The sequence below is a fragment of the Anthonomus grandis genome, chromosome 5, assembly GCF_022605725.1.
Source record: "Anthonomus grandis grandis chromosome 5, icAntGran1.3, whole genome shotgun sequence".
NCBI classification, from domain to species: domain Eukaryota; kingdom Metazoa; phylum Arthropoda; class Insecta; order Coleoptera; family Curculionidae; genus Anthonomus; species Anthonomus grandis.
The window spans coordinates 25,529,247-25,745,024 of NC_065550.1; the positions used below are offsets into that span (position 1 = coordinate 25,529,247).

Below are 215,778 nucleotides of genomic sequence, written 5' to 3' on the forward strand. Positions count from 1 at the left end.
GTTGATGATTTTCGCGATGTGTTTTTAACTGGGCTATTGTTACATTCATCTTGCATTTGATCACACTGTTTCAAATCTACAATTTCCACTTTTTCTTTACACCCAATATCAAGGTTCTCTTCTATTCTGGTGAAACTTATATCCGAGAACATTGAGCAGCTTGAATTATTAGATAAATTAAAATCATATGATCTCTCACTTGCAACTGATTTGGGCGATTTAGGACTTTTAGGCTTTTCAGTGTCTACAAGCTTCTTATTAATAACAGTCTCAAAAGTGTCTGTTTGGTAATCACTGCTATATTCAGGACTTTGATAAGTTTTTTGCTCCAATTGTGTATCAGCATGCATAACTTCATCTGCTAAACTAAGATCTTCATTTTTATCTAGAGTGGATGCTTTATTAGGACTTAGAAAACTTTGGCTCTCTTCTTCATCTCCAAAACTAGACAAATTGCTTTTAATACTTGAATTCCCACTAGAGTTCTCTAGTAAATCAGGTGTTTCTTCTTGTTCTTTAAATTCATCTATTACTTCTTTATCTTTTTCATTATGATTTTCTTCTTCGACCTCTACAACCGATTCCCTTTTCGTAATATCATCACTTTTATCGCCCTGCGAACAAGCAGATGACTCCCACTTTGCCTCCTGCAGTCCCATTTCAGTTTTTAAATAGTTCCTGGCATCTTGCACCAACAATTCCGCCGCCTGCCTTTCTGTCAGTCCATCTTTGCCAGTGATCCACACAGTTCTTAGTTTATTTCTTTGTTTATAATCAAATTCTGATTCGCCTTCTCTCTCCTTACTTCTCTCAAAAGGTCCTGCCCTACAAAGAACGGTCTCGACGGTAGCTACATCATGATTGGCTAACTGAACTACAGTTTCTATCCCAGCGTTATATAATGTTCTAGCAAGTTTGCCGTTTAGCGATGGTAGTCGCATCAAATCTAGTAAGTCACGGCTAACGCCAAACTGCATTCTATCCTGAAACTGAGCCAACAGGATTTCCACACTTGCCCAACCTAACTGGCGACTAAAGGACGTTACCATTCCAGCAAATGTTGAGGCGGATTGTTGTAAAGATTGGAGCATGCCCCGGTTACAGTTAAATTTTGCACACACATCTCCAAGTGGTATTTCATTTACTAAGTCTTGCAAAGCCAAAGCGACAAAAAATCTCTTATGCACCATGAGTTTCTTATAGCCAGAACTACTGTTTGTATCTATTTTTCTTCTACTGGCATTAACAATGTATGCCTCTCTAACGCCTACTAGTTCACCAACTCTTTTCATGGCAGTTGGTAGTTTTTCCCATAGATTCAAATAGAACATCCAATCAATATTACCCCAAGAATGGCAAGCAGAATATGGAGTAACAAGATAAATTAAATGAAGTTCTGATTCCAGAACAAAACATTGCCTCGCTTTTTCCAATTCTGCAAAGAGAGCTAGTCCTTCATCAGGTGCTATGGAAGAAGATAAACAAGCCTTTCCCAATGAAGTTGCAACATACTGAGAAACCTGGTTTTCCAAAGACTGAAGTCTGATAAATTCATTCTTTTTGAGATATTCAATGGCTTCTCCTATAGGATCTTCCAAGCCCCCATTGCCTTCATTAATAACAGACAATAGGGTGCAATTGGTAAACAAAGTGACATCTTCTGGCTTTGAAGCTACTCCACTAGCAATAACTTCCAAAATGGCCCTCTCAAGTTTGTCACCTGTTTCAAGACAGCTTTGTACAGCTGGCAATTGTCCACTCAAAAGTAATTTGGCAATTTTTTGTTCACTTTGCTGGCATATTAAAATACTTTCCCCCATGGTGTCTTTGCCCATCCTACCGGCCCTGCCAGCCATTTGTTTATATGTTAAAAGATCAATAGGTTTTCCACAGAACACTGGACTTCTGATAATCACTCTTCTGGCAGGTAGATTAACACCAGAGGAAAGAGTTGAGGTGGCAACTATGATTTTAATGGCCCCATTTCTAAATCCAGCTTCAATAATGTCTCTTTCATCAACTGTTAGACCTGCATGATGAAAGGCAATGCCAAGGGAAGCAGTTCTTTTTAAAATTGAGTCTAAGCCTACAGGGCAAAATTTGAGTTGCTCCAAAACTTCCACAACTAAATCACTTTTTATTTGAGTACGTAAAAGTTCTCCCAATGGAGTATCTGAATTGCCTATTTTATAAAATGCCACTGCAAGTTGCTGGGCTAGGTTTTCACACCAGTTTTTTGATGGGCAGAAAATTAACACTGAACATGAATCTTTAATTGTATCTAAACATAATTGAAGAACATTATCGGTGTCTACACAAATATCTGGCAAGGGATCAAGTTTTTTTACTAATTGCATGTTTCTATCATAAATGTTGCCACCTATTATAACTTGTTCATATAGAGGTATTGGACGGAAAGTGGTAGAAAATAGTTCTGCACCAAGCCATTTTGCAAGCTGATCGAGGTTTGGAAGTGTGGCTGACATACCTACTATTTGAAGTTTTACATTTTCGTCCTTTAATGAAATATATCTGAGTTTGGTTAATAGAAGTTCAAGAATATAACCCCTATTTGAATCACCTAATAAATGCATTTCATCCACCAAAATACAACCTATATCAGACAACTTATTTTCTTCCATTAGTTTATTTATGAGACCATTAGCCTTCTCAATAGTACAAATCGCAAAATGTATAGACTTAAAACCACCGGGTGGATTATAAGATCCCATAATTGCCTCCACTCTTATACCACTGGTACCCAAAATATCTTGAAAGTAGTACATTTTCTCCCTTACAATTGACACAAATGGCAATATTAAAATCACCTTCTTTTTCCTCTCAAATATTGTTTTGATTGCAAGTATTTCAGCGACCAAAGTCTTCCCTGCGGAAGTAGGTGCTGAATAAATTAAATTAGATAATTCATGAAGAACTTTAGGATTGCTAAGGCATTCATACTGCCAGGGAAACATATTTTTAATTTTCCTTGATGAGTATTTTTTAAAGACTAGTTCTGGTAGACCCCAAGCTGAAAGTTCATAGGTATTACTAGGTGGCATACTAAGAATTTCATGGGATAAAGTGTGTGGTTGGGAGTTGCTGTTACTGGAGACATTACAGCTTATCTGGTTTAAAGATAATTGGGATACAGTACTTGTGTTAGAGTCTTGTGATTGGGATGTCACCTGTTTGCTATTTTTAAATGATTTATTATCAATGGCATTGATTTGAGTTGATGGTCCAGGTGGTGTTGCTTTTGGAGATTCATTTTTGTCACTAACATGGACATTTAGTTTGGTATCTGAATGTTCGGTTGTAGGAGAGGGTTTTTGAGTAACACATTGCTTTATATTATCTTTCTTACTGTTATTTACTGCCTGACTGTTGTTCCCTGTAATAACTTTTCCAGCTAATTCAAAATCAAATGTTAGATTGTCTAGGAAGGCTGAATCATCAAAGGATAGTTCCTGACTATCTAGGCTTTCTTTTTTCTTATAGAAAAGTTTTTTTTGAGTATTAAAAGTGAATTCATTCAAGGTATCACTCATAAAACAGTCATCTTCGTTCATTCTTTGACACTAGAAAGTAAATAATTAACGATTTAAATATACAGTTTATAGGAACTGAAAATTAACCTACCTTAATTTAAAATAAACGTAATTTTAACCAAAAATTTAATAATTTTTGGTTTCGTTTCCTTTTAAATTTGCCAAATATTCAAAATAAAAGAATGACAGATGTAGATAAATAGAAGTGAAGTTAGTGATTTTCACATTTTAAGTGGGCATTGCTACTAGTTGCTATAAGTATATACTGTCAGGTTGCTAAAGAAAAATCGTACTTAGTGCTGGGTATGACGTAAGAAGGCAGATAAATTATATTTGAGGCGTGCGGTTTCAAAAGTCTCCTAGATCCAAGATAAGCAGTTTTACAGAAAATGTAAAAAACCTGTAGTATCAAAACTATTTAAAATACATTTATAAAATTTATTATATGTAAAAATTGGACCCTTCTAATGAGGTTTTTTGACAAAAAACATATTTTTAGGTGTAACTAGAGAAACAATTTGATAAAAAAGTTTGGATGTAACGAGTTTTGTTAACAAACAGTGGATTTAAAGAGTTATGAAAACCCGAAAGTGATAAACGATTCATATAGTTTATGAAATAATGCAAAATATTTTGAAAGTGTAACCTACAAAGTTATATTTTCATTAATGTACAAAATAAAATTAAATTCTAAGCCCATCGTCTTCTTCAATATTATAGATGACATCTTCAGTATTCGCATTGTCTTCCTGTTCTATCGCACTATTATTGTCAATAATATTCTTGTAGAAAGTCAAATCTTCGTTTGGTGTATATCTCCAGTCCAATCCAAAATGTTTTTTCAAAAGAGCATCAACATCTTTAATTTTAGCTTCTTTAATAGAATGAACTTTTGGCAACGGCTCAGGCTTTATTAAAGTAAGGCTTTTCCCTTTTTTTAACACTGATTTATAGGTACCAAGATCCGATCTAAAGTTTACTTCTCCTTTAATAACAATACTTTATACACCACAATACTACCTGTTTGTTGGTTTTGTTTCTTTATAGATATTCTCTTTGCAGTTGAAAATTGGAAATTGTTATTATTGATTAGGTGGCTTAATACAGACCTCAATTGCTCTTTTCCAGTCAAATATATCAGAATCTTTTTCAAGATCAAGTACGGTCGCACCATCAGATAATATTTCTCGATATTCTCGTGGATTAAGGATAACTTTTTAACTTTTTTTTCAGCTCTTCCAAAGACTCTATTAGGTGGCAAAAACGAATGTCCTACATTGGGAAATATTACGTGAATCTCTTGAACTGAAGTTTCTGTAAAGTAAAGCCAATGCATAAGCATGCCAATCATGATGGAGTTTTTATCTTGCCCAGGACAACCATAGCAAAATAGCTTAATCCACTTAGTTTCTGCCAGATTAAGTGTGGACAATTTGTGATTAACCATTGAAACTATTTCATTAGATCCTTTTCCTCCTATGTTCTCGGTCCAAGTGTAAGAAGTTACAGTATCTTTTGTTTGTGTTGCCTTAGAATAACCTTCACATATGGTAAAGTTATACGAATAAAATTGTCTTGAATAATAGGCTGACTGGTCTGGAACGCGCGGCAGCACCAAGAGTTTTGAAATAGTATCTACGAAGGAGTGAGAGAGTTCTGTTACCGTGGCCGGAATATTACATATAATTTTTATTGGATTGAAGAAGTTTTAGTGCAGATATTATTTAGAGAAAGATAAAAAAGCAATTATAGATGGCAGCAGGGCCCTTACCTCATTTTTTATATAAAATGGATTTTGAGAGTTTAGAAACCGGACGCCTCATTTATTATTATATATAATTTTTTTTTTGTAATCATTGATTTGAAATTTCGCACTAGCTGATTATGTATTTTTACTATCTGTACATGTTTAGGTATACTGCTTTGTGTAGCTATTTCAGCATTTTTTTTTAAATTTTTTACTTTTTTAAAAAATTTTTACATTTGGGTGGCATTTGGGACACATATGATAACTCCAAAATTAATGTTGCTCAGTACAGACATTTTAAGTTGTGGGCTGGTTTTTTAAATCGCATATAATAAATAAATTAAACTAGCAATTATCATTGAATACTTTAATATATCAAGATTTAGATATAGTAAGCAAAATATGTGTACATAATTCTGTTTTTAATAAAATGGCACATATCATATTTGTATCAAACATATAAAATTAAAAATAATTCTATGGAAAAAACTTATCAACTAAAATCTTAACACTCTAATACACTGTTGGCTAAAACCTCAATTTTTGAAACCTTAATGTCAAATTTTAGAAATTGAAATTTATTAATTAAGAAAAACAGTTATTCATCAAAATTTTCATCACTGTCGCTCACATATTGTGGTGTTTTGGTTGGAGTGTGCTTTAATGTTTTGTAAAATCCATGATAGATTGGGTCAATAAATGGCAGAAGGTCAAGAATATGTTGATATTTTAATATGTCTATATTTAAAGGCTCGTTATATGCTGGAGGTATTTCTATATTAGACATTGAACAAGATTTGCCTCTTCTTAGCATGGTAAAAAATCGAAAATGTTCATCGGAATTTAATGTATATTTGAAGCCGATGTCATTATCCTTTTTGTAGTATAACCAGAATATGCTGTTTTACGCAAAGCATGATTTATCCTTGTCAATATTTCTTTTTATGAAATGTGTGGTTAAAAGTTTGGAAAATCCAAAAAAATCTGTCTGTCTCATAAATTTTACACAAAAATGAGGGCTAGACATTTTTATTATAGACCCAGTCTTGTGGAACTGAGATTATGGGATTGCATTTTTTCATAAACCGTTCTATAGTGGCATGATCGGTATCACACTCTAAATGAGTATGCCCTGGAACTAGGAATTTGTGATGAATTTCTTTCAACGTATTCTTGTCATCAAGTGCTTTTAAAAACATCATCGGTAATATGCTATTCCGATTTTGACCAGGGCACGTATCAGAATAGAGGATTAGAGTTTCCACATGGTCTGGTAAGTCCTTAATAAAATGAAACAAGCAAGACGCGATCTCATCGGCTCCTCGTTGTGCTACACCTTCGTGCCATATGTAACACGAAGTTTTTTTTGTAGTAATATTGCGGATCGTCAGATTAAATGTCCATAACTTTCTTTTGTAGAAAGACACACTAGCAGTCAAGTTGGGTGTAGCCAAACAGTTTTGTAAGTCAAATGCCGCTACTACAATCCTGCCTAAACTTTGCTTACTTTTTGCTTTATCACCTGTTTTTCTTGCATAGTGAAAGGAAGCCTTGTCCTGATGTCGTTCACTCTCCGTTTTTAATTGGGTTTATTCCGCCTCGTCGACAGAACATTTTAATTTTAGAGAAAATGCGTCACACGTTTTGCACGTATCATTACTTGGTTTCTTAAATTTTAAGTTTAAGGTTATGAAAACATTGCGAAAAACAGTTAGACCCAAAGGCTTTGTAGTTGGATCAGATCTTGTACTCTCGAATTTTTCTATATAAAGCGTATACAATATCTGGAAGTTTAAGTGTTGTGCTAAATATCATTTTGTAGTATGATTTCTTGAGTAATGGCTCTCATAAGCCGGAAAAGTATTAATAAAATCTCTAGCAAATGAGATGTCCGCTTCTGATCGTTTATTTCCTGAAGGTAGCGTGCCTCTTAAATCGGACTTCAGGATGATAGAGGTAGGGGATATTTTCTTTTTTTTAATAGCATCATCTAAGAAACCTCTGGTTTCACCAAAAACGTTCAAAAAGCAAGTTTTGCAGATGTGAGCATTAATGCCGTCTAACTTATTAAGTACTGTGATTTGTCTATCTTTTGCTGATTTATTACACCTTGTTCGTTCTTTCGGTTTTATTGTAATTAAACTACCTAAATACCTTTTCTGTATATCTCTACTTGGTAGGTTTCTGTAGTCAGTAAAGATTTGCTTCATGTCAATATGGGCAGTTTTTAAATGGCCTTTTGCTCGGCAGCCTTCAGAAACTGGTCTTGACGTTTTTGCTAGAATACTCTTACCTTTGGCAGTAACATATGCCTCGCCTTGTTTTCTACTTTCAGAACGACTTTGTCGCAATTTTCTTTGCATTGAACCCTGCCCTTTTTTTCTCTTTCTAGTTGAATTTGTAATTAGCGATAAAGGGATGTCATCGTCTGACTCATTTTGGGTTTCTTCAGAAACATCAGCTTCATTGTCAGTCATCTGCTCTTTATTTGATGGTTCCCATAATACACTAGATCCAGAACTGAAATCAGTTGGTTATGATGGAAGATGTGGGTTATTTTCAAGGCTTAGGTAAGTATCAGTCTGTTCCGGCTCTATAAAAGTGATCACTTGTTCAAAAACCGGTAGCCTTGACCAATCAGGGGAACAATAATACGCTATCGTCTTGGCGACGACGAACGAGTATAAACGAGTCATTATGATAAGTACAAATACACTGGAAAAAAAATTTGGTACATTTATGTTATATCCCACTTACATAGAAGAATTCACAAAACAACTAATTAAAAAGGATTTTTTTTTGGTAGAAATATGGTAAGTGGGACATAACACAAAATGATCTAAATATTTTTTACGATATTTGGTTTAAACATGAAAACTACCACTTATTACAATTGTATCAAATTGTTTTACCTTAGTTTTTTTGTTAAACACATGATATGATATTTTAAAATTATTATACCAAACAAATATTAAGCAAATAGGATTTATCGATATTTTACCAAAGTATAACCGACTTACTATTAATGCTGTACTTATCATGGTTGGATCAAATAAAAATTTATAAAAAATTATTTATATTAGTGAAGTTAACAAAAAAAAAACATTTTTTGGAGTTAACATAAATCTCCCAAATGTCACATATTTTTTTTTTATCATAAAGATATTTTTTAATGATTTTTTTTTGACATGGTATACATTAAATTGTATATTTTATAATAATATTTTTGGCTACTTACAATTTTTAAATTGTATTAATCTGTATATATTGTAGATATTCTATTCTATTTTTTTTTTTAATTTTGTTTTGTTTTTCTTTTTTTTAATTGTGTTTTGTTTGTATTTTTGTGTCTTTTTTATTTTATAGCTTTGTCTACAAAATGTAACAATTTCTTGACAATAAAGCATTGATTGATAATAAATACCGCCTCAGATAATATTTGTCTCGACATCTCCTTGAAAAGTTTGACTAACTCAGGTTTGTACGTTGTTTTTAATTTTAGGCATGATACCAAGTTCTCATCAATAAGGACTTCTCAGTTTATTTTTGATAATGTTCATCAAAAAAATTGTTCGCATATATATATAGAATCGAAAAAAGAAAGAACAGCAAACGCGAGTTTTTCAGCTGATCGTAAGAAGCGTTAAAAATGATCATGTCTTCCCTGTCCACGTCATTCAAGTCACAATTGTGTTGTGACCTATCACATTTCTTCTTCTTCAATATTTCCAATTCAACAGAAAGATGTTCGAATTTAGATCGCCTTATCTCCTTGTTTTTTAAATTCACCAATTGTATTTCAAAGCTACCAATGTAAATATTAAAAGGAGAAAAGTTCAACTCGGTTATCATTGCATTAAGAGCATTTTTGACAATTGCTAAAGTTGCTCTGCTTTTTTTAAATTCCTGAAACATATTTAAAATTACTATTTTAAAATTTTGTTTTTTATTAGAGGAATTATTTTCTTGGCGATGCTTCAGCAGGTTCTAGAAGTGAAACAATGTTTCGCTTTCAAAATCCTGAGCAAAAATTGATAATTTGTTTTCGAATATTATGACTTCTTCTCCTTTCCTTTATAGTTTACGATTAAGCTGATTTAGATGAGACGTAACGGCTACCATGAAATAAAAGTTTTGCATCCACGGATCATCTGTTAGTTCTAGAGAGTAAGCACCCTTCTCAAGGAAAAATGCTTTCATTTCTCTTGATAACCAACGCACCTTGTTGTGAAACAGAAGATCAGCGTATACTCACTTTCCATTTTAAATAAAAATTCTTTGACTTGGCGATGATTAAGTGCTTTTGCTAAAATGGTGTTGACACTGGTAATCACTGATTCCATAACTTTACAAATTCCATCCGGAAATATTTGCGCACAAAGCGCTTCTTGGTGAAAGATACAATAGTAAAACAGTATCCCGTGATAAATTTTTTATTTGAGTGACAATATTTCATTGAGTTGTTAGGTCTGAACAAATGTTGTGTACCCTTTATTTTATTTGAACTAAGTTATCCTTTACTTTATCTTCACAATCGAATAAGTCGTTTTTCTATATTAGATAAGCTAATGGTGATGCAGTTGATCAAGATTTCCATAATGCGCCGGAATGACAATTCAATTGTAACGATCGAACGAATATAGAACCTCAAAGCAAAATAAAACGATGCAATAGAAAAGAAGAAGAAAGTACATTCGCTCAATAGCCTTATGCAATATCTCAATATTACTAATTTATGGGTGGGGTAGATTTACACGACAATGGCATTGCAAACTGGTGGAAAATTTTGGGAAAGAAATTTTGGTGGCCGATATTCTCTAATGCATTGGTTAGTTTGGTGGTAAATACGTGGAAAATTTATAATTTAGTAAATGAAGATGAAATGACTCAAGTAGATGTCAAATCATAAGCTCTACGTCTTCTATAAGCTGATATTTGTAGATCTGTAAGAAATGTTGGTACTTATGGGTGAATTTAGATTTGATAACCAGCAAGGCTAAATTTTTAAGGAATGGTTCCTCATACTCAAAATTGTCGGCTCATTAAAAATAATAAAACAAATTATAATACTATAGTCGTTCGCTTACGGAACCAGCAATAAAAATTGTATTTTTTTTTGAAAATAGAACATTACATTTTCAAATTTATAAATATTTTGAGTTTTTATGCCAGCACATCTAGTAAACATCAGTAGCTTTAGACTAGACCAAAACAAAGAGTTATTTAAAAAAAAACTTCTATGATTTGTATTCAGTGGTTGGTTCATGCACCAGTTTTTTTTTTCCTAAAATAAGAAAAAAATACTTTTTTTTTTATAAACATGTTTTTATGTAGCAGTTAATAAATATTAACAACAACAGATAGTATTTTATTTCTGATTTATTTCCTTAATATTAAATGGGTTATTTGCGAATAATTTAAAATCCAAAATATTTCGACTTTGTATTGTTGTTTTTTTGTAAATGGGAACCAACAGTGCTAATGCCAAAAGAAATTTTAGTCGTTGAACACAAATAAAATCATACGATGCCAACAATTCTTGAAGGGTGATTAAATGATTTATCTGTCTTAAATATTAAAGCAGACAAAGATTTTTAAAGTAATATTGGATAAAATTAGAAAAATTAAAACAAAACGTATGCTATGATACTTATATAATATAATATATTCTTTAGGTAGCTATTCGCTAACAAAACTAGGCATAAAAAAATCTACTTAAATCTGTTTATTTGTAATTTATATGTATCTACAATTTGAGTAATGAATACATAAACGTTAGTAATTATTATTATTATTTTGCTTTGCAAAAATTCTGCTCCCTCCGTCTTCAGAAGCTGGGTACGCCACTGCTCATTTGAACATAACAGGAAACGCATTTTACCTTATAAAACATGTTTATTAAAAATACACCTAAATTACAATAAATTCTACTTATTTCCATATCATAACTGCCGCATTAAATTAATGTTAAATTATAGATAGTTTTAATTGATCAAGAAATATTCCGTAATGAAATCTCAAATAAAAGTGCTGAAATAATACAATAAAATCTTAACAATAAGTCTTTGCAATATAGAGAAACATGTTTTTGACAAATCTTGAAAACTATACTTGTAACACTCACTAAACACAATCACTTTAAGATGTTCTATGAATATTTTTTAATATTCTTGATTGTAATTATTAGAAGACGTTTCAGAAATATTCTCTAAAAAATATGCGAATAATTATTTAAGAATATTACAGGATTCTTCTAAGGAATTTGGGCGTGACGTAACAACAGCAGTTTCAAAGTGGCAAACGGGGAAAAGAAATTCAATTATTAAAACTAACACTTCAATCAAGTCAAAGTCACGTGACGTAATTTTTTTTCTGTAATTTATAACTTTTAATTCCTAATATTTTCCTTAATTTGGGCGTGGCTTTTTTTGAACACTATTAAGTCACAGTGACGTGACGGAAAAATATTAATATATCCATTAACAAAAAAAATTATAGAAGGAAAATAGCTAACTACAATAGCTATTTATGTATCAAGGGCATTGTAAGGACGATAATGCCCGGAAGGTGGAAATAGTAACCCAAGGGCCTTTGGCGGACTTTGGCTCGAGAGCTAGGCTTCCGCCTGATGGGTATTAAAGTCTAACAATGCCCGTGGTGCATACAATGCTTTATGTTTTACCTAAAAATTGATTTTTATGAACAAAAATAATTTTAATATTAATTAAAAAATAGGGTCTACCTGTACAGGTAGGTATACGTACATACCTACCTACAGAAATTTATCAAGTGACTTGCAGTGATTATTTAAGTTTGACTTTGATGTTTCTGTCAGTTAGTCAGTTGGCATTTTTTGTTTAAATATTTGCTTAAAATGGAAGAAATTCCACAAAATATAAGAGAAAAGGCCATAAAAGAGACCGAAAATCTTTTGCCAGTTAAATCAAGGCAACAGTATGATCGGGAGTATGGCATATTTGGTATTTGGAAAGATGCCAACGCAATTGTTCAAATAACCGAAACCGTTCTTATGGCATATTTTCAGAAACTGGTAAGTTATTGATTTTATTTTAATAGGTACATATGTTTAACAAATTTTAATATTTTTAGTCGGAAAAATACAGTCCGAACTCTCTCTGGACCAAGTATTCTACCCTAAGGTCTACGTTAATGGTCTATAAAAATATAGACATCTCGCAACACCATCGTCTCATATCTTTTTTAAAAGTTAAGTCGAAAGGATATGTCCCGAAGAAGTCTAAAGTTTTGGAAGGAGAACAAATAATAAAATTTATTAAGAAGGCTCTAGATGATATCTACTTGGTACACAAAGTCATATTGGTAATAGGTGTTTTTGGAGGTTTAAGACGAGATGAGTTGGTCAAAATGACCATTGATGATATTGAAGATAGAGGAACGGTCTTGGTTATAAAGGTACCAGAAACTAAAACTTCCAACTTCAAAAAGTTTGACTATCATTGAAGAAGATTTAGGCGCTTTAAATTTAATAAAAAAGTACGCAGCATTAAGACCAGCTGGAATAAAGGAGCAAAGATTCTTTCTTACCTATAGAAAGAGTCGCTGTCCAGTACAACCTGTTGGAAAAAATACCATAGGAAGCATCCCAACATTGATAGCAATATTTTTAAAACTGGATAATGCAGAAGCTTATACCGGTCACTGTTTGCGTCGCACATCGTCAACTTTACTTGTTGAGGCAGGTGCTTCGTTTGAAATGCTAAAACAACATGGGAAATGGAAAAGCTCTTCAGTAGCTGAAGGATATATAGAAGAAAGTATTTCATCCAAAAATAAAGTAGCCAAAATGATTGCCAATTCAGTTAATTCCGAGGTTAGTTCCGTATCGACTATTGTAAATTCTTTAATGGACAATTTACAAACTATACAAAATAGCGTTAGTGCTGCCACCTCTACCATCACAAAAAACACCGACCATTCTATAGTGGGATCAGCTACATTTTCCGAGACATTTCAAAATTGTAATTTTTATTTTGGAAATAAAGTTTAATTTTTAGTATTTAAAGAAACATAATTTTTTGTATAAAATGAATGTTTATTCTTTATTATGAAAGAAATAAAATTGGATAAGCAATAAAATTTCCGGGCATTATCATAATGCCCGCTTATAATGCCCTAGGTGTGATAGCAGGTATTATTGCTACCATAACATATTCCGTTTCTAAGGTATTATAAATCAATAATAGATAGGTAAAACATAAACAAGTTTTTCTAGCAAGTATATTTTCTAATCTATTGTTCAACCGAAAAATAACAGTTTCAAAATGGCGAATGAGCACCATCTCATATTTTTAACCCATAATTGTCACCTAAAAAAAATGCGCCCCTGACTTTAAGATTCGAAGAACCTCCTAAACATTTCAGGTATATTCTATAATAATTATCTCAAATTATTAAACTTTTAGAATATTACTGGAATATAACTCAAGGGTCACTGAGAAACATTCTTCAACCAATAATTTTGTGTTTAGTGGGCGCACTCGTTCCCTAAAACCAAAATACCCTTCCAAAAAAACTCCCCTTAAGGTCAATTTAAAGAAATCCAAGTCTGGTACATCTTCCTCTACAACTTACTTGAATTCCCCAAATTAATTTCTCATAACATACAATAAGGTCTAGACTCAGTCTTAGGTAAACATCTGGCTCTAGCTTAAACATCTACTGTCGTAGCAGGTGATTTTCTCCTGACGTATTTGTTAAAGTAATCGGGTCTCCAGCATTTACATGAGCCAGGGATCAAGAACCAATCGTAATAAAGTCTGACTTGGAAACAACCGAGAGCATCGATCCCATCGCAATGCATCGGACGAGTTGTAGAAGTCGGTTCTGATGCGCCTGGCTGTAATCCAGCACGTTTCTGAAGATACTGCTGATAGTTCTGGAAATCTTGAACAGATGGTGGTTGTGATCCAGCTACTGGGCTTCTTTGCGGGTTGGTTTGGTCAGCGTTACTTAAGATGGTGTCCGGATAGTAGATTTCTGCTACCAAAAGACTTGACCACCTTGGCGATGAAAGACACCCGCCATCCAAGTAGTGACATCTGGACTGCAAACACCTATTAACGTTTATTTATGAACGACTATAAAAAATCTAAGAGTGGGAGATGTTACCTAGTAACTTCAACAGTTTGAGTGAAGTATCCTTCATAAGGAATCTGCACCACGTATCTCCAAGTGCCTTGGTAGTTCTTAGCAAATACTGGGGTGGCATATTCTACTTTGGCAGGACAAGGAGTCGGTGGTCCTTCGTACCTTGTGGGGACAACATCGTCCCTTCGTTCTAATGGTAGATGCTGGACCGGGGTGGGTTGATTGCTGGACTCTCCATTAATTACGTTGTATAATGTGCAAAAAATCCCGCCTTGGTCGCAGAATTTACGACCTTGTCTATCAACCGCTTTGGTTGCGTTTTGTAGAGTAGCGGTTTGGTTGATGGTAGAGTCTTTTTTTGTTGAGCGTCTCACTCTGTCACTTCTATCATTGTTACTTGTTTCATACGGATTTAATCTGGAGAAAACAGAAATAATGAGGCATGGATTAGGTTAAGTAATAAAAATTATTGCAACTTACGAGTTCTGTGAAATATAATCTTCTTGTACTTGAGCCACTTTGGGTAAAGTTTCATCAGCTTTCAAGATGGGTAAGGTTCTGCTTAGGTATTTTAATGTCATATTTCTAATAAGCTCACTGAAAAAAGTTTCATTAATTAATGGTACAAAACAACCAAAAAATGGCTTACAAAGGATAAGCTGACCCCAACACATTTTGTCCCATAGGGTTTTTAGGGATCGTACCCTTATTCAAGTCTCCGCATAAATTAAACAGCGCAGAATGGGGCGATCTGTTTAAGTCTTCTTTGCAGTCTGCAAGGGTGTAACTATAGGGTGGAGGTCTGACACGTGGGGGTTCAGCATTTGGAGATTCCACGAAAGCATAATAGCCCTCTGGAGGTTCCTCTTGTGATTCGTCCGCTTTGGTTGGGGTCATGGTGTGTAGACAAATCTGAAAAAAATTCAAAAAAGTAGTCAATTTTTCTCAAAGAGACCTCTTAATAATAAAAATTCAGAGATTGGAGGGACACAAAGTCAATGGTCTCAAATTATGTTTATTTTTTAAAAACGATTACACGTGTTTCGCCCTAAGGCATCGTCAGATCGGTAATGCTATTGGATTAATACAAACATTTAAGTTAAAACAAAAATAAATACATACAAAATAAAAAATAATGCTGACGTTCACATTAAATCTGGTGTCAAAGCTAAATAAAATAAAAATATTAAGTATTTGTTTTTGTTTTAACTTAAATGTTTGTGGTGTTAATCCAATAGTTTTACCGATCTGACGATGCCTTAGGGCGAAACACGTGTAATCGTTTTTTAAAAAATAAACATAATTTGAGACCATTGACTTTATGTCCCTCCAATCTCTGAAAAATTATTTTTGTTATAACCCAATAACTTGGCCTAAAAATCGATTTTTTTGTTTAACAGACTGTAAAAAATAGCGTTTTAGCAAGAATGACAAAGAAATGCATATTTTATTATAATATTGTTATGGCTATTATATTTATGTAAAATAGTTTACGCTCTAATTGTATTTTAAATAATAGGTAAATGTGGTTGACACGGTTTATAAAAACACAGAAAAATATTCTTGCCAATCAAACTGCTATACGAAACCGCGGTAAAAATTATTTCCGTGACAAGAAATATTTCGATAGCTTAATAAATTTTGGTTACTTTAATTGTTTTTCTTTTTATTGTTGCCAATTTGGTTATGTAATTTCTATGGTTCGTTACGTGGCTTCTATGTGCAGGTAGCCTTCACAATCCAGTGACCTTAAATAAAACGGTCCCTAGCTGACAGGTGACAGCCGGAAAGCGTGTAGACAGCATACTGCGGCCTCACTGAATAGCGAATAAATTCCGATGTTGCCATAAAGATAAAATTTAAGGAACTAAAACTTTAGGAAATTAAAAAAAGTATTTTTTTGTTGGTGTCTTCCGTATTTGCCTCTTAAAACTATGTTTTGGGTATTAATGTAAATTTTTTTATTCATAAGGGATTTTAATTTACCTTTTTATCGTAATAGAGGCTATGCAAAATGCGATTTTTTAAACAATTTTAAATTCACAACCTTAGTCAACACCACTCAGTGCATAATCGCTTGGAAAGAAGGTTGAATTTAATATTCTCAAACATGATTGTCAACAATTTAACTAAATGCGGTGTACTACTTGTGCCTTGATTTCATTGTCACATTTAGTGTTTTACATTCGATCAAGACTTATTAAAAACTCATTTTTAGCCTATGCAAACGGCGATTTTCTTTTTTTATATGACCTTATACATGGTATGGACTAAGCAGATCTAGAGGGGTGCTTAGATGTGGATATATACGAAAGCTGTATGCATACATTGATCAGTCCAATACCCAAAATATAGTCAAGGAATGCTTTGCGAACAAATAGGTATCCTAAGGGTTTCTTTACTTCTGAGTTTATATTTAAGATAAAATGTAAGAAGTGTCTTCATAGGCAGGTCAATAAATCTGCAAATGCTTTGGTTTAAGCTTTACAAATAATTAAGATGAGAGGTAAAACAGCTAAGTAGGGAGGAAATAAACTGACTACGTTTGGGTATCTTATGAAGGTGTAGACATAGTGGCTGTCACGATATTGCAGATGTTTTTGCAGAATACTTTGACTCTGTTTTTGACACTGAATCAACGGAATTTTTATTATTCAAAAATGACAATTGAGATTATTCTTCAAAGCATTTAAAAACTAAAACCAAAACAAGCCACAGGTAAGGACAATATACCAGCATATATCATATATTGTTAAAGGACCTGCAGAGAATTTTTTTGTGCCTTTCATACTAATTTTCTAAAGTATTTGAACACATGCTTTACAATAATTTTTTAAATTACTTAAGAGATAGGTTCCATTCAGAAAAATATGGGTTTTCACCAGTACAAGTTCAATGTGTCAAATTTGTGTTCTTTTACAAGTATTGCAGCAAAGGTCATAAATCGTAAAACTCAACTGGATGTCATTTTTGTCGATTGCGTCAAAGCTTTTGATCAATTTGATCACTATACAGGGTGTTTCAAAACTATGGGATCAAACTTCTGGGGGTTGTTCATGTTCAGTGCAACAGAAGAATCCATTTAAGTATAGGAACCCATGTCCGGAAATGCGTCACTACGCCACTATGGCCCTAAGATGCGTTTAAATTTATAAAAAACATTAATTACCTAAATAGGATCTGCTGCATTTATTTTTACCTTTTGTACATGATAGATACCATAACAACAATTGTTTAAAATCAACGCTTATCAATGTCAATTCTCAATGTCATGTTTAAACATTTTATAGCTTACAATTTTTAAACATTTATTGCTAATGGAAGACTTTACCAATCAAGAATTGGCGGATATACATTTGGAATACGGAGCAACAAACTGCAATGCACGAGCAGCATCGCGGTTGTATCATTAACGTTATCCCGAACGACAGCATCCTGGATACAAAAAGTTTATTGCGGTTCATCGGCGGCTCGCTGAGACAGGCATGTTTAAGACCAAGATACATGATATTGGTGTTGCTCGAACCGTAAGAACGGTGAAATTTGAAGAAGAGGTGCTTCAGCGAGTTGCCGATAAACAATCAAATAGCACACGTGACGTCGCTAAGAATATGAATACGAGTAACGCTTCTGTCTGGCGGGTACTACACCAGCAACAACTTCATCCTTACCACTTCCAGAAAGTTTAGGTATGACTGCACCCGATTATCATCCTAGAGTTCAATTTTGTCGATGGCTTCTGGATCACATCATTGCACAACCAAATTTTTTACGATATGTTTTGTGGACCGATGAAGCCTCTTTCACCACAGACGGTATTTTTAATAGTAGGAATAGCCATGTTTGGGACGAAAAAAATCCTTATGCAGTTTTTCCAAGAAAACATCAGAATCGTTGGTCTGTCAACGTATGGGCAGGCATTGTTGATGATTATTTAATCGGGCCATACCTTCTACCGGAACGGCTAACAAGACCTATTTATCTGCGTTTCTTGGAGGAAGTTCTCCCAGAACTCGTTGAAAATGTTCCACTAAACGTTAGACAGCAAATGTGGTTTCAGCATAATGGAGCGCCGGCTCACTTTGCTGTACAAGTACGCGAGTATTTGGCTCAGCGGTTTGGGCACCGTTGGATTGCCAGAGGTGGAGCAGTTTCTTGGCCCCTAGGTCACGCGATTTAACGTCGCTCGATTTTTTCTTGTGGGGACATGTAAAGTCTTTAGTCTACGAAACTCCAGTAGAATCAGAGCTAGACTTAATTGGACGAATAACAGCAGCATTTGAAATCATTCAAAACGAGGATCAAATTTTTAGTGTAGTCCGTCGAAATCATGTGCAGCGTTTAAATCGGTATATTGAGGTTGGAGGAAGACATTTTGAACAATTGTTGTGATGGTATCATGTACAAAAGGTAAAAATAAATGCATAAGATCCTATTTAGGTAATTAATATTTTTTCTAAGTTTAAACGCATCTTAGGGCCGTAGTGGCGTAGTGACAGATTTCCGTACATGGGTTCCTGTAGACCCCTAGAAGTTTGATCCCATAGTTCTGAAACACCCTGTATATTTATTGAAAAAGTAAGCAAATTTGGTTTTGCTTCAGGAGCATATATGTTCCTGAGGTCATACCTTTCCGATAGGTTAAATCTGAAAATCAATCTAAATGAAAACCTTATTATCTAGATAAGATATTAGCCTTTCAATTTAGATTTATTGATACTAGACCTCACTTGAATTAGGCCTCTATTATATGGGCACCACAAGTCGAACTCAATGTTAATCTGATTGCGAAAAGGTTCAAAAACGATTCTTAAGGTTTTTTTTATGTCAGAAAGTTTGGTACATACCCATACATGATTTTCCATAATGATATGTTAATTTGTTTTAAAATTCAGCGATTCGATAATAAGAGAAATTTGCATTCAGCACTTTTTATCTATTATGTTGTTAATCACATTAAATATAAAGACTGCTTTCTTATAAATAAAATAATAATAGACTGTTCTCTACTAATAACACTGATTATTCACCTATAAATAAGTGTGATATAGAAAGAATTAAGCGTGGTATAGACTTTTGAAACTCTTCTGTAAAACAAATAAAGGGTGCTTTTAAACTAAATGCGTAGTTTGGAAAAGCTGTTAATTTCGAAAATTTTACTTAGTTTATGTATTGTGTTTTTGTTTACTTGTTTTATTTTGTCTAGGTTTAGTTTTAAATGTATGTAGTATCATTCTTTTCATGCAATAATTCTTAAATGTGTATAAAAAGTGTTCCTTTAAAACCCAATATTATTTTGCATTTTAAAGGGAGATAAATAAATAAATATTTTTTTAATTAAAGGAAAACCAAAAAGAAATAAGAACTAAGGTCTTTTGAAATTTTTTACAATATTTGAATTTTAATATATTTTATTTTTAATTATGATTTTTTTCTCAAAAAAAACAAGTGTTATAAAAATTAATTAAATATAAAGAAGGTTCAGAAAAAAACATAAAAGTTTCAATTGAAATTATTATTTTGTTGTATTTATAATTTTTTAGGCAAAAATACGTACGGTATAAAAAATATTGTTAATATAGGTATAATCCGAGAATATGCACTTTGCACGTATAACATTCCAGTCACGTCTTTTCTTATAACATACTTTTTTCCTTTTATATCCCAGATTGTCTTAGAACATTGTATTGTAGGTATAGGTGTATATATACTTTAAAGGCGAGGTGGTACGTATAACCCAAAATTGTATATCCAATAAAAACCAGTTGTGTAGAAAAAAAAAATAAAACTTAGACAAAGAAAATTAGCATTTTTATTTACAAACCCACCTAATACAAATTACGAAATATTCTTATTAACAACTCTTTGTCTAATATTAAGTATTTAAAATCAAAAGTGTTAGTAGGCGGGTACCAACTGCACATATTGACCTACGCCGCATTAATACTTACTACACGTCTTTGAAAGTGTGACTTGGACGAAGATTTAAATCCGGCTTCAAATTAGCATCGAGCCCATAAAAGAGGAAGGCCAGTGCTAAATTTTACACAAATAACCAACGGGCAACGGTAAATGTGGAATTTGGCTTCATTATACAAATACGTAGGCATCGACACAAGTAATATTTATTAAATTTTCTTGTAACAGTTCTTTTTCGATGTCATCATCCTCTCATGGAACTTGTTAGTTTATTAATGGCATTGGGTCATATGTTTACTTATCAATTCAAATTCGGAAATCGAGAGAGGGAAAAATGGCAAAGAGTTACGACTTTATTAGGGATGGACGGGTCTCCTTAGATGATATCAAGCAAAAAAGTCCTTATGAACCTATGTCCTAAGAAAACTTTTTTTTGATGAATTTGACACCCTTATAGATATTTTTCTGAAAATGTATTTCTTTCTTGCAGTCTTCATTGACTGCATCATATGACCTAAATATGGATGAACTGATCACCTATAAGAGCGCAGGAAAGTATAATAAACATTGAAGATCATAAACACGCTCGTTAACCGTCAACCCACAAACAAATCGCGCGTGGCATCGATGACCCACATGCAAGAGACCTTGGAAGAGATCAACATTTTTTGGAGGTCAATGGCAGGATTTTATACATAAGTAAATTTTAATATGATAATTTCTTATGTAAATTGTTTTGTATATGAGTTTTTTTTTATAATTTTGCGACAAAATTCCTGATTTTTTTTCAGAAAATATGGTGTCTACCCAGCACGTGAATATGATCAGAACTACTTAGTTTAGTGTTTTTAAAATACTTGCGAAGACCAGGAAAACTCCTTCGCACTATGTTAAAATTGCTCAAGAGGGATATTGACTGAGCTGGTATTCTTTACTATGTTCAACATCGATTTATTTTTAAATTCTCTTATTTCATCTCGAGGTACATAGGTACATATACTGTAGGAAACCATAACAAATACAAACAATTTAAAATGATAAAAATAATTAGAGTTTTGATGTGGTCTTGAGGAAATTTATTTAAAGTGGGTTTGAATGTCAATTTTTATACATTTTATCATTTTAATCCTAATTTAATTATTTTTTTTAGTATTATGTTATTTTATAAAAATTTTTTCAGTTTCAGTATGTGTAAATGTCTATTTAATTTTTTATTTCTACATTTAATAATTTTAGTTAAAGGTTATAATAATTCTTATTTTATATGTATTGTTGCTTTGTGTTATGTTGCTGTATCTATTGTGTATATCACTTACTTTAGGATATACCTAGTAAATTTGTCTTTGAATTTGCACAATTTTTAATTTTATTTTTATATAATATATTAATTTTATATTTCTTATTTTAAAATTATTTTTCTGTAGTGTCGTTGTAGAATAAGTTGCTTGAATATTAAAATTAAAAAGGAACAGTATTATTATTATTATTATTGACAATTCGTATTTTATTCGTATGTATTAATGACAATGGTTTCTATTAAATAAAAATTATGATGAAACCTTTAAAATAAAATAGAGTATAAGGTAAAATAAAAAATTTTGATTAAAATTAAAATATGGCAAAAAATAAAAATTAATTACATGTTGAATAAAGGTTAGGAAAATAATTTAAAAAATGTGCATTTTTGAAAATATAAACCTTTAAATTTAGAAAAAAATGGAAATTGCATTTGAAAATTTGAATTTTTCTTAAATGTATTTCTTATTATAATATTTGAAAATCAGTAGTTTTAAAAATTAAAGGGGACAATAGATTTTTTGAATAAAGAAAATGTATTTTACAATTTAAAAAATATATATTTTTTTTAAATTATTTGTTGGGATTATGAGTATATGAGTCAAATTTTATATTCGAAAAATCTAATTTTCTAAAAAAGCTATAATTTCAAGTAACAAAATAAAAACAGAATTGGTTTAATGATTAGTTGCTCATAATTCGGGATCATTTGTGTTCTCTTTCGGATATTGCGAAGAGAAATCCGACACTTGTTAATGTTAATTTTAATAAAGGATACAGAAAAAAATACAACAAAGTGTAGAATGGCCTTTTATTCGGTTAAATAAATACACAAATTACAACTCATAACTTATAAATCCCTAATTTGAAATACATAAATTAATACTTTTCAATTTCGTGTTTGTGACCCAATATCTTCAATATTGTGGAGGGTTGTTGGGTGAGGGCAGAAATAAAACAGAAACCTGTTTATCTAAATGTCGACGTTTCGACTTATATTAAGTCATCCTCAGGACACTAAGTCTAGGTTTCTTAAGTTATAATTAAAACACATTTATAATAGGAGCGTAGAATTATTTTTAACATGGGTTAAATTGTAGGTGTTATTGTGGGCAAACTAGAATCAACAATGATTTTATGACATTTAGGTAAACAGGTTTCTGTTTTATTTCTGACCCCACCCAACAACCCTCCACAATTTAAATTAATACGTCTCGCCATAATCGAGTCACGTCATAATCTCTACTTGTCAATCACTTATGCCAACCTAACAGTTTCGGCCTAACCTGACTAAAGATCGACCCGATCTTATCAATTAAAAATAGAAATTACACAAAAATTAAACCTTATTGTGTTATGTAATTCTCAGAATCGTCTTCATTCTGGGAATTATTGTCTCTTACGCTGCCTTTATCCATGATACCGTCCTCGCTTGACCATTAGATTTTGTCTTACCCTTTTTATTTACTAAAACTATAGCACTGCAATAGGGCGAATCACTCTCTCTAGTTATATTTTGTTTTAATAGGTCATCAATAATATGCTGTAACTCTAATTTCTCAGTATATGACAACTTTCTGGGCCTAAAACTTATTGGCTCTTTACTATTTACAATTAAATTTATTTCAAAATTGGTTTGGGACTCTAAAAGTTTAGTGGCATTAAAATATTCTTTATTGAACATTTCTTCAACTTCATAAAAAATTTTTGGGTCTAACTTGCGGTTAATATTCAATGGGGTTGTCTGAGGATCATACTCAATTAAAAGGAGTTCTTATGGAAAAGGATCAGCATAAGGGCGCTCTATAATTTGTACATCACTATCTAAAGTGATCTTTAGACTTTGCAATGAGGCAAAATCTCTTCCAACAATACCTGGGAAACACATTGTTTCATTCGAGACAACTTAAAATGAATCGTGAATTTCGAAAAGGGCTTATCTCGCAAAAACGTAATTTTCCAGGAAAAGCTAAAAACTGAATTGCTTCTGACAGATTTGAACTACGAGAATATAAATTTTCCTAATATTCACAACCTTTGTTTGACATCTTAACCTTGCCAATTTTTTTTCTTTTCAAATAGGTATACATGGAGAAAATGGACTTTAGAATTTTCCGAGATGAGCCGTTTTCGAAATTTAAACACCACTTGAGAGGTTATATAATCACAAGAACATTAATAAAGAAACTTCAACTTTATTTTTTAAAGAAAGATACAAAAAACTAAAAAAATCCTTAAAGATCAACATTTTTGTTGTTAATTTATTTGGAAAATAATAACAAATAAAAAGTAACTCTGCTAAAAGTCTTGTTCGATGTCAGCTCCTGCTTCTCTGTCAGTAGTCGGCCAGCTCAAAATGCTATCGTAAAAGTTATTTATTGGCAGTTTTAAGGAGTAGCATGGAAAGTCTTCAACAGTAGGAAGATTAGCACAAATACCTTTAGTTTTTGAAAGGCTAAAAGTTTCAGTATTAATTTCGCTGTCAATGAAGGGGCGGCATAAAACTTCTCCAGGCTTTTCTGGATTAAAGTCAAATTCATAAAAAGTTGAAACTTGAAAAGATACTTTGTTTTCTTTAGCAACTTTTTTTCCATGGCATCTTTCTGATAACGGTTTTGCTTTAAAGTGTACTTTGCACCATGCCTTGACATCAATGATATCGGTATAAGTTATCGTTTTTACACAAAATTTGTCTGTTTTAGTGCTACTGAGTATTAAATTCGTATACTGCTTGTGAGTAAATAAACGATCTTCTCTTCTAATCTTAGGCTTTATGGTTGCAAAATCTCTATCACAGTCATTAAAGGAATGACCTCTTTGGGGAAAATAAAGAAAAACTTTTAAATTTCGAGTAAGTGACAAAGCGATAAGATATTTTATTATGGTATTATTTTTATTTTGCCCAGGAACATTCTTACATATAAAGTCATTTAAAAACGAAGCTACTTCGTTTGGTCCCTTCAACGCTTGGCCCTCGTGATAGGAATACAAAGATGCCTTCCCCGTTTTCAAATTATGTACACAGAATTCGTATACCCAAAGTTGGCGGTAATAGAACACTTCTTGGACTGGAAGTACTGGCAGTGGTAGATTCTGCATATAATCGAAAGACAATCCGAAAATGGTACTGCTGTTCTCGTTACATTTTTCTGTAATAGCTTTGGCTTTATTAAAAAACTTCGATGCCCGACGCTTATGTATGATTAGCTCCGCACTGGCGACCCTCTTGGCATTATCGTTTAAATGGGGATTCTTCAGCTTAACGCTAATTTCATCACATTTTGAGCACACATCAATTTGTGGCCTACCAAATGCCAAGTCAAAATTTACATTGAAATAATTTCTAAAAAACTGATAATTTACTTTGCTTTCTGGATATTTTGCCGAAAATCTCTCATGCAATATTGTCACATTCAAAACAGATGATAAGTATTTTTTTACAATGTTATTTGAATAGTGAATTTCTTTAACAGGAATTGACTCGATAAAGTTATGAATTAAAGCACATGTTTCTGCGGGCATTACATTGCTTCTAGACCCGGCAGGTTTTCCTCGCATATCGTGGGGGCTTTTATTTGCAATTTTTAGTAGTCGAATTCTCTTTATTCTCTTGTCGGTAACACCATGCAAGTTTAGAAAGGCTACTTTACATACTTCTTTTCTATTTCCATCTGCTTCGATAAAATACTTATAAGAGGAACTCTTTGGCTTACTAATTTTATCTTCTTGACGTTTAGAAGTATCCACAGGGAACGCCTCCATCAATCCTTGAATATATGTCCTGTTCATCTTTGGTATTAAAACCATTTATGCGATTCAATATTGCTTTTTTGGCATCATCGGAAAGATCGAAACATTTTCGAATGCACCTACAAAGATAAAACTATTTTTTCACAAAATCATTTTTGTATATATTATATATTGAATATAATATCTACCTACTAAATAAATCATCCAGAAGGACTCATCTCATCAGCGAGATGAGTCCTTTTCGAAATTCACGATTCAAATGTAATGGGTGCACATAAATTATTAAATATGACCTTACCATTAAAAGTACCTATAATATCTAAACTTGACCCATTTATGCCATAATATTGATTTTTGTAGCAACCACTCTTAGTTATACATGCACTAGGTAAAAATTGTTGCTTTACGAGACTTATAGGACTACTAGTATCTAACATTGCTTCAATATTAATGTTAGTTAACAAAGAATTTAGTTCATACATAAAAGGCAAATTAACTCTATAGTAATTATGTTTCGAAGGTACCTCAAACTCTGTTGGTTGAAGTCTTAGCTTTTCGGTAGGGGCTTGGACAAGAGTCTAAAGCTAACAACTACAAAAGCACATATCAATGCAAAGATAAATTACAATGACAACTTGATTCACAATGTATAGAATAAATCTAAATGCACATGCGATATGATAAATTGTCACACAAATTCTCTGAAAAAATAATAACAAGTCTGAGTTCTGTCAACGAATTTAATGAGTTTTTTGTTATTATTATTTATTATCAACAAATCATGCTAGTATCTCTTTAGCATTTATTCTTAGGCAATACTCTAGCAATACTTTTTAAAATAAAAAAAAATCTCCTTTATTGAAATGCGACATTTTTCAAAATATATAAAGAATAACAATAGCAAAGATTATTTTGGTTTTTGTGTAAGACTTTAGAAATGGTTGAAGAATTGTTATTATTCTCCATTACAAAATTAATAAACCGATGCATTAAAGAATCTGTATTTTCCAATGTCTGGGAGAGTGCTTTGGTGATTCCAATTTTCAAGAAAGGTGATGAAAATGATATTAGGTTTAGATCATGATACTTGACTGACGATTTGTTTATATGATTTATTAAAATAGACAAGAGTTATGTCATCTGCATATAGCTTAATACATCATGTCAAATAAAAAGGTTGTTTGTGGAATTTATATATAATAAAAAAGAACATTACTCGTATCACTGTCCGCATTGTTAATGCTTAAAAAGTGTTGCCTTTCTTTTAAATAATTCTTGAACCAATCCAAATATGAGTTTCGTATACCCAAAAACACTAGTTTCTTTAAAAGCATTTTATTATTCAGTGTCAAACGCCTTACACAAGTCAAGTGACACCAATGCACAGTTTTGCTTTCCATCTACCTCCGTTTGTATTTCTGACACAAAATCTACACCTGCTGAACTAGTGTCATTAGACCTGCGGAAGCTATTCACCCGATGACAAAATATTGTTTTCATATAATAAACCATCAGTTCATCATGAATGAATCTTTCTAGAACCTTTGACATTATAGGCAAGAGTGACATCGATCACACGTCAATTATTGCGGTCCTCGCTAACTTTCAGACCTTAAGGGACTATGCCACCTTCTATTGATTAATTTATCAACTTGCAAAACACATCTTTTCTTTATGTATGCATGGTTTTACTGTTTAGGACCACCGTTATTAAACCCAGAAGCTTTAGACTTTGGCTGTGTCAAGGGCAGAAATAATGCGTTTAATCAACTTAGGAGTGGCTGGTTTCAATCTAAACACCTTATTGCACAATAACTCATTTGATCGACTAATATTATACTTTGGTAGCTTAGGAGCTAGTTTTCTACTCATTTTACGAAAAATTTGTTTATGTAATTGCATAATTGAATCGGTGAGTGGAAGAAGGGTCCAAGTGACCAAGTTGACATTTCAAAGTGAGACAGCCATCTTTATTAAACGACCTCCTTCCATCGAATGAGCTCAAAAACGGTCCAAAATTCAATACCGTTACCCACAATCAGCCCCCTGTCGAAACAGACTGAGCGGAAGAACGGTCCATGTGGAGCACTCAATGGCACAATGAACCGTTGCGACTCAGTGGGCAATATGTGTGCGACTGCGTCAGCTGTTTGTTGTTGTCGTTTTTAGAGATTATTATTCATTTGTTATCGAACTATTACCGGGTTGAAAAACGAAGAAAATAATATTTAACTTTTGGAAATCAAAATGGAAAGCGGTGATAGTGAAAATGTAAGTGATAGAGGCAACGAGAGTAATCAACCGCAAGGCAGGAAAATGAAGAAATGAAGAAGGTGAATCTTACATCAGTAGTACATCGGGTAGCATTAAAGTGGCTAAGAAACCTGGCCCCCCTTGTATGTAAGTACCATTTTTTTTTCTTTATTTCATAAAATACTTACTCGCTATAGAACTCTATTTAGATGTCTCTCTCTAGACTTACCTAACTGTACTTAACATGTATACGTTTCTTTTCAGATGTAAGCTGAAGGGCACGGAGAAGTTTTCCGAAGAATTTAAAAACCATATTATTGCAAAGTTATATGCTGGTCAACCTAAGAATGAGCAGGATACATTCCTAATAGGTCTTATAGAAGTAAAACCTTGCAAAAAACATAAACCCACCGAAGGTAATGTTTTTAAAAAAGTAGTACATTCTCCTTTTTCGCATTGAATAGTGAGAATGAAAGGGTCGTTATTTGTAAAAAAGCATTTATTAGTCTTTATGCGCTATCTCATCACCAAGTTCAACGATTAAGCCAATTACTCGCAATGGGAAAAGCTCCTTGTGACATGAGAGGAAAACATAATACAAGACGTCATATATTACCTCTAAATATACTTATCAAGATTAAAGAACACAGAATCATTTTTCAAAAAACAAGCACATTATAGTTCAAAAACTATTTTTTACTTAGATGAAACAGTCACAGTAAGGGTAATGCATTCCCTATTTCTTAAAAAGTATCCAGAATTAGGAAATAAGGTAAAATATGAATATTACTTAAAATATTTTAAAGAAAACTTTCAACTTCGCTTCGGACGACCCCAAGTTGATGTCTGTTCTATTTGTGAAGAACTAGACACTAAACTCAGAAATCCCAATCTAAATGATAATGCTAAACGAGTGGCAGCCGCTGAGTTAATGGTTCACAAAAGGCGTGCAAAAAATTTTTGTAATAAGTTGCAAGACGTTCAAAAATTATGTCAAGATAACCCACAAGTGACACTCTTTCCTTCCTTGTGACCGCCATTTTAGTACATTAAAGGGGTTAGTCAAAAAGCACGGCAGGGTTTATCTTCCAGAAGAATATGAAAGCATGATTTTAAGAAGTAGAATCACCAAGCCATTTGAGTTTAAAAGGATCTCGTACCACGATATTATTGACTACAAAAACTGGTGGCCACAGTATTATAAAAAAAGCTGTAAGCCTATCGAAAAGAGAAATAACAATGTATTCGGTGTTTCAAAATATTGTGAATTTACGTTTGATGCTATAACTCCAGGTCATGTAACAGTTTCTGACTTCATTGGCGGTGCATTTTCCTCCAGTTTTAAACTGGTTAAACCGAACGTAAGGCCAGAGCTTCCAAATGACAAAGCCTATTCCGAAACAGTACCTATTAATGACAAAAAAATCCAGGACCTAAAGAAAGTTCTACAATACGTTAGTGGTGAAGATTTAGCATTCTATTACCATATTATTTCATGGAATGTTACTACTTCTGAAACTATTGAATAAAATTTATTGAGTTCACCTTTATTATACTAACTCTTATCTTATATTTCTTAGAATGCAAAAAAACAAAATAAAATAATAAATAAAAAATAAAAAGTTTCAAAAACATCTATTCAGTGGAAAAAGGGTCCAAAATCATTAAATATTTTTGCCAAAAAGACCAGTTTTCAATGTCGTTGTAAATGTTATTTTTCTATAAAACAACTTCGGGTTAATTAATAAACAAGTTACCTGTAAACACTATCACGAAATTCTTCTTCCTAATTGAAATAATTAATTTTTTTTATTTCCTGGAAAATGTGTATTTTCGCACTTAGACCCTTCTTCCACTCACCGATTCAATTCTCTTTTATACTTTAATTTGAACATATAGTTTCATACGTCTGATGCATTTTTTATTTTCATGTTTTATTATTTTTTGTAAATATTTGTGAGACATTTTTAAGTATGCGTTTTTTGCCTACTTCTGTAGTCTTTGGTAATAATAATCCTGCAGCTTTATGGCATTTAATACAGAGTTTCTAGATTCAATATAGATTTGACGACAGTTAACTAATTTGTAGCCACTTTTAGGTAGTAAAACTTATAGTTTTATGTAATGTAATTACAAAAAGTGCCTGTTACAAAATCAAATTTTTAGTACCTTATTCTAGTAGATAAGTACTTTTTTATGTAACATCATATTAAATAATAAAAAAAATCTGTCAGCGCTCATTATACTTTATGTAACTAATTATCGTCTTTCTTTGCCAATTCTCACACACACATCTTTTTAGTCGCTAATTTACTAATGGTCTTCACAATTTACCTGAATAATGATATTTTACCGTTCTTTTACGGTACCGTCTGTACTCTATTGCGCAGCTTTCATACCCACTTATCGTGATAATTTTCTCTGTCATTTTACTTGATGAGATATAAAGTTTTAATTTGGATAATTTTATGTTATTACTCTTCTATGAAAAGAGAAAGTACATAAGTTACAGGTTTTTAAATTTTGCTAGAAATACAAGATGTTCTTATAAAAACTTTTTTAATGCGAATTACAACGGTCATTTTTGAAAAAAGTAATTTTTATCTTATTGGAACTAATACCTAAATAGCCTCAATTTTTTTGCTTTTTGATGAGCAATCGTTTTTAGTAAATAATCCGATATTTCGATATAATGGGCAAAAACATATTTAATATCTGCTACATAATATTTTATATTTTTTTGGATTTCAGTTCATAATTTTGACTTGATTTTGTTACAATATTTTCTTTTTTAATAATAGTTAAATCTAATAATTACAAATAATATAGTACGTGACTGTTTTTGTTTAATTTAATAAATTGTATGTTTTTCCTATCATTCGCTGAATTGACATTGACCATCATCATTTGTAGCTCTCACTTCTTGGTGGGTCTTGACTGACTGCACGATCATTCTTCATCCTTCTCTATCTTGTATCAATTTAGGAACGTATCCTATTCCCATCGCTGTCAGATCTGCAGCGATGATGTCTCTCCATCCCATACACTCCCCATAGATCTCCGCTTTTCTGGTTGTCAGTGTACTAAGAGTCGCACAACTCAAGTCTATGAGATCACATAAGAAACGTAGAAGCACGGCAAAGCACAAAAGTTACAACACATGACATACTTATCAATGAGCAGAATATGTGATAAGAATAACAAACTGATGGGTAATCAGATTAATAAACTGGACACCTCATTCAGATATTTATTTTTCCAACAACAAATATCTCGAAGAATCTTGAATTTTTTTAAATTCTATCTATTTCTAATTCTAAGTATTTGCAGAATTTTAATTCTTCCAGATAGATGAGTTTTTATATAGGCTTAAGATACTGGTTAATAATTTTAATTTCTGATTATATTATCCTGAAGATAATAAATAAATGACTCAAAACGTCGACAAAAATAAGGAGCCTTATAATAAACTTATTTTAGTAGGTATAATTTTCACATTTGTATTCATTATTCTCCCCAATGGAAAGACCTTTAATTGTTATTGGTTATTTATTATTAAAGCGATCTTGAACAATTAAAACGATTTATGTATTCCTATTGTATTTTTAAAGAGATATGAAAGTCATGAGTATTTTTCAGGAAACCAAAAGACCTTCTTGTGTTCAAAATCAATGTCATTAGGTACAATTCATTAACTATGTGTCTCGAAAAAAGTGTAAAAAAAAAAGAATAATAGGGAAATTTATTAATTTAACTTATTATAAGATTCTATAGTCTTTAGGAATCGAAATTGTTTTATTAGAAATGACCTTTTTTCTTACATCCTTGATGAGATATGAAAAAGATGAAGATAATAATGTCAAAGCTAACCATTCCTGATATCAACTATTATTCTAGTCACTCAGCACTCGATCTCTATCATCATTACCCAGTTGATGTTATTAGAAAATTTTAGGAAATTTACAAACGTAACATAAAGTTTTTTAGCATCATTTTATTTTCTTCAAAATTTTCACCACACATTTTTTACTTTAAATATAGAATTTTTTACTATCCATTTTTATTTAGGTCTTCTTTCTTTAAAATAACTGTTATATCACCATCTTTAAGTTATTTCTTCACGTTCTTTACTTATTTTTGTATAATTTTATTTCTTTTAAATATTTATTACTCATAAAATAGACCTTATCAATTTTTTATTCCATGCATTTCAATACCTCTCTTCTTCTTCTTATAATTCTGATGTTGGGTAAAGTCCAGTTCAGAGATCTATTAGAATCTTTGATGTGTCGCAGATGCCGCACTAAATAGTTCGTGTGTCTATGTCGTATTTATTTATACATGTTTAAATGGCAACATTTTATATAATTTATCTATGAAATCAATATACGTAAACTCCCATGTTTTACACTATTTTTTATTTTTCTTTTGAAAATGTCCATTTTTAAAAAGAAAATAATATCAAAAAATTGACCGCGGACTAAAATCCAAGCATTTTACAAATCATTTTAAACACTCGCAGCACTCCCAGACTTGTCGCCTCTTTTTAGCTAGTCTATTAAACAAAGATAAAACACCTGCGATCTGGCGATTCCTACTTTAGGCTGTGCAAGTGATTGTGTATCTCTTTCTATCCCACTGATTTTGAGGATTACGGGGCCGTACCCAGATAAATTTTTGAGCTGTTTTTGTATTACTTTCGTCGTGTTTTTAAAGAGATCTTTAAGGATGAGTCTATCGCCTTTAATAGTTGGGAGGGGGTCATGCGAGGTTATTATTTGATGTGTTTTACCGGTTTTGCTTTTAACACGTATATGAAAGTAAAGAATTTAGAATTTGGCCTGTATTCGTCTACATTTTTTGCAGTTTTTACTGTGAGAAAGTGTGTTTTTTTATTTGTATCTGTGGATTTGTTTTCATATTATACTTAAAAACCTTAAAATGTTTCGATTCTGGAAAAATAGGGCAAATGAAGAGGACAGTGTTTGTGCCGGCTTATGGAGACCGTGGGTGCACAAGAAAGACAATAATATTTATGGTGAAAACAATAAGAGTGATCTGGACAGGGGTTTAGACTCAGATAGTTCTGATGGTTGATTTTCTAGTGTTGAGGAAGAGGCCAGGGAAGTAAAAGCTACAGGGGAAAATCAAGGGGTTTTAAAACGTAATTGTTTAGTACAGACGCCAAACAAATGTGTTTAAATGTCTATAACAATATAAGGAATGATCCTCAGATCACAAATGATTATAGTGCTTTGCAAAAAACAGCGTTTTTAACAGGGGTTCCATACAGTACAATATGCTATTTTGTAAAAAAGGGATTAAAGACAGAAAAAAGAAAGATGCAGAACAATCAAAGGGACTTGACATGGATATTGCCAAATTGCTAAGGGAAGTTATATAATAATACACTTATATATATATATATATATAAGTGTATTCTAAATACAAAAACAATGAGGTTCCAACTATAGAGATGGTTAAGGACACCTTATCAGCAAGGGACAAACATTTCTTAGTCTCAACCTTGCCGAGATACCTGATAAAACCTGGATTTAAGTTTAAAATGGTTAACAAAAGGGCTGCTGTAATGGAAAGTACTAGAATTGTTAGGTGGCGTATAGAATATTTCGAGAATATTAAAAAAATTCGGGAGGAAGAAAAATCATACACAGAAAGATACACATGACACGGCAAAAAAGAGTTGGACTGATAGTTCTAACAAATGTGTCCTAAAAGATGTTCCACCAAACAGGGCATCTCGGATGATCATTATTCATTTTGGTTCAAAAGAAGGTTGGGTGAAAGATGGGCTGAAATTGTGTAGCAAAAAAATAGAAGAGTGCAATGTGGACTATCATAGAAACATCCAAGCAGATATATTTGAAACCTGGTTTGAGAAAACGTTAATTCCAAATTTAAAAGAAAACAGTGTGATTGTTATGGATAATGCATCATACCATTTAAGGCTTTCTGAAAAAATCCCAAACACATCTTTACATAAATTGGAAATTGAGACATTTTTATTAAAACATGATCTCTATATTCATGAATCTTATACAAAGAAATAATTATTGGAAGTTGTAAATACCAAATCAGGGGAAAAGCAATATGTAGTAGATAATATAGCTAAAAAGTATGGTCATACTATCCTCAGACTACCTCCATATTATTGTGTATTTAATCCTATCGAGTTGATTTGGGGACAACTAAAAAGGAAGGAAAAATAAGTATCCAAAATTTGATAAAAAAGTTATAAACTTGATTTTTTTTTACAGCTTACTGCCTCTATTTGTCCCTCAGCGATACAATACAAACTGTTTCTTTCTGCATTCTCTGGGAAAAAGTCCCTTTTTCACCATAGTAAGACAACCCTATGATTATTAATTAAATAAGTTTAAATTTTTTTACAGTATTTTGTTCATGATTCGTCTTACAGAGACACTATAAAACCAATTTAACTATTTTTTTTTACAGTTACTGCCACACTTGTTCTGTTCCAGAGAGGCAGGAAACAAAAAGGCTATTTTACATCTGAGTAGTAATTAGCGGCAACAAAGAAACTGGTTCTTTCCATACTGGAAGAAACTGCTAAAGAAAAAAAGCAAAAACACAGAGTTTAGAAAATTGTATTAACCTATAGGACTAGATTCAAATGAGTACTTACATTTATAAAAGTATTTAGTATTCTCACTGTAATTTTAAGATTGTGTATAAGATTTTTACTTTTTAGTATAAGCATTTATTTTTGTTAATTTTCATTTAATCTCTTCTATTATGCACAATAACTAAATACGAGGCAAACAAATTAATAAATATTACATTCAGGAAATATGTAAAATTTTGCCTTAAAAGACAAACCAAAACATTTTACCCTTTTGTGTCAAGGAGTAAATCTTTAATGCCCACAGAATAAATAGGCCTAAGTAATTCTTACCACCTATTCTCTCATCACTTATTATAAACACCCCACTGATGGCGCTAAAAACTAAACTTACTAAATTAAAATTTTTGGTTAAACTAATTTTACGTACTTAAATCTTATAGTTAAGTTAAAGATTATCTTGCTATCAACTATCTTGAATTTCTAACTTAATAAAACTAAACCCAAAAATCCCGAATAAAGTTTCAAATACAAATAAACTTTAAGGCCGGACCTGTGCAACTTTTCACGCTTGAGTGGCTGTGAATGAGGTCAGACGTCTAACAAAATAGTACGTGGGCGCATGTAGTCAAATTTTACGAATCAAATGTATAAATTCTTTTAAAAATGCTTAAAACATTTATTTATTAAATGGAATGATTAAAGATCGCTTAGAATATTACTTTATGACTCTTTTTACATTCAATTTTGCGATTTAAGCATGCATGTCATGTGACAATACAAGCAACACCGGCACACGGACTATTCGCGGCACATCAAAGATTCTAATAGATCTCCGAACTGAACTATATCATATACACCTTTACTTTTTTCATTGCACCCCGAAACAACTCAGTTGTATCTATACCAAACCAGATTTTAAGGTTTTTTAACCATGAGATTCGTGTGGGTAGAAACAATTGTTTTCCTAATAACTTTTATTACATTGGAACATGCGTTCCTCATATATCATAATATCCTCTCTCATAAGATCCTTTCCCATTTTGCCGGGAACCTCGATATTTATTTTGAGGTCTGTCCATGGTATTTTCAATATTCTATTATATAATCATAATTCAAATGATTCCAATATTCTTTAATCCGTAATCTTAAATTCTTTCTTTAACCCGTAAAGCAGGACAGAGAACACGTAAACGAGCAGGAGTCTTATCTTGGTGTGGAATATTAAGTGATGGATTGTAAATAAATGAATAGTCCTGACTTTTTCAATTATACTTCGTATTTACTGCGAATGATCCCATTGCTCGTTCACCAGAGTTCCGAGGTAACAATACTGCTCAATCGTTCTGTTTTTGATTAATTAAAAGCTGACAATCATTAGCTTTGTCTTTTTAATATTAATTTTAATCACTGTACTCTGCATAACGAAAATCGTTCGCTGTTTCTCCATACAAGGATATTCCTGAATCTGTGTGTTCTAATTCTTCTCTAATATGAATTCTGAACCACAACGGGGAGATAATGCAGCCTTGCCTTATACCTTAGTTACTTCATTTCCTTCATTGTTCTATTTCCAATTCTGAAAAAAGCTGACTGATACAGTACAGATTGACTATTATGTTGATGCCCCTTTCATTCAGGCCTACATTTTTCAGAATTTCAACCATTTTCAATATTTTAGTCTATCAAAAGTTTTCTAGTAGTCTAAAGGACATGCAAACACACTACACTTTACATGCCTCTAAATCGCTTAAATAAAACTTGGATGCTTCATATATCTCGTGTTCCTATTACTTCTCTGAAACCAATCTGTATAGGTGTAATTTCATCTTCACAGATCCTGTAGCTTCTTCTGTGTAAGATTGTTAGAAATAGTTTCAGTAGCTGGCTCATGAGACTTATCGTTCAAAAGTCGTTACACATTTTTAGCTTCTGACTTTTTAGGTAAGGTGATTAGCTCCGATGTGAGTTATTCGTGGGGAATCTAACTAGAACTGTATATCTCATTAACCACATTTTTAACTTAACTTAGTTTGAGAGGTTCGGGTCTTGTGTTGTTGTTCTACGTATGTTTTTCATGCGTCTTTCAAGTCAGCAACATTAGTCATAGGGTTTCTCTCGTTGTTAGTTAGGACGATGACATGTTTAAGTACTCGTCCCAGTTAACTCTTTAATCTTTCGGTGTACGTTGAAAGTAACAATGCCTATATTAACAGCAATTTTAGAATGTCTTTGAAATTTTTTATAATTTGATCAGTTTTGTTTCCCGTTTGATTCTTTCTAGCACTTAAAATGATCAAAGACTAAATATTCCATTTTCTCCTGTAATTGCCTTTTATCAACAAATTTCTTCTTTTTCTCTCTTAATTTCTAAGTTGTCAATCTTGCAATTACTCCTAATGGTCCTACATTTCCAATTCCAGTTTCTTTTTCTAAATTTCTACTCATCCAGTTTCCAGGTCCGAATTTAATATTGCTATTTTAAACTGTCTTCGGGAAATGCTATTGAAACCTCATTTTCTAGATGTTGTCGTCAAGAACCAGATTAACAATTTTAGAGTAGCTCCTGATGATCTTCCATTCCAGATCTTAATTTAAACATTTGGTGTTATAAGTATTTGGGAACTGTTGCCAGAAACTTCTTTTAAGCCTTTTTCTAGAAATGCCATTGAGTTTTACTTTCTATATCCAGTTTTCAAAAAGAAGGTTGCCACTTTGAAACATCTGATAGTATTACATTTCCCATTTCAATTCTAAGAAAGTTCGGTTTTTTGCATTATCGCCAAAAATGTTTCTATGCATTTTCCTGAAGATATTTTTCTTGACCCAAAAATAGTCCTTTGCCGCCTTCGAGATTCTAAAAATGTTTAACATTACGTGATTGAATAATCCCGATCTCTAATATAAAAACACCCAAAAAAGTATAATTATTTTATTTATACCCTGATTACCGTTCAAACTTACACAACAATTATCCATCTACCGTGTAATTACATCAATCTTCGATTAAGGCCTACGCTATACTTTTCCGTATATAACAAACAAGTGACGTAATTGACGTATATCGTACTTTGTCGGTATTTGAAAAGTACCAAGTGAAAGAGGAAGAAGGAAATGCTGCTCGTAATAGTGTCAGCTCGTTGTGGTGACCCACATTGGTTAAAAGAAAATATTCGAAACAATTTGTTTGGTTTTGATTGATTTAAGTAAGTTATGCAAAAAACTATATTAAAGAAATATTTTAAAACTCATAAAATAGAACTAGTTTGTAAATAAACCTGTTATAATTAAAATTGTTGGGGTCTTCTTTAATCTTGATCCTTTTGAACCAGACTGTCTGAGATAGTTGAGAGTCAAGTCTTGTTTTAGGCAGTTTGTTGTGAAGATTTCACATTATATATTTAAAAAAATTGTAATCAGGTATGTATTTAAAAGAATATCCCCGTGAGTTACTATTATTCAAAATTATATTAAATCTTATTAACTTTACGTTAATAATTTCACTCATATTAATTTATTCAAAGTGTGTTAGAGAAAGTTGGAAATATGTCTATAAAAATGTACAGGATGAGGAAAGGCATATCCTAAAATGTTAATTTTTTTTTTACTACTAGTAACTGTGATAGTATATAAAAGAGTTTAGGTGTGAGGATTTTTTTCAATTGAATTTTTTTTAACTTTATCTCAGCAACCGTAAATAAATGTTATAAATCTTAAAAAATATAAAGCATTTAAGAATGTGATGAATATGAGTATGTAACCAAAATGTGTATTCTTGGGACATTGACTACTACTATAAAAAGCACTTTTACATTTTTTTACTAGAAGATAAAATATTTAGAGAGAACTAGTATATATAATGCTGATTTAAACAAATTAATTCATTAATTGACTATAAACTATTGAATAAATTTGACCTTTTTTACAATACCATTATAGCCACAAATGTCTTTGTAAAAACATAAATTGGTTCTCATGAGGTAATAATTTTGTACTTGCCACTGTCTGTCTTAAGTTTGTTTCGAACGTTTTCTTTATTTTTAAATTTCCGTATTATAGCTATAGTTAGCAACGAATATTGAAGTTTTTCTTATTACCACATATAAAAAATTTAGGAAGGCGTCTTAATTTTTTTAAAGTAAACGGACCTTTTTATTTTGTCTTTCTCTGTTTTCTATTTCTACTTATTAATCAGTCTTTTTCGACTCTTGCCAGATGGACTTGGCTCAATAGTAATGTCACTATCCATGTCCTTAGGCACCACAAAACTTTATTTCATTTAAAATCTTAAAAACAATTTTTTTCAGCTAAAATATTTTAAATAATAATAATAACTATTATCCCACGTTTTAATTCAAACTATTTAGTTTATAAAATAGTATCGTATCTTGATTGGCTAAAAGGTAAATGTCTGCTTTTGCATCTGAAGCTAGATTCAAATTCCAAATAAAGGCTTTAAAATATCTTTTTACTTATGCACATGAGGCTAAAAAGATCATATTAACAGCAACTTTTGTTTATGTAATCTATCTTTAACTAATTTTTTTTTAAATGTCAAATGTCTGGTTTTGTATTTATATTTCAATATAATTCCTTTAAATTTCAAAAATTTTATCTACCTTAAGTTAATAGTTGGTAGACATATCATCAAAACATATTATGTATATGTTTATTATTAGCGTACAATTATTTTGGTTAAATAAACAATACTTAGATAAATATATTTTTTATTAGAATAGTGTTGATGCTTTAGTAGTATTGAAATTTTAATGGTAGTAGATTAGTTAGATTAGATCTATTATTTAGGGCTTATGAAAATTTTCATTTAAAATATTTACATACATAGCTCCTGTTTAATCTAGATATAGCCTTTCTGGAATTGCTGATACATACTTGCGAATTAAGCAAACGAATTTAAATAACATGAATAAAGAAGAGAAAGTTAAAATTTTATATTTTTTAACGATTTTATGACACGGATTCCTATTAATTAGTCATTAAATAACGAACAGCTCTCTTTTGTAATGAGACTCGCAAATTAAGTCGCACAACATGTGCCGGAGAATTAAAGGGTATATCGGAGATGCGACTCAAAAAAGGCGCAATAGACTGATTTAGACGTTAACTACCAAAGTTCCAGTGTATTTTTATGCAGTGCGGCTCTTAGTTGTCATCCTCCTCCTTTTTATCTTTTGAATGCGTTTATATACAAATTTGAAATTTGGCACACACCATTAGCAACCTAAATACTACTTTTTGGTCATTAGGTCATTTTGCAAAACTATAAAATGGCGGCGGGACGCCATTTTAAAAAACAAAATTAAATAGAAAGAGGGTGATGCGATACATTGTTAAAAGCTCCCACTCAATCCTTTATGGTCCTAGAATATTAAGTCATTACTTCTACCCATAGCAAAATAGCAGCCTTTTAGAATCTTATTTTTCACTTTTTTATTTATGTGATGAGATCCTGAAAGGAAATCTGGGAAACTCAAGGTTTCCTCTCGAAAAACGATTGACTAAAGAGTGAATTTTATCGATTGGAACTACTGACAGGTTCGCTTAAGAATCTTGATAAATTTCTGGATCCTCACCAAGAATAATGAGAAGCAAAAGAACTTGAGAAATGTCAACGAATCATCTTGCTTCTACGTCTATAGACTAGGTGTAAAGGTGTTAGCTTATCTCATCTTTCACTTAATGAAATAAAATTTTTTTTGCAGAACATTCAAACTTCTCGAAGGAAATTTTAATTAGAGTTGATGTTCGTGGTCCTGAGAGAATTTAGGAAACTCAAAATTTACTTTCAAAAAGCGATTAATTACTGAATGAATTAGATGTATTTGAGGTTCTGATAGGAATAAGAAGTTGAGATATAGATCTTGATGGATTTCTAGATTCTCACCCAAAATTCAGAGGCCAAATAACTTGGAAAAGCTAATGAGTCATCTTGGTTTCTTGATTTGACCGAACGCTAACAGACGAAATGTTTTTTCATCAATTTAAAATCAACATAATGTAGAGTAAATATAATGCCATTTACAACACTTTTAAAAATATTTTCTTTTCTTTTTCGTTTTCCTCGAGAAACCTTTAGAATATTCTGAATCTATAAATGGCATTTTTATACGCTTCAATCTACGTAACTTTACCATAACTTAACCGGCTGTGTATCTTTTACAGTTTTCGATTTTCGAGTGCAATGTGGGACACTGTATATAGGGTAATTTCACTCCGGTATTAATGGAAATTCCGGTAAAAGCGACTTTTCTGAGAACTAATTTTTCTTTCTTAAGTATAAAAGTTTCCTACAGTGATGGACCAATCTGTATAAACTAATAAATCATTTATAATATACGGGGTGTCCGGAAATTACGCGTAAGGATTTCGGTGGGCGATTCTACATGAAAAATTAATGCAACAAACTTCTATACAATTTTTTTAAAAACTCATACAAGGTGTTAAAAAATTTTTTTTCTAATTTTTCTAATAACTTTTTTTCCAGTGTACTGATTTTTGCCAAATTTTGCATGCATGTTACTAGTGTTTCTTTGTATTCACCCTATTATTTTAACGTTAGTCGTCAATGACCAAAGGCTTAAGCTGTCCTTCACCTTAGAAAAATGACTTTTTAGCACTATCCATCAAAGACTAGAATTTGGAGCATTTAAAATTAGTCGACATAATGTGGGGCGTCCACGAAGAACTCGAACTCAAAGAATGCAACTCCGTGTTTTGAATGAGATTGAGGATAACCCTACTCTTAGCGTAAGATCAATTGCAACTCAGGAAAATATTCCGGAAAGTGCAGTTCATGAAATTTTACAAGAGCAACTCCTACATCCCTTTCATTATCAAAAGGTTCAAGCTTTAAACCCTGAAGATTCAGTGGCTCGACTTAATTTTTGTAGGACCATTAGAAACCTTCATAATCGTAATAAAAATTTCACACGTTTCATTCTCGTTACCGATGAAGCTGGCTTTGGACATGATGGTTTAATAAACCTTCATCATGAACATCATTGGTGCGACAAAAACCCTCCAAACAACGTTTTCAGAATAAATTTTCCATCAATGTGTGGGCCGGTATTGTTAACGATCATTTAATAGGGCCACATTTTTTCCCGCGAAGACCTAGAGGTGAGGTCTACTAAAACTTTTTAAGAAATAAGTTGCCCAATCTATTAGATGATGTTCCTCTTCAAATAAGTCATAAAAATAAGGCAGCTACAAGGCGGCGCTCCACTTCATTTCAATGGAGCAGTGAGAGAACATTTATATTAAAATTTCCCTGAAAGATGGATTGGACGCGGTGGGTTTGTGCAATGGCCTCCCAGATCGCCAGATCTAAACGCTATGGATTTTTTTTTGGGGGTTACCTAAGATCTCTCGTTTACAAGGTTCCTGAACCCGTGAAGAGCTGAAACAACGGATTATTGACAATTTTGAAATAATTAAACAGAAGGAAGGTATATATTTATCTAGGATTCGTTGGAACTTCCATAGAAGAATTGAATTAATTTATGTATTGAAATGAAAGGACAACATTTCGAAAAATTTTTATGAAAGTATTACTTTAAAATTAAATAAGTTGTGTTATCGTAAATAGTTATTTTATTTAACAAATTACCCTTTAACAATGTACATATTGTGTTGTTTTCAAGACTTGCTGTGTTAATTTTGAAAATACGAATTTTTAATTACTAAAGGTACAGTTAATGTTTAAAGTCGTTTATCTCAGACACTGTTAATTCTATGATGATGCAACAAGAGCACCTACCTTTTTAAAACATATTTTGATGCTCTTTACTAATTTGACATCCAAATTTATAAAAAGGTTAAAGCAATAAAGTTCTAATTCATTTTTCTAAGGTGAAGGACAGCTTAAGCCTTTTGTCATTGACGACTAGCGTCAAATTAATAGAATGAATACAAAGAAACACTATTAATATGCATGCAAAATTTGGCAGAAATCAGTACACTAGCAAAAAAATTATTATTAAAAAAAATAAGAAAAAAATATTTTTTTAACACCATGTATCTTCCTTAATTTCGAGTTTTCGAAAAAAATGTATAGAAATTAATTGCATTAATTTTTCATGTGAAATCGCTCACCGAAATCCTGATGCGTAATTTCCGGACACCTTGTATAATTTAATATATAGACAGTCAAGCAAAAAATCAGGATAGTAATAGAGAATTGTCACCAGACTGTCTTAAGAGGTGCACCATATTTATAAGGAACCAAAATCACATTTAAAAAAATATTTTCAAAGGAGTCAAATATATCGATTTCGGAATTCAAAGTGAAAACGCTCATTAGGACCAAGATTTGTCAAAATTCACCTTAAATATATTTTTTTTTAATCAAAAATCAAACTCCATCCTTACTCACCACCAAAACCGCAAACCATTTCACAACCATCATAGTCCAAACTAATCAACAAAAAAAAAATTAAAATCTTCGAAGATAGTCCACTTTAGCACCAAGAAAAATCAGATCACCAGAGCACAATAAAACGTTGAAACTACTACAAACGACAAATAAAAATGTTGTAGCCGCGCTCAAATCACTTGATACGACTTGATTCACCTGAATTTCACCTGACACGAAGAACTAAACCGCGGTGTCTGCGGGCTCTATGAAGAACTGTTGCCTGATTATCGCAGGTACTGCTGTATACATTCTAGGGTAACGGTATCTGCATTGCTTGGCCTGGTCGCATCATCATCATACATGACTTCATTTGACTTTGGATCAACCAAAATGGAAGCAGCAGGGGCATGGTCGCTTACGTTTGGTCCATTTATTTACTGCTTATTTGGGACACGAGAAATATTCATTTCTTTTATTTTGGTGCCATACTGTGAATCAACTGCTATATAACGGACCTTATGATTTATTAATATACGGAGTGGCTTTGGTATATTTAACAACAGTTTCTATACTTCAAGCTTATTTATTGCTTTCTGGTTGATTTTCTCGATGTTAGATATTCAACTCCATCTACATTCTACAGTATCAGTTTTATCATTATGGTGTAAAATGTACTGTTGGTTTGGATGCAAATTTCCTTTATTCAGATTTTTGTGTTCCAAATCTAAAAGAATACTTGATATGTTAAAGGTATTAAATACGATCACTTGATTGATTTGTTCAAGTTCACACGATAAATCCAGTAATTTGTCAAACCTTCAAAGTTTTAATGATTTTTTGAAAAATTGTTGCATAATGCTTTAGCTACAGTAAGATCTTTTCTTGGATTATATTGTATGATATAATCATCCTTCTTCTAAGTTTTTTTATGAATCTCTGAGATCAATACAACCATAAATTTGATGTGCAAAATCTTAAGAATTTCTGATCTCTTTTAAGTGTGATAGAAATAGCTCAGGTTATTACTTAAATTATTATGATGAGAAATATCGTTTCTTATATTACTGAGTTTAGGATACGCCCTAATACTGAAAATATAATATGAAGTCTGTTTTGCTAGATCAAATATGCTCAACATGGACCCTAATATTGAAAAATATTAGTAGTTTCACATTCTTTTGCTAAAAAGTTATCGAATATAAAAAGAGAGTTGCTCAGCGTTGAAACAACTACTGAGTTTTATTGGTTATACCAGAAATAATATTTATCGATTCTCTTCTTACAGGACATTTCAGAACATGCAAAAATACGTAAATGAGACATAAAACCATCAAGATGTCTTAAAGAGATTTTCATCATCTTATAGGTTAACAATATTACTTGCTTGTCAAGACTCGCTTTCTGCAATTGTTTCGGTTTTTCAAAATTAGTTTCCATCTTGGTCGGAAGGATTGGCCTCAGGCTTTTTTTTTAATGAAACTTCCATTGCGGTCTTCAGTTGATCTTGGATCAGCCAAAAATGTAAAAAGCAGAAGCACGGTTGCTTACGTTTGCTTCATTTTTTTATCTAGCCCTTTTTTGTTGGTTTTCTTAAGTCGGTTTCCAACTTCATCTACACTTATTCTATTGTAATCATTTTTTATCTGTTTTATCATTACTACACCTGTCTAGTCTAAAATGTCTAATGGTTTGGATGAAAATCCTTTGCTGATTCATCAGATTTTTCCAAATTCTTCTATATTAAAAATCTTAATATTTTCTTAAGCAAAACAAAAATAATTAGTGGTTTGTAAAAATTTTCTTTACTGCTTCATCAAAAGCTCCATCTTCTTTTATTTTTCTGCTGACATACGACATCCACTTCCTTCAACTCTCCTATAAGATCACTTTCTGCGTTTATTGCTTGACAAACCTTCTGAGTTTTTCTAGCTTTGAAAATTTCCACCGGATTTAGGGATTGTTTCAGATAAAACCTTTTTTGTGGTTTTATCAAGTTTCATAGATGTCTATATCTATTTATCTAAGAACGCATTTCTACTTCATTTATTTCTAGTTCGTGACTCGCCAGGGTAAAGGATGTTTTATTGTTGAGGTCCCAATTGCCGTAAGTGCTGCTATATTCTCAATAGTAAATTTGAACCTAAGAGTGATAATATGACTTTGGGAGAACTATAGTCTCGACAATTTTAGTTTCAACCTGTGAGAAACAGAAACAGATTTTAACATTATAAAAAGGCTTTGGACGATATAATGTGAGGACTCTTTTGCTGCACCAAATATCATAAACACTCCTTCTTCTCTTTTTTTGACTTTGATTCTTTTTAGTATTTTTCCAAAATAATTAATGGAGTTAAAGCCAATGGTTGAACTCAGTTAATTAAACCATTTTTACTGGTTGAACCGGCAATAGAATCCGTTCTAGTAGGAGATCAAGAAATGCCAGTTTCAAACATATAATCATAAAAGAACGCATCCTTTTTATAAACAAATTCATCTCATTCAGTAGTTTAACCTTGACATCTCTTTTTTTCACACTAATTTACCTTCATTCTCAATTTGTTGCTTTCTTTATTAAAGCTTAAACTCAAGCACTTCAGATCTTGTTTTTTACTTCCATGCTTATTGAATTAAAGATTTTTGTATTTCATTTTCATCTGTATTATCTCCATGTTATACAAAAATAACTGCTCTGATGCAACTTTCCCTTAAGTTTTATATTCCTCTGTATTTGAGAACAAATACAACTTCTATTTTTGCTGACTCAATTAATAGATCCAGAGGCTCGTAAACATTTGGCATAATAGAAGTTTTATTACTGAGGTCTCAACTGCCTTATGTAAATTTTGACTAAGAAACACACTCTCTTTATAACAACAACAATAAAGATGAGACTTTGAGAAACCATTAAGACCATAACCCTCTCAAGATCTCTGGAAATATCTTTATAAGACCTCAAATTTTTAATATTACTTCTTGCCCATATTGATTAATCATATTCATTTAAAATTTTATCTAAAATCACTAATCAGCACACATATCTGAAAATTCACAGGCGCGATATGGCAACACCCCTCTGCGTATAAGTATATTTTGAAGCTCATCGGCCATACTGTAAGATGCACAGGTTAATAATCGGAGGAATTCGTCATAGCTCGTTTTTGATTAGACTGGCGTTATTGCCATATGTTGCAAGAAGTAGTGATGCTCTAAAAAAGTCAGACAATAACTTTTTATTTATTTACTCAAACGAGCTTAAATAGCTTATTAATTCGTATATTTTACCCAGCGTTTTGAATGTGAATGTTCTCAGGACGTTCTTGGATGTTCGAATGAACCCTCCCAAAAATACTTTCATGAATGAATAATACATTTTCTGTGTGTGAGTATGGTTACGGAAATGCCTGAGGAGAAACATGTTAAATAATGGCAAACAATTGCAAAAAAAATAGATAAACTAATAAAACAATTAAAGAATAACGGATTAAGTGAGAAAGTTTAAAATTTATTTTTAGGGAAATAAAATTAATCATAAAAATTAATAGAAAAAAAACCAAACAACATTTTAGATTTTTATTTGTTTACTTTTTTTTAAATTTAATTAGAAAACTAGATCAAATAATAAAACTAAAAAAATATTATAATGCCAATTCAGCAATCTTGAGTTTATATGCACTAAGCAATTTACTATGATTTTATACATCCTCTATAGATAAGGAAGTGCATTTAAAAAACCGTTTTATCATCTTTTGCTATAATAATAATAATATTTTCGTAAAATAATAAATCACTCGCCTTCAATGGCGAATACGAGCGTTACAGCTGTATTATTTAATTAATTATTTCCTTATTTACGAAGGCAATCTAAAACAGTTTTATCAGTTTAAATTGCGACTCTTTACAAAACACTACACCTTTTGCGAATAATAGTTTTTATTTATTTGGAAATTTATAGTTACAAGTGATTGTAAGGTAAGCATGAATTACTGAAAAAAAAGTGCCATCAAAAAACAGGAAAAAGGAGTCATTAATTCTTTTTTTTTATAAATTTTTGTTTAACTGCATTATTTGTGCATAGTTTGATAGGAAAATTAAACCTGACAGATGAATTTTCTAAAGTAAATCAATCAATTCCTTAGCTAAAAAAAGATTATTTTGTGCGTGAGTTTCAACAAAAAAACATGAAGGAGAAATCGATATTATAAAAAAAACTGATGCTTTTAAAATTTCACTTGGAATTTATCATTTTCTTTTCACTGCATATATTTTAAGATCATTGTCCTCAGGTAATGATGCAGCAAAAAGAGAAATGATTGAACGAAAAGATACTGATGATGATAAGGATGTTAGTAAATTTTCTGTAATTAGTGCTATAAAGAAAATGCAAATAACAAATTTTGAAGGATCATTGCTTACAATGGGGTTTTCTTAAAATAAAGAAGGAGAAAGAAGGGAATAATTATAAGAATTCTATGTAAGATATGATGATGATAATTGTTACCAATTCTACATTGCAAACCAGTTAGTTACCAAGTCCAGGAGTGAGTATCACACGAAGTATCAGTATATCAGGGCATACACGAATGTAATAAATTAAGGTCTCAATAAAAACTATTGATATTAATAGATAGATTAAAGATAATCAGATAAAAGAAGAAAAAAAATAATTTTAATAAAAAAAACAAGGAAATCTTAACTGTAGTCTCAATAAATTTGTTTTTTAACTAAACATCATAGACTTAGGCCAGAAATGCAAGTCCAAGCTGGTTATTTGGAAAAAAATGCTCTTATGTTCGTGGTGGTACTTTTGCTGTTACAGATCTACGAGAGGTAATAATGTCATAACGAAACTGATAATAAAGGAAAAATTAAATGGAAAGACTGCAGAAATATCAGATTTATCTCCATTGTGTTCATGTTCCATTTCATAAAGAAATGTTCAATAAAATCAAGAAAAAATCGGTTTCATAGAGAACCACCAACTGAAAAGGTCAAAAAGGAAAAGAAAAAGCAGATTTTGTTTTTTTCTTGAAAAACGATCCTTCATTGAGATACAGTGAAGGTATGAATCATCAACTACCTTGTGATAAAGTTAGAAGTTTGCTAGTTACATTTTTTGTTTTCTTTGTAATTCATTCACTTTACCCAGTTCTTTTCATTTGTGCACTGAGTTGTCCTTTTAGATAATGGAAAATTCTTAAAGATTTTCATGTTATTAAAAATTAAAAATTTTTTCTTGAAATTAAAATTTACTTTGAGGGTAGTTCCAGGTCATCCTATTCAATGTTGTTCAATTTCTTATAGGTGGCTTAAACCAAAATATTCAGTGAGGTTGTATGATGTCCTCCTCGACTGATCGATCTAAACCCTGATCACATAGTATGACGTTGCAGATGCTTTAATTCCATATTGCCGAGAATTTTTAAGTTTTTCTGTTTGCAACTTATGATATTGATACAACGTTTAATTCATATTTGGCTGGCTAGATGCGAAATATTGAGAGATAAATGGTTTGACGAGGTTAGAAAAAATTAGATCTGGAAATTAGAGGAATGAATATTAAATAAGTGAAATTGTGGATAAAGATTTGTGTTGTTGTTATTTTATGCATATGTTATTCGTTCTGATATTAAAATTTACCCCATACTACCCTTGTTTATATAAACATTTAATACCCAATTTTTATAACTTAGATTACCGTAGTATAAAACTTATAATTTTTCTTGAAATTTAAATTTCTTTCATGATTAGTTCCAGGTCGCCTTATTCAACATTGTTTTATTCATTTCGTTCACAAAATATTCAGAGAATATGTTGTTATTTCAGAGATGTTCTGGACTACCCAAACTAATTCCTGATAACATACTATGACGCTGTAGAAACTTTAATGTCATAAAGCCGAGAATTTTTACACTTTCCTGGTTGCAACTTACAACATTGGTACAACGTTTAATTCTTATTTGGTTAGCTTAACATAACTTATCTAGAGAAATTAATAGTTTGACGAGGTTCAGGTTGCATTGCCATCTTAATTGCCGCATTACGTGATCTAGGTACTGAAGCTTCCTAGTCTTGATCTTCTTTATGATCTCCATATCTTCATTTATTTTCTTGAGCACTCTGAGGTAAGTAAGATAATATGAGTACTCTAGAAAGGCTGCTGGAGATTTTTCAATTCGGCATTTGGACAAAATTGTCCCAATTTTCGTTTATTGTTATGCCTAGTACATATATATAAAGCAACTCTTTCGATTTGCTGGCTTTTAATAGTAAGTTGGCATACTACATTGACTTTTTTCCGGATTATCACGAATTTGGTCTTATCTATGTTCAGCGTTAGATCGTATTTCTTACAGGTTAACTCCTGTCATGAGTTCTTGTAGGCTTTTACTATGGTTAATAAATACTGCGTAACTTATATTGTTCAATCGTTGGCCGTTTACAGATATTTCCAGTTCTATCTCATCTAGGGCTTCGTTAAAAGTCTCTTAGAGTATAGGTTAAAAGTATAGGAAGAGAATACACCCTTGTCATGTCATCTTCAGTTTTTATTCGTATATTTGCTGTTTGACCTCAATAAAAGTTTACAATAATTTATAAGTCCCGGTTATCTAATCCGACTTTTCTACTAGTTTTATACATGTTGGACTTGTTCAAACTTTTTGATACCACTTGTACACAGAAAAGTTCTAAGATGTTTGTTACTGATGTTATGATCTTATTGTAGCCCGCTTATCTGTTGATCGACGTTCATCTCGTCTTGTTTTCATTTTCGTAATTTGTCACTAATATGTAATCTACTTGGTTTGTCCATTTTTAAGTCTTTCAGTTTCCGCAGGTCCCATCGTTCCTGTTCCCTTCTTATTTTGATCTTCTTTAATCTGATTTTGAATTTGCGACTTATGGTTAAATTGTATATCTGCATTTGGGTATGTTTTGACGGATGTACGGCTATTCCGAAATCTTTTGTGTTAATCAATTTGAATCCTTATATTGTTACCCGTTTCTTCTCTGGGTAAACGCCATGTATAAACTCCGTGAGCTGGTAATTTGAAAAATGTGTTGGTGACTACTAGTTGTTGTTTCCAAATGGGCCGACCAAGTCACCACGTCGATTTTGTCCTATCTTAGCACTCCAATCACCCATTATTTGTTATTTTCTTTAAAATAGTTGAGAGTAATTGATAGAATCCTTTAACCTCTTTCTCGCTTCTATCAGTTGTACAGTGTGTAAATTTGTATAACATTGGTGCTTACAAATGTGGCTGCTAGTTGACTTATAGCTATTCTTCCAGTAATTCTCAAGAAGTTTGTAACGTATTTGGAGAGGTTTTTGTTGGTAATGAAACGCATATTGATACATCATGATCATCTATTCAGTTCTTCACACATCCAGGCCATCTCATTTCACTAACTCCTATGATATCTATTTTTAACCGGTTCATTTCTTGTATAGCATTGTGTATAAGGGTTCAAATGATGTAAATAAAGAATTATATAAGCTCAAAGGTATTTTTCTTTATAATAAGGGATAGGGTTAATGCTAAATTAGGGGCGTTATACCATTTAAAACTAGAGATGAAGGGCTCCATTTTTGCCAGTTTTCATGACTAACAATGAACCAGGAAGAATGTTACAAGGATTTGAAAGTTAGCACCGAAGAATTATCTAACCTCTAAGGTATTTTTGTTTATAATAAGGGCTAGGGTTAATGTTAAATTAAGGGCTTTATACTGTTTAAAACTAGAAATAAAGAGCTCCATTTCTGCCAATTTTGATGACTTGCAATTAACCAGGAAGAATCTTTTCCTTCTTTGATACATTGTGTTCACGTTTCATCTGCATCTTAATATCAGATTTATGAACATTAATTAATTTATGTTCGGCTTTGTTCGTAATTCCGTTCACAGGAGTCTTATTAAACAATGACCTAAAAGGTTGTATGGTCTACCTTCTGCCTTTTTTTTCCCTTTTGCTTTCTGCATCCTCATACCGTGGACTTTTATAGTTCATCATTGTTCAGCCTTTAGGGATAATTGCTTGACCCCAGGACAAAAGGGTTCCCTTACACTTATCGGCTCTTCTTAAGATCAGGGTAAATAAGTGGTGTGTCATTTTTTTGCTATTTTATTTAGAACTAAACAGTACAGGCTCAATATCAGAAATGCTAATCCAAGCTGAATTAATGATCTAGATCAAGAAGGATTTCATAAGAAAGTTGGAAAAAGGCATAAAAATGATTCGTCGAAAAAAAAATCGTCAGATTTCTTTTAAACTTACCGACTGGAATTTTGCAACTTTTTCTACAATGTTCATTATCTATTTGGGTGACTTAATGTTGAATGAAAGATAAATAAATCGTCGAGGAACAGTTATTAATAAAAATGTGTTGTGGTATGTTGTCGTTTGTCCAAAGCTGCAAGAAACGTTAATATAATTACATTTTATGCCAAAGATAACGCTGACGCAGTATTATACAACATTCTTCAGTCGGATCGACATATGACTTGAATGCCAGGTCGTTACATACAATGTTGGTATCCAGAGACACTAACCTTCCAGAATACAAATATATGGATCGAGGGTCATACAGTCTGATTCAGAAGTATGAAGAGATAATTTTTTTGATTACAGCATCAATTGAAGAACATTCCTGAAAAAATACCCCAAAGAAAATGTTGCTCTGAAATTTATTATTTATTATCCTTGCCATTAAGGAAAAACTAGTCTATTTTAATTTAACGGACCTTGTAAGTTGTTATTACTCTAATATTGATAACATAATGAAAAAAACATTTCGCAATATTCACTATGTGTTTAAGTTCCCATGCACTTAATAAATCGCGTCTAGTAATTAAAGAACGTAATAAAATAAAATTTTATCATTTGATTAATTAAATTTAATAGTATGTAATTTCGAACTTGCCCATAAAAATGCAAATTTTTTCAACAAAATATAATTACCTTATAATAATAATATATAATTACATATTTTTGTGTAAATTTTTAAATTGAAACTGGGCAGTCTCTTAGGTGCTGCTTACAAACAGTAACAGGGTTAAAAATTATATTTTTCTAGCAAATATTGTTAAAACATGCCTCAAATCAAACCGCAAACCCTAAAGACCTTTATGAGACTTGTATCAACGAATAACCCCAAACAAGCCACTGCTCAAGCTGTTTCACTTGATGGTAGGGACAGTTACTACCAGAAAATCGGCAATAAAGCTTTGGATAGCAAAGAAGATATTAAACCAGAGGGATGGTATGATGCCATACCTTTCAAACGTATTCCTGGTCCTAAACCCTTGCCTATTATTGGAAATGTTTGGAGGTTCTTTCCTGGTGGAGAGTATTATAATGTTCAATTGATTGATTTACATAAAAAGTATGGTTAATAAATATAATATTAAGGATTTTGTTTACTGAAGTTGGTTTTTAGGTTGCAGCAGCAATATGGTAAGCTGGCTTATTTAAGTGGTATACCGGGTAAACGCCCTATATTGTTTGCCTATGATCCTGAAGATATTGAACAGGTGAGATTCAGACACTACAATATTTTCTACTACTCTTATGATTTTCTTTTCATTAATTTCAGACTTTAAGGAATGAGGGGCCATGGCCTATAAGGTTTGGTTTGCCTTCTTTTGCATATTATAGAAAATATGTACGTGATGATGTTTTCCAGGGGGTAGGAGGAGTTCTGACTGTGTAAGTATCTTTTTTATTTATTTGAAAATTAGGATCCAGAAAAAAATAGTGAATTTTCTTAAGATCAAGATCTGGATCAATGTGTGATGAGACCTACAAAGTAAGGCCATTAATATATAAGGTTTTTATAGATCATTATCAATGCACATATTTTTACAGTCTCCACATGTTCTTCGTATGCTCGACTGACTAATTTTAATAAAATTTCCAAAAGGTCGTAGCATTTATACGTCCGAAGATTGTTTATTATAGATCCTAAATTGCATCAAGAAACCTCTAATTGCAGTTCCTAAATATTTCAATTCATATATCCCATTTTGAAGACTTATTCTAAGTGACTTCTTGGGACTAAATAGGTTCCCTTAGATGAAATCAATAAGTTGCATCAGTAAAAGTTTATATTTGGCTAAAGTAGGTTCTTGCTCTTCTTAAGAGCTTCTTGTCTTCCCGACTTAAGTGCTGTCTCATACTGGTTATTCATTGGATCTGATCAGAATTATAAAAAGGTTTGATTAATAATGGATTATTAAGTGAAGAATTATCTGCAATTTTCTCATTCTAGATATTGATAGAATTGTGATTTGCCCTTGTAGAGTTCAAATGGCTAGTGTCACAGTCTTGACACCTATTATTGTCAATCAAGACAAGTTGTACTAGTAAATAGTTTTAATGCCTCTGAAGAATTTAATTTTGAAGGTCGATATCTCGGCTTCTATGGCAGCTATCGGGAAAATTCCAACGGTTTTGTCTTAGTTTCGTCATTCTGAATCCAACGAAACCATCAGCAAGATTGTAGCTTTTACGATAGCGGAGATATGGCATTTTTGATGCCCATTTTTGGCCTCAAAAACGGACGTCGAAAACGACTTTTTCACGATTTTCAAAGTGCTCTCATTCCCTTAGTTCTGCTCGGATCCTGGTATAACCCGGTGTTTTCGTAATCTAGGTGACCCAAATAAGACGCTGGTATACTGAGTTTTCGAAAAAAATCAATTTTTGGTGAAAAAATTCGATACGGGGGGGTATACCCGAAAAATGAAAAATTCCAAACTTTGAAGGTCGATATATCGGCTTCTATGGGAGATATCGGGAAAATTCCAACGGTTTTGTCTTAGTTTCGTCATTCTGAATCCAACGAGACCATCCGCAAGATCATAGCTTTTACGATAGCCGAGATATGGCATTTTTGATGCCCATTTTTGGCCTCAAAAACGGACGTCGAAAACGGCTTTTTCAGGATTTTCAAAGTGCTCTCATTCCCTTAGTTCTGCTCATATCCTGTTATAACGACTTTTTCAGGATTTTCAAAGTGCTCTCATTCCCTTAGTTCTGCTCGGATCCTGTTATAACCCGGTGTATTCTTAATCTAGATGATTAGAATAAGACGCTGGTATACTTAGTTTGATTTCGAAAAAAAATCAATTTTTGGTGAAAAAATTCGATACGAGGGGGTATACCCGAAAAATGAAAAAACCCACATTTTGAAGGTCGATATCTCGGCTTCTATGAGAGCTATCGGGAAAATTCCAACGGTTTTGTCTTAGTTTCATCATTCTGAATCCAACGAGACCAACCGCAAGATCGTAGTTTTTATGATAGCCGAGATATGGCATTTTTGATGCCCATTTTTGTCCTCAAAAACGGACGTCGAAAACGGCTTTTTCAGGATTTTCAAAGTGCTCTCATTCCCTTAGTTCTGCTCGGATCCTGTTATAACGACTTTTTCAGGATTTTCAAAGTGCTCTCATTCCCTTAGTTCTGCTCGGATCCTGTTATAACCCGGTGTTTTCGTAATCTAGATGATTAGAATAAGACGCTGGTATACTTAGTTTGATTTCGAAAAAAATCAATTTTTGGTGGAAAAATTCGATACGGGGGGGTATACCCGAAAAATGAAAAAACCCAAATTTTGAATTTCGATATCTCGGCTTCTATGGGAGCTATCGGGAAAATTCTAACTAACGGGTTTGTCTTAGTTTCGTCATTCTGAATCCAACGAAACCATCCGCAAGATCATAGCTTTTACAATAGCCGAGATATAGCATTTTTGATGCCCATTTTTGGCCTCAAAAACGGACGTCGAAAACGACTTTTTCAGGATTTTCAAAGTGCTCTCATTCCCTTAGTTCTGCTCGGATCCTGTTATAACCTGGTGTTTTCGTAACCTAGATGATAAGAATAAGACGCTGCTATACTTAGTTTGATTTCGAAAAAAATCAATTTTTGGTGGAAAAATTCGATACGGGGGGGTATACCCGAAAAATGAAAAAACCCAAATTTTGAAGGTCGATATCTCGGCTTCTATGGGAGCTATCGGGAAAACTTCAACGGTTTTGTCTTAGTTTCGTCATTTTGAATCTAGCAAGACTATCCGCAAGGTCGTAGCTTTTACGATAGCCGAGATATGGCATTTTTGATGCCCATTTTTGTCCTGAAAAACGGACGTCGAAAACGGCTTTTTCAGGATTTTCAAAGTGCTGTCATTCCCTTAGTTCTGCTCGGATCCTGTTATAACCCGGTGTTTTCGTAATCTAGATGATTAGAATAAGACGCTGGTATACTTAGTTTGATTTCGAAAAAAATCAATTTTTGGTGGAAAAATTCGATACGGGGGGGGTATACTCGAAAAATGAAAAAACCCAAATTTTGAAGGTTGATATCTCGGCTTCTATGGGAGCTATCGGGAAAATTCCAACGGTTTTGTCTTAGTTTCGTCATTCTGAATCTAACAAGACTATCCGCAAGGTCGTAGCTTTTACGATAGTCGAGATATGGCATTTTTGATGCCCATTTTTGTCCTTAAAAACGGACGTCGAAAAGGACGTAGAATTTTTGGTGAAAAAATTCGATACGGGGGCGTATACCCGAAAAAGCCGTAAGAAAAAATAGAATTGAGATTGTCCAGAAAATATGTATATATTTCTCTATTAACAATGAGATTTAACAAATTATAATCTATTAACAAGACTTTACAATTATTAAATATCCACTTAAGATCTGAAATATTCCACTTAAGTATCTGGAAATGTATAATTATAGTTTGGTATTTTTAATTTATTTGTTAATTACTGTCTGGAAATTCGCCGTTACTATCTGGAAAGTTACTCTTTGCGTCTGAAACTTTCAACTTACCATCTAAAAATTTATTACCACTTATTTAATTATAGCGAAATTTTTTGAAAGAATAATCTGAATTTCAGGTTGGGTCTACGTGAAAGTATGGATATCCTTGTGTTGATAGTCTCCATTCATTATCTTTACAGTAATCTTGTACCATTTTACGTTTCTTCTTCAAATGAACCGATAACTTTGATATTTACTTCCCTTTCGGCACTAGCATTTAGGTCACCTAGTAGCAATACTTCCTTCCTAATTCCAATACTCTCTAATAAGTTTCTCATTGTCGTAAAATGTATCCTTTACCATCTTCAGAAGGTGTACCAATGCGCCTACTACTACTAATTCATGTTCTAGCGTTTTCTTTATCAGTGTACTTACGCCTGCTTCTGCCTTTTCTCATCTAGTTTAGTTTAAATGCCTTGCACATTTTACGTTCTAAAAGTCATTAACCTTATCCGTAAACTGAATGGTTTTCCATTAAATATGATGTTTTCTTTCTCGGATTTTTTGCAATATAATTTTTTTCCATGTGATATGAAGCAGACCACATCCTGCAATCCTGGTGAACCAGAAAGATTTTCAAACGGATCTTTTACCCTTAGCTGAGTGGCTCCACCTTTTGGGCACTGCAGACTCGCCCTCACCCTTCTCATTCTAAGATAGGATTTGCTGACTATGTATTAGGTGTTTTATACTTCGAGGCGTTTCTTGGTATTAAAACTTTTCTTCATAAGACTCAAAAAAGATGGAAATCGTTTATAATGAAAATATCATTAAACACATGTAAGAAAGAAGGATTTTTTGTTAAAAATATGAGAGTATTCTACAAATAACCTTCTTTAAATACGAATAGCCCAATACTGAAAGTACTACCTGAGCTTCTCTTATAGCACGAGTTTAGAATTTTGTTATTTACTGAAAATTGGTAACTATTACTACTATCAATTACTTAAAGCTTTGACTTATAATTTTAAGTAATAAGACCATACCACAGATTTACAGAATATGATTAGGTATTCTGTAAATCTGTGACCATACATACCGATTTCTTTGGCGCCTATAAATATATTTTCTTATCAAAACAACAATTTCATAAAATAAAAATGCAATTTTCCATTATTTTACTGCTTTTTTAGTCAAGGCGAAGAATGGTTCCAATTTAGATCAATCGTAAATAAAATTCTGATGCAACCAAGAACTGCTGAGCTCTACGTATACAGTATGGATGACGTAGCAAATGGACTTATTAGTAACATACGAAGATTTTCCAAAAATAATCCTCGAAGTGAAATGCCCGACGATTTTCAGAACGAACTTTACAAGTGGGCGCTTGAATCAATGGGGGTAATTGCTTATAATACTAGAATCGGTAAGTGATACATAAAAATGTTAATAAATTTATTTATTTTGTAAAATTCTCCAGTCTATTTTTTTAAATATTAATTATATTTAATTGCATTTATCGGTATCATAATTTTGTTTTTCCAACTTTAATTAAGTGTGTTTTTATGTTGTCTTTCGCGTAATTATTTCCTATAATATATGTGCTATTTATTATTGTAAACATCAGTGAAATTAGGTAAAAAATTCGTTAAAATAAATTACACTTTAATAAAATACTCTCGGTAATAGTCCAGGTTTAATTAATTTTTTTTATTATCTTTTATCAAATTATAGATTCTTTTACTCTAAAAATAAATTATTAAGAAAAAACATTAAAAGGCAAATCTGAAAATAAAATACAATACATACTTTTTACACATTTTAATTAGTTTCTAGTCCTAATTTTTCTTCATACCATTCTTTTTTTGTCTTCTTAATATTTTTTGCCGTTATTTTTTATGCAAATATAATTTATTAATTTTATTTTAATTTTTTATCATTTCTTGCTAAAAAGAGTAAAAAGCACACATACATTTTTAAATAACAATGATATTAATGTAATCTACGGAAAAGTACCGGGCCCAAAATGAGACCACATGGTGCTAAAAGCAACCCTAGGTTGGGACGTGATAAGAATACTAATGAGCCTTCGAACTATGGTGGGAATCTACTCACATCTGTTATCCAACTGTTTGGACAAACTTTAGATCTGCTAGAATGTATTTTAAAAAGTAGAAGCCCGGTAGTCTGGAATATATATTTGTCGTGAGCAGTCGTGTCTTATTTATAAAATTTTGACAAAAAAAAATTTGAACAAAAAAAAAATTGTTTATTTATGTACTGTGAAGTGTGTGGATGGCTTCCAAAGGCCTGATGATGCTCTGCCTAGAGCGAAACACGTGTAGCCCGTTAAATTACATGTTGTGAGACCGTGACTTTGTGTTTTTATTTGTTTTCGTCAATTTTGTATGTTGGTCTCTTAGAGAAGGATGAGATTTTTGGATTTATAAAATTTTGGTCGTTTACAGTTCAGGTGTGGGATAATAATTCGCGTGCTTTTCGGTCGCGCCACATTTTTTTTTTTAACTAATTGATCGTGCATTGGACATTTTTGTATATACGTTTATTAGTTATTAGTTTGTTCGTTGCTTTGTAATTTAGTGAGTTCCTTAAGTTGTAGTGTATATATAAAAACAGGCTCAACAGTGGGAAAGAGATCCCACAGTATCTCTGATTCTACTAGCTCATCAGATAGTGAGTATGAGAGTTACCTATATCGAGGTTCAAGAAAACGTTCAGTGGAATCACGAAAACGCGATGATTCAAGGAGACGTCCAGAATCACGTGTCGTAGAAACTCCTGAGCCGGAAACAACGTTTCAAACGTTTGGAAAAAAGATTGAAAATTTGGCTCAACGAAAGGACGAAAATAGCAAGGTCAGTACAATTTGACCTAATGTGAAGGCGGATTGTATTCCAGAGTTTTCTCCGAAAAGACAAATCTGACTACCCAACAGTGGTTAAATAAGATCGACCAATTAAAAGATGTCAACCAGTGGGACAAGATTAATAATATCTATCATATACAGTCAAGGCTTATAGAAAAAAAATATAACCACACGTGGGAAGAGTGGAAAGCATTAATAAAGGAAAGCTTTCCAGATCATACTGACTATGCCGTGAGTCTTCAAACGATGCTAAATAGAAAGAAAGATTCAAATGAAAGCATGACATCATATTATTTTCAAAAAAATGGAACCGCTAAGAACATGCGACGTTTATGGAAAAAGAGCTGTTTAATACATGGACTTTGTGATACTAACGTACAAAATGGAGCCAGAGCGGGCCGCTACCAAACGCCGGAAGATCTATACGAAGAATATTTGTCAGTTCTTCATGAACAGCCGACAGCAAAACACTCAGTAAGAAATTATGTAAGCAAACCTGCACATCATCAAAATGCTTCCGACCTTCGAGCAATCACAAAAGATAAACGATCAGTTCATAACACTAACTTCTGTTTGATGTTTTAACTGCGGTCAACGTGGCCATTTAGAAGCAAAGTGCATGAAGCCTTTTTTGGAATGCAAATTTTGTAGAATGCTTGGGCATATAGAGCAGAACTGTCCTAAAAATAGACCAGAAACATCCACTGGTAAGTTTAAACAATTATTATCTTTAAACGTAAAAAATAATTGTTTGGGTAGTACCTGCTATTTTATCGATTGTCGCATAAATAATTCTATTTTTCGTGGCTATGTCGACACAGGTAGTAATGCGGTCACTTTACGAAAATCTGACGTTGCCTATTTAAGATTAAAACTTTACCCGGTACAGGTAAAACTAAGTGGTTATGCCGGTGGCTCAGTAATTAGCCATCATAAAACGTTAATTAATTTAGAAGTAGATTTGGGAAAGGCCTTTGTCGAAGCACTTATTGTACCTGACACGGCCCAACAAGGGTCAGTTATTGTGGGACAGCCTAGATCACCCAGATATTACAATGATAGTACGAGGAGGGCAAGTACGTTTATTTAATGTAGATAAGGAACCCCTTAAAGAAATTAATGGGTGTGACTTGTTCAGCAGACCCGACGACAGATAAAGAAAATCAAATCGAGTGTCACTATTGGTCCAAAATCTTTAATTAGTTTTACGATAAATGATATAAAAAAATGTACTTATAATAAAATCGAACTAAAAGATCAAATGAAACTTTTAGAATTATTTAATAAACATTAAGGCTGTTTTGCTACAAATTTAACTGAAGTAGGGGAAGCAAATATCATAAAAATGTCTATTAATTTAACTGATGACATTTATTCACCTCTAAACCATATCGTTTACCATTTTGCGAAAGGGATACAGTTAGGGAAATAGTAAATGGCTTATTAGAGAATAAAATAATACGTGAATCTTCTTCTCCCTATGTCGCATGTGTGTGTATTACAGGGCCTTGAATAGAAAAACAGTCAAAGACAAATATCCGTTACCACGAATCGATGATTTATTGGACAATTTAAAAGGATCTTAGTTGAGATCAACGGATCTCCATAGATCAAAGGATCTATGCGTATGAGTTATGATTAACGATTCTCAAGTAGAGATCAACGGATTTATATTTACGAATTAAGGTCAAAGGATCTTAATTAAGATCAAAGGATCTCCATAGATCAACGGATCTATGTACACAAATTAAGGTCAAAGGATCTTAGTTGAGATCAACGGATCTCCATAGATCAACGGATCTATGTGTGCAAGTTGTAAATATTGTGTCTTAATTGAAGTCAACGGATTTCCATAGATCAAAGGATCTATGTCTATACGAACTAAGATCAACAGATTTTAGTTGAGATCAACGGATCTCCATAGATCAAAGGATCTATGCGTAGTGAGTTAAGATCACAAATTTATATCTGAGATCGACAGATCTATTTGTATTTGATCGACGGATCAAAGAAATAATACTTGAGGTCAAAGGACCTCGGCAATTACTTATAACGCTCTGGCGGTTGTTTGCTCATTAAAAAAGTTCAGAGTTTACCTTGTTGGTACCTATTACCTTTAAAGTTGTCACTGATTGCAATGCGCTAAGAACAACGTTAGTGAAGCGAGACCTTATTCCTCGTATAGGTAGGTGGTGGCTGAGTACGCAGGCATTTGATTTTACCATTGAGTATAGACCTGGGACAAAAATGAATCATGTAGATGCTCTTAGCCGCAACCCTATTTTAGAAAACGATACCATTGCTGCACAATTACAGGACAAACACTGTACAAATATACATGAAATATTATCAAGGCCACCTATCCGCAGGGCATCGCTGGGTGATACCAAAATCGACACGAAGACGAATATTATCATCGTCATCTATTATCATGATGACGCAGATCATTTTGCCGTTGATAAAACTTTAAATATCTTGTCAAAACGTTATTGGTTTCCATCCATGAGAAATTACGTAAAGAATTATATAAGGTCATGTTTGGGTTGCATGTATAATAAAAAGCCTTCAGGTAAAACGCCAGGTAGTTTACAATTTATAGAAAAGAAACCAATACCAATGGATACCCTTCATCTTGACCACTTGGGTCCATTTGTAAAAAGTAAAAAAGGAAACAGTTATTTTATTGTAGGTGTAGACGCGTTTACAAAAATTGTTTTTTTTTAAATGCGGTGCCTAACACGAAAACGGGATCAGTTACAAAATGGTTAAGGGAGATTATCGAAACGTTCGGTGTACCCCGAAGAATCATTTGTGACAGAGGAACTGCTTTTACCAGTCGAGAATTTTCAGATTTTTGCTCTGGAATGCAGCTACCCCTCAAGCCAACGGGCAAGTTGAAAGGTATAACAGGACAATACTTTCATCGTTAAGGGCTAGCATATAATATGAACAAAATTGGGAAAAGTCCCTAGTTACTGTCAGATGGGGCATCAATACAGCGGTAAGCTCGGTCACCAGGAAATCGCCTTATGAGCTATTTCTTGGTTATCAGCCACGTGGTATCGATGACGCTTATCTTACAGCTGAGGTTTGTGACGAAGAACCCGTTGACCTGCCGACTGTGAGAGCGGAAGCGTCAACAAAGATTGCTGAAAGTCAGCAAAACAAAAGGAGTTGTACAACCAAAGACATGCCGGCATAAAAACGTTTACTGTAGGACAACAAGTCCTTGTCCAAAGAACAAAGTGTTCAAATGATGGACAGAGCAAGAAACTCGAACCACGTTATCAAGATAACGTGGTTATAACCACGATTACTTATTATTAGTGGTTATAACCACGTTTACACCACGTTATAACGTGGTGTATATCCACGATAACGATCGATACGTGGTTGAGGACCTAGCGGGTGCAGAACGCTGTAAAACCGCATACAAAGAGATATGTCCCTCTGATAAATTAAAATTGTTTTCTACAGTTGTTAGTTCTAATGAGTCCGATAGTGACTGCGAGAATTAACAACTGTAGTGAGAAATAGTTTACTAATTGTTGTTTTTATTTTTTTGTTATAGGTAACGCCTACATAAGAAAAGGGAGCCTTCACGAGGGCGCGAAGATAGTCAGGAATGGCCGACTGTAATCTACGGAAAAGTACCGGGCCCAAAATGAGACCACATGGTGCTAAAAGCAACCCTAGGCTGGGACCTGATAAGAATACTAATGAGCCTTCGAACTATGGTGGGAATCTACCCACATCTGTTATCCAACTGTTTGGACAAACTTTAGATCTGCTATAATGTATTTTAAAAAGGAGAAGCCCGGTAGTCTGGAATATACTCGTATATTTGTCGTGAGCACTCGTATCTTATTTATAAAATTTTGGTCGTTTACATTAATTTAGCAATAAAAATATTTTTATGTAGATTGAAGGAATTTAATCTAAATACATTTATTTTTTTCTTAAAAAATGTATTCTTTTTTCTTTTTTTGATTATTTTTTTATTTTTTTTAAGAAATTTTTTGCTCAGAGTTTTCCGATATATTTCTTTCCTTTATCAATATTCTAGTTCTCAAATTGAAAAATATTAAAAGGAACTAATTCCAAATACTTAAAAAATAAAAAAGAACTTAAAATAAAAATTGACAATTTTTAGAGAATGAAATAAAATAAGTGGCAAAAAAATAATAAAGAGAAAAAAATGTAAAAAGAGACAGAATAAATAGACAAAGAAAAATAATCTGCTAAGAAAAAAAAGGAATACTTAATAAGTAAAAAGGAATACTTAATAATATTATAGTTAAATATTAATTATTAAAACTTCAAAATTGATTAGAGTAAACAGTGAAGGAAAACAGTTTGTAAAAAATATATAAGAAAAGTAATAAAATTTATAAGTTTAAAAATATGTTTTCTAAAAAAAATTAAAAAGAATAAGAAATCAAGACTATATACATATATGTTCAATGAAATACAGATCAAGTGAAAACAAATATTAAAAAGTAAAAGAAAAAAATAAACAAATGAATCGGGAGGGATTTTTACGTTCCAAAACAATTCACGAACGAAGAATACATTAACATAAGGGAAGAATATTAAGAAAAATAAAAATTGCAAAAAAGCATAGTAAAAACGTTAAACATCAAACAGGGGGAAAAATATGCTAAGAAGGAAAAATGTGAAGAAAGAAAAATAAGAATGACGTATGAAACAGAGAAATGCACAATATTTTTTTAAACACAACAATTAATGAGAAAAACAGATAAAAGTGAAAACGTAGTAGTAAAGTCAAACGAAAATTAAATAGAGATAATTTTTAAGAAGTGAAGTGGTTACATGAGAAACAAGTTTTAACTGCCTGGAAGAAAAATAACATTTCTTCCAGGTAGTTGAGTTAATTTCAATTTTCCATAAAATTACTTCAACTGTTTGGAGAAAGATGGAAATAACTATATATACAACCTTGTTTTTTTTTTAGGTTGTCTGGAACCAAACTTAGATAAAAACTCTGTTGGACAACGCATGATCGATTCATCAGTAGAACTCTTTGAACTGATGTACCAGTTGGACGTTTTACCATCACTTTGGCCAGTCTACAGTACCAAAGAGTGGAAAAGATATGTTCAAATTTTAGACTATATGACTGAGTAAGTTGAATAATTTTTCTCATAAAATACGAATATCTTGGTACGTTTTAGGGTTAATCAAAAATATATAGAAGAATGCTTACAAAACACTAATCCGGATCCTAATATACCCGATCATGAACGAAGCGTTCTAGAAAGATTAGCAAAGACAAATAAGAAAGTAGCTATTGCTATGGCCACTGATATGGTGATAGCCGGAATTGATACGGTAACAGAATTTTTAAATTAATTTTAATCGAAAACTTTTTTAAGTAAAACTTTATTTTAGACTGGTAGAACCATGGCAAGCGCTCTGTACTTTTTAGCCAGGAACCCTGATAAACAAGAACTACTGCGAGAAGAACTGAGAAAATATTTACCAAACAAAGATTCTCCAGTAACCAAAGATATTCTACGAGGATCACCATATTTAAAGGCCGTTATAAAAGAAACTACCAGACTTTCTCCAGTTTCTATTGGTACCCTCAGGACCACCGTTAAAGATATGGTGCTCTCTGGGTATCAAATACCAAAAGGGGTAATAAATGCCATTTTACCAATAGTCTTTTTTTGTTCCAACTTTGGGTTTTCAGACCGATATATTAGCAACAAACATAATTCCATCAATGGAAGAAAAGCACTTTAAAATGGCAAACCAGTTCATACCAGAACGTTGGTTGAGGACAACCGAGGGCGAATTATCTCATAAAAATGTCCATCAATTTGTTCATTTACCTTTTGGATTTGGACCGAGGTCTTGTATTGGAAAACGGTTGGCGAATTTGGAGTTGGAAGTTGGACTTTCTAAAGTGAGTGTTTCTTTAGCTTCTGTATTGATATTTTATCATATTTTTTCGGCTTTAGATTGTTAGAAACTTTAATCTGTCATGGCATCACCCTGATCCTAAATTCGGTACGAAATTGCTATATGGAATCATGGATCCTTTAAGAGTTAAGATGGAAGAAATAGAAAATTAGTTAAATTATAAATTAGACGTAGTTAGAAATATTGTGTGTTTATTTTAAAATTATATAGGTTATTTGATGTTGTATATTTTGTAATGTTTCTTATTGAGTAATAAAGTATTTTGTTATATTTTTTTATTGTTTATATTTAAATACAATGGTTAAGTAGAGTAGCTATGTAAAGCTAAACTTCGCCTTTTTTGTGCAACATATATGTTTACAAGAATGAAGACATTAATTATTATTATTATTATTATTATTATTATTATTATTATTATTATTATTATTATTATTATTATTATTATTATTATTTAAAGAGAAAATTTGGAAAATGATTGAGAAACTATTAAAGAAATTGATTATATACGGTCATTGTCGAAATAATACGATTCAATTGCTATTGTCGATGGAGCTGATTTAAATTTTAATTTCTATTTTTCTGTTACTTAAGTAAAGCTAAAATCCACCAAGGCTTTCTTAAGATGTTCTGAGCTTCAAACTTATCAGTATTACAGTCACTTTTCGCTGTCATGCTTAAATTTTCATCTGCTCAAGGATCAGCAACTTATACCAGTAAGAAATACAATTTATGTTTTAATTGATAAATGTTGCCTACTGGAGTATTATTACATCTTACATTTACACTGTTTTAAATTTACATCTTCTGCTTTTTCTTCACTTCCAATGTCAAGGTTCTCTTTTAGTCAAATTTAATATATCAGAGAACATTGAACAACAATTATCAAATAATTTGAAATCATAAGATCTTTTACTAGGACTGATTCGGTAGCTGATAATTAATAGGTTTTTAGTGCCTAAAAGATGGATTATTAATAAAATATGTTCTTTGTCCCAATTGGAGATCGGAATGCATAACGTCATTAGCCAAACTAAGATCTTACGTTCTCTTGACAAATTCTCCTCTTCACCTTTTAATAGTTTAAAATTCCCAGTAGAGTTGTCTAGTAAATAAGGTGCTCTTTCTTCTTTTTCTTTAATTTCTACTCTTGCATCGTCATTTTATTCTTAGCTTCTACTTTTCTTCAACATCCTCACTTTTATCGTCCTGCAAACTATTTCAGTCTTCAATTAATTCCCAGCGTCTTGTACCAACAAATCCGCTGCCACTTCTACTTCGACCCTTGTCAAACCTAATTGGCGACTGAAGGACGTTACTGGAGGTTTGTCTTTACTATCGTAATGGTTGAATTTTATATTCCAAAACTCTTAAGAACTTCGATTCTTAGGGCCATAGCGTTCGGCACTTTTACAGCATTTCCAGTAAATTATTTAGTATAAACATCATTCTATAAATATTCATTTAGAAAAGCTGTTGGTACATCAGGCTAGTATAGCCTTCAATCTGTTTCGTTGATTTTACAAATCTTTTTTGATGTTCAAGTCTGTGAATCTTTAAGAGATTGGATTTTCTTCTGAATAGCCTCTTTTGCAGTTGAAATTAAGCACTGTACAGCTCATAATCATCTAGAGTCTTAATCTACTGACAGTCCTACCTTTCTTGTTAAAGGCTCATTATTCCAGGTTAAATATTCTTCAAACTAATCATTATTACTACCAGCAACTAAGTATACTATCTACTAGCAGGTAACTATACTAGTTTTCTTATTTTGTTACATTAATTTTCGGGTTTAGCCTCTGTACTCATAGATTTCATAATTATCTGCCCTTATGGTAATAATAATTAATAACCATTCCTTTCCTATCTTTTGCTTCTAGATTATTACCTTTGGGTAGTATTACAAACAAGGGCGTCGCCAGAGAGAGGCAGGGGGGGCAGCTGTCCCCCCCCTAGAGAGAACAGAAGAGGCCTAGAGGTTAACGCTAAGCCAGTCATCCGGCTAATTGAAACTTTACTTTTGAAAACGTATATTTCGTAACTTATCACTTATTAATTTCTAATTTCACTTAATAATTAGGCTATTAGGTAACTTCAATCTAAGATAAGGCTTTACTGTACCTATACATATTTACATTTCGGGGGCTCCAAGCGCTCGCAAGTGAAAAGCGAATTGAAACGATTACGCTCACTTTGAGCCAAGAACCTACGGATACTACGGAAAAGGTACGACTTTGCCAAAGACGCTCAGTATCTGAAAAGAAAATTCAATCATTCCTGGTCGGAAATGTACTCACCATGGTTAGCATACTCCCGCCAACAAAAAGGAGCCTTCTGTAAATTCTGTACACTATTTCCACCCAATCTGAGCTCCGTTAGAGGTGTTTTAGGTTCGTTCATTATAAGGCCGTTTTGTAAGTTCAAAGATGTTCATGAATACTGCAGAAAACACGCAGATACTCACTTTCATAAGACGGCATTGGAAGCAGCTAAATCTTTTCTTGATAATGTGCCAGTAGATGTGCAAATTAACAAATACTCTCAGGAAAGTCTTGAAAAAAACAGGAAAAATATAAGATCGATTATTTCCTGCATTGCGTTTTGCGGATCCCACGACCTAGCATTAAGGGGGGCAAGCTATGGTGATGGAATTCTGGAAGGGCTGTATAAGATGCGAATTGACGCAAGAGACACTATTTTAAAAAACCATCTTGAGCATGGAAAGAAAAATGCAAGTTATCGATCGGTTGACATCCAGAATGAGATTATCAGTATTTGTGGAGATGTTATTAAGGCCGATTGCATCAAAAATGTGAAGATATTGCAAGCATATAGCATTTCAGCAGACGAAACAGCGGATATCTCTGGAAAGGAACAGCTCTCAGCTGGCATAAGATATTTTGATGAGGAAACCAGTAACATTGAAAAAGTATTCCTCGGATTTGCTGAGCTTAGAGCCTTGGACGCTAAATCGATTGCCACGGCAATAAACGAATTCCTGACGAAAGAGGATCTCGATCCAGATAAATGCGTTGGTTTGGGATTCGATGGTTGTTCCACGATGTCTGGAAAAGAAGGTGGCGTTCAGGCTATTTTGCGTAAAAAATACAAGAGAGCACTATTTTTTCATTGCTCGTCACATAAACTCAACCTGGTAATCAATGATCTGAATGCTCTGCCGGAGATCCGAAATACAGTTGGGGCCAGCAAAGATATAATTACATTTATTCGTGAATCGGTTCTAAGAATAAAATTAATACCCAATATTCCCAAGCTGTGCAAAACAAGGTGGAGCGAGAAATATAAGAGCATCAGAGTTTTTAAAGAGAACTTTTGTGACATAATGGAGGCACTAGAAACCCTGTCTCGAGATGGCAATATTGCGACAAGGAAACATGCATATCAGCTCCATCATGCTGCAGCTTCCAAAGCTTCGTTTATTTTTAGCCTTGGATTGATAGCCAAATATTCCGCTCTTTTAGAACCAACCGTAAACGTGCTCCAATCAGTCTCCTTGGATGCAGTTCAGGCATCACAGCATATTGGTCGTATTTTAAAACTGATCAAGAATCCCGAAAAAATAACAAAAGATATTTTCAAAGATGCTTCTGTTATTGCGGAAAAAATTGGATTGGATATGAAATCAATACCGCGTACTGCTGAAAGACAACAACACCGTAGCAACCACCCATCAAAAAGCCCCTCAGAATTTTGGCGCAGGTCCATAACAATTTCTTATTTGGACTCAATTATAAATTCCCTAGAAATAAGGTTTTCTGAAGAAAATAGACCATCATTTACTTTGTCAAAACTACATCCTGCGCAAATAAAAAACATTTCTTTGGAAGAACTTGAAGAGGCTTGCGAGGAATTTCAAAAATTTTACGGTGTTACAAATATCCAAAATGAGATAGAGCTTTGGAAAAAAATATGGGAGGAAAAACCAGAATCGGTTAAAATGAGTGTTGTGGACATCCTCAAGGAAACTGATGATTTCTTTCCTGAAATTAAGAAGGCTTTACAGATCCTTGTTGCATTGCACCTTGTACGACTTGTACAGTTGAAAGGTCATTTAGGAGCCTTAGGAGAATCAAAACCTGGTTGAGGAGCACCATGTCTGAAACTCGACTCAAGGGCCTCGCTATGATGAGTGTACACAGGCAACACATTTTTAAAAACTTGGACGATTTTGTTAACAAAGTGACTAACGAATTCGCAAAGAACCCTAGAAGATTATGTTTCAATTGATTTTCATGTAAATAATTTGTTCGGTTTTTATTTTTTTATAATTAAAATTTTTGTTTTTTGTCTTTAGTTCTTTCATGCTGCCCCTCCCTAGCTTACCGGCTGGCGATGCCCTTGATTACAAACCAATTTCACTATACCAAATTGTCAAGGGTGTTGAGCGAGCTCTTCTTGAGATAAGGTTTAACTCATATACTGAGCTCATACACTCAAACATTCCAGCAAATGTTGAAGTGGATTATTGTTAAGGTTACATGAAGCATAATTACATCGCTTATAGTTGAAATTTTTACACTTAAAATGAAATGGACAAATGTGATACGCAAAAAAGAAGAAAATGGAATTAAGCGATAACTAAAAAATTGAAAAATCCGGAAACTAATTGAAACAAATGGAAAAAAATAAATGTACAGAGAATAAAGGGCAATGATTATACTTTATATATTTTTTTATTGAATGAATAAATGATGATAAAGCATTGGAATGAAATTTATAGAAAAAATAATATTATTATGAAAATGTAAATACGTCAATTATTCTCCTAGTTTTTGTAGTATTTTATTAGTATTCTGTAGTTAAAGTTGATTCGTAGGTGTTATTTAGGGTTCTACTTACGTTTGGTTTAATATTTTTATCTACAGGGTCTAGTTTTTAAGTAGTTCATTTTGTTTGAGGGCCCTATTTTCGCTATAGGGCCTCTTTCGGCAAAAACAATGAAGAGAATTCTAAATATTTCGAAACTGTTCGATCGGGCTCTAAAAAGGACGCGCTTCATAACATTTCATTCAGTTTTTAATTATTTAGTCAGTTTTTACCTTGGAAACAATTTAACGACAGTCAAGGCGAGTTAGGTTAGTGTTTTTGACGTTGACAATAAAAGTGTGTTCCCGAATTTCGTTACAATATTATTAAAGGAAATATGAATAAAAGAAATAAGAAACAGAAGTAAAATAATTAAATAGAAACTAAAAAACAAAATTAGTAAGAAAGGTGTGCAATCTTTAAGTATGAAAGTTCAAAAAGAAATGCGAAGAAAAAGAAACTAGCACCGTGACTTAAGAGAAGTGTGGTGGAGATAAAACTAAATTTTACAATTCACTAAATTAAAAAATATAAATGTGAAAAATAATATTAACAAAAATTGTTAAAAATTTATGTAAAAATATTGTATTTTTAGGCCTAAACATAGAAAAAAAAATATGTTCCTAACAGAATAATGGGTCATTGAGGGGAACAGGTGGGAGAAATAGAATATTAGCTAATAAGCATTTATTTTTTTATTTATATTTATGTATTTCTTTCATTGAATAATGAAATACAATTTTGTTTGTCAATTTAACTCTCGCATCAATTCTTATTATGATTTATAGCTCTTAGCCCTCGCATTGTTGCCATATAATACCAAAACTATAAAAATTAATGACTTTTTTAATTTTTTTAAATTTATAATATTGGTAAAAATAAATATAATTAACCTGTATTAAATTATTTAAACATGTACCGTAAAGTAGGGCTACTTTGTGACACTACAGCCTACTTTGTGACATTGCCACTTTTAATTAAAATTATTTTTTTTATTAGGTCGCTAAAAACGATAGAACGATTTAAAATTTCATATAACAATAATGTACCGGGTGCGCCATCTAGGTCAATATGACAAAAGCCGGTAGCAAAACATCGCTCCTCATACCAGAGCAGAGTTAGGCAAACAAGTGTTTTTCGATTTGTGTGTAAACTTTCTATTGAGCGCAAAAAACCGTGAAAGATTTTTTAACTAAGGTAAGTTTATATTAAAGTATAATATGTTTGCTTGCTTTACTGTAAAAATTGTATACTTTCGAGTTTTTTTTTAATTGGTTTTTTCTATTTTTACGAAAAAAGTACGAAACGAGGAGCGACTTTGTGACAAAAAAAATGTCACAAAGGGGGCTACTTACCTGTTAAACAAAGACCAAAAAAATTGTTTTCTTTTAGATACAATGCCAAGCGCGTACAGAAAAAAAAATGGCTGTCGCAGCTACAAAAACTATACAGGAGAAACGTTAGCTGAAGCTCTTAATGATATAAAAAATAAACGAATATCATTACGCGGTGCTGCGGAAAAATATGGTATACATCGAAATACTTTATGGCTGAAAATTAAAGAACGGCACAAAAACAGGCCTGGACAACAAAAAGTATTTACCGACCAAGAAGAAGACGCCTTTGCCGCCCATATTATCACTGTGTAAACTTTTGGTTTTCCCGTAAGCACATTTTGATCTAAGATGTATAGTTAAATCGTATATAGAACGTCAAGGCAAAAAAGTTAAGCCTTTTAAAAACAATATGCCAGGACCTGATTGGGTCAAGTCCTTTTTGAAGCGACAACCGCAGCTTTCACAGAGAATCGCGCAGGATATTACACATGCTAGGGCTGCCACTGATGAAGAAACTGTAGAAAATTTTTTTGATAATTTAGGCTGAGAAGGAATTCCTGCAGAAAATATATGGAATTATGACGAAACAAACCCTGTTGACGACCCAGGCCAGACAAAAATAATAACCAAAAGGGGAACAAAGTACCCTTAGCAAATCAGAAACTCTTCCAAAGCCTGTACTTCTCTAATGGTATGCGGAACTGCCGAGGGTCAATTAGCTCCACTTTATATTAATTAAAAATCTCAAAAATTATGGAATACGTGGATTGAAAATTGCAAACGCGCGATATAATAGAACGGCTTCGGGATGGTTTGACTACCAAGTTTTTAAAGATTGGTTTTTAAATCTTATGCTGCCAATATTAAAACGGCAAGAAGGGCGAAAGGAGTTAGTTATAGGAAATAGTCTTAACTCGCATTTAAATCAGCAGGTCATTCAAGCATGTGAAGCTAATAATATTCGCTTTATACCTTTACCTCCTAATACAACGCATCTACTCCAACCACTTGACGTGACCTTTTTCCGCCCAATGTAGGAAAAATGGCGCAAAATTTTAAACGAGTGGAAGGCAAGCAACTACGGCAGCAGAGTCTCTTCCATACCAAAGGATGAATTTCTAAGCCTTTTAAAAAAGCTGATGAGTCAGTTAGAAGAAAGAGGACCTGACAGCCTAATATCTGGTTTTAGGAAGCCAGGCATTTATCCTTTAGATCGAAACGAGGTCATGAACGTTTATGCACTCGTATTGTAACAGCTGATACCGAAATAGCTGAGGTTATGGGTAATAGTTTTATTTAACACCTTACCAATGTAAGGACTGACGCAACCAAAGGAAAGCAGATCAAAAGAAGAAAGCGCCTTAACGTTCCACCAGGTAAAAGCATAAGTAGTAGTGATTTTAACATCCCATCTGCTCCCATTTCTGCTGAGAATACGCAAAACAACGATGACATTCAACCTGGACCCTCCGGCATCCAACAAAAGAAACGCCTAAAAAGCGGTCGAGATAATGGATCAACATCAGATAGTTCCAGTGAAAATCAGGACCAAATTAAATACATGGAAAGTGATGACAGTCCATGGGATGAATATTTTTACAGTGATGAAGATGAACGGGTAGGTACTTGAAGAAAGAACTGTAGCCCAAAAAGCAGAAAAGTCAGAGGGAAAGTACGTCATTGTTAAATTTGAAGGAAAGTATTTTACCGTATAGAGCATACGAGCGACAGTAAATGTGATGGAACGTGTTGGAAAGCAATGGAAGTGGCCTCAAAAGAAAGACGACATATTTTATAGAAATGAGGAGATTATTATGAGCATAAATGCCCCAATTCAACGTGGAAGAAGAGCGTTATTTGACATTCCAGAGTTAAGTGATTTTGTTGTGTAATCACAGGTGTATCATATATTATTTACCACCAGTTTTATTACTTAGTTTTCTTTTGCTTAAAGTTACCTACACATTAATAAACATTTTGTTAATATTTTGCATAAGAGCATTTAGATGTGTAAAATAAAAGTTAATTTGTAATTATTTATGTGTTTTTATCTATCAAATATCCTTATTTAAAATTTTAATATTATATATTTTTCGTATATAAATAGAGCATGGGTGTTACTTTGTGCCAAAATTGTATTTCACGTTAAATATCAAACAAAATGATCCCTGTCGCAAAGTAACCCCGACCCATGGGGTGACTTTGTGACATTTTATTTTGTTTTTTTCTCAAATTCTACTTCACATGTCGAGTTATCGATTTGAATCAAGAAAGAAATGTAATGAAACGATACAAATATGAAACGATAAGTTGGTATATCTAAAATAATATTATTTGCAAGTTTACATGATTTATTATCAAAAAACCTAAAAAATTGTCACAAAGTAGCCCCACTTTACGGTATACAATTACTTTTATTTCAATCTCTTAAAAAGGGGTAATATTTTGTTTTATGGAAAGGTAAGGATAAGCTTTCAAATACTTTAATTTTAATTAATATGCTCAATGAATAAAAAAAATAATTGAATTAAATGGGTTTTGAAATCCCTGAGAGAGCAACTATCTTATTTGAGACTAAGATAGTTGTGAAAATTCATAAAATATTAACAGCATTTAACTTCCTGAGCAAACCATAAAAATTATGAATCAACTGCTCTAAATAACAACTAAATATTTGAAGAAATATTTAATGGCCTATTATCCTGATTATATGAATTCTTATGCTGAAGCCAGGTTTTTCGATAATTCAGGCAGTTAGACATTAATATAATACATTTTATTACTTTATTTATTTCTGCACTTTTGAGTCAATTAAGACACTTTTTTCCATATTGTACAATTAAGTACATATACATTTATTATTCTCCTATTACAGGAAATTGAGCTACTTCTTTAAAAATTTAAGTTAGCTGATTTGTTTTATTACTTTATGAATCTAAGGCAGTTCTCTCCATATTTTATATATTATCAAGTAATTAAGTACAGGTTCAGAACCAAAAAATTACTTCTTAAAAAATCTGATTTTAGCCAATGTATTTACCTATAGCATCTACTGATAGATGGTGTCCGTTGAGAAAATACATTAAAATTTTTTTAACTTATTGGTAGAGAGTTTAAGAAAACACACTAAGTACATATTGTTTTCCAATATATGGTAGGTTCAAATTTTTCAAAATTTTCTTACACTCGTCTGAAATTCGGTACTTTCTGCACTCGACATGTAAAAAACTCTTATTTAATTAAAATTTTTATTATTCGTTACAAGTTTTGTTAAAAAATAGCTAAATTAAATCCTTTCTGTCATATTATGTTCGAGGATTTACAAGAATTTCTATACAATAATGGTAACATACAAATCATTCTTAACTAACAATACTATTTACAAATTTTACGTTTATTCGTTGCTTATTTGATTATTATTGATAAAAAAATTATAATCATTCATTCAAATAAACTTTCTAGTATCCAGCAATACCAAAGACTAGAAGAAACTAAGAAACATTCACATTTTTGGTATATTAACGTCTCTAAGAAACAGAAGACCTTTGAATATTCGCCTAAATCTCCATATGCTTCACAACGCCACATCCCTATACTTGGTGATCTCATCCGCTGAAGCGTTACTCAACGAATTCCTACTATTCAACCTCTCAAGCTGCTTCTTATAAATTAAAAAATCCGGACCATCCAGCGGTCCATAATAAATTGGCACTCCGTAATTCTCCATAGGTTGTGCATAAAATCCCGACCTATTTTTAATAATATGACTACTCTTCGAGGTATCACTTAAAGTGTCCATGGACTTATATCTGGATAGTTTAGAAGGTGCGCTGGAGTAATTGATCTCCGACATGGCCCTCGGGGGCGGCCGTTTTTCTGGATAATTTGAGGGCGGCATGATGACACTACTTGTGTCGCTGATTCCATGTGGATTTCCATGGTTTAGCCACTGTTGGGCGTATGCCATACTGGGATAGTCGATATACCGTAGATCCACGAGTGATTTGGCTTTCTTATCTAAAACAAAATATGTTAAAAATACAAATGTTTTGGGAAATATACTTATTTTACCTGATGTCAAGTCTCCATTTCCCATTCTAGGCAAGTATACACTAGCATTAAATTCGCTGGTAGTAGTACTAAAATGGTAACCTCCGTAAGGTATTGAGGTTGGCATCATATGCATATTGTTCCAGAGATGTGGCATAGATCCATACCTAATGTAAATTAATTAGTAATAGCATATTGATTGAATATATATATATATATATTGATGAAGCAAATAAACTAAATATTACCTAACCTAATCAGAAGCATTAAATAGAGTAAAAGACGAAATTAAATACTGATGAGTAGAAGAAAAACACGGATAAGATAAAGAAGAAAAGATGGAGTAGAAGAAGAATACGAAGAAAGGGAAATAGAAGCAAAGCATTAACATTCTTTATTACTGATGAAGTAATGCTAGGATAATCTTGTATTCCAGGACAAAAATGGTAAATTTCTCTTACTCATTTTAGTCACTTTTTTTCTATTCCAGATTTTAACTCTTTGATAAAATTGTAACAGGAGGACAGTATTTAAATTAATCTGTATCTATTGGTCATGTTAAATAAAGTAGAATTAATCAATGTAAAGGAAAGCTTCCTATAAGACTGAGCTTCTCGTCATATTTCCTTTCATCAGCTTCTGGACTCCATCGCTTAAAGGATTTTAAGAATATGACTCTCATTATTAAGAATTAAAGATCACACCTTGATTTATAATGATGAATACAAACATATAAAAATTACATGGAAAATAGTCCATATAGGAAGAGATGATTGAGTTGATTGAATACCCACAAATCGGTCAAGTTGTTAAGACTAATTTAACAAAGACTAGTATTATTTAATCACTAATTTAGCAAACAAAGACTAATTAAAATACAACAAAGATGACACCAATTATGAATATTCTTCTGATATTACGACAGTTTCCTTTTAATAGTGATGCCATTAAACAAGTTTTTAATTTCTTCAATCCATCTCCGAGGGATCGGTGGTAGCCAAAAGACACTACCTCCATATATTGATCAGAATGTCATAGTCTTGGTGTATATGAATAGAAAGGCCAGAGTAAGGTGACTAATGATAAATTGAACTTGAAAACTCCCAAGGATGATCAAAGAGCCAAGACTAATAATCTTTTTACCACAGTTTGATGAAGAAATAAAGAATTGAAAAGGCTTGTGGTGATGTTAAATCTTTAAATTGGATTGTTTGGAAACGTCAAAAAAAGAATTACTTTTGTTTGTTTACAACTCCTTCTGGTTTTTACCTCAATAAGAATCATAAGACTCAATCAGCAAATGGTTAAGTTTGGATAAAAATTAATTTTCGAACCAAGTATACAGAAAGGGAAAGTCGATGAAACCGATACAGGAGGACAATATTAAACCTTATTTGTGTCACTTGATCAGGTTGGTACAGATAAAAACAACCAATTTAAGAGAAAACTGCCCATAAGACTAAGGTTTTTGCCTTCTGGAGTCCAGTGCTTACAGGATTTTGAGAATATAACTCTGGTTATTGAAGATTCTGGATCAGAAATTGGTTTCCAATGATGGATGCAAATATATAAAAACTACATGTACAAAAGTAACATGAAAGAACAAAGATGGAGATGAATGAACACTCACAAATTGATCAGATTGCAAAGACTGATTTGACTGGTGAATACGACAAGGATAACACTAGGTATGAACAATCTTCTAGTACTATTACAGTTTATTCTGATACTGATGTCATTGAACCAGTTTTTAATCTCTTGGTATTCTTTGGTCTTGGTATATATGAATAGGAACATCAGAGTGAGGTGACCGATGATAAACTGGAGTTGCAAATACCCAAAGAAGATCAACGAGCCAAGATTAAAATACTACAGTTTAATGAAAGAACAAAGAATTGAAAAGGCTTGTGGTGATATAAAATCCTTAACTTGGAATGTTTGGAAAAGTCAAGAAAAAGAATCACTTTTGTTGGCTTACTGCTCCTTCTGGTTTCTACCTCAATAGGAATCAGCAAGGGTTTAGTTTAGTTAAAGTTTTTTTACTTAGTTTCTGGAATCTATTGCTCAAAGGATTTTGAAAATATGGCTCTGATAACTAAGATGTCTTGATCACAGGTTGGTTTCTAATGATTAACGCAAACATACACAGACTACATATAAAACAATCCATGTAGGAAGAGAGATAATTAAAATGAATTAACACCCACCAATCAATCGGTCACAAGACAAGAGCAAAGACTAATTTGACTGGTGAAGAGAATAAGAAGAACACCAGCTATGAACAGTTTTCTAGTATTTCGACAGTTTCTCCTAATACTGACATCATTAGACCGGTTTTTTATTATTTAAATTTATCTGTGACCAATCGCTGGTACAGTGACCAGTGGTAGCAAATAACACTATCTCCATATATTAATTTAACTGTCATAATCTTGGTGTATATGAATAGGAACATCATAATAAGGTGACCGGATAAACTGGGGGTGAAAAAAAAAATTGCGGGTGGAAATTCTGATGGATGATCAAAGAGCCAAGACTAATACACTAACCACTGTTTAATGAGGGAATAAATTGAAACTGCTTGTGGCGATATAAAACCTTTAACTTGGAATATTTTAAAACATCAAGAAAAAAACTTCTGATTTCTACCTAAAAAAGAATCATCAGGCTTAATAAACAGATGGTAAAATTTGGTGAAAATCCTGGCCAGGAAGAAGTGGTCGATGAGTGAAATCTGGAGATATATCTCCTAATAATCAGATATATCGCAGACAGTACAGATGAAATCAGAATTTCCAGAGTACAATAAAAATCTACAAATCTACGGAAAGGAAAAGTTGATAACAAAGACAGGATTAAAGATAACTTGTATCACTTGGTCATGGTGGTAAAAACAGAATCAACCGATGTAGGAGAAAGCTGCTTATAAGACTGAGCTTCTTATCATAATTCGCTTCCTCAGTTTCTGCGGTCTTGTGCTTAAAAGATTTTGAGAATATGACTCTGATTATTGAGGTTTCTAGATTACAAGTTTCTTTCTAATGATAGCTGCGAACATATACAGACTACATGTAAAATAGTCCATGTAAAAAAAGAGATAATTGAGATGAATAAACAAATCGGGCAGATTGTAAAGACTAATTTGGCTAGTGAACACAACAGGGATAACATTAATTATGAATATTCTTCTAGTACTACGACATACTGATGCCATTGAACCAGTTTTTTATTTCTTCAATTCATCTCTGAGGGATCGATGGTGTGGTCACTAGTGGTAGCAGAAAACTCTACCTCCATATATTGATCAGACTGTCAAACTCTTGTTGTATACATCAGAGTAATGTGGCCGATGGCAAATATCCAAAGTAGTTCCAAATACCCAATGATGATCAAAGAACCAAGACTAAAAAACTTACTACAGTTTAATGAAGTAATAAACAATTGAAAATGCTTGCAATGATGTGAAATCTTTTAACTTGGAATATTTGGAAACGTCAAGGAAAGGAATCACTTTTGTTTGCTTGCTGCTCTTTCTTGTTTCTACCTCATTAGGAATCATCAGGCTATTGATAGGGCTCAATCTAGAGGTGAACTAACAAATAGTAAAGTCTGGTTATAAATAAATTTTCAGGTGAAAATCCTGACAAGAAAGGAGTGGTCGATGAGCCAAGTTAAGGCATTAAGTAACTTCAATGAATCCTGATGTAATAATAATTGAATAAAGGTTGATGGATGAATCTGGACTGGAGAAACTTATCACAATTAAGTAAAAAATTAACTATTAAACACCATTTTATTTTCTTTTTGAATAAGCCTTTTAGCTACCGGTTTCTGATCCGTTACACGTCATCGGGCTGACGATAGGCATTTGCTTTGCAAGGTGGAATGAAAACCATTCCAATAAAGAAACAAAAAAATAAATAAAATATTTGGTAAAAGAAAGTTGATATTTTAAATAGTTGTAGATGTACAAGTTGTTCCAAACTCCAAAGTAAATAGCAAAGTTGCAAACTTTGACTCTTTTTTATTTCATAAAATAACATTTTTGAAGTGGTGAAGAAACTTATCAGCTTTTATACAATAAAATCGTTACATTATATTTCAAAATACTTAGATTTTTGTAAAGCCTTCGACAGTATCAAGACTTTTACAATAAAAATTATTAAAAGACTAATCAATGAGTCCAAAACGTCTATATTTTAAGAAAAACTTGAACTGACCTTTTCGGTAAAGAAAGTTATCGATTTCATATAAAACTAAAATAAATAAAAATTTTAAAGGAGTCTAACTAAAAATATTAAGATTTTTAGAAAACCTTTAATAGTGTCAAGTTTTTTCAATCCATCGAAAAACTACTCAATAATTGCAAAATGTATTCACAAAAAAAAATTAAATGACATTAAAAAATTATCAGCTTTCATAAAAAACTAAAAATGGCTGACTTTTTAAAAATACTTATATTTTTATAAAGCCTTTAACCGTATCACCAGTTTTTTAATTCTTTGCAAAATTTTCCCTCCATATCAAACTTCAAGTCATTCAAGTGAAGAGGAAAAAAGAGTTAGCAGATAATGATTACATAGTCGACTACTTAAAATTAAACGGACAATTACAATTTAAGAAATCGTAATTTCTCTTTTTATTGCAGCCATCGGAGTATAATTGTATGTGACAGTAAACCGATCGACCTTAATAAGTACATTCTTATCTCTGGCGCATTATAAAACGACAAAAAAAAAACAGAAATCCAGTCTACTTAACGCCAAAAACCAGGGGCAACACGTGAATTTTAATTAACTTTAATTGACTTTTGTACTTTAATTGAATTACAAATCATACGCCCGAGTGGCGACAGTGAGCTCGCTTTAAGAACAGTTACTTTGTATTAAAATTTCATAAGCGTATTTTTAAGTTATTGTGTCAAGTCGACCGATACTGTGGTATAAAAAATATTTTTTTAATAACACCAACCTCTTAAGGTTTCCATCGATTTGATCCATGGAATCGTCATACCCGTTATTTTGGTAATACTGACTGTTCAAGGGTGAACCGTTTTCACCTATGGCAACTTCGGTTAATTCTTGGATCCGTTTCTCCATTAACTCTTCGTCTTTCCATATCGAGTAGAGAGACTGGATAAGAATCAGTTGGACAACGTTGACTAGGATTCTAAATAACCAACAGGAGAGCTCTGTCTTACCGTATATGTGAGCTGTACCCTATGAAAAAAACTGGTTTAAAATAATGAATATAAAAGAAAATCTTTCAGACATACGGTTGACTGTTAAAGAATAGAAATTACAATTTTTCTCGGAAGTGGATACATTACATTTTATGTGTAATTGTCGGTTCGCAAGTGAAAACTGTTTCAAGTCGTTTATATGGTAAGATTTTTTAGAAAATTTATGTTGTATCGGTTCTGATTATGTAAAACCTGTTGTGCTTATAGTTGGTACCGCTTTGTAATATATTAACATGTTGTCTGGCAGAAAATAATGAGATTTCTAAAATATTGTTTGCAATGTCTTACCCAGTAGTTAACGCTCATATAAATAACGAGTCCTGCCTCTGGAAACATGAGAATTGTTACTGCAAACATCCATGTTACCAAGCAGAGTATGTTTTTCTAAAAAGAAAAATAGATTAGGGATTATTAAAAGGAGAAAACTCATATATAGTCATATATTATTCCCACTAAAGTATTTATGTAACTATACCAGAAAAATAATAATTTAATATAGAAATATGAGTCATATCTAATTTAGTTATGCCTTATTCCATTGTTGAAAAAATACTATAAATAGAATAATTTATCGCTGGGAACTTTCTGAACATTTGTCTTTCTAATAAATTTTTTGTTGGTTTGAATAACATGGTGGTGCCGTTTAGAATTTTTAATTTTTTAATAACTTTTCTCTCTTTTTGTATGACAATGATGAGATAATAAGCTTTTCTCATCCGTGTGAATTTTCATCAATTACCAGAAGAAATGTAATAACGCACGGAAAAACCAAGCATACAAATGTAGAATATCTAAAGCATTTCTGCTATATTATAGTTTCCAATTAATAAAGCCTTTTTATAGCCATCTTGTTTGATATAAAGTTAATCTACTGTTATTTATTTTTTGTAAAATTTCAGATTTCCGTTAATAAATAAATAAAACATTTCTAAAATATTCCATAAAAAAGCAATTTCAATAAAAATTCAATAATTTAAACAAAAAAATAACAGCGATTGAATTTATGTTATTCCCGTTTTTTCTTTAAATTAAAAAATATTAAAAAAATAGTTAAGGACTTAAAAGTAGATCTCTCCAAACTTAATTAAAGAAAAAATTAGGTGTTCATGTAACTATATTAACAAAAAATAAGTATTTAATTATAAAAAAGCGAGTTATATCAGGTTCAGTTATACCTAATTTCATTGTCAGAAAAATATTACGTCATACATTGTAATATGTAAACGGGGACTTTCTGACCATTTGTCTTTTTAATGCATTTTTGTTTTTTGAATATTATGCCATATGAAAATTTTACTCTCTTTATCTCATATTTTTGTGATCATTTCATGGTTTTTTTATTATTCAATTTTTATAAATTACTAGATTGCTTTTTACATAAAGCACACATAGATACCGGAAATATTAAAGAACTTTACACGTAGGATATCTAGAGCATTTCTAATAGATTATAGTATTTATCAACTGAAATAATTAAAATACCCGAAAAATAGGTCAGGGCTTATTGAAAGTAGATCATTTAAAATGCAAACGATACAATAAATAGTAATATGTACTTATTGAGTGTAAAAAACTATACGATTTAGTACAAAAATTAAAACAATTGATAATGGCAAAGCCAAAGTTTGCAAAAATTCGAAAAGTCCAGCAACGTTTTAAGATGGTTGAAAATTATTAACTAAAATGTTTTCAAACATACACTTAAAGAACCTTTTATTCTTTTCTGGATCACATTACAAGTGTTCTGAATGGTCATCATTATCATATTACGACGTTAGATAAGTTTAAAGTAATTAATTTAAAAAATGGTTTCGAGTCATTCTTCGGTTTTTCTCCTTGTCAAAAGTGGTTTTCGGATTAAACCTTTCTTTGTGAACATTCTATTAATTACAGAAATGAATATTTGTTTAAAAGGTATATATCGCTCCTTACTTTCATCCACCATATTAAAAAAAATGTTAAAATAATTAAAAATCAATTTGATATAAAAATTAAAACCGTATCCAGTTAAGTTATGCCTAATGATATTGTAAAAGAAACTTCTTCATACAATTATATATATCAACGAGGACTTACGGAACGTTGGTCTTTCTATTTAAATTTTTTTCTTGTTTTTTTTTCTTGATTGAAGGTTATGAAGTTTAGAAATTTTAGTAATTTTTATCTGACATTTTTATGATAATAACAAAAGTTTTTCTGATCATAGGAGGAGATGCTACATTTTGGCTCAAGGGTGAGAAAGAAATTATAGAGAAAAGAATCATACTTCAGACAGTTATGTCACTGAATCGGGTTTAATTTACTGATTTCCAAGGATATGAGAAATATTACAGGAATATACACTTAAGATCAAGAATATTCTGTAGGTTGCTAAAATATTCTTGAGGTGTTCAATAAAAAGTGATTTTAATGAAAATGAGTGCAAAATTTGACAAAGGACAGCTGTCACAAGTAATGCTGAACATTTTAGAAACCTCTTAATAGTAGTTCAGTCATCAACAGAAAGCTGTCTTATTCAATCTCAGAGCATCATTGAAAAGGACAGCATCAGATGCTCCTTTATGGATTCCAATTTAATGCACCATTAGAGAATTTTTAATGTTTCAGTCATAACATAGGAGAGATTACTCAGCTATTTTTCAATCTCGAGATCTACATTCTGGGTGACTTCAATCTTCCTAAAGGGACATGTACCGTTGCTGATCTTTGCCTTACTACTTATCCAAAAAATTAACAACTATATCCCACCAACTGAAATTAATAAGATTATATGCACATGTCTAAAAGTTGTTCGTTGTACAATGTATTTCAGCTTAATAAAATTTCAAATTCATACAATGTTATTCTTGACCTTGTCCTGCATTATTCGAGATTATTTGTCTTCAAAGCAGATATTGGTCAGTACTTGGTTCCCATGGATAATAACCATGCTCCACTGCAGTTTGAAATATCATTGCGCAACTCTAACAATAATAATCTACAAGAAACTGGCTACTATTATGATTTCGAAGCAGCAGACTTCACCATTTACAAGACTTGACTTCTGCAAGGCATTTGACTGAGTGAATGAATAAAATGACATGAAATCTTACTCAATAAACTTCTTGGTATGGTATATAGGGTTCTAATTTGGACTGGTTGAGGAGCTATCCTCAGGAGTAACATAGAGGTCTCACCTGAGTCTTCTGCTGTTCAACTTTTTCATCAATGATATATAATTTTGCTTTGACTATAGCCATTTTCTCCTCTTTGCTGAAAACCTTAAGTTATTTACGGGAGCTTTTAGAAAATCCAGTGGACAGTAAATCCATTGAACGTCCACACAGTTGCAAAACAGGTCAATTACACGGTACTACGTTGCTTATCATTTTAAACACATCCATAGGAATTGTTCAATGTCCAATGGCTTTTTATTAGTGTTTAACCAGTGATCTCTTATTTTGTTGAAGCTATAATATTAGGTAAGTATAATAATAGTAAATCCATAAGATATCCAGTGAATTGGAAGATACGATAAGATTGAATGCAGATACAGTTTTCGACGAGAGATGGACCCCTAATGAATCTAGAAAATAGGAGTCCAGTAGCTTTTAATTTTTGTTCATTCAATAGTTTTTCCCTATTTTTCTCTCGGTTCTAGCATGCATAGACGCCACTAAGAGTAAAAATAAAAAATTTAAGGTAAGAGAAAAAATTTAATTATTATGTATTAGAAAATAGTACTAGATGCATAGAAACTACCTACTAATTTTCAAAAAAATGTGTACAGGGATGTCCAGTTTATTGTGGAAAATAAAGTTTTTCACTATTTCTCAATCCTTGGGCTTGAAATTTACCTAAAGCGATAGTATGTCCTATACATTTTTTAAGAAGTGATGAACCTTTAATGGATGATGGTTTCCTTGCACTTATGGATGACCTCAAGAATCTGGCACTCGAAATGCAAAGTCATCGAATTTTCAAAGGCAAAACAATCATGTAACTTTATTTATTAAATAATCATTCTATTTTACAGCGTGTGCAACGGATAGAGATTTCACTAAATCGCTAAAGTTGCTATTTTAATCACAGTACCTCCATTAAAATACTATACTTTGCCTTTGTCAGAACCCACTTGGAGTATGTCTTCTCTGTCTGGAGCCTAAACTATACATTTTATATCAACAGACTGGAAAGAGTTTATCGTCAATTTTGCAGGTACGTTCATTACAGGTTTTACAATGATCAAAAATGTTATTATAAGACTCTCTGCCTAATACTTGATCTTGAAACCTTATGAGCCACCTTATCCCATCAACTACATATTGTTCTTATTTCACTTTTTGTCTACCTTCTTACAGGACAAATTATGCTAAAAAATCATTTATTCCTCGAACATTAAAACCAAGCAATGAGCTACATAGCCTTGATTTCCTTTAACCTTTAAATCCTTTTCTGGCTTTCATTTATATACTAAAGGCGATTTCTGCTAAGAACAAGTATGTTGAAATAAGTTGAAGTAACATGAAACTCTTTTTTTGGGAACATTTCTGAGGACGTCACATCATACTTTAATAAGGTGTGGTAACAAGAGGGAAGTAATTGAAATATTTTTATGAGTTAAAATCCTGGTTGTTGTTAATTTAAATTTTTTTTGTTTATTTAATTATTGTTTTTTTTTATTTAATTTTTTAGTAACCTCGCTAGAAATCGCCTCAAGCTGATTGTGAATTAATGTTTGTATCCGTTTCTTTTTTGTTGTTTAATTTTGATTTTTGTTACCTGAGCTTGTATTTGGTAACTTGCATAATGTTGTATCGGCCTTGACTCGTTAATAAAGAAGCAAATAGATATTTAATTTTTAAAATTATTTTCTTATAAGGGAGGCTTAAAATGTCTGGAATAATTAAAATTATTTTTTTCACTATTTACAGGCAATAGAATACCTAATGAAATTGAAAGAAGCCAATTTGCAGGTAGTAGAACTAAATTGCTTTATTACAATTAAACCTAATTTGCTTTATTTATTTGCAATTATTGAAATAATTGATTTTAAAGATTTGAATAATCAAGTAATGTATTAATATTGAATTCTTTTAAAATCTTGAAAGTTTAAGTTATTTAAGTTTAATTTTTCACAATCAGCATTAATCGCCTTATACATATAACTTCACTAAACTGTTTTGGTCAGAAGTGATTTTAAAATCAATACTCTCATTTCCAAAATTTGAAGCAAAAATTTTAACAAGCGGTAAAAACCCTTTTCAGATTTAAAATTTTTTTTCACCATTAGCGTCAATCAGCATAGTGAAAATTGCTTACAGAAATAATTGTTTTAAAAGACTTCAACAGTCAAGTACTGCAGTAGCTCCGAACAGCAGATATTTATAAATTTTACTCTAAATACCTACATATTTAATTTCCTGTCTATAGAACTAATATTTCCTATTTCGCAAGATCATTGATATCTATATGCAATTAACTTGACAGCATATTATATGCTATATTACATACATACCTTACAGATATCTCAATAATGTGTACCAAATCCGTTCTTTTACTTGAAACGTATAATTTCAATGGCAACTAAACACTTACGCTTATTGGAAACAGTATATTTAAAACTGTTATCGTAACTTGTGAAATTGTTGTTTTTTTAAATAAAATAAATGGTTACAACCACGTGCAGTTGGCGGTTGACCGCGGGTGTTATGCGTGGTTAACCCGAGTTAAAATACCTTATTAGTGGTATAACTAATACAAGCAACCTCCAATAATCATGAAACTCTTATGCATTTTCCCTGTGTTAGTGAAAAAAACATTGGACACGAAGGAACAATCTCATTAACTGATTTCTACAATTTAACGTAACAACGTTTATTACGCAATATGTTAAACAGAGTCAAATATTTCATTGTGTTTGCACAACCATTAAACAAGAACAACATCCGTTGAAATATTTTTAAACAATTTTGTAATAACATTAAGCAGATTAATATTGTTTTAATGCGTCAATTATGAACTTTCATTGTTTATTCTGTGTGACTCTTAGTGGCACCATCTTAGGACGTTTAATAAATTCCATTCTTCGATTGCACCTAAAGAAGAAAAAACAATAAAGTCGACCATAGTAACAATGGATACTGAAAAAGAGGTATAAGAACACCAAATTTGTATGCAAGCTTCCATTGTTTTCAATAATGCTTTGTTGATAAGGTTCACACGTCCGACATATCGAGGAAATCTGACGGCAGTATCTTAGTGAATCATAATTAGTAGAGAATGGATGAGTGGTAGGTAATTTATGACGTGTTAGAAGGAAAGTCATTTATTTTATTGCAAATATACATTAATTTTAGTTTTTTGTTCTACTGCGAGTTTTTTCTTTCAGAAGAAAATACTAACTTTTTGCCTTTTCTGTATGGTTTTTTTCGTTAAAAAATTATGTTCTTAGATTAGATAGTATTTAGGGTAAAAAAAATTAAATTTGATATTGTTCATTTGATTTTGTAGAAAACTCATTATTGCTATGACAGGCAAATTTGTAAAGAGGTAAATTAAATGAACGTCGTTCAGTCTCAAGTTGGGCTCTTGCCCCAGAAGAAAGTCTATTTTATACATAAGTGTGTCATTTTCAATCCGTTTATGAGCGGCCTTGCATCTGTTTAGACTTAATTGATAGAACCTGGACTTTAGAACTTGAGTATGAGCCATCTAAGCAGCGTTTAACTTTGGACCGGTATGAAATTCTTGGTCAATATCAAAAAATCTATTTATGCTAGCTGTATTATCGAGTTAATTTTTCTCGGGCAGGCTCTCTGAAACATCCAGATACGTGGTATTGTTGTATTGTCTACGGGCTTTACTTAAAGCTTTGCGAAACTCCGTGCACCCCCGCATAATATGCAAGACGCTTTATTTATACAGTCTTTTGCCATATAACCCTGCTCACCTAATTTAAACATTGCCCTTTTCTATCCGGACCTTGGCAAGCTTCTGCCTGATGTAAAGAGCTCCAACATTTCTTATACCTGCGTATAACTTATCTTTCTACGGCCTTACATGCGGTCATTCCAATTCTTATTTTTGGGATCGATGTTATTCTTTGGCAGAAATCTTTTGTCAGATATATTGTAGCATTTAATAGGTCTCCGTTGGCATTTGGACGAATATTTCTAACTTTTAGCTCCTCGTCTTTTATGTTATCTCTGAGGTGTATTTTTAATGACTCCTTTATGTGTGTAGGTTTTTCCATATTCCCAATGCCCGTACTTCGGTGTTTGTATCCTGCAGATTGCTTTGTATCATTTGCTGAATTTGGAGAGCAACTTCTTTATTTTTTGTCCATAAAGACCATTCTATCCAACGTATAATCTGAGGGTCTTCTTCTGCTTCTTTTATGTAAGCGCGATCTCCACTCAAGCATCCTCTCTTGCGCTATGTTACCATAAGTTTCTTGGCACTTGCTGAGATTCGTGTTAAGATTTCAGCTCTATAGGTCATGACTGGTAACACGGATTGATCAAACACCTTTTTCTTTCTACATTGTCGCTTTTAAAGACCTTCACAGATTTTCATAGACTGCCCTAAATAGTTTAATTCTTCTTGTCATTTTGCACGTTTGGTTGTCTCTTGAAATTTGCATTTTATGACTAAGATAATACTGGTTTACGAGAGCTATTTCCCCATCACTAATAAAAATTTGCTCACTGAAAACTTGACACATATTTTGTTTTTAAGATATTTCTTTTTAGACCTACGTCAGAATATGTCTTTTTTAGTTCTTGTAGCATATTTTTAATCTTATCGGATAGCAAAACTCATCCGGAAAACGTAGATTTTTTTAGGTTTCGACCATTCACCTTTAGACCCTTGTTTTCTCAATTGGGATTTCTAAAAGTATACTCCAGGACTGTTCTTAAGAGTTTGGGCGACATTATGTCTCCCTGTATCTGATACACCTATGTCGATTTAAATATATTTAGTATTCTTATGAAGTTTTACTATTATTGTAATATTTTTGTAGATATTGCAAATGAGCTTTGAGTTTGTAATCAACTCGACATTCCTGTAATGCACTGAAGACCACATTCAGCCCTACCATATTAAAGGCCTTTTAAAAGTCTACAAAAGCAAGGATCTATTGTATTCGATGCTTTTTTTAATCACCCTTTTTATACTTTGCAGATGGTTATGTATTCCAAATTTAGGAAGGAAGCTCACCTGCTCTGGAGGTTAATAGAAATCCAGTTTTTTCTTAAATATCCCCCAGGCAACCACAGAATGACGTGTGGCATTAAGAAAGACGTCAAAATATTTAATGACGTAGTCAGCAAAATGCCCTTTTTGTGACGATAAACTAGCGTCATTTGAATGACAGTAATTTGAGTGACAATAGATTAGTGGTATCAAATGAGTTTTATTATGAAATGAGTGCATCATTTGATAATAAACCTTATGGATCAAAGGCGTAAGGGTGAAAATAAATGCGAGTAGGAATACAAGAGGATATATTGTGAAATAAGAGGCAAAGTAGGTCGACTAAAAGCAGAGTGGTATACTAAGGTAAGGTAAAGGGTTTGAAAACAGACAGAATACGACTTGTTAATTTACATAAAAACTAAAAGTAAAGTTGGCGGCAATAATCAACTGGCTTCAACTCACTATCTAGAAGACAACCTAGTGGTGAAAACAAAATAAGAGAGAATAAGGTGAAAAACTTTATAGATGCAAAGAATATATTAAGGACCAATTACTAGAGAAGATGTAGAACGAGCGATACTATTAAGCGGTGAAAGAATGACAGCCCTTATAAAACTTTTTAACTCCATTTACTGGAGATTGGAATAATATCGATGGATTGGCTTAAATCATCATTTGTTATGATCCCGAAGAAGAATATAGCAACCAAATGTAACAGTTAGTCTAATGAGTCACGTCTTAAAGATATTTTTGAGAGTGATATATGATGGCAGAGTATATAATAAGGGAGCAAGGCCGGAAAATTAGAGAGGCATTCTTTGCTGTTCATGTGCTGATCCAAAGCTGTCGTGATGTTAATCATAGTGTGTTCCTGCTACAAATTCTAAAAACCATAGGGATAGATGGCAAAGATATTTGTATAATTATCAATTTGTACTGGCACCAAATAGATGAATTCTGTTACCCTTGATTTTCAACCTCTATTTAGAGCAAATATTCAACAATGCCCATGATACAGTTATTTTCACTAATAAGGAAAAAAATACCAGCAAAACAAAATAAATGATTATTAGAAAAGAAGCTGATGTTGGGGGTGATTGTGTCACGGTCACTCCGGAAAGAGCTCATAGGTTAGTGTATCTAGGCAGCAACAACAATGATCAGTCGTATTCAATCATGAAGATCAAAACGAAAATAGAAAAAGCTCGAGCCACCTTTGTGAAAATGAAAAGAGTTTAAACAAGTAACGACTTAACGCTGAAGTTGCAAATGAAGATAGTACGCATGGACACTCACCGAGATAATGCTCAAAGATTTACAATCATTCGAGATGTAGGTGTACTGGCGATTACTTAAAATCAGTTGGGTAGGCAGAATGAGTAACAACATAACTCTCAATCGCATGGCCAAAGATTTAGACGTAGTTAAAAATATAAAACGATACAAATTAAAATATTTCGGTCATATCATAAGACACTCATACTAAAGTTGGAGGTTCGTTCAATAAACTTTTATCCAAGGCATTTGATCGAGTGAACCATTAAATCTTGCTCAATAAACTTAGGAATATCGGGTTTACTGTTTAAAAGTGAATACTGATAAAATCCAAATATAAAACTATTAGGTTTTCCAGAACAAGACTCAACTGATTATATTTATTATGTCTACGGTAATCTGCTTGGGTGTTGGGTACAGTTCAACGTAAATTTTTCAGGTTCATCCACTATAGATTTTTTTAATGATTAACAATTTTATTATAAAAACTCTAAATCATTTATATTACTTATTATAGGTAAGTTATATTTATAATTGTTTATTAGGCTTGACTTGTTAATAATAAATATTTTCCATAAAATTATTCTTTGTCTAAAATAATATTAAAAATTACCACGTTATTTTTACAAGAACAAAATACAATTTCTTTTCTTTGCTCTTAGCAGTGAATTATTAACAAATATTCAACTGGCTTTTAATTAATAATTAGTTATTCTGCAAACGGTAAGGCAAGCCAGTTTACACTTAATTTAATTGATTAGATATAAATAAATACCGAGAAAAATTATAAGACTCGATTTCAAGAACAAGTACTCAATTAACAGAATCAGTAAATCGTTATTTTTTAAGGACGGAGATTTATAATTATAATTAATTCTAAGATTACTATATTAAGGTCATCCTTACTGTTTATTTTTAGTGTCCTGAAGATGATTTTATAAACGTCGAAACGTTGTCACATGAATAAAGAGACTCCAATCCAACTTAATTATTATATTAAATCATTTATTGATATAATATTTCTCTATTACATATTATTTATTAATCAGAATCGGAAATTATGTATATTAAGGAAATGAAAAGCATTCTTGTCATAAAATTTGAAACTGTAAAACAAGTGTTATTTTTATTGCCAATTAATGGAGTAATAAAAGTGAAAGGTTTATGGAAATAACTCGGTTTACTTGTTATATGCTCGAGTTAACCAGGTAATTAAGTATATTTTAAAATGGTCCAGAAGGACAAAAGTTTTACGGCTACTGGTCTAAAAGTTCCCAATGGTTTCAGTAAGACTTTCAAATAAGACCATAAAACCATCCCTGTGTCTTAAGGTCTTTTAGGGCATGAATTATATAAAACCCACCCTGTACCTACCATAGCATTTAAAAATATTAAGTAAAAATAAATAAGTAAAGTCTCTATTTTAGAGGCGAAATTTCTAAATTAAATCCTCTATAAAATTTAAATAACTAAGGCATTGATAGGATATCGAAAATCCTTCTAATTTTTTCATCGTTTGTAAAAGTGTGTTTCTGGTCCCTGTGTGTATTTTTTCAGATTTATAATATTTTCTTACCGTTGCTAATCCATGTAGTAATAGGGCGGTAAATAAGCTCATGATAAAATAACCTGCTGAGAGAAGCACCGCAGCTGCAGGAAGTACATTTGAGGACTCCAATATGATCCATATTAGCTCAAATGCGAAGGCGATTAGATAAGCTATCTGAAAAAGAATAATACAATAAGACTTTTAAATATGACAATTTAATGAAAATAGTGGATTTACCTATATATAAGATGTTAGCAAAAAGCCATTCAGTCATACATTTATTTTTTTTATTCACATTAGACATTACTAAATCCAATTAATAAAGGTCGGATATCATATCAGTTTGCCCCTCAACACTTATAGAACTAAAAAATAAATCCAGATCCATACTATCTACAAAGTGTTCCGTTGATCATGTTACAAACTTCTAGGGCAGATAGAAAACGTCAAAAGAAAAACAAAAGTTCATATAAACATGGGTCCGGAAAAGCTTCCTCATGGAGCTAAAGCTCTTTGAAAATAACCTTTAAAAACTAGTTTTTTTTAATAGCTCCGGAACTACTTTAGCTACCTCAACCAATTTTGGGAGGTAAATTATTGTTAGTACGTTTATTCTTTTGAACCTACTAAATAAAAAAAATATTTACCAGAGGCTTCAGAATCAGGGGGGTATTTCGTAAATTCAGGCCCATTTCTTTAAGACTTTAATTTCTGCCCGTTTGGGCATTAGATTATGATGTTCCTATGCTTTTTACATAAAAAAGATGCTCTTAGTAAAAGTCGGTAAATATCACCGTTTTTGTGGAAATTGACTAAAGCCAAACTAAGATACAGCACCTGAATTAATTATTTTAATAATAATAATAATGCTAATTCATTGCCACTGTCATTATTTTTAAAATTTGTCACTGTCAGTATTTTTTACATGATATTATTCCCTTTTTGTTACGGTTAAGTAATGGAAGATTACACTTTTGCTGAATTCGCCGATATCCTTTTAATTTATGGGGAAGTTCGATGTAATGGTAGAGCTGCTTCTCGACTATATGAAGAGCGGTTTCCCGAAAGGCGAATCCCAGCTCATACACTTTTTGAAAGGGTCAATCAACGGTTCAGGGAAACTGGCTCCGTTAAAATAAAACGCCAAGATAACGGCGCGCAAAGGAACATCCGAATCCCGGATTTCGAGGAAGAAGTGCTTCAGCGATTTGAAGATAACCCATCAGTAAGTACTCGAGCAGTAGCTGATGCGATGCATGTAAATCATGTTAGGGTATGGAACGTTGTTAATGAACAGCTTCTTCGGCCCTACCACCTGCAAAAGGTGCAATCATTAGGACCCAATGATTTTATGCCCCGCGTGAATTTTTGCCAGTGGTTTCTTGACCGGTGTACAGAAGAACCTCAATTTTTACTGACGAGGCTTTATTTACAAAAGAAGGCATTTTTAATTCTAAGAATAATCATGTGTGGAGTGAGGAAAACCCTTATGGTGTTCATTTTAGGAGCTATCAACATAAGTTTTCGGTCAATATGTGGGCCGGCATTGTTAGAGAACGCTTAATTGGTCCAATTATGTTGCCTCCTCGTTTAACGGCAAATATTTATTTAATTTTTTTAAGAAATGTACTGCCAGAACTATTAGATGATCTGCCCCTAAATATATGACAGAACTTATGGCTACAACACGATGGAGCGCCAGCTCATTTTTCACTTATTGGCCGCGAGTTTATAAATGAAAATTTTGGAAGGCGCTAGATTGGCCGCGGAGGCCCTGTCACCTGGCCAGCGCGCTCACCAGATTTAACACCCTTAGATTTTTTTCTTTGGGGGGCATATGAAAAGTCTCGTATATGAAACTCGGGTCGAGTCAGAAGAAGACCTGGTGGCCAGAATTTCCGCAGCTGCTGAAGTAATCCAAACCACGCCTGATATTTTTAACCACTTCAACCTTTAATATGGTGCGTAGATACAATAAATGTATCGATCGTGGCGGCCGGCATTTTGAGCAATTAATATTTTAACTTTATTTTTGCAATACCAATCTTTAATAAAATTTGTTTACGTTTCTAAAATTGTTAATTTGTTGGTTTTTTATTACACTTAAAATCATTTAAACATTTTATGCCTCAAGGTAATTAAAGTGACAGTTTATTAATTTGAGAACCTATTTAATAAAGTGGCTACCTTAACTTTTTTTAAACATTTATTTTTTATTTACGCCAGATTTTTTTTTTAATTGTTTATTAATAATAATAATAGGTAATTCATTTTTCTATCTCATAACTTGCTTTTCGTCAATTTTTACAAAAACGGTGATATTTACCATTTACCGACTTTTACTAAGAGCACCTTTTTTATGTAAAAAGCATAGGAACATCATAATCTAATGCCCAAACGGACAGAAATTAAGTCGAAAATTAAGTAAAAAAGAAGTCTTAAAGAAATGGGCCTAAATTTACCAAATACCCCCCTGATTCTGAAGCCCCTGGTAAATATGTTTTTTTAGTAGGTTCAAAAGAATAAACGTACTAACAATAATTTACCTAAAATTGGTTGCGGTAGCTAAAGTAGTTCCGGAGCTATTAAAAAAAAACTAGTTTTTAAAGGTTATTTTCAAAAAGCTCTAGCTCCCTGAGGAAGCTTTTCCGGACCCATATTTATATGAACTTTTGTTTTTCTTTTGACGTTTTGTATCTGCCCTAGAAGTTTGTAACATGATCAACGGAACACCCTGTATAGAATATCCTATTACAATGTGCACAACTAGACTTAGGTAAAGTAAGTCTGACATATAGTTTTGGAATATGAAACAAGATCAGATCGATAAAGTTCCAGTTATGATATTTGGTTTTAGACACACACTCTGAATATTAAGTATAACTAATATGCTATCAGGACAACAGTATTGGAGATATATGTAATTTTGTTTAAAATAAAAAAAGCTTAACGTTCTGTCTATGGGGACCATATAATAGCACCATATTCTCAATGTGGTCTCACAAAAGTATTAAAGAGTCTTATTAGAATGAGAATTTGCCTAAGATTTTCGGTATACCGGATAATAAAACAAACATTAATATTACACATCGAACCTTAGATTAACTTGCAGTGTGACTCCAAGATCCAAACAGTTATCCCTAATTGCAAGGTGATTATTTTCATGCTGTGATCTTCACAGGCGATCAGCCTCAAAATCTTGAAGTTATTAGAAAATAAGAGATCATTTGAGTTTTAAATAAAGATAGACAGTAAAAAAGGTGCTATATTGTACTACTCTGATGAAAAATGTAAAAATCCGATGCAAAAATAAGATGCGCCTACTCTCACATAGCATTGCCTGTTAGAAAGGTATGAGTGAATGAAATTAGAAGCTGAAGACACTGAATTTCTACAGAAGCAGCTTATGACTAACTTTGTCAATAGCCTTAGCAGCATAGTTTGCAGATAATCATGGACTAAAGTTTGTCTTCCATAAAGTTATGTTGATGATCTGGATTAAATTATTATAAGTGGTTTTGATCATTTCATAAATGAGAGATTAAGCGGTCAAATTAGTGTATAATTCTTTACTAAATTATTGTTGCCTTTTTTATGTATTGGCACCATGATAGAATCCTTTAATTTGCCAGGAAATTTGCCTTAATTTAGTCAAAGAATAAAAAGAACTTTAAGTATATAGATAATAAATGGACGTTGTTTTCCAGAAAATAAAAAGCGTTTATTTTCACAAATAATAAACCAACGATTTTTGACAAATATTTTAAATATATACAGGGACGCTTAAAGAGATAAAGTGAATATAAATTTTATTTTTCTTTTAAATAATACGAAAAGCGTGTTTTTTCAGATGGCCTCTGTATATATTCAAAAGTATTGTCAAAAAGCGTAAAGAAATTATTTTCCCAAAAGTAAACAACGATTACAAAATCGATGATTTTTGACAATAATAACAAGATTTTTATAAATATCGTAATCTAAAAAAAAATCTAGTGCTTAAATCTTTCTTGACAACTCTAAATATATACTGGTTGTTACCTGGTTACCCAATAACTGAGACAGACAGTATTATTTTTTGTTTTTAATGACAATAAAAACTGGGGATATCTCAGAGAGGACGTACAGACATAAATTATTTAATTATTTTAAGTCAAATTTATTCCTGTTTTTTGTCCAAAGAACCAACACAAAGAACATATATAAACAACAAATTTAGTTTTATAACTCACATTTAAATAATGGTAGATAAAAGATCCCATAGGTCAGGTTTGTCTGTATAATTTAATTAATGATCCTCATTTAAAAATGAGAAAACTCGTTTTGCATGCAAGGTTTTATTCAAAAATAACAAAGGTCTTGATTTTATAATAAATTTATTATGCATTATGTTCAAATCATTTTAATAATTGTGTGATAAATTTTAAAAAAATAACAATAATTTAAAAATAAAACATTTTTTTAACCTCTACAATGGGAAAAGCGTGTAAAATTAATTGTTAAAGCTCATCACAAAAACAACTAAAAAGTAAACAAGGTTTTTCAATTAATGCAAAGTCCAATCTTACGGTAAAAATATCTCTTATAAAGAAATTGGTTCAGTAATATTGGGTCAATCGGACGTAATTTGATGGGTATATAACGATTTGCACTACGTGCGTACATAAGTTTGCAGTTATGTATGACTTAGAACGTATTTCTGTACTGTTAGTTTTTATGCAAAATGGACAGGAAGGAAGTACTCCTGATGTACAATGTAAAGAAATTTATTATAATTAGTTATATAGAATTAGAAGCGAATATAGTTCGTTAAATGTGATTAAAGATTTTTTACTTTGACCTTAACAGTTTTCGCAATTGTCAGTTTCACGATAAAAGAATAGTCTGACACTTTGACGTGAGAGTAGTTTTTTTTAATCGTTTTGAGAAGAAAATTGTTATTTTTCCTATAAAAATGTCGACATATAAACTTCTATTCCATTTTTTTCCAAAATGCCGCTAATCGGCATATTTAAACTTGAAACTGTTAGTTTAAAGTAACGGTTTTTAAAATACCGCCATTTTGTTTTGGTATTCAATACTTCCGCTTTTTATTTCAAGATGGCGGTCATCGTTATATTTAAATTGTCAAATGCCAGTTTGACGTCAAAAGAATAATCAAAAATGAACTCAGATGGTTTGCGTCTTATCTCTTTAACGAATCCATATTTGTTGCCCTACTAGGCATTTGTTCTGAAACATTCTCATCAACTTATTGAATCTTGTTCCTTCCTTTATTATGCTGATGAAAAATATTTCTCCGAAATTGTGAGCTATATTTAAAATCGATATTTAACCATGATAACTCTTTTATTATTAATATTTGCTTATAGTAGACTCTAGTTTAAGTCATCTGAAATTCTAGATACAGGAGTAATATTGACAGACTTAAAAAGATAGTCGGTTTTTGAGATTTATTTCTTACAGGACTCACTCTTTTATTGAGAATCCAAATTACTCTGATGCTCGTTCATATTTTCAAAAATTTTAGAATTGGAAAAGAAATGTACAATTTCGGATATTGTGACTTTGTACAAGATTATAAATAATCTCTATAGCTCTCTAATTCTACTAAGTAACGTTTCTTTTAGTGTAACTGTTCGCCAACTTAGAAACTCTGAGTTGTTCTATATTCCTTATTATTACAGATCTAATTATTATCAGTATGCTTCCTTAGTAAGGATGATTAAAGGTGGTAACTTGAATTGTACTCATCATTATTTAGACTTTTTTGCAAAGCGTTCGTAGTTATTAAAAAATTATCTTAAATGTAAGTTGCGGGAATTGGTTTGCGTTGTATATTGTTTTGGAAGATTTAATATTTTGTTAAGTTAGTGTATATAAAATATATATTAGGATAATTAAATTAGAATATATATTAGGTAAATTTGTAATATCAGGATCCTATTTTTCGATTTTCTCAATATGTTTGTATCCTAAAAACTGAAATAAATAAGCTCCTGTTAAAGAAAAGTTATCTTCCCTATGTGTTGTTTATCTTTTTATCCAACCAACTATAGGTTTTTTCTCCACTGACTAGGAATTTGAATTTCTTTAAATAAAAATAGCTTGGATCGATTTTCCAGGGGTTTATGGTCATTCAGATCAAAAATGGTCAATCTTAGGCTTTAACCTACATTCCTTGTATAGGGTTTATTTATTTTGTGTAAGTGTTTACCTTTATTAATGATTATTTGTTCTGATTTTAGGTTCTGAGCTTTTATCTTTATATATATTTTTTTGTAATTCTAGTATTATTTTTCTATATTATATTATTTAGTATTTTGTATTAGCTAATATTATTTTGGAAATGGGCTCTGCTGTGTATCGAAATAAATAAATAAATATCCTTGAAATGGTGAACAGGTTATATGTTTTATTCCTTTACTAGGGTAGTTATATGACTCATTTAATACTATTTGCTTGTTATTATAAACCATAGGTACCTTCGTAGGTACTCAGAAATATTACTGTAAAAGATGTCTCAGAAACATCAAGAAACAGAAAGGAACATAACGTGTTCATAATGCTAGAAACATCTTTGAGACACTTATGGCAAACTGGGGCCTGAAGTTTAATAAATTACTGAAGTTCAATAAATTTTTGATCTTTAAAGACCTTAAAAAAATATTATTTTTTAACGCACTTATATAAATAAAAATGAGTGCACAACGCGTTGCATGTGTGTCATAACAATTATAAAAATAACATCATAACTTGCGCATCTTCTCTCGTCATGATAATTATAATAATAATTACACAACTGTAGGTATTGACTTATTCATTAGCGAATTAAATGAAACAAATAAAAAATTATGCGGTAACACTTACCAGCAGATATGCGGCAAAAAATCCACACGCGATGGGCAAACTACAGCAAAAACATTTTTCAATAAAAGCCATATTACTCAAAAGAAAAACTTATTTAAATTTACAGTTCCGCCAAAGGTTTAAAAACATTTTCACGTTCTTCACACACTTTTTGAATGAGATACACGGACGCAACTACACATAATAGTGGTTCTCCTTCAAATTATAACGCGTCGGTGGTAGGTATTTCTTCAAACAATACCGAAGAAGACTGACTGATGCTATTGCAAAATTTTTTTACTCAGATTATTAACTGATTGTTTTAAAACGAAAAAAGGTGGGCGAGGCAAAATACTGAGTATGAGTAATACCCGCGCTGAAGTTGTTTGCGACTATTTGAATATTTTATTCACGTGTGTATTATTTTACTTTCTCTTTACATCGACTTCCCACCAAGACTTTTAAACGATAGGCGCTTAAAAAAGCGCGCCACTTTTGAATATGTAGGCAACCCAAACAACATCAACCATTTGGCCAAAGTTACAACGTTTTTTCTTGGTGTTATGTTATATTGATCAATCCAACCTTATATAATATTTATTGGAAAATATTTTTAAAATTTTTCTTATATAAATTCCTCTGGTGTAGGGGCTTTTTATAACCCTCCCGTTTCACTAGATGGTCTATTTACTCAAAAAGATGATATGGCAACAGCGCGTTGTATCTCCTACTGTCAATGTCACATGGGTGGCAGCTGTCACTGTCACTGATAGGTTGGGTTAGGTGTTGTGTAACATTCATCGGCAAATTTTTGTGATTTTTCTCCTATAAATTCCCAGTACAGTTAAAAAAACGTAAGTGAATCAATATTTCATTATTGGGCCCTTGCATCCCTTCATATATTTAAACCTTACGTACTTTAGTTATTGACTTATTAACATCGTTTCTTTCCCGATCCATTTTATCATGTGGTTACATAAACCTGAACGTAGGAATCTTTTTTATTTATTCAATACATTTACGCTGTAACCATTTATTTGATGATTAATTTTGTTTATTTATTTATTGTAGCTATTAGACACCATGGCTGATGCACCAGAAGTCCCCAGAAGACCCATGAAATACCCTTATACCTTGGGAGCTAAAATTGCTCAATTCCCATTTAAATTTTACATTAATAACAACTGGGTTGCCAGATACTATATTCTTGGATTTATTTGCTCCATTCCTGTTTTCAGAGCGATCAGCAATGCAGGTAAATAGAACAAATAATACTAGAAAGGGAAAGTTTTATAGATTTAAGATAAATAGGAGGTGATATTATAGTATATAGGTTAGTATCAGATATTAATACATTTTCTACTCTTTTTCAGTAAACTCTCCTGGAAATGTAGCATTATGGGCTGAAAAAAGACGTCTAGAAGCCGAAGCAGCACATCACTAGGTTGCATGTAGGTGCTGTAGAGTCATACCTGTAAAAGAATTTTTGAATTTACTTTGTAACTATTAAACTTTTTATGTTAAAATACACATTTTAGGGAACATCAATAGTTTTTTTTGTACTACGTCTAATTATTCTTTTTTTTTTGTGTTTTATCCATAATTTGGAGTATGGGAATAGCAAAAAGATGCACTCTAGTCAATAGTCTGAAGAATGGACAGTGTTGCCATCTACCAAGAATAAGTGAAAATTTCTAAAAGTTAAGGTTATGTTTCGATTTGTTTGGTTAATGTACATGTCAATTGTCAGAGAAAATTAAAGAGGTTATTTGGGCTTTCCATTTCAAAAATATTATTTCCTCAAATAGTTTTGAGGAAAATAAGAGGTGATTAACGTCCTTGAAGTCCTCTGTCTTTGTTCAGGTTAGTATAGCATCTATTATTTTATTCTAAAAATCTTCACAATCAAACCTCCCTTACATAACACAAACCCTTGGAAAAAGTTAAAATACCAAAGTACCTAGTTCAACATCAACCAAATGCACAAATAGGTAAATTCTAGTGATGCTCTGAGCATAAAGATTTTCTCTCTATACAAGCTCTATCTATACAATTTCACAGTATGTGAAGGAAATTCCAATGACAAACAGACTAAGGAAAGTATCACTCTTGGACCGAGAATGTATGCGCTAAGGGCTCAAATGAAATATCTTCACTAGTTAATCATAAACTTTCTGATGTTACCTCAATCAAACTTTTTTGCGATGGGTGTCCTGGCCAGAACAAGAACGTAACAATGATGGGTATGCTGATGTATTGGCTGTATCACTCTAACTCTACAGTAAATGAAATTATTGTGACATTTCCTGTGGTTGGTCACTCTTTTTTACCGGCGGATCGTGTTTTCGGACGAATTGATGAATCTGATGAATATAGGAAATTTTTTTTTCCGAGTTTTCAACTGTGCTTGATATCAAAAAAGATTGTCAAATTTTTAACTGGAAAAAAGCTATAGAATCGGTTATAAAGCCACCTGGGCAGTGGCATTTTAAGTTTGCTCCGTGTAAAAGAATTTCAATTTTAAAGAAATGGAACTCAAAAGGAACTCAAGCAGTGTTCGTAAAGGGGAAAGTAAATTACAAAAGCGATTTCGGGATATACAAGTCCGTTTTGGAAAAAGGAAAAACCTTAAATTTGGAGCCTCTTCCTAAGGAATGTGCAGTAAAACCAGCCAAGCTTAAGAATGTGGATGCTTTATTAAAAAAACATTTTGGTTTAGAGTGGAGAAGCATTGAAGAAGTCGATTTAACATTTTATAAAAAAGTAATTGACAACGCCATTGAATCACTTCATGATACAGAAGTTGAAGAAGAAGAAGGAATGGAACCCATGGAAGAAGACGATGGACTAAGAATTTAATTTTTAAATTTCATTAAAAAAAAAATATTTGTTTTTAAATTATAAACTTTTATTTATTTAATACTCCCTAAATCCTACAGATAATGAAACAAAACTTTTTAGTTCCATGGTGCGGTAGCAAAACTTGTTATATCCCTATTATTTTTGTCCATAACTACTTCTTTTAAACAAAAATTTACTACTTAGTAACAAATATTTAAATAAACAGTTGTCATAAATGTGTATTTTCATTTTAAACCACAAAAATTTGTTCTTACAAGAAATCCGAAGTTTTTCTCTTCTCCTGTAAAATTGGTTAACACGGATGTAAAGAGTTTTGGAATTGGGTGCCTCATTTGTTTGCTTTATAATTCAATACTAAAAAACATTAAAGCATATTTTGATTTGATTGAACCTTATCACTCTTTCTCCAAATTAATGTATAATAAAATGCAAAATTATTGATTTACAGCATGGCCAATGGTACCATATTCAACCCCTTCCTGAAATCCCCGCTGACCGATATGTCTGGTGCTTTAGTTTGTAGCCAGTGGGGTGGCAAATGTGCAGATATCGAGATGAGAGCCCTGGAATGCCTTGAGGCGTATGGTGTTGACAGGGGACTGAAGAAATGTGACACACTTATTAAAGATTTTGATGAATGTGTCTACAAAAGGAAGCAAATACAGAGAGTTAATGCCATGAGATTTGAACGTCATCGTCAACACTTTGCCGGAGAGAGAACCAAAGAAGATAAATATTCAAAGAATCCACCAAAACCAGATACTTATTGATTTGGTATTTATGTGTATTGAGTAGAATCATTGTTAATATATGAAAATTTAGTTAAAGAAGATTTTTTAATTATAGTTACAAGGATACTTGTTCCATAAATGGGAATGTCCAAGAAAACACTATAATAGTTGACAATAAGTAATTTATTTTTGTACAAAAGTATGTTGACAATCAGTATAGACATTAAAAAAATTACAATAACAGTGCATATAAGTGTGACATATAGCCGTGCAAGGTATTCTTTTATCATGCAGTTAATACTGATTCACTTGATAAAAAATGGACAAAGTACAAAATCGTCGTTACAATAATAAATACTATATACGCTTATAAAATAGAAAGGCATCATTAAATATATAATATGCTTTGTAGGGTGTGGGTCAAAAAGTTTTTTTTGCTTATACATATAAGACATTTAGAAATGAGAAAATTTAATTTGCTTAGACGATAGTCACACTAATACTTATATTCATGGTCCACACAATACATATTGTTTTAGATATTCTTATATTACATCTACACTCATACTAAAACGTAATGAGTCTGATAATGTTTCAATTATAAACTAATAAATATTTTATTTGAAAACTTAATATAAGTGTATTTCTGATATAAAACTACCATCAACAATAGAGAAAATACTATACCAAACATATTTAAAAGATATAAAAAAAAAAACAAATAACACTTATCTAAAAATCCTTGTATAGCATAGGAATAAATATTTTCTTTTTTTCAAAAAATCTATAACATCTCAATCACCCAGTATCCTTGAAAAGTTGTCCCACAAAAGTACCAAGACCCCAAAAAATTCTTAAAAATATGTCTTGGTATGTTCAACTTTTTAAGAATCACCATATAATATTATATAGGAGGAAAATATTTACTTTAACAAGATTTCAAATATATTTTTATATAATAAAGTTAGCACCCAACCCTACTGGCCAATATAAAACACTTTTATAGCCTAATATAATAATATTAAGAACATTGTGCAGATTATCTAATCTTTAATATGCACATGTAATGCGAGTAAGAAGTAGCAAATATGTGAAATATCGGTGTATAAAGGTCTACGTTAACACCTAGAACATCATTTTCTTTATTTTGACACTCAAAGTATGATATGAACTATGGTATACCAAACCCAAATATTCATTAACTTTTTTTTTTTTGTCAAATACAATTCACTTTTTTGTCTGATAAATAACACGTTTCTTAAACTAGGTATATCAATATGTGATGATATCAAGTTTAAAGCTTTCCTTACAAAAGTCAGTTCACAGAACCATATTTCAAAAAATGAGTTGCTTAAGCAGAAGATTTTTAAAATTTTCTCTATCACCCTGTATACCTAATAAAATTACCATAAGTCAACTTAATTTAAAAAAGAATATAATTAAAATTTGTGCAAATAAGTTTCTGTATCATATAACTGCCTTAACATTGAAAGGTGGTCGTGACTTCAGTTGGACAGGAAGGTGTGGAAAAATTGAATTTTGGCAAACTAGTTAATTAATTAAGGTTTTTTAGAGAGTTTAAGAATTAATATGTGATATTCCCAATATTTTATAAAAGATGAATCAGAAGGTGGGAGCTGTAGATAGATGGGACTATTTATTGGCCTGCAAGATCCCCTGAACTAAATCTAAAGATCATTAAAAACTATATACTTAGCATATTAGTGAAAACTGAACGATTGCTTTAAAGATGATAGTATAAGCAAGATAGGGATTTTTTGCCTTGTTAAAATTAACTAGTCATTATTATTAATTCATAGAATATTTCATAAACAAGGCTTAATCATGAAAAAAACTGTATATTTAATGTCTTTTATTTGTATCAAAAGTTCCACCCGAATCCACCAATCAAGGCAATTAATCAAGTGATGCCACAAACACACTTCACTGTTAAGACCTTATAAAGTATTTATTTGTGGGGACAATATGTATGAATTTAAAAGTGGTTGAATTAATTAAGACTATTAGTTAACTTCTAATTTATGAAAGAGTTATCTAAACTATAAGCACATATAAAAATTACATTTAACTTTCGAAGTCCATATTACCCTCTCAACTTCAAAAATGTGATTTTAAATAAATTAAACAAAAGATTTTCCATATTCTCACATTATTCTTTAGACTACTCCCAATAAAAAAATATCGAAAAAACTAGAGTAATCGATGGTAAAACTTGCCCATGGCATCCATATATAAGTACAGATTATCACATATAAGACATAAATAGAATTTAGATAATTTTTTAAGCAATTCGCCTAGCCTATAACTAAAAGGAATTAAAAGCCATTCCCTGTTCCTTATATCTTAACCATAAAAAATTCAAATACAAAAACCAACCTTTGCATCACCATCTTTTAAAAATACTTGTAGTGATGACTTACCTTATAAACCCTATATATCGTTTTTAAAACTACAGGGACAAATACAAAAATTGTGCGATTATTTTCTTAGAAATATTTAGTTCACAGTAACACAGAATATAATATATTTAGGGGGGTTACATAAGATTAGTTTATAGTTCACCATTATAGTATATCAGGTTAGATTGTTAGTATATTGTAATAAGTTCTAATAAACTAATACATTGAGCACGTAAAAATTACCTAAAAGCCAAACTAGAACTTTTTTACTTTTTTGAATAATTGTAATTTTTTTGTGAATTTACTTATACAAATTTGGGGCTCATTATATAAGGTGTGAAACTTTGAGTACTATATGAGGACATTACTGCGCTCATACCAAAAAATAAGAAAACTGTAAGGAGGAAACTTTTTACGCACTCATTGTATTAATGAGTCCACCAATTAATCTGATATAAGAAATTTAAGGACCTATTTTGAGTATTTAAAAAATGTCATCAATATGTTGTATGTGACATTAATAATAACGGATGTTCAAAAGTTCAAAAAGCTTGAATACGAGTATATAATAGTAAAACCAATTCCGTTCCTCATAAATTCGATTCCAAAAACCCCATCTTAAAAGAATACATGGAAAAAGTTTGAAAAAGGACAGTCCTCTATCCATAAATTTACGTATACACAAAACTTAGGTACCCGTTTACATCCGCAGTAGCATTACGCCGCTCTTCAAATCCATCATTCCAATACGAGCATGAGATTTTCGTGTCGCTATGACTGTACCAGAATGTGCCAGCGACAGATTTGCTCCTGTTGGAACTCTTTCATGTCCATCCAGTGGGCGAGTTCTTCTGCACCGCTCGAGTTCAGACCCAAACTGAACCAGCCGACCATTTCCTTCTTCTTTGAGATGCCTTTACGGTTGTAGACTGAGACCATCAAAGTTACGTCTGCCAATTGAAACAACGCCACCTAAAATGTATAGATGAAAAATGTATAGAAATTATTACTTTCTGCCACTAAAGTACGGCATTTAAGCGATGCTGTTATTATATGATCACTTGTTGGAAAAAAGACTAATAAGACTACTAAGTTCACATATTACTATTATCCTCTAAGTAAACCAATTATATATGTCTCAGGATAGTAGCAAATAGAGTAAAACCTCAAAGGCTGTTTGCCGTAACATTCTGATGACCTGCATTTCAGCCCTGTTTTGTCATACAAGTATCTAAGAATCAGACTTTTTTTCAATTGCAGGCTTCTTGTGAAGCTAAACATCAGGTAATAAAATCAATTCGATTATCATTTCGCGGATAACCTTGACTGCACTTATGTAGGTTATCCAGAGAGTTCAAAACGCAAGGAAAGTGTGAATTATTGGTTGAAAAATGGACCCAAGAGGCAGTTCCTGACATTACGACCTGCATTTGAGCACTCCTTCCAGAAGTCTTTGAAGTCAAGAGCCTGCGTATCCTAACGTTGCGCATAAGATCCGTAGTTCAGTACCATCTTTTTTTCAATTGTGAAGTTCCTGTGATAGCTAAACAGGTAAAAGGAACTTAATTATTATATAGAAGATAATCTTGACTGCACTTATGTAGGTTATCCATAAAGTTCAAAACGCAAGGAAAGTGAATTATTTATTGAAAAATTGACCCAAGAGGCTGCATTTTGTAACCTGCCTTACCAGAAATCTTTGAAGAATCTGCGCGTAGTAACGTTCCGCATGTGACAGGAGCCTTAAAAGACAGTTTTTCTTATTTAGGACTTTTGTAGTCAGCTGGGAAATTGTAAATTATTTCCTAGTAGGTTGCATGTCGTAATCTCCATTTGAATACCATAGGCATCTTATGAGCTAGGATTTTTCCCTAGCCTTGTTGAAGCTAACCAACAAGAAAAATTACTTCCTGAACGTTCAGAATTCAAGGAAATTTATAATTGTTGGTTGAATTAACCCAATAGACTGTATCTCATAACATTCGCATGTGCATTTAAGCACCATGTGGAGGTACACATACCAGTCAGAATATTTTGGGAGAACTAAAAAATGGATGGAAAACTCCTTGTAGTGTTAACCAGGTAGACACCACTGCCAGGACAGTTTTGACTGCATTTATGTAGATAATCCTGAACTCTCAAAATTCGAGAAAAGTGTAATTTATTTGCTAACATTTTAACAAGAGACTCGCATTCTGACATGCATTTGATCACCACTTTCCACAAGACAAGAACTATCGGGGTCTTCAAAGTCAGAGTCGTAAATATTGGCTTCAGTTGAAAAAAATCACTTCAATTCGCCTAAACTTTTAAATATCAGGAAAAATTTGAATTATTGAATAAATTAATCGAAAAAGAAGTAGTTCCTAAGACCAGTAGAGTATAATTGAACTATAGCACGTATTGCAACAATTCAGGGCATTTAAGCAACGCTGCTATTATATGATCACATTCGACACTCTGTTGCCAAAAAGCCTAAAGAAGTTCACTTCTTACAACCTTCTAACTAAACCAAGTATGCCTCAGGATAGTAATAAATGACATAAAGCCCGAGAGGCTATATGTTGTAATATTCTGATCGGCATTCCAGCACCGTTTGCCATGCAAGTGTCTAAGGGGCTTTTGTTTCAATTGTTGACTTCTTGTGAAGCTAAACAGGTAAAAGGATCAATTTGATTATCGAGGACAATCTTGACTGCACTTATATAGGTTATCCACAAAGTTTAAAATGCAAGGCAAATGTGAACTATTGATTGAAAAATTTACCCACAAGGCAGGACTTTATGACCTGCATTTGAGCACTGTTTATCAGAAATCTTTGAAGTCAAGAGGCTGCGTATCTCAACGTTTCGCATGTCACAGGAGTCTCCATAGACAGTTTTTTATTTAAGACTTTTGGCAAAGTTAACCAGCTGAGAAATTGTAAATTATTTGCCAATAAGTTGCGTGACGTAACATTCTAATTTACATTTGAGTACCATAGACATCTTAACAGATAGGATTGTTTTAAATTTAGGAATTTGAGTATTGTGAACATTCAAAATTCAAGCAAATTTCTTATTGTTAGTTAAATTAACCTAATAGACTATATCTCGTAATATTTTCATGTACATTTGACCATTATATGTATATACAGGGTGTCCCAAATTCGAGGATGACCATTGGAATCTCGGAAACCGTAAGAGTTACAGGGTCGGTTAAATGGAGGTAAAGTTGCGCAATTTGGAGCTTAATAAAATGACGTTTAAAAAATTGTAAAAAACCGGATACTTTCGGAGATATTCAAAAAAAACCGAAATTGGTCAAAATCGTTTTTACCTTCTACCCACTTTATTTAAAGAGATATCGGAAAATTAAAAACAGTTTTTCATTGCCACTTTTCTCTTGGACTCATGGAGTTCCTATGGGAAGTACTAGAAAGAGTAATCGGACATGCAAGTGCGATACCTCATAAAAAATACTTTTTAAAAATGAGAAAATCCAACATAGTGTCCATAAGAAAAAATATAGTTGATGATGATCGGAAAAAATAAAGTTGATGATGATCGAAAAAAAACGAAACGTCGGATTAATTTTTTTTTGCGTCATGTTGTAATACATAAAAAGTGGCAATAAAAAACTGTTTTTAGTTTTCCGATATCTCTTTAAACAAAGTCGATAGAAGGTAAACACGATTTTGACAAATTTCGGTTTTTTTCCGATGACTCCGGAAGTATCCGGAATTTTAAAATTTTTTAAACGTCATGTTATTAAGCTCCAAATTGCGCAACTTTGCCTCCATTTAACCGACCCTGTAACTCTTACGGTTTCCGAGATTCCAATGGTCACCCTCGAATTTGGGACACCCTGTACACATACGAGTCGGAATTATGTTACATTTTGGTAAAACTGAATAATAGAAGCAAGACTTCTTGTAGTATTAATCAGAACCCTCAAAATCCAGGAAAAATTTAATTTATTTTCAAAATTCTCCCAATGTATCTCGTAGCATTTTAACATACAGAGCACAATTTACCACAAGAGACGAACTAGGAATCAGAATTGTAAATCTTAGACTTGGAAACCAGGTAGATTATGTAGATTAATCTGAAACCTCAAAATTTAAGGCATGTGTAACTTATTTGCTAAATTTTCCCAATAGTTTTGTAGCATTCTGACATGCATTTCAGCACCACTTTCCGCAAGAGAAGAACTAGGAGTCTTAAGAGTCAGGATTGTAACTCTTGGACTTTAGTTGAAAAGATCATTTGAACTTTGAAACATTAACAAAACTGTGAACTTTTGGATAAATTACACGAAAAAGATTTATATACTTACTTGAAAAACGAACGTTTCCTTAAACAACGGATTAGGTTGTCCTCTCCTGATGGTGGTTTTACTATGAGCTATCTCCTGTCCAGTACTACTTACTAGATTTAATTTCACGTACGTGTCAGGAGCTCTATTTAATGCTAAATTCCTATAAACCATCGGACAGGTATGATTGGAAATGTTTCACTCAAATAGGTAGTACTTACCGAAAGTGTGATCCTTTAACAACTTCCACATTCAACCTTCCGGTAATGGAGTTATAGCACAACCCTAAAAGAAGCTCCGGTACTCCACCGTGCTGCATTGAGTGTGTGGATCCGGTACTGTCAGATCTGCTCAACAGCTCTCCAGTACAGCCACTCAACTAAAATAGATGTCCACTTAAACGAATTATAAAATTATTTGTTCACATGTAAAGACTAAATTCTTTTCTATAAGAAAAGTTTTATGGAAGATACAAATAACGTGTATATACTGGTGCCAACAGAGACAGTTTACAAATGAGATTATTACATACAGAGAAAAGGAAGAAAGAAATCGGTACCTCTTTAAAAAGATTGTCACATACCGTTGTATTGGACCGGGATTCCATGGACAGCCAAAAGTTATTTTCGAGTTCCAAGTTGATATTAGCGAAACTGATTACTGCCTCGCCGATAAGTCTTTCGCGTCTCATTCGTTCACAGCCATATAATCGCAGTCTGATGCCCATCGAATTTACATCTTCTATAATTATAATTAAACATTTTAATAAAGGCATAAAAGAATCTTAAACATTCTTACCTGGGTTAACTCTATGTAAAAGGAAGCTTTCCATAAATTGTGGATTATCACCTGAGCGTATTTTAGTCTTATGCTTCTGTTTCTTGCTCGGTAGCAGAATCAGCCTGACCTAAACCATTAAACATGACGAATCTAGACTATAAACCACTGTTAGACTTACCTGAGTATTTGTTGGCTGTCCTCTATCTCTATTAGGGATATCCCTCGCTTGTAATACATGAACTGTCATTTTCCTCATGGGAGCATCATAAGCAAGGGCCACCTCAAGATGTCCACACCGATTAATGAGTCTGGCATTATCAGGTTCTCCGTCTCGCTCAACCACATGCCTATTGGCATCTTCTGTATCGCACGAGATGGTGATAGTTTCGTCCACTTGATGGGTGAGATCTACCGAGCGATCTTCTTCTGGATTCATCACCACGATACACTAAACCATTCACGTATATTGAATAAAAATAAACAAAAAGAGAATGAAATTAACGAGAAATAAATTGAAAATGGGAAAAAAATATTGATGAGTTTTTAGAAGAAATCAAGTTTTATTTTAAGGATTAATTATAAATTTAATTGAAAACTATATTCAAAATGAATTTGAAACGTAAAATTTTCCATTCTCGGCGGGTCTCGTAATTCGACTCTGCGATAAATTATGAAACTCTCTCGAAATATTTCAATTTCCAAACTCGATGTAATTATCGAAAGCAACAACTGATTTGATTGCTTTTTAATATGTAATTTTCGTCAAGAAAATTGAAATTTTGATTAAAATGTGATTTTTGAACGTAAAGCAACAGATGCCGCACGGTGAAATAGGTAAATATAAATATTGTACTTACGTCTCTATTTTTGTTAATATCTTGAGAATCAATGAGTCCAGTGTTTTCCAGTTTGGGATAGATCTGATTGTCGATTTTTGTCTCTCTTAAATCAGGCGTCCTTAAACAGACACAAATAATTAAATAAATATCAGCTTTCAATTCTTATCTAAGATTCCACACCAATGGATAACTAATGATATTTTTCTTGGAACATGATATAGCAAGCGATAAATGACCGAATAATTCTCCCTTATATATGAGAAATGACAAGAAAAGAGAAAATTGATACTTTGGACGTCTGGATATGGGCTAAGAACTTTATAAATTGCCTTAGAGTATGGATTAAAGAACAAAGAGGCAAGGTCTCTGAGAAAATGCCCGCATAGGTTTTCCATTGTTACATTATTTTCGATGAAAGCACATAAAAGGAAAATACTTATGTGGTGCCACTTTCATAAGACACAGTGATATTTTAGCAGATGTTACCAAAAAATATTTTAAAAGTTTAAAAATAATTGAGAATATTTTCTTTCTTCAAACAGTTTTATGACTGCCTGAAAAAAATCTACGAAGTTAGTCTTGAATACCCCTTATATGAAACAAACCTAAACCACGCCCTTTGTTGATTCGACAGAAATCACATGATCGATTTAATATTAATAAGAAAGCAGTCACGTGATGCTTGTGTCACCTATTAGTCCCGTCCACAATTTGACGTGGCAATTCAAAATGGCCGCCAAAAGTGACATACCCTAAAAAATACAAAGAGTTGTCAATTTTGGTTTACAGGCAGTTATAAGGACCTTCAGCCAGCTATTAATATTTTAACATTAATTTGAAGGATTCGGTTTATCGTATATTTTAAGGAAAATTTAATATTTATTTATTCAAAGAGTTTAAAAAGAAATTTAAAAAATCCTCAACTGTCCGGAATAATTTCAAAAATATCATTGCTTGAAACAAAAGTAGACTAGCGTAACTTCTAAATTCTTTTTAGCAGTTAAAAGTAAATGAAAAAATTCCCTCAAGTACTAAAAATTGGGTTAAACTTTTTAATTTCTTCCAGGCAATTCAAAAAGAAATTAAAAAAATCCTTAACTGCCTGGAATAAATTCAAAAATGCCACTGCTTGAAACAAAAATAGTGAACTAGGGTTTTGTAGCTTCTAGATTTTTTCTGGCTGTTAAAATCAAATTAAAAAATGTCCTGAAATACCTGGAAATTGGGTTAAATTTTTAATTTCTTCCAGACAGTTGAAAAAGAAATTTAAAAAGTCCTTAACTGCCTGGAATATGTTCAAAAGTATCATTGCTTAAAGCAAAAATAAGGAACAAGTTTTGGCATGTTTGGCATCCCACCTAAGCTGATCAGAGTAACCAGAGCTTGTGTGGAAGGATCTAAATGCGAAGATTGGTGATGACCTCTCAGATGTATTTTACATGAGCACAGATCTAAAATAGGAAAAGTATTACCCACGCTTTTTAATATAGCATTAGAGAAAGTAGTAAGAGGAGCAAAAATTTAATATCAGCTATTCGGGGCCAGTGGATTCGAATTCAATCTGCTGCTAGCATATGCGGTGAGCAAAAACGTCATAAAAGTAAAAGAATATTCTCATTTGACCGACGTCACATGGTCTGTTTTGGTATATCTGTCATGGTCACATTTTTGTATTATTGAACAATCAAGTAATACTTTCACCACCAGCTTCTCCCGCAAAATAGCATACCAAGGAAATACAGTAATTTTTAATTTTTCTTCTCCAAATTTTTCTTCCGGCAAACCGATAGACTCAGCCCAAAGGCATATAGACCCATAGCACTGCTATCCGTGAGCTACAAACTGCTCAAACGCCTTGTATATAGTCGAATAAACCAATAAATCTTCGATGAAATCTCAATAGAATAGCCTCGTCTAAGACCGAAACAAGTTCATTCGCCAACGCATATATCAAAGGAGGAGGTTTCCAAAGAAAACAAAAAGCTGCAGCCGCCTTCATCGACCTGTTGGCAGCTTACGACACGGTGTGGCGAAAGGGCATGATGTTTCTGTGAGTGATTTCGTGCAAAGTAACTGTCCGATTGCTTGACAACATTTTGAACGACAGAATCTTCCAAGTCGTAATAGGATCTGACACAAGCTCTGCAAGAAACTGAAGACTGGTCTACCTTAAGAAGCGGTGCTCGCGCTACTCTTGTTCAACTTATACATCTCAGACATGCCCAAAACAAGGTCAAAAAAACATGGATACGCCGCTAATTGGAGACTTACTATAAGATGCGGCTCATTAGAGGAAGCTGAGGAAATATTTCCGGAAATGGAGACGCTAACCAAACACTAGCAAAACAGAAGTAGCCTGCTTTCACCTGAATAACAAACTCGCAAATAGGGAACTCACTATCCAGTTTAAAAATCCAACTCTAAAATATAACAAAAACATCTTGGGGTGTTTCCGCTTCTACTCTACGTTCATCTGCCTTGGGCCTCGTCTACTCAGCTGTAGAATACTATGCTCCGGCATGGCTCAACGTCCACAAAACAGATGTACAGCTCAACAATACAATGAGAATGGTTGCTGGCGTTATTAAATCGACTCCTACAGAATGGCTTCCAGTACGAAGTCATATCTCGAATATATCAAATAGAGACTCATATATCGAATAGAGACCATCATCGACTCTTGGCATTAGGGATAGACGTCAAAACAAAACAGTCATATGCCATGTAGCAACTCGATTACCAAAAAAAACCTAGTGCACGCTAAATAGAATTAAAATGCAGCATTGCAGATGCGCCTATACTCGTACTTTACACAAATAGGGCAATAGTCTAAGCCGCTCCTGCGAGTGCGACGAAAACCAAGAAGTATTAATCTATGGTGAAAACCAAACCGTCAAACACATTATGAAGGAATGCCCTGAAACGGCTTATAACGGCAGACTAGAAGATTTTCTATCAGCAACATCAGAATCAATAGAGTATATAAATTTATTGAATATTCCTGTGTATTGATTTTGCTGTCAAAATTGTTAAGAAGAAAATCACGGCTCGAGCAGTATTAGAGGCAAAGATCAGGATACATTTATTCCAGATAAGTATCGCCATTGAAAACGCAGTCACTCAAACGGTAGATCTGATTTAATGTCTAACATTTGTCGTCGCTTAATGCCTGTAGTTTTATTTTGGAATCAGTGCGACTTTTGAAATCCAATTCATGCCTAAACTTAAAACCCACGTATTTATAGGCTCCATCCTAATACTATGCCTTAAAAAGTACATCGCCTAAGATAGCGTTTACATTTAAAGAACTCAATAAAATTGAAAGGAGAATATCATTTAGTGCTTCATTTTCCTTTACAACACGTTAATTAAGTTTTAATTTGCAATTACCAAGGCCAAATTGACGTTGACCCAACCCAACTCAACCTACCATCAATTTGATCAGCTTGTGTTTGTATTAATAGATACATTTTTTCCAAAAATTGGGAAGAGTGCTTCTTGATGTTAGAATTAAGATCAGGATATACAGGTTGGCGAACAGAAGACTACACATACACAGCCTCTCGCTTACATTTTGGTTGATAAGCGGCGCGGCTGATTCCGCTGATTTTTGTTTATAAACATCATACAACGCTTTAACTTTTAATATGCAATGCGCAGTATAAAAAAAATTTAATTACGAATCTATTCGGGCTTTACAGATGTAATTCCTGCATTAGAAAAATATCATACAAATGCCGTGTTATATTTTTTTAAATTTTACCGCAAGAGATAAAAGGTGAGCTAAGGTGGCTAAAACATTCTTCCATCTTCGTCTAAATGAACGCAAAAATACGGGATAGCTTGTGTCCAATTCTCTAGTATTTCCAAAATTATAATTAAGTACGGCAACAGTGCAATTCTTCCTCAACATGAACACGTGAATTTCAATATGGCTGAATAGTTGGTGTTGCTGATTAAATTTGGTTTGTTTTACATCATTAGTTGAGATTTTGGATGAGTGCTTAAATTTTACGTATTTCATTACCTACCGGACTTAGGTGAATTTGGTTACAGTAGTTCTGTTTTATTCTTTTAATAATTTTTTATTGATTAAAAAATGCTGTATGATAAATAATGAAACATATGTATATGTATTTCATACTCATACAAATTTAATAGTTTATTCATTATTATAGAATAGAACAGACTTATTTATTCTTTACAAATTAGTAGAAAAACAGTTTTACCACTTTACCAAATCAATTTCATTTATTCTGGATACCTGTTCCGCTAATGATATTAGCATCTTCAACAAGCAAAACATTAAAAATTTTTTAATTTAAAGTATTACACCAAAGGATATATTTTTTGGAATATTATTATAGTACCATGGTAATTAAAATCTCCCTGAATTTTAATTGCATTTGTGTATATGCATGTTACTGTTACCGTCTTAAATTATAAATTATGAAAATAATTAATAAAATGCATGTCCATATTATAGTTATACCATATACTGAAAATACAATACAAAACGTTTCAGAATGATATTTAGTTAATTTAGTTCTCGAATTTAAATGTTATTAAATTGCATTGTTTTAATTAAAGTCTGCCATCGTTCTGAGCAATTAAAAATATATCAATAACTTTTTATTTGTTTTAATTAAAATCAGCCGTTCTGTCTCAGAACATAATTATGATGTTCTGACTTCTGAGACATAACGGCTGATTTTAATTAAAAGAAATCATTAAATGCTTAATAGCCGAGGTTTGAATTATGGCGGAAACGCTATCTGCGCCATCTACGTTCACCTTTCACGAAGAGAGACAAAGATGGAAAATAATCGGATATTTTATAAGCGCATTGTTCACGTCTCGTTGGTCTCTGCGCTTACTAAAATAAAATTTAAAATAATCGAGCTCGAACCTCGAACACCAGCGTACTGACACGGCTTCGACGTTGCAACATCTCGCCTGTTAGGAACTTCAGATGTATAGTGATGCATTCGACAATCTGTATAGCTAATCTAAATAGCTTGTCGTGCTACGATTCAAACTTGCCATAATATACGTCGTAGTATTTTTAACGTAGCTTACCTTCTCAACGCATCGTTTACTTCGGCAGTAACCTTGGTAGAAGGCATCAAACCATGCTTCTCCCCGACCGAACTAGTGGTGGAACTGCAACAAGAACTGTTGCTACTCATGCCAACTTTCCCTTTCTCCACTAGGGAGATAAGGTCGTGGCGGGGTGGGAAGAAATGACTGGTCGACGCCAATGGTACGTCCGAGTTTTGACGGCTTCGCGAACACCCCATTTCGGACTCGGAACTTGACTCACCGCCATCAAATGAAAACGTTTTTACTGAAATAAATGTGTATTTTAATGTTACCTTAACGGTTTTTGTATTAGTACAAATAATAAACAGTTAGGTGATGACTATTCCTTAATCAGTGATTCCCGCATGTGATTCAAAATAAGTATCTATGGCGCCACCTAAGGGTCATGCTTTAAAACATGAATTGAGGTCACCGGATCTCTAAAGGACCTCTAACGATTGAAACAAATTTCACTTTTATACCGCGGCGCCATCTGAGAGTATGAAGCCAACAAGGTGAAACAAATCTGGATTGAAGCAAAACGTAATTAATAGTGGAAAAAACCAACTGGTATTAAAAATTCTACATGTTTTAAATAACGTTTTAAATATTGCTTTCTATAGAATTGATTTTACGATACTAACCTCATTCTATATTTCTTTCTGCAGAGCAAAAAAAATGCAATAAGGGTGATGAATTGACAACTAATTTACATTTTCTAAGCTTATCGCTGCGAGAAAATCATATAAAATACGACTTTAATCTACTTTTCACAATTTGACTACGTCACGGACGGAGTTCGGCTTGATTATTAGATCGAACAGCGGAGTATCCGAGAGAACTTCTATTGGGCATGAAATCGTATCGATTCGAAATAGAGTTACCGTACGAAGTTAATTTTTTTTCTTATTCGCTGAATAATTTACACCAAGGTCGGAAAGTAAATTTAGATACGCGGTTATCGACATGAAAGATATATAAAACTGTAATATAACTTGGAAGTTCTGGCACTACTTATTCGTTTGGAAAAACTAATGCTAGTTTATGATGTCTGCCATATTTGAAAAGAAAAAGAACCGACGAGAGTTTTATTGTCAGATCTATTGTATGGTTCTTGCATGATAATTTATTATCTAGATAAACACCCAGAAATTTGATCGCGTCTATTCTCTGATGTCTTTCCCTTAAAGAGAAATTAACCACCTCTGTTTTATTTAGATTCAAGCATAGATTATTGTCAGCAAACCATACTTTTAACTTGTGAAGAGTTGCACTAGTTCCATTCTGTAGGGAAATCAGATCTGAATGCTGACTGAGAAGAGTTGTGTCATCCGCATATTGTACAGATATCACCTCTGAGAAGTGGGCGGATAATTCATTTACATAAAGTTAAAACAGAAGAGGACCCAAGATTGATCCTTGAGGCACCCCTGTTGTTATTCGAAGTATGGAGGATGTTCTTCCTCCACAAGTCACCATCTGCTGACGCTCACAAAGGTAGGACTGGATAAGTTCCAGGCAAATACCCCGGATACCATAAAAAAACAAACTTGCTCAACAAAATACTATGCGAGACACAGTCGAACGCTTTTGAGAGGTCGCAGAAAATTGCACTCACTGTCTTGCCCCCCTCAAATGCATCAACTAGGTAGTCTACCATTACCCTGAGTGCATCAGCAGTGGATCTTCCTTTTCGAAAGCCAAACTGCGCTGGTGAAAGTAAATTATGTTTATCAAGAAAAGATATGAGACGTTGGTTTAGACAGAGCTCAATGGGCTTGGATAATATCGGTATTATTGATATTGGTCGATGATTTCCTGGATCATCCATATTACCCTTTTTAAATATAGGAACAACTTTACTTATTTTAAGCTTTTGTGGAAATGTACCAGATGAAAAACATTTGTTTATTATTAGAGATAGTGGTAGGGCCAAACCATTTGCAAGTTGTTTCAATATTTTATTGCTCAAACCAAAGATGTCTTGAGCAGAACTATCACTTAAACTTTTTAATAGATCAATGACTTCTATTTCGGTAACAGGTGAAAGAAATACTGTTGAATTATTATGTAAATATTTTGCTGTAAATTGTACGGGATCATTAGATTTTTGGAGTGTATTTGTAATTGAGTCAGCTATATTCACAAAGAATTTGTTAAACTCATCGGGAGTTACATTACATTTCGAATTACTAGGATCATTATTTTTTGTTTCTTTAATGATGTTCCAGATGGTTTTGGATTTGTTATGACTATTTCCTATTTTGTTTGTATAATACGAGTGTCTCGCTTGTTTTATTTTAGTTTTATATTCCTTGATACGAATTTTTAGCCATTCTGAGAGATCTAGAGTACTGTTATGTTTATTTAAGGTAGAAAAGAAGTTTAAGTTATCTCTCAATCTTTTCACTTCATTATTAAACTATTTTTTTTCTTTATTTGTGGTGAGAATTGTTTTAGTTTTTTTGGGAATATAAAAGTCTATAATAGACATTAGAACATTGAGAAATATTTCAAAAGAATTGTCAACGTTACAATTATCAAGTACCAACAACCAGTCAACGTTTAGTAATGAAGTAACACAGCGGGAAAATCTCTCTCCACAATACGGTCTGAACTCTAAGACCGTTGTGTGGGTGTTTTCAGTAGTTTCATTTATTGATTCATATGTATTAATAATAGCCATATGATCTGACATATAAGTGTCCCATAGAGTACATTTACAATTAATTGCACAATTTGTTATGCAGTTATCAAGGCAACTGCTTTTTGTGGTTTTTGAGATTCTAGTTGCGCTATTTATCAGGAATTTAAAGTCATATGTGCTGACAAGTTGGGTGAACAAGTGAGGTTATCCTCTAGAAGATCTATATTAAAATCACCATAAATAAAGGTACATTTGCGTCTATGGAATAAGAAATTTAGAAATGTATCAAGACTCTGAAAGAACACGTCTAATTTACCTGATGGAGATCTGTAGACACTCAAAACTACAACCTGCAAGGCTTCAATCTCAGTCGCAACGATTTGAAAGTGTGTCTCTATTGACATGTTGTCTATAGTTGGGATCTTCTTTACAAGAAACGATTCTCTGGTGTAGATAAGGACTCCACCTCCTCCTGCTTCAGTACGGCTGAAACTGTTGGATAGATGGTATCCAGGCAGAGAGTAACTTTCTACTGCTTGTTGAGGAAGCCAATGTTCTGATAGACATATTATATCAAAATTCTTGTTTTCAATCTGGATTTCCAACTCATCCAATTTTTTTGTCAAACTTCGGATGTTAAGATGTAGATGGTATCCTTTAGTTCTGGAGTCACTCCTACCATAAACTTTTTTTTGTCTGATTGGTTTTGTTTTGGGATACACTGTTTAACGTAGACATCAGTGCAGTTGCTATGCTTAGTAACATAATTTTTTATATCCTTTTCGGTGATAGTTTCATTAATTTTTGATAAGAAGACCCACACCCTTCTGTTTTGTTGGGCAGACGTGGAACCTAATTGTGTTTCATGATCTTCTCGACTTCCAATTTGAAGGTTTTTTTTCCTAAAGGATCGACGTTCTTGTCTTCCTTGATGTTGTTCGAAGCTTCGCCTCTTTGATAGGGATTCTGTTTCAGAGTTTTGAATGTGTTGTTTAAGTAAATGAGTGATCTTGAATCGTCGGAAGAATCTGATCAGAATTTTGTTGATTCCGAGTTATGTTGATTCCGACACAAACTTTTAAAGAAGATTTACTTAAAGAACGGATAAGCCGATAAGGCCCAAAAATCAACACTATTTTGATGAAACTCTCTCCCAATTTAATAGAATAGATTTTCTCGACCATTTTAGAAGTAAACCCTGAAGTAGCAAATAATTACACAATTTTAAACTCTATTAGGGAAAGGTGTTCTAAAATGACATAGCGGTATTTATTCTCCAACTGCTGGCGCTATTTAGACAATAGTTTGCTTGCATGTCACAAACCAAGACCAGATATCATGTGGGCACTCTATTTGTTTTACGTTTATGATATGTAGAAGATAACCTCAAAAAATTATTTTTAGCGGTGTAGAAATTTTGCATGTGCTGTTTTTATTACGAAATTGTGCTGATTTTAAAGTAAAACCAGGGTAAGTATTTAAATGTAAGTGTATACTTCAGATTCACGTGCGCGGAAATGTCGTTTAATATGAAATAAGATTATTCTGCATTAACAAAGGACTATCTGTTACTGCGGGTAAAACGACACAGATAGGCATGAAGGTAGTTAGATGAGCATATACTATTACTTGAGTCTAGATTGTTCGGGATAACAACAACAGATATAAAGAAACTTGCGTATGAGTTTGCCACTAAAAATGGCATTCCAAATAGATTTAAAGATCGTAGCGCTGGACGAGAGTGGCTGAGAGGATTTCGTATACGACATCTTGAAATATCTCTAAGGCAGCCTGAAGCTGTGTCTGCGGCTAGAGCCATGGCATTTAATAGACCACAAGTGCAAAATTTTTTTAATACGTTATAAATTTCCTAAAAAAAGAAAAAATTGATGTGCATCGGATTTACAATATGGACGAAAGAGGCTTGTCCACAGTGCAAAGGCCTTCAAATTTTTTTGCCAAAACTGGAAGAAAACAAGTAGGATCATTAACCAGTGCTGAAAGAGGTCAGCATGTAACATGTGTTTGCTGCATGAATAGTGTAGGTAATTTTGTGCCACCTGCTTTGATTTTCCCTAGGAAAAATAGAAAGGAGGAACTTTTAGATGCTTCACCTCCAGGTTCTTTGGGATTATGTAACGAGACTGGATGGATGACATCTGATTCCTTTGCTTTGTGGTTAAAGCATTTTCAGACTTTTGTTAAAGCTTCTCCCGACTCAAAAGTTTTATTACTTCTGGATGGGCACACTAGTCACAAATCAATAAATGCCTTGACGTTTGCCAGAAGAAATGGAATAATCCCTTTATGCTTTCCTGCCCACTGTACCCATCGTATGCAGCCCCTGGATGTCAGCTTCTGTGGTCCACTAAAGACATTTTATAACCAGGAATGTGCACTTTGGTTGAAAAACTATCCAGGGAGAGTACTAACACTACATCAAATTGGTGAACTGTTTACGTCCGCTTACGGGAAAGCAGCTACAATTAAAAATGCCACAAGCGCATTATTAAATACGGGAATTTATCCATTTAATCCACATATTTTCCCAGACGAGTTTTTTGAGCAGGCTGAGACAACAAATAGATTATTAGAACCGACCATAGAAGAGGGAGCATCCCATCGCCCAGAACAACCATCAACAAGTAATCAAATAACAGTAATTGGTATTACAGAAGAAGCAATGCGACAAAAACAAGGCAAAAGTGTCGATAAAGAAAATGAACCGAGAGGTGATCAGACAGAAAGCAATATCAAACAAAATCAACCATTAAGGAAAAGGTTTTCTCTACAGGAAATTTTGCCAGTGCCTGTAGCAAGAGGAACCAAAAAAAGGAAGACCAGACACACTATAACCGGAGTCTTAACAACTACTCTCAATTTAGAAGAGTTAAAGCTAAAGGAAGAAAAGAAATTGCGAAAAAATTTGCGTCAATTTAAAAAGAACGTTTCAGGTGAGACAAGTTTTGTTGCACGAAGCGAAAGTGAAGAAGATCCTTTTGCAGCCGAGCATTATGAGGATGAAGTGGCAAGCCTGTATTGCAACCATCTATTTAAAAATTCTCGATCCAGGGAGTCTTGGATTAATTGTATGAAGTGACACAATTGGGCACATTGCGAATGTGCTGGAGTTTCTCCAAAAGTCAAAAAGTTTATTTGCGAGATTTGCCAAGACTAATTCCTTATTAGCTTACTTTCTTTAACTATATTTTATAAGTTCTATTTGTGTTATCACTTGTTTTAAGTATATGTCATTTTATACCCCACGACTGAGTCATTTTACAATATACATGTTTGTAAAATGACATAGTGTAACGTTTTTTAAAATGCATTTTCTTACTTTCTTTACTTAAGTTTTAAATAGAGTTGAAATATTTTTGTTTATGTTTGTCAATAAAGTTTATTTAAAGCAAGGTGGTGTATTATTTTGAGTTAATTATCTTAAATGGTTTTTGCATAAACAAGATTTTAATAAAAAGTATGTCATTTTATGACACCTTCCCCTAATAATATACAGCTATTTTAAGGTTGTAGTGTAATTTTTTGTTTGTTTATGTTTTATTTATTTTCGCATTTCCCACTTACATAAAAACGTGATTATTTTTCTTGCTCTCCTTTTTGTAATATAGACTCCACTCAACCCGTATTTGATGTTCGCACAGACGGTTTCAAATCGATCAGAAGTTGTAATATTTTATGCATGCACATCAAGAATGATTTGGAAACAATTTCAAACTTGTCAGAAATTTGCAGTGAGAACAAACCTATTGTATAATATATTAACTCTTACCGAGTTTGTGATTCCTCAAGACATTTTCATGATTAGTCATATTAGTAACTGGTGGAATTAGAGTATTCGGAGCCGTCTTAGTAGCAGGTACTGGAGGACATGCTTCATCACAACACGTTAGGGTAACTGCCCTTACCGGACCCCACCACCATCCCTTATTTTTGATATAGAGCAAAACGACTAGAAGTACGGCGCCTAGCCCGGCAATAGCTGCCAAAAGAGTTCCATCTTTCCCTGAAAAAAAATTACTAATGTTAATAATTCATGGAATAATTTAAAAGTCAAGTTATTCCATGGAAAGAGATAAAATGATAAGTATCCCCTTTATTCGGGCAACCTGATGCATCATTTACTGAAAACTATGACACGAGGCAACTCGGGGAACGCGTTTAGACTAAAAAAGCCGCTTGACTTCTTTTCCCATGGACGATCGATTAAAATGGCTCTCCACGTGGAGAGCCAGTGAGTGATTTACTCCCAGGGAGAAAATATTTGGAGACTGGATTAAAAAGGCTCGGAAGTTTACCGATTAGTTGTTAAGTACACCGTAATTTGCACTCTATTTTTATATTAAAAAATTGTTGTTTTTAAGTAAATCGAATATTTATTTTTCAGCTTTTTAGCTTGCATAAAATGACTTTTAATTAACTGAAAATTACTGTTTTTTAATAAACTTCTGGTTCATCATTCAATGCTTAATATTTTCCCACCCGTCTCCCAAAACATAAATGAAAATTCATTTTATTTTATCTCAGATCAGCCACGGAACAAGAAATTCAAAAAAATATTAAGCAGCTCAAGTCCAAGAAATCTCTTGGTGCACTCGAAACAAGATCTGAAATACTGAAAGAAGTTACTGACGAGATACAGTAGGTATTGTGCGATCTTGTAAATTGTTGTTTTAGTATTGGTGTAACTAAGCAATTATAGACCGATAACCCTTGTATCGATATTTTCAAAGTTTTTGAAAAGTAAACAGGAGATGCAATAATTGCGTTAACAAACGAAATCTCTAAAGCATTGGATAGAAAAAAATCTCTATACGTGTTTATAGACTTCGATACAGTGTGTCATAAAATTTTAATTAAGAAGTTAAATAAAATTGGTATTAGAGATAGTATGCTCGATATTTTTTTAAGATTACGTAAAGAACAAGTCTCAATCCGTAGAATTAAACGAAATAAAAAGTGAAACCAGGATTGTGAAACGCGAAGTACCACATGGAACAGTTCTGAGACCATTGCTGTTTACAATATATGTCAATAGTTTTCTAAAGAGTGAATGGATCAGTAATATCAAGTATTTTTTATTCAGATGTCTCGTGGTCTCAGGTTAAAAATAAGGCTGAAATAGCTCTAAAAGGCATACTTCATCGGCTTTCAAAAAAATAAAGTCACATTTAATCAATCTAAAATAAAATTTTTGCTATTAGCATCATACTCCACTGCTAAGATAAATATTGCATTATGTTCAATTTAATAAAGAAAAAAACGATTTATTTTTTATATTCAAACTTGTTCGTCGTCTAAATTACCAAAAAGGGAATACTTTATTATTTCTATGCCGAAAATATATAAAATTATATTTTTTGTATACTAGTGAGCCTGTGAATATGTTAGTTAAATACAGGTAAATATTGTAGCGTTTCTACTATACAGTTTGAGTTAAAATACTCGATGCACAAAAAAGTCAACTGATGTATTGCACACTAAACACAATGACTTAAGTTTACTAGAAGCACTTATTTACACTGTATTTATTTCCTATTATTTATTTCAACTTAAAAATCGCGCCAATATTCAGACCTAATTTGGCCCTCTAGCGGCGAGGGCTCCTTATAAATTCGACATATCATTGTTCCGGAAGATTCGCTAACTTTCGCGAGGTGTACTCGCCGCTCGCTCCATCGGAAAACAGGCAAATAACACAATGGACATTCGACACACTCCCGAAGCTTCCCCCGAAGCGACTCCGCGAGCGCCCGAACAGGATGACCTCGACACATAACACACCGCTCGGAAATACTCGATTATGTTGAGACGAGAGAGACAACAAATCGGAAATCACTTACCAGAATACGTACCGAAAAAACCTTTCGCGACACTGAATTATCAGGGTTGGGTTGGGTTGGTTGGGGCTGAGCTGGGTTGGTAGTGATTTTTTTTTATATAAAAAGGCGCTGGGTGCAAAATGGACCTGTTGGGTGAATAATCATTTTTCATAAGAAAAACTGATCAAAATCAAATGATTGAGTCTCCTGACGATAATAATAAATACGATATACATTAACTTTTGTAACTGTTTAATTTTTTTTAATTCGTACAAAAAAACGGCGTTCGATAGGATAGTAAACTGTTACGCCAGGGGTAATTATTTAATATAGTCACTTTTTTTTTAAACGATTTAAAAAACAAATAAAATTGACATTTTTGGTCTCCGACAATGAAATTATGATGAATACGACATTCACTATCCTATGTTTCAGTCTTTTTTTTTAATCTTGAAAATGGGTAGTCGATAAGATAGTAAACTGTTACCATAATTTGTATACATTCCAGCCCTGACAAAACTCAACAATATGAAATGAAATGAAATGAATGAAATGAAATGAAATGAAAACTTGGCTCAATCTAAGAACCTGTTTCTTTTCCTACTTATAAATATTATTAACTAATAACTCATTGCACTTTTTTACAACACCAATTCAGAAATAATGTTAGTCACAAATTACTTGATAGTAATAAGTGTGTGTATAGGTAAATTAAAAACTGTATAGTCTATTACAGTCCTTTTGGTTATTCAGTATGTTATATTTAAGCTGACACACTATAGTTTATAATCCAAATATCCTCGGAGGCATATGACTTCATCAAAATCATCCAGTTTCTCCAGCATATTATCCTAAATTGCACTTTTTCAAGTTTATTAGTCAAAAATAGTAAATATAAACACTATCACCACACCTATGCAAGTCAAATGGAACTTTGTTTGCCACAATTTTTAATGAAAAACATGCTTCCACAAGATCAAAAACTTGCACTTTCCCAAGTGATGGTACGTTTTTTTGGAGTCAAATTCCTCTTCACTTCGCAATAAGTATAATGCAGGTATTTAATGTTCTAAGAAGAAGAATCACAGGATAGGAGGCCAAGTAGTAAATTACACAAAGTTAGTTATAGTGTTTCTTAATCAGTATCAGGAAGTATCATCCCAGGTCCTTTGTAATTATATCTTAAAGCTTCAAATATACTGAAGAACTCACAACTCACAAATTAATAACTTTTGGCAAACTATCGATAAATATAAACTAATTATTGTAAGCACGACTCGAATGTAAACAAAATAATATACCTATACCTAACCCTATTTTGTGTTAGATGACAACACTACAGCTATTTCGAGTAAAAATTGGCTGACGTGTAAAAGACCCAACCGATCATACTCGAACGTTTAAAATATTTCGCGGGTATTGTGTCGAATGTCCATTATGTCGAATGACGATTGTGTCGAATGCACCCGTCTCGCTCCATCGTTATCGCACTTTCAGTTATAGGCTGCAGACGAGATGACTCCCAAAAGTCGGAGAACAGCTGTTATATTCGCGACTGTTGAGATCGTTATTACAATATTTTACAATTTTCAATATTTTCTTTCTAATTTTCTAAGTGCATAGGAGTAATAAAAACACGTACGTAGCAAATAAAATATTATTTCTAAGCGTTCCCGCCCGTTTTCCCAAACGCCAATTACCAAATTCTCATTTTCTTGAATGCTATTGTCTCGCAGTAATTTTCCCAAGCAATCGTCCGATTGAACTACTTATTTACCGAACAATCAATTTCTCGAAGGATCAATTACCTCAATACTTTTTTCTCGAAGCCAGTTTACATAACTGTTTTTTTGGAGTAACAACATTTTATTCAGTACCAAAATTCACGGTCGGGTTGAGTTGGGTTGTTCTTCGACACGACATGTGGATTCCAGAAGTCATTTTAGCACCAAGTTTATGGAAAATGGAACATGGGATCTTCCTGGGATAGGATCTTCCTGCATTGTAATGGCTAAAACCAAGTCAAAACTGGAAGGTTAGGAACAACATGTCTTACAAAAAATATTTGAGGCTATGGCAAAATGAATTTAAAGGTCTCTGCGAAAAAAAAAGAAAATGTTAGTACTGAGCGGTAGGCGTAGGAGCTGCGCAGAAATCCACCTGAGAAACGTAACGATTAAAAGCCAAAAAGGAGTTAAATACTTCGAAGTTCATTTAGATAAAGATCTGAGAGTTATGACAATCATCCTGCTGAAACTTATGCCTAACGTGGGAGCCCAAACTCCAACAAAAGGAAACTTCTTAGTAACGATGCCATATCCGCAATTTTATATGCCTCGCCACTATGGAGCAAAGCTTTCAAGTATGAAAAGTATCAGAAAATGCTAGAAGACGTGAATAGAAGACTCGCTATAGGTGTCACGTCTGCATACAGGATCGTACGGTCTGTCTGGAATGACGTCAATTGACCTACTAGTACAAGAAAGGACAGAATTACATGAAAATGGCTCAGAATTCAAAACGGAAGCAAGAGGCAAACTTATGAGCATTTGGCAATCCAGATGGTCTTCTTATGAAGGATGGGCGAAAAATGTTGTCAAGGATATTGATAAATGGTGCTCAAGGATATGGGGCAGTGTAGCTTACCACCTTATGCAGGCAAGAACAGGAACCATACCGTCAGGATCTATTTGAAGAATATTCGCAAGCAAGAATCTGACAGCTGAAGGTATTGTGTGGAGCAGGACATGGCGGAGCACACGCTTTTCTAGTGAGAAACTTCGAACCTCAAAAAGAAACTGTCAATCAAACCTGTAATGTTACAGTATCAAAACTAAATCTAGCGCAATTGCTGCTTCGCTGCGAGAAAAAATTCGACAGCATTAGCGTAATGTGTAGGAACATAATAAATATTAATATAGAAGAATTGCGAAGAGAGATAAGATAGAAGAAGCACAATTGATGACGTTAAAATAAAAAAAAACTGAAGTAATGCTCACGAACGGTTCCAGGGTAACAGAGGAAAGGGTTTTAATGGGTCAAGGTTCGCTCCATTTCCACACTAACAAAAAAGGGTTAAGTTGGATTGGATTGGATGTCCTAAGTTGTTAATCATTTAAGATACCCAAAAGGAAATACTTTATTATTTCTAGGCCATATATTTATTACACACGTACACACTATATACAATGATTTAAGGCTACTTATGAAACACCTGTTTACACTGTATTTATTTCTTACTATTTATTGGGATGTAAAAATCGCGCCAGTATTTAAACTTGAACAGGCCCCTAGTGGCGAGGTTCCTTATATATTAGGCAGATCATTGTTCCGGAAAATTCGCCAACCTTCTTAGTGTCTCCAGAGATGTTGCGAGATGTGCCCGCCGCTTGTTCCATCCTTGTTGCACTTTCGGTTCTAGGCAGCAGACGAGATGATTCTTGAATGACGGAGTATATTCGCGACTGTTCAGATGTGTGCATAAGAGTGATGAAAATATGATATTAACTGTATAAATAAAATTGGGGAGAAAAAAACGTTTTCGAAGAAAAAAGTCTATTTCGCCTTTTCTAATATTTTCATAATTCACCCATTTTTTATCCTAGTAATAAAAGTTATTTTCTATTTTTATGATCTTTTCCAGAAACTTGAAGAAAACTTCCACGTCTTAATATTAATTATTCTCTTCTCTATTCAAGCTTTTTTCAGTTGGTATTGTTATTTTCAATTTCTTCTTAATTGTTAGGTCTTCGGGCTTTAAAAGTTATATGGTCCATTTAATATTCAATTTCCAGTAAATTAGTATCCAGCGTCTCCCCTGCTGCCTATACTTTCTCACTCTTTAAGCCCCTTGTTCAACACCTGTAATTTCATACCCTTCAACCCCTCTTTTATGAAAAAATTGCGATTTCGCACAGGCAAGAAAACCATTTATAAAAAGGAATAAATAATAGTGAACATGACGAGACGAATGTCGTCCTTCAGGTCACAGGTTGCCACGAACCGTATCGATTTTCTCTTATACAGTGCAATCCGCGATTCAGGCTCATTCATACAAAAACTAATTTCGACGTTCACTCAGGAGAACCGGAAAACTCTTGCTGGATATTTTACCTGAAGTGATATTACAGACCGGAATGAAGTTGTGAGGCAAGTTTTAATTGAAGCGTCTATACCGTCGGCGTCGGTTGTTATTAGCGAGTCATGTACCGGAAATATTAAGGTACGTTTTATGTCCTTAGACTTTTAAAATAATTTCTTGTATATTCCAGATAATTGGAGAAATTTTCAATTTTTTCCTGGTACTTAGAGTCTTTCGAGGTAGTAAAAATCATGGTTTACGTATTCCAGGTATTGAAAGGTACTCAGGATACTAATGCAGAAAAGAAGGGATATGAGAGAAAAACACATAACAGAGCTAAGACGTTTGAACAAAGATATCTTAAAGGCCATTACGAGAGATATTCGGAACGCTAACACTAAAAAAATAAACAATACCATAGAACAAAACAAAAGCCGAAAAGGACAACCACTTACGAATGACGAGAGATCCTGAAAATCATCGAAGAATACTACAAAACACCACATAGTCAAGATGGTTCAATTCAAGAGGTACAAATCCCAGTAATATAGAATCAAGGATCTGAGGAACTTCCAGATATAACTGAAAAGCAAATTGAGTAGGCCATAAAAGGCCATAGAAGGACAACAAAGCACCTAGAAAAGATGCATAAAAAGGCAGACGTAACAGAAATTGGAAACTACCGACATATCAGCTTGCTATCTTACTTATATAAGCTCTTCAGGAGAATAATGACTAATAGACTGGAACCTAAGCTACATTTTCACCAAACACTGGAGCAAGCCGAATTTAGAAATGGCTTTGGAACGAACCACCACTTACAAGTAATAAAGTCTGATATTTGTTGAGAAAGGAGTTTCAGAAAGCATACCTCCATGTTGTGTGCGCTTACAGAGTGCAGTATCGATCATAGATACACGACCCTTTTTCAGAATAAGTATAATAAAGCAACCACAGCAGTTCGAACGTATTATAGCGACACAAGAAAATTCACTCTGGAAAAAGGTGTCAGACAAGGAGACACTATTATCCAAAACTATTGTTGACTACTACCACAAAACAGTGGGGAAAATATTGAAGTCAACACGAATGGGTAATATCTGAACATCTTGGCATTTGCAGGTGACATAGTTCCTATTGCAGCCCGGGTAGATCATGAACTTGGCACTTGGCATTTGGCCAAAAAACTAACTACTCTAAAACACAATACATGACCAACCTTGTTTTGGCCAAAAACATTTCAACACATGGTACAAAAATGGAATAAGTCAAACATATTTGGGCTGCGAGATTAAATTGGGAAGAGACAACTAGACCGCAGAATCAAACAGGAGAATATTACTGACATGGGCAGGATTTACAGAAACTGAACGAGGTCTTTAAATCAGATATTCCCATTTGCCTGGAGAGGAAGGTATTTGATCAGTGTGTACTTCTAGCATATGGAGTAGAAACACTGACCCTTACTAGGAAGGTAATAAACAAAATTCAGATGCCACAGAATGCGATAGAGAGATCGATGTTGAATTTATGCCTCAGAGACAGAGTTCTAAATCATATAATTAGGGAACGAGCCGGTGTTACAGACGTAGTGAATGGATTACAACGCTGAAATAGAACTGGGCATGCCATATTGTCAGAGATGGAAGATGAACAAAGAAAATTCTATAATGGAGACCTAGACATGAGGCATATGAAGACAACATTAACCGCGTTCAGCACAACTAGATACAAAGACCAAAAGCAATGGAATGATTTACGGGAGGCTCAAGACGGGAGGCAGTGGACTCAAAACGACTATAGATAATGATGATGATAATGAATTAAGGCTACTTATACGAATTCTAGGCCATGTATTTCGGGCATTTGAAGTCGATGGTGTTATATTTAAAAACAAAAAATGTACAAAAAACTATTAATCATTTGGTTCTTTTAGATCTAAAAGATTAGACTGAGAAATCTATCATAAAAACAGACTTATCCAGAAGGTTCCAGAGAGTCTTGTATTTGAGGACATTGTTTTTTTTTTTAATTCGAAAGCTTTTGTCTAATTCTTTGGTCTAATTCTAAAAAATGAATTCTAAATTTTTTATTTCATTCCAGATATTTGAAGCCGTTGTAATTTATTCCTAATATTTTGAGCTACTTTATTATCTCCAATAATAGAAAGAGAGAGAACGACACCCAATAACGCAGACACCTTTAGAAACGACATTGACAAACACCTACAAAAGTAAAGAGTGGCACTAGCGTTGCATGTGGATATTGAGGAGCTGAACGTAAACATAGTAGATGCTATAAATCCAGCAGGGCAAGCAAATTGTGCTAAGGACTAACCAAAGAAATATAGCAGTAAGTGACACCACCAAAAACTTGTTGAAGAAGAGAAAAGAATTGAAGACTAATTACTTAACAAGGATATAACTAAATCCATGCGTAATGGTATCAGAATATTCAACAGTGAAATGGTTACTAAAACAATTGAAGATAATAAAAGTTTAGAAGTACTAGGCAGAGTTTTTTCAAAGGAAAAAATAAATTTATACTACGAAACCAAGAAGGCTGAATTATAATTGATTAAAATTAAGTTAAAAAAATAGTAGAGTAATTCTATAAATAGCTACAGATAAATTATCCGATTCACAATATTCTAAATGAAGGATCAAAGGAAATACTAGAAATCACAATTCATAAGATGCAAAGGGTGATTTTTGAAATGAAAAACCACAAATTCCCTGGAAAAATAAAGCGGATATTGAAACTCTTAAACTGGATGGGAAAAAGGTATAGCAAAGCCTTAAAGTTTTGCTTAATGAGTGTCTTATGCATGGCAAAACAACACCACAATGATTCTATTGCCCTAATACAAAAAAAGGTGACATAAAACATCTTGCAAATTATAGACTCATCTGTTTGTTGTCTCACATGTATAAGCAAATAGATTGAAAGCAAACCTAGGCTAGGTTTCGACGAGACTATGGTATAAATGATCACCTCTAAGTCCCAAAGAATCTTATAGGAATGTCCTGATGTCCTAATATTCGTTGATTACGAAAAGACCTCTGACACTATTAACCAGTATCAGATGCTTAAGCCACTCTCCGACTGTAGGATAGTTCATCAATATACCTTAATAATAGAGTTTATGTATAAAAATGCTATAGCTAACGTAAAACTGCAGCAAATAAATTGGAAATAAATAGAGGAGTTCGGTAGGGCAACAATATTTTGCAGAATATCAGATCACCCCAACCATGTTATGAACATGCTGCAACTGATGAACTCTGCTTCCCTTAAGTTCGGACCAAAGGACCAAAACAAAAACCCAACTAATGACTAACTATCTTATAAAAGTGCGTATAAACAAAGATTTTCAAACTTGCGAATTGCTTAGACGAATAGGATTAGTTCAGGACGCGTTTGGGAATTTAGGTACACATCAAAGAAAAGTCAGATTTACGAATTTGTCTGAAGAGAAAGGTTTTCAACCAATGTGTTCTACCTATCCTAACTTACGGTGCTGAAACTTTGACATCAACAAAAAAGGCTGTACCTATGGAAAAAGCCTGCAATGGAAAGGTCAAAAAATATTTGTCATATATGCTGGGACTGAGTCTCACAGATCACATCCAAAACGCTGAATTACGTAGAAAAAACTAAAGTGATTGGCGCAGTGAATAGCAATCCTTAAAGATCCAGGAAGCACAAAATAGAAGAAGTGGAAGCAATCAAGGGCAGCTTATGTCCAACAGTGGACGAATATAAGATTGATGATGTTGATTTTAAGCTGATCATAATATGGTACAGACTTAATTTTTTTAATGTAATTTTCTGTTAAAACGCAGTTATTATCCGTAACTTTTTATATCTCTCAGGCATTTAAAATAATCTTTTTTAAACTTCTTGGAACCCTTGTGTCTATCCTTGGTCAAATATTAAAGTGACTTTTTTATTTTATTCCAGTTATTTGAACCCATTTTAAATTACTTTCTATAATTGGAAGTCATTTTTAATATAATAATATCACCTCAGTGTAGGCATTTGGAGAATTAATGGGTAACTAAACATTCGGTCATCCTCTACTAAATTTATGTAAAAAATATTAATCCTATATGTTTAGGACATATAACATGTCCATCATCAGGGATAACAAATTAAGGGGTTCCGACAATACATCTTACAGATCTATTGCCTCAAACAAGGTTAAAAGGTTAAAATGAATTAAGATACACGAGAATGGGAGCAAACATGGATTTTTGTAAATATTATCTTTAGTTACCCATTGATCTATTAACTCCACTGCAAGAATGGACTACTTATTCATCAACTTGGAGAATTGTTTTATTTTAATCCAGGGATTTGAAACACTTCTTCCAGGTACTTAGAGTATTTTTTTATCATACTTTTGGGTCCATTTTACACACATTTAGTTTTTTTTTTTCAGGCATATGACAAAACTAAAGTAGTTAGAACACTTTCTGTATCTTTAGAGTTTCAAATGAACTTCATATGCATTCCAAATATTTTTTAACTTTTCTTTAGTCTTTTTTTCCAGGCAATTGAAATCGTTGCTTATTTCTTCCAGCTATGTGAACTTTTACATGACTTTTAAGGTATGTAATGTTTTATTTAATTCCAGGCATTTCAAGTCATACAAAAACTACTTTGGTCCATTTTCACATCGTTTATTTAACAAATGGCATCAGATTAAGTAGTAATTTGTTTTTATTTATTAGAAAAAAAAAGAAAATTAATCAAGTATATAGAGTATCAAATAGAGCAAGAAATTAATTTCGTTATGTAACAATTTCTGAAAGAAAACAGTAAATTATGTCAGTTGTTCATACCATCTTAGATAAGATTCTTATTTTCCTCTAAGAAAACTGTCATTTTTTATTTATCTAATTCTCTTATTTTTTCTTATTTGCATTTTAATATTCCTCCAAAAAAACTTTCCACTGTACAGCCTGGATAATGACAACATTTCAATAATTCCCAATATATAACGACGGCATCGTCGTCATTGACTCTAGAAGTATGTTTCCATCACGTGGAAAATTCTTCGGAAACAAAGAGTGTTTACGACGTTGAGATCTTAATCAGGTGTAGCTCCTCGTGATCAATTAAAAACGGAAAATCGCTCTTGAAAATTAGAAGAAAAATATAATTATTGTAAAACAGTTGTATTTAGGAAAATACGTTTTTCTTCTCCCTAATAACCTTTTTTAGGTATTTTTTATAAACTTTTCTTGTTCACTTTTTTACGTGGGTAAGCAAATTGATTTTCCCCATTAAATGTCGTCGAACTTACGAAGGCGTCAAAAAAATGTGCCGGAAATATTAAGGGAAAATCGGGAAATCGGTCGTATTTTAGGGCGATTAAGTAAAAAGTGAAAATGTCTGGGAGTTTTTTTTTTGCTTTTAAGTTAATGTAGTTTTCCTCATATTTATCAGGCGCTGTAAAATAGAACAAATAAAGGTATGTAATAAAAACTGGTATAACTCGATATAAAACACAAACGTCTCCTAAATTGAAACATTTTAATCTTGATTTATGCATATTAGGCACATATATTACTATAACCATTATTTTGTGATAATTAATCTAAGTCATACTAACAATTCCAGAGTCGTTCAACCAGGATATCAGGCCCAATCAACAAAATTAAAATTAACATAGATAAAATAAAGTTGTTGTTACAAAATCAAAAGTTTTTTTAGCAACATACCTACACATAATCAAAAAATCACAAACTGAATAATTTGTTCTAAGTCATAATTGAAAAAAAATTATCCCATTAGGCATACGGATAAATTAATAGGGCAGTTATTCAGAAACTACAATACTGAACTTTAAACACAATATAAAACTTATAGAAACATTTTAAATAAATTGATAAAAAAGGTAAAGAATGAATATCACCAAAATCAAATAGTAATAAAAAAATAATTTAATATATTTTTATATAGGGATATATAACATAATTAAGGACCTGACAAATGAAAAAGATATTTAGGCCGGTAATATTTAGCTAGGTGTGTATAATGGGGAAGTAATAAACTTAGATAGATAGATTGAAAGCAGCAACAAAATCTACAGCATCACATAAATATTTTTTTTTAAAAACGTATGACCAGCGTATATGTGATAATGGATGAATTTTTCGATTTAGAGATAGATATATCAAACAATTTTATCAAATGTAGGTATAGAAATGGAATAAAGATTCATTTACCATCATAAGGATGTTCACTGGATTTTGATATCTCATGCTCAATGATGTTTATTAGTTCTATGACAAAAAATGGACTTATGGATCTTATATCCTCTCTAAAAAATAATTGTGCAACTGGCCATGATGGAGTTTGAGATTTAAAAACATTTAGTTAAGAAAATAATACCTATCAGTAAAATTAAAATTAGTAACTCGTCTTTTTTTAATTATTACATCTTTTATTTAAATGCAATATATTTACCAACTTACTGTTTCTGGAAATGTATTCATTAAGTTTAACTTTATTATAGATCTGAGCAACATATGAGCCCAAGGACGAGCCTTCCAAAATTTCACATTGAATTAGTTAAACCATTGAATTAAAAGGAACACTTGATCATACATTTGCCAGATGACAGTTATCACACTTCACAACCTAAACACTTAGCACACACCTTATTCCTATTACATTTATTAGTTTTGTGATTAAAACCTTGACTCATAAAACAATGTGTTTAAGATCTTTAAACACTAGATATATTTCTTACTCTTCTTCTCTTCCACCTTAAGGTTCTGTAAAGTTATTTTTCCATTAAGGTTTTCGTTTTAGTTTTCTTTATGCAATTAAAGTCAATTTTCCTTTTCTGTTTAAGCATTTATGAAATGATTTATTATAGGAAAACAATAATATGTAATTTATTTTTAATATGTTTTAGGCAATTAAGAAAGTAATAATAAAAATTATTAAATAAATAAATCTTTAGTATTGAAGTGAATTTTTATAGTTTTTTCCTTATTTTTGTATGTAATTAGGTTCGTTTGTTCGATTCTGTTAACTAATGTTTTTTAAGAAATTCAGAGGCGTTACAAATCTCCAGGTGAAGACGCTAAAAGGAAGTTGGTAAAATTGAATATAAAGTTCTTTATATTTTTTCTCGCAGTTACGGATAAAATAAAAAAGGTAAATTAAGCGTATTAATTTAAAAAAAAGGTAAATTTGAGTTTTTAATTTTGTATACTTTTTAATTTTTTGTTGACTAAGATATTCTTACATTAATTAACGTTAATTAAAGACAGAATATTATTTTCTTCTTTTACAAATATATAAATTATTATAGATCCTTTATTACTATTATGTAGTTAAAGTATTTTTCCGTTTTCCCAGAAGACCTTTTTATATTTAAACAATTTATCTTTAAATTTTTATGTTATTTTTGAAATAAATAAAGGTGTTTGTGTTGTCATTATTTTATCATGTATATGTATGGTGTATAAAATTGAAAAATTATTTTATCAAAAGTAATTTTTCAATTTCACTGATTTTTTTTCCATTTCTATGATACAGTTGACAAGCAGTTTTAATTTGCTTTTACTTCAGCCAGTTATAAAATATTTTTACAAAAATGTACTGAAATATGACTGCTACTTCCATTATGTTCTTGAATTGAAATCATCATTTATTTCATTCTTCTTTATTTTCCTACCTGGATTTGACTCCATTTTATATTTCTTCTTAATTGTTAGAATAAATTACTTACTTTTTATGCCATAAATCCGTTTCGCAATTTCCTTATATATTCCAGAAATGTGAAATATTTTTTTATTATATTCTGACCATTTAAAGCCCTAATATCTGTCGAGTCATTCATTTTCATTTGAAATCCTGATTTATCTTTTTCAGGTATTGAAAGTCTGTTCGAATTTTTTTTTAATTTGATTCCAGGTATTTGAAGTAATTTTTAATGATTTCCAGGCATTGGAAGTTATTTAATTGACCTGATATTTCAGCACGTATTCAAAATAATTTTTATTTAATTTCGTGCATTTGACGTTGTTATTTTATGTGTTTCAGGCGCTTGAAATTATTTCATATCATCAAGGCATTCCGCATCTTCCATCCGTTAATACAAGCTTTAAATTCGGTCAATTTTCTCTCTGCCAATCTAAGAATTCTGGAATTTTTTAAATTTTTATTCAATTCCAAGCATTTGACGTGTTTATAATAAAATCCATGGATAAACGTCCTTCTGCCTATTTTTTGAAAATCTATGCAAAAATGGTATTGACTATTCTTTTTTCACAACATGACAATTGGTGAACTTCAACGACTAACTGAAAGCTCAATAATTTGATCCCTTAGTATTTATCGAATTTATAATACCTTGCATCTTATGGTATTAAATTTGCTTAGTTCATTTTTCAGAAGCCATTCTAGTCTTTGTTCAATAGAAGTTAAGCTCAAGCGTTGAGGCTATCCACTAAGTTGAAAATGCTAACAAACGAAGTCCTGGGTATATTTTGCTTGAGCCGAGGTGTAATTTTACATAATTTCGATTAAGAAAGTCCATTCCGAAGACAATGTCGGAAATGAGTTTCGGAAAGTAAATATAGGTTCGGGTCGGCGAGCAGAATCCGATATCCTGTGATTAGATTTCCGTTGGCAACCTTGAAAGTTTGAACTCTAGGTAGTACTTTTTGGGTAATTGTTAAGGCGGTAAATTGCTCCAGTTTGATCTTTTTAAAATTAGTGGATAGCTCCAGTATCAGAATACGATGCTTTCTTCGTGCTGTATAAAAATCTATACTGATCCGATAAATTTAATGAAGGATTTTCTGGCGAAGATCGGGATTGAGTTGGTCGAGTCAAGGTTCTTTTAGGATAGCGGTGCTGTGATGATCTCATGCTAGAACAAGGCTGACTTAGTTTTCCGGATAAAGACAGGAGCAAGTGAAACCGCGTAACATTATTTCAGTCTTTAGACATCTGGATCAAATCAACCTAGCAGGTTCATGCCAACCTACTTTAAAAAGTCCAACATTTCCACATCACTAGCACTGCCGGTCACTGTCTCGTCGTACGATCGGGTCGGTTGGATTTAGGATAGCGGTTGTGTAAAATATCGCTTCCAATATTCCTCGATTCCTCTTTTGACTATAAGTTGAGGTGTTTATGATTGATACTGATCACGGCTACAGCTGAATGTGCTCGGTTTGTTGAATTAATATCAGCTTGTAATTCTTCCAACAAATCTTCGGTTTGACAATCCGACCATATCACTAAAATGAGTCTTTCTAATGAACTGCCGGTATTTTTAAAGCAATTTTCGGTATAGCTATTAAGTTTTTTGACCGGCGGTAAGATTTCGATGTCTTCGAATCAGCGCCTGTAGATCGGTAACATTAGTAGATAATTTCCATATCTTCCAGGCGTTTGAACTTCATTTTAAGTCTCTTCCTGGCATTTGAAACCATTCAACAAGACTTCTTTTATGCCCTGAATTTTAAGAGTCGTTTAAAGTCAGTGTTTCCAGGAATTCGACTAAGATTTCCGTGCCTTTGAATCAGCGTCTGTAGATCAGTAATATTAGTAAATGTCTTTTATATCTTCCAGGCATTTGACCTCAAATAACTAAAATATCTATTTATCCTTTTTTTGAGCAGGTAATATGTCTGGGAGATTTTAATATTAATGTACTGAATGAAACAAACCCTTTGATATCCTTGTTTGACAATTTTAATCTAATCCAAATTATAAATCAACCTACTAGAATTAGTCGGAATAGTGTATCACTTCTAGATCCAATATTTATAACGGATGGGTCTTTGGTCGATGATTTGGGAGTTGTGTCGTTGGAGGAGGTATCTGATCACGCCTTGGTTTATTGTTATTTAAAAATAGAAAAGGTGTCTATGAAGCCAAAACTTATAACTTACAGAAATTTTAATAATTTTAATGCTCATGAATTTTATAGTGAACTTCAAGCAATTAACTGGCATAATATAATTTACGAGCAAAATATTGACAAGATTTCCTTATTTAATGAATGCCTTCTTTATATCTTCGATAGGCATGCCCCCTTTAAAACAGCAAGGATAACTAAGCCATGGGCGCCCTGGCTTTCACCAAATAAAGGTTTTTATGCGACAAAGAGACGCAGCGTTTTGAGAATTCAAGAGGTCCCGGAATGTACACGACTGGGAAAACTATAAAAGGTTGCGAAATCTTACATTGTCTATGGTACGAAGGGAAAAAAAACTATATTTATCTAATATATGCACTGAAAAAATATATTTAAAGAACCTGGAGGACTCGTATAATGTTTGTTCAAATAATGATTTGAATATTCCGGATAATTTACTTAATCCTAGAGATATAAACTCAGAATTTTTGCAGAATACGTCAGACTGTTCTTCTAAAATTAATTTTTACAATCAAAATATTTTCCACGACAATATTCAGTTTAATTTTAATTTAGCTAGTGTTGCTCAAATTAATAAAATACTAAATGGTATAAAAACAAATGCTTCGGGGGTGGATGGAATTAGTGCCAAATTACTTAAATATTGCAGTTCCTTTTTGGATGTTTACATTACAGACATAGTCAATTGTTGTATAGAACAAAATTATTTTCCTGATCAGTGGAAATTATCAATAGGTAAGCCACTTCCGAAAGTAAAAAATCCAACTAACTATGATGATCTGAGAACAATTAATATATTACCGGCTTTGTCAAAGGTTTTCAAAAGGGTTCTGTATAATCAGTTGATTGAGTACTGCGGTGTGAATAAAATTATCCCGAAGACTCAGTGAGGCGTTAGAAAGGATTTGAGTACTGATGTTACCCTTATTGGAGTTACTGATGACATAATAACGTCAATCGATAAAAAGTTGTCTACTGCTTTGATTCTGTTAGACTTTTCGAAAGCGTTTGACACGATCAACCACGAACTTTTATTGGCGAAACTGAAATTTTATGGACTTCTGGATGGTTCGGTAATGTTGATTAAATCATATCTTCATAACAGATTTCAAAAAATATTTTTAAATAATTCTTTTTCCGAAGAAGCTAGAATTTTATCAGGCGTACCTCAAAGGTCAATCCTGGGACCATTATTAGTCATAATCTACACTTCAGATATACTTAAATCAATAAAGTACTGTAAACTGAGAGCTTTTGCCGATGATACCCAGGTTTATCTTCACTTCAATCATGAGGATTATTTGCATGCATCTTCTTTAATAAACCATGACCTGAATTTACTTAACCAGCTTTCTTCTTGCCATAATCTAGAACTTCACCCTCTTAAATCAAATGTCAAAGATTTTCTTAAAAATAATTTAAATATCTTATTAAATCATGTTTCTCTTCCCAAGATGGATCGTGCCAAAAATTTAGGCATTGTCTTGGATACTGAGTTGAGGTTTCGTGAATATGTTAAATTGTTAATTCAGAAGTCATTTTTATCGTTGAAAATTTTATATAATGGTCGTATTCAGAAAGTTCAAAATGCTTGTTCACGCCTAATATTTGGATTACGAAAAGACGATCACATTTTATTACATTACACAAACATTTAAATAGCTTAACTGGTTGTTGTTCCTCCTTTAAACGTTCACATAAGAGTGATCCGATTTCCGAAGAGGATGACACTTTCTCGTCATTCGACTGCAATGTTTTAATGTTCTTTTACGTACAATGCCATTAAACTCTACAATAACCTACCAACTGAATTGTCAACTTTAGATCAGAAGTCATTTAAATCAAAGTTTAAGAAATATCTTTTACATTTAACCTTCAACCCGTAATTTAGGCCTTTAATTATTTATTTTATTTTTGGCAATTTTTTATATTTAGCTATTTAATATTTATTTATTATATATATATATATATATATTGTTCTTTATTTGGGTATTTAATGAATTTAATACAGTTAATCTTTATCTTATAGATTAAGTTTATGACCGTTGAGTAGGGTGCAGTAGAGTAGCTGTCTTAGCTAGACTGCGCCCTGCTTTTCGGGTACGTAATTATAGAATGTTATTATTGTTAACTACATCTGTAAATTTTGAATAAAAGACATTTGTTATTATTATTATTATTATTATTATTATTATTATTATTATTATTATTATTATTATATGAAAAATTACTTCAAACATGTAAGGAAATAAGAAGGGGCAAATGCCAGAAACAAACTTAAAATCGAACCAAAGTGACTGGAAAGATAAAATGAACTTGATTCTAATGCCTGGAATAAAAAATATTATTCCAAAATCATGAGATAAATAAAAATGGCAGGAAGAAAATGAACCGAATTTCAAGTTTGGACGATATGAAAAAATTTCAAACTCTCGGAACACATCAAATAACAACGCAAATGCCTGAAACTAAATAAAAAATTACTTTGAATAACTGTAGAAAAAAGGATGTCAATTAAATTACTTCTAATGCCTGGAAATCATTAAAAAGTACTTCATATATTTGGAATTACATTTTGAAAAGTATTCCAAAAATTTAGAGCATACAAAAAACGAAGTTTAGTACCTGAAAAAGATAAACCAGGATTTCCAGTACCTTGAAGTAATGACTAGACAGAAATCATCGCTTCAAATCACTAGAATATAATAAAAATATTTTAAATTTCTGGAATATACAAGAAAATGGCGAAACGAATTTAAGAGTCTTATAGTACAAAAAGTGTTTCAACAAATATATATAGATATACTATACATAATAAGAATTATGAAAATATTACTACCAAAAATAAAATGGAATACCGACAAACTATCGGCAGAAATTACAAACAAAGGATACATTCAGAGCATAGAAAGCTAACTATTGGTTGGGAACTTGTGGAACAGAGCGAAGACAGACATTCCATGGCAAACTATCAACAACGCAATAACAAATGCGGCTGATAATATACTTGGAAAACAGCACAATACATGGTTCTATGAAGAATGTAAAAAAGTCTTAGAAGAAAGAAACCGTGCAAGATAAAGTGTGCTACAAATAAAAAGGGACGAAAATATGCGATTATATGGCGAACTCAAAAAAGGACTAAAAAATTTATGACAACAAAGAAGAGATCAATGAAAGCTGAAAGAAATGGAACGAGGTAGCAACCATAGCTGATCTAAAAACTTCTAAAAAGAAATTTTAAATATTAAAAAAGGTGCTAGCCTAACGGCCAACAAAACTGGTGGAAGCAATATGTTGACGAGCTTTTAATGATAAATCAAAAAAATTAACAGACTATAACTGAGTACCAAACTGCAGAACGAGAGATAGAACAACCCATATATTAAGAAATTTTCAAAAAGGCCAAAAATAAGAAAGCTTCAGCAGATCACAACATACTAGAAAAGCTGAGCAAGTATGGAGGAAAAGGAATAGGCAGCTTTATCTAGAAAGGTACTATGTATCATAAAAGTAAGGAAAATAGCATACTTAGGCCACCTAGTCAGGCTTGAAAAGTACAAGCTACCTCAACTAATAATTTAGGAAAAGTTGGAAGGAAAAAGGGGGTTGGATAGAAAGTTTAGTCTTCTTAAAATGAGTGGATGGTCTAGTATCTACCAGAGTACAATGCTTCTTTCGTCTATAAAAATCTGTACCGATAAACTTAATGGTGGTTTTTCTGAAGGAGATAATCGAGATAGCACCAATTTAGTTTAGTCCCCTATAAGGACAGGAACAAGTGAAATCGCGTGAAATTATTTCAGTCTTTTTTTCTGATGAACTAGCGGTATTCTGGGGGCAATTTTCTGGGTAAAACCATTGAATTTCTTAATCAGCAGTAATGTCATGCCTTAATAATGTATAAATACCATATGCCTTTGAATAAGCGTCTATAGAACGATAGTATTAGTAGAGGATTTTATTATCTTCCAGGCATTTGAACTTTATTGTAATTTTTTTTGTGACGTTTAAAACCATTTAAGACTCCTTTTGTCTTTGAATTTTTAAAGTCAGTCTTTCCAGATATCTGTAATAGTCTTTTATATCTTCCAGGCATTTGACCTCCAATAACTAAAATATGATTAATACTTTCATCTCAAAACGAACCACCTATAACTTTAACTTTATATATATAATTACAGAAAAAACGTCAATTTAGATATAGGAAGGAAGTTGAATCTTATATTTGACTGTCAATTCAAAGATCTGTCAATCATTTTCTCACCTCCAGCTAATCTCACTTTGATATGTCATATGGGAACCTCATTGTGTAACACATCATTATAAGCAGCATTAAAATGTCATGCAACAGTGCCAAAAATTTTTTTAAGTTTCAATTTTTTAAATTAAATCGGTTGACGTACCAGCGAATAGTGAGCAAAAATGTCTGGGCTACCCTAAGTGTGATATGTCATTTTAAAGTCATGTCAATTCTAATGCCTGAAATAAAAAAATGACTTCAAAGTGGCAGGAGGAAAACTGACCGACTTCAAACCTTGAAAGATATGAAATGCCTGGATGATATTAAAGAATTTTAAACGCCTGGAACATATCAAATAACAACGTCAAATACCTGGAATTAAGCAAAAAAATTTACTTTGAATACCTACTGAAACACCACGATATCAAATAAATAACTTCCAATGTCAATGTCTGAAAATTATTAATAATGTCTGGAGTCAAATTAAAAAAAAAAAATTGAAAAATCTAGAGCATATAAAAAGCGACGTTCAGTACCTGAAAGAGATAAAGAAGGATTTCAATTGTTATATCTAGAAAGAAAGACCAAAAATTTTATTAAAAAATATTCCAAATTTAAATTATATGATTGTTTTAAATTCCTGTGCTTTTCAAGAATTGAAAATGAACGACTGAAAAGATACCATGGCTTAAAATGACCAGAATCTAATAAAAAATATTCCAAATTTCTGAAAATACCGAAACGGCTTTAAGAGTCTAAGAGAATTGAAATGCTTCTCCAACAAGAATAAAAATTGACTTTTTCTCAAATTTAAGAAGATAAGCAATAATAACAATAATGCTACATAGTACACGATCTCATATTAAACAAAAATACATTCCTTCACATAAAATGTAATAATTTTGTGGTAAATATTAATTTAAAAAAAAAGTAAAAAGAAGTAACACCTCTTATTACTATTATTAATAAACTGAGTACATATAGATTCTATGCAGAACGCATCATAAGAAAGAAGGAATCTAATTTTCTCTCTTATCATAAGACCGCGTACTAACCGTCGAATACTCAACAAACAGCAGCGGAGATGTCACAAGAAACGTTCAATTGATAATGAAGGTTTTGTAAGTAGTTGAAATAGAATTTGCCAAAAGCACAGTTCTAAACTAAACTTCCATTAAAACGATTAAGATTTTATTTTCTCGTTTGCTTCAACGTTTTCCAGCTAAGAGACAAATAAAGGCATAAAAGGGCACTTTACCTTGACCCAATTTCCCTATAAAGCAGATAAACCGCCCGACAAGTAAATTTTCTATTTTCGCTTACAAACAACTTTCCCATAACGAAGTATAAGACCGCAATAAAAGTTCCTTTTCACCCTGCATGCTCCACAATAATTCAAAGTACTTGGAAAATGCCAGCGGTTATATTTTTTTTTATCCTTTTATCGCGGTAGTTTCTTGACAATTAATTTTTAATTTCGGTTTGAAGAGTGGCGAGAATTAATGTTGCGGACTTTCCTATGTAAATGAGATCATTAAAAATGCATAACGCACTAAAGGGCTTTTGTGTTTCGTGTTGTTTTTTTTTAGAGTGACAGGGCTTTTGCTGAATAATTTATTGGTCTCTGGTTGGTATTCTGTTAAATAATTTAGTTGTTTTTTTGGGTCGTTTTACGTAGGTAAATTTGGTGATAATGTCAGAAGGTACGTAATCATAGGAATTTTAAAGGTTAGTCGATTTGCTATTAAAAATCTGGAAAAAAAATTGTGAAGTTAATGATGGACACATCAGATTTCGCTTAATATGGTTGGTTAAAGGGATGAAATTTTAGGAGGCAATTTTAAACATTAGTGCTTTTTCTGCCAAAAAGCTTTTACGCATTTTTTCAATTTAATTATTACCTCCTAAGATATCTTAGCTTCATGGGAATCAACTTCAGCCTCCTGCCCATATCGTCAGATAAATATCTTGGATTTTATTAACCAAATAAAAAAAGAAGATTTTAAAGATCGAAAATCTCTCAAAGGTTTTTTTGCCAAATATCTCGTTTTCAAGAACTCCAACAGTTCAACAGGCTTCTGTTAACATCCTTTTTGTTAAATATCTTGATTTTTATAGGTCAAATCGAGAAACTTATATAAAGTAATTATAAAGTCTTCATGTCGATAAGTTCCTACATGTTTCCCTCTAAAGTCATTACTTTTTAGGAAACAGTTGAATTTTATATAAAAATTAACTGCAAGTTAACTGCAGCCTCATGTCAACACCTTTTTAGATAAATATCTTGGATTTTATTGGGCAAATCAAAAAATATATAAGTAGTAATTTTAAAGTTTAGTAGCTTATGTATGGAAAGGTTCTTAAACGTTTTCCTCTCAAATTATTAGTTTTTCGAAAATCCTCAATTAAAGGACAGGTTAACGGTTAACCTGTCCTTTAATTGAGCGTGCTGCCAACACTTTTTTATTCAAATATCTTGAATTTTATTGGTCAAATCGGAAAAATCATACATAACAATTTTAAAGGTTAGAAGCGTATATATCAAAAATCTCTTAAGGCTTTTTTTTTTATTTAACAATTTGTTTGAGGTATCTTAGATAAGAGGTTTATGGATCAACTGCAGCTTATTGATAACAAGTATATATATATATATATATATACTTTGTATATATATATAATATATATATATATATATATATATATATATATATCTAAGAACTGAGTTGACAAAATTACAGCCATAGTCTGCTCAGGCTATTCTTAAAAACGGACAGTGAACTACTACATAAATCAATGTTATGAGCGTTTAACACACTCAGAGATCTATTGATAGGAGAATGACGGCCATATTCAGTTCTGTGCATAGGAACATGATACAGGTCAAAATTGCATAGAGTTCTATTTGGAACATTGAGACCCACTTTAGAAAGAAGGTCAGGAACATTAATCATGCCATTAACCAGCCTAAAGACAAAACAAAGATCAGCGTCCATACGCCTTTTGGCCAATGTATCCAGGTTATGTCTTACTCTCATGTCCTCACGATGGTACTCGTCAAAGCTAATCCCTATTCTAAATGCAGCACACCGTAAAAATCCATCTTGCACTCTCTCAATCATGTCTATTGAATTCTGATATAGAGCAGACCACACTACTGAAGATTAGATCTAACCAGTGAGACATAAAGGAGTCTATAGGCTTGCAGAGAGAGATGTGAACTATACCTGTTTACAGCACCCAACACTCTTAGTCCCGTTAAAATTTATTTTAGAGATGTGATGAACAAATCTCAGATGCTCATCGAACCACACGCCCAAATCCTTGACTACATTCACATACTGCAAGGACTTACCAAGGATACTATATGTGGAATTGAATCTCTTCGAACCTCTATGAAATGATATGTAGCAACACTTGGAAATATTGAGCCTCAATCCGTTCATCACTGACCACTCACACAAAGCATCAAGGCCTTCCTGAAGTTTGGCTATATCATTCACCTGCTAAATCTGCAGGTAGAGCTTCAGGTCATCAGCAAACATACTTACAGAACTATGATTGATCACATTAACAATATCATTCACAAATAGATTGAAGAGCAGAGGGACACAGTGAGATCCCTGAGGAACCCCTGAGACTACATTAGTAGGTGCAGAAGTACAGCCATGCACCTTTACACTCTAGAGTTCTTCATATCAAAAAACTCTTTAGCCATTTTAAGAGGGAGACATGAAAACCAGTATTTTCCAACTTGGCCAGCAAGAGACCAAAGTTCACCCTGTCGAAGGCCTTGGAGAAGTCGGTATAGACCGCATCAGTCTGAACCCCCCTCTCCAAAGCCCCCAACAGATCACACTCGTATTGAACCAAACTGCTGGTTGTGGATTTCCCAGAAGAGAATCCTGACTGTTTTTCACTAATGATTCCTTTGCATTGCCATGTTAGCTGACCGCAAACCAAACAATTTATCAAACAATTAAGCCAATGAGTTTTGAATACATACGATAATTGGCAATATCCCCCCTATTGCCAGCCTTAAATATCGGCATGATGAAACTGTGCTTCCAAGCTTCTGAGAAGGTAGAGTCCTGTAAAGACATATTAAAGATCATCTGGAGAGGCCTACTAATTGTATAAATACAGTTCTTTAAAAAGACATTAGATATATTACCTGGCCCACAGATAAACTTGTTAGGTAATTTCTGGATCTTAGAAAATACCTCCGAGAGAGTGAAGCGTCCAACAATAATATTATGAGAACCAAATTCAAGAGAATCAGGAATGGGATAAATAGAGTTGTCGTAAACTGTAGCAAAAAACTTTGCAAACAAATCAGTAGTAGCTTCCCTAGACTCTGCCATTTCCTGGCCCAAAAACATCGAATTTGGAAATACATTGCTCTTTATTTTGTCATTGACAAACCTCCAAAAGTAACGACTATCATCCACCACTGACCTCTCCACTTTACCAATATATTCACTAAAGCAACGATCGTGTTCTACTTTACATCGAGATCTAAGGGTCGAAAAACGAGCATAAGAGTCAGGTGAGGGAGTAGACGTATATTTTCTGTGTGCAGCCTTCTTTTTACAAATTAAGTCTTTAAGTAAAGGACTAAACCATTTAGGAAAAGATGAAGACCTTAGTCTCTTTTTAGGAACACACAAATTAAGGCAATCCTGTAAAATATAATTTAACTTACCCGCAGCACCATCAATATTCAACTCATCAAAATTCATACTCCAATCAATAGCCCCCAAATGAAAGTTATAGCCCCAAAGTCGGCATTCCGAAAATCGACATAAAATTCATCAAGAATTAGTGAAGATGAGTCAGTTTGAATATTAATATGATAAGAAACGTGGTGCAAACTATTACTAAAAATACAGTCAACAGCAGCTGAAATATTAACATTATGCAAATCAGAAAATTCTAAGTCTAAAAATGTGTTTCTGTTATTTGGTACGTTATTGCATTGAAACATATTATGATAAGAAAACATTTCAGCTAATACTCGGGCTGGATAGTGTTCATTGCAAGCTACACAAGCCCCATCAACATCATTTGACCAAACCGCCTCAGGTAGGTTGTAATCACCGAACACCAGCACCGATGATTGTTGGTAGCTTTCACAGATTTCATGAACTGACATCTCATGTAACTCGTCCTTATCGCATGTAGCATTTGGTGGAATATACCCTCCACCAAAAACAAATGACTTCTTGCAAATATTTACTTCTACATATACTTGCTCCACTGAGATGTCAGGAGTAGCAATTTTTCTAGAACTAATTTATTACTAACTGCTATAAGCACCCCACCACCTCTATTCTTTGTACTTGATTCCAGGCTACGGTCAGTGCGGTAGATGTTATACCCAGGCACAAGGATTTCACTGTCAGAGATATCCTCATTCAACCAAGTCTCAACTAGGATTATGACAGAATAGTCAGACAGGTGCACTTCGTGATGAAATTCTTCAATTTTAGTGCGCATACCACCAACATTTTGGCAGTAGAGGCTTAATCGTTTTTTGAGTTGTTATCACTATCTTGAAACCTCACATTTTTCAACGGCACGATCTTGGGCACTCCTCTAATGTACTTGATTCCCAGATTTTGTTCTCCATTATTAAGGCGATTAAGAGTAAGCTTTAGTTACTTAAACTGCTTTCTCTGGAGAAAAGTCTGATCAGGACCTAATTTAACACCAGTGTCACTTATATTACAAATATTCAATGCCACTTGTTCATTAGCAAGAACAGCCTTGATAGGTCTCACTCCTGTACCCCTCTTCCCAACACGAAAAACTTTACCAATTTGATCCTCTTGTCTGTCCTCTACCACGTTCTGAAGCAAGCTTCTAACTTTGTTCGTATCAAACGGCACTCTCTCTCTAGCATCCTTAGATGTCGACTCAGTCACATTGTACGGCATGATGTTCTTAGATCGTCTCTTTCGCTCTTCAATTTTCTCAAAAAAATCGCCACCTGTAGTTCTAAACATTTTTTCAATTTAATTATTAGTTTTTGAGTTATCTTAAATAATAGGTTCGTGGTAAGTCAACTCTAGCCTGCTGACAACATCTTTTTAGTCAAATATCTTATATTTTATTAGAAAAGCTCTCCAGATATTAAATAACAGGTTCATAAGTCAGCTCTAGTCTGCTGCCAACATCTTTTTAATTAAATATCTTGGATTTTATTGGTAAAATCGATCAAATCATAGGAAACAATTTTAAAAGTTAGTGCTTTATCTATTAAAGAGCTTTTAAAAGGTTTTTTTGTGAAATTATTAGTCCCATAGATAAATTCCTGTTATCTTGCTAATTATCTTAATCTTAACTGGTCAAACAGATAAAACCGTAGAGAACGAATTTAAAAGTGAGTGTCTTCTCCTTAAAGAAGTTTCAAGTATTTTCTTACGAAACTGTCAGTTTAAAAAATGACTGACAGCTCGACTCCAATATCCTAACAAACCGTTTTAATCAAATATCTTGGATGTTTATTGGTCAAATTCATAAGTGACGTAAGTGACGAAATCTCTGAAGACGTGTGGAAGGTTAGCAAATATTCCAGAACCGTGGAATACCAGTTGACAGTTCAGTTTGAAATATTGGCGCGATATTTAAATCGGACATAAATAGTAATAAATAAATATGATGTACTAGTAAGTGTGTAAATTAACGGTTATAGTACTTTATCTATCAAAAATCGTTTAAAAATTCTTTTTTGTGAAATTATTAGTTTGCAAGAAAAATTGAGTTGAAAAGGTTAACAGAGTTAATACAAGCTCATATTAATATTGTTTCTGTCTTTTATAATTGTTTTCTTTTCTAAATTATTTAAAAATATATATATTCTCTTTATATTAATAAATATTTTTATAATAAATTTTCCTTAAATTGACTGTTTTTTAGCACATAGTTTTTTAACTTTCTCCAATTTAATCTTTTTCTAATTTTATTTATAATTATTATTTTATAAAATATTCACAAATGACCTTTAAATATTTTTTTCTAAAAACTCTAGACATTCCTGGGATATTCCAACAACGTCCGATCTATGCAGTTGAGTAAAATTAAAATTACAACATAGAATTAAAGAAAAAATGTTTTTAAAAATTTCTAAAAAAGAAAGAAAAAAATACATTTAAAAAAATTATTTTTATTTTTAATTTGCAATAAAGATTAACTTTTGTGAAATGAAAAAGAGGAAGAAAAATTCTTGAAATTGTTAACATAAAATATTTCAGTAAATATTAAAAACGCAACATTTTGAAGTAATTTTTAAATATAATAAAAATCTCTAAATGACCTCTGAATGTAGTGGTAGGTATTTTTCAACCTAAATTATATTAATTTTGTTTTATATGTGAATTTTCTTACAATTAAAGAAAAAGATAAGTTCTGTAAGTAAAAAGAACGTAATTTTTATTTGTTCTTTTAGAAAAAATATAACGAATTCCATATATCGTATTTTAATTATCTTAATTCCATTAAAATCTGTTAAAAAATGTATAATGGAGGATTTTCTGGGTAAAAAACTTTATGATTGATTTATTCCCCCTAGGACTTCACAGAATATTTCGTTATTTAAAATATAAAGCCTAAAATTCTCCTTAAATTCTACTACTAAAGCTAATTATCAATACAAATTATCAATACAAAAATTTAAAAGTTTAATTAAACAATACAAATTCAAAAGTCTTAACACAGAATTTGCCCAAATAAAAAAGAACTGAAAGAAAAACCCTGAAAAGAAACTTTTACAAACCACCCACGCTAGTGCATAGCCATAAATATCCCACTCCAAATTTAGCCGACTTTCCTATTTCCATGGAAAAACAACGAGAAAAGCCATTTCCAAACCAGACCGTACGAAATGCTGCTTTTCCAATAATGCCGAGAGTATTCCTTGAAACTGGGTCACAGTAGCGGACCATTCATAATGCAGCAGAATGCGTAAAAGAGCTGGACAAAGAATAAAATCCAGAAAAAAGTTCAGTGGGATAACATGACATTGTTTTTCTTCACATTTTATTTTTATTATTACAGTTGGTAAAGAAAAATCCAATAAAAAAAAGTATTTTCAAATTATTTGTAAGAAGTCTATGTGACTCACCTGTTAGACTGCTATGCTCTGATATAAGAACCATCTTAACACGAAAAATAATCAGTTAGAAAAAGAAGTTAACGACAAACATTGTCCGACACAAGACACGACATACGATAACTAATATCACGGTGCAACATCAAAACCAAAACAAAAATTTATCGAAAAACGAAAAAACACAAAAAGTACTCACGAAGCGTTTTTTCCACGAATGTTTCTTTATACAAAAAAATGTGCGAGCAATGTTCTTCGGATTTTGCGACACACTATCGAAAACATTGCGAGCTGTCCGCTTACGGGCGTGCGCCGACCCGATCGTTTTGTGCCAACAGCTGAACGCTTGCGTAAGGACAACGGGAAAGGTCCTTGCAAGGACGGACACATTTCCATTCGTGTCCCGTAATGCCTTCAGGAAGTTGTACTCTTTATGTTTTCGCTTTATGGGGGTCAACATTTTTCTTGACTTCTTTTTTCGTTAGATCAGGACGTGACCACTAGGATTTTGACAATAAAAGAGGATTAGAAGGTATTTTCAGGAAAAGAATAACTTTCAATGAGTCAATATGGATATAGGCAAAACAAAACATTATGCTGTATAGGATGGTTACAGTATAGTGTATTTTTTGTGATCTTAGCAGGGGATTCGACTAAGTTAACCATCGAATCCTTTTAAGGAAACTTGAATCTTAAAACTTTATCACAATAATATTTAATAATAATAATAAACAAAATTTATTATTTTACAGATTTACAATAATATATATGGAAAATAGTAATAGAACATGAAGGTTGAACATGAACTGTTTAGGCCCAAGTAAATACCTATTAAGAAATATAACAAAATATAAGAATGACGCTTTAAATTGAAAAAAAAACTTGTATTAAAATGTTAGATAATATACGTTAAAAATGCAAGCAGCATGAAGCAAGCACATATAAACATGGTAAGTATGTAGTATAAGTATGTACAGGGTTGCTCAAAAATAAATTACGAACATCAACTTAATTTTTTCAAATGAAAGCACCTTTTTTTATTTCATTTTTGAATTTCGCGTGGAATTCTACGTATGTTTCATGTATCATGTCCTTTACCTAAAGTCAACATTTATCGAAAAAAAAAAAAAGACAACCAATAAAAAAAGAACAAAAATTAAGTTAAATGTTCAAAATGGTTGCCATTCACGGCTTGGCAATATCCAAGGCGATCAATAAAGTCTCGTTGCACATTTTCAATCATTTCCGGAGTTATGGCACGCACTTCTCTGCGAATTCTCTCTTTCAAGTCGTCTAGATTATTAGGCCTATTAACAAATACCTTCGACTTAAGGTATCCCCACAAAAAAAAGTTCATTGGTGTTAGATCAGGCGACCTAGCAGGCCATTCGATGGGTCCTCTCCTTCCTATCCACCGATTGGGAAAGGTTTCATCCGAAAATGTACGCACAGTGGCAGCATAGTACGGAGGAGCGCTATCTTGCTGGAAAATTAGTTCCAATGAATATGGAAATAAAGCTAGTAATGCTGGAACTAATTCAAATTAGAGAAAATCGAGATACACTTGTCCCGTTAAAGTCTGTTTAAAGAAAAAGAGATCTATTACTCTTCCGCGCACTATTCCACACCACACATTTAGTTTTTGAGTGTACTGGGTGTTTACCTCCATCATCCAATGCGGATTTTCTATTGCCCAATATCGACAATTTTGTCTGTTCACACTATCATTCAAGTAGAACGTGGCTTCATCGGAAAAAATAATATTTCTTACTAAATTATTATTTAGATTGCACATGTTTTGTAAGCGTTCACAAAACTCATTTCGCCTATCGAAATCGTCATCAAATAACTCTTGCACAGGAATAACTTTAGGGGGTAGGGGTGATATTTGTGCTTTTTAACTATTCGGTGAACTATAGATTTTGCCATGTGTAAAAGTGCCCCTATCTGCGACAAAGGAATGCATGGATTTTCTTCCAAACAAAGCAAAACGTCAAGTTGTTCATTTTCATCTCGAGCAGGATGACCAGATTTCGGCAGATCTCAAACATGACCGAATTCTCTAAATTTAGCCTCTATTCTACACCCTGTATATTACGAATGAAAAAAAATTGATATATATATTTTTTTTTCTTTTTTACTTTATAAGATAAATGTTGAAATGTTTAATGGGTTAACAGTATTGGCGAGATTATATGAAAAACTTCTTTTAAAAAGTTGAAGAAGTAGTCCAAACTTGCAGTGGAGTTAATAATTATGTCAACTACATTAGGTAGTGTTGTAATCATGTGATTTTAATGTTTGTTTAGATCCAGTTTTAGTCCCTTTCTCATGCATCTTAATATGCCATTTTTATTCATTGTTAGTTGTTTTAACCTTTTGACCTTGCCGGAGGCACTATAGCTTTAATATGTTTTGACAAAAACCCTCAATTTGTATTCCTAATGATGGACATGTTATATGTCCGAAACATCTAGGATTAATAATTTTTAAATACATTTAGTGGATGATGACCGAAGAATTTTTAGTTACCCATTCTTTTAAAAAGTTCTTTTCTATGTCGCCGAATAGTTAGTAGATGTAATTGTCTAAAGCGTCGGTGGTGAGTATTTATTCGAAACTGGACTTTACTGTATAAATATGATGGTGTTTTTAATTTTAAAACTTTGTAACTAAGGGAAGTAAAATGTATTTTTGACGATTGAACATATTTAACCATCCTATATCCTTAAGCTTATTTGATATATGATTTCGGCGACGAATTCCAAAAATAAGACGAAGGCATGCATTTTGCACTTTTTGAATTCTACGAAAGTCGACTTGATCTAAGGCATGGTCCATACACAATATCACAATGGTTGAAATTGGATAACACTAAAGAATCACCAAGATGCCTCTTTTAAGTCTTGACCTAAGACTTTTCTTTGGGTATAGATATGCTTTCTGTAATTTATCAGTTATATGCTCATGAAATCGAAGATCAGAATCAATAATAAGACCTAAGGATTTCGAAATATTAGTTATTATAAAAGAAGTGTCATTTATTTTTATTTTGAGTTCCTCGTTTATTCTAGATCTGTGGCTTTTATGTCCTTCAATTAAAATAACTGACGATTTTGTAGGGTTTATTTTTAAATGATGTCGTTTGGAAACTGTTATTAGATGTTGGAGATCGGCATTAATATTTTGATTTGCAGATGTTATATTATAGCGTTATATTATTAAGTGAAAATAAAGCTGTATCGTCGGCGTACAAATGGTAATTACAACATTTCAAAAAAGTCTTTAAATCGGCAAGTAAATTGTATAAAGAAGTGGTCCTAATAAACTTCCTTGAGGGAAACCCATAAATAGAGGTATAGTATTAGATTTGGAACTTTTCAAAACTGTTTGCTGTCGACGATTACTCAAAAAAAAAGTAAAAAACTTAACTGCAAGTTGAAAAGCCGATATAATGCAAGATAGACAAAAGAATTTCATGATTTATGAGGTCAAAAGCCTTATAGCAAAATAAGAGCACTAAATTTATCCTCATTTCACGCTTGAAAAATATCATCAGTTACGTCAGCCATAGCTGTAGCACAGCTATATCCTTTTCGAACGCCTGACTGTTTTAATGGCAAAATCCTATTTTTATTTAAGAAAAACACGAACCTGTATATCTTCAATTTTTTCTAATACTTTAGAAAGTGTTGGAAGAATGCTTATTGAGCGCAGATCTTTCAGTTCCTTAGGTTGTGATATTTTAGGCAAAGATGTGACGATTTAATTTAGCTAAGAGGAAGCAAAGAAGCAGAGTCCAGTGCAGTGATATAGTATCGTCAAAACAGGATATAAATATTGGTGTACCCCATGGGGTCAATTCTTCGTCCAATCACATACAGCACGGGATATTTTTAAAGATGTCTCATTTATATCTAAACAATGTACTAATATCTTAAGACTAGTCAAAGTCATATTAGACAATTTTCGAAACCATTAAAAAGTATCACCGGTCACCACTAATTGACATGTATGACATTTGAAGTGTCATTAATCGTATCGCGCATTAATGTTGTGTACATTATTATCAAATAATAATAATTAGTAATTCAAGTTGATTTGTCTAAATAGCTGACGTCATCGATGCTTTCAACAGTCAATGCTATGATACAATCTTGTTTTGTGATCTTCGCAGGGCATCCGACTATATCAATTACCGGATTACTGATGATACAATCTCGGTTACTGCCAGTTAAGGTTTCTAGGTTGCGATCCCTGAGGCGTAGGTATAAAAATGGTTTATTTTTATCAAATTGATGTTCAGCAAAAGAAAGACTGAAAGAATGGTTTTTTCATAAATATATTTATCTCTTAAATGATTCAGTATCTTAGACTAAATTCCTTGGGGTAGTACAGTCCTATTTTGTGATCTTAGCAAAGTATTTGACTATGTCAATCATGTGCTTATCAATCATCAACGTCATCTTATCAATCATCTTTGGACGCTGTTGCTTTTTAAAGTTTGGGAAAACGTACACTTCCATTCCTTTCATATACATTTTAAAAAATTCTTGTATGTCAAACGTGTAATTTTTTTAATGATAACTTGAGAAATTCCAAAAATTATTTGTAATCCAGCTGAAGCATAAAAAAAGTGATTTCCTAATTAAATTCAAAATCTATCGTAAACATTTTTAACAAGGATGAGTAATGTATGCTAGACAACTGAGTTTTCCCGTATTATGCATCATTTAGTAGAAATTTCGAAGCCAACCCTGCACCTTCCTTAGGGATGCATGTTATGGGCATGTATCCCTTAAGGAAATTTCGATATGAATGCAATAAACGACTTGATTAATGAGAACGATAACGAAAACTATATTAATTTTTATGTTACAAATAGGTTACAACGAAACGCCTGGAATTTAATTAAATGCTAAAAGAGGAAAACCAAGTTCTGTCCTTTTTTTTGTTTTAAGCATTCCGGATACTATGCGACCCTCTGCAGCATATAACTTCGCTGGAAAATTATATTTTCTCTGCTGCGGATATGAGCGTATTTCCTTGTCTTGGCTTTTATTAATATTTGTTAAGAAATATGTGGAATATGAAGGGTCAACAAAACGTTCAATTTGTTGTTTGCGTTAAAATCTGTTTTTATAATTGAAAAAAAAATCGGTTTAACAAAGACAAGTTTTACAAAGTTATTTTTGAAAGTATATAATGCTTTTTTTATTTTTTTTTAAGTCCTCAATGATAAAAAGAGACTTAAAAGCACGCAGCTGACCTCTTTAATTACTAACAAGATTATTTAAATTTTTTCCCATTTTAGCCTTTCGAATGTTAGTCTAGCTCAGAAAATGCTGCAAGAATTCTTCTTAAGCCTAGAATATTAGATCTATATCTTGAATTTTAAATTAAATTGAGGCCATATTTTTTTAGAATCGTGAAGATGCCGTCCATAGCCGCAGTAGTACGAAGAAGTACCTAACCTATAATATATTAAAATATTATAGGGATTTAGGTGAATCGACTTTAAAGGTCACTGTCCAAGGTACATTTTTTCATTCTTCTTTGAGGAAACAGTATTTTCGTTTTTCAGCTTTCTTAGATTTAAAGATACGTGCATTTCATGCCTTGAATTTTAAATTTTTTGCATTTTTTAAAAAATATTCTCATTTAACAACTTTATTACAACAACTACTTTATTAGAACTGTTTCAAGCTACAAATCTCAAGCTTTTTTGATTTGAGAGATATGGGCATTTTGTCCCTAGCAATTCTAATTTAAAAACTTTAATAATTTTTTTAGGAATAATGTTAAAACGTATCACGTTAAATACTTATCAATGACTCTATTAGAAGAATTTTTTTTATAATGTAGCTTTTTCACTGTTCGTATAAATTAAAACACTCGATACACAGAAATTGGCAACTGATTACGCGTACACACTAAACACAATAGCTTAAGACTACTTAAAACAGTTATTTATATTGTATTTATTTCTTACAATGTATTTAAATTTAAAAGTCGCGCCAATACTCAGACTTAAGCTTGCCTCCTAGCGGCAAGCGCGGTAACATTCCAAGTGTCTCCAGAGATGTCGCAAGTTTGCTTGCCGCTCTTCACCAAGATGTTTTCCGAATTTCGGAGAACAACCGTCAGGCGTACACATATTTTTAGATAATTTAATTCTTAATACGATATAATTTTTTTCATTGAAAATTGTTAAGTAGTTTTTGCGAAAATTGAGTTTAAATGACAAAAAGTTGGTATAAGGGACTTCAGGGTCCACTATTTGGTTTAACTATGGATAACCTAAAACCCTTTAGGCATATAATTTTGGACCTTGAATAATATTCTTAGACGATTTAATTTTTAATCTAATACAATTTGTTCCATAAAAAAATTTCAGTAGTTTTTAAGACAATTGAGGTTAAATTGCGAAAAGTTGGTCTAAGGAACTTTAAAGTCCACTATTTGGTTTAACTGTAGATAACCTGAAAACCTTAGGCTTTTGGCTTTAAAAAAATATTTTTAGACAATTAAATTCTAAATCCGATTCAGTTTTTTTCAATAAAAAATTTTGAGCAATTTTTGAGAAAATTTAGTTTAAATGGTAAAAAGTTGGTTTAAGGGACTTCAAGGTCCATTACTTAGTTTAACTGTGGATAACCTAGAAACCTTTAAGTGTACACTTTTGAACCTTAAGGAACATCTTTAGACAAATTAATTCTAAATCTAATACAATTTGTTTCATTAAAAAATTTTCGGTAGTTTTTAAGACAATTGAGTTTAAATTGCGAAAAGTTGGTCTAAGGAACTTCAAGGTCTACCATTTCGTTTACCTGTAGACGACCTGAAAACCATAGGCCTATACTTTTCGACTTAAAACAATATTTTTAGATAATTAAATTCTAAATCCGATTCAGTTTTTTTCAATAAAAAATTTTGAGCAATTTTTGAGAAAATTTAGTTTAAATTGTAAACAGTTGGTCTAAGGAACTTCAAGGTCCATTACTTGGTTTAACTGTGGATAACCTAGAAACTTTTAGGCGTACAACTTCGGACCTTAAACAATTTGTTTAGACAATTTAATTCGTAATCTAATACAGTTTATTTAATTAAAAAAAATTAAGTGGTTTTTGCGAAAATCGAGTTTAAATGAGGAAAAATTGGTCTAAGGGAATTCACAGTCCATTACTTGGCTTAACTGTGGATAACCTAGAAGCCTTTAAGTGTGTACTTTTGAACCTTAAGGAATATGTTTAGACAATTCTTAATCCGATACAAATTGTTTCATTAAAAAATTTTGAGTAGTTTTTGAGAAACTTAAGTTTAAATGACGAAAATATGGTCCAAGGGACTCCTGGATGCACTACTTGGTTTAACGGTAGATAATAGGTTCCCAGGTCGAATCTTCAGGCGTACACTTTTAGATTTAAATAATTTTTTTAGATAATTTAATTCTAAATCCAAGACATTATCGATTAAATAAAAAAATTGAGTGATTTTTGAGAAAATTGAGTTTAAATGACAAAACGTTAGTCTAAGGGACTTCAGGGTCCCTTACTTGGTTTAACTGTGAATAACCTAAAAACTTTGAGACGTACACTTTTAGAACTTAAACGTTTTCTTAGACAACTCAATTCTAAATCTCATACAATTTGTTTTATCAAAAAATTTTCGGTAGTTTTTTAGAAAATTGTTTTAAATTAGGAAAAGTTTTTTCTAAAGGACTATTTTCTAATCTATCTTTTAGAGGTAAATAAAATTATCAAATTTCCATTGCTTTAAATTTTATCAGAGGAATCTATCCTCCAATTTTCTAATCATAGCAATTTTGGTTTCAGAGATGCATGTCGTTAAATAAATAAATAAACAAAAATAGGAACATAGAAAAATCAATATTTTTTCAATTTCTTTTTTTTAATTATTGTTTTTTAATACTGATATTTCATTAAAGATTTTATTAGAATAATCGGTCTTATTCAGTTATCCAATGGCTCCGCAGATTTTCTGGTATCAATATTTTTTTTTTTTAATTTCTAAAGCTAATTTCTCCATTTAAAAAAAATTAAATCTAAATTCTTTATTAATACTAGCTACATTCTAAATGCCTTGTCCATGTAATTCTTGTACATCTAATTATAAATCAAAGCTCAATCTATTGTAGCCTCATTATTAGGCCTAAAATATTTATAAAATGAAATATAATTATTGTAAGAGATTAGATTGTAAAATTATTCTATAACGAATACATACAAATAAACTAAATAAAATATATGATACGAACAAATTAAAATTGGATGAAGAATATCTAGGTGGAACTTAAATCAGATTAAAATTACAAGCAAAATAGATCTGAAACCTAAAATTTAAAATGTATTGTACGAAAGAAACTTCAAATTCCTTAACATCCTTATTTGTAATATTTTGTGCTAACATATTAAAAGGTTTATTTAATCAGTCTATGGGCTCTATTTGTGGCATTTCTTTAGCCTCCTATAACAACCATTCCTGTGTCGAGTCGCATACTGGTGAAGGCCATTGTGGCTTCTACAGTAAGGATTTTCTAGTCTTGAAATTCTGACTAGAAGAAACTCAATCAGTGTCAGCTGCATGTTAAGATAAAACAAGAGGGATACAAATAAAACAGTGCAAAGGAAGCTATTCCTATGAGAACTTCACCCATACGTGAAAACTTCTCATTATTAACAAGAAGTTTATTTGCAGCAAACTATTTCTCGACCCTCTTCCATGCTCCTATGGAGCTCAGAAATGCTACCAGCTCTTCAGATATAGTAGCACCATCAGCAAAAAAGCGTACCTCACCTGCAGGTCATTTATGTATATTGCTCCCAGAATAGAAGCTTGACCTGATACCAACACACAACTGTGTGTGGTATGACAATCTATATCCTGTCTTTCATATTTGTGTAAGACGTGAATTTATTTTACTTATTATATTTTATCTGGTTTTTGTCACTCATCAAAAATAATTGAAAAAGGCAACGATAACATGCAAAGTTAAGGTCTATCTGTAAGAATCTTTAAGTTTTATGTCTAAAGAGGTTCTTCGGAGATGACAAAAATAAACAGGAATAGCACTTATGTGGGTAAAAGGGTCACTTCGAAGAAAGTTATAATGTGTGGGAATGTAAGTCTCTATCAAAGCTCAAACGCATAGACAATGACAGATATTTAACAGGATTCTTGTTAGGGATATTTCTAAAATGATCCTTTTTAAAATTCAGTTCGGCGATAATTTTACTCGAAAACAGTCGCGCAGCAGTGCCCACTTTTTCTTAGTGTTCTCCCTAACTTTTTCTTAGTGCCTTTATTAACTATTTATACCTGTGGCAGATTACAAAGGTTAGCGTTTTCACTGAGCAATGTTTTACCTTATGTTTTTCCCATTATTTTAATCATTATCAGTATAAAGAAAGTAATATTTAAATGCGCATCCTTCCGTGCTAAGTTACCTGATACCTCGGTACGTAAAACAACGTTAGCTAGTGTAAGTGGGTGCGTGGTACTAGTGCAAATTTGCACTTGCGCATTTTTTATACTGTAATTGGTCCTTACATCAGTGTGTTGTTTTGTGGATATTTCCAATGCTGGACATCAGGTTTTGTTCTGCCTGGATTGGAGAACAGCTCTTTAATAAGGTCTACTAATGTATATAATTTGAAGGATGTTAATCTTATTATTCTTATTAATAGTTTTATGGTATTGTGTACCGGTGCTATAAACCTGAAATGGCTTTGTGTAAACCTATTTTGCTTTTATTGAACAATGACAATAACTAGGGTAAAATATTTGCTCACAGGTACCTTTCACTTTTTAGGTATGTAGTATCGTATCATCTCATATCAATGATCTCGAATCCTGACGTAACCAATACATCTATCATTCTGTATTCTTACACGTTCAAAACATACACCACAAGTTAATGTGAGTACATTATTTATCATTTTGCTACTGTTTAAAAGTTTACTGTAATATATTCTGACAAGATGTTGTACATTTGTTAAAACTTGTTAAAAAAATATTATACTGACACATGTATTCCTTTCCTCATTTTAAACGCTCATTCGGAAATTTAATTGTCCCATTTAACTTTATCTAAATCCGATACTGGCATCACACCGCTAATAAAATTAATCCTATTGTTTTTACGCTCCTATATGGGTTGCCTGGGAACTTAATGTTTACAGTCCCGCTACACCGTTTTATAGAACATGAAATGTTATTATCGACTTGACTCACATTGAACGTTGTTGGTTGGAAAACGTCGCACCAGTTAGTCTATCGATGACCGAACCACGCGAAGAGAAAATTTCGTAGTAAACAAAATGTTAAGTAATGTTTATTTCCGTTGATGACGGTCATGACAAGTCGTAATATTTATTTGATTTTTTTTATGGTGTAAAATCGAATTTTGAAAGAATGGGTACATTTCAAAGGGAGTCCTGGTTATATTTTGGGGATAAGGATGTGGATAAAGTTAGTGGCGTGTGGAAGGGTGAGTATTTATTTTGAAATTTAGCAGATTATGTCCCAAATATATTTGGGTTTAATGGTAAAGCTGGCTCATGTTACTGAAAAGACAACGATAAATTTTAATTAAACACATTTTCTGATGCTATTTTAATTTTTTTTTTAATTATCCAGCTAAAGAAAAAGACCAATTTCAATTGAAGCTCTACGTAATGATTTTATCTCTGGAACAACAAAAAGCTTTTTGACAATTAAAAGATGAGTTTTTTCTACTTAAACCAATCAATTCAACAAATCAATCAATTTTTTATGATTTGATAGTTGAGGATAGAGAGGATCCTAATTTGATCATTAAATTTCTATGTTAGTGATTTTTCATATATTCCTTGTAGTGTTTTAAAATAAAGAAATTCACCTTGGAAATTGAAAATAAAATTCCAATTGAAATTCATATGGACATAATCATATCTCTAAAGCAAAAAACTTGGGATTTCGAAACTGGAAAATACATTATTTTAATAAAATCATTGAATTTTAATAAAGATTGTATCATTGAATTTTTAAGTAGGAAATAGTGTTTGTTTTTATATATTTTTTTTAACCAAAAATTTATTATAGTTTTATTTTTATAATTTGAACTGTAGTGTATGTTTTATTAATTTTATTATTTAATCCTAATTCCAGCTTCGTTATATTTTCATTATTCTAACACTTTTTATTTAAGTTTAATTTTTATAATTTAGATCTAGTAGAAATTCTGTGTTCTTTTTTTATAATTGATTTTATTTTTATTGTATATAGAATCTGAGCACACACTTTGGCTTTCTTTTTTAAGCTACCTATAATTTTAAAAAAATTATATTTGATTTTTGTATTTTGTATGCTCAGTTTTATTTAATTCTTTTATCTACTTTTTACCAGCATTTTTTTCAAGAATTTTGTAAAATTAAAAAAAAATATTTAAATAGAAATTTCTGGACAAAATTGACCAGAAATCAAAAAATTTCCCATTCCAAATATTTTTTTAAACTTCTTGAATTTTTTAAATCAAAATTTCTAGGGATAAAATTCTCATATCGCTAAAACCTTAAAAAATAGAGACTTAAAAATTGAAATCGAATTTCTTCTAATAAAACTACTGAGCATATTATATTTCAGCTTTTTTCCAACGCTGATTGAGCTGATTCATGTTAATAGCTATAATAGTTTTAATGTACATACGTCACAACAAATATAAAATCTGTTAAAAACATCGTTAATCTAATTAAAACAAATGAAAAAATACAATGATTATACTAGGAACACACAGTTTAAAATAGGTCACTAAAAAAATAGGCACTGGATGCTTTAAATAAGGTTAAAATTAAAAAAATGCTTTCTTGATTTTATTTTTTCTTTAAACCTATTTTCTTCTAAAAATTTTATTTTATTTGGTAAAAAATTATAATATTTATTGCTCAGAAACCTGGATCATTCTGACACCTTTTCATATGTCAAACAGCCGGCAATGGTTATCTTTATTTCTGGTTTGTTGATTATAGAATTCACCATGAGAGGCAAGTTTATTTAAGTTGTTTCTGATATGCAACAAGCACTCTTCTCTGAACCTCAGTACACTGAAAATCCTAACTGCCTTTCCCTGGAGTGAAAAGAGATGCTGAGCACAGGAGGCATCATTTCAGATGTGACATTTGTGCATGAAAAGTTGCAAAATAGGCATTTCTTTGGGATACACTGCCTGCCACGACAGAGATAGAGATTTTTGTTAAGTTTTAAAGCCACTCCATTGTGCTTTTGGATTTATAATTACATCAAGAAAATTAGTCTGGGATACATGGTCACTAAAGCCCAATCTTACTTATGTTCAACCTCAACTTAGAAATAAACCATTTTTGTTTGTCAACCTTAAAAAACGAACAAACTTAAGAAACCTTGTCTATTTACGAATGAATATCTTAGGTTTTCGTGGTTAAATTTAAAAGTTATTTATTTATGTACTATTTAGTCTTTTTTTGAAAAAAATGACTAAAATCGATGCAGAAAAAGTCAATATTTAGAATTGTTATTCGAGGAGTGCCTGTAAGAAGCAAAAGATTTTGTCTGTTATTGACAAGTAAATATCTTAAGTTCTCGTTAGTGAAATTTCTAATTTATTGATTTATAAACTAGCCTAAAGACTCTTTTAGTCTTCTTTGAAGAAATGACTAAAATCGATGCACTAAAAGTCAAGATATTAGAATTCTTATTCCAGGAATGCCGGTAACAAGCAAAGTACTTTTTTAAATATTGACAAATTATTATCTTACTTTCTCATAGTCATAAATTATTAATTTATGGACTACTCAAAAGACTCTTTTAGTCTTGTTTGAAGAAATGCCTAAAATCGATGCAGTAAAAGTCAAGATATTAGAATTATTATTCCAGGAGTGCCTGTAAGAAGCAAAAGACTTTATCTTTATCTCGTAGTCAAAATATGGTTTACTCTGAAGACTTATCCAATTTTTTTTAAAGAACTGACTAAAATCGATGCAATAAAAGTCAAGATATCAGAATTATTATTCCAGGAGTGCCCGTAAGAAGCAAAGGACTTTGTCGGTGATTGACAATCTCTATTGAGAGTGTTTTGTGTAGTGTCAACGGCAAAAAGTGTGTAATTCACTACATTAGAGTCTAAAAGTTGTCATCAATAATCTAAATTTTAAATAGTATTGGACAAAGAACTGAGCCCTGTTCCCAATGAAATTTCCCCAAATTCCTATTTCCTGCCATATGCATACTACACCTCTGCGCCGGCAACTCTTTGGTACCTGCTACATATTTAACAATATGATTCTAAAAATTGAACAATATTGTTATCAAAGTAATAAAACGGAAGGTTCTCTAATAGGGTCCAGGGGTTAACACGATCGAAGGCCTTGCTGAGGTCACAGAACAAGACCATATCATATCACCGCTCCTTAAAAGCACGCTTGGCAGCAGACATCAAATTTAGCATACCCAGTGTCGTGCCTTTATTTTTATTAACCCAAATTCACTCTCACTAAATAGGTTACTTTCCTAAAAAAACCGTCTGATCTGAGATATTTTCCCAACATTTTTTTATATAATAGGAACAAGAGAAATGGGTCTATAATTTTCAGCCTCATCCGTTAAACATTCTTCAATAGCGGAACTACTAAAGCCTTCTTGAAATCTGAAAAAGAATTTGCTTTAATATAAGCATTTATTATTTTTGTTAAAGGAATGATAGATAAATAATTCTTTAATAAATTTGAACACTTTCACACTAAAGCCATGCGAGGGTGGTCCCAGAAGTACGCGGCCTGACCTAGAAATTGAACTAGTTACTTGAAAAACATCACTGTATTAGAAGGAACACAATCTATAAAGCATATAACTCAAGTAGTATTTGTTTAACAGCCATCAATAGTGAACGTTTTCAGTGAATTAGTGAAATGAGTAATGAAATGGAGAAAATTGGTGATCGTTATAAGGTATAATACTTTTATTTGAAAGGCCTAGCAGTCCAACCAATATAGAAGCTGAACTGAATTCTACGCTAATCTTCTTCTTCGTTTACAATAGTAAAATATTGGTAAATATACTTATAAAAGTTAATATTAAGTAGCAGAGTTTAAGCGAGGTCGTACGAGCTTCCAAGATGAGCATTGCAGTGGTCGACCAAATGAGGTGACGAATCTAGAAACAGGTGAATAAAATCCATTAAGGTACTGAATGATCATCGATTGCAAGTGCACGAGCCAGCAGTGCGGTATATCGCATATTTTAAAAAAATGTGGATGAAAAAGCGTGTGTGCAAGATGGGTGCCGCGTTTGTTTACACTCGATTAAAAAAAGTGTCGAGAAAGTATTTCAATTGAGTGTTAGCAAGGTTTCACAGTAACGTTTTTCCATTGTTTCATGATCATGGATGAATCGTTGGTTCATCACTTCACACCTGAGACAAAAGAATAATTAAAACAATGGACTCAAAAGGAAGAGTCGGCTCCAAGCAAGGCGAAGACCGTTTCATCTGGAGGCATTGGTCTTTTGGGATGCACGTGGGGATAATTTTCATTAAATATCTTAAAAAAGATAATACTATCAACGGCGAGTATAATGCCAACTTATTGCATCGTTTGAGCGAAGAAATCAAGCAAAAACGGCTTTTATCTAGCCAGAAACTGTTGCTTCATTAAGACAACGCACCAGCTCACAAATCCTTTATTGTTATGGCCAAAACTAATGAATTAAGGTTTAAATTGCTACCTTATGCACTCTATTTTCCAGATTTACCCTCCTCAGATTATTTTTTGTTGCCAAACTTACAAAATGACTAAGCGATCAAAGATTTGCCAACGATGTCGACAGTTCTGAGGATCAAGACAGTTCTTATTCTAAAAAGGGTATCGAAAGTGTTGAAAGCCGCTGGGAAAATTGCATACAGCTGAAAGGACATTATGTTGAAAAATAAAAACATTTTTTTTCTAAATTTTTTGTATTTTCTTTGTTTGGTCGGGTACTTCTAGGACCATCCTCGTATGTCCCTGTTTTTGTTTTTAAGTTGATATATGACATTTCAAACTGTATTAAAATTTAAAGCTGAAATTTTCCGATACATTTAGAGTACTAATATTAACAAAGAATCTCTTTTTGACTCAAGCATGTTTTGGACAATAGTATTTACAGCATTTAAAAAATAATCCTTGAAGTCGTTTGAACTAACATTATTTTCACAATTTTCCAGCTTTTTATTGATGATTTGCCACATGTTCGTCATAGGATTACTAAAGGAAGCATCATTTGTAATAATCTATGACTCACTCATCGCTTTCGTATATTTAAAATTCAGCATTTTTTTGTTTATCCTGCAAAATGGTCCCTAAGTAAAATTTTGACAAAGATATTTCAAAACAAAATCGCTAAACTTTTTCATTCCATTTTATGCCTATAAATTTCCAGAAAACGTTTAACACCTATTTAGAAACTTATACAGCATGTAATAAATGGAGAAAAAATCAATGGCATTAGATCAGGTAATCAGGCAGAGCCTTCAATGGCAACTCAGCAATTTTTAAATGATATAAGGGTATTTCGTGCTATAGAACAAATTTTAAAGAGATTTCATTCCTAAACCAATAATTTTAAGTTTAAAGACTAAAATAATTTTAAGACTAAAAATATTTTGAAAAAATTTAAAAAAAAACTATTTTTCTGCCTTAATTTGAGTGAGAAATTTTAAAGCGCATCCTATATATTGTCATTATTTTATATGCATTAAAATTTTGTGCCGTTACTTTTTCAATAAACTATATTTACATTACCACGATAAAATTATTATATTAATATTCATTAGGGAAGCGGATATGATAATTTTATTAACCCAATTCCTTATCTGTAAAAAATTATAATGCTTTTAACTATTTTTTTGGTATTGTTGCCTAATTAATTAAAAAGTAATGATTATTTTATGCACAAAAAAAAGATATTAAAATTATTTGCACATTATTTGTGTTGTCTAACGAAGTTGAGTTAATTTTCAAAATGAAGCATCCAAATAGACCGAAGCTTTTTTATGAGTTCTTACAATATAACACATAATAAATTTATAAAAAGGTGTTAGATCAGGTGTTCAAGGAGGCCATTCAATATCACTTGTTCTTCTAATTCACCTTCACCAAACAGAAGTACCTATGTTATTGTATTTTCCAGAAAATGTTCGTGTGAGATAATTTAAAATTCGTAATTTGAATCACCTTTTTTAATGAGACCTTATTTACTAAATGTCCTTCTTTAAAATGTAAACACCTGGAAGCTTTATATTTTTGACCGATATTTTTCCACAATACCATTATTTGAAAAATTAAAAAAATTAAAAATGGAAGGAACGGGAACCATAATGACAAACAGAGTAAAAGGATGTGTATTTCAAAAAGATGCTACTATGAAAAGAGGCGACGCAGAAGTGCACGTAAAAAATGATACGAAAGTATGTTTGACAAAATGGAAAGATAACAAATCAGTCGTCATGGCATCTGCGGCTTTTGGAATAGAATCAGTAAAAACGGTTCAGAGATGGGATAAAAACACAAAAAAACATATAGAAGTATCCTGTCCAAATGTAATTAAAGTTTATAATGAAAAGATAGGCGGAGTTGATATATGTGATCAAATGACTGAGGCTTATCGAACATACTTTAAAACCCGAAAATGGACATTTAAAACCATTCTACACTTATTTGACATAGCTATTGTGAATAGCTGGATGGAATATCGAAATGACTGTAAAAAAAATGGATATAGCTCAAAGCAAATCTTAGATTTTTTGCAGTTTCGACTAGCATTAGGAGAATTTATGGTTTGTGGAACAAAAAAAAAGAAATCTAAACTATGGACACGCTCAAACGGATGAAAATGAAGAACCTTCTGCCAAGAAGGTAAGATATACACCTCTACCTTGTGAAGATAAAAGATTCGATGGGTTTGATCATTGGCCAGTACATGAGGATCAAAAAAATCCCAACACTTGTCGCCTGAAATCCTGTCAAAGTAGATCAAGAATCAAATGTATTAAGTGTAATGTTGACTTATGTTTACAAAAAAACCAAAATTGCTTCAAAACATTTCATGTTAAGTAGTGTATTTTCGTAGAAATAAACATTTGAAATATATTTATCGTTTTTTTCACATTTGTGCCAGTATCATTTTGACTCCTATCCAACACAATCGTGAGAGTCCCTAAAATCTTATCAAATGTGATTTTTTTTTCTGAAAAAAATTAGGATCTCTAATGAGGTCATAATAAGCATTGGCGTAAAGTTTTGTCTCAAAATTCTAAAAAAAGTATACTCGGGAGCGTAAGGGATATAGCCATCTTAGCAACTGAACATTTTATTTTATTCGAAATATTCCAATACTGAACATAAATTTTGAATTTCCAGAAAAAGACGAAATTTTTGGCAGCTTTTTAGCGGCTTATAACCAAATTACACAAAATAAATACATAAAAAAAATTAACGGCAATAAATCAGGTAATCGAGGAGACCGTTCAATAACAACTCTTCTTAATCAGGAAACTCATTCACATTTCCGGGAATATTTTTATATTGGATAATTCAATATTCGTATTTTTTAATCACTTTCTTAAATTTTCTTCGTAACTTTTAATTCCCGTTAAAAATTAATTTCATTTTTTTTAGTTAAATATTCGACTTTTTTTAATTTCCATAAATTGTCACTACATCAACCTTTGACAAAAATACACAAAATTTCCAAAAAACCATAACAATCCAAATAAAAAAACAAGTGCCTTAGATCAGGTAATCAGTGAGGCCCTTCAACAGTAACTCTTTTCATATTCCAGAAAACTCTAAGTAAAGAAAACAATATAAACAGAAGCAACCCTATTTACCACCATAACGGTTTACTTTATATAACAAATTATATAACTGAAATTCAATTCAAGAATTTCCTTTCAGAAACTCAAAATTTTGAGTTTAAATTAACTTGAATTATGTAACTATAATAATAAAAACTGTTTTTTTTCTTTTAGCTCTCCATATAACCATCTACATAGTAATAGCAATAAACGCTTTCGTAACCTCCATGGCAGCAGGAAACATGTTTCAAACCTTCAAGTACAACTGCATCTTATACTGCACAAACATCACTTTTGAGCAAGAATTTATTCCAAGAGATTCCATCATTAGTCCACCAATTCACAAAGTAGTCTTAAGGGATGTGAGTTCAGAAGAACTTTTGCTGTTTAATGATACTCTTAATAGTGATGATACAAATTCAACTTATACTGATTACGGTACAGATTATGGAAATACTTCTCTAGTTACATCAACAGAAAGGTCCATAGAAGTTGAATCAGTGATATTCAAAAACGATACTCATGTCTTCAAAAATGCGAAGGATTCTATAAAAGTTTTACATGCTAGAATCGACGTGAGAAAATCATTATTCCCAGCAGGTTTTTGGTGCCATTTCGTCTTGAGTGTTGCATTAATTACCTTCATATTTGGCACCTTTTGCACCGTGATTTTGGCCATGTGTTCCAAAGGGGGAAAGGGACGTAACAATACGTAAGTTAGTAAAAAGAATCCTTATTATAAATGTATTTAATAAATTTGATTGTTTTAGGCTTAATAGACCACAGAATATGGTTTACCCCATTATAGTCTCATCAGTTCTGTTAGGGGTACTTAACCTGATAGGGGCCATCATTGTCAAAAATGGGATGCAAGAGTTTTGTGCCAGTTTTGAATTATTCACTGACACCAAAAGGTATTTATTTACCATGAAAGAAACAATATGATACAAATAGTAGTTTTTCTTTCAGTTGTTCATCGTTAATCAACAAATTTACTCTACATGAAAGACAAGGGAATTTCTATCTCCCATATATAGTCCTGGCAAATGCCTTCAATATCACCGTAATACTATTCTTAGGTCAACTGATTGTGACTATTTTAAGGGTCGTTTATGCAGTTGATTATCAGTTGTACGCTACTGAGTTGCCTGAAGACGATGAAGAGCCGGTCATTGAGGTTGAAGATGGACGAGTTGTGATAGAGAATGGTAAAAGAGTGAAGTTGCCTCCGGATGAAGTTAGTGATAGAGAAGAAGCTTTGTGAATTTAGGATATTTTGAGGTCTGTTAAGTATGTTATTTGTTTGAGAGCATTAGTCATTCATTTCTTTTTGTTTAATGTTGTTTGAGTAAAGAAATTCAATTATTATTATTAATGGGAAAGGTGACATTTGACAATGAGTTGAATTTTTTTTTTATTTAGTTGTAAATATTGTTGCAGTTTTACTATTTTTTCCTTATTTTAGCGTAATGTACCGTAATTATTTAAAAAATAAATTTTATATATTTTTTAAATCTTCTTTAAAAAAAAAAACAAAAAGGACAAAATTTAAAAGAAACATTGAAATATTAAGATTAATTATTACAAAATTTACATTTTTCTACTTATTTCTCAAATTTATTTACAATTTTTGTCGAGTTTTACTGAATCTTCTTCTTTTACAATATTTAAATTAATTCTAAAATGAAATATTCGTTTTTTTTTTAATTTAATTTAATTAAAACTAAACAAATAAAAATAATAACAATTGGTAATTTTTGTATTTAAAATTAAAAAAACTTTTATTTTAGTAAAAAATTAAAAAAAAAATCCATTTTTAAGAAGAAACTTGATTAAATCTTAAAAATTATTTCAATTTACTATTTTATCTGAAAACTACCAGCTTAGAAAAAAATATATAAATTACCATTAAAATATCTCAAAATTCAGATTTAATGTTTTGTTTAGATTTAAAAAATCTTTTAAAATTAAAAAAAAAACAAAAATAAAGTAAGACTTTATTCATAATTATTATTAAATTAAAAAATTTATAACTAAAATTAAATTATCTTCATTAGATAAATTATCTTCATAATAGAAAAATCATTTCTAGAAAATATCTGCATTTTTTAAACTGTACTAAAACTTTATAATTTGTGGAAATGATAACAATAATAAAGCAAATAAACATTAATAATTAAGTTCGCATTTTTCAATATTTTTAATAGCTTTATAAAGATTTTTTAACTAAAGTAATTTTCTTTTATTATAATATTTTAATCGTATTTAAAATATTTTTTCCAAATATTTTTTTGTATTTAAAAAACAACAAATTTTTATAATATTCTAATTCTTAATAAAAAAAAACAAATGTATACTTAAAATCAAAATAATTTAAGTAAAAGATTCATATTTTATTCAAGATAATTTTTTTAAAGATTCATATTTTTTTAATGTCTTCCTTTAATTGGTTAAAATAATTTATTTCAAAAATCTTTAAAACTGCTGTTCAATTGTGATGCTTATTTTTTTTAATTTAGAATAATCTTTGGATAATTAGAAAAAATTAAAATAACTTTTTTTAAATATATTATATAAGTTTAATAAATTTTTAAATAAGAATCGTATATTCTATAAATATTATACGACATATTTCTATTTAATATAATACGTTTTGATTAATTAGCAATGACATTTCGGCACATTCCAAGAATATTCTAATTGACATGTGCTGATTAATGCTCTTAAAAAGCTTTAATTAGTTTTAAGATTTTTTTTAGGAATAAAGGTATTATACGTGTACTTATCTTACCGATTGTTTTTTATATATTAACAATCATTTAACATATCAGTAAGTTTTTAAATTTTATTAAAGTATGTATTATTGTTTTATATTTACATTTTTGATATCCCTTTAACATTAGCACATAAATAAACACTTGTAATTTTTTTATTGATACAAAAGTTAATAGTTTATTTGAATTTCCCGACTAGATAACATTGGTTCTTCTTCACTCTTTAAAGAAAAAGCATTTCTTACAATAATTTTAGCCGATTACCATGGGTTCTGCAATATGTCTTCTGGTTTATCTTCTATTCCAAACAAATGCAAACTTCTATTTACGTAGTTTTTTCAATGGTCAACAAATGGCTCTAGGGGTACTTAAAATCCAGTGGCGGCTCGTGACATTTGACTATGGAGGGGCGCGCAAATCCAAATAAATATATACTTACTAATAAATAAAAAAATATAACTGGATGTACCTAAGTATATGTTATAATATCTGAGACATGACGGTTTGCAGTCATCATGGTACAATCACAAAAAGTTTGCACATAAATGTCTTGTAAAGAACATTGTTACAAAACAATCGCCTTTACACATCACGGAACCTCGCACTAAAATATTTTTGCCACCTCTCTGCGGTTTTAAAAACAATAACAAGTAACTTTAAAACGTGAAGAAAAATTATACTTATTAATCAATATTCAATAGGTACTTAAGCTACTTCTTAAAAGTAAAATCTGCTCGACGGTTTTTCATATTTATGAATCTTTCCATTACTTTTTCATTAAAATTGTTTATTTCCATCACTAAATTTCTATTGATGGACATCATGGCTAAAGCATTAAGTGTTTCATTAAGCATAGTACTTCGCAGGAAGGTTTTTATTCGCTTAAGGGTGGAAAAATTGCGCTCGGCCTCTGCAGTTGTCATTGGGGTCGTCACAATGATATTTAATAATTTTATTGTTTCGGCAAATGTTTCGCCAAGATTATTTTCTAAAATAAATGAAAGTAAGTTCATAGCTCCAATATTTTGTTAGAAATCTGGTCTTGAGTAAATGACTTCTATTTCAGTTCTTAATCTAATTTTACATAACATTGGATAATTCTCGCTTCTTTATCGAACAAGTTAGCTGCTTGAAGATGACCTCAATAGGAAAATCTGTCCTTCGCTTGGTTAACAACTGTATCACATACCTCTTTTGCAATAATACTTCTCAAGTTATCGTCAGTTCTTCTTCTTTTGACACTTTCAAAGTTTAATTCTACATTAGCCTTAATATTATCGGTGTCGTTTCTTATTTTGGCAATGCTTAATTCAAATATCGACAGATCCTGATTGCAATGACACACTATGCTTACTTTTTGACTGGAGCTGATTATAAAGTATGTCCACGTGCGGCATAATTTTGTGAAAAAGGGTAAGCCAGAATCAGAATTCTGGATCCTCTAATGCTCTCCTTAAACCGGAAGCTTCATTTGAAGTCACACTTTTCTCACATTTCTGCTCAACTTCTTGAAAAACCTCAATTAATTTTTCGCGATGTTCATAAACAGTATTCACGGTGCGAATATTATAATTCCATCTGGTTGTTGCCACTCTAGGCAATTTTCTATGTACTATTTCTTGTAATACATCACATAGGTGGGAGGAATTTGAGAAAAAAGCTGGTATTGCAGACAGATTATTAAAAAAAACGCGTACTTTCGGATTTTGAGATACCGATTTTTGCATAATAAGGTTCAGCTGGTGAGCATAACAGTGAACGAAATGCGCGTTTGGATATTTTAATTTAATCTGAGCTTGAACACCGTTAATTGAACCACTCATTACATTTGCCCCGTCGCACAGTATTGCAACTTATAGGGAAATCAGGACAAAAATCATTATCACTAGATAAAAGTTAAACTAACCACTTTTAAATTTTTATTTATACATGGACACTTTAACCAATAACATTAAATCATATTTTAAACAAAAAAGTGCATTGGTGTCTCTATACAGGGTGAAGCAAATCAGGACAAAAATCATTATTCAACTATAAGTTAAAGTAACCATTTTTTTGGTTTTATTTATACATGGATACTTTTACCAACAACCTATCAAATTATAGTTTGAATAGGAATTGATGTCTTTATACAGGGTGAAACAAATCAAGACAAAAATCATTATCTAATTAAAAGTTAAAGTAACCAATTTTTTGGTTTTATTTATATATGAATACTTTTACCAACAACCTATCAAATTATAAATAGTTTGAATAGAAATTGGTATCTTTATACAGGGTGAAAAAGAAAGGAGTTATTTACAACACTAAACATCTTCGGGTACATTATCATTTTCTCACCTTTTACTTGCCACGTTTTTAATTGTAAGCGATAGGCGATGTGCAATACACACACACACTCAAAAAAACGAATCCAGCAATGAAGTGTCGATAGGCCAAAGCGATAGTTCTCAGCATTTGGTGTTCTTTGAAGCACTGAGTCCTGGTTCATTTGCCTTGGTGTGGCTCCACAAATAATGCACCTAGATGTAGAACAGGTTTCTGAAAGGATATTGGCCACACTACCGTCAAACATAGTGAATAACATTTCGTAAGAAACATTTACATTTTTTTTTGAAATAAAAAGATGGTAATTATTAAGATTAGTTATTAATGACTCAATTTCGCCATGAACGGTTCGAACAACATCTGAAGTTTCTTTTGTAAATTTAAATGCATTTGGTCGACAATACATTGTTGATGATGAACGTGGGTTAGACCATATACTTTCTCCATTTTCATTATCAATTAATCTAAGAGGAACAATGCGACAAGAAACATGTACTCATCTGTTGACAAACTATCTTCAAATGTTTTGCTTATAAAGACTATGCCCCGAGCTACCGTCAAACCCCCATTTGCAAATTAATTTAAAATTTTTGTCAGAATGTATTATAATATCCTGAATTTTTAAAATATTCTCTGCAGTTTTATTTAGAAGCTCTTGAAGATTAACTTCAGCTGAAGTGTCAGTCACAATAATTTGCGAGGGTAAAAATGTTTTTTTACATTCAAATAGAGTGCGATAGCTCGGAAAACAGTTTGTATGCAAAGAATTAATCTTAGAACGCAGTATGTTATATCTCTCAACCGAAAGGTTTAGGTCGTGGTAAAGTGCTAAGGCGTCTTCAGGTGTTAATTTTTTTGCCTCTGAAGGAATTTCCTTTCGTTGAGAATTAATCCTCTCTGCCGCAAAACATATTTCTTCTGGCGTATAATTTGTCAACAACTCTTGTACTCTGCACAATTTGGTTCTTTTTGATGCAGCTTCAAAAGGCACATGCGGTCTTCCACGACTAGGTCTTGGTTGAGGATTCACTTGCATGTCAGTTGCTTCAGTTAGAATATTTGGTTGAAGATAGGGTAAATGAAGAGTGCTTTGTAACCATGAATGTTTTTTAAGAAAAGCATCTCCGCGTCTTCCACAATTGTTCCACATTCTTTGTAACAAAACAGAAAATAGCTTGCTGCTATTTAGCAGCTTTGCTTCAATGTCAGTTGAACAATTATCTAATGCAAAATAAGTTTTAATTGTTTCCATTATTCCTGATGCCTTTTTATTTTTTTCGCAACTTAGCCATTTTTCATACAGGATTGTATTAGGTATGGTTTTTTCTATTAAATAAAAATTCCGCATTATTCCGCAAAAGTGATGGGTGTCATTTAAAAGCAAACACTTTGGAGGATTGATCCTAAAAATTTTACGAAACAACTTTAAACTACTTTTTGTAGATCTTGATGAAAGTGAGAAAAAGGGTATTTTAACACTTTTAATTATATATCTGCAAAAGGCTTAACATGAAAATAATAACTTACCTTCGAAAATGTTGTTCATACTTAAGTGTACAAATTAAAAATATATTAACTTTAAAACACTAGTGCACACTACAACAATTTTATTTTAAACTAAACTTCTAAAAATAACCACAAATCTTTATCGGTATAAAATGTTTTTATTATCCAAAAATTTCTGAATAAAAAAAGTTAAAGGTACCTGCTTTATCTTACTCGGGTATTTTGCTAAACATAACACCCAGAATGTTTTAAAAATTAAATACTTTATTTGTGCATTTTTGTCCATTGGTTGCAACACTGTGCGTCGTAGGTTTGAGCTATTAATTTTTGAGGTGTCTTTAAAATTAGGGGATCAATTTAATTTTCGATACACGTTTTTAATCCTGTTGCAGTTTTATCCTTAACCTTCATAAAGCCCCAGAAATGTTCATGAATGGATCTATCAAAAAAATATCTTAATATTATTACCATTTGGTAGTTATTTGATACATCCGTAGTCTCATCGCATTGTATTGATACAAATTCCGATTTTTCAATATGGTTGGAAATTTCTTGTCTACAAACATAAAGCATACACTCCAAAATATCGTTCTGAATCATTTTAGATGTTCCTTTAAAGACTGTTGAATTCTGCAAGTGTTCCTTAAGTGTGACATCTAATTCTGCGGTAAAATTAATTAATTCCTTGAACAAACCCTTATTTGAAGAATCCTTAGTTTCATTGTGGCCTCGAAGTGCCAATTCAAAGGCCCCACAAAATTTTACGCAGCTAATAATTCTCGTTAAAATGTGCCTATTTTTTCTTATTTCATCATTACGCTTAATTAAATTGTCTCTATATGCAGAACTCAACTGTGTTAAAATATTAGTCTTACCCAGTAGAGCAAATGTAGCGCAAGAATTTATATGTCCTCGTGAAATGTCATGCTTTTTTATTTAAGCCGCAAGATGTTGTAAATCTCTTACCCCTTTTCTTGCCCAACTTGGATCGACACTACTAGAGCCAGCGACAAAAAATAACACACACGGAAAACAGTATAATAAGTTTGTTTCTTCACAACCACATATCCAATTATTTCTCTAATTAAAGGATGGAAGTGATTTTAATAAAATCGTCTCCAATAAGTACTCACCTTAGCTTTGGAATAAAGCATTTGTACCCTTTTAATTTTAACCCCTTCAGTTGTAACTTGCCCTGAATTACCGATTAAGTGTGAAATTTAGGTACCTACTTATTGAAAAAAATGCAAAAGTTGCAATAAAAAATTTAAAACAAATTCAACCTATACATGTTTGCTTAAATTATTCGAAATAATCATGCCTTTAAAGAATTGCACCTACCTTCCGGACATCCTATACATTAATAACATTGCTTATAGCAACTACTTTGACCTATTAAGTTAGTAATAAAATAAAACCCCAATTCATAAAAAATACTTTTTATTCAGCAGACAAATTTTTCCTTAAATCTTCTAAAAAAAAATAAAAAAATTTATTGACAAGTATTTCATTTATTGAACCAAACGAATATTATCTAAACATTGCAATGAATAAAAAATAAAAATATTAAACACGAACAATCTTACACACTATTACAATAAATTCAACTATTTATTTTTGCGCCCTCCCATGAGCATTTTTGCGGTATATCCGAGGAGTGTACTCGAAATTTTCTCATTACTTTATTTCCACTTTAAAACTATTTATGTTACTATAACCAAGAGAATTCTAATCATTCCCACCAACTACAACTATAGCTAATAAAACTAAAAATCCATACAAAACAATTATAAAGCCAACAAAAAACAACTCAAAACTTTCAAGGTGTAACATGCTCAGGATGCTGAGTTTTAACATGTTTATTACGATCGCCCTTTTGCCTAAATTCCCTGCCGCACACCTTACAAGCGTATGGCCTCTCGTCAGTATGAATTCTCTTATGGTTATTCAAGGCGTCGGCCCGGAAAAACCTTTTATGGCAAATCTAGAACAAAACCACCCGGACTACCTTACACTCTTACCAAAACAAAACCCAACATACCTCACAACCATATCTTCTATCATTAGTATGAATCAACCGATGCTGATAATAAACGGAACCAGTTAAGAAACTCTTATTGCACACATTGCATTTAAATGGCCGCTCCCTGGTATGAACTTTCCGGATATGATCCTTCAAATCCGGCCTAATGGTATATCTGGCGTCACAACCCTCGTGAGGGCAAGCAAAAGGTTTTATACCTAAAATAATTCAAATTTATCGACTAGGCAGAAAGTATGGTCAACCACAGTACCTTGGTGAAACCTCATGTGTTGCCACAAATGAGAAGTTTGGGAGTAGCTTCTGCCACAAGTGTCACAAACGTAAGGTTTCAGACTCTTGTGGGCTCTATAATGAACCAGCAGAGCTTTGGCGCTACCCACTTTCTGCAAATCGAAAATTTTTGGCGTTAAATGTATTTGGCAATCAGCCGAACTAACCTGTCCACATTCTTCGCAATAAAACGTATCCATATGATCGGTATTCCGGTGTTGTTCTAGTGATGGGATGCAGGTGAATACTTGAGCGCATTTCTCGCACTGATAACGCAACCCATCGTTAGGCAGTAAGTCGTTCTTTTTATTATTTCCAGTTTGTTTTGTAAATCTTCGTTTTTTTCTTGCGATTTCTTTGGAGGCTTCGTCAGTTTCCGCTTCGGTCATTGGAACTGATAAGGACGGATAAGACTTTTCGCTAGAATTGTTGGTTTGATCACTGTAAATTATGAAAATTTATAGAGAAACATATCTGTTATATATTTGCAGGATAAATCTTAATTTTGCATTAAAGCTTGCACAAGGAATCACTTTACATCCTAATGCCTACGATTGGCGTTGACTTTGGTAAGCCCTTTCGTCACAGCCATAAAAGACCGAGACCGAGATCATATTATCCTCTTAGTCAGACGTCACAAACGTCAAAAAGCGAATATACAAGAAGAAAAGTATTTCACACTAACGAGTAGGGATTATTTTACGTTCACTATGTAGAAGAGAAAAAATTCCTCGCCCATACCTTAAAGCAAATAAATACCAAAATCCGTACGGCCCAGCAAAAGATGGGTTAAGTCAATCTGTAAAGACCAATTTTCACTTAACAAAAGTATTTCATCAACAACCAGATCCTTCTTGAACACCTTGGTCTGCACCCAACTGCTCATCATCCCCAGTAAAGTCTTCAAGTTCTTGTCATGGAATCAACATTTCTAATTATCAAATCAATTTAATCTCTTTCTTCTAAAACCTCCCGCTGAAAACCTCCTTTCCACATATTCCGCATCTAACTGTCTTTTCATGATAAAGAGAGACAGCAAGCGGGAAGACCAACTCTACGGATGGAGCAATTTGATAGTGCAATATGATTTACTTCGATATTTCACGCCCTACTAACTCTTAGTGAATAGACAGGTTGACTTAACCAAATTTCACTTAACCATTTCATCAAGCCCATCAACAACTTAAAATCGAAGAACTAGGTCCTTCTTGAAGACCTTGGCACCCAAAATCCATCACCCTCAGTAAGGTAATTGTATCAGGAAATTATATCCGGGCAGAACCATCAGATTAAAAGCAAGATCTTCAAAGCTGTATGACTTAATATAATGTGCAGCATTTTTTTTGTAAGTAGAAGTCCATTTTTGAAGTGGGGTGGCTATAATATAGCGGGTTAGGAAGAGAGGGAAGACTTTTCTCGACAAATAAAAATGCCAGTCTTTTAGTCAATAATAATGCATTTCCAACAGTTCACTCATTATCATTATCAGACTCCTACACTACATAGCTGCAATGTTTTTCATTTATGGATAAAAGTCTTCTGGCCCTTCCTAACCCACTATCAAAAATAAAGCAACTTTGCTTTCCAATTAAAATCTTGAAATCTTGCTTAAGAAAAAGGAGTACAATGGAAAAGCACCTTTAAGTTCTTGTTATCGAGCTGATGCAATCCTACAAACCACTCACGAATTATCCTAAAAGAGCTATTTATGACTATACAATCAGCGTAATAAATAACAATTCATCATTGGAGCATGCAGACGTAGTAATTCTCTATATGTTGAAGGTCAGTTGGACTAGTTGTGGTAGTACCGCGAATTCGAAGAACCAACATTTCTCATTATCAAACTCTCCTGCTGAAAATCATCTCTTCACATATTTAGCATCTAATAGCCCCTCTATAATAGGGAAACATTTTGATAGTGAATCATCTTTTACTTTGATATTTTAACGCCTTACTACTCCTAGTAGATATTCGTCGTTTTGTCTATAGGTTTCGGCCAGCATGCTTAGCAACCATTTATCTGCATTTTATATTGTTCGACATTTAAACGGTCCAGGGGCGAAAGTCTGGAAACTGACGTAGGAATACCTCCAAAGATAAGTAATAATTCATATGACCTCAGTTTCTCAAAGGATGGGTACTCTATATGGTGGAGTCGATCTTATTACGGATTCATCTTGACTATATTGTATATTGTGTCACAATGGAGAATTCAATCTAGGAAATCCAAATGTTATCTATTGAGGACTCCAACCTTCAATTTTCTGGTAGGTAGTTCCCTGATAGCCTTGACGGAATATTTCTGAATATGCCTTGTACAAGAGAGGAATTATTAGATGATGAATATTCTCTGAATAGAGCATGAATGTTATGATACGATCTGAACTGGAATATCAACATTTTTATTCATTAGCAGACATAATTTAGGAACGATTCAAAATATCAATTTTTTTTTACAATTAATCAAAAATTTTGAATAGTAGGGATTGGAGGTAGTTGAATATCTATGGATGCCAGATCTTAACATAAAATAAGCAACAGTGGAAGAACATGTGACAATTCCTGACTAAGATCGTTAGCTAAAAGTTCCTGTTAAGAGAAATTTGAGACATTCGTCATATAATGTTTTTAAATGATTCTATCTTATGATCAGATGCACCAAAATCATCCTTAGCAGGCCATTGAGAGCTAAGTTGCTATTGACTGAAACGTATTGACAGAAAATCAACATCTTGTTGAATACCAGCATAAGAACGTACTACCTCTTAAGCTAAATGAGAAATTTATATCAAAATTATCCTGAAAAAATTATAAGGTACAGTTCGTCTTACCCATTTGAGTCGTCGCTTTCAGGTTCTCTTTTTACAATCGCTTGTCCATGAGAATGAGACTCTTTTATCTCATTTCCAGAGTTGCTCCCATCATAATTCAAACCAGTTTTCTCAGCATCTTGCTTACCAGTATCAGCATTAAAAGATCCCGTGGAAACGGGCACTTCCAAGCTCTTCAGTACATCCTGAATTAACTGATTAATATCCTCCTTATTTTCTGGTACTCCATTGCAGGAATTCAACGAGTTCTTCTCCAATTGGTTCCGCTTCGGTACGAATAGTTTAGGTGAATAGTGCTTCTTCTTTATCTTATGATTATATAACATATCGTGGGTTTTAAAAGTCCGATCGCAGTATTCGCAAAACGACAATTTCGGTAAATAGAAAACGTTTGAGAACTCGTTGCATTTTTTAATCCAATGCGGGTAAGCCTTCGAGTATGAGTCAAAGGCCTGATTACAGTCCACGCATTCGTAATTTTTCTCTGTCGTATGCTTACGCTGATGCACCAATAGGAGATTTTTGTCCGCGAAAGTCCGATTGCAGAACTCGCATTGCAACAGGATTTCTGTGGAAATTGTTTCGATGCAATTGTTATTCTCGTGATAATCGTTATTATCCAATGCTTCCAAGCATGTTGCAATATGGTGATAAGCATTATCAGCAGAAGAAAACACTTCGTGGCACCTCTTACACTCATAAACTGTAAGGTCGCTTCTGTAAAACTTCGAAATATCCCCGGCTTTCTTGCAATGATTTTCCTTGTGAATCTTCAATCTGTTCTCGCTAACGAATAGTTTTCCACAAAACTCACATGCGTTACTTCCATTTATGTTATGAGTGGCTCGGTGGCGCTCCAAGTTGCCCCTGCTAGCGAATATCTTAAAACAAATGGTGCACTCGAAAATGTTATTTTTCGCCTCAGATCCCCCGGTTTCATTATCCGAGCACTTGGACTCCTCAGTGATGAGGGCATTTTGAAAATTGAAATCGCATTGGTGCCGCTGATACTGGTACTTTGTGGGGAAGTTAGTTTCGCAGTTCTGACACCTTATAAGGGTCGGAAAGTTCGGTTTGAATGTTAAATTATTCGACTGATCGGAATCGGTTTCGTTGGGTACGATGTTAATAAGAAGAGACTCCTCCGCGTCATCACTGGGGTATTTGAAATATAGCTTTTCCTCATCGTAATTTTTGAAATAGTGAAAATCGGACTCGTCTAGTAATGGGATTACCTTTACGGGTTTCTCGCCGTTTTCGCTCTTCAACGTATGCACCAGTTGGTCGTCTTCTAGTTTGTGAATGAAAATCACAACGGTACCGCTCATTTTTGAATTATACGAAATATCATCGGTATAGCTTTGGACGGTTTTTTGATTTATTTGAGTGAAACTTCAAAATGTGACGTTTATTTACTACCTGCCGCGTTGCTATACCGGTAAAAATGGTCGGTAAACAATTAATTATTATTAAAGAAACTCACGTAAAATTTATTAATAATTGTTAAAACTTTTCCTATTTGAAAATATTTTAAATTTAAATCTAACTGACCAGTTCGCGACTCCACTAAACCGATCTGTCAAATTTCAAGGATAAAAATAAATTTTTCATGTTAGTTGCCTAAGCAGCTTCGAGATGGCGCTACGGTATATATATTTTATAATTATGTAGTTAATATAATATCATGTCTACCATAAAGGACTTAAATACTTGAACATTGAAAGAATGCCTTTTAAAGTTCTAACTGTTCTAAGCTTAAATATGAACTAAAATCATGTAAAGATCCGTAAATCCAATTGTATTTATAATAAAAAATACTAAAAAGATACGATTCCATTATAAAGCATTTATTAAAATGTTCATGTAGAAAAAAAGTCACAGAAAACGAAGAAACAAAAGAAACCACAGAACACAAATATATAGCTACATATACTATATAAATATACTGCTATTAAAGACCAAAGTAGACAAGTAGACATTGTAGGTTTCCCAAAGATCCGGCACTTCGTAAGATATTTGGATTGAGTTTGTAAATGTAAATAGAACTGGCTGGAATCCGATAAAATATAGTGTTTTGTGTTCTAAACATTTTCTGAGTCACACATAAACCGAAGCTTAAGTAGTTATGTTCGTTTAACTCTTTCAAGGGCCCTGGTGTACAAAATGTACCACCTTAATGCATGCTCTAGTTAGGCGGTGGCACAGAATAAACGATCTCAGATCGTTTATTCTGTGGCGGTGGTACATATTTAGCACCACTGGTATAAAATTTATTTACGAATGGAGCAGTGGTTTAGTTTATGAACCACCATTAGAAATAAGTTGTTTACGTCCTTATAAAGAAGTGCGCCTTGCGGTAACGGCGCCGGACATAGAGCCACTGCCTGAAAAATAAATTAAGGTTATAATTAAGTTGTCAAGAGTGTAAACTAACTGTGAGTGAGAGGAAGACTAAAAAAGTAAGTATATTTATATATTTGCGTTGTAATTATATTATAAAGCTATTTTCTTATGATGGAAACTGAATATTTATTTGAAAAAATCCTGTAATATTTGATATCTGTCTGGTACTCTATGCGTACCACCGCACACATTAGGTTTTTTATTTTTTGCGACAGCTTTTTTTTATTTTCAGGTTCCAACATGTCCGACTTGCCATTTAAGTTGGTTAACATGACGCAAGATGATCTATTCGCTGAAATAGAGAATATTTATTTAGAAATAGAACAAAATCATGCAGTCGCTGAAGAAATTCCTTCTGATAGCGAATCATTAGCCAGTAACAAGGGCGAAGAAGAAAGCGACACGGAAGCAACCATCGGAAATAATGTGCTAATATATTCAAGTAGTGACTCTGAAGATGATTTGCCTTTGATAACAATTGCTAGAAAAATTCAAACAGCTGCATTTGCCACACCTGCTGGCAGAAAACCTCCAATTTGGTCTAATGTGGAAACTCCTGCTTCACCTCCAGATTTTGCTGCTCAGTCTGGTTTAGCTGATTGCGTGACGAATATGATAGATCCAACTCCGTGCAAACTGTTTCAGCTGTTTTTTTCTGAGAATTTCATAAAAGATATGGTTTTTGAAACAAATTTGTATGCTCAACAAAAGTTTAGCAAGCATAAACCAACCGATGTTCGCGAAATAAAAACATTTTTGGGGTTGAATTTACTTATGGGCATAAAACGCCTACCGAGTTATAGGGACCATTGGTCCAGTGCGCCAGATCTTCATGACTCTTATGTAAGTAATCTAATGTCAGTGAAGCGTTTTAGTTGGCTGCTTGGTAACTTTCACTTGAACGACAATTCACTGATGGCAAAAAAAGGGGAAGCAAATTACGACAAACTATATAAAGTAAGGCCATTGTTGATTTCTATGGCAGAGGCTTTTGGCAAATGCATGCTGCCAAGTCGTGAAGTTGCCATAGATGAATCTATGATAAAATTTAAAGGGAGAAGCTTCCTCAAACAATATATGCCAAAGAAGCCCACTAAAAGAGGGTATAAAGTGTGGGTACTGGCAGATAAAAACGGATATTGTCTAAAATTTGATATTTATACAGGAAAGCCAAGTGGTAATGCCGAGAAGAACTTAGGGTCAAGAGTTGTCAAACAGCTATGTGAAGGGCTAGAAAATAAAAACCACCTTGTCTACTTTGACAATTTTTTTAACGGGGTAGAACTTATGGAAGATCTAAAGAATATGAATATACATGCCTGCGGCACTGTTAATTCTTCTAGGCGACATATACCGAATTTTAAAGCTGATAAGAACATGAAAAGAGGTGAAATGGAGTGGTTTACGAGCAATAGTGATTTATCGGTCATTAAATGGAAGGATAAGCGTTCCGTTTTTCTTTTGTCCAACTTCCACGATCCACGTGATATGCTTGAAGTGAACCGGAAAGAAAAGGATGGATTAATTACCAAAGTACTCTGACCAAAGGCACTTGCTGACTACAATGCAAATATGAATTTTGTTGACAAGTTCGACCAAAATTTGTCTTACTACAAAATAGATCGAAAAAGTCATAAATGGTGCTGCAGTTGTTAATGCTTTTGTATTATATAAGGGACTGCAGCTTCCACCTCTTTCTATGAAAGATTTCCGACGAAGTATAATAGAAGGACTTGTAGCAGAAGCTCTGGTGGCTAGAAAAAGATCTGCTTTAAGTTTTGAAACTATTGCTATAAAGAAAAATAAACCATATGTTTCCGAAGAAGTCCGATTTGAAGGTTCGACACATCAACCTGAACGTGGTACTCGACGTCGATGTGCTAACTGTAGCACCAAAAAGAACCAAGTCAGAACGGAATGGGTTTGCAGCGTTTGCAACGTGCCTCTCTGCTTAACTAAAAATAAAACATGTTTTCAAGACTTTCATAGAAATAAATAAGAACGGGGCAGTGGTACATATATAGCACCAGTTGTTTTTTCACATTTATGTACAAAATAATAAGTAAAAATAAAAAATAAACAAAGTTACTAGTATTATTTATGTTCTTAAGTTATAGTTTACAGAAAAATAAACATAATAAGAAAAAAAAATCCGTGCCCAAATAAAGAATAAAAATTTTAAATTTGTTGCCCCTGAAAGAGTTAAGAGGAAATGCTGTTCCAACCCTTTATCCCTCTCAGGTAAATACTCGGATAAATAAATAAATGTGTTATAAGTAATTACTCTGTAAATATCTAAATAAATGTGATTCTGGTAGTATAAGTAATATCAGTAGTTAATAATTGTGGTTGTATGATGGCTATATCATTGATTATGTTATTGTTTAGGAAACAATAACAAACCTAAACTTACCTAAACAATAACATAATCAATGGCTATATCGAAGTGGTTAATTTTTTATGGCAATGCTTATTTTTGTAAGTAATAAAACAAAAATTGACCGGTAAGGCGAAGCCACCGTAATATAAATCTATATTACGGTGGCTTCGGGTAAGGGCACCAACAAAATTTAAGCTCACTTAATGTAAAACCGAGCTTAAGCAGCATGCACATTTATTTATTTATTTATTTATTTATTTATTTATTCATTCATACATAAACGAGCAAAAGCCCATTGTTACAATCTATAAGAAATTGATATACAACATATAATATACCTATTATATCTACAACCAACACTAAAACACAAAAATACAAAAAAAAAATATATCAAAGTTTAGGAGTGGTTCTACACAAAAATTTTTATGGTTTAACGGGTTGACCTCATCTTTACTTTGTAAGAACCTACCTTTCTCTTGTTGCAAAGTTATAAGTTATAAATAAATTACAATTTTTTAAATAAATTGAAGTTTGAATGAATTGAAGTCGAAATCTTCTTTAATGTTCTTTTTTTTAACATTTTTTTTTAATACTTTTTTTAATTTTACACTTTTTGTACAATTTTTTCTTTTTTTTTTACATGAAAGCATAAGTTGATTTTGAATGCTGTATGGATTCAAACATGCAACTTTTAGGTGCCTAATACTTATTTTTTTTTTATGATTTTTTTCATTTTGTTGATGTTAAGATGTTGGTTATAATTAATAGTATTTCCGAAAGCATGACTTCTAAAAAGTACCCATTTTTGTATTTCATTTTTTACCATATTATATATATACATAACTTAAAATTTTAGGAGCCAGTGGACAATCAGGAGTTCAATAAAGCAGTTAAAGTTGAACCACCAAATATTAGTGTTCAAATTTATCAAATACTTCACCCCCGGTGAAGCAAGCACTTAATATTGGTTCAATTGGTAATGAAGGGGATAAAACTAGTAATAATGCAGGGCCAGGGCCATCTACTATGATGCAGGCAGGTGATTGATACTGGTGATATTACTCCCAGAAAAAGGAAGTTAATTAATAAACTAGATAAAACATTACTAGTCAGTAGGGAGAGGATTAGGTCACTACAAAGAAAACTAGTTCGAAGAGAAAAACGTATTGGCACTATGCAGGAGATTATTCAAGAGATACGGAAGAAAAAATGTATGCAAGAAGAATGTTTAGACACAGCATAAAGAAACCAGCAGTCGCACTTCAATAAAAATACATTGGCTTGAATAAGCGTGTTCGGTGCATGTGTACTAACGCAGGCGAGGCATTTTTGCCTGTAGTAGGGATGCCGCTGACACTCGCTACGGTCCACGCGGCTTTTGCCTTGGCTAGAGCCGGACTTAAACATTTTTTTAGATGTTATTATCTTGTAAAATAAAAATACCTACATAGTACAAATATTGATTTTTTAATATAAATAAAGTTCATACATTAACAAAATATTTAAACAAAAATAAACATCGCATTTCTACATCTAACAACGACGATATAGAAGAAAACATGCAGAAAGTTAATTAGGTATGTACCATAAATTTAAGAGACCATTCTTTGAGTAATTTTAAAACAAAAAGTTCATATAAACATATGTCCAGAAATTCTTCGTTCTCAATATACAGGGTGTTAAAATTTAACAACAACTAAAATATATGCCACTGACTTTTGCGCAATTTTTATTATGTTCTGTGGATTATACAAACAAAACTTTTCTGTCTCTTAAATTTTTTTCGTATCTTGCTTAGTTAATAATAAATTCCAAATGAAACTTTTCCCCAAATTCCTTGTGTGATCCAGGGATATGCAATTAAGTGGACTTTTTTTTTCTCGAAAAATAAGCGAGATACGAAAAAGTTGTATTTGTATTTGAGTAAATCAAATAACATATTAAAAATGGCACAAAATTCAGGTGCCCCAATTTTTTTGCCACAAATATTTCTTCAGGTCCCGTTCGAGATTACACTGAACCTAATAAATTTAATCATATTAGGGGTAAATTAGCTCCTTAATGTTATAAATAACACCGCCAGAGAACTTGCGGACCTATGTTCATATGAACTTTTTGTCTTAAAATTACTCAAACAATCGCCTGTTAAATAATTTATGGTACATACTTAATTAACACCCTGTATAGTAACGCTTTTAGATTAACATCTGTCTACATAGTAGTTTAAGGATAACTAATTATACAAATAAAGTAATATTTCAAAACAAATAGAAACTCTTAGGCCAATAAATAAAGATAAATAGTTGGCAACAATTCAAAACAATTCTAACATCTGCGAATTTTTGTTATATTATTAAGTACCAACTAAAGTAAAAGTATACAATTTTGCAACTCTTTTAAATATAGCAACACTGTTAAAATGGCAGAAATATAAATAATGTCCTAAAAAATCAAAAAAAAAAATTACATTGCTGCAACTTTAATTGATGCTTAATTATGTTATTTAAGCCATACAGCCAAATTTGCAGCTATTAAAAACTTTGGCAAAGTCAATTATTTTGCTTCATTAATAATTTTTGACATACCCCTCTTTTAATACAAAAGTTTTTATAAAAAACGCTACGCTTTGTAAAAATGCTATTAAAATAGTCACTAAGTACGGAGCTGAACTAGGCCATACACCTATGAACACAGTTCGATAAACAGTGAGCTCGGCATCCGGAGAACATGGCTGCGGCATGGCTAAGGATGCTATTAGTTCGCTTACATTTTCGAGCGGAGTGACACTGCTGGTTTCTTTATGCTGTGGTTTAGATGTGATTAACAAACTAGGCGGGGGACCTCAAGAATTATTTATGAGGCAATATAAAAGAGCAAGAAACAAAGCATTACCAAGAAAGTATTCTGAAGAATTAAAAGTATTCGCTTTAACTCTTCATTTCTATTCCCCATCCGCATATATTTATGTAAGAAAAACCTTTAGTTTGTGTTTACCTCACACAAGAACGTTAAATCGGTAGTACCAAAGCATTAACGGAGAACCTGGATTTACCAGTGAATCATTTAAGGTTTTACAGCTAAAAGCTTCTGCTGAGAAAAATCTAATAATATGCAGCCTGATTATCGATGAGATGTCTATTCGGCAACATGCAGAATGGGTTTCTGAAAAAGACAATCGCTATGGGTATGTTGATCTTGGAACGGGATCGAAAGAAACCTCTTTTGCTAAGGATGCCTTGGTGTTCCTTTTAAATTGTGTAAATGGTTACTGGAAAATTCCTGTGGGCTTTTTTCTTATTGCCGGCATGACCTCGGAACAGAAAAAGGGACTTGTGCTACAGTGTTGTGGAAAAATTGTGGAAAAATGCCATGAAGTGGGTATAATCCGGTATAAAGGTTGTCAGTTTGACATGTGATGGCCCACCTGTAAATTTGGCCATGGCAAATCTTTTGGGCTGTAGATTGAACCATAAAAATTTGAAAACCTTTTTTAAACATCCCTCAACGAACGATGATGTTTTGTTTTTAGATCCATGTCATATGGTGAAGTTGCTTCGTAATACTCTGGGTGAAAAGGGTTCACTTGCTGATGATAATGATGAATTAGTGTCTTGGAACTATGTTAAGGAATTAACTACTTTACAAAAAAATGAATCATTTCATTTGGCAAATAAATTAAGGGAACAACATGTAGCTTTTACTAAGCAAAAAATGAATATAAAGCTTGCTACTCAAGTGTTTAGTGAAAGTGTTGCCACTGCATTAGCTTTTTTTGAAAATGAACTCCATTTAAAATAATTCATTGGAGCTGGGGCTACTCCGAGATTCATGTTAATAATTAGCAATTTATTCGATATTTTAAACTCTAGGAATTTAGTTCAATATAATTTCAAAAAACCTTTATCTCTTAAGAATTATGAAAAAATCCATTTGTTCTTAAATTCTACAGATGAATATTTAAGCTTTTTAAAAACACATGTTGGTGGAACTTTACTTTTAGATTCTCCAAGACATACAGGATTTTTAGGGCTGAAAATATGTATAGCCAGTCTGAACATTTTATTTAAAAATTTAGTGACCACAAATATTTTACAGTTTTTACCCCTTTACAAATTTTCTCAAGATCACTTGGAGTTGTTCTTTGGGTCTATCCGCTCTCAAGGAGGTTATAATAATAACCTCACCGCTCGACAATTTCAATCCGCTTATAAAAAATTACTGGTTCATGTGGAATTGCGCAACAGTTTTCGTGGAAATGCGGTGCCCTTAAAGCAACTTCCAATTTTAAAATGTGAGCCTGTAAGTCAAATTAATATTACTTCTAGAGATTATAGAGCTCTTGAATTCGATGAAAATACTGACGGAGAGTTAGCCGAATTAGTTAACCGAGATCATGATTACTTGCCAGATCCTCTTTCAGAATTTTCTAAGCATATTATTACCTATATAGCAGGATATGTTGTACATTTTTTAAAGAAAAAAATTATATGTTCAGACTGTGTATCTGCTTTGACAAGCGTTACCAGGGATTTATTCTTATTTTCTTTTATAAATAAAAAAAATAAAGGCGGACTTCAATATCCCTCAACAGATGTTTTGGAGATATGTATGGAAACTGAAAAAGTTATAAAAAACGTTTTATTATCCAATCCAAAAAAGCAAGTCTCAGCAGAATCTGTAGTAAGTATAACTCTTAAAAAGTTTGTGAACAGAAGCATATTTTCAAATTTAGTAGTTCATAGTTATGATCAGTCAGTATTTGACAACCACCGAATTTTGTTAATAAAAGCTGTGGCAAATAGGTACACAAATATTAGATTATACCATCTTGCCAAAGAAAAAACAAATAAATCAGAAAGCATAAGACATCATAGCAATAAGATAGTTTTGTTCAAGGGACAATATATTTTTTGAAAATTCAAAAATTGTGTTATTTTCTATATTCCTACGTATAATGTACAACTTTTAGACACACAGTCTTTATTGTTTTTTTTTTCAGGCGTTTAAAACGATGAAGAATAGTCCATACTTTTAGTGGACTTTATAGGTGATGATGAAATAAAAAACTTCGAACCTTACTTTTATTATTAAAAGAATTTAAAAAATTGACTACCACTTCAACACCTTTTGGTACCTAGTAACTATATCATCTTTAGTAGAAACAGCCTTGTTTGTTAACGAAAAATTATTAAAATTTTTTAAACATAATTATTAATATTAGGGTAATAACACTAGTAGTCGACCACTTTGGCGGACTTGACTTTTTGCTTGTGTTGTTATATATACCGTTAATTAATAAAATCTTCTACGGTAGATTGCTTCATGAACTTGTATATTTATATTTCTACGTAAAATACATAACCCGACGATAGAGGTCGCTGGAATAGAAAGGATAATTTTAATTTGAAACTGGCCTAATTTCGCTAGTAGTCGACCAGGAAGATCGAGTACTAGACGTCGATCTCCAATAGTCGACCTAATGTAATTGTTCGAAAATAATATGCTAGTATTAATCTTTTTATTATTTTTATTGTTTAAAATCATAAAAAAAATCTTTGGTATGGTAAAGTTGGTACTTTACTTAACTTAAAATGCATTCTAAAACTAATAGATAGATATACAAATTATCAGTAAAACTTTTGAACGGGTATCCATATTTAAAACTTACAGAGTTAAAATCTTTTTCTATAATGTCTTCATATAAATTTTCACTAAAAATTGAGCATTTCAAGTGGTACCATCAAGTACACTTATCACATCCGATATTCTTTAGATCGTTTTCTTCGGTGTCGCTTATGAGGTCATCGTCACACAAGTCGCATTGAATAGAAATTTTCTAAAATTAACTCTGTGGTGGTCTCTGGTCCTGGTCAACTGTTTGTTTTGTTGGTCCATTACTTTTTTTATTCACTCGTCTCTTTTTTTATAGAATTCATTCTTTTTTTTCCGATTCTGCTTTCCGTTTCTGAACAGCTATAATTTTAATTTCTTTGGCATTTTTCTTTTCTGCTTCTAGCTGTCTCTACAATTCGGATGAAATAGCACTTAGTTGCTTTGGTGCTGCCTTACTTTTTTTGCTTTTTTGGATTGACTTCGGATAATAAAGTATTTTGTTGATGCTACTGTCCAACGGAGGAATGATTGTGATATTTGAAATTATATTTAATTTACCGAGGGACGTATCACCATTCGATTTATGTACGTTTTCTGTGCCTACATCAGGTACAGAGTCTTTAATTTCTTCTATGGGAATAAGGGAGCCATCAGTTGAAGCAGTTTCATTAGGAATTGTTGGTGTCTTAATATTCTTTGCAGTATTTTTTTGGACGTTCCCAATATTTTGAACTTCCTCAGGCAACAAAATCGATACAATATTAGATGAGTTATTCAGTAAAGATTCATCAGTAACTTCATCACTTTTTGTTTGGGGTGGTAGATTCGATGAATTATTTGACAGGACAGTTTTAGGACTACTATTTATAATATAACAGTCATTATTCTCAAAAGCATTTGTCTCCTGTTGAATTTCTTGAGAGAGGAGAGAATCTGAAGCATAGTCTAGTGCAATTTGTGAAACCTGCGTATCTTGAAATAATGGCATTGCGGCATCATCGCTTAAAGTATCTTTAATTTCTGATAAATTAAAGCTTTGTGGTTGCTCCAACTCTTGAAGAACGAGGTTACCCGCTGTATCAATATCATATAATTGGCCATCATTTAATAAAGCAAAAGGTGGTAGGCCATCCAAAGGTTCATGCTCAGGTTGATGAGGATCTGTAGGCTGAACTGTCTGTATCACATTTGAAATTTTATTGTTGTAAAAGGTTTGCGCTTTAGATAATTCTTCAAAACTAATGTCTACTCTAACACCACGCTCCTCTAAATTATTCTGAATACTTTTGATTGTATCCTCAGTGATCTTATATACTACATCAGTCGCAGGTCGGGAGATTTCTTCTGGTTCTAGTTCCTTCCAAATCTTCAAGTATATTTTGGACACATTTAGAATAGTCAACCATATTTGGATCGAAAGGGAAAAGGCCGCATTTACGGAAACCGTTCTTAATTGTTTGCGGCAAGTTGTCCTTTTCTAAAACCTTTTTTAAAAGTGGACAAAACTTTAATTTTGTTAAGGTCTGGTTTGTGTTTTCTTCCAGCATTTGCCATTCCCGAACTGCTTTATTCCACTCGTGCGATGTCAGTGGTTTGAAAACACTGACATCGCACGGCTGCATAATATGGGTAGCATTCGGTGGTAGCGCATAAAGAATTATTCCATTTGCTGAACAGAACTGACTTAAGCTTAAAGTTAAATGGCTTTTATGGCCGTCAATGAAAAACAAAACAGGTTTCTTAACCTCATGGGATATTAACCACAACACCAAAACCACCGTACAAGCAACACCGTCAATGCTTCTTTTTCTTTCCCCTTGACTACTTGATAAACGTGTTTATATCCTCTCGGAGCTACAATTTTCCCAGACTTGGGGCACAACGTGAAACTCGTTTCATCTCCATTCAAAATCCTGGTGGAGTCTAACAGGATATCCTCGGCATCTTCACTCTTTAAATATTCTTTTAACTCGCGAAACCATTTCTTGATACTCTCTTCAGTAAGCACTGCACGTCCTTGGACGTTTACCGCCTTTTTTAATGTTTTTTTCTGCTCTGAAGCTCTATTTACTTTCACCATTTTCTGAAAAAAAAAAGTAAAAAACCAAGATTAAAAAAACTTCATTAATAATGTAATAACCTTAAAACAATCAGACAATAGGGCATGTGCACGTGACGTCAGCTTTTAGGTAAAACAAAAAATTTGAAAAAAGAAAAAGCTTAAAAAGTGCAAAAGGTCAACATTTTTCAAAAGGTTGTCTTGCTGTTAACGTTTTTTGTTGTTTCACATGTATGGTTGGTTCTATGATTTTAATGTGTACCTATTGTGTATCATTTTTTATTTTTGAAAATTGTTTTACCTACAAGCATTTGTCATTACTGTCAAAATTAGCGTCATCAGTGTCAATTTTCATTTTCATGCACACGCCCTATAGAGGTAAAAAGACAGTAATAAACACGTTCGACTTCTAGAAAACGAAAATCCTATAGTCGACCCACCTTAATATAAAATGTTTAAAAGCGGTCGACAACTGGTAAAATGACAAAGAATTACTGATAAGTTATTAAAAAAATATAGCTGTTAATTTTCTATTCATTTCTATATGAAGTCTGTCTTAAAGCTTCTGAAAACACTTTATACTTTTTTCCAGATTTTTGTATATCCAGAAGTCGACCTCCTAAAATTAATCGTATTTAGACTAGTTTTTTCATTTTTTTCGTTAAAAATATGGAAAAAAGCTAATATTTAATAATCACAAGTGGATGTACAAACTCTATTTCAACAAATTCGTTCCTGGTAAAGTAATAAAATAGTGCAAATACTTACCAAATTTGTATATGAGATGCACAAAAAGGTATTACCACTGACTACGCCACATTGATACTAAACTTTGGTTATGTTTCTCCAAAGTAATGCTTCTTTCCGATTGGTCAAATTTGGCGCGAAACTATCTGATTGCTGGAGAAACGGCGCGCGTTTTAAAATATATAATATTAACCTATTTATTATCAAATATGTCATGAAGTGGCCGACTACTGGAGCCGGTCGACTTTGGGGGACTCTACCCTATACTACGATTTTTAAAATAACAAGAAAATAAATTCGTGTAAAACAAGAAATGCCATTTAGCATTGAAAAAATCTGTTAAAATTCATTAAAAACCTCCTGTAATGATTGTTTATGTCCATGGGAAGAATTTTTTAATTATAATGTTAAAATTTATGCCATTTTTAAATTCGTAGCATTTTTATTATGAAAATTCTTATATGATCTTGAGTCCGGACCTGGCGAGGAAGCGAAATTGCTACAAAAAATTACTGCACTTTTGTCACTTAGGTTACGCCTAGCAGACCAGTTTTCTTTATGCAAAATTAGTTCTTATGGCGGCTCCTTAGGATTCTAACTCGATGCTTAACCCTTTCGATACTAACGGGTGATATGTGTCCCACCAAAAAAACTGTTTTTAATATACGCATTTATTTTTAAATTAAATGTTTAAAAAATACTAGTGGGTCATATATGTCCCAGGCAATTCTTTTTACAAACGGGTGGGTCAAAAATGTATTATTTTTATATCGGCTGTTGTCCCAGTAGTATTATCCAGTTTTTGAAATTAAATATAACTCGTGGGCTTTATTTTGAGGTTAGATTGGATAGTAAATTTGAAATATAAACAAGCGGTTAAGTGGCGCTCTTGTTTTTGTGGTTATTAAAGGTGTTTTTTTGTCTTTAAAAGTGAATTAAAACTATGACAAGGTAAGTTTTAGTTAAGGTAAAATATTGTATGTTGTATTTGAATAAAATAAGACCCAGATATTTAGATTTAGGGACGTATATGTCCCAGTCGTAAAATTAAGATTAAAGTGGAAATTTAGGCATTAGCTGTATGTTTCTTATAAGGCAAAAAATCATTGAAAATTGCAAAAAGTTAGTAAGCCTTTTGAATATGTGAATATTTTTTTGATATTTTTCGGTTGGAATTTTTGCCTCTACACCTCGTAAAAATTTGAACATAATAATTTTATAAAAAGTTCCAATAGGTATTTAGAATTCAAATTAATATAATAAAAATAATACTGTATAATACGTTTATTACAGTTTACAGTACGTACGTTTAAAAAATAATAATTACAGCATTTATAGTCGTTATGTTTGGTGAAGACCTACATGATATATATTTTTAAAAACCCATCAGCTGATGCTTACTTTTTTGTGTTTGCAGTAGAAAACCGCTAAAACCTAAAGAATTACAAGAAATGGCTATGAGTATTGACCAGTATGGATTATCCGATGATTCAGATATGGAAGATCCTTTTCAAGATTCCGGCTCTGAGTACCAGCCCTCATCTGAAAGTGATATTGAAATGGATTCACCTAAAAAGAAGAAGCCAAAACGAGTCTCCCAGGATGAATTGGCAATTATTTGTAGTACCGACAATACTTCCAACATTGAAAACGAAAGCCCTGAAACTCCTGAAAGCCTTATTGAACCTGAAGTAATTGAAGAAAACCAGGAGAATTCTGAAAATGCAATTTGTGACACTACAAACATAAATTGGACCACCAGTAGCAGCTTATTCCAGCCAGCAAAAACCATACCAAAAATAAAAATCCCTAGAATTTTGTATTCCGACATAACTCATAAATCGTCTGAACGGGAGTGTTTTTTCAAACTGTTTCCTAAAAGCCTGTTTATGTTTATTTCCCAATGCACCAACCAGAGATTACAAATTCTCGAAGTCAAAACAAAAAAAGCATATGCTCCAACTGATCATTATGAGATCATGATAGTTTTGGGGTGTTATATTGTTATGGCATATAACAAAGTACCGTGCATGGCAAACTACTGGTCCTCTAATAAGTCACTTGGAAATGAAGCTATAAAAGAAGCCATATCACGCGATCGTTTTCTTCTTCTTACATCTAAGATGTATTATAATAATCCAAGTCGTCCAGAAAATTCCAGAAAAAGCTCGTTCGGAGAGCACATTTCAAAGCATAGATGAGTCTATGGTAAAATTCAAAGGCCGTTCAGCTCTTAAACAGTATCTTCCTCTAAAACCAATAAAAAGGGGCATCAAGGTTTGGGAAAGGTGTGATTCACAGTCTGGTTACGTATATGATATGAACATATATTGCGGGAAAGAAGTTGATACTCCAGATAGCACTCTTGGCCAAGGATTAGGTGAACGGGTTGTAAAGACCTTATGTAAGTCTATTAGAGACCCGGAGGTAATGGTATGCTTTGATAGATTTTTTGCTTCTGTTTCATTGATGTCTTCCATAAAATTTGCTGCAGTGAGTACATGTATGCCAAAACGAAAAAATCTTCCAAAATTTGAAGATTTTGTCGATAAACAAAACATGAAGAAAGGCGATTCTTGCTCTTTATTTAGCAACGTAGGTGTTGCTGCATACTTATGGAAAGATTCAAAAGAAGTAATTGTTCTCTCAAACTGCCACAGTTCTGAGATGGAAACTGTAGAACGGCGACAGAAGGATGGAACTAAGGCTACAATGCCGTGCCCCAAAGCAATCAAAGATTATAACTCCTATATGGGAGGAGTGGATCTCTCAGATCAACTCTCCGGCCTTTATGATATAGACCGGAAGTCACAGAAATGGTGGAGAAAGGTATTCTATAAACTTTTTCTTACTTCAGCCACAAATGCGTGGATACTTTTCAAAGAAGCTCACAATCGTGATGTTCCATTTATAGTTTTTTTAGTTAACTTAGCTGAATCGCTTATTAATTTGGGAAGAGAAAATGCAGGCATGGTAAGGAAACGTTGTACTAGCAGACCTTCAAGTTCGTCAAGAAATATGGTAAATGTTGGCGATCATTTACCTATTCAGGGAACCACTCGACGTAGATGCCATTCGTGCTCGTCAAAAAAAATCGAAAAACGTACAAAAACTATGTGTTCAGGTTGCAAAGTTCCGTTATGCGCGGACTGTTTTTCGATATACCATAAATAGTTTGCGCGTTTATGGTTTCTATAATTAAATTTTATGTATTATGTTTATCTGGTGGTACACATTTGTCCCGATGTTTACTTAGTTTTCATTACTAGTGGGACACCCGTGTCCCAGGTTGTATTTCTTTTATACGCTTATATAAATAGATAAAAAGCAATTTTTTGTTTTATTTCTAAGCTACCTTATCCTATAACAAGATTTTTTATTTAAAAAAATTAAAATTTAAAACTCGTATTTTGAATGCATCAGCTCGTGTGGGACATATATATCCCATTAGTAAAATCAAAACCATTTTTTAAAAAATAAAGTCGTTGCGAAAGGTTTAAGCGAGATCATCCACATATTTAAAACGTCTTAAAATAATGCGAATTAGGAACACTTAAACGGTTAACTTATGCGTTTTATATTAATTCGCATTTCGCTAATACGCATTACCGGTTGAATGACAATTTTATTTTTAAAATGTGTTCAGGATAAATCAACAAAAAAATTCCTTAGGTCAATATTTCGAAAAAAAGAGAGATTTGCTTGAGTTGGCAATGCTGTACACCGTTCAAGTACAAGGAGACATACCGCTTATAAGATTTGATTTTCCACTAGACTCGTGGGTGAATGTACGATACGATACGCCGGTTAATTAATAAATATAAAAATTATATTGGATGGTTGACGTATCCAAAGAAGTTTCAATTTACTTTATAAGCACAAAATATTGCTTTAGGTATCTCATATAACAAATTATACGTCAAGGCACTTTATATTATCATTTCTTCCTTTTATACGATGCGGAAAGCACTCCCATAAAGGTTAATATTATAAAATTGGTTACCCTACGTGACACCGTTGCCATTTTTCACAGTTTTTGAAAGCACGTTTGCGATTGGTTATAATCGAGAATTTGACATTTGACCCTGCCCCATCCATTTCTCATGCCAAAATAGTTTATTCTCGTGAACTTATCGTCTCAATTATTTCCAAAAGAATTTGAACTGCTTTGAAAATGTACAATTCGAAGGTGAGATAAATTCCTTTTTTAATTGTCGCATAACTTTAATTTCAAATAATAATTAATACACCCATAGATTTTCATCACATAGAAATATAAACTCTATTTACCTACTTACGTAATGCTAGGTATATACTGTTTTACTTAATATTGGAAGAAAAAAATTGATTATATATTTTAGATTATTTTTCATGTATATTACACAACTTTTTTGGTGGTTTGAGACCTTCCTGACTCAATAATTAATTCAACACATTGGGAATATATCTAGGATTATTGAGGACAGCATAATACACAAGACTCAATGAGCCTTTTCCTGTGGGAAAACTACTGCCTAAAATGTTGCTAATTAAATATTCTATAAATGTTGAGAAATCACACAGCAAAATATCCAAATGTACGAATTTTATGAACATCCACAAAATTCTTTTTAAGCATTCAAAAATACTCCATAAGGCAAAAAATTGACATGGCTTGTAAAATCTCTTTATTTATTTATTTATACATACAGTATACAGCAGCCAAGAGACCAATTACAGACATGTCAATAATAATACACAATACTCACATAAATATATAAAATACAATATCTACAACTAAAGCTACAATATAACAGGTTAAAAAAACACATATGGGTTTATGAACTAAGTATTAAGCCCTAAGTCTGAGTAGCATAAAGTCTGTCCTTAATTATTTTTGCAAAGTCTTGCAAATCCTAGATATGAAGATCCAAATGACCAGCATAAATATTATAATAACTGCACATGTCGGAAATAGGTGAGTTTTTATATAAATTAGTCCTAGGAAAGCTTAAATCAAACATCTTTCTTGGTCTGATATTACCAATATTTACAAAAAAATGGGAGCATTGAAAAAATTGCTAGGGAATCGATTGTATTTGATAAAACTATTCAATTATATCAAGTAAATCTTGAAATGCCTATCTTTCAAATAGTTGCAACAGCAAGTGATAGTCATAACCCTGTACCTACCAGATAATACCCGTTCTATTGTTCCGATTTGAACTTCATATTGAGGGCACCTTATTAGACTTCCATACTCCAATTTTGATACCAAACAGTTTTAAACAACAGTCAACATTAAATCTCTTAGTTGATCTAATAATGAAGCCCACTGTTCTATGTGCCTTATTTACTATATTAATTGTAATATGATAAACTGCAATCTATTACAAGTGTGTCAAATTTGACGGGTGATGAGCATAAAAATGCCAATTCATACATTGATAATTTATTGCAAAAACCTTGAAATAAATTGATAATGTTACATTCCAATTTTCAACTTTCTTTTGATTATAATTTAAAACTGTTAAGAATTTTGAATGCATTTCAAGTAGCCAATATTGTATTTTAATTGCCTGATGTTTATGTAAAAAATCCAAGATTTGATGACTGGGGGGTGTCACACCCTTCCCCCTCTTACTACACCTTAGTACTCCCCTGTGTATATGTTATAATTATATATAACAACATTTTTATTAAGGGTTATAGACATGTAGAACATTTTTTGCTATTGCAAGTTAAATACATTTTCTTCACACCATTCTATAACATCAATAAAGTTTCTCTGTAAACTGACACAGTTTTCCTCAGAACTAATTTCCATATACCGGGTGGTGCGTCGCCGAGCGGAACATAGGAAATCCCATGTAAATTTTAACGGGGTCAATTATTGGCTTCCCTGTACATTTTACAGAAAAAATATAAGATAACTTTTTGAAGAGACCAATCTGGCAAACCCTCGTACAACCGAAAATTTGCTAATTTTGCAATTACTTTTAATTGCTTAATTCAAGATTTTTAATTGATTAATTCAAGGGTTTGCCAGATTGGTCTCTTCAAAAAGTTACCTTACATTTTTTCTATAAAATGTACAGGGAAGCCAATAATTGACTCCCTTAAAATTTACATGGGTTTTCTTATGTTCCGCTCGGCGACGCACCACCCGGTATATCTTAAGATCATCTGCAAAAAGTAATGCTTCTAAACCTTATTAAAAAAATAATAGAGATCCCAAATTAGAACCCTGATGCACTCCAGAGCTACCAGTGTAAAAATCAGACTTAGCGCCTCTGACCTCAACATATTCGTGCTTGTTTGACAGATAAAAAAACAATTAAATTATCAGGTACATTATTTTGGTAAAGGGATTTTGCAATCAAACTATCCTTAACCCTATCAAAGTCCTTTTCCATGTCAGTGTAAATTACATCAGTTTGCTTTTTGTCATTTTAAGTATTATGAAAAATTGACAAAAGATAATAAGATTTGTTGTTGTGACCCTGTTTGGTAAGAATCCATGTTACTGGCAGATAAATTGTTCTTGGCCTGATTATAGAGTTTATTAACAAAAGCTATTTCAAAAACCTTGGATACAGCATTAGGAATTGTATGTCTTTCTTAAATATGGAAATCACCTTAGTTATACACCAGGTTGTGGGATAAACTGGAGATTTGAAACTAAAATTAGAGATGTAATAAATGGGTCTCAAAAAACCATTACAGCTTTTAGTTATATATCCTGGTAATCCATCAGGGCCAACAGAAATAATTTTTATATGGTATTTTTTCTTGTTCTATAGAAATGTCAGTAACATAAATAATTTGCTGTTTTTATACTGATGCCCAAAATTTATAAAATACAGTTTACTAAAGAAATACACATTTTTTCATAAAAACTACCATAAAGATCCCTTGTAAATACCAAAAAAGCCATTAGTATATTAAAATACATCCAATATTGAAAATTAGAAACTGTATTAGAATACACTATAAATTAAGAACTGTGAACTTTATGACACTAAGAAATAGAACTGAACTATTTTGAACAATCCGTTGAGGATGGTTACATTTCTTGAGGTTTACCTAAATCATCATCTGAGAGAATCATAGAGTCAAACTATTAACATTACTTTTCTGTTTTGTAAACAGTTATATACTTTAATTAATTAATTATATACTTTATACTTTAAACAAGTAGTTCTAATTGCATATCATGGATATTTCCAATCAAATCTGTTATATGCCACTTTGTCATGGGGCCATTTTTATCTTTTGATTAATATAAGTCCCTAAAGTACATAGCTGTAAGTTTGTATTCTCTGATACATGTTAAAGTATTCAGTTTTTCTGCATTGTTGAATTTATGTTAAAATAACATTCTCTTAGATGATCAAAACTTGGATTTTATCCATGTTTTGATCTGTATGAGATAATTTTTAAGGCTCTAAAAAGTATTTGAGAGTTAGTTAGCTAGGGGTAGTAAGGATACATCTACTACTAATCACAAATTCAATATTTTTTTTTAAGTTAAAGTAATTTTTAACAATCTCCAATATGGGCCCTATTTCATTTTAATAAACATGTATAGTGTACTGTATGAATTTTAAAATTATTTTATATTTTTAGTCGGGTTGTTAAATTTAATTTCATACACATATTTAATTTTAATTTTTCAGCTTTAACTGTCATAGGCTTGTATTTCTATAACCTATACTTTTAAATTCTTCATTGTTTTGGTTTAAGATGTTTCTTTCATATTTTTGTCATTTGGCTTCTTTTTTGTTTTATCCATTAATTAGTTATTGTGACTGAGTTATTCCTGCAGTTGTTGTTAGATACAGTTTTTCTTGAAGAGATATTTTGATGAATACATATAAACTTTAAACTTTTATTGCTTTATTGTTTTAACATACATAAAACGTCAATAAACAAGGCATAAAGTACAGTCTATGATTCAAATTAAAAAAACAAATTTTGCTAAAACAAAAAAACATAATTTAGTTAATGAATTAAAATCAGTCTAAAACATAGAATAGTAAATAGATTAAAACGTTTTAAAATTATGCATACCACAATAAAGTTCTAAAAGATGCATAGTTACAAACCCCAAATTTAAAAAGCTGCACTAAGTACATAATGTTCAGAAGCCTAAGGAAATCACAGGAAGTCGCCAAGAAAATAACTCTCTAACCTATCTTACCTTTCTAATATTTAAATATTCTTAAGTATCAAGAGTTTTTAATCAAGATGGCAAGATTATATATATATATATATATATATATATATATATATATATATATATATATATATATTTATATATAATCTTCAATGTATTGTTTATATCATATATATTATATTATACAATCTTCAATATATTCAACAATAATCTTCAAAGTATTAATATATATATAATATATATATATATATTAATACTGTCATAAAAAATAGATTTTTTTGCTAGGGTTAAAGTAGGCTGAGGAAGGTAGAGAAATTATTTCTTCCTTGGATACCGCGAATTGTGAATTGTAAACTTCAAGTGGTACCTATAAATTAACTAAGAAGTCCTGAGAATGAACAGTCATTAATATTTTAAAAATTAATATTTTTTTTATAGTTAGATATTGTGAGAATTCTCCATTTCATGCCATTAAATTTGTGAGGAGATCAGTCCTCAATTATAGCAATTTTTCACACATTAGGCAAAGGTTGGTAGATATTATTGTTAGTGAAAAATGGGGTTTAAAAACTGCTGCAATTCAATTATTATCTACAATCAATGTGGATAGTTTTGAGCTTCTTATAATACCTTTGTCTTATTGTGCCTATTTGTACCATTACAATATTATTTATAAATAAATTATGTAAAACCTTTTTTTAGTCAATTTTCCGCCTAACCCAACATGTTGTAAGGGCCACACGTAACGCCTCTACTGAAGTACCAAGTTCAAAATTCCCCAGGCTTAAGAAATTGCAGAACCAATTTGGAGTAAGTGACATTTGTAATTTTTTTTCAATTTTACTAAATTGAGTATTGATAAATTAGACTATTTCGTAAAGTAAGGATCTTTTTTCCCTCTTTTATTAAAAACAGAAGGAAGGAACATGACCTTATTTATGAATGAGATAGATAGGAAATTTCTATACAATCAAGTGTAATGGGGAGTGATTAATTACATTTTTTTCCATTAGGTTGAAGATGAAATTCCAGTTCATCTTAAGGGAGGTTTCATGGACAGATTATTGTTCCTTACCACTGCAGGATTGGTTACAATTGGAACTACTGCTGGATTACATACTGCCTACAAGCTGATCGTAAAGAATTAATTTTATGAAAAAATATTCCGTTATATGTTGTAGTTGTGAATTGCACTAAAAATTAATGTGAAGTAAAATAGTATTAAGTACAACAACCGAGTTTTAATAAAAAATTAGTAAAGTATTTTACATTTTAGTATTTTAATGCCGCCATATTTAGTTTTTAAAAAGTGAAACACATGGTATCGGTTTTAATTTCGCAGACCAATTGCACAAATAAACAGCGAAAAACGTGGCTTTAGCATATTCCACGTCACCTTACGTTGGAACAAATGCGCTCGTATTTAAACTAATTAAAGCAGTATCAATCGGCCTTATCAGTCAAGATTTCAAGTACGCTGGGTTAAAAAACAAAAAAAAAAATACTTAAACTGCTTCGCTTGCAATAGAAACACATTATAATTTGTTATCTATAGCCGCCAACATATTTTAAACTGGTATTTTAGTAAAAGTTCACTTTTTTGAAACATGGATGGGGATTTGCTGAAAGGGCTTCAAGATGCCCTTAAAGAGAACTCCGAGGGGGCTCCTGGAGAGGGTGAGGCAGGTGGCGATCCAGCTGCTTCCATAGACAAGTTTTTGGAATCGATTCAAAATATGGCAGGAATGAGTGAGGAAGACAAGGATAAGCTTATACAAGGTTTATCCGCGTTGACTGGGAATAAATTGCCGATTGGGAAACCTATAGAGGACCCCCGGTTGGAGTTTCTCGTCTTATTTGGAACGATTAGTTTAGTCATTTTACTTCTTGGTAAGTTCTTTTTTTTGTTTTAATTTGAATAGTATGAATAAGTTCTGTTTTTAGCGTTAATAGGGTACAAGCTGTACAAAAGCTCACTGGATAAAGAGTTGCGAAGGGAACAAAAAAAGCTGCTTAAAGAACAAAAGAAGAAAAAATAGAGAGTAAATGCATATAAAAGTATATGTAAAGTTTTGTAAATATTTTATATTGAAAGTCTGATAATATGCTAATTTAGTTTTTAATGTCTCGATACAGCGCCCTACTGTTGTTTGTATTTCAACGGGATCATTATATATAGTGTGGTCATCAATCAAATTTCATGTTAATAATTTTTTTATATGGAACATCCTGTGTATGATTTTCTTAATACAGTAGATACAATTAATCTTATTTCTTGCTTTATGAATACAATGTATAATTATATAACTTTTGCTAAGTAAAACCGTAAATAAAATTGACAGATTTTTATTTGCAGAAACATTTTTATAATATCTCATGAACAACATTGAACACTGTATAACGTGTCCTTGCCAATCGATTGGTATTTAAATTGTTTAAGTATAGAGGCTAAGTAGCACAATAGTAACATAAAAACTTACATGTCCGTAATGTATTTTAGTTAAATCAAAATGTTTTCTTTTGGGATTCGTTTTGATTGATTTTTGGGAATGTTTTCTTTTCGAAAAATTGACAAAGCATGTAACCAGTGTGCTTTTTCCTTGAAAAATTAACAAAGCATGTAACCAGTGTGCTTTTTCCTTGAAAAATTGACAAAGCATGTAACCAGTGTGCTTTTTCCTTGAAAAATTGACAAAGCATGTAACCAGTGTGCTTTTTCTTTGAAAAATTGACAAAGCATGTAACCAGTCTGCTTTTTCCTTAAAAAATTGACTTAGCATGTAACCAGTGTGCTTTTTCCTTGAAAAATTGACAAAGCATGTAACCAGTGTGCTTTTCCCTTGAAAAATTGACAAAGCATGTAACCAGTCTGCTTTTTCCTTGAAAAATTGACTTAGCATGTAACCAGTGTGCTTTTCCCTTGAAAAATTGACAAAGCATGTAACCAGTGTGCTTTTCCCTTGAAAAATTGACAAAGCATGTAACCAGTGTGCTTTTTCCTTGAAAAATTGACAAACCATGTAACCAGTGTGCTTTTCCCTTGAAAAATTAACAAAGCATGTAACCAGTGTGCTTTTCCCTTGAAAAATTGACAAAGCATGTAACCAGTGTGCTTTTCCCTTGAAAAATTGACAAAGCATGTAACCAGTGTGCTTTTCCCTTGAAAAATTGACAAAGCATGTAACCAGTGGGCTTTTCCCTTGAAAAATTAACAAAGCATGTAACCAGTGTGCTTTTCCCTTGAAAAATTGACAAAGCATGTAACCAGTGGGCTTTTCCCTTGAAAAATTAACAAAGCATGTAACCAGTGTGCTTTTCCCTTGAAAAATTGACAAAGCATGTAACCAGTGTGCTTTTCCCTTGAAAAATTGACAAAGCATGTAACCAGTGTGCTTTTTCCTTGAAAAATTGACAAAGCATGTAACCAGTGTGCTTTTTCTTTGAAAAATTGACAAAGCATGTAACCAGTGTACTTTTCCCTTGAAAAATTGACAAAGCATGTAACCAGTGTGCTTTTTCCTTGAAAAATTGACAAAGCATGTAACCAGTGTGCTTTTTCTTTGAAAAATTGACAAAGCATGTAACCAGTGTGCTTTTTCCTTGAAAAATTGACAAAGCATGTAACCAGTGTGCTTTTTCTTTGAAAAATTGACAAAGCATGTAACCAGTGTACTTTTCCCTTGAAAAATTGACAAAGCATGTAACCAGTGTGCTTTTTCCTTGAAAAATTGACAAAGCATGTAACCAGTGTGCTTTTTCTTTGAAAAATTGACAAAGCATGTAACCAGTGTGCTTTTTCCTTGAAAAATTGACAAAGCATGTAACCAGTGTGCTTTTTCTTTGAAAAATTGACAAAGCATGTAACCAGTGTACTTTTCCCTTGAAAAATTAACAAACCATGTAACCAGTGTGCTTTTCCCTTGAAAAATTAACAAAGCATGTAACCAGTGTGCTTTTCCCTTGAAAAATTGACAAAGCATGTAACCAGTGTGCTTTTCCCTTGAAAAATTGACAAAGCATGTAACCAGTGTGCTTTTTCCTTGAAAAATTGACAAAGCATGTAACCAGTGTGCTTTTTCTTTGAAAAATTGACAAAGCATGTAACCAGTGTGCTTTTTCCTTGAAAAATTGACAAAGCATGTAACCAGTGTGCTTTTTCTTTGAAAAATTGACAAAGCATGTAACCAGTGTGCTTTTTCCTTGAAAAATTGACAAACCATGTAACCAGTGTGCTTTTCCCTTGAAAAATTAACAAAGCATGTAACCAGTGTGCTTTTCCCTTGAAAAATTGACAAAGCATGTAACCAGTGTGCTTTTCCCTTGAAAAATTGACAAAGCATGTAACCAGTGTGCTTTTCCCTTGAAAAATTGACAAAGCATGTAACCAGTGGGCTTTTCCCTTGAAAAATTAACAAAGCATGTAACCAGTGTGCTTTTCCCTTGAAAAATTGACAAAGCATGTAACCAGTGGGCTTTTCCCTTGAAAAATTAACAAAGCATGTAACCAGTGTGCTTTTCCCTTGAAAAATTGACAAAGCATGTAACCAGTGTGCTTTTCCCTTGAAAAATTGACAAAGCATGTAACCAGTGTGCTTTTTCCTTGAAAAATTGACAAAGCATGTAACCAGTGTGCTTTTTCTTTGAAAAATTGACAAAGCATGTAACCAGTGTACTTTTCCCTTGAAAAATTGACAAAGCATGTAACCAGTGTGCTTTTTCCTTGAAAAATTGACAAAGCATGTAACCAGTGTGCTTTTTCTTTGAAAAATTGACAAAGCATGTAACCAGTGTGCTTTTTCCTTGAAAAATTGACAAAGCATGTAACCAGTGTGCTTTTTCTTTGAAAAATTGACAAAGCATGTAACCAGTGTACTTTTCCCTTGAAAAATTGACAAAGCATGTAACCAGTGTGCTTTTTCCTTGAAAAATTGACAAAGCATGTAACCAGTGTGCTTTTTCTTTGAAAAATTGACAAACCATGTAACCAGTGTGCTTTTCCCTTGAAAAATTAACAAAGCATGTAACCAGTGTGCTTTTCCCTTGAAAAATTGACAAAGCATGTAACCAGTGTGCTTTTCCCTTGAAAAATTAACAAACCATGTAACCAGTGTGCTTTTCCCTTGAAAAATTAACAAAGCATGTAACCAGTGTGCTTTTCCCTTGAAAAATTGACAAAGCATGTAACCAGTGTGCTTTTCCCTTGAAAAATTGACAAAGCATGTAACCAGTGTGCTTTTCCCTTGAAAAATTGACAAAGCATGTAACCAGTGGGCTTTTCCCTTGAAAAATTAACAAAGCATGTAACCAGTGTGCTTTTCCCTTGAAAAATTGACAAAGCATGTAACCAGTGGGCTTTTCCCTTGAAAAATTAACAAAGCATGTAACCAGTGTGCTTTTCCCTTGAAAAATTGACAAAGCATGTAACCAGTGTGCTTTTCCCTTGAAAAATTGACAAAGCATGTAACCAGTGTGCTTTTTCCTTGAAAAATTGACAAAGCATGTAACCAGTGTGCTTTTTCTTTGAAAAATTGACAAAGCATGTAACCAGTGTACTTTTCCCTTGAAAAATTGACAAAGCATGTAACCAGTGTGCTTTTTCCTTGAAAAATTGACAAAGCATGTAACCAGTGTGCTTTTTCTTTGAAAAATTGACAAAGCATGTAACCAGTGTGCTTTTTCCTTGAAAAATTGACAAAGCATGTAACCAGTGTGCTTTTTCTTTGAAAAATTGACAAAGCATGTAACCAGTGTACTTTTCCCTTGAAAAATTGACAAAGCATGTAACCAGTGTGCTTTTTCCTTGAAAAATTGACAAAGCATGTAACCAGTGTGCTTTTTCTTTGAAAAATTGACAAAGCATGTAACCAGTGTGCTTTTTCCTTGAAAAATTGACAAAGCATGTAACCAGTGTGCTTTTTCTTTGAAAAATTGACAAAGCATGTAACCAGTGTACTTTTCCCTTGAAAAATTGACAAAGCATGTAACCAGTGTGCTTTTTCCTTGAAAAATTGACAAAGCATGTAACCAGTGTGCTTTTTCTTTGAAAAATTGACAAAGCATGTAACCAGTGTGCTTTTTCCTTGAAAAATTGACAAAGCATGTAACCAGTGTGCTTTTTCTTTGAAAAATTGACAAAGCATGTAACCAGTGTACTTTTCCCTTGAAAAATTGACAAAGCATGTAACCAGTGTGCTTTTTCCTTGAAAAATTGACAAAGCATGTAACCAGTGTGCTTTTTCTTTGAAAAATTGACAAAGCATGTAACCAGTGTGCTTTTTCCTTGAAAAATTGACAAAGCATGTAACCAGTGTGCTTTTTCTTTGAAAAATTGACAAAGCATGTAACCAGTGTGCTTTTCCCTTGAAAAATTGACAAAGCATGTAACCAGTGTGCTTTTTCCTTGAAAAATTGACAAAGCATGTAACCAGTGTGCTTTTTCTTTGAAAAATTGACAAAGCATGTAACCAGTCTGCTTTTTCCTTGAAAAATTGACAAAGCATGTAACCAGTGTGCTTTTTCTTTGAAAAATTGACAAAGCATGTAACCAGTCTGCTTTTTCCTTGAAAAATTGACTTAGCATGCAACCAGTATGCTTTTCCCTTGAAAAATTAACAAAGCATGTAACCAGTGTGCTTTTCCCTTGAAAAATTGACAAAGCATGTAACCAGTGTGCTTTTCCCTTGAAAAATTGACAAAGCATGTAACCAGTGTGCTTTTTCCTTGAAAAATTGACAAAGCATGTAACCAGTGTGCTTTTTCTTTGAAAAATTGACAAAGCATGTAACCAGTGTGCTTTTCCCTTGAAAAATTGACAAAGCATGTAACCAGTGTGCTTTTTCCTTGAAAAATTGACAAAGCATGTAACCAGTGTGCTTTTTCCTTGAAAAATTGACAAAGCATGTAACCAGTGTGCTTTTTCCTTGAAAAATTGACAAAGCATGTAACCAGTGTGCTTTTTCTTTGAAAAATTGACAAAGCATGTAACCAGTGTGCTTTTCTCTTGAAAAATTGACAAAGCATGTAACCAGTGTGCTTTTTCCTTGAAAAATTGACAAAGCATGTAACCAGTGTGCTTTTTCTTTGAAAAATTGACAAAGCATGTAACCAGTCTGCTTTTTCCTTAAAAAATTGACAAAGCATGTAACCAGTGTGCTTTTTCTTTGAAAAATTGACAAAGCATGTAACCAGTCTGCTTTTTCCTTGAAAAATTGACTTAGCATGTAACCAGTGTGCTTTTCCCTTGAAAAATTGACAAAGCATGTAACCAGTGTGCTTTTCCCTTGAAAAATTGACTTATCATGTAACCAGTGTGCTTTTTCCTTCAAAAATTGACAAAGCATGTAGCCAGTGTGCTTTTCCCTTGAAAAATTGACAAAGCATGTAACCAACCAGTGTGCTTTTCCCTTGAAAAATTGACAAAGCATGTAACCAGTGTGCTTTTCCCTTGAAAAATTGACAAAGCATGTAACTAGTGTGCTTTTCCCTTGAAAAATTGACAAAGCATGTAACCAGTGTGATTTTCCCTTGAAAAATTGACAGAGCATGTAACCAGTGTGCTTTTGCCTTGAAAAATTGGCAAAGCATGTAACCAGTGTGCTTTTCTCTTGAAAAATTGACAAAGCATGTAACCAGTGTGCTTTTTCCTTGAAAAATTGACAAAGCATGTAACCAGTGTGCTTTTCCCTTGAAAAATTGACAAAGCATGTAACCAGTGTGCTTTTTCCTTGAAAAATTGACAAAGCATGTAACCAGTGTGCTTTTTCCTTGAAAAATTGACAAAGCATGTAACCAGTGTGCTTTTTCTTTGAAAAATTGACAAAGCATGTAACCAGTGTGCTTTTTCCTTGAAAAATTGACAAAGCATGTAACCAGTGTGCTTTTTCTTTGAAAAATTGACAAAGCATGTAACCAGTCTGCTTTTTCCTTAAAAAATTGACAAAGCATGTAACCAGTGTGCTTTTTCTTTGAAAAATTGACAAAGCATGTAACCAGTCTGCTTTTTCCTTGAAAAATTGACTTAGCATGTAACCAGTGTGCTTTTCCCTTGAAAAATTGACAAAGCATGTAACCAGTGTGCTTTTCCCTTGAAAAATTGACTTATCATGTAACCAGTGTGCTTTTTCCTTCAAAAATTGACAAAGCATGTAGCCAGTGTGCTTTTCCCTTGAAAAATTGACAAAGCATGTAACCAACCAGTGTGCTTTTCCCTTGAAAAATTGACAAAGCATGTAACCAGTGTGCTTTTTCCTTGAAAAATTGACAAAGCATGTAACCAGTGTGCTTTTCCCTTGAAAAATTGACAAAGCATGTAACTAGTGTGCTTTTCCCTTGAAAAATTGACAAAGCATGTAACCAGTGTGATTTTCCCTTGAAAAATTGACAGAGCATGTAACCAGTGTGCTTTTGCCTTGAAAAATTGGCAAAGCATGTAACCAGTGTGCTTTTCTCTTGAAAAATTGACAAAGCATGTAACCAGTGTGCTTTTTCCTTGAAAAATTGACTTAGCATGTAACCAGTGTGCCTAAACCCTTAAAATATTGACAAAGCATGTAATCAGTGTGCTTTTACCCTGAATTTTTGACTTAGAGGAATGGTTTTTAGTGGGTCGGGGCTGGAAAAGGCCTTAACCCCACACTATCCCGGGCCGGCCCGGAGTGTCTGTTTGCAGATTTTTTAACCTCTCTAAAAAATAAAAAAAAAAACGATGGTAAGTATGTTTAAGGCAATCCCAGACTTAAATTTCAAAATTAGAGGATTTTGAAGTTTAAAAAAACAATACCTGGCAAACTTGCAAACTTAACACTTTTGCTCATTGCATTAAGAATTCTTTTTTTTTTAGGTAGTTTAGGAATCCTTAACTGCCTGGACTGGAACTACTTGATATCATAATTGAAATAACTCGTCCATTATCTCAAAGAGACCTACGTAACTAGAGAAAAAAATGAAAATTCTAGTCTCAGTCTCAAAATATTTTTTTTTAAAATTAATCAGGTAACATGTTTCGCTAATAAAGCATCATCAGACCTTATAGCTAGATGACCTGCTAAGTACTCAAGTAGTACTCAGTAAGTACTCAAGTAATTAAAAAAAATATTTTGAGACTGAGACTTAGAGTTTTCATTTTTTTCTCTACTTGATATAGTTCCAGGCAGTTAAAGATTAGTATATAAGAAATACATAGGTTATTAAGAAAATTCCCCAAAAAGTATTAAAAGATTTTAAAGAAACACTTCATATAATTACTAATAGAGTAGCATTATATATATGTATATCTATACATTTAGCCTTAATTTTATTAAGCATAATAACAAGTCAATAACCACATTACAAAATTATATAGTAACAATAATAATTCATAATATGGATTTAAAAAATCGAAATACTAATTCTAAAATCGAAATAACACTACACTTAATAAAGAATATCTGTATGTTCAGTTTGCAAATTTAGTTTTTTAATAAATATATTATAATTAATTTCTTCTTTTATTTTATTTGGTAAATTATTATATGCCTGTGATGCCTCGTCGATAGGATTTCTCAAAGCACACAAGTTTTGAAATAGGGTGCCACGATTGCGTTAAAAATTTTAATTTTTAATCAAGTAATTACGGAAAAATAATATTTATTGTATTTTATTACTTGTATCTTTTACACACCTATTTAAAATTTCCAAACCAGTATTTTTGGCATTTGAAGGATATGAATAATTAAACTAGGCTGAACTGACCAATCAGAACGACATAAAGACGTCTTTTACTGATGTCAAAGTAACGTTCCTAAAATGACGACGTCCGGACGACACAAAGGGTGTGTGACCCAAATGAGACCTAAAAATGACGTCGCTTAACGTCATCTTGCTACCTGGGGTGCCCCAATCAATAATGTAACTTTTATAAGTTCTAATAATCTTTTTTTAGACAAGATTTATCTTTTTTTTGCCACATTTATTTTTCAGGTGATTTTAGTAGCTTTGTGACTTCCTATTTCATTTCTTCCTTGTTTTCGTTCTTAATCATTTTCTCTTGTATAAACTTATTCTTCTTTTTTTCCATGTACTTTTCCCTTTAGAAACTAAAACACTTTTTAAATGATGTTGGAATGCAACTAAGAAGGTGTTATAAAAGGAGTCATGTGTTGACCTCCTCCATTACCTGATCTGAACCATTAACCAATTTTTGGATATAGACACTTACAACCCTTATTATATGCGTATCCAGTTTTTCTCAAATTTCCAGTGCAAAGACTAATAAACGTTTCTCTATAAAAAAGTGGTAGGTATATAATTCTCGTTTTAGGTCAAATGATGAAGACTCCGCATCAACCGCTTACCATGGCATTCGCCGAAACCTCATCTACATTAGAGAGAGTCCACTCGTGGCATAAAAGTAAGATATTAGTAAGCTTTACAGGGAAGTATAATTGACCGAACATTTTACATATAACGCCAAATAGCTGATGATAGACTTAAGCTTAATATTAATACTAATTATAATACTCCTCCAAGATTTATTGATGCTACTTTTTTACATGCCTTCCATGTTTATTTTTTTTAATTATATAATCTATTCCAGGCATCTAAAGTAGAATTTCATATCGAGGTTTTTGTAAAACCATCATAAGATATTTGTTGAATTTCTAAACAAATTACACTCTGATAAGAGGGTTAAAACATTGAAGTTTATTACAAAGTATGTCAATTTGACAATAAAAAGTAAATACATGCCCTTACGTTTTCAATTTAATCGAACTAATATACACCAAAATAATGTCCACTAACATTAATACTGAAACTTCTCTCTTTTTGTCCATACCAGAAGATGTCGTATTCCCTGATGAATTAAATCGATATTTAAGTGACCAAATTACTGTGAGTAGACATTAAAAAAAAACATATTTTCCATACTAATTTTCTAGGTGCTGACCCAAGAAAATGAAATGTTAAAAAGAAACTTGGCAGAATCTGAAGAAAGTACTCAGAAAATCCTAGACAAACTAGAATTAGAAAAACAGAAATCACAGGAACCACAAAAGAATTTATTGCCATCTTTTGCATGCTCAACTCAGTCAGTCACCACCAAAATAGTAGAACTAAGCAAAAACTATCGGGATAAATGTGCAGAATTGGAAAAATTCAAAACCAAATGTTCCAAACTGGAAACCGTTCTACACAACATGAAAAAAGAACCTTTAGAGATTTGCTTACCGGAGCCCATTAAAAAGCCAGAAATTGATAACTCAGAGATCAAACTGCTTCAAGATAAACTCAATATGACCACTAATAAGATGTTGGAATACAAAAACGCCAATATGCAACTGAAAAATGACATTAGGCAATTAAATAAGCTTTTGCAACAGGAAATCGGAGAGGACCCAAGCAGTATATTGGGAAAACAGGGATGGAAAGGGCGAGCGCAAGTTATCTGTGACTTGCAAGAAAAAAATAAAAAGCTAACAGAGAAATTGCGAAGCATCAAAGGTATGTATGTATAGCAGCGAATTCAGGTCATGTCATTACGGTAAACTTTTAGGGGCAAGTTTCGAGCAACTTCCTCAAAAAGAATCCACTGACAGAATCAGCAGTAAGATCTTTCAACTGGAAAAAGAAAATGAGGATCTGAAATCACAAAATGACGCTTGCAAGAAACGCATTGAAACTTTAAAGTCGAGAAGCAACATGCTGGAAATGGAACATCAAAAGCTAAAGCTGGAAATACATAATGCAAAAAACCGCAGTTCTGAAGATTTGCAGCTGATGGCAAACATTTCTAATCAGCTAGCGGAAGCGGAAACTACCAGGAAGAACGCCCTTAAGGAGAAATCCATGGAAATTACGAAGCTAAATGCCGAAATCCAGAACTTGCAGGCACAGTTAGCGAATTATAAAGGTTTGGTAGAGAACTTGAAGACGAAAAGGATGGATAGTTGCGAGCAAAAGATTACGGAGAAACAAGGAAACCAAGTAAATATATTAACTGTTTATGTTCAATTAGGTTGGTATTTTAAATCTCCTAGTCAGACCAAGGCTGTTCACAAATCTTGGAAAACGAAAAGCAGAGCCTGCTAGAGTTAATCCAGACACACAAAAATAGGTTGGAAGAAGCCAGAAGAGAACAAGAAAAGTACCAACAACTCCTTAGAATGGAAAAGCATAAGTCCCTCAAGCTGGAAATGGCTGTTGCTAAGTCTGAAGCTGAAGCAGGTTTAACTGTAAGGCTCAACAATCTTTTTATCATTCTGTTAGTAATAATTAATTTAGTCTAGATCCAGGTATAGCAGTATGTCCCAGTCCTCCAAAGGTACAGAAGAAACCCTCAGAAGCCAACTGGAGCTGGCTGAAGAGAATATCAAAGCTCTACAAACCCGATTAAAATTAGAACAAAATGAGAGAAAGCAAGATTTTCAGGAGTTTGCAAAAATTCTTTCTGTAAAAAAATAAGGTTCTTCACATTAATTTTTAATAAAATATATATTAACAATAACATTCGTTTAATAATTTACCAATATAGATTAGCAGGATCCTCCTTTTTGACAATTAGCTTTACCAATGCAGCTTTTCCACAACTTGGAAACAAATTACTGTTTCTCTAGCGTTTTGCCCATTCGTTAGGTGTGAATTAAAACAATCAAAAATAGTCAACTAATTTATTTACATACTTCACTACGAAAACACGAGCACTCACAACTACTAGATATTTATTTAGAACTATTTAAATTTCGCGCCAATATTCCGAACTTTACTTCAATGGAATGACAACTGATAACTATCGGCGATGCGGCTCCTTATATACTCGGCAGAACGCTGTTCCGGAAGATTCGATCCCACTAACCTTCGAGATGTCGTGCGGTGTACCAATTGTGTCATGCCGGGAAATTACAATGTTTTTTAATGTTAAGTAGACCTATATTTAATCTAGAAATGTCTCAACTAGCCTTGTTAACATGCTTACTATGCCTCTTACCTGATTATAAGTAACTTCCTGAAAAGTGACATTTGTACCGTTTGTGCAAGAAAAATTCTTAAGAGGGTTATCATTACTAGATGTATTTTTTGTTTTGCTAATAGTTTTACCGAGTTGATTTCTTTTTTATATTGTTTTTTTGTCATTTTTATATTGCCTTGAAATATCCTGTTAATTAAACTGTTTTACCTAGCTCACCCAAAAGATGCAAATCCTCACGCATACCTCTTAGCCTTTCGTTAAACCAGGTGTGAGGTAGATCTTATACCCTATATGTCGTTTTTGGAAAGAGTAAGGATATGCTTTCTCAAGAATTGAAACAAACATATTGTGGACATTGCCAATATATAAGATGAAGTCCCAATTTACTTCACACACTGTATTATAAAACCTAAATTTGTTCCACTGTGTAACTAGGTCAATGTATTTTTTTAAGATGATGTACTACGATGTGTATTAACTACCAGTTTAAAATACATAAAAAAAGCTTCTTAATCTGCAGAAAAACGAGATCAAAATGATCGTTGTCTTCCTCTCAGGACATGGATCTTAGAGGTACTAAAGAAACTCAAGAAAATTGGGAACACTAGACTCTCCCAGCGGCAATCACTAACTAGTCAAAAATTTGAGCACACGTGAAGCTATTTTATTGAGCCAGAGAATTTAGAAACGCTCAATTTCCAAATTATTCAATTGTTTGGCAACATTTTCAACTAGCAGCGCAAACTTCTCATGCGATATAAAATTATGCAAAAGATTTATACAAAATCGACCAAATTGGCAAAGATAAATTATAACGCGGGAAAAATCATCAAATCCAAGAACATATTGAAGCAGGCTTGGAGTACAGTTAATGATGAAATTGGCAAAAAAAGAAATTAGAATTTGTTCTGTCCATTGATGGAAAGAGCAATAAAGTTGGCAGATACATTAAGATGCAACTTTCCAATAGTACCTCAAAACCAAATCAATAGACATTTTACTAACCATAGAAGACATCTGTTCGCACTAACTTAATATCAGTAAAAGTCATTAAAAAAACCGTGGCAAATAAAGTGGCTGAACCGTTGGCAACTATATTATTAATAGAGCCTTGCTATCAGGGACTTTTCTATCTTTATTAAATAGTAAAAATAGCTAAAGGAATTTCAGTTCTTAGAAAGGGCGATCACCAAGTTATTGAAAACTACAGGCCAATATCAATTCTCAGCATATTTTCCAAAATTATTGAAAAAGTGCTCTACAACAGACTTGTAAACTTTATAAGGGAGAAATTGGATGTTGGACAAATTGTTGCTGGAATATTTTTTGACCTTTACAGAGCGTTTGATACCCTGAATCTGACATTTATTGAGGCCAAACTACATCATTCGGGAATTAGAGGAAATTGTCCACGAATAATAAGGTCTTTTTTAACCGAAAGTTAAATGCTGGTAAACCTAAATGGAGTTGAGTCAGAACTACGATGTCAACATAGGTGCTCCATATTTGCAGCATTATTATTCCTACTACTCATGCATTACTTAGTGACTACCTGGCATCACCATAAAGTTTGCCGATGATACTTCAGTAAGAATAGCTGCTAGTGACGAACAGCTTTGCACAAATTATAAAAATAAAATAGAACGGAATTTTGAACCTATATTATGAATTGATGAAATTATGGGACCCCATGGACTGCTTTGTATTGGTGACCGCATCAGTAAATCACCTTCCTTACGAGATTAAGCATCAAATAATTTTATTTCCAAAACACCCATTTACAAAACTTCCCAATTAACAATATACAAATTTCCATGCCGAAGTTACTTCGTTGTACTTACCTTGATACGCAAATATTGTTGATTTATTCAAGTTTTGAAAGGGTGCGGAATCTGTTTTTATGTAAATCACCCATTTTTTGGATGAATGAACATGAAAAATGGGTGATTTACCAGCTAATCGTGTAAGTCAACAAAGACCATTCTAATGTCAGAGGAGTTGATTTTGCTGATCCTTTTATAATTATACGCAATAGACCCAGTAGTATGTCATGCAAGAAGCATTAGTTCTCAACTAACTAACTCATCCTAAATTAAGCAAAGACTGTCCGAATACATTTCTAATAAATAACTCTAACTTAGTGAACTTCTTGAGCATATATATGATAGTCAGACAAATTGGCACGCACATCTAGACCACATTTGCTCAGGATTGGGAAAAGCGTTAAAATTGAAAAAAAACTGTATCTCCTATATTACTTCATGTTTACTATGGGATGGCATATCACTACGTATCTTACAACATCATGTTATGGGGACAAGCCATAAAAATAGATCGATTATTTGTATCCCAAAAAAGGACCATTCGACTACTGTATGGTTCAAAATTACAAGAATCCTCTCGTTGACATCTTTATATATTCACAAATGCTCGCTCCATTTATTTAAAAACACAGCTAAATTCACTAAGAATAAT

General features: G+C 32.4%; 12 protein-coding genes across 16 annotated transcripts in view; 7 read left to right on the forward strand and 5 right to left on the reverse strand.

Annotated features, from left to right (window-relative positions):
* Positions 1-3,747, reverse strand: part of LOC126736494 (DNA polymerase theta) — a 6,983-nt gene extending 3,236 nt beyond the window's left edge. For all 3 annotated transcript variants that reach the window (XR_007660679.1, XM_050440871.1, XM_050440872.1), the window contains exons 1-2: positions 3,643-3,747; positions 1-3,581 (exon numbers count right to left, since the gene is read on the reverse strand). The exon at positions 1-3,581 is cut by the window's left edge and continues 1,057 nt beyond it. Coding sequence is in view for 2 of the 3 variants with exons in the window: in XM_050440871.1 (XP_050296828.1) it covers positions 1-3,572 (3,572 nt within the window). In the remaining variant the exon portion in view is untranslated. The remainder of the gene's footprint in view (positions 3,582-3,642) is intronic.
* Positions 3,748-10,935: 7,188 nt separating this feature from the next.
* On the reverse strand, positions 10,936-42,913 carry LOC126736491 (uncharacterized). Its single transcript, XM_050440868.1, has 5 exons — positions 42,645-42,913; positions 15,077-15,339; positions 14,908-15,024; positions 14,449-14,844; positions 10,936-14,393 (listed from the first exon to the last, which is right to left on the reverse strand). The coding sequence occupies exons 1-5, from the start codon at positions 42,675-42,677 to the stop codon at positions 13,988-13,990; spliced, it is 1,215 nt and encodes a 404-aa protein (XP_050296825.1). The 5' UTR covers positions 42,678-42,913; the 3' UTR covers positions 10,936-13,987.
* A 3,515-nt stretch (positions 42,914-46,428) lies between these two features.
* LOC126736304 (cytochrome P450 CYP12A2-like) lies at positions 46,429-64,503 on the forward strand. The gene is made up of 10 exons (XM_050440596.1): positions 46,429-46,595; positions 51,703-52,011; positions 52,066-52,159; positions 52,222-52,334; positions 56,591-56,823; positions 63,260-63,428; positions 63,480-63,636; positions 63,697-63,945; positions 64,001-64,216; positions 64,272-64,503. Exons 2-10 carry the CDS (start codon positions 51,719-51,721, stop codon positions 64,383-64,385), a joined length of 1,638 nt encoding a protein of 545 aa, XP_050296553.1. The 5' UTR covers positions 46,429-46,595; positions 51,703-51,718; the 3' UTR covers positions 64,386-64,503.
* Positions 64,504-73,625: 9,122 nt separating this feature from the next.
* LOC126736502 (uncharacterized) lies at positions 73,626-97,949 on the reverse strand. The gene is made up of 6 exons (XM_050440880.1): positions 97,559-97,949; positions 90,719-90,865; positions 79,975-80,070; positions 79,416-79,663; positions 74,466-74,611; positions 73,626-74,411 (listed from the first exon to the last, which is right to left on the reverse strand). Exons 1-6 carry the CDS (start codon positions 97,628-97,630, stop codon positions 73,969-73,971), a joined length of 1,152 nt encoding a protein of 383 aa, XP_050296837.1. The 5' UTR covers positions 97,631-97,949; the 3' UTR covers positions 73,626-73,968.
* Positions 97,950-99,256: 1,307 nt separating this feature from the next.
* LOC126736386 (NADH dehydrogenase [ubiquinone] iron-sulfur protein 5) lies at positions 99,257-101,229 on the forward strand. The gene is made up of 2 exons (XM_050440714.1): positions 99,257-99,400; positions 100,848-101,229. The coding sequence occupies exon 2, from the start codon at positions 100,849-100,851 to the stop codon at positions 101,167-101,169; it is 321 nt and encodes a 106-aa protein (XP_050296671.1). The 5' UTR covers positions 99,257-99,400; position 100,848; the 3' UTR covers positions 101,170-101,229.
* A 2,377-nt stretch (positions 101,230-103,606) lies between these two features.
* LOC126736385 (synaptotagmin-16) lies at positions 103,607-149,641 on the reverse strand. The gene is made up of 10 exons (XM_050440713.1): positions 149,397-149,641; positions 120,985-121,218; positions 114,545-114,812; positions 109,484-109,583; positions 108,805-109,074; positions 108,645-108,753; positions 108,430-108,587; positions 108,068-108,225; positions 107,868-108,009; positions 103,607-104,522 (listed from the first exon to the last, which is right to left on the reverse strand). Exons 1-10 carry the CDS (start codon positions 149,428-149,430, stop codon positions 104,322-104,324), a joined length of 1,674 nt encoding a protein of 557 aa, XP_050296670.1. The 5' UTR covers positions 149,431-149,641; the 3' UTR covers positions 103,607-104,321.
* Positions 149,642-159,593: 9,952 nt separating this feature from the next.
* On the forward strand, positions 159,594-168,797 carry LOC126736724 (uncharacterized). The gene is made up of 4 exons (XM_050441238.1): positions 159,594-159,891; positions 167,419-167,956; positions 168,015-168,158; positions 168,214-168,797. Exons 1-4 carry the CDS (start codon positions 159,816-159,818, stop codon positions 168,506-168,508), a joined length of 1,053 nt encoding a protein of 350 aa, XP_050297195.1. The 5' UTR covers positions 159,594-159,815; the 3' UTR covers positions 168,509-168,797.
* A 6,546-nt stretch (positions 168,798-175,343) lies between these two features.
* On the reverse strand, positions 175,344-180,564 carry LOC126736779 (zinc finger protein 26-like). 2 transcript variants are annotated; one of them, XM_050441312.1, is made up of 5 exons: positions 179,001-180,564; positions 176,334-176,586; positions 176,147-176,279; positions 175,894-176,093; positions 175,344-175,836 (listed from the first exon to the last, which is right to left on the reverse strand). In XM_050441312.1, exons 1-5 carry the CDS (start codon positions 180,326-180,328, stop codon positions 175,672-175,674), a joined length of 2,079 nt encoding a protein of 692 aa, XP_050297269.1. In that variant the 5' UTR covers positions 180,329-180,564; the 3' UTR covers positions 175,344-175,671. The 2 variants fall into 2 exon arrangements, with proteins under 2 accessions (XP_050297269.1, XP_050297268.1); XM_050441311.1 differs by having other exon boundaries at positions 176,334-176,607; positions 179,001-180,563.
* Positions 180,565-194,407: 13,843 nt separating this feature from the next.
* LOC126736757 (piggyBac transposable element-derived protein 4-like) lies at positions 194,408-195,376 on the forward strand. The gene has a single exon (XM_050441289.1). The coding sequence runs from the start codon at positions 194,408-194,410 to the stop codon at positions 195,374-195,376; it is 969 nt and encodes a 322-aa protein (XP_050297246.1).
* An 856-nt stretch (positions 195,377-196,232) lies between these two features.
* LOC126736570 (cytochrome c oxidase subunit 7A2, mitochondrial-like) lies at positions 196,233-201,628 on the forward strand. The gene is made up of 3 exons (XM_050440969.1): positions 196,233-196,391; positions 201,063-201,170; positions 201,374-201,628. Exons 1-3 carry the CDS (start codon positions 196,377-196,379, stop codon positions 201,506-201,508), a joined length of 258 nt encoding a protein of 85 aa, XP_050296926.1. The 5' UTR covers positions 196,233-196,376; the 3' UTR covers positions 201,509-201,628.
* Positions 201,629-201,808: 180 nt separating this feature from the next.
* On the forward strand, positions 201,809-202,695 carry LOC126736568 (uncharacterized). The gene is made up of 2 exons (XM_050440968.1): positions 201,809-202,250; positions 202,305-202,695. The coding sequence occupies exons 1-2, from the start codon at positions 201,968-201,970 to the stop codon at positions 202,397-202,399; spliced, it is 378 nt and encodes a 125-aa protein (XP_050296925.1). The 5' UTR covers positions 201,809-201,967; the 3' UTR covers positions 202,400-202,695.
* An 8,351-nt stretch (positions 202,696-211,046) lies between these two features.
* LOC126736394 (uncharacterized) lies at positions 211,047-212,841 on the forward strand. 2 transcript variants are annotated; one of them, XM_050440721.1, is made up of 5 exons: positions 211,047-211,229; positions 211,277-211,838; positions 211,891-212,321; positions 212,375-212,569; positions 212,619-212,841. In XM_050440721.1, exons 1-5 carry the CDS (start codon positions 211,128-211,130, stop codon positions 212,796-212,798), a joined length of 1,470 nt encoding a protein of 489 aa, XP_050296678.1. In that variant the 5' UTR covers positions 211,047-211,127; the 3' UTR covers positions 212,799-212,841. The 2 variants fall into 2 exon arrangements, with proteins under 2 accessions (XP_050296678.1, XP_050296679.1); XM_050440722.1 differs by having other exon boundaries at positions 211,290-211,838.
* Positions 212,842-215,778: the final 2,937 nt, after the last annotated feature.

What these genes read in the sequence shown, in the direction of transcription:
- LOC126736491 (XM_050440868.1), bottom strand. Translation starts at nt 42,677, where the DNA reads ATGATGGTTGTGAAATGGTTTGCGGTTTTGGTG. An exon ending in AATGGTTTGCGGTTTTGGTG is followed by an intron (nt 15,340 to 42,644) that starts GTGAGTAAGGAT and finishes AATTTTTTTCAG; the next exon opens with ATTTGTCTACACACCATGAC. An exon ending in GATTATATTTCACAGAACTC is followed by an intron (nt 14,845 to 14,907) that starts GTAAGTTGCAAT and finishes TGTTTTCTCCAG; the next exon opens with ATTAAATCCGTATGAAACAA.
- LOC126736304 (XM_050440596.1), top strand. Translation starts at nt 51,719, where the DNA reads ATGCCTCAAATCAAACCGCAAACCCTAAAGACCTTTATGAGACTTGTA. An exon ending in TGATAGCCGGAATTGATACG is followed by an intron (nt 63,637 to 63,696) that starts GTAACAGAATTT and finishes ACTTTATTTTAG; the next exon opens with ACTGGTAGAACCATGGCAAG. An exon ending in GGTATCAAATACCAAAAGGG is followed by an intron (nt 63,946 to 64,000) that starts GTAATAAATGCC and finishes TTGGGTTTTCAG; the next exon opens with ACCGATATATTAGCAACAAA.
- LOC126736502 (XM_050440880.1), bottom strand. Translation starts at nt 97,630, where the DNA reads ATGGCTTTTATTGAAAAATGTTTTTGCTGTAGTTTGCCCATCGCGTGT. An exon ending in ATATGAGCGTTAACTACTGG is followed by an intron (nt 79,664 to 79,974) that starts GTAAGACATTGC and finishes TTTTTTTCATAG; the next exon opens with GGTACAGCTCACATATACGG. An exon ending in AAATGGAGACTTGACATCAG is followed by an intron (nt 74,412 to 74,465) that starts GTAAAATAAGTA and finishes ATTTTGTTTTAG; the next exon opens with ATAAGAAAGCCAAATCACTC.
- LOC126736386 (XM_050440714.1), top strand. Translation starts at nt 100,849, where the DNA reads ATGGCCAATGGTACCATATTCAACCCCTTCCTGAAATCCCCGCTGACC.
- LOC126736385 (XM_050440713.1), bottom strand. Translation starts at nt 149,430, where the DNA reads ATGGTTCTTATATCAGAGCATAGCAGTCTAACAG. An exon ending in GACAGCCAACAAATACTCAG is followed by an intron (nt 108,754 to 108,804) that starts GTAAGTCTAACA and finishes TTAATGGTTTAG; the next exon opens with GTCAGGCTGATTCTGCTACC. An exon ending in TTTACATAGAGTTAACCCAG is followed by an intron (nt 108,588 to 108,644) that starts GTAAGAATGTTT and finishes TTATAATTATAG; the next exon opens with AAGATGTAAATTCGATGGGC.
- LOC126736724 (XM_050441238.1), top strand. Translation starts at nt 159,816, where the DNA reads ATGGGTACATTTCAAAGGGAGTCCTGGTTATATTTTGGGGATAAGGAT. An exon ending in AGTTAGTGGCGTGTGGAAGG is followed by an intron (nt 159,892 to 167,418) that starts GTGAGTATTTAT and finishes TTTTTCTTTTAG; the next exon opens with CTCTCCATATAACCATCTAC. An exon ending in TTATTCACTGACACCAAAAG is followed by an intron (nt 168,159 to 168,213) that starts GTATTTATTTAC and finishes TTTTTCTTTCAG; the next exon opens with TTGTTCATCGTTAATCAACA.
- LOC126736779 (XM_050441311.1), bottom strand. Translation starts at nt 180,328, where the DNA reads ATGAGCGGTACCGTTGTGATTTTCATTCACAAACTAGAAGACGACCAA. An exon ending in GAAAGCGACGACTCAAATGG is followed by an intron (nt 176,608 to 179,000) that starts GTAAGACGAACT and finishes CATAATTTACAG; the next exon opens with TGATCAAACCAACAATTCTA. An exon ending in ATAGAAGATATGGTTGTGAG is followed by an intron (nt 175,837 to 175,893) that starts GTATGTTGGGTT and finishes GTTTTGTTCTAG; the next exon opens with ATTTGCCATAAAAGGTTTTT.
- LOC126736757 (XM_050441289.1), top strand. Translation starts at nt 194,408, where the DNA reads ATGGTAAAATTCAAAGGCCGTTCAGCTCTTAAACAGTATCTTCCTCTA.
- LOC126736570 (XM_050440969.1), top strand. An exon ending in AATTGCAGAACCAATTTGGA is followed by an intron (nt 201,171 to 201,373) that starts GTAAGTGACATT and finishes TTTTTCCATTAG; the next exon opens with GTTGAAGATGAAATTCCAGT.
- LOC126736568 (XM_050440968.1), top strand. Translation starts at nt 201,968, where the DNA reads ATGGATGGGGATTTGCTGAAAGGGCTTCAAGATGCCCTTAAAGAGAAC. An exon ending in TTTAGTCATTTTACTTCTTG is followed by an intron (nt 202,251 to 202,304) that starts GTAAGTTCTTTT and finishes TTCTGTTTTTAG; the next exon opens with CGTTAATAGGGTACAAGCTG.
- LOC126736394 (XM_050440721.1), top strand. Translation starts at nt 211,128, where the DNA reads ATGTCCACTAACATTAATACTGAAACTTCTCTCTTTTTGTCCATACCA. An exon ending in ATTTAAGTGACCAAATTACT is followed by an intron (nt 211,230 to 211,276) that starts GTGAGTAGACAT and finishes CTAATTTTCTAG; the next exon opens with GTGCTGACCCAAGAAAATGA. An exon ending in GAAATTGCGAAGCATCAAAG is followed by an intron (nt 211,839 to 211,890) that starts GTATGTATGTAT and finishes GTAAACTTTTAG; the next exon opens with GGGCAAGTTTCGAGCAACTT.